Here is a 288,358-nt window from a genome sequence, read left to right as displayed (position 1 = left end):
AGTCTCTCTCTCTTAGTCAGTCTCTCTCTCTCTCTCTCTCTCTCTCTCTGTGTCAGTCAGTCTCTCTCTCTCAGTCAGTCTCTCTTAGTCAGTCAGTCTCTCTCAGTCAGTCAGTCTCTCTCAGTCAGTCAATCAGTCTCTCTCAGTCAGTCTCTCTCAGTCAGTCTCTTTCTCAGTCAGTCTCACTCTCGGTCAGTCTCTCTCTTAGTCAGTCTCTCTCTCTCAGTCAGTCAGTCTCTCTCTCTCTCTCTGTCAGTCTCTTGCTGTCAGTCAGTCAGTCCCTCTGTCAGTCAGTCAGTATCTCTCTCTGACAGTCTCCCTCCCTCTGTCAGTCAGTCTCTCTCTCTGTCAGTCAGTCAGTGTCTTTCCACTCTCTCTCTCCACTGCCGTCTCTCTCTTTCCACTCTCCCTCCACTCTCTCACTCCACTGTTGTCCCTCTCTCCACTCTCTCTCCCTCTCCACTGTCTCTCTCCTTTCTCTTTCTACACTGTCTCTCTCCGCTCTCTCTCTCCACTGTCGCTTTCTGTTCTCTCTCTCTACTTTCTCTCTCTCTCTCCACTCTCTCTATCCTCTCTCTCTCTTTTTCCACTTTCTCTCTCTCTCTCCACTCCCTCTCCCTCCACTTTCTCTGTCTCTTTTTCCACTTTCTCACTCTCTCTCTCTCTACTCTGTCTCTCTCTCTCTCTCCCTCCCTTTCTCTCTCCACTCTCTCTCTCTCTGGGGGGCCATGGGTACATTACCTGTGATCCAGCGGGCCTGAAGAAATTCTGTCTCATTAGCGTTACACTACACCACAATACTCACCATATTCATAAATTCATCACTAGGCCCATAAATGTCTGAGACAAGAATTGGCCAACTGAATCATGTGACCTAATTAAATGAACCTATTCACAAGACTATTTATATTTATATACAACTGCAGTTTCTCACTAACATATTTATAAAAATAACAGAAACATTTAATTAAGCCACATAGGCAATGGATTAACTAATGGTAACTAGACTCAGAAAACAAGACCAGCTTGTCATTTCAAAATCTATTTTATTCATTTTATTTTCAAGTAAAAAGCTTTTTCAAATAATAAATCTTTATTAGCATTTTAATAAGCATCATTTTATTTAGTAAAAGCACATTAGACTGTCAGTTTCAAAACAAAATCAGCATGATAAGTATTATAGCAGAAAGAATCTCATTCCCTAAACCCTATTTCCCTAACTAAACTATATGAAACCTAAAGGGAAAAGCATAAGTTCTGATTAATCTTACGTGAGTCAAAAGTCCGTCAGCATCTCACGCTCTGGAGTATTCAGGAACGAGCCAGCCAGGCTCCTCCCAAGGGGCCAAGTTTTATACCTTTTCTCTATCTAAAACTAGCTAAAAGAATACTTTTAAAAAGCCATCCTGCAATTACATTGGCTGGCAGCCGTCAGAACACATTAGGTCATTGCTTCTTCACTCAAAAATCACGTTCCTCAACAATGCCATTGTCCTTTGTCAACGAGTGACATTACTTCCGAGGTCCATTGCAGCATTTTATTGAATAATAGTTCGTAGCTTCCTCAGTTTTGGCCTTTCTGCCATATCCCGTCCTTGAAAAAGTTATACAATGCGGAGCACATCCTGCACAGTTCCTCGTGTTTTGTTCACTGAAGATTATGAGCGACAAACTCTTTTTTTTTTTTTATTCATTCTTTGCTGTGCTCGATTCACCACAACAGGACAGGTTTGCAAACATCCTTTCAGAGCTAGGCCTCAGGCCTCTTTTTCACGAAACTAGTATGCAAGGAAACACAAAACATTAATTAATTCGAGTAATGAAGAATATTCTGTTACCCACCCTCCTTGCTAATGTTAACCCATTAGTCTATGTTACCTAGCTTTGAGCACGGTAAAGCAACAAACCTTTGCCACAATAAAGACACGACATACACAAAAAGCACATTTAAAAATAAGCACATGCTATTTTTTAAACAGCCGCAATTAATGATGACAAAACAAAAAGACAAAGTTAGTTAATTAATTTTCACAAACTTGCAAGTGCAACATGAAAGCATATTAGACCCGCGTTTTGTGTGTGCAATTTTATCTAGGTTGATTAACACAAAATCATGCAAAAACCATTAGTACAATTAATCATTATGGAAGTCTGACTTCACGAGCCAAAAACAAATTTATTTCTGAAACTCGCTTCATCAACTCCCTCATCTGGTGATTTTAAAATCACCAAACAATACCCAAAAATTTTACCAAAATTTTAATTTGGAAGATATCATACTTTGAACACTCTCTGTGTTAGTATTTCTAAACACCTGTCTCATCAGTTTGTCTGGAACTCTCATATTGAGCTCTACGAAACTCTTCCATTTCTATCTCCTTCTCTTGAGCCTTTCTGAGTTTATAGATCCTTCTCTTTTCCCTCACATGATTCTTCCTCTTGTGAATCATGCAACTCATTTTTAACAAAAGTGTCACAATAACTATGATTATTACAGGATAAAGTACTTTGCCAATGATTGAACTGCCAATTTGTCTAAACCAAATCCCAATTGCCTCAAATCTTTTGCCCAAACGTTCAGAAAAATTGTCACTTTCCATGGGTTCTATTTCTGAGTGAAATTCAGTGATATTTTTAATAAGCATTTCAATATTCTGGCTTTTATCTGGGATATATGTGCAGCAATGCTGGACATGTAAAATTCCACAAACTCCTCCTTCTTTTGCTAGCAGAATATCTAATGCAAGACGGTTCTGCATAACCATACTTCTGGTTGCGACAAGTTCAGTATTAACTAATTGGAAACCACTTGCAGTGTCTGTAGACAATCTATCTACAATTGTGGAAACCTTTCTGATTTTGATTGCATTCAGGGTTATTCCCACCATAGGAATTATTGCACCAAATATGTCACCCATAATTTCTGTAAAACTCTCTCGTACCTATTCAGGTGATTGCCAGTTTCAAATGAACCTTCTGCATTTCTGTCCACATGAAAAATGTTTGGAAAAACTAATCCAAGATAGCACGTCCCATACCAATGGTCTGGGAGGCTAAAGTAGGCTTTGTTCCCACAAATAAAATAAATTCCAGGAAAAATTGGGTCTTTACCACCTTTAAATTCCCATCCCCCTACAATACGATATGTATCCTCACATTGACTAGCACCGACAAAATAATCATCGTATAATGTGTTGTCTCTTCTAATACAGAATTTTCCACTAACGGGATCATCTATGTGGCTAGCAGCATTTCTATATCCACCATTAAGCTTCTCATCCTCCAACTGCTAAAACCTGGACTTTGTTTGCTTCAACATCTCATTTCATTTCATAAAGCTTTATTCGGATCATTTAAAAAACATGTCCATAAAAGCACAAATAATACAGACATTTCATTCAATTTCATGGAGAAAACATAGAATAAAATATGAAATTAAAAATGACAATTATAAACTAAGTATGTACAATACAGACATCAAAGAATACCACATATTACAAAAAGCATCCAGAGGGGGATGGAATAAATATTTAAAAATATACAAGTATTTTAAAAGCACATACTTTTCCTAGCGCTAATCGCTTTTAGCAAAAAGGATGCAGTAAAAAAGCAAATGTCCGGATGGTTCAAGTTAAAAATCAATTTCATAGCCTCCGTTAGGTTTCTCACACCAAATCTGATGAATAATGGCTTCAGATAGAATTTACGTAGCTCAATATACAAATCACATGTTAGCAGAAAGTGCTTAGTGCATTGTACAGTTCTATTGTCACATTTACAGGGACCAATAGGGCGCATTTTAATATTAGGACTCAACATCTCATTTCTTTTATAAATCGCTCTTCTCTCCTCAACCAAATTAAGGAAAAATTTCTCTTCAGCTGTCATTTTGCAAGTTAAATTATTTTTATAAGCATACTCATATGTCAGCTCATTAGTCACTAAAATGAATTCCCTCATCTGCTTAGCAGGTCTGACTTTGTTTAAGCTATTTACAACTTTCAGGTTAGCAAACATTTCATCGTGGTCTGAGTAATAATACTCTAGACGACCTGTTTGATAAAACAAGCTAGCTATCACACTACATGTAATGCCATAAGTAAGGGGTAACATGTTATATTTAACCCCTTCTGAAACTGAAGCATGAAGCTTCACACAGACATAACAATCCTTCACATCCATGACTTTTACGTACTCTGACAGAAGTCTTGAAAAAGAATTAGTAGAAAAATCACCAACAGATCTATCTTGGTGGATCTCTGGTTTGTGCTCAATAACTCTATTAGTTATGCCTGTAACATTATGAATAGCTTGTTTAGATTCAGCTTTGCTTGTCATGTTAATCTTATAATCCTCTTTATCAATGCCAAAGGGAAAGATAACTGCCAAAATTAGCCAAACCAAGATAATTAGAATCACACAAATGGAAGACATTTTACAACATCTTCTAAAGATAGCACACCTTGAATTGTCAGAAATAGGCATCTTTTTTTTTTTTTACAAAATTTTCACTTGCAGAAGTAGTTGAAGGTTCAACTCTTGAAGGGATTCGTTCAGCTCAAGTGGCAGAATTGATTGCTTTAATTTGTGCATGTGAAAGAGCAAAAGGAAAAAAGGTTACCATAGTGACTGATAGTCAGTATGGATATAGCGTAGTCCATGACTATGGCCTGCTTTGGTCTCAAAGAGGTTACTTAACTTCTGCGGGAACACCAATCAGGAATGCAAAATTTATCAAAAGATTAATCGATGGCATTCAGTTACCTGAGAAAATTGCTGTTGTGAAATGTTCAGCTCACAAGAAAGGTGAAGACTACATAACTAAATGTAATTGTTTTGCAGATGAAACTGCACGTTATTGTGCGAAAAACAATTTTTCAATCAATGGAGAAAAAGGCAATGATCATATTTTGAACTCTCTCATGCTAATATCTGTAGTTGAAACATGGCAGGGAGTAAAAGATCTACAAGATGAGGCAGATGATGAGGAGAAAAACACATTGCTGAAAGAAGGTTGCAGACAGAGGGAGGAAGATGAAGTTTGGGTCTACAAAGATGACAGACCTGTAATGCCAAACTGAATGATTGCTGACATGGCACGGATGTACCATGGCCCAGGACATTTAGGAAGAGATTCTATGATAAGGTCATTTAGGCAAATTTGGTACAATCCACAATTTAGGATTATTGCAGAGTCGCTTTGCCAGAGATGTTTGATCTGTCAACAGATCAATCCAAACAGAAAAACAGTTGTGAGCATGGGAACCATAGGACGGGAGGGTGGTCCCTTTACCAGGTTGCAAATGGATTTCATCGACATGCCACCCCATAATAGACTGAGATATGTCCTTGTGATTGTCTGTCTGTTTTCAAGATGGGTGGAAGCGTTCCCAACTTGTCACAATGACTCAGTTACTGTGGCAAAATTGCTCTTAAGGGAGGTCATACCAAGGTATGGATTTCCAGTTACTGTTGAAAGTGATCGTGGCACACACTTTGAAAACAGATTGCTAAAATTGATTTGTGAAGCCTTCAACATAAAACAAAAACTACACTGTGCATACAGACCAGAAGCATCAGGTGTTGTTGAGCAAATTAACGGAACAATTAAAAAATTAAAAACAGAATTGGAAAAATGTGCTTAGCTACAGGAATGAAGTGGATGGATACACTTCCACTTGTTTTAATGTCTTTGAGAAGCACACCAGATAAAAAGACAGGTCTAAGTCCCCATGACATACTTATGGGAAGAGTAATGAGACAGGCATTTATTCCAGTTGGGAAAATTTTAGCCATCAATGAAAGTGCAATTATGGACTATTGTAAAAGCCTGTCTGACGTGGTAACTTCTGTATTCCATCAGGTATGAACAGATGTGATTTCAAAAGAAAAGGAGCAAGCTCATGATCTGTTACCAGGAGACTGGGTCAGAACAAAAGTTCACCGGAGAAGAAACTGCTTAGTACCCAGGTGGCAAAAAGCAAGACAGGTGATATTGGTCACAACAAATGTAGTTAAATGCAAAGGTTTGAAAAGGTGGGTGCATGCAAGTCACACCATTCGTGTACCACCTCCTGTTAATCCTGGAGAATTGCTCTATAATATTCTGAAATATTTGGTACATTTTCAGGTCTTTCTGCTCTCTTTTCATTTCTCGGGAATTCATTTCTCTGCTCAGAAATCTCTGGTTAATTTCTGTTTTCTCTTGGAGTATTAGATTTACTTCTTGACCTTACTCTTTCAGGTAATCTTAAAAATCTGGGTGAATTTTCATTAGATTCTCTAGGAGGTGCACTAGGAGAGATTTCTGAAGAAACTCTCGAGGTAGACTGTGAATAACTTGGCTGATAGGGTGGTGGATTAATAAAAATTTCTTCTAGGACCGCATCATCTAATTCTTCATCAAGATGACCTCTTTTTCTGGTATTCTTTTGACCTGGAGTTTCAGTAATCATTACTCTAACTGGATATAAACCATCACTCATATCATATTTTCTCCAGCGTCGTACCTTATCTTCATGAGTTTCCCTATTAATATCTAATTTTGGGCCTCTTGTTATACCTCTATTTTCTCGTTCAAGTTCCATCATTTCAACTTCCCATTCAACTAAAGCTTCAAATTGTGTAGGTCTAGGCTTAGGCACAAGAGTCATCATTTTTTCTCTCAAGTTTCTCAAAACTGTCTGATTAAATGACCCATCTTCTGGCCTCGCTAATACACCATCATCTTTGGTATATTGCATCCAATTGTCAAACCAAAGAACAGTATGGTAACCTTATTCACTCTCCATATATGCTGCGGGTGTCTTGTATTTATGAAGTAATTTTCCACCTCGCGTTACAATTTTCTTGTCAGAACTGAATATATTTTTCAATTTCTGAAACCATGAAGGCTTCTTTTCCTGTTTTCCGTACCAATAACTCATGTTTTAAAAACGATTCAGCTTAATTCAGAAAAGATCGTAAGTATTTTTGCTGTTCCGCTACTCTAGCCAATCTGTGCGCGAAACTCACCAACAAGCCAATCAGGTTAAGCCACATCACTACCTTGCTCAACCAATAGAAGTACTGCTTTCAGAAAGAACCAATCAGCTAACAGCTTGTCACGATCACGTGAACCAACCAGTGTGCTTGCTGTGACGGGCGCTAGCCAATCACAGCGCGAACCCTGTGACGTATGCTGCCGCTGCAGCTCCGCTGTCTCCGCTCCGTAAACTCACCCCTCCTTTACAAAATATTTTCACAGCGCCATTTTAAAAACATTTCTTTCGATTAATTCAATTAGTAACTACAGAAAAACAAACCATTTGTCTGTTCCGCTAACAAAGTGATAGTTTTTATCAAGCATTCAAGTTCTCACACACGTGAAATAGACGACGCTATTTTCACAAAATCATTTTACGCATTCAAACGGAAAAACCCTAGCCATGTATATGTGAAATCTCGGCAGGACTTTAACCCACCAATAGAAATCCTCAATTGCCAGTAAGAATAGACGACGCTTCCTTAACCTTAACTCAAGCTTGGAAAAATCCTATTACTCTTTTCACAGTGACTTTTAAAACAGGCTCCTAGTCCCTATACTCAAAGCTACAATTTCATAGGCAATCCTCACTATACATTTTACCTATCACACCTAAAATCCCTAAACTTGTGCTGTACGTCCACAACACTAGTGATATATCAATATCACCACTTTGAAACAGAACAAATGAACTGTGTAACTTCACCTGTCACACTACTCTGCCGGCAATTTAACCAGGAATTTTCACACTGCTGGAAAAAACCTTTCGACTACTTAAAAAACAACTGGACAAACTTAACATGTGTTAAACATGTATCCTATGTATCTACATGTAGCATAACAGTTACCATAGTAACCATCAAATTCTGCTACCAGAGAATTGATCCAGCGGGCCTGAAGAAATTCTGTCTCATTAGCGTTACACTACACCACAATACTCACCATATTCATAAATTCATCACTAGGCCCATAAATGTCTGAGACAAGAATTGGCCAACTGAATCATGTGACCTAATTAAACGAACCTATTCACAAGACTATTTATATTTATATACAACTGCAGTTTCTCACTAGCATATTTATAAAAATAACAGAAACATTTAATTAAGCCACCTAGGCAATGGATTAACTAATGGTAACTAGACTCAGAAAACAAGACTAGCTTGTCATTTCAAAATCTATTTTATTAATTTTATTTTCAAGTAAAAAGCTTTTTCAAATAATAAATCTTTATTAGCATTTTAATAAGCATCATTTTATTTAGTAAAAGCACATTAGACTGTCAGTTTCAAAACAAAATCAGCATGATAAGTATTATAGCAGAAAGAATCTCATTCCCTAAACCCTATTTCCCTAACTAAACTATATGAAACCTAAAAAGAAAAGCATAAGTTCTGATTAATCTTACGTGAGTCAAAAGTCCGCCAGCATCTCACGCTCTGAAAGATTCAGGAACGAGCCAGCCAGGCTCCTCCCAAGGGGCCAAGTTTTATACCTTTTCTCTATCTAAAACTAGCTAAAATTTGAATTTGAATTTTGAATTTGAATTTGAATTAAAAATTATTTATTTAGCGCGCTTTTACCAAGCGGTTTCATGGCGCTTTTAGGTTACGACCAGCAACAGCGGCAAGGGGAGATTAGGCAGCAAAAGCACGGGAAAAGAGAAGAGTTTTAAGGTTCTTTCGGAACTCTATATAGGAAGGTGAAGTGCGGAGTCGCACAGGGAGAGAGATCCAAAAGGCTGGGGCGAGGACCGCAAATTTTGCTCCACCAGCTTTTTTCTTTTTGAAACGGGGGGTGACCCGAAGTGCCATATGGGTGGAGCGAAGATCTCTGCCTGGCAAGTAAGGCTTGATGGCTGAGCATATGAACGCAGGAGCGGTGCCCATTCTGGCCTGAAAAGTGAGGCAGCCAAGTTTGAATAAGGCTCGCTCTCTCACAGGCAGCCAGTGTAATGCCTGCAACAAAGGAGTAGCACGATGAAATTTGGGCAGGCCATAGATCAGGCGAGCAGCCTGGTTCTGCACTAGTTGCAGGCGGTGAATGGCATAGGCCGGCGCGCCATTGTAGATTATGTTACCATAATCGAGGCGCGAGAGCACCATTGCCATCACGATGACTTTTAAAGCCGGGAGAGAGAAGAAGCGGGAGATCTTCCTGATTGTCCTAAGGGAAAAGAAACGAGAGGACATCACGGAACTAACTTGGGAGTGAACAGAAAGTTGTGAATTAAGAAGAATCCCGAGGGTTTTAACTTTGGGGACCGGGAGTGGTGGAGCACCAAGTGATGGGGGCCAATAAGAGGGAGACCAGGGACTGCAACCACCTCCGGTCAAGACCAACTCTGTCTTGTCCGGATTGAGTTTGAGGTGGTTGCAGTGAATCCAGTCCTGAATGAACAGCATAACTGTTTGAACATTCAGGGCGGATGAAGGGGAGTGGGAGAGGTTGAAAATTAGCTGGAGGTCATCGGCGTAGTTAAACACCGTGACCTCGAGCTGCTGCAACATAAAAATGAGGGGGTAGATATATAAATTAAACAAAAGAGGGGAAAGTGAAGAACCCTGGGGAACCCCACACTCTACCTTGCGGGAGGCAGCAGTGAAACCGGCGAGATGGACCGCCTGGGCCCTCTCGCTCAGGAAGGACTCGAGCCAAGAGAAGGCTAGGCCCTCTACGCCCGCCACCCTGACACGGGTGAGGAGGATGGAGTGGTCCACCGTGTCAAAAGCAGCGGACAGATCTAAAAGGATGAGGGCTTGCGAGAGGTTGGTGTCGATGCCTTCACGTAGCCCATCCATCACTGAGATCACCACCTTTTCCGTAGAGTGGAGGGGCCGAAAGCCCGCCTGGCAAGGGGAGAGACAGTGATTTGTCTCCACGTGAGTGCTCAGGGTACTGGTGACATGTGTTTCTAAAACCTTTCCCAGGTAAGGCAGGAGGGAGATTGGGTGATAGTTGGAAGGGGATGAGGGATCGGCGCCAGCCTTTTTTAGAATTGGGATGACAACCGCAGACTTGTGAAAATTAGGAACAACACCATTACTGAGTGAGTCATTAAGGAGTGTGAGGGGCGGGATAGGACAGGCTAGAAAGATTTCTCTAAGAATGTGAGCAGGACCGAAATCCAGGGGGGAACCTGACTTCAACCGTTGGAGCAGTGGGAGGAGTGTGGCCTTGGTTAAGAGGGGAAAATTGGTTAATTTGGAAATGGTGGAAGGGGGAGAGGGATTGATAAATGTGGGTGATGGGAGAGGGATGTTGGTTTTGATCTTTGCGACCTTCTCAATGAAGAACGCATTGAGCGAGTCGCATAAAGATTGGGAGGGGGGAATCATAGCCGTAGCTCTGTCGGATGAGGCAAGTTCATGCACAATGGCAAAAATTTCTTTAGATTGGGTCTCCGCTGTCAGAATCCTATTAGAATAGAACTCCGTTTTAGCGTCAAGAATGCCTTTGTTGTAGATCCGAAGAACAGATAGGTAGGTGGTTTTAAGCACTGGACAATATGCTTTTCTCCATGCTCGCTCGGCTCTCCGTGCAGCCAACTTCTTCTCCTTAAGATCTGAGGTGAACCATCGGTTGGCTTGACGGTAATTCGTCTCAGAGGAGCTAATTCATCGCCCACTTGAGTCAGCCAGTTGTTGATGGAGGCCAGCTGAGCCGGGGCTGCAAGACCTGAAAGATCAGGGCTGGTTTTGGCCAGAGACGAGCAGAGGGACGGCATATCGGCTTTGCCCCATTTCCTAATCCAGATGTTCTTAGGGAGCAAGGGTTTGGCCTCAGGGGCTAGGGCAAGGGCAAATGAAATAAACGAATGGTCTGACCAAGGGCAGGGAGAAATAGTGGGGGGTGTGGTGGGAATGTTCAGGGTCCAGATCTGATCCAACGTGTGACCCTGTATGTGAGTGGAACTGTGAATGTGAGGTGTGAAATTAAGGCTGGTCATGAGATCCGTGAACTCCTTAGATAGGGAGCTTTCAGCAGGATCGTTTGGCCAGAAGTTAAGGTCCCCTAGGACTAACACTGACAAATTATTTATCGCCAGTGTGGCCAAGAGATCCTGAAGGCTGGAGACAAAGGAAGGAGTGGAATGAGGGGGGCGGTAGATAAGAACAGAGGTCAGAGGGGTCTGATGAGAGGTCGAGCGTGTTACCAAATAATCTACATCGGGAATGGAAGGGAAGGGAAGGATCTGAAAATGAAGCTCAGTACGAGCTATCATGGCCACTCCTCCACCTCTTCTGCCCTCTGGGCGGTCCGCTCGAATGGCGGAGTATGAGGGGGGCAGTGCAGCTAGAACGTTCGGCAATGAGTCTGCCTTGAACCAGGTCTCCGTTAAAAACAGGAGATCTGGTTCATGTGTATCGATGTAATCAAACAGCTCATACTGATGGTTAACCGCCGACCTAGTATTCAAGAGCGTGGCCGTGGTATTATGTACCGGAGTATAGGGGTTAGAGGGGGGGGAATATGCGGGGGAGTAGCAGGCAAAGTGATCAACTGTGGTATGATCGCGGGTGGTGTGCAAGAAGGGGAAGAGAACAAACCAAGATGGGTCAAATGATCAGCAACAGAGGGTCCAATGGCACCGGGGTTCCAATATGAACAAAGTTGGGATGATGAGTATGTGAGCAAAGGGGTATGATGAGATGCCCCTTGCCCCAGCCAGCCACGGACGGGCGCAGACGGGCTCGACTCTGGCGTGACTCTGGCGCACCTATGTCGCGCCCGCTGCGCTCGTCCGCTGCGCTGACACATGTGGGCCATTTAAATGGAGGAGTAGCGTGGGGGGAGTGGCGTGGGTGGGGTTTGCCGATCCTACCCAAGCCAAGATGGCGGCCGCGGCCGCTGTGAGCCCGCGATGACAATCAGCCCACAGTCAGCCACGCACAGCCCCTAGAAGCGAAGATGAAGGTTAGTAACCTGTTGACTTTCAGGGCAGGTTAGTGCATAAATAAAAAACGATCAGCTAAAGCATTTACAAAAGCGTGTCACCGCTCGCAATCAGCGTGACAGAATGCGCTTAATTAAACAACACAGCAACCATCCAGCTACTGCCAGCAAGCCCACTGCCACCGGGCTGCTCGTAATCACTGGGGAGGCGCCAGAGACACTCCTAAATGGAGGAGTAGCGTGGGGTGAGTGGCGTGGGTGGGGTTTGCCGATCCTGCCCAAGCCAAGATGGCGGCCGCGGCCGCTGTAAGCCCGCGATGACAATCAGCCCACAGTCAGCCACGCACAGCCCTTAGAAGCGAAGATGAAGGTTAGTAACCTGTTAAAAGAATACTTTTAAAAAGCCATCCTGCGATTCCATTGGCTGAAAGCCGTCAGGCCACATTAATATTTACAACAAGGGGTGGTGAGGGACAGAGTCTCTGAATTAAGCAGAAAGCTCTCACCCAGTCAAGAGATCAGGGCTAGATCCAACACCGTTTTTTAGCTCACTGCACCATCCCAGTTTCAGAACCTGGCTGTATGCAAATTAGTCTGTTCCTGTCCCAGTGCATGATGGGAACAGGGCAAACCAAACTACAAAAGCCAATTCTTACACTGGGAAGGAAACAAGCTCCCGGGGACCGGTTTCTGGCATTACAGCCGTCTTCGGCCCGGTTTGCTTGAATCCTGATGGTGCAATGAGCAAGGGTCTCACATCTGAGAATACCCTTCCACGCTTAGGGTGGACAAAAATATTTACAACAAGGGGTGGTGAGGGACAGAGTCTCTGAATTAAGCAGAAAGCTCTCACCCAGTCAAGAGATCAGGGCTAGATCCAACACCGTTTTTTAGCTCACTGCACCATCCCAGTTTCAGAACCTGGCTGTATGCAAATTAGTCTGTTCCTGTCCCAGTGCATGATGGGAACAGGGCAAACCAAACTACAAAAGCCAATTCTTACACTGGGAAGGAAACAAGCTCCCGGGGACCGGTTTCTGGCATTACAGCCGTCTTCGGCCCGGTTTGCTTGAATCCTGATGGTGCAATGAGCAAGGATTCAGGATTCAAGCAAGCCGGGCCGAAGAAGGCTGAAATGCCAGAAACCGGTCCCCGGTAGCTTGTCTCCTTTCTGGTGAAGAATTGGCTTGGTAGTTTAGTCTGCCCTGTTCCCATGATGCACTGGGCCAGGGACAGACTGATTTGCATATAGCCAGGTTCTGAGCTGGGATGGGGCAGTGAGATAAATAACGGTGATGGATCAAGCCCTGATCTTTGGACTGGGTAAGAGTGGTCTGTTTAACTCAGACACTCTGTTCATCACCACCCCCTTTTGTAAATCGTTTTTGGCCACTATAGGTGTGGCAGGGTATACTCAGACATGAGTCCCTTTCTCACTGCTCCATCAGGATTCAAGCAAGCCGGGCCGAAGAAGGCTGAAATGCCAGAAACCGGTCCCCGGTAGCTTGTCTCCTTTCTGGTGAAGAATTGGCTTGGTAGTTTAGTCTGCCCTGTTCCCATGATGCACTGGGCCAGGGACAGACTGATTTGCATATAGCCAGGTTCTGAGCTGGGATGGGGCAGTGAGATAAATAATGGTGATGGATCAAGCCCTGATCTTTGGACTGGGTAAGAGTGGTCTGTTTAACTCAGACACTCTGTTCATCACCACCCCCTTTTGTAAATCGTTTTTGGCCACTATAGGTGTGGCAGGGTATACTCAGACATGAGTCCCTTTCTCACTGCTCCATCAGGATTCAAGCAAGCCGGGCCGAAGAAGGCTGAAATGCCAGAAACCGGTCCCCGGTAGCTTGTCTCCTTTCTGGTGAAGAATTGGCTTGGTAGTTTAGTCTGCCCTGTTCCCATGATGCACTGGGCCAGGGACAGACTGATTTGCATATAGCCAGGTTCTGAGCTGGGATGGGGCAGTGAGATAAATAACGGTGATGGATCAAGCCCTGATCTTTGGACTGGGTAAGAGTGGTCTGTTTAACTCAGACACTCTGTTCATCACCACCCCCTTTTGTAAATCGTTTTTGGCCACTATAGGTGTGGCAGGGTATACTCAGACATGAGTCCCTTTCTCACTGCTCCATCAGGATTCAAGCAAGCCGGGCCGAAGAAGGCTGAAATGCCAGAAACCGGTCCCCGGTAGCTTGTCTCCTTTCTGGTGAAGAATTGGCTTGGTAGTTTAGTCTGCCCTGTTCCCATGATGCACTGGGCCAGGGACAGACTGATTTGCATATAGCCAGGTTCTGAGCTGGGATGGGGCAGTGAGATAAATAATGGTGATGGATCAAGCCCTGATCTTTGGACTGGGTAAGAGTGGTCTGTTTAACTCAGACACTCTGTTCATCACCACCCCCTTTTGTAAATCGTTTTTGGCCACTATAGGTGTGGCAGGGTATACTCAGACATGAGTCCCTTTCTCACTGCTCCATCAGGATTCAAGCAAGCCGGGCCGAAGAAGGCTGAAATGCCAGAAACCGGTCCCCGGTAGCTTGTCTCCTTTCTGGTGAAGAATTGGCTTGGTAGTTTAGTCTGCCCTGTTCCCATGATGCACTGGGCCAGGGACAGACTGATTTGCATATAGCCAGGTTCTGAGCTGGGATGGGGCAGTGAGATAAATAACGGTGATGGATCAAGCCCTGATCTTTGGACTGGGTAAGAGTGGTCTGTTTAACTCAGACACTCTGTTCATCACCACCCCCTTTTGTAAATCGTTTTTGGCCACTATAGGTGTGGCAGGGTATACTCAGACATGAGTCCCTTTCTCACTCCTTCATCAGGATTCAAGCAAGCCGGGCCGAAGAAGGCTGAAATGCCAGAAACCGTTCCCCGGTAGCTTGTCTCCTTTCTGGTGAAGAATTGGCTTGGTAGTTTAGTCTGCCCTGTTCCCATGATGCACTGGGCCAGGGACAGACTGATTTGCATATAGCCAGGTTCTGAGCTGGGATGGGGCAGTGAGATAAATAACGGTGATGGATCAAGCCCTGATCTTTGGACTGGGTAAGAGTGGTCTGTTTAACTCAGACACTCTGTTCATCACCACCCCCTTTTGTAAATCGTTTTTGGCCACTATAGGTGTGGCAGGGTATACTCAGACATGAGTCCCTTTCTCACTGCTCCATCAGGATTCAAGCAAGCCGGGCCGAAGAAGGCTGAAATGCCAGAAACCGGTCCCCGGTAGCTTGTCTCCTTTCTGGTGAAGAATTGGCTTGGTAGTTTAGTCTGCCCTGTTCCCATGATGCACTGGGCCAGGGACAGACTGATTTGCATATAGCCAGGTTCTGAGCTGGGATGGGGCAGTGAGATAAATAACGGTGATGGATCAAGCCCTGATCTTTGGAAGGTACTGCTGGGCGATTTGGCTACGGCGGATGCTAGACTGAGGGAGGCGGAGAGGAGGCGGCCCGGACGCCCGGAACTCCAGGAGTCTCTCTGTTTGGCAAGGGAGGCGGTAGCCGTTGAAGTGGAGAGGCTCCGAGCATTTGACTACAAGCGCTATGTGCTGCGCTCCCATGTTGACGGCGATAAGGCGGGCACCCTCCTTGCGTGGCTCTCGAACCCCACCAGACGATGCGCTCCCATACTCCAACTGCGAGATATGACGGGCGTGATTCAACAAACTCAGCTGGGCATAGTCAACGCCTTCCAGAAATATTACGAGGGCCTGTACAAGAGTGCCCCGGGAAACAGGACGGGACTGGTGGAACCCTTCCTGGCTGATCTGCCCCTACACCGGATAGAGGCTGAGCAAGCGAAGGACTTGGGGTCGGACATTGACGTGGGGGAGATACGATCGGCGGTGCGGCGCATGGCGAGGAACAAATCGCCGGGGATAGACGGACTCCCCATAGAGTTCTATAACAAATATCTGGACATACTGGCACCGCGACTCCTGACTGTCTATAAGGAGGCCAAGGCGGCGGGGCGGCTACCGCAGTCGATGAGGGAGGCATTAGTGGTACCACTGCTGAAGCCCGGCAGAGAGAGTGATGACCCTGCGTCCTATAGACCGCTTTCTATGCTCACCGCAGACTATAAAATCCTGAGTTCCATACTAGCGGCGAGGCTCCTGCCTCACATGGCGGGGCTTGTGCACGACGACCAGAACGGCTTTATACCGAAACGCAACACCACGATCAATATCAGAAGGCTCATCCGTCTCCTGGACGGGCTGAACGAAGGGGCGGGGACGGAACTGGTCCTCTCGGTTGATATTGAAAAGGCCTTCGACAGCCTCGAGTGGGATTACCTCTATGCTGTCATGGAGCGCTTTGGTCTGGGGGCTGGTTATATTCATTGGACGAAGGTCCTATACGCGGAAGCGATTGCAAGGGTAAGGGTGGGACCGGCGGTATCCCTCCGATACCCGGTGGAGCGGGGCACTCGTCAGGGCTGCTCCCTATCACTGCTTCTTTTTGCACTGGCTATTGAGCCGCTGGCGGCTGCGGCCCGAACGGGGCGGCACACCCGCGGAGTGCGGACCCGTGACGGACAGCATTTCATCTCGCTGTATGCCGATGATTTACTACTGTTCCTCTGCGACGGGGGTGAGGACTTACGGAGAGCGGAAGCTCTACTGGAAAGCTTCGGAGAGATGTCGGGCCTGCGGGTTAACTGGCCCAAGACAAGTTTGTTCCCGCTACTGGAGGGCACTGCCCAGCCACAACACCAGTCGGAGGCGACCTGGAACCCTACCTGCATGAAATACCTGGGGGTCCATATCTACCATAAGCCGGTGGACTTGCTGGAGGGCAACCTGGGACGATGCGTACGTGGACTGAAGGGCTGTATGTCCTTCTGGTCCACATTACCACTGTCAGTAGCGGGCCGGATTTCCCTACTAAAGATGGTTGCCCTACCGAGATTACTGTATTATTTCCGGACGCTCCCAATCTGGATACCTGGCTCCTTCTTTAAGCTCCTTAAATCGCAAATCACAACGTTCATTTGGGGAGCGGGACGGTGCAGAGTAGCGCTGGCCACGCTCTCTCGCCCGAAAGATGAGGGGGGTTTGGCAGTGCCAGACTTTGAGCTCTATTACCTAGCAGCCCAACTGCAAGTCTTCACGCAGGAAGTAGCGAGGGTATATCGGGGCCCAGAGGACGAAAGCTCGCGGGGGACGCCCAGACACGTCCTGGCGTATATCACCCTCCAACAACGGCTGGACAGTCGGGATTTGACGCTGGAACAGCGCACGTACCGTCACTGCTGGAACCGGACCCAGAAGAGAGCGGGTACCCAGCGCCCATACGCGCCTGAGATACCACTGGGCATGTTAACGGCCTTACCGCATGGCGGCGACTGGTCGCAACTACAGGAGTGGGAGGAAGCGGGGATACAGGTAGTTGTGGACCTCTTTGAAAATGGCGCACTGCTCCCGTTGCAGGAGCTAAAAGATCGCTTCGGTATCCCGAGAGGGGGATTTCTGCTGCATGCAGCAGTTACCAGGGCGATGCACGCCCACTGGGGCACGGGACTTGAGGAGCCCGGAACGGCAGCGGCGTGCCAGTACACCATGATGGCGGCGGGCACGATTAAGGCGGTTACATGCCTATATGGTCGGATGGTTAGGGAGAATATCCCTCCTCTCACATCCCTAAAAACCAAATGGGAGGCGGATCTGAATAGGGACATACCGGACACGACGTGGGCACAACTTGTCCGTAGGGCTCGCAACAGCACGAGAAACGCCAGGTTCCAGCTGATCCACTACTATGTGTTGCATAGGGCGTACATGACCCCAGGTAGAATCAGGCGGTATTTTGGCGATGACACGGCAGCCTGCCCCCGGTGCCCGGAGGAGGGGGCTGAGTTAGTGCACATGCTGTGGGCATGCCCGGCCCTACGGGAATATTGGCAGGAAGTAGGGGAGGTGCTGAACGAGGTGACGGAAAGATCCATAGAGTACGGACCGGCGGAATGTCTTTTGCACTGGTTTCCCCATACCCCCAAAAATAAGCTCACGAGTAAGTTTATCGACATGGGACTGATGGTGGCTAAGAGGGAGATCACTAGGAACTGGAAGGCGAGGGTGGGGCCTACTCCACGGAGATGGCGGCAAGAGTTTCTAAAATGGGCCACGGCTGACAGCACATATAGATACCAGCTAGCGCGCAGAACCCCTAGCCAGACAGCAGCTGACACTGCGACCGCATGGGAAGTGATGGTGCAGGAACTCAGGGATAGCGAAGCTGACGCAGAGGAGGAGACTACCGGGGGGGAGGGGATGGAGGAGGCGAATTGAGGCCCTAGGAGCAGCAGGAATGTAGGGAGACTGAAGCCAGCAACCCAGAGATGGTAACAGCGTAGCCTTAGGCGGGTGGTGGTGTGCGGGATGGGATGGGAGGGGGGGAGTTTTGGTTTGGCGCAGGGTAGGGGAGTTGGGGATCAGCGCGTAGTTTAGTAGGGCCATAAAAGTAGTCATACACTTATTCCGAACACTAACCACTCCTCTGTACTGAACGTCAGGCATGGATGAGCAGAGGCTTCAACGCCGCCCAACCCCCGGGTTGTGGGCCGGACGGCTGTGTACTGATTGACGAGATGTATCATATATCTGCTAAAACTTACGATGCTAACTATCTGTGTGTATTGGCCTGTACAGGTATGCCTACAATAAAAATTATTTTAAAAAAAAAAAAAAAATCAAGCCCTGATCTTTGGACTGGGTAAGAGTGGTCTGTTTAACTCAGACACTCTGTTCATCACCACCCCCTTTTGTAAATCGTTTTTGGCCACTATAGGTGTGGCAGGGTATACTCAGACATGAGTCCCTTTCTCACTGCTCCATCAGGATTCAAGCAAGCCGGGCCGAAGAAGGCTGAAATGCCAGAAACCGGTCCCCGGTAGCTTGTCTCCTTTCTGGTGAAGAATTGGCTTGGTAGTTTAGTCTGCCCTGTTCCCATGATGCACTGGGCCAGGGACAGACTGATTTGCATATAGCCAGGTTCTGAGCTGGGATGGGGCAGTGAGATAAATAACGGTGATGGATCAAGCCCTGATCTTTGGACTGGGTAAGAGTGGTCTGTTGAACTCAGACACTCTGTTCATCACCACCCCCTTTTGTAAATCATTTTTGGCCACTATAGGTGTGGCAGGGTATACTCAGACATGAGTCCCTTTCTCACTGCTCCATCAGGATTCAAGCAAGCCGGGCCGAAGAAGGCTGAAATGCCAGAAACCGGTCCCCGGTAGCTTGTCTCCTTTCTGGTGAAGAATTGGCTTGGTAGTTTAGTCTGCCCTGTTCCCATGATGCACTGGGCCAGGGACAGACTGATTTGCATATAGCCAGGTTCTGAGCTGGGATGGGGCAGTGAGATAAATAACGGTGATGGATCAAGCCCTGATCTTTGGACTGGGTAAGAGTGGTCTGTTTAACTCAGACACTCTGTTCATCACCACCCCCTTTTGTAAATCGTTTTTGGCCACTATAGGTGTGGCAGGGTATACTCAGACATGAGTCCCTTTCTCACTGCTCCATCAGGATTCAAGCAAGCCGGGCCGAAGAAGGCTGAAATGCCAGAAACCGGTCCCCGGTAGCTTGTCTCCTTTCTGGTGAAGAATTGGCTTGGTAGTTTAGTCTGCCCTGTTCCCATGATGCACTGGGCCAGGGACAGACTGATTTGCATATAGCCAGGTTCTGAGCTGGGATGGGGCAGTGAGATAAATAACGGTGATGGATCAAGCCCTGATCTTTGGACTGGGTAAGAGTGGTCTGTTTAACTCAGACACTCTGTTCATCACCACCCCCTTTTGTAAATCGTTTTTGGCCACTATAGGTGTGGCAGGGTATACTCACACATGAGTCCCTTTCTCACTGCTCCATCAGGATTCAAGCAAGCCGGGCCGAAGAAGGCTGAAATGCCAGAAACCGGTCCCCGGTAGCTTGTCTCCTTTCTGGTGAAGAATTGGCTTGGTAGTTTAGTCTGCCCTGTTCCCATGATGCACTGGGCCAGGGACAAACTGATTTGCATATAGCCAGGTTCTGAGCTGGGATGGGGCAGTGAGATAAATAACGGTGATGGATCAAGCCCTGATCTTTGGACTGGGTAAGAGTGGTCTGTTTAACTCAGACACTCTGTTCATCACCACCCCCTTTTGTAAATCGTCAGGCCACATTAAGTCATTGCTTCTTCACTCAAAAATCACGTTCCTCAACAATGCCATTGTCCTTTGTCAACGAGTGACATTACTTCCGAGGTCCACTGCAACATTTTATTGAATAACAGTTCGTTGCTTCCTCAGTTTTGGCCTTTCTGCCATATCCCGTCCTTGAAAAAGTTATACAATGCGGAGCACATCCTGCACAGTTCCTCGTGTTTTGTTCACTGAAGATTATGAACGGCAAACTCTTTTTTTTTTTATTCATTCTTTGCTGTGCTCGGCTCACCACAACAGGACAGGTTTGCATACATCCTTTCAGAGCTAGGCCTCTGGCCTCTTTTTCACGAAACTAGTATGCAAAGAAACGCAAAACATTAATTAATTCGAGTAATGAAGAATATTCTGTTACCCACCCTCCTTGCTAATGTTAACCTATTAGTCTATGTTACCTAGCTTTGAGCACGGTAAAGCAACAAACCTTTGCCACAATAAAGACACGACATAAACAAAAAGCACATTTAAAAATAAGCACATGCTATTTTTTAAACAGCCGCAATTAATGATGACAAAACAAAAAGACAAAGTTAGTTAATTAATTTTCACAAACTTGCAAGTGCAACATGAAAGCATATTAGACCCGCGTTTTGTGTGTGCAATTTTATCTAGGTTGATTAATCATGCAAAAACCATTAGTACAATTAATCATTATGGAAGTCTGACTTCACGAGCCAAAAACAAATTTATTTCTGAAACTCGCTTCATCACCTGCAAGGTCCGCGGGATGCCAAGGAAGGCCTGCCGGGCCGCGGGCTGTATTATGAGTACCATGGGCCTAGAAGAACAGCTTCATACAGGACTGGAGCCATATCACCTCCCAACCATGATTCAGTTAGGAATAGTATGTCTGGTGTTGCATCTGTGAGAAGGTCGTAGATGTGATGTTTGTTTTTAGAGAGGGATCGAGCATTTATTAGTAGACAGTTTACAGAATGGCCTTTGGTGATAGTGAGACTTTGTTTTGTAGAAGAGTGATCAGTATTGTGTGCGTTTGTAGCAGGTGTGTTTTTAGTGCTGGCATTAGCTGTATTAGGATGGCAATTGTGTAGATGTTCTGTATCATGTTCCTCATCTAGCATGCTAAGAAGGCATTTTGATGGGTCTGTGTGTGTATGTGGTGGAGATGGTGTGTGAGTGTGAGTTGATGTGCTGTGTTGTTTTTGTGGTGTAACATTGTTGTGCAGTAAACATGGGGAAGCGAAGTTGTGAAGTGTGGCACGTTGCTTATATTGTTTGCGTTTATTTAGGACAGAAGGTGTCCGAGTCAGGCGTGGTGGTGCAGCATGTGGGTCATGCAGTAATGTTCTGAATTGTCCTATGGATGAGAGGCTGTTAGAAGAGAGTTGCTGTGTCGCTGTATCTGTGTTAGGTGTGGTGGAAGAGAGAAAACTTGGCATTGGAGTTTGTCTCTTTGTGCAGTTTGAAAGGTGGGTGGTAAGTATTATGAGGTGTTGCGCTTTGAAGATCTTGTTGTGCTGGTGTGTGTCATATGTTTTGTTTTTGAGGAGTAGTGAAAAGGGGTGCCGGTATATTTGTTTCATGAAATGGATTTGGTTGTATAGTATTGTTTGTGAGAGAAGGTTGTAAGGTAGAGGGGGTGGTGATGTGTTTATGAGTAGAGTGTATGTTGTGTGTAGGAGGGAATGAAGTAGAGGTTAGAGTGTTTGTCGTAGACTGGTTTGTTGCAAGAGTTAAAAAGTGTGGTGGTGTGCAGTGTATGTGTTGTGCATTATTGTTATGGTGCAGGAAAGAGGAGGGTATTGGTTGGACAAATGACGGAAGGCTGATTATATGTTTGTCAGTGATAAAAGGTGGCCTGTTAGGAGTAATTGGAGCAGGGAACGTGTGTCTGGATGGGATGTAGTTATGTATGGTGTTGAAAGGCGTTGTGTTAGTGATGAGTGGATTGGTTAGTGGTATAGGATAGAGTTGTGTACTGTTTTTAGGTAATGGTAGGTATGTGTGGTAGTTGAGATAGAAGGGTGTATAGATGTGGTTTGGTTGGTTTTGTAGTGTATGCTGGTACATTGGTTTGTGAATGGAGTTCTGTGTGGTGTACATTTGGTGTGAGTCTGTTACTATGTTTGTGGATGTGGATGGTGTAGGGTGGGTATTACTGAATGCGAACATGGGCAGCATTTCTAGCCCTGGTCCCGACCAGTCTCAAACAGGCAACTGCCCTTGTCCTCTCCGCCCTTAGCCTCATCGCTCGGGCTGAGACGCCCTAAGCCTTGGTTTTTTATAGCCCTAGTAATCAGGTGACCCCTTCAGCCACAGGGAACCATAGCCCTAACACTACCCAATCACAACACTAGCGCTAAAATCTAGAACCAATAGGAGATCAGGACCTTACAGCCAATTTTAGCCCTAGACCAAGCACCCAATCAGTTTAAAAAACACTGATCTCTATGTCCAATAGAGGCCCTATCCCTACCAGTAGTCCCAACCCAAATCCAAGCAACTAATGGCACAGGAAGCCCCAGTCCCTACTTCCAATAGAAAGCCTTACCTGACTCTTAGTCCCACACATAGTCCAGCAACCAATCACACCAGAGCTGAGCTTCCATGTGGCTTCTCTCTGCCACCTTTGCTCTACACATGGTGTGGTGTTACAGCCAAAGTAGCTGTGTTTAGAACTCAGGAACAAGGTTTGGTCTCGGCCTTGATATCCTAAGAAGATTCTGAGCAAATTGCTTAATCTCTCTGTGCCTAATAATGAATGTCATCTTTTGGAATGTAACTGGTAGTCAGGTAAAGCACTTCAATACCTTTGGGTTGAGTTGCCCTATACAAAAACTTCAGAAAAAGGTACAAAGAGGTAAAAACAACACAATAACATAAAAATGATAGACAAATAGATACACATTTAGTGCCTGATTTTTACAAAGGAAGCCCAGAAAACCTGGATAAATAGTGGCTTCCACACCTAAACTATGTGACACCTGTACAACAAGCTATTGTGTGTTGATTTATAGACTTCAATGTTGCTCTATAATGATCTGGGACACATACGGGGTACAGTTGATAACTGTTCTTAGGTTGAGCCTAGCAGCGCACATGCGCTGCTCTGCTAGGCATGGTGTATTCATTACATGGGTTTCAAGTCATCCCAATCACTTGTCAATGATTGTTCGTAGTGCCTTTCTAAATTCCTTACTTTTGAATGGTAAATTGTGCCCATTTACCCCTCCTTTGGGTCTGTCGTTCTCTACCATAGCGCCAGACCCTGCTCCAGGGCCCATTTTGCTTCTGTCCGTTTCAGTTAATTTCACACACTATTTTTTCTGATTGCCTGGCTCGTGTTCTGGAAATGTTTCAATGAGAGCAGCTGACCAGTGTTACTGGTTTGTTCACCCACCCACCGCTTCTCCGTGTGTTCTGCCCGCCACACCTTAGCTTTCACTTATGATCTACAGACTCTGGGTCACTGAAGATCGAGTTGAGCAGTCTCAAAGTTAGAATGTTAGAAATTTGACTTCACTCGTAAGCTCCCTTTTACCCAATCTATCATTTTAGCATTGATTATGTGTAACTCACTCGGAGCTCCTTGGCCATCATTTCTGTATACAGGGCTGTAAATCTTGTTCTTTATCAGGTCACAAATGTGGCAGCTGTGTCTCTATTCCCAGAGGTAATTTACCCTTCTTTAGTGCTCTAGGCAGAGCTGCACCTAGGTTTCTGTTCCTAGTAGTAATTGCTCATTCTTATACCTATAGACAGTGTTGTTCGCTGCATCTCTGTTCCCAGTGGTAATTCTTCATTCTTAGTCCTCTAGCCAGTGCTGCTTGTTGCATCTCTGGTGTCGGTGGTAATTCCTCATTCTTAGTCCTCTAGACAGTGCTGCAGCTGCTTCTCTGATCCAGTAGTAATTCCTCATTGATAGTCCTGTTGGCAGTGCTGCAGCTGTGTTTCTGGTCCCTTCAACAATTCCTCATTCTAAGTCCTCTTGGCAGCGCTGCTAGCTGCTACTTTGGTCCCATTGGTAATTCCTCAATTCCAAATCCTCTAGACAGTCCTTCAGCTGTATCTCTGTTCCCAGTAATTCCTCATTCCTAGTCCTCTAGCCAGTGCTGATAGCTGCTTCTCGGGTCTCATTAGTAATTGCTCATTCTAAGTCCTCTACACAGTGCTGCAGCTGATTCTTTGGTCCTGTCAGTAACTCCCCCATTCAAAGTCCTCTAGACAGTATTGCAGCTGTGTCTCAGTGCCTAGTAGTAATTCCCCATTCTTAGTCCTCTAGGCAGTGGCTCAGTAGTATCTCTGTTCCCAGTAGCAGTGACTCAGTAGTATCTCTGTTCCCAGTTGTAATTCCTCATACTTAGCCCTCTAGCCAGTGCTGCAGCTACTTCATTGCTCCCAGTGGTAATTCCTCATTCTTACAACAATGGGTGATCTCACCTGCGCTCCCCTGTATATGTATTAAATCAAATCTTTAATAGTACCATCAGTAAATTAAACATTGAATACTAATAAATATAACACAATCGTAACATCAAAAGTGTGACCAAACGTTCCTGGTCACAATTTAACAGTGTCCATTCCTCAAATCCTGGTTCAGATCACTTACAATCACCCAAATTATATGAAAGTGTCCAAAATTATCATCCACAGACTATGCAATTAGTTGTGGAAGTCTTCTTTTATTCTTAGAATATCTTGTGTGATGTATCAAACTTCATTCAGTCAACAGCCAACACGTGTTTCGTCTGGCTACTCACATTAGCCAATGACTTCATCAGGGCTGTATTACAAACATCAAATTAATAAATATCAATAATCTGTTGTTAATCAAAATCTCACAACAGCAAGAATAAGAGAGAAAGTGTAAGAATACACTATTGCACCCCAGTGATTTATGAGGAACAAAGGGAAAAAAGGAGAAAGTTCACCACACCACCGAGGTCGTATGGTCACCTTTGTGAACACCTCTTTATCCCAGATAGTTAGATGCAGCTATAATCACCTTTCCACGCAAGTTGAGATAATCTCATAGAAGATTCATTTTATCCTCGTGAGTGAAAGAACGTCGTACCTCTTGTCCTCTAGATAACACAGACACGTAAAGTCAGTAGTAGTTCCAACTTGACTACAATACCCTATCGTACTATCACCGCTACACTATAACCAAGCTCTAGATCCATTATCCTATATCCAAAATGGATGATATAATGTCACCCCTATTATGTACTTGTAGATAATAATTCCTACTAACTCACCACTTCAATATATCTTCAACACCTCCAAATATAAGCAATAGAGTATATAGCGATACCCGGCTGCACGCAAGATAATAAGTATCTGCAATAAATAAGTTTCCAATATCAGTCTATTTCCTAAAATTCTACAAGTATAACAATCATATCTAGTCCCACTGTTATTCTACCTTACCGAAATATATTCAATATTCTTGACTAATATCTCATAAGTATTAAGTAGTTTCAAGACACCAATTCCTCCGACATCTGCATGGAGAAATATAAACAAATCATGACTAGCATATTGGAAACGTATTTATTGCAGATACTTATTATCTTGCGTGCAGCCAGGTATCGCTATATACTCTATCGCTTATATTTGGAGGTGTTGAAGATATATTGAAGTGGTGAGTTAGTAGGAATTATTATTTACAAGTACATAATAGGGGTGACATTATATCATCCATTTTGGATATAAGATAAAGGATCTAGAGCTTGGTTATAGTGTAGCGGTGATAGTACGTTAGGGTATTGTAGTCAAGTTGGAACTACTACTGACTTTACGTGTCTGTGTTATCTAGAGGACAAGAGATACGAAGTTCTTTCACTCAGGAGGATAAGATGAATCTTCTATGAGATTAGCTCAATTTACGTGGAAAGGTGATTATAGCTGCATCTAACTATCTGGGATAAAGAGGTGTGCACAAAGTTGACCCTAGGACCTCGGTGGCGTGGTGAACTTTCTCCTTTTTTTTCCCTTTTGTTCCTCATAAATCACTGGGGTGCAATAGTGTATTCTTACACTTTCGCTCTTATTCTTGCTGTTGTGAGATTTTGATTAACAATAGATTATTGATATTTATTCATTTGATGTTTGTAATACAGCCCTGATGAAGTCATTGGCTAATGTGAGTAGCCAGACGAAACACGTGTTGGCTGTTGACTGAATGAAGTTTGATACATCACGCAAGATATTCTAAGAATAAAAGAAGACTTCTACAACTAATGGCACAGTCTGTGGATGATAATTTTGGACACTTTCATATAATTTGGGTGATTGTAGGTGATCTGAACCAGGATTTGAGGAATGGACACTGTTAAATTGTGACCAGGAACGTTTGGTCACACTTTTGATGTTACAATTGTGTTACATTTATTAGTATTCAATGTTTAATTTGCTGATGGTACTAGCAATGATTTGATTTAATAGATATACAGTCGAGCGCAGGTGAGATCACCCATTGTTGTATGTTTATTACCACACCCAGGTGTGGTTGTTTGAGGGTAGTCTGGTAACCAACCCTTTCTCACCTAGCTGCACCAAAAAACTTTAGAGACCAATACTAATCCTTGGAGATTTTTGAGCACCCTTATCTTGCAAGGTTACCAGTTCTCGCTTGTTTCAATTCCTCATTTGTAGTCCTCTAGACAGTTCTGCTAGCTGCATCTCTGTTGCAGCAGTAATTCCTTATCCTAAATCTTGTAGACAGTGCTGCAGCTGCTTCTCTGGTCCCAGTGGTAATTCCTCATTCGTAGTCATCTAAGCAGTGCTGCTAGCTGCTTCTCTTGTCCCATCGGAAATTCCTCATTCTAAGTCCTGTAGGCAGTGCTACTAGCTGCTACTCTGGTGCCGTTGGTAATTCCTCATTCTAAGTTCTTTAGGCAGTGCTGCAGCTGTGCCTGTTCCTGGTGGCATTTCCTCATTCTATGTCCTCTAGTCCAGTGGTTCCCAAACTTTTGACTCCTGTGGACCCCCATTGAGTCACCACCGGAAGCCGGGGACCCCCAAGCAATTTGTAGGATTTAAATTTCAAACATTAAAACAGCAATTCAAACAAAATAAACACAGGTGTACACAAAAGAAAATATATATTTACAAGCCTCTATCCCCATGGGAACGTCACTTTTTGCGATGTTCCCGTGGCAATACGGGCTTCGCCTTATGTACAAGGCATCGTTGAGCCACTTACTGTGGCTTAACACTGCTTTGCAAATAAGACCCTCTTTCATGCAATACTTAGCGTGAAAGAGGTGGGCAGTGGGTGTTACTGTGGGCGTTCCACTGCAACACCCATTGATTTACCGCTGCCTCCTATTTACAAGGGCAGCGTAAATAGGAGGCTGCGCCAAAATTAAAACCAGGAAACACCTGAACTTAACTTGACGAAACGAGGAGGAATGCTTTATTTCTACTCGATTTAGCTTTTTCCATGTCTGCTGCCTTATGCAGTACACATGGAAAAAGCAAAACGCCTTGGGTTTTTTATGTTCAGGAAGGAGGATCTTCCTGTACATCTTCCCCTGCACGCAGTCACACTTGCACTATGGTGCAAGGGTGCCTGCATTGGCGCTACACTTTTAAGTGTAGCACCAGCACAGGGGGAAACCCAAGGCTACAACATATTCCTGTAAATATGGTGCAGCCCTACGTTTCCGAAGTGTTGGAGCGTTTCATTAAGCCAAGGAGGCTAACGACACGCTCCTCCACTTCTGTTGAAAATATCCCTCTTAAAATTTTATATTGAAAGAACTTGAAAAAACGAAATAATTTAATGGGAAGATTGGTGCTGCATCCTAGTGACAAACTTTAACATGGCTGGTTTTATTTTGCAGTACGAGGCTCCTGCTCCTGCCAGGGCCAGACTGGAAACCAAAAGCAGCCCATGAAAATGTTTTCAGGCCAGTCCCCATACGGTGCATACCAAGTGCAATGAGTGAGCCTGGCCCCTACAGAGGGGGCTTTGGAATGCTCTCCCCCAAAAGTTTTTGGGAAACAATGGTGCAGTCTACAACACAGTTATCATTACATATTGAATTTTATTAGCTTTTAAAGAATAGTAAATGAAGACCTTATTATGCACCAGGGTACAACAATCTAGGAAGAAAAATAAGTTACTGACAAAAGCAGTAAGTAACCGACTGACCCATGCACATAAAATATTTAAAAAAATTAAATGCATGGTACATGTTCTTTGCAGTAGGCATATTAACGCTCTGTGCTACATTAGCTAAGTTAAAGCTGCCACTGGACAAAACTCTTCTCGCTCTCTCTCTCTTCAGCAGGTGCATTAATTACTGGTGTTATCTTGACACTTTTATTGTTGCTCGAAAACTGCGAATTCTAAAAGGAACTTTGAAGTGCTTTTAAAACTGCTGCCTGCGGACCCCCTGGGAATGTGTCAAGGACCCCTGGGGGTCCGCGGACCACAGTTTGGGAAACACTGCTCTAGACCGTGCTGCTAGCTGCTTCTTTGGCCTCATCTGTAATTCCTCATTCTAAGTCCTCTACAAAGTGCTGCAGGTGCTTCTTTAGTACTGTCAGTAATTCCTACATTCTTAGCCCTCTAGACAGTGCTGCAGCTGTGTCTCTGGTCGCAGTGGTAATTTCTCATTCTAAGTCCTCTAGACAGGGCTGCTAGCTGCGTCGCTGGTCCCAATGGTAATTCCTCATTCTAAGTCCTCTAGGTAGTGCTGAAGCTGCGTTTCTGTTTCCAGTGGTAATTGCTCATTCTTAGTCATCTAGTCAGTGCTGCTAACTGCGTCGCTGTTCTCAGTGGTAATCACTCACCCTTATCCCTCTAGTCAGTGCTGGAGCTGTGCCTCTGTTCCCAGTGGTAATTCCTCATTCTCAGTCCTCTAGGTAGTGTGTAGGAGAGTAGGATCAGCTTACTATGGTTACCCCCATTTTCTGCTGGTGTTTCACTGTTTTCTTACTTTAGTCTGGTTGGGGCCCTGCTAACCAGGACCCCAGCCTAGCTGCTTCCTCTCTAAAATGATTGCATGTATTTTAGATACACTCCAGATTTAATTTTACTTTAAAAAGGTTTTATATAGCGCAACCAAGACTCTGTAGAAAGCAAGATATAGCATACAAAGATCTATGTGAAAAAGTTATACAAAGCTCATAATCGTAAAAACTAACCTAGCGAAAAAACAGAAGGACGACTAAGGAGCACAAAAACAGAACAAGGAATAAAATACAGTAAACAGTCATAGAGAACTGCTACAGAAGAAACAATTTGCGGGTACTTGGTATTCCGGAGGGAATTGACGGCAAAGATATTCGACAATTTGTTATTGACTTATTTTCTGAAGCCTTTCCTGAACTGACTCAATGGAAGTGGGAATTTGAGCTACAGAGAGCTCATAGATTTCCGTTTCATGTGTGGGGTGAGACCAGGGCAGATAGTAAACCAAGGGCTATATTGATTTGTCTGAACAATTTTTTCCTTCGTGAGTTTATGGTTGACTTAGCTAGGCCGGATCGTAAAAGAAGGGGGAAGGGTTGCGAATTTTGTCTGCGGCCAGACTTCTGTCAGGCCACAGTTCAGCAGAGATGGCACTTGTGCCAATTGATTCCTTTATTTCAAGCCAAAGGGGCACAGGCCTATCTATTAAATCCGTCAAAGCTTAAGATCATTCACAAAGACAAAACGCTATTTTGTATCTCTGAGATAGCCGCAGGTAATTTTTTGGGTACTATGTAGGGGGAAGGATGTACTATAGCTAATCTGCATGTTTTTTTTGTGTGTTTGTTTTTTCTAAGCCAGGGGGGTAGGGGGTTAGTGGAGGGCACGCACTCTTTCTCTCCCTCACTAACAGGGACTATCCAGTCCCTATGCCTCATTTGGGTGCGGGTGGGTTCTTCGGGTTGCAAGGGTGGGGCGGGTGGAGGGGTGGTGGGGCAAGCAGTAGTACAGATTGGTTAAGGCATAGCAGTAGCAGCAAGGATTTGGTGAATAAACCTTTTGAAGTCATTTTTTTAGCTGTATTATTATGTGAAGGCAACTCAGAGCTAGGGCAAAGCAAGCGAGGCATGTTTGAAGAATTTTCTTATGATGCTGAGTAAATTTTCAATATGCTCATGGAACATCTGTGGCCTGAACGATAGAAAAAAAAGAGGTATCATGGCCCAGATTCTTAATTTAATGAGGGTGGATCTGCTCTGTGTGCAAGAGACCCATATTGCATGGAATAATAGAAGGTAGTTAAAGGATCTGGGTTTGGAGCTCTTGGGATGTACTCGGCAAAGCTCTACGACACGGGGAGTAGCAATTTTGAAAAGATTTGGTTGGGGGGACTGTAAACGTGTTAAAGAAGACCTTTGTGGGCAATGGGTGATCATTGAATTATGGATAGAGGGTGTACCAATGACGATCTGTTCAATTTATGGTGCTAATGGCCATTCTTTATCGGGACGTATTTCATTGTCACACTATACCCCTTTCTAGTACGAAGGACACATTTCAGGTGTTATACTTTTCCCTCTCGGATTCTGCTAACCCAGCATTCAATGGAATCTTGATATACCGCCCCCCTGGTCCTAGAGCAGGCTTTGGGTTGAAACTGATGCAGGTTCTGGAACCCTATTTTGGTCTACAAAATCTGACCATCCTAGGTGATTTTAATTTTCACCTTGAGCTACTGGAGGCTCACGACACGATCTCCCTGGTAGAAACTATGTCAGCCTGCGGACTCACCCAGCTGGTGAACGGTCCCACCCACCGAGCGGGCCACACGCTTGATGGCATTTTTTCCAACGATCCTAGGTTGACAGTTGCTAGCCCTTTTCACCTCTCCTGGTCGGACCATCTGGCCGTTCCCTTCAACCTGCTGTATCCCGCACAGGGCTATATTAGAAGGGCCTCGAGCACCACAGAAGTGCGAAGGAACCTTAAAAAGATCAGGGAAGACTCCTTCCTCCCATGGACAACTAGGTTGTCCATTCCTCGGGAGGCAGATACCTCCACTGCGGTCTCTCTATTTGAAAGTACCATTGCTGAAGCCATGGAGGAGCTTGCCCCCGCAAGGCCCTGCTATTCTGCAAGGAAAAGACCCTCCGCCCCCTGGTTCTCCGAACAACTCCGGCTTCGGAGACAGGAAGTAAGAAGACAGGAGCGCGCATGGCACTCTAGCGGGGCCTCTAAAGACAGAGAAGCCCATAGGGTCTTGCTTAAAAACTATAAACTTGAAGTCATTAAGACCAAGCAGGAATACTTCACGGCACTCACCTCCTCAGTGTCATCTCCTAGAGATCTCTTCAGGATTGTCGATTCCCTTACGACACTTCAGACACCGGATCCTGTGGTTGCCTCCCAGGACCTGTGCAACAAGATAGCGGCCTTCTTCCAGTCTAAAATCGCTGACATCTACGCTGCTCTGGAGGTCCAAAAATCCCTCACCACCGTCCCTCTGTTGCCTGCCCTCCCTGAACCCAGTGTTGCGGTATCTTCTCCGCCTCAGGAATTGACTTCCTTTCCTCCTCTTTCCAGTCAGGATCTTGAAATCCTGCTTGATAAAACCAAATCTGGTTCTCCGCTGGATGTCTGCCCACTAAAGATCCTCAAGCAGTGCAGAGAATCTCTCCTTCCTCCTCTGGTTGACATCATGAACAGAGCGATGAAGGAAGGCATTTTTCCCCAACAGTGGAAAAATGCTGTTGTAAAACCCTTGCTTAAAAAGCCTTCTCTGGACCCCGGGGTGTTAAAGAACTTTCGCCCCATTTCACTGCTCCCGGCTCCCGCAAAGATGCTCGAAGCCTACTTAAATAAACATCTGGCTGCATTTGTGGAGAGCTCGGGCTGTCTGGATCTTTCCCAGCATGGGTTCAGGAGGGAACATAGCACCGAGTCTGCCCTCACCATAGTGCTGGATACCATCCGCACCAGAGGTGATGAGGGTCAGACCTCCCTCCTGATCCTTTTAGACCTCACTGCGGCCTTCGACACCCTTTCTCCTGCGGTATTAACATCTCGCCTAAGGGAAATTGGGGTCGGCGGGCCTGCTCTGGGACTTCTTTCCTCTTTTCTCGACCACAGAGAACAAAGGATAATGCTGGGCTCATTCCTATCTCCATCCCTGTCTGTGCAATGTGGGGTCCCCCAAGGGTCAGCGCTTAGCCCTACCCTTTTCAATATCTACGTGACCCCCCTTGCCAGACTTATTAGATCTTTTGGGATGGAGGTAGTGTCCTATGCGGACGACACCCAGATCCTAGTCTCTCTCTCCCAGCCAGCTACGTCAACTGCCGCTAATTTTAGATCCTGCATGGAGGCAGTTGGCCAGTGGATGATCCACAATTCACTAAAGCTGAACGGAGAGAAGACGGAGGTGATGGTTTTTGGTGGAAGGGAATCGATCTGGTCGGCGGAGTGGTGGCCGGATTCGCTGGGTGCATGTCCCGAGCCCACCTTGTCAGCTAAAAACCTGGGAGTTATGATCGACCCCAACCTCAGTATGTGCCAACAGGTCAACAGGACTGTTTCGACCTGCTGGGGGATTATCCACACACTGAGGAAAATCAGGCATTTCCTGTCACCACAGGCAAGAAAGCAAATTGCTGTCGCTTTTCTGGGCTCGCGTCTTGACTACTGCAATGCGCTGTATGCAGGGTTGAACAAGAGTCATCTACAGCGCTTGCAGGTGGTCCAGAACGCGGCAGCGAGATTTGCTCTTGACCTACCTAAGCGTGCCTCTGCCACTGAAGCCCGAAAACAACTGCACTGGCTCCCCGTTGAATACCGGATCCGTTTCAAATCTTTGTGCCTGGTGTATAAAGCTCTTGCTAAACCCAACCTTACAAGTATGGGATCCATTCTCTCTCGGCACAACCCTAGTAGAAATCTTCGCTCCGGTCACAAACTCCTCCTCTCTGTACCTCGTGTCAGAAAAGTAAGATGGGGAGGTAAGGCCTTTTCCTTTTTGGCACCCAGGTGGTGGAATGCCCTCCCTCTCGAAGTAAAATCTAGCCCCTCTCTGCAAACTTTTAGATCTGCGCTCAAGACCCATCTTTTCATACTTGCATACCCCTAGTGGCTTTCTGCATTAGTGGCATTCTATATTCTGTATATTTTCTGTTTATTGATATTGATTTTGATAGGCGCCTTGATACCTTCGGGTTTAGTCTGCGCAATACAAATTGCCTAATAAATAAATAAATAAATAAATAATTTGGATGATTCAGATATGATAAATGGCTTGAGCATCGAGTTAGCGACTTGGCCAGCTCCATTAATCCTGTGTGGTGACTCTAATCTCCATTTGGCGGGTGGTTTTGAAATACCTAGTGAGTATCCTTATGATGGAAAGAAAAACAAGGTCTTCAAAGCCACCAGAGGGCTTGTGAAAGAATTTGGGTTGGTGGATATTTGGTGTTTGAAAGGAAATGGAGCTCTTGGGGGTACCTTCTATTCAGTCCCTCATAAAAAGTGCCTGCGACTGGATTATTTTTTTGTATCTGCTGAGCAAGCCAGTAAGGCCAGAGTTGATATTCGGCCCAAAATAATTTCTGATCATAACCCTATCATGTAAGAAGTAGACGTTAGCTACAGAGCCCCATCAAGAGCGTGGACTTTTGAACAAAAACTATTGGTTGACACAGTATATTGTGAACATATGTAAAAATTGATAGCAGAATTCTTTAACATTAATCGGGATCTGCTCCGGGTCCTACGGTGTGGGATGCATTTAAGGCAGGAGTTCGCAGAGAAACTTTAAGCTATTCCATTAATAAACATTGAAGATTACGGGGTGATGTGTTGGATGAGATGAATACATTACGGTTACTCGAAAATAAGCTTATGAGGGCAGTTAGTGAAGGTAAAGATACTGAGGTAATTTTAAGGGACATAGCTGTTAAAAAAACGAGGCTATATCAGAATTTTGCCACGCAACTTGCAGCGAGAATTGCAGTATATAGGTCTGAAGTATATGAGGTTGGGGAAAACTCCAGCCGAATATTGGCTAAAAGACTACATCAGAAGGCGATTGCTAATAGGATAACCAAGATGATGATATTATTGGAGTTGAAGGAAAATTGGCTAAGTTTTACGCTGATATGGACATTTCAAAATTGACATACGATCAAATGGAAGAGTTAGATGATGATATAACTTGGGAGGAAGTGGAGGCAGCAATTACATCATTGGCGGCCAATAAGGCTGTGGGACCTGATGGCATCCCGCTTGAATTTTATAGGACCTTTCGGCATGTATTGAAAACTGAATTTATGGCTTTATTCCAGGCCGCACAAAAGGGGATTGTATCAGTGTCTTGGCGTAAGACTATTATCATTGTTTTTTTTAAAAAGGATAAGCCCGACTTTTTACCGTCATCATATAGACCCATTTCATTATTAAACTCTGATAGTAAAATTGATTCTAAGATTATAGCAAAGCGTCTAGCTGGAGTCATTTCTGAGCTTGTCTCAAACTTTCAACACAGGTTTATTCCCGGTCGGGATACAGCAGATCACATAAGGCGTGTGATATCACTGGTGGATTGGGCACAAGCGACCAATACCACAATGGTGGTAACCCTGTTGGATGCCGAGAAGGCATTCGACAGGGTTTCCTGGCCATATATGTGAGAGGTTTTAAGATTGAAGGGGTTTGGCCCTCTGATCTGGCAAGCTTTGAAGACATTATATTTGACCCCAGAAGCCAGTATCCGAATTTCCGGCGAAGAGTCTGATTTGTTTTCAATTGGTCGAGGTACACAGCAAGGATGCCTGTCTTCACCTCTATTATTTGCCTTATATATAGATTTTTTCTTAAATAAGCCAAATCAGGCTAAAGATATAGTACCAGTTCAATTGCAGCATATAGATTACAGAGCATTGGCTTACGCTGATGATATTGTTGTTACTACTAGAGATATTATTACCGCAGTTCCAGCAACAGAGAAATTGGCGTCTCAGTTTAGGCGGTTTTCCGGGTATAAATGAAATATTTCTAAAACACAGGTGCTTTATATCGGTAGGGATCCTCCTGAAAATATTATTACTGTTCCGGAAGTTACTTATTTAGGAATTAAAAATCACACTGCCAATTAGTAAAATTCCAGAGCTAAACATGAATCCTGTGCTTACTAAGGTGAACTCAACATTGGAGCGATTGGATCACCTGCATTTATTTCTTTATGGCAGATCAAACGTATTAAAAATGATGGTATTACCCAAGTTTTTACACATGTTTAGAACTATCCCACTCAAATTTCCTGTTTCATGTTTTAAGAGACTAGAGAGGATTAGCTCTAGATTTTTGTGGGGATATAGTCGGCAGAGAAGGGGTATAAGAAGATGGTGCTGCCAAAGGATTACGGTGGTTGGGGTATGCTGTATATATGGTGCTGCCAAAGGATCGCGGTGATTGGAGTATGCTGTATTTTTGGGCAGGGGTCCTGCAATTCATCAGTCCCCTGGTAGTAGGGGCAGGGCCAAAACTTTGCCATGTCATAGCCCATCAATTTATGAATTTGGGTTAGGTGATGAGGCTAGGGAATGTTTGGTCAAAATAATAGAACCCAGCTATTTTACGAAAACAACATTTTTAATTCTGCGTATTCAGTTTGGAAACAGATCAAGCGACAACTTGGAATTGGTAAATTGAATGCTTATACCCTTTTTTTGCTCCTGGGCTACTCCCAATAATTTTTCATGATCAAATATCAAACAGATGGCAACTAAAAGGAGTGCATTGTTTAGGGGATTTGTGCAATGACGGGCAGCTGGCAACATTTGGAGACCTTCAAGTAAAATTTGGTTTGGCTAAACATGAATTTTTTTAATATCTCCAAATTCGTAGCTTTTTTTAACAAATTCACTTTGGGATCGGTATATCAATGGGGAAAGATCCCGCTCATTGAAAGAATGATGAAAAAACGCCAATTGCCAATTCTACGCTCAAATAATAGAGACACTTCCAGATGATGTAGAGGTATGCCAAGAGACTTGGGCAGTGAAGCTGGAGCAAGAGGGTGTTAATGTCAGGGAATCCCTAAGGCTTGCCAACCATGTTTTGATGACAGGGCGGATGCGTACTCAGCATTACATGGCTATATATGATTTATATTACACTCCAATCAAAATTTCAAAATGGGGGACTTCTCCTGGGACAAAATGTAACAGTTGTGGTTTAAATGCTGCAGATGCTGTTCATATGTTTTTTGAATGTCCCAAGTTAGGGGAGCTTTTCTGTTCATTGAGAGATTTTTAGGAGTATTATTAGGATCTCCTGTTTGTATTACAGGGGAATTTGTATTGATCGGGGTTAGTACAGACATCCATGCTCAGACAAGATCAGCTGTATTGGTATCCTTTTTGTTTATCTGTATGGCTGTTGTAAGGGCATGTATCACCAAGGAGTGGATTAGTCCTGATCCGCCGACATTCTCGTGCTGGTCATCGAGATTATTAGCCATGTATAATTTAGAGTTTACAATATATAATACCAAGGGGAGGAGGAATCAATCAATCAATCAATCAATCATAATACTTGCATAGCGCACTACTCACTCGGCAGGGTCTCAAGGTGCTTGGGGGAAGGGGTCCGCTATTGCTCGAACAGCCAGGTCTTCATGTGTCTCCTGAAGGCGAGATGGTCAACCGAAGATGGATGGAGAGGGAGTTCCATGTCTTGGCCGCCAGGTAGGAGAAGGATCTGCCACCAGCGGTGGCTCTTCGGATGCGTGGTACGAGGGCGAGGCTTGTCGAACGTAGCTGACGGGTGGGCGTGTAGAAGGTCAGGCGGTCGTTGAGGTACTTGGGGCCCAGGTCGTGCAGAGATTTGTGTGCGTGGGTGAGGAGCCTGAACGTAATCCTCTTGCTGATGGGGAGCCAGTGCAGGTCCTACAGGTGGCCGGAGATGTGGCTGCATCGGGGGATGTCCAGGATGAGTTGGGCGGAGGCCTTCTGGATGCGTTGGAGTCTTTTCTGTAGCTTGGCTGTGGTTCCGGCGTAGAGGGTGTTTCCGTAGTTCAGTCGGCTGGTGACGAGTGCCTGGGTGACCGTCTTCCTGGTTTCGGTCGGGATCCATCGGAAGATCTTGCGGAGCATGCGTAGGGTGTTGAAGCATGATGAGGAGACGACGTTGACTTGTCTGGTCATCGAGAGGGAGGAGTCCAGGATGAAGCCCAGGTTGCGTGCATGGTCTGTTAGCTTGGGAGTGGCGCCCAGGGCGGGGGGCCACCAGGAGTCGTCCCAGGCAGAGGGCGATGGTCCCAGGACGAGGACTTCCGTCTTGTCTGAGTTCAGTTTCAGGCGGCTGTTCTTCATCCACTCGGCGACGTCTTTCATCCCTTCGTGTAGGCTCGTTCTGGCGGTGGCGGGGTCTCTGGTGAGGGAGAGGATCAGTTGGGTGTCGTCGACGTAGGAGATGTTGTTGGGGTTGTGCTGCCGTGCGATGGCTGCAAGAGGTCTCATGTGGATGTTGAAGAGGGTGGGGCTGAGTGGCGATCCTTGTGGAACGCCGCAATGACTTTGGTGGCCTCGGATCGAAACGGGGGGAGGCGGACTCTCTGTGTTCTTCCGGTGAGGAACGAGATGATCCACTCCAGTGCCTTCTCTTGGATACCGATGTTGCTGAGGCGTTGAACTAGGGTGCGGTGGCAGACGGTGTTGAACGCTGCAGAGAGGTCCAGGAGGATGAGGGCCGCTGTTTCCCCATTGTCGAGCAGGGTTCTGATGTCGTCGGTGGCTGCGATGAGGGCGGTCTCGGTGCTGTGGTTGGCTTGAAAACCAGACTGTGAGGGGTCGAGGGATCCGTTCGTCTCGAGGAAGGCTGCAAGCTGTCTGTTGACGGTCTTCTCGATGACTTTGGCAGGAAAAGGGAGGAGCAAGATGGGGCGGAAGTTCTTGAGGTCGGTGGGGTCAGCTGTTGGTTTCTTCAGTAGGGCGTTGAGCTCTGCATGTTTCCAGCTCTCCGGGAAGGTGGCGGTGTTGAAGGAGTTGTTGATGACGTCCCGGAGTTGGGTTGCGATGATGGAGTCGGCCTTGTTGAAGACGTGGTGGGGGCAAGGGTCGGTCGGCGATCCGGAGTGGATGGTGTTAATCGTGCGGGCTGTGTCTTCGGTGGTCACCACGGTCCAGGTGCGGAGGGTGGCGGTGGAGGGCGTTGGTTGGACAGTTGGGTGCGTTGATGGTGCACTGAAGCTGTTGTGGATGTCGGCGATCTTGCGGTGGAAGAACGAGGCGAGAAAGTCGCAGAGGTCTTGTGAAGGAGTGATGTCGTTGTTGCCGGTGCTGGGGTTGGAGAACTCCTTGACGATGCTGAAGAGTTCCTTGCTGTCGTGGGCGTTGTTGTCCAGTCGTTCCTTCAGTGATTTCTTCTTGGTAGTGCGGATGAGCTGGTGGTGCTTGCGGGTGGCGTGTTTGAGGGCGGTCATGTTGTCTGTGGTCTGGTCGAGGAGCCAGGCTTTCTCGAGGGTGCGGCAGTTTTTCTTGGAGTCCTTGAGTTCGTCGGAGAACCAGGAGGCTTTCTTGTTTCTGGGTCTGCAGGTAGGGTTCTTTAGTGGCGCGAGGTCGTCAGCGCAGTCGGTCAGCCACTTCGTGAAGTTGCGTGCTGCTTCGGTGGGGTCCGTTGTGATGGCGGGTGGGTTCTGACTGAGGGAGGTGGTGAGCTGCTCGGCTGTGATCTTGCTCCAGCTCCTGTAAGGAACCTGTTGCGGGTGGTGGTGGGTCGTGGTTCTTCTGAAGCTGAAGTGGACGCAGCTGTGGTCGGTCCAGTGATGTCCTGTGGAGTGGCTGAAGGTGATGTGCTTGCTGGATGAGAAGACTGGATCAAGCGTGTGGCCGGCGTAGTGGGTGGGGGTGTTGACCAGTTGCTTGAGTCCGAGGTTCGCGAGGTTGTCCAGCAGGGCGGAGGTGTTGCGGTCCTTGTTGTTCTCCAGGCGGAAGTTGAGGTCCCCTAGGAGGATGTAGTCAGCGGAGCGGAGGGCGTGCGGGCTGATGAAGTCTGTGATGTTTTCGCAGAATTATGTACGTGGTCCCTGGGGTCTGTAGACGAGGGTGCCTCTGAGGGTCGTCTTTGGGTCGGTGTGTATCTAGAAGTAAAGGTGCTCGGCGGCGGCAAAGGTGTCGTTGGAGTCGGTCGTGATGCGGATGGTGTTCTTGCGTACGATGGCGACGCCTCCTCCTGTCTGGTTGATGAGGTCTCTCCGGGTGATCTTGTATCCGTCTGAGTTGGCGATGTCGGGTGCGGAGGAGGCGTTCATCCAGGTTTCTGTGAGGAAGGCGACGTCTGGTGAGGTAGTGTCGAGCAGGTTCCAAAGTTCGATGGCGTGTCTGTGTATGGAGCGGGTGTTGAGCAGGATGAACTTGCAGGCTTGGCAGGTGAAGGGTCCGTGGGTGCGCCTCGGGGTGGCTCGGTGGCAGGCTCTTGTTCGGACGGGTTTGAGTGCGATGAGGGTGGCGGCATCGTAGGTCCGTCGTGTGGACAGGCATCAGCGGGGTCCAGGGGTCCTGGTGCTGGGCGCGGTCCAGGTGCGGACGGGCGCAGATGGGCTTGCCTTTGGCGCGCCTTCGGCGCGCAATCGGCGCGCCCGCTGCGCGTGACCGCTGCGTATCCGTGCGGTCACCATTTATGGCTAATTGGGAGGGAGGAGCAGCTGGGTGGCGGGAGCGGGGAGGACACGGAAAGAGGAGGCGTGGCCGCGAGAATGGCGGCGGCGGGAAGCGGAGAGCGGGGCAGGCGGCAGAGCGGGAACAAGTATACAATCACAATTTTAAACACAAAGCACAAAATACAACAGTTGAACGCTAAATAAATCTAAACAGCTGGGGGACAGAACAGTGAGGCGGCAGCTAGGGAGGCAGGCAGACGGCGGAACGAGGCTGCGAGCAGCAGCTAGAATTATTATGAAACTTTTACACGGTTTTGCAATTTATTAACAAAACTGGACACATCAAATAATGACATATGTTAGATATTCAATCAACAAACATAAGAAGCCCCGAGGGGAGGAAAGGAAGGAAGGGAAGGGGGTGCTCGTTAGAGGGAATTACAGAAAAGTGATAGTCATATTGAGTCAGACCAATCACAATGTTGACATATGACAATTAAACATTTCAAATACAATATCCAAAAATGGAGGACAAAATCGATGCATTTATGAAAAAGACATTCGCCAGTGTAAACCACATCAATGGAAATGTCAAGGACTTGAGACCAGATGTCGGAGAACCACAAGCCGTCGACGTTTCGATCCCTGTATTGTAGGTCAAGTTAAGTCCTTAGATGGGGTCTTCATCAGGACAAAAACGGGGAAGGTGAAAAATGGGGGGGCGCCAAAATCTGGAATTTAGAGAAAAGGGGGGGAGGAGTTAGACATTCGAAAGAACGGGTACAGAAATATCGTTACAGATTGGTTAAAGACGTTGTGACAGCGGCGTCAAAGTGTAAATAACACAATTACCATGTAAAGCAGGCCACAAGGCGCTCTGCTGTAGGAACTCGGGTATCCCACTCAATCGTAGGGGAATAACCGCCGCGAAACCCAAATCGCAAACTACAGAGGAATTTAAAAAGCAGAAGAGAGAAATCAATAATGGAATTACAAGGGAAATGACATCTCAGTGAGTTGTGACCAATTTAGGTTCACTCTAGTAACAGGTAAAGGGGGGGCATCTTACAATTAAAAACTGTAGTGTCCAACGAATTGGAAAATGGGTCCAAAAATTCACTGGCGTAGGCCCAAATGTTGATTCAGATGGTTATTAGAGTGGGAAGGTCAGACTAGGGCAATTGGTAATATAATACGGACCACCACATGAGGTATGTTATGATGCCCACCTTGATTTAAAGCCAAGGATGGCCTTAAATAACTACAGAGCCAAAATGTACAGCCGGGTATCCTGTATCACTTGAACAGGGGGCCAGGGTTTGAAAAGAATCGCTGTGGGCAAGAAAGGATAATACTAATAAAGTGGAAATGAATTATGGGTGGTATAGAAAACTAAAATTTAAGAGGAGACCACACTTACTAAATTAATACAGGATAAACAGGCACCGAGGGAGTACTGTAGGTAGAGGGTTGCATACGGTGCTATAGGAGACAAAGTCAGAAAAAATCACATAATGGGCTGACTCAGGAGGGTTCTACCAAGAGGCCACAGATGTAACGGGACCACTTACTTGATCCTGAGTGTATTTGTCAACGGGATCAAAAAGGGGCAGGACAGCACAATCTGTCTTGACTTGATCGCTGTAGCGAAAAGACAGAATCAAAAAAGGAACCAAGTTCCATTAGCAGAGTTGGTTTAAAATGGGTTAGCACTCATCAGTAATAAGGGAGAGCAACTATTTTTATGAAAAACTTACTAGATCCCAAGGTCGGCAAACTGCTCGATGTGTCTCGGAAATCGGTCGCTATGGGGAGACAGAATCGAAAAACGGATCCGTAAGCCAGTATCCAGATTAGCTTATAAACAGATAGTACGGTATCGAATTCGTCTGCATTAGCGGTGGGGGAAAGGAAAAAACTCACGGTTAGTCAAACTCGAAAGACGCCGTCCAGGGGAGTGGCGGGAACGGAGGCGGAGTTGCTCTGACACTACGCGAAGTTATGGGTGGTTAGGTCAAGTGTCCCTCATGTCGAGAAAAGTGAAGAAATACTTCACTCAACCCGGAGATCAGAGTTTTACATTTGTGAACCACTAGATTATTGAGCATATTAAAAAAATCCCATATTAAAAAACTTTCGGTTGTCAGATGTAACAGGAGGTAGTGGATAAATGCAATGTTGTACAGAGTCACAATTACATATTAGGTACTGTTGACAAATTCCCAAATTACCCATCCCACTATTCCATCTGTTGCATGTTGTGAATTACAGTCCGTGCCATTCTCAAAACATGAGATAGTAGGCGGATTTTTTGAAATATATAAGTTCTTTAAAAAGACAACAAGCGGTTAGTGGTACGGTAACCTGTAGAATTAAGAAGTCAAAACATACTCGGGCACTTCTCGCGCAGGAGAGTGAAACCGAGTGACAAGTTCGTGAATCATGCAGTATATAGTCACATGGAAAAACTACAGAAAAGTTAGCCAAGTGCTGCCAGTTGTGACAGGCTACTATCTAATTCATTAAGCTCATTTTTGATGGTGTCCAAAAGTGACATCCATTTGGCTTCTCGTGTATTCAGTATGGTCATTAAGTTACCACCCCTCCTGCTGAGCGTTACTTTTTCGACAACTAACCACCTCAGGTCACTTACTTGATGGCCACTTCGTTGCCAGTGGTCCACTAAAGGGGCCCCTGTCACCTTGCATCTCAGTCTACTCCTATGTGAAGAGATCCTCGCTTTAATCTTTTGTTGGGTCTGGCCAACATATAGTAGATTGCAGGGACACCTAACAATGTAAATGACCCCAGCCGTGTTGCAATTGGTCGTAGTGTTTGAGGTGAAAAGTGCGTTGACCATGTTGGAAACTTTTAGTTTGAATGGTTGTCTCGCAGGCAATGCATGTTCCACATCTATAGTGACCCACCAAATTGGGTAGGTTCCATAAGGTGGTGATGGAGGGTTGGCTGGCTGGTTCCAAATAGGAGTGGACTACTATATCACGAATGTTCTTGGCCCTTTTGAAAGAATGGAGTGGTGGATTCAAGTGTCCAATTTCTTCGGCCACAAGATGCCAGTTCTTATTGATGATCCGTTTGATTTCATTACTGCGGGTGGAGAATGTCGTGACGCAGACTATGCGATCTGTCTCCTCTTTGTTGGTCACTTCCGGCTTCAACAGGGTCTCCCGTGGGTTGTACCAGGCCCTTTTCCTGGCTCGTTTGACCATCCGAGCAGTGATAAGGCGATCACACAGTACCTCAGATTCTTGGATGTAATTGCCTCTGGTCGAACAATTCCGCCTGACCCTAAGGAATTGTCCAATAGGTCAATTGTCTTTTAGGCCCCTAGGGTGGTGGCTACCATATTGCAGCAAGGAATTTCGCTCTGTGGGCTTTCTGAATAGTGTCGTCTGCAAATGATCATCATTGACATATATTGTGATGTCCAGGTATGGGATGCTTACATTGCTAGATTCCATGGTGAACTGGATGTTAGGATTGCACAAATTCAACCATGAATGAAAAGCACACAATTGTTCTTTATCACCATCCCAGATACACAGGACGTTGTCTATATATCTTACCCAAAGTGTAAGATTTTTCTCGAATGGGTTGGTGTTGGAAAATATGAATTGTTGCTCAAAATGATCCATGTAGATAATGGCCAAGTTAGGGGCAAAAGTAGCCCCCATCGCCACTCCCTTTGTTTGTAAAAAGAAATCATCTTGAAATATGAAGTAATTCTTCATCATGGCAATGCGAAGTAGTTCGATAATGAAATCCGTGGGCACCGCAACCGGGGCTGCTCTTTTATCCAGGGCTAAGCGCATCACATCCAATGCGTCCGTTTGAGGTATACTAGTGTACAATGACACTATATCACACGTTACCAGGAGTTCTTTTGTGGAATCGAAAGGTCTTTCATCAATCAAATTAATGGTTTGAGTGGTGTCACGTAAGTATGTTCTTGTTTGGAGTGCGATAGGTTTTAAAAAGAAGTCAATATACTTGCACAGCGGTTCAAGCATTGATCCACACCCAGAGACAATTGGCCTACCTGGGGGATTTGCTAAGTTTTTATGTACCTTAGGAAGTGTGTATATCGTCGCTAGTCTTGGAAATTTCTGATTCAGAAATTTGAATTCCTGTTCACTCAAAAAACCATCCTCCAGACCTTTCTGTGTGACAGTTAAGATGTTGTTAGCAAGATCACGGGAAGGGTCACAGGTAAGTTTGCGATAACTGACGCCATCATTCAGTTGTTTGAAAATGTCCTGTTTGTAGTGGTTGAGATTTTGAATAACAATGGCACCGCCCTTATCGGCGGGTTTTATGACATCTTTGTTGGCACTGAGTCCAATAAGGGCCATTTTCTCTCCCTTGCTGAGATTCAATTTGGAAAATTTGCGTACATCCAGGGTTTTGTCTACTGCAGAAGTCACAATTTCTTCGAAAGCCAAGATTTTGTGGCTCATCGCGTAGGTGGGAGGGAAGAAAGTAGAGGGTTCCCTTAAACCAGTAGTGGATCCAGGGCTTCGGGTGGTCTGATTACGGAAGAAGAATTTAAGTCTTATTTTCCTAAAGAAACGATATAGTTCCGTCTTTAGTAAGAACTTGTTCGCCGGAGCGGTCGGGACGAAAGAGAGGCCTCTGCCCAGGACTTTTTCTTCCTCTTCTGTTAGATTATAGTTGGAAATGTTAATCACCGGATTGGTTAAGGGCAACCCAGGGTTGGGAAACTCTAATGCTGGGATGTTCTGGATGGGAGAGGGATTCACCATCTGTAGGTGTTCCTGCGTGTGGATATCTCTCCGTGTACTTCGGGACGGAATGTAACCCGTTTCTGGGACTTGCCTCTGTTGCCCTCCCAACCTGCGGGGTTCTATTGTTGGCCCCTGGCTTGTCCTCTGGACCAGTTGCCTCGTCCTCGTGGCGGCCGCCATTGTCCGCAGCCCTGTTCTAAAAAATGAGGAGGGTATTGTGGAGGATACTGTTGGTAAACAGATTCTTGTGGTGGATAATTGTAAGATGTACTGGGTCCAGGATCACTCTCACTGCCTGAGCGGTATGAAGAATCTGAGAAGTTTGTGAAGTTCCATCTATCACGATAGCCTCCGCGGTTGCGGTTGATAAAGAGGCCCTGATTATCTTGTTTATAATAGTCAGGCTGCAGGTATGGATATACACTCTTTTTATCAAAATTTCTCAGATGTCTGGCTAGCTTCTCCAATTTTTTGGTTTGGGCTGTGAGATCAAAGTCCTTTATTGTGGCTTCCAGAGTGTCCAAAGCCTCTTTGGCATTAGTGAGGGTGCTATCTCCCAAGATTTCTGCTTTGAGATCTGCAATTTCCTTGCTAAGCGTGACAACCTGTTCAGCTGCTGTCTCAACCCCCAGCACCATCCAGTGCCGGGAGCAATTATTGGCCACGTAGCTGAAACCCTCTTTGAATTTCGGAATGTCTACAAAAATAGCGGGTTCGATCTTGATTTGCAGACCAACCGGTATGATGTTTTCTTGTAGATACCTCGTGAAAAGGTGTCCGTGTAGCCTAGTCCTGATTAATTTCTTTTCTAGTCTCTCTAATCTAGATATTTTATCTTTAAGGGAGAAGTCAATAGTTGGGACGGAGGTGGATAAGAAGGTTGTGGATAAATCTTTAGTTAACTGATTGATGTATTCCTCTGTATAAGATAATAGTTCTTGTTCCGCCATGGTACATGAGAATTTAATTCAACAGAAGAACCTCGCAGGTGAGAACCTGCTCAGAAAAATCTCAACCACTACAAACAGGAGATTTTCAAACAACTGAATGATGGCGTCAGTTATCGCAAACTTACCTGTGACCCTTCCCGTGATCTTGCTAACAACATCTTAACTGTCACACAGAAAGGTCTGGAGGATGGTTTTTTGAGTGAACAGGAATTCAAATTTCTGAATCAGAAATTTCCAAGACTAGCGACGAAATACACACTTCCTAAGGTACATAAAAACTTAGCAAATCCCCCAGGTAGGCCAATTGTCTCTGGGTGTGGATCAATGCTTGAACCGCTGTGCAAGTATATTGACTTCTTTTTAAAACCTATCGCACTCCAAACAAGAACATACTTACGTGACACCACTCAAACCATTAATTTGATTGATGAAAGACCTTTCGATTCCACAAAAGAACTCCTGGTAACGTGTGATATAGTGTCATTGTACACTAGTATACCTCAAACGGACGCATTGGATGTGATGCGCTTAGCCCTGGATAAAAGAGCAGCCCCGGTTGCGGTGCCCACGGATTTCATTATCGAACTACTTCGCATTGCCATGATGAAGAATTACTTCATATTTCAAGATGATTTATTTTTACAAACAAAGGGAGTAGCGATGGGGGCTACTTTTGCCCCTAACTTGGCCATTATCTACATGGATCATTTTGAGCAACAATTCATATTTTCCAACACCAACCCATTCGAGAAAAATCTTACACTTTGGGTAAGATATATAGACGACGTCCTGTGTATCTGGGATGGTGATAAAGAACAATTGTGTGCTTTTCATTCATGGTTGAATTTGTGCAATCCTAACATCCAGTTCACCATGGAATCTAGCAATGTAAGCATCCCATACCTGGACATCACAATATATGTCAATGATGATCGTTTGCAGACGACACTATTCAGAAAGCCCACAGAGCGAAATTCCTTGCTGCAATATGGTAGCCACCACCCTAGGGGCCTAAAAGACAATTTACCTATTGGCCAATTCCTTAGGGTCAGGCGGAATTGTTCGACCAGAGGCAATTACATCCAAGAATCTGAGGTACTGTGTGATCGCCTTATCACTCGTGGATATCCTGCTCGGATGGTCAAACGAGCCAGGAAAAGGGCCTGGTACAACCCACGGGAGACCCTGTTGAAGCCGGAAGTGACCAACAAAGATGAGACAGATCGCATAGTCTGCGTCACGACATTCTCCACCCGCAGTAATGAAATCAAATGGATCATCAATAAGAACTGGCATCTTGTGGCCGAAGAAATTGGACACTTGAATCCACCACTCCATTCTTTCAAAAGGGCCAAGAACATTTGTGATATGGTAGTCCACTCCTATTTGGAACCAGCCAGCCAACCCTCCATCACCACCTTATGGAACCTACCCAATTTGGTGGGTCACTATAGATGTGGAACATGCATTGCCTGCGAGACAACCATTCAAACTAAAAGTTTCCAACATGGTCAACGCACTTTTCACCACAAACACTACACCAATTGCAACACGGCTGGGGTCATTTACATTGTTAGGTGTCCCTGCAATCTACTATATGTTGGCCAGACCCAACAAAAGATTAAAGCGAGGATCTCTTCACATAGGAGTAGACTGAGATGCAAGGTGACAGGGGCCCCTTTAGTGGACCACTGGCAACGAAGTGGCCATCAAGTAAGTGACCTGAGGTGGTTAGTTGTCGAAAAAGTAACGCTCAGCAGGAGGGGTGGTAACTTAATGACCTTACTGAATACACGAGAAGCCAAATGGATGTCACTTTTGGACACCATCAAAAATGGGCTTAATGAATTAGATAGTAGCCTGTCACAACTGGCAGCACTTGGCTAACTTTTCTGTAGTTTTTCCATGTGACTATATACTGCATGATTCACGAACTTGTCACTCGGTTTCACTCTCCTGCGCGAGAAGTGCCCGAGTATCTTTTGACTTCTTAATTCTACAGGTTACCGTACCACTAACCGCTTGTTGTCTTTTTAAAGAACTTATATATTTCAAAAAATCCGTCTACGATCTCATGTTTTGAGAATGGCACGGACTGTAATTCACAACATGCAACAGATGGAATAGTGGGATGGGTAATTTGGGAATTTGTCAACAGTACCTAATATGTAATTGTGACTCTGTACAACATTGCATTTATCCACTACCTCCTGTTACATCTGACAACCGAAAGTTTTTTAATATGGGATTTTTTTAATATGCTCAATAATCTAGTGGTTCACAAACGTAAAACTCTGATCTCCGGGTTGAGTGAAGTATTTCTTCACTTTTCTCGACATGAGGGACACGTGACCTAACCACCCATAACTTTGCGTAGTGTCAGAGCAACTCCGCCTCCGTTCCCGCCACTCCGCTGGACGGCGTCTTTCGAGTTTGACTAACCGTGAGTTTTTCCTTTCCCCCACCGCTAATGCAGACGAATTCGATACCGTACTATCTGTTTATAAGCTAATCTGGATACTGGCTTACGGATCCGTTTTTCGATTCTGTCTCCCCATAGCGACCGATTTCCGAGACACATCGAGCAGTTTGCCGAACTTGGGATCTAGTAAGTTTTTCATAAAAATAGTTGCTCTCCCTTATTACTGATGAGTGCTAACCCATTTTAAACCGACTTGCTAATGGAACTTGGTTACTTTTTTGATTCTGTCTTTTCGCTACAGCAATCAAGACAGATTGTGCTGTCCTGCCCCTTTTTGATCCCGTTGACAAATACACTCAGGATCAAGTAAGTGGTCCCGTTACATCTGTGGCCTCTTGGTAGAACCCTCCTGAGTCAGCCCATTATGTGATTTTTTCTGACTTTGTCTCCTATAGCACCGTATGCAACCCTCTACCTACAGTACTCCCTCAGTGCCTGTTTATCCTGTATTAATTTAGTAAGTGTGGTCTCCTCTTAAATTTTAGTTTTCTATACCACCCATAATTCATTTCCACTTTATTAGTCTTATCCTTTCTTGCCCACAGCGATTCTTTTCAAACCCCGGCCCCCTGTTCAAGTGATACAGGATACCCGGCTGTACATTTTGGCTCTGTAGTTATTTAAGGCCATCCTTGGCTTTAAATCAAGGTGAGCATCATAACATACCTCATGTGGTGGTCCGTATTATATTACCAATTGACCTAGTCTGACCTTCCCACTCTAATAACCATCTGAATCAACATTTGGGCCTACGCCAGTGCATTTTTGGACCCATTTTCCAATTCGTTGGACACTACAGTTTTTAATTGTAAGATGGCCCCCCCTTTACCTGTTACTAGAGTGAACTTAAATTGGTCACAACTCACTGAGATGTCATTTCCCTTGTAATTCCATTATTGATTTCTCTCTTCTGCTTTTTAAATTCCTCTGTAGTTTGCGATTTGGGTTTCGCTGCGGTTATTCCCCTACGATTGAGTTGGATACCCGAGTTCCTACAGCAGAGCGCCTTGTGGCCTGCTTTACATGGTAATTGTGTTATTTACACTTTGACGCCGCTGTCACGACGTCTTTAACCAATCTGTAACGATATTTCTGTACCCGTTCTTTCGAATGTCTAACTCCTCCCCCCCTTTTCTCTAAATTCCAGATTTTGGTGCCCCCCCATTTTTCACCTTCCCCGTTTTTGTCCTGATGAAGACCCCATCTAAGGACTTAACTTGACCTACAATACAGGGGTCGAAACGTCGACGGCTTGTGGTTCTCCGACATCCGGTCTCAAGTCCTTGACATTTCCATTGATGTGGTTTACACCGGCGAATGTCTTTTTCATAAATGCATCGATTTTGTCCTCCATTTTTGGATATTGTATTTGAAATGTTTAATTGTCATATGTCAACATTGTGATTGGTCTGACTCAATATGACTATCACTTTTCTGTAATTCGCTCTAACGAGCACCCCCTTCCCTTCCTTCCTTTCCTCCCCTCGGGGCTTCTTATGTTTGTTGATTGAATATCTAACATATGTCATTATTTGATGTGTCCAGTTTTGTTAATAAATTGCAAAACCGTGTAAAAGTTTCATAATAATTCTTCAAAATATGTGGAAGTATTATTAGTTTTAACAAACCTCATATCTTCTTCTTGCGGGGACCCCCTGTTTTTCATGTACCACATAGCGCCCAGGTCCCCGTGACTGCATGGGTTAAACCCCCCCTTTTGTGTAATGCGAGCAGCAGCTAGGGCACACGAGGGGGCACACACACAGCTGGGGGCCGTGCGGCGCGGGGGTGTCCTGAGAACAGGTCACATTCACCTGCGCCGCGCGGTCGCCATTTATGGACAAGTGGGAGGGAGGAGCAGCTGGGAGGTGGGAGCGGGGAGGACACGGAAAGAGGGGGCGTGGCCACGAGAACGGCGGTGGCAGGAAGCGGAGAGCGGGGCAGGCGGCAGAGCGGGAACAAGTATACAATCAAAATTTTAAACACAAAGCACATAATACAACAGTTGAACGCTAAATAAATCTAAACAGCTTGGGGAACGGAACAGTGAGGCGGTAGCTAGGGAGGCAGGCAGACGGCGGAACGAGGCTGCGAGCAGCAGCTAGGGCACACGAGGGGGCACACACACAGCTGGGGGCCGTGCGGCGCGGGGGTGTCCTGAGAAGAGCGCAATAGCTGCTAAGATTTGGTCTGCTATTACTGACTGGATTTAAGTGGTAATAGGGGGTGGCTTATGGCTGCAATTATGTCTGTTATAATGTTATTTACTATGTTTGTCTTGTGCTTGCTTTTATCTGCTATTGTTTGTCTGTGAAGTATGTTTTCTTGGTTATCATGTTTTTCTTTTCTTCTCTATCAGCTGCTCAGTATGCCCGTTTTGTGTTTCTTTTTGTTAATTGAACTGTACACTTCTTGCATAAAAAATAAAAAGGGAAAGGATGTGGCTATGAGTAAAAAAAAAAAAAATTTTTTTTAAAACAGTCATAGAGTTCACATGAATTTAGCCATGAGGATCGCTTTCACTTATTTTTTTAAGGAGGCAGAGGAAGGGTTCATTCTTGTTTCACTAGGCAAAGCATCCCAGATCCTAGGAGCCATATCAGAGAAGGATCGGTTATAGGTTTTTTTCTTGGCAAATCGTTGTGGTTTTAGAAGAAGAGTCTTGGCACTCTTGGAGGCTCTTATGCCCGCAGAGAGCACCAGTTTCTGAGCTAGGTAGTGTGGAGTTTTGCGGTAGAGGGCCTTGTGCGTCCTACAAGCTATTTTCAGATAAATTCTGGCTTCAAACGGTAGCCAGTTGAGGGCTCTCAGGTCTGGGGATATGTGAGAGTTTCTCTTTGAACCCGTGATGAGTCTCGCAGCTGAGTTGATAGTGGCTCTTAGCGAGGCTATCGATGACCTTGGGAGGCCGCATAAGGTTACTGCCCCATATTCCACGCCAGGGATTACTAGGGCTTGAACTGCTTGTTTGAAATCGTAGGCGGGCTGAAAGGGTTTCAGTTTTCGCAGGGTCTTCAGGTTGAAGTTAGCTCCTTTTGTGGAGGCGCTGATATGTTTCTGCATCTTTAGGTTACTGTTAAGCGTTACCCCTAGCGATTTCGCTGAGTTGACAATGAGAGGTTTTCCATTGAGAGCTGTTTTAGTTTAAATTTTGGGAAGTCATTAGCTTGGGCACCAGCCAGGGACCAATGGGGCGTGGATCTTTTATTTGACAAGTGAGAGTCCATACGTAACTATTTTCATTACGACTGAGATGGGTCTTTTATCAAGTCACTGCCTACCCACTGGCCCCGCATTCTGGCCCATTGATCTCTAACCAAGAGTACCGATTTAACGCCATAATCGGCGTGGAGGGTCATTTCTTACGCCTTTTTCTTCTTGCATAGTGCATGTCTGTTCACCGGTCTGCCTCTTCTAGGCCGGTGGATCTACCAGGAATATATTTACTATGACACTATGGTCCCCAGTGTATGACTAGTCAAAAGCACATCTCTCTGAGATCGGTCCTTAGAGAACCCATGAGACAGACTGAACTAACTACGTGTTTTTGTCTTTCTATATGTATGTATGTCACTTTACTCTCTCCTTTTCCAGACTACACAGATTCCTCTGATTTTGAGGGAAATCCCCATAACTTGTTGGTTTGTTCTCTTTTGTTTTTTCTTGCACCTTCTAGTTTTTACACTAATTTTTAACTTTCACGTCCTCAGGTTAGGGTGGGCCTTAGCGCGCACATACCGCCGAGGTACACTCCCCATGGTCCTGAAGAATGCCCAGTAATTTACACATGAAGGGCAGAAACATGTTGACCCCACATGTCACCAACCAGGGTGGTGGGTGAAGGCTTCCTGAAAAAATCCAATGAGATTTGTTTCGTTCACCTTTCTCCCTTGCTTATGCTTATACACACCTATTGAATTACACTCTTCTGTTGTTTGAAATAACTTGACCTATTGCCATTTAGAAGTGTAGTCTATGAGAACTAACACAAAACGTAAACCTCCTTGCAGATTGTCATAAGGTCCCATGACATCTATACCAAGCTTCAACCAAGGTCTTTGCGGGCACTCAATAGGTAAGAGGGGAGGAACAGATACTTTCAATCTTTTGTCAGAGGTACCACAGACCTGACAATTAGAGACAATGTCTTAAATTTCAGAGTCCATACTGGGCCCCCAATAAGTGTCTCTTATACGACGTTTCGTGAGGGTGCATTCAAGATTACCCTTAAGAGCTTTGCGTATAATTTCAAGACGGAAAACTTGTGGAGGAACAAATTTGTCACTCCTAAAAAGTAAACCATCTACCAAGGTAAGTTCGTCTTGAACTTTCCAAAAAGGTTGGAGAAGGGAATTGGTAGCTTTCTCTCTAGGCCATCCCTCAATAACATGAGAGCTTACCTCTTTGAGAACACAATCAGACTTCATGGATCTTAACCATTCACTTTCCGAACATGAATTCATACAAGAGACATCTAACGCTGCAACTAAACAACCTTCACAGTCTTCCTCGGATAAATCATGTAAATTGACATTTTCAAAATCTGTAGACCTAACTGGAAACCTAGACAAAAAAATCAGCACGTCCATTTTTTCCTCCTGATATGTATTGAACGTCGAACTGATATTGAAGAAGTTTCGAAACAGTAAGTAAAATTCTGGGAGTGGAGCACTTGCTCATACCCCCAACCAAGAATGGTTACTAAAGGCTTATGGTCAGTCTGTAGCAAAACCTCTTTAGCCAATACGTAAGAGTGAAACTTCTCTATCGTCCACGTGCAAGCTAGCAACTCCTTCTCAATGACGGAGTATTGATGTTCTGTGGATCTTAAAACTCTAGAGGCAAAACCAACTGTATTTTCAATGCCTCTGTCCTTTTGAGTCAACATGGCACCCAGACCTATTTGGCTTGCATCTACTGTGTTACAACAAAGAAGATAATTGTTAAATGGCTTGAGGAAGGAATCATTTCTTAGGGAAGATTTTATTTTGTTGAGAGCAGCTTGACACTCATCACACCATACACACTTTTTTTTTTTAAGGTTACTGATGGGTCTAACCATAGTAGCAAAGTTGGGTATAAACCTAGAATAATATTCGCATAGACCCAACAGTGATTTCACACCAGCCTTAACTCCAGGAGGAGGGGCATCCATGATAGCTGAGAGTAAACCAGATTTGGACACACCCCGAACTTGGAGATAACATGACCTAAGTACTCCACACTGGATTTGAGAAATTCACACTTCTCTTCTTTTAGTGACACACCATATTTTTTAAAAAAAGAGAAAGAACCATGTCAAGAGTTAAGTTATGGGAGTCCAAATCACTTCCAAAAACTAATATGTCATCTTGGAACACTAAGACATTCTTCACTTCTTTATGTATGTTACTCATGATTCTCTGGAAAACAGAGGCTGCAGACGCAAGCCCGAAAAGCATTTGACACTATCTGAATGTACCTAGAGGTTCCAAAAATAAATACGTCATCTTGGAACACTAAGATATTCTTCACTTCTTTAAGTATGTTACTCATGATTCTCTGGAAAACAGAGGCTGCAGACACAAGCTCGAAAGGCATCCGACAATATCTGAATGTACCTAAAGGAGAAATAAAAGAGGTTAAGTGGCAACACTCGGGGTCTAATTCCACCTGGTGGAACGCACTAGCGAAGTCCAACTTAGTGAAGAAACACGCCCCCTTGGTGGAAGCCAGAAGATCACTAATTTTAGGCAAGGGATGTGAATTTATCCAAATCTCTTTATTTAATGATTTGAGATCAACACAGACGCGAAGATCTCCACCCCGCTTCCTGGCCACAACTAAGGGAGACAACCAGAGAGAGGATTCAGTTGGCTCGATAATTCCCTTTAAGCAAAGATTTTTTAGTTCATTATCTAAATCTTCTCTAACACTATAAGGAACTCCCTTGGGTTTGTGTTTTATTGGTGTGGCTCCCTTCTTAACTACTATCTTATGTTTAAAACCTTTATTTTCACCTAGTCTTTTCTCAAAAACTTCAGGAAATTTGTCTTTCCATTTTTTTACTTTTTTCGTTGTTACCTACAACTAAGACTTGTTCTTCTGCTCCAGGTCTAAGCATCAAACCGAAAAGGCCCTGATGAAACCATCCTAAAATGTTGAGGCCCTTGACTGCAACATATATTTTCCCTTTGATTTTTCTGTCTTTAAAAACCAATTTGTCTTCCAAAAATCCTAAAAGATCAATTTTCCGCCCTTCGTAGGACACAGGTGATCTATCAGGAGGTAACAGATCTTGTGACCCTTTCCATACATCATCAAAGAGTCTTTGAGTAATCATTGTTATCTTAGCTCCTGAATCAACTAGAAGTTTAATATTATGTGGACCTATAGTAATTTCTACAATAGGATCTCTGCATGAAGACGGATCACCTTCAACAACAACTTTAGAACTGTTACTTCCTACGTTTTCTTCACATGTAGCTACAGATATGACTTCTGAGTCTGAGTCACTATCTGACTCAACAGAACAGACAGCTGTCTTCTTTGAATATTTCTTTTTAAGACAAACTTTGGCAAAGTGGCCTATTTTTTTTTACAATAGTTACACCATACCTTTATAGCAGGACATCTGGTACCTTTTTGGTGAAAAGGGCTTCCACACCTCAAGCACATATTGTTGTTTCCTCTTGAAAACTTAGAATCATGACCCTTGTGAAAAGAAGTGGTATTAGAAGAATTGGGATTAGATTTAGCACATGACTTTGAAACATTACCAACTTTTACAACATTAACAACATCAATAGGCTTCTCATCAATTTCTTTAGGAGAGACAACAGATATCTTGGAACTTTTGGCAATTTTCAATGTTTCATCTAAGGAAGGATCCGCCAAGCTTAGAAGTTTTTGTCTGATGTTTTTGTCTTTGCAATGGCAAACAAATTGAGCTCTGATCAATTGGTCAGTAAAGTTTGTTAAATTTTCAAACTTGCAATCAGCAGCAAGTTATCATAACGTTAATATGTAGGTATCAACATCTTCAGACTCTGTTTGTTTCCTCTTTCAAAATTTATGACGTAAGACCATGAGGCTAGGTTGTTTGTCAAATCTGTGTTTGAGCTTTAAAACAGTTTGTTGATATTCATCCAAATCTTGAGATTCATCTTGTGTCAGAGATGGCAAATGTTTAAAAATAGATCTAGCTTCGAAAATAAGAGAACGAAGAAGCAAACATTTTTTCCTCTCTGCTGCAAAACTAGATGCACCAATAGCACCTAAATAAATTTTAAATGCATCATGCCAAATTTCCCATCGGATAGGCGGATCTCCTGGAGAATGCAAAAAAGAAGGTGGGGGGTTGACAGATTGTGAAGATATCATGTTTACGATAAAAATATAAATAAAGTATTGTAGAGTAAGAGTAAAAAGTTAAAATAAAATGTATATCACTGTGAACATTCGTTGAACATATACAAATGCCATTTTATGTGTATCACTGAAGTAACACACATTGATGAATAATGAATGTAGAAATGTGTGTCATTGAATTGAAACGTGATATAAGAGTGTGCACATCACTGAGATAACATGCATTAAAGTGTACAAAAAAATGTGCGTCACAGAACTGATATATTTGGATGAGTTTAACATTTTCAGTGTGCGTGTCACTGAAATACACGCATTAATGTATGCGACGAAATTAAAGTGTGCGTGGCACTGAAGTAACACACAAAAACTGTCATTGAATTAATTTGCTTGGATGTTTATGAAAAAATAAATTACAATGTGCGTGTCACTGAAATACATGCATTGATGTACACAATGAAGTTAAAGTGTGCGTGCCACTGAAGTAACACGCGTAAAATAAATTACACAGTGTGCGTGGCACTGAAATACACGCATCGATGTACACGATGAAGTTAAAGTGTGCGTGTCACTGAAGTAACACGCGTAAAATAAATTCCACAGTGTGCGTGGCACTGAAATACACGCATTGATGTACACAATGAAGTTAAAGTGTGCGTGTCACTGAAGTAACACGCGTAGAATAGGTCTGATTGAAGCCAACAACACACGTTATCCTGAAAATCTGATTCAAACCCAATCCAATATGGCCTCCACGTCGACGTAGTGACGTATTGACTTCAGAACGAGGCTGAAGCTTTGTGAAGAGACAAAGTGCCGAATATGAGTGAAACGTTCTGAAGAGCGCGCTCAGGGTAAGCGAAGACAAACAGTTTAATTAATCTTTTGAAAGATGCACGCTGTACTCTCCTTTCTACACTGAGTGTAAGTACCAGAATTCTTTGAAAACCCCTTTTTAAAAAAAAATGAACGTAATAAGTTCAAATGTCAGGAGATGTCAAAGTGGAAATAGCGAAAATGACATCAATATAGTTCTGAAGGGTTTCAAGCGGTTCTTTTGTGGGTTAAAATAATGTGCTTAATGAAGGCAAAAGTCAATGTCGAAATAACATCAATGTCGGCAATGCCCATGTCGAAATCACATCAATATCGTAAAAGTACTTGAAAAATGTTTGATGCGACGTTTAAAGAAAACGGATAGAAGTAAAATTGCCTACCATCTCTCAGATGAAATAAAGAAGTCCTTTCTTTATTCGTTAAAAGTCGCTTTGTAGAAACTTGAAGTTAGATGATTTCCTTATTAATTTGAGATCGATTTGAAGAAGTTAGAAGATGGATGAATGAAGATGAAATGTTCTTATCTTCATGAGCGTCACACGCAAGGGTAGAGGTAGCCTTAGATTGTCGCCAGTAATTTTGTAGTGATCACGCTGGACGTGGTTGAAGTCAACTTGATTTATTAAGGCGTATTCTTCATTTGAAAAGACCGGACAACGGTTGAACCTCCGGTTGATGGCTGTCCGGTCTTTTCGAATGAAGAATATTCCCTTATTATAGGGGGATTGTTATTTAGGCGGTGAATAGGAGTTATACATGCCTGTTTCTTCGCATTCTCACGCATAATTGCAGTTTTTCATTATTAGCAATGTCGCCCATGGTGCCTGCTTTTTCAAATTGGTTACATTTCAGGCTTCCGACCCACCAAGGGCTACACCATTGACATAAGGACCATTGACCCTCTGATTTTCAGCTATTTGATACGAGGATCATATATATTTTTATCGGTTACTCTACTGATCTTGCAAGTTTTGATTGATTCTTTGCATCAACAACGTTGGTCCCTACATTCTATTGACCACACCACCTTTTGGATAGTATATTAGAACTACATCGACCTTTATTGTGGACTCGCGCCGCTTTGGATTAGCACGTCCTGGGTTCATCTGAAATATTTTTGTTTTTCTGCCCTGACGAAGTCCCTTCAGGGACGAAACGCGTTGGCTGAGGCCTTTTAAAGATTACTAAACAATAAAGGAACTTTTTCTACTCAAGTACATGTGCTACGGACTTCTCTTCTTTTGGTGCACCATCCTACATTCATACAATTTGGTATCTGTTTCAACAGTGGAGCTTCTGTATGGCTAGCTCCGGATGTGACTTGCACAATTAGTTAGATATTTCCTACTGCGAAATTAGAGTGCGAACCCTGGTCATTTCTATTGACATTGGTTTATTAAGGCTACAAGGTAGGCACAACCTCTCACAGCAACTGTTCTCCTTACAACTGAACATAACCAAGTTGCTAGGAGATGATGATATTCTAAATAGAATATCACTACAGAACCCCCAGTCAGAATAAACATAAGCAGAATCCAACATAATGGAAGAGTTTGACAGCTTGGTGTAACAGATAAGGACGGGTCCCTATAAACACCGTGAGTTCCACGAGTATGCCCAGGCAGTCCCCAACCAACACGGGTCTGTCAGAGCACCGACCTACTTTTACGGTATTACTAGTTGTTTGCTTTTTCGCTTTTCACAGCTTGGGGATTGTAGTCCATTTTCTATATCCATCCACCCCCAACTTGCCCTACTTATAATAGCATGTCCCCGTTTCCGGTTAAAACGATTTGATCACACCACCAATCAATGTTCGGTAGCTACAAATCATAGAGATTTGTGACAAGTACAGCTAATACAACTTATATTTCTAAGAAGCGGTATCTTGGGGCATGATTTTAGGATGCGTTTTCCCTACAAGTGAACATTACAATGACTATAAAAATAAGACGTTTTATACGCAAAAAATAAAAAGGGAATATGATACGAAAATCTCAATCACGAGAGAAAAAAATTATTCGCTCAGGAGCCAGTTGATATCCCGGCAGCGTAGTTTCCTTATCGGTAGGCAGCCGTTAGCCTCTTACTTGGTTGCTTATCCTTTTTTTGTTTCTATGACTCTGCCCTTGTCTCTGAGGGTAGCAGAATTAACCCATTCTGTTCCGCACCACGTACAGGTCAATGTCAGTGGTGACGTAAAACGTAGCGTGTTGGCGTCACAAAGCAACCAAAGTAGTAGTTACGGCCGAAACGCTAGTGACGGGTGCAGTTCCTGGGTGTGTGGGGAAGAGGATGTCGCCGCGCGGCCTCCCCTCGCTGTTGCTGCTGCTATTAGGGTTGGGTTCCGCCTTGGTCCACAGTGACAGCTTCAATGGTGGCAAGAAGCTCCGGATGCAGTACATTAGCGGCCCCCTCCTGCGCTTCCAGATCTGGTAAGTGCTGGCTCTTATATAAGAGTGCCCATATATTTCCCACCTGTTATCGTATCTCACCCAAGTACCTCCCGTCTATTCTAAATGTCTCCCCGTGCCCCCCCCCCCACTCCTCGGACGGTAGTTTCGCCCAGCAGGTGTTTAATGTATTATTGCTAGGGGAGCAAAGCCCGGGCATTCAAGTTTAAAAATTACTTTGTATGTGATTTGTCTTAATTTAACCTCGTGAATAACTGGGAAAATTACACCGATTATAGCTCGTGTAAACTACTATTTAAAAAGTCGAACCCATGGTAAACACCTCATTACACACACTTGAACCCGTGTTACAGGATTAGTCCCTTTCATAGGGACATGCCCTTTTTTTTCAATCATTATTTCACCCTGCCTTTTGTGTTGTACTTTTTTGCTGATTCATCGCCCCCACCTTCTATCACGAGGTGATTACACAAATAAAATGCTTCATTTGCATAACAACTCAAATCCGTATACTATATCTTACGTAACGTTCAAGGTTGGGGAAAAGTTGACGAGCACATTTTCGATTGTAGGAGTACAGCGTTCTACATGAACTAGCCACAGTACATCGTGGCAACCCGCTATTTTCAGTCAAGTGCTGCTTTTTGTCTTCTTTATTTCTTGGTCTTATTGTGATGTACAGAGAGAAGTTATGCTGTCTTTTCAACTGTTTTCAGTATTTGTCTTCTGCACCCCATTTATTTTCCATACAGAAAGTTTAAATAAGTTCACTGGCACGACTATGCATGTGGGTCGGTCCAGGAGAAGGGTCTGTCTCTATTTTCTCCTTGTCACATTGTTTACAGATGTCTCTCTGGGTTTATGGTTTGAGCTTCGCCATACGATTTTTACATAATACACGTGTCCACTGAAACCTATTTGAATCAAAATAAAGGGGTTGGAAGAACTTAAAGTGACTAGCTCCTCTCATCCTTTACTTTGTTCGATACACTCCAGTGCGACTTATTTTCTTTCTCCATTTCTTACATAATCTGACTGTTCACAACAAATTATGCTGTGCTCCTCTTCGACTAGTCAGTTACCCAGAGTTTGATCCTTCATCTCCCCTTAAGGAAAAAAAAAGACAAAAACATCAATTATCTGGGAGGGTTCCAGAGGGAAAAAAATATTGCGATGAACAACAGTTTCCAGCACATTATCTAAATTCTACTTCGAGATACAGAAGTTCTTATTAGGCTTAGTTCAACACTTATTTAACACAATAATTACGGTAAACAGATTTATAAACCTCATCACTCTTATTCTGTATCACATTAATTCATTCAATCGAGTCAATTCAAAGTACCTTGAATCACAAATTTAAAAAGCAGAACATTATGTTCAGAAGTAAACAGCTTGATGTGACACTCCTCAGCTTTGAAATGGCAGCCGACACGTGTTTCGTTTCGTAGAAACTTTTTTCAAGGAGTTTTTATAGGCGCAGAATCTAGGGCTATGATAAGCCCCTTTAGTTTTAAAAACTCCCTCGTAGCGCAGTCGTTCCAAATATGTTAATAATTACGGTACTTGCAGGGGCCGTCCAATACCGTAAAAGCCAAAATAATCTGATATATTGTAGTATCCCTTTTAGATTGCTTCATTGGAATTGTTGTTTCATTGTGGGTTCTACATTCTGTATGTGGGAGTTGCCCAGATTTCTCTGGCTTTCCTATCTTGGTGGATGTATAAGCTGTTATCTCCTATGAATAAATTACTTACTTCAAGATCTGCTTTCCTGATTACTTCATAATTTGGCGACGATCGGGATGTCATCAAGAAGGACCCATCTTCTGAAGTAATTTTTTTTTAACTGGGGAAACAGCGTTCACGTATTTCAAAGGTCTTTTTTTTAATGTTTTTACTTCATTGTATGTAAAATGATTGCACCAGCAGCAGTGACTAATTGTGTGCTCTGATTGCACCAGCGGGAGTGTATTTTAACCGTCAAAGTTTTTTTTTTCTTTCTGAGGACATTTCTTGTGCCAACTCGTATTTTAATCTTTTGCCAAACCGAACTCTGTAATTCCTTTAAAACGAACCACAACTCGTGTTTCATCTCCTCGCAAGGCAAGTGTTTATTTCGGAACCTTTCTGATGTCTTTATTTTATTTTCAAACGTGCTTCAATTTCTACTGAAGACTCGGTGCATCTTTTGAACTTCTTCCGGAGTTCCATCGTTGTCTGAGGAGCGAGCTTCGGAGCGAATTCTCTTTGCTAGCATTCTGCACAACGTAACCTCATCATCAAGCAGAGGTCAAAACATGATGCGCTAGGACGTAAAGTAGCGGCCATTTTGTTTGTCTATTTTTCTTTCTCTTTTATTTCTGAACGCTACGCTGTCAGTCAATTAGTCTTCATTTCTGCCTTCACAGCACCGCCGCATACAACGAACGTCTGCATATAACGAACTGCTGTATTTCTATTTTCTCATCAGGCTTCTGGAATTTAGTTGAAGGAACGAATTTTGACTACGGTGACTACTTTTATTTTATTAATTTCTTATTTTTGTTTTGTTAATTACTTATTTTATCTCTTCTTTGTTTTAAAACTTATTACGTTGTTGCATTGTGAAAATTATTTGAAATGTCGAATAATATTCTCTCCTGCGCATTTTTTGCCTGTTGCTGGGGATCCTAAGATGGAATGGGACCTGTGGTATCCCGCTTTTCTAGCCTATGTAGATATAGTGGAAGAAGATGGATGTTCTCCCAAAAGAAAATTAGCTCTTTTAAAAAACTGTTTAGGAGGTGCAGGTCTCAAGGAATTAGAAAACTTACCTCCTATTGAGGGTGCAGGTGATTTTAATATTTTTGAGGTTGTGGTAAAACAATTAAGTACTAGGTTTGGTAGGAAAATTAACACAGTAATGGAGAGATTTAAGTTTTATTCCAGAGCACAGAAAGAGGATGAGTCTATTGAGAACTATGTGGCTGCATTACGTACCTTGGCTGGATCTTGTGCTTTTGAAACAATACATTTTGAACAGGTATTAAGAGATCAAATTATGATGAAGACCAAGAGTAAAAAGATTCAGGAACGTTTATGGATGGGGACAGAATCTACTCTTAATGCTGTATTAAATATCGCTAAAGGCATCGAACAATCAGAACTTTTTGTTAGTGAGATTAGAGGCCAAGATGTTAAGAACAAGGTAATAATTCCTGAAGTTGCAATAGTAAAGGATGTTCACCATCAAAAAAAGTTTCCCTTTACCCAGACTAAAAAAAGAGTATTTTGGAAGGGATAACAAATTCATGGGCAAGAAAACTCAAGTAATTTGTTACAGGTGTGGAGGAAATGATCATGTAGGTAACTACAGAGGTTGTCCAGCATGGAATAAAATTTGTATAAAATGCAAGAAGCCAGGTCATTTTAGTAAAATGTGTAGGTCTCCACAAAAAGTAAACTTGTTGACTTATCCTGAGTATGAAAATCCTGAAGAAATTCAGGAAATCAACAGTTTATTATGTGTAGGTGACACTAGATGCAAAGGTTTTCCCAAAGATAAAATTTTGATAAATGGAATAGAAATTTCTATGCTTATAGACTCATGTGCCTGGTACAGTATAATTGGCAGAAATATTTTTAAGAAGTACTGGAATTCTTCAAATTTGTTACCACCAGATGTGCAACCAGGAGGATATACTGGTCAGAAAATTGATCTTGATGGTTTTATGTGGGCTGACATTAAATTTAAAGATAGGAACATTAAAGGCAAGATTTACATTGCATCTAAAGGTGCTTCTATTCTGGGTTGGCCACATCAACACGAATTGGGCATCAAGTTGGATCCCAATGCTTCTCTACCAGTGTACTTAGTCCCTCCTGTGGATGATGAGTTTACAGTCCAAATCAAAAGCAAATTTCCTAACATTTTTACTGATAATCGGGGGGAATTTGTAAATTTTAAACATAAAATTAATTATCTTAAAGGAAGGTGCAACACCAGTTCGACATAAAGTCAGGAATGTACCTTTAGCATACCGAGACAAATTGAAAGCAATCTTGTCGGATTTAGTGACTAGAGGAATTATAGAACCAACGGAGTCCTCTCCCTGGGTTTCTCCAGTAGTTTTATCTCTTAAGAGCAATGGCGAGCTTCGTCTATGTGTTGATCTCCGCAGTTTGAATAGTGAAATCTGGGTTGATAGGCATCCTTTACCCCATATTCACGAGCTGATTTCAACACTTTCAGGTGCTTGTGTCTTTTCAACCATAGACTTGGCTAGTGCCTATCACCAGGTGTTACTCCATGAGGATTCTAAGGGCCCGATGTAGGTAAATGCCATTTACCGATTTTAAAATACCGAATCCTACCGATTCGGTATTTCAAAATCGGTAAATGGTATGTAGGTCACAACATCTGGATTTGTTACCGAATCCTTAACAATTCTTTAATTACCGATTCGGTAAATACCGAATCGGTAATGGCCATTCATTCCTATGGGCTTTGAAGCCCATAGGAATGATTAGGCATTACCGATTCGGTATTTACCGAATCGGTAATTAAAGAATTCACAAGGGTGCAGGGGGTGTCACTTTGACACCCTCTGGCACCCCCAAAACAGGCACAGGTGCCATGTGGCAGGCATACCTGCCCTAAGGGCAGGTCTGCCTGTCACATGACATAGGTGTGCATGCACACATGTGCATGCACACCGGAATCGGTATTTTACCATGGATTTGTATTCCATGGTAAAATACAGATTCTGTAAGCCATGTGCAGAAGGTACATTGCCTACCTACATTGTATTTTCGGAAATTTTACCGAATCGGTAAATATTACCGAATCGGTAATTATTTTACCGATTCGGTACATATTACCGAATCGGTAAATTTACCGATTCGGTAATGATACCGATTCGGTAAAATTTCCGAAAATGTGCCCCTACATCTCAATAGCCCTTTACCGATCGGAAACGGCCAAAAATCGGTATTTTCAGCCGTTTCCGACCGGTAAAGGGCTACCTACATCTGGCCCATAGTTCCTTACCACATTTATAATACCAGAGGGCATGTTCCAATTTCAACGCATGCCATTTGGCTTAGCCAGTGCGGCGTCTGTATTTCAAAGACTTATGAAAGAGGTTCTGGATGGTTGTGAGAATGCTATTGCCCTCCAAGATGATATTTTAATCTATGGGAGGAATTTTGAGGATCATGACAAGAATTTAGATAAAGTATTAAAATCTGTACATGAAAAAGGTTTGACTTTGAAATTTTCCAAGTGTAAATTCAGACAGAGCAAGGTAGAATATTTGGGACATGAGATTTCTGCTCATGGTATTGAACCCAAACTTAATCATATCCAGAGCATAGTTAAGGCACCGGCACCTAATAGTAAAGACCAACTTGTATCATTTTTGGGCCTTACTGAATTTATAACAAATTTGTGCAAGATTACTCTTCAAAAGTTCATTCACCAAGGTTACTGTTAAAAAAAGATGCAAAATGTGTTTGGAACAATGAGCAACAGTTTGCTTTTGAATTACTCAAAAAAGAAATTGTTAAATTGTGAAATTGTTAATGCTCTTCAACATCGTGAAAGAGCTCTCCAACCCCAACGCCGGAAACGACATCGCCCCATCGCAAGACCTCTGCAACTCCCTCGCCTCCTACTTCCACAACAAGATCGCTGACATACACAACAGCCTCAGCACACAAACAACGCCCCGCACCAACGCCACCCACCACCACCCTCAGCGCCTGGACCCCGACCAGCACCGAAGACATCATCCGCACGATGAACTCCATCCACTCCGGATCTCCAACCGACCCCTGCCCTCACCACGTCTTCAACAAGGCCGACGCTGTCATCGCACCCCACCTGCGAGACATCATCAACACCTCCTTCGACACCGCCACCTTCCCTGAGAGCTGGAAGCACGCCGAACTCAGTGCTCTACTAAAGAAACCAACAGCGGACCCCACCGAACTCAAAAACTACCGCCCCATCTCGCTCCTCCCGTTTCCAGCCAAAGTCATCGAGAAGACCGTCAACAAGCAACTGGCCGCCTTCCTCGAGACGAATGGATCCCTCGACCCCTCACAATCGGGCTTCACGGCCAACCACAGCACCAAGACAGCCCTCATCGCTGCCACCGATGACATCCGAGCCCTGCTCGACAACGCAGAAACAGCGGCCCTCATCCTCCTAGACCTCTCCGCAGCTTTCGACACTGTCTGCCACCGCACCCTAGTGCAGTGCCTCAGCAACGTCGGAATCCAGGAGAAGGCACTGGAGTGGATCATCTCCTCCCTCGCTGGGCGGACACAGAGAGTCCGCCTACCCCCATTCAGATCAGAAGCCACCAAAGTCATCTGCGGCGTTCCTCAGGGCTCTTCGCTCAGCCCCACCCTCTTCAATGTCTACATGAGCCCCCTTGCGGCCATCACACGCCAACACAACCTCAACATCATCTCCTACGCCGACGACACACAGCTGATCCTCTCCCTTACCAACGCCACCGCCAGAGCCAACCTACACGAAGGGATTAAAGACGTAGCCGAGTGGATGATGACCAGCCGCCTGAAACTGAACTCGGACAAGACGGAAGTCCTCATCCTGGGTTCCTCACCCTCCGCCTGGGACGACTCCTGGTGGCCCCCTGCCCTGGGCACCGCACCCAAACCGACAGACCACGCATGCAACCTGGGCTTCATCCTGGACTCCTCCCTCTCCATGACCAGACAAGTCAACGCCGTCTCCTCGTCTTGTTTCAACATCCTGCGCATGCTACGTAAGATCTTCCGGTGGATCCCCACCGAGACCAGGAAGACTGTCACCCAGGCCCTCGTCACCAGCTGTCTGGACTACGGAAACGCCCTCTACGCCGGAACAACCGCCAAGCTCCAGAAGAGACTCCAGCGTATCCAGAACGCCTCAGCGAGACTCCTCCTCGACATCCCCAGACACAGCCACATCTCTGGACACCTGAGAGACCTGCACTGGCTCCCGGTCAACAAGAGAATTACCTTCCGGCTCCTCACCCACGCACACAAAGCCCTACACAACCAAGGCCCGAGTTACCTCAACAGCCGCCTCAACTTCTACGCTCCCACATGCCAACTCCGATCGACCAGCCACGCCCTCGCCGCCGTCCCCCACATTCGAAGAGCGACAACAGGAGGAAGGTCCTTCTCCCACCTGGCCGCCAAGACCTGGAACTCTCTCCCGACCCACCTACGCATGACCCAAGACCACCTCGCCTTCAGGAAGAAGCTCAAGACCTGGCTGTTCGAGCAGTAGCGGACCCCCCCCCCCCCCCCCCAGCGCCTTGAGACCCTCCGGGTGAGTAGTGCGCGATGTAAATATCCTTGATTGATTTTTAAGACCTTTTGATTTGGGTAAAGAATGCATTGTTTGTGTTGATGCAAGTAATGTTGGTCTCGGTTCTGTGCTAATGCAAAAGAATATGGGTGAGGAATACGTAGTTTCCTATGCTTCTCGGACTCTTCGTGGTGCAGAATTCTACTATTCCACTATCGAGAAGGAACTTTTAGCATGCACTTGGGCTGTTGAACATTTTAGGCAATTTCTTTGGGGCACAAAATCTCGTTTGCGAACTGACCATAAGCCTTTGATAAACATGTTAGCTGCTGGTGGTGGTCGTACGTTGACGGCACGTTTGGCACGCTTAGCTGCCAAATTACAAGAATTTCAGTGCATAGTGGAATACGTGCCTAGCCGTCTAAATGTACATGCGGACTGCATGTCTAGATTGCCTTGTGTTGATTTATGTGAGATTGCCAATATTTGTCCTGATTTTGATGTCTCATTCACAATTGACGACGTTAATGGTTTAAAATGTAACATGTTGTCTAGTGTTATCTCTGAAACGGATTGGAGAGATGCTATGTGCAAGGACGTGAGTTTATCCAATGTAGTGAATTTTTTTGCAACAAGGGTGGCCTGAAGAAAGAAAATTATCGGGTGATGTGTTGGCTTTGTGTAAAGTAAAAGAGGAACTCCTGTTTGATCATGGTTTTGTAACTAGAGGAGATAAGATAGTTCCTCCTTGTGATTTGAGAAAAAAAAAAAATTCTCATGGCCCATGAAGGTCACATGGGAATGTCAAGCACTAAAAGAAGAATCGGCGAAATCTATTGGTGGCCTGGTATTGATAGAATGGTGGACAAATGGGTCAGTTCATGTTCTCCTTGTGCCAACAGTGACAAGTCTGTTCAACCATTAGCTGGGAAAATGGATATTTCTCCTATTGAGTTTACTACGTGTCCTTGGAAGAAATTAGGGATTGATATTATCGGTCCTCTTGATTTATCAGATAATAAGGCTGTTTTTATCTTGGTGTTGATTGACTATTTTTCCTAATGGCCTGAGTTGAAAGTGGTGGACAAGATTGGTTCTTCTCAGGTAGTTGAGTTCCTTGATTAAATATTTTGTAGAGAGGGCATTCCGGCTGAGTTAGTGTCTGATAATGGTCCACAGTTTATTAGCAGTGAGTTTTCTTCTTTTCTTGATAGGTGTGGTGTAGTACACAAAAGAGTATCTAATTACAACCCTCAGGCCAACGGTCAAACAGAACGCTTCAATAGAGTCATTAAAGAATCCATTCAACTGGCTGTTAAAAGCAATTTAGACTGGAAGAAAACTCTCCATGCGTCTCTTTTGTCTTACCGCACTTCTCCTAACTCAGTTACGGGTATATCTCTGTTTGAATTATTAAAAGGTAGGAAACCAGGTTTGAAACTTTTACCTTGGTGGATGAAGATGAAGATTCCTTGTGAGTCTTCTTTTGATCCTTCCAAGATTAGAGATCAGGTTTTAAAATGTCAGGAAAAGATGAGGGGTTCTTCTGGACGTTTGAGTGATCATAGTTCAAGGATTAAAGTTGGTGATTTTGTGAGAGTCAAGTTTGGAAGAACTTCTGGTTTTAGATGGAATAAATGGTCTGATCCTTGCAGAATTATAGAAGTTTTCATCAAAGCTGTTAGGGTTGATGGTGGTAAAGTGTGGAACTTCAGGAGGGTTTCTTTATGTAGGGCATCTGACTCTAAAGCAAGTTCACATTTGTCTTCATCAAACTCTAAAAATGATTCTTATCCGGCTTTGTTGGACACGTTTGGCAATTTACAAAGTTCAACTAGGAATAATGATGAGGTTTTTTCGAACTTCCTAGACACTTTTGGGCAAGAGTCACTAAGTTCTGATGTTGTGTGTGATAATATTGCTCAAGAATGTATTCCTAGTAGTATTGATGTAAACAGCAGTGTGGACAGGTTGAATGCAGCAGTGCGGACAGGTTGAATGCACAATCTAGCGATATTCCCTTAAGGAAAAGTTCTCGTGTTAAACATACTCCTGTTAAATTGCGTGATTTCATTCTTTTTTTTTATTTTGGTGGGGGGGGGAGGTGTGTAGTATCCCTTTTAGATTGCTTCATTGGAATTGTTGTTTCATTGTGGGTTCTAAGTTCTGTATGTGGGAGTTGCCCAGATCTCTCTGGCTTTCCTATCTTGGTGGATGTATAAGCTGTTATCTCCTATGAATAAATTACCCTTACTTCAAGATCTGCTTTCCTGATTACTTCATAATTCATTTGCTCTTATCTCTTCTATATTTGTAGCCACCTGAAACACATTTGAAGCCATAGCCCTCTCACTAAACGTTCACCAGCACATGTGATATAATTTCCTGCTTGCAGTATAATCCACGTCACACATTGTGTTGATGTATGCAAAGCCACCACTTGATAGGGAGGCTTCAATGCTGATCTGGTAAAAAAAATTCATATAGGCCTTGTGCCCGGAACAAACTTTAAAAGCAAATTCTGAATGTTTACTAAATGTGCTGAAAATTAATGCAAATACTGTCCCAGTGACCGGCTTGATCATCTATTCCAGACGGTCCTATCGCTGCACCCATGACTCTCTAACTCAGCTGGACTCAAAAAGGTCTCTAATGACCCATTTCTTTCTGAAACTTTTCACTTCATGAGGGGTTGGATGGGCCTCCCCTAAAAAGTTTGCAGGAGGCACCTTATGTGAAGCTAATAGTGTCACCACTTTTATGGACAACTCTATAAGGTCCAAATACAAATCTTCAGTTGTCCAGAATGTGATAATTTCTGCTGATTGTTTTCTGACTTGCATGGTTCTTATCACTATCTTCCAAAATGGGGGGGGGGGGGGGGGGGAAGCATAATTCAGCTGCAGGCCTCACTACTGAGGAAATGCATCTGTTGCTGTCTTTTCTGGGTATGGGTTACAGCTGGATATCCTCTTCATCTGATAGATTGGTCTGTATACAGATACATTTGTTGCACAACAAACCCATTAAAGTTGCAGTTTTTGGGCTATTTATGGATTTAACATCCGCTCTGTAGTATCAATCGCATGGCAAAATTGCTAATCTTCCAGCTTGTTCAACCCCCACAAGAGGTACTCGGCCATCACTAATATTTGCTGGTCTGTGCAAAAATGCCATAAACCTTTCACTAACTCCTGGATGGATTTTTCCCCTTGTGCCTCCCAGGTGATGCACGTAGCTTACTGCCAAAATGTTGTTTCAGCGTAACCAGATGCAGCACTGCACCCTGTTTTTGGTAAAATTCTTCACAGTATAAGACCTTGCTAGCAACTTCAGACAATTGAAATGAAGGTGCCATTCCTGATCTTACCAGTGGCGGCTGTGTGTTGCCAGATTCCCACTGCATGCTTCCCTGCAGATTTGACTGGCATCTGACTCTATTAGCTATCTGGAAGATTTCTAAATGTAGCCCGACTGTTCCAAGTTTCTATATGTGTTATTTACCATTGTAGTACTTCTCTCACTTCCTGCAATCTTTGCAGAGCCCTACAATGGAGAGACCAGGGATAAATGGCCTGTATTGATGAAAAAAGGCAACAAATTATTCTGGCTAATTTCTACTAACAAATCTGTTTGTACTGTTTGGGTAATTGTAGCAGGGCCTGCACTGAAACCATTGAAGGTCTCTGGTTCAGTATTTGATTTCCCAGTTAATCACTACCCCAAAGTCTTGAAATAGTAATATCGCCTACTCCGTTTGCTGACTTACCATGTCCACATTCTGGGCCATGAAATGCATGCCATCCAGGTAGCGTATCCTCATGGTACCACTGAATTATGGTTCTACGTGCTTGGAACTTTGTTAAGCACCATGTGGTGGAGAATAACCTGAATGGTTGACTAACATTCCGAGTCATAGCCATTCACTCAAAGTTTGTATAGCAATGATTATGAGCCCAAATGAGTACTGCCTGGTATGCATCTTTTAAATCCAGACCCTTTATCCAGTCCCCCTGCTGCAGCACATCTCAAAGGACGTTATTTCCATTTTGAAATATCAGTGTATCAACCAGTTCTATAGATCCCTCTTGGCCACTTATAACATAGTACCTAAAAGTTCTTGATTTTCAGTATTTTGGGCACTGTGGTGCCCCTCTCTATCAATTTACTGATTTCTGTGTCGATGAGGCAACTAAGCACCTATGACAACGAGAAGGTCCCAGTTCGTGGCTCTCAAAGGGAGGTTGGTGAACTCCAGACAACCTCTGGACTGTCTGAAGAACCTAGGCGCCTTTGATAGCATTTGCCAGATGTGAAAGAAATTTGCCCAATAGCCCCTAAATGCTGAGTTCCCATCAACTGGAGGAGTAAAAAGTCTCAACCCTCATGGTTTGAGGCCAGTAGCCCTGCTTGCCCTGAAAGCATGGGCCAATAAAATATTGTTAAAGTCTAAGACACTTAGTGTGTTGCGGGGTATTTGTACTCTACATTTGCATGTTTAGAATAAAACAAATGGGTGCTCAGTCGCACTTAGTACAATTAATTAGTACCTGTCATTGAAAAATGTATTAATATTCTTTGATTTCCATCCTAAACTGCCCACTGGCTGTTATGTGCTATGTCGCAGTCAGTCTCTAATGCCAAGTGCTATACTTGTGTAGGTCAAGCTGTCTGAAAAGTTAATGCAAATAACCTTGCACCCACAAATTGTTCCACATCATAAGGGCCACTGAAATTAGGGTATTCTGTCGTCATGCTTTCCTTACGATTATATATTTGTATTTGTATTGGATATTTGTAGAGCGCAACTATCGCTCCGGAAGGAGCATCCTGGCACTAATAGAACCGAGTGCAAACAATTGCGGGTTAGAGTTAAATGGCTGTCAATACGTACTCGTCTGGAAGATTGAAGATCCAGGTTTTCAGATGTTTCCTGAACTGTTTTTCCTGAGTGAGTCGTCTAAGATGTTTGGGCATTGCATTCCAGGCCTTGGAGGATAAGAAGGTTAGCGTTTTGAGGTTGAATTTGGTCAATTTAATGAGGTTTTCTCCTGCTGATCGTAATGTCCTGGTTGGAATGTAATGGGGGAAACGCTTAATAAGATACTTCGGGCCAGTACCGTGAAAAGCTCGAAAGGCAACTATCAGGATTTTAAATAAAATCCTCTTGTGGAGGGGTAGCCAATGTAAAGTTTTTAGGGCAGCTTACGCTGAGGATTTTCTTGGCAATTTAAGGACCAGTCTGGCTGCCGCGTGTTGTACACTTTGGAGTTTTTTTAGGGTTGTTTTCTTAACGCCAGCCATTAGGCCATTGCAGTAGTCCAAGCGTGCGACAATTAGGGCTACAGTGACAGCTTTTCGTGAGTCGATGGGCAGGAAGTCAAAGAATTTCTTTAATGATTTGATGATGCTAAAGCAGCTTCCTGCGACATTCCTCACGTGTTGGTCAAATAAAAGTTCGGTGTCAAATAAGACCCCCAAGTTTCTTGCTGATCTCACAGTTTGTGGGGGAGCAGGAGAGTCTTCAGGCCACCATTTACTGGGACAGAAATGTTGTGATTTTCCCATAGGAAGAATCTCTGTTTTACTGACATTGCATTTAAGATGGTTTTTGTCCATCCAGAGAAACACATCCTTCAAACAATTCCTAAGGTTTTGCTCAGCAGTGGTAGAGTTCTTCTCCAGGGGAACAATGAGCTGAGTATCATCGGCATACGATGTTACAAGTATGCCGTATGATTCAATGAGGGCGATGAGAGGGATCATGTAAATATTGAACAGGAGCGGGCTCAAAATAGAGCCCTGAGGAACTCCTGACGAGATCTTTTTTTCCTTGGATAGGAAGGGGCCTAAGGCGATAGTTTGTGATCTCTCCGTCAGAAAAGAAATAATCCAGGACAATACTACCCCTGAGATTCCGATATCTCTAAGTCTCCGTATCAGTATTGTATGGGAGATGGTGTCGAACGCCGCTGTGAGGTCTAATAGGATTAGAACGGCATTCTTTCCTTGGTCCTACAAGATTTTCATGGAGTCGGAGAGCTCGATCAAGGCTGTTTCTGTGGAATGGCTAGATCTAAAACCCGATTGTTGAGGGTGCAAGATATTGTTGGTCTCCACGTACCTTTAGTTCTTTATGCACCATCTGTTCTGTAATCTTGCCCAGAACTGGGAGAAGTGATATTGGGCGTAAGTTGGCCAGTTCTGTGGGGGGGTTTGTTGGGTTTCTTCATCAGTGGTTTTACGACTGCCTGTTTCCATTGACAAGGGACTATGCCTGTATTAAGAGAGGTATTAACAATCTTGTTTATCAAAGGATTGACCATTTCGATAGCCTGGTGGAGAATTTTTGGGAGGCATGAATCAGAGGGGGCACCTGATTTGCAGGCAAGAATTACTTCCCTGGTGAGGTCAAGCGATACTGGTGTGAAGGTGTTAAGATTGTTAGTTGCTATTGCTCCTTGGAGAAGGGGGGTTGAGGGCTGGTCGACTTTAGGAATTGGGAAGTCTTTTTGTATAAGGTCAATCTTTTACACAAAGAAGTCTGCAATTTGGTTGCAAAGCTCTAATGAGGGTGGAATTTCCGGCTGTAAGGATTTTGGGTGCGTGAAGGTCTTTACGATGGAAGATAATGTTTTTTGTTTTTGTTTTGCTTCCCTTATAGCTTTGGTGTAGTAATCCTTCTTAGCGATTTTGATAGAGGTTAGGTATATTTTCCTCTGTTGTATATAAAGGATTCTGTGGGCAGGATCATGGGTTTTACGCCAGTTGCGTTCACCTTTCTTGCATAATAAGTGGAGCTCTGCTAGTTCTGGTGTAAACCAGGGAGCGTTCGTCTTTCCTCTTTTTTTCATTTTATGAGGAGGTTTAGGTGGAACACGTTGTGTGATCTCTTGCTGCATCCAATTATGGAAATGTATTGAATCTAGTTCTACATTGCCGGTCAAGTTGGGAGTCTGAGTCTGTATTGCAGGTCGGAGTTTAAAACTATCTTCAACCTTAGTCCAATTTATACTATTTGCTGTCTGTTGACTTAATTTTGATGAATTCGGGGGACGTGTTATTTGGATTTTAAAGGGTATCAGGCTATGATCTGTCCAAATTTGTGGAATGGGAGTGTGGACGTTCAGAAGGGGAAAGTTCGAACATATCCCATCCAGGATATGGCCTGCTTGATGTGTTTGTTTAGTTATCTTTTGCTGTAGATTGAAGATCTCCAGAATTTGGTGGAAAGTAAGCACCTGGGTGTCTATTTTGGATTCCAGATGTAAATGGAAATCTCCCAGTAGTGTGAAGTGAGGGTAACGGAGGAGGAGCTGCCCTAAGGAGTCGCTCAGTGATTCTAAAAACTTTGTTGAGGATCCTGGTGGGTGGTAAATTAGCCCTCCTGAAAAGGTGGTGTCGTTTAATTTGATGGAGAACCCAATCCCCTCGGAACCCTGCAAGGGGTCTAAGTTAAAGGTGTGACATTTTATATGGCTTCGCAAGACCTCCTCCTTGCGAAGTTGCCATGAGTGGTATTGTAAAGTGGAAGATCATTTTGCAAAGAATATCTGGTCGCTGATCGCTTTAATCAGGTAGCAGACTGGCACTAATGAGGTGAAATTTTGGCCCAGACAGTATTCATTTGATTTAAATGACAATCGATAAAATGACACAATAAAATGTGCCTCTTCATGATGTAAAATGTGTATTTTTTGCCTCCATAATATAGTTTTGTATGGAATTCCCATTGCTCGGCACAACCAGAGTTTCTGAAATTTACCAGCTATAGTGATAATTACCTTACCTTTCCTTGATCTACTTATTAAGCACAATTAAGTGAAGATGATTACCACTTTATACAGAAAGCCCACCAACAGAAATACCGTGCTCAAACACCGCTTAAGCCCTGAGAGAAGGCTCCTTTTTGGCCAGTTCAACAGGCCTCAACTCTGTTGCACATGCAAAATTGACTACTTTGCATAAGCCAATGCATTGATGGGAGGATTTATCTATAAGGATCATCCAAGCAGAGTAGTTGGAACAGCCAAGAAGAGGACATGATTTTCCCTAGAGAACATTTCCTTCAATTAAAAACAAGGAATGCCAGTGAGTCTCTAGGTTGTGTTACAACTTACTGTCTACACACTATTCAAATGAATTCAAGTGAAAACCGTGAAGAAACACTGGCATGTGCTACAGGCAGTTAACCCGTGTTGGAACTTCCACTGTGTGCTTATGGAAGAAGGAAGTACGTAAAATACCATATTGTACACTCAACTTGGAGTCCAATCCAGCATAACTCTCTGCCTTCTAGGGAGTTATGCTGGATTCTGTATGTGGCAGTTTTAAATAACTGTGTAGTCTGCCAGTTCACGTGGAATAAGAAAGAATTTATCTATGAAACCATTCAGTATGATTTGCAATAGTTAAAAAATTTTACAGCCAGATTCATCAAACTAAAATCGTTTCGCAAAGGGCCAGATTCTGAGAATCTGCAAGCGCTATTTTTGCATTTGGGATTCATCATCCCAAATGCAAAAATCGCAATTCTAGAAATCGCTAAATTGCGATTAATAGCATTTAAGGAATCTCAATTTGAGATTCCTTAAATGCAATTCATGAACCATTTTTAAATTGCGAATTCGCAATCTGGGGGCGCTATTTACCGCGAAGTCTAATCACGTGGTAAATAGCAAAAACTTTGAAAAATGCACTAAAGTGCATTTTTCAAAGTTTCATGTTGCGCACACACATGCCCTAAGGGCATGTGTGTGCGCAACATATGTGCACACATCAATTTCAGGGGTGCAACAGGGTGTCCTTTGGACACCCCTGCACCCTTGAAATCGCAATCTCAATTCGCGAATCGCTAATTGCGATTAGCAAATAGAGATGGTCTTCCCATTCATTCCTATAGGCCTCTAGGCCCATAGGAATGAATGGGGAGATATTCCTTAACCCTTTCGATGCTGATGACGAGCTCAGCTCGTCATCACCCACGGGTGTCGTGTGCTGATGACGAGCTGAGCTCGTCATAGTGCCACTAAAATGGCATTTTCCAGCACACAGCGGGAAAACGCCTAGCAGCCAAGAGGTTAATTGCGACTCGCAATTTGCGAGTCGCAATTAACGAATTATTAGAAATCGCTATTTTTTTAAAGTGATTTCTTGATGAATAGCATTTTATTATTCCTTAATAGCGAATCGGTATTTTTCGCTATTAAGGAATCGCAAAATGTTTCTTGATGAATCTGGGGGCTAATTCCATAAATGTGATTTACTGTATGTAGTGCCCTTGCAATTTGATTTAAAGATGGCAAAATTACCAACTGGTAAAATTAAGGTTAGGGCACATGGAAGCAGAATTGGATGTAGCTATGCCGACCTATACTAAGGATATACTCCTTACGATAGTGGAGATTTAGGTTCGAGGCATGTGGGCTGCTGAATTCATATCTGTGCATAGATCGCCACCTAGTGTTGGGTCCGGATGATTGCACATTGTTGTCCTGGAAGAGTCTTCGAAGTATCACGAGATAGGTGGCTCCTCCCCTGGACTACAGTGCGCATGGGCATCGCCTCCATCCCCAGATTGTTTTTTTCCGCCATTGGGTTCGGATGTGTTTCGGTTCCCTCTGTCGGAACCGATAGTTGTTCGACTTCTACTCGAGACCAAAAGGTCTTTAGGCTGGGCGTCGGTATAGTTGCGTACGGGTTTCTTTCTGACTCTCAGCTCCGAACTCTTGCTGCCCTTCCACGTGCTTTCGGCGCGGACGGGCCTACACTACACTCTTGCTATGGAGCGAACTCCGTTTAAGAAGTGCCCGGTGTGTAACTCTAAATATTCACACCTCGACGTGCACCCTGTGTGCAATACCTGCTTGTCACCGGATCACCGCGAAGACACCTGCATGGCGTGTTCGAAATTTCGGAGCAAGAAGACTTTAAAGATTCGTCGAGCCAATAGGCTCCAGGCTAAGTTATCGGCTACGGCGCCCCCACCAGACGACATTTTCCAAGAATCTGTCGAGGGAGAAGACGACGTGCAAGGTTCGGACTCTAATCCCGCATCCGAGGGGGAGACCTACGACGCGGGTGAGGAGAACTTTGACGAAGTCACCGACGAGGTAAGGGACGACGATCAGGCTTTTGCCACGATGGGAGATAGCTCGGAGGAGGAGCATCCCCAACCTGACTCAGGGGTTATTCCCCTTCATGCGACCCAGGTCAAGGGATCGCCTTCGGGCCTTACCCAAGATCTAACTATGAGTCCTACGTCCCCGCCTCCGGGCCCGGTCACGGACATTTATGAACCATCACTTACGTCGAAGAAAACGAAAGTGAAGCCAACTGGTCACGCATCCTCGGATGCGAAACCGAAAGTGAAAGTTGCGCTGGTGAAGACGGTTCTGGAGGCGTCAACTTCCAAGAAAACCAAAATGGCCGACTTAAAGAGCCACGCCAAGATGGCCGACCCGAAGCCCTCGGGGTCGGCGCCGAAGGCGAAGTCCTCCGACGCGGCTGCGTCGGCGCCGAAAGGGGTCGCGGACCCGAAGACTGCTCCAAAGAAGCGTCAGGGCGACGACGCGCATAGGCATGGGCCGTCGGCCCCGAAGAAGGTGCCTGCCGGCGATCAGGCTCTCGACGATGTGGGGTCGCTCGAGCCGGTCCAGCCCTCTCCGGCCTGGACGAAGAAGGTAGCGGAATCCTTGCAGCGGATTCGAAAGGCCAGTGTGGTTCCTGCTCAGGACACCAGTACGCCTAAGCTCACGCCTAAGCCTGCGAGAGAGCAAACGCCTATCCGTTTCACCCTACCGCCCAAGTCGGCGCCGAAGGCCTTCGCGCCGAAACAGGGCGGACCCTCGAAGGAGGCATTAACGCCGAAGGCTGCCTTGGCGGTGTCAAAGCTTCGTCTCCAGCCGCTTGCGGAAGAGGAACGTCGTGAGGTAATCATCGACGCCAACACCGGGAAACTGTCGCTCCTCAAACGGAAGATCACGACTGAGCCGGCGTTGGAACCTTTTAAGATCCCTCTCAAAAACAAAAGGGACTCCGAGGACTCTTCGGCTTTGGTGGAACCTGTGTTCCCACAAACCCTAGGACACTCGCCGACGCATTCCGCCGATGCGGACGAGGAAGATGCCGAGTACAACTATCCGGCGTACTCGGATCCGGAGGAGGAGCACGTACCGTGGTCCGCCGGAGGCGACACGGAATACCCGCAGTCGGGTCAGGACACTCAACTTTTTGCGGCCAAGACGTCCCCGACTGAGGACTCGGCGGCCTTCAATGCTCTGATAGAGAGAGCTGCTGCTAACCACGACGTCGAGCTGCACTCGGACCCCGTGGATGTGGACTTCTTATTCGACACCTTCTCGGTAGCCGAAAAGTCAGTTAAAACGCTACCGATGCTTAAGGGGGTGCTTAAACATGCAACAGAGGTTTTCAAGGAGCCCACCCGAGCGCGTGTGGTCAACCCTCGCATCGACAGGAAATATAAGGCAGCGCCCACGGATCCTACATATATCAAGGGACACTTGCCATTGGACTCCTTGGTTGTTTCCAACGCTCGGAAGAGGGCGAACTCTCAAACTACTGGTGACGCTCCTCCCCCAGACAAAGAGTCCAAGATCTTTGAGGCCTCAGGCAAACGGATTGCTGCACAGGCAGCTAATATCTGGAGAATATCTAACACCCAAGCCTTACTTGCACGTTATGATAGGGCCCATTATGACACATTAGAGGCCATACTGCAACACTTGCCTGACCAATACAAGGAGGCAGGAGAGATGCTGATTCAGGAGGGTAAACTCATTACGAATGCATCCATCAAATGTGCACTGGATGTGGCAGACACAGCCTCCAGGGCTATCAATACCAGTGTGCTGCTTAGACGCCATGCCTGGCTTAGAATTTCGGGGTTCAAACCCGACATCCAAACTACGATACTGAATCAAACAGTGAATCCTGACCACCTGTTTGGCCCTGAGGTGGATGCCACATTGGAAAAAATGAAAAAAGATACGGAAACTGCCAAGTCAATGGGGGCTTTACAAAGTCAGCAGTTTCGGAGTGGTTCCTTTCACCGCTCAAACTCCAGAGGCACCTCAAGGGGACAGGCATCCCAGTCCACACAATATTACAAGAGTAACACCCAAGCCTCGTATAACAACAAGGGTAGAGGTGGTTACAGAGGCAATAATGTCAAGGGCAGGGGACGTGGAAACAATAGCTCCAGGTCCACCACCACCAACAAACAGTGACGTCTTGTCACTGCCCCCCGACCATACAACACCGGTCGGGGGGAGACTCCAGCAGTTCCTGCCGGCGTGGAAGTCCATCACCACGGACAGGTGGGTGAGGTCTATTATCCAGTACGGGTACTGTCTAGAGCTTACGTCCATTCCACCGGACATACCCCCAAGGAGCCGTCCTATGTCAGGCGAGCACTTGACCTTGTTGCAGCAAGAAGTTCTAGTCATGCTGCAAAAAGGGGCAATAGAGCTCGTTCCATTGCAAGAGCGGGGAACAGGGGTTTACTCCCTGTATTTTCTGATTCCCAAGAAGGACGGATCCCTCAGGCCGATCCTGGACCTCAGGCCCCTGAACTGGTACATCCTCTCGGAGCACTTCCATATGCTCACGTTGCAGCAGGTGCTTCCCCTGCTTCAACAGGGGGACTTCCTGGCTACGCTGGATCTGAAAGATGCCTATTTTCATATCCCCCTGCATCCTTCCCACAGGAAGTATCTCAGATTCACGATCTTAGACCAGCATTACCAGTTCAGGGTTCTGCCGTTAGGGGTCACCACGGCACCGAGAGTGTTTACCAAGTGCCTAGCGACTGTGGCAGCGCATCTCCGTCGCCAGCACGTCCACGTCTTTCCCTACCTGGACGACTGGCTCATTCAAGCAAGGACAGAACAGCAGTGCGTCGACCACGTGTCACGCACCATTCATCTCCTGCACGATCTGGGATTCTCTCTGAACTACCCAAAGTCCCATCTCCAGCCCGCCCACGTGCGACAGTATCTGGGCGCGACAATAGACACTCTGGCAGCCACTGCGCAGCCGAATTCAGTGAGAATCGCCAGTATCCAGGCGCTGATCCAACGATTCAGACCCCAACACCCGCTTCCAGCGAAGGTGTTTATGCAGTTGATAGGCATGATGGCCTCCTGCATCTCCATTGTCCCGCACGCGAGACTACATATGCGTCCGCTTCAGGAGTGCCTTGCACGTCAGTGGACTCAGGCTCATGGGCAACTGACAGACCTAGTGTTGGTGAGCGGTCGGGCATACAACTCTCTGCATTGGTGGAATCCACACAACCTTTGCAAGGGCCGACCATTCCAAGAGCCTGTCCCACAGATTATCCTGACGACGGACGCCTCTCTCCAGGGATGGGGAGCGCATGTACTCCATTACACTGTGCAGGGACTATGGACACTACAGCAAAGGAAGATGCACATCAATGTGTTGGAACTGATGGCAATCTTCATGGCCTTGAAGGCGTTCAAAGTACATCTGTGCAACAAAGTCGTGTTGATCCGGACGGACAACATGACGGCCATGTACTACATTCAGAAGCAGGGAGGCACACACTCTCCACAGCTGTCTCATCTGGCTCAGAGCATGTGGAAGTGGGCCATTCAGAGGAACATCTTCCTCATGGCAGAGCATCTCCCGGGCAAGGACAATCAAATGGCGGATCTGCTCAGCAGGCACAGCCATCAGATGCACGAGTGGGAGATACATCCATCAGTACTCCAACCGTACTTCCAAAGGTGGGGTCATCCAGAGATAGACCTGTTCGCCACAAAGGAGAACGCAAAATGCCAAAGCTTCGCCGCCAGATTCCCACACCCCCAATCACAGGGCAATGCGATGTGGATGAACTGGTCAGGCAGATTTGCGTACGCTTTTCCCCCAGCACCTCTGATACCGCTGGTGGCACGCAAGCTCAGGCAGCACTCGATGACTCTCATCCTGGTTGCTCCAACGTGGGCTCGCCAACCATGGTACACCACGTTTCTAGAACTGTCCGTGGTGCCGCATCAAAGGCTTCATCTCACTCCCAGCCTTCTGACGCAGAGCCATGGCGACCTTCAGCACCCAGATCCGCAACAGCTCAACCTGGCGATCTGGCTCCTGAAGTCCTAGAGTTTGGCTAGCTCAATCTTCCTCCCGATTGCATGAACATCATTCGGGAGGCAAGGAAGCCCACTACCAGAGCTTGTTATGCGGCTAAATGGAAGAGGTTTGTCATCTACTGTGCTAACCACAATATTGACCCTCTAGATGCTTCCATTCAAAACATCATTTGCTATCTTTTCCACCTGTATCAATGCAATCTGGCATACTCTTCCATCCGCATTCACCTGTCTGCTATGGCAGCATACCTCCAGAATAGGCAACACCTGTCACTCTTCAAGGTACCTGCTATCAAGGCCTTTCTGGAAGGACTCAAAAGGGTCATTCCACCAAGGACCCCACCAGCTCCAGAATGGAACCTCAATGTGGTTCTTACAAGGCTGATGGGTCCTCCCTTTGAGCCACTGCACTCTTGTGAGCTTCAGTTTCTGACTTGGAAGGTTGCGTTCTTAGTAGCAATTACATCGCTACGGAGGGTTAGCGAGCTGCAGGCGCTCACCATCCAAGAACCTTTCTTCCAGGTACATGCTAACAGGGTGGTGCTCCGCACTAACCCTAAATTCCTACCCAAAGTGGTATCCCAATTCCACTTAAACCAGACAATTGAATTGCCGGTGTTTTTCCAAAACCCAGAGACGCTGGCGGAGCGCATGCTCCACACCCTTGATGTTAAGAGGGCCTTGATGTATTATGTAGACAGGACAAAAGATTTTCGCAAAACCAAGCAGCTTTTTGTTGCTTTTGCCACACACCACAAGGGAAACGCTATCTCCAAAGCAGGGATTGCTAGGTGGATAGTAAAGTGCATTCAGATCTGTTACGCTAAAGCTAAACGCACTCTCACTATCCCACCGAGGGCCAACTCCACCAGGAAGTTGGGGGCCTCAATGGCTTTCCTAGGTAACATTCCCTTAGAATATATCTGTAGAGCAGCCACATGGTCTACCACACATACTTTCACTAAACACTACTGTGTAGACGTGCATTCCAAACAGCAGGCAGCTGTTGGTCAGGCTGTTCTAAAAACGCTTTTTCAGACAGCTGCAGCTGGCACGGGCGGCCGCCGCTAATGGAGGGACTGCTATGTATTCTATGCACAGATATGAATTCAGCAGCCCACATGCCTCGAACTGCAAATGCTACTTACCAGTATGCATCTGTTCTTGGCATGTAGGGCTGCTGACATTCATATCGCCCACCCTCCTCCCCGGCGCCTGTAGCAGCTGCAGAATTCATTCATATACATACATATGCTCATAGCATGGTCATCACTCACATTCTTCACTCCATCTCTGCCAATGGCTAAAAACAATCTGGGGATGGAGGCGATGCCCATGCGCACTGTAGTCCAGGGGAGGAGCCACCTATCTCGTGATACTTCGAAGACTCTTCCAGGACAACAATGTGCAATCATCCGGACCCAACACTAGGTGGCGATCTATGCACAGATATGAATGTCAGCAGCCCTACATGCCAAGAACAGATGCATACTGGTAAGTAGCATTTGCATTTCTTTGGTGATTTTGATTCCTATTCATACTACAGTAAGACTGATACTATATGAGAATAGGCCTTCTCTGTACACTCTGCACGGCATTGTGCCAGATAGTACTAGTATACACATTTATAAGATTCTATATGTTAATTACTCTAGGATTTTTGAGTGACTAATTAAAGTACTTATCTTTGTAGTTACCCTGACGATACCGCAAGATATTTCAACTGGTGTATATGTTGGAGGCAACCTTAATGATTCTACCTCTTCGATGGCTATTGTTTTCATTCAGTCTTTTATCTTTCTTCTACTTCTATATTCTGCCTACTTAGTTGATGGCTCTCTAATTACAACCGCATGGAATATCCGTGATAACTTTTCTCCCACTACGTCCTACTAGGTTTGCATAATGTTTAATCACAAAAATATGAAGGAGTGTGTTCCGCACACCACGCCTCCCTTTCAAGGGGGGCAGGGCAACTATTTAATCCTGGCTTCACACAGTAATACGTCAAGTCAATTGAAACACCCTGGGTTTAGTGGAATGACTGGTTAGGATTCACCAGATTTTACAAGCCGTTCTTTTATTCCTACCAATTAACCTCGTGAATTGTCGTGAAACTACGCAAGACCTGTATCAGTGGGTCTTGTTGGGATTTGCCTAAATAAAAAGGGAAACTAATCCAGAGTTTGGAGCGACTTGTTTTTATATACATGTTTTGTCGGAGATATACATTTTTCCTGAAGGAGGTGGTTTAGTTGTCGGATACCCACCAAAACGTGTTAACGCTCAAGCAGAACTCAACCTTCATTTCATCTGTCCAGATGCCTGCAGATTATCTGGGAAAATTGTGTCCATAAGAATAACCGAAACAGAATAGTCCTAAAAACCTATGTGGTTGTTTTATGTCTTCTCCCTTTTTGTAATTCATTGGGATTTGTTGGCCATGATTGTGTGGTTTAAAAAAACTGTTGCCTTTTATATCAATTATATTTTACACTGTTTTTAAATATACTTTGTATTGTTTTAGAATTGCCTCTACACCCTAAAGATAAGTCTAGTGTTTGGATTAACTGTGCTACATCAATTGCTTTTTATATCCGATTTATTTTGTAAATTGTGGCATTAAAGATCTTACCAGTTGGAGATTAATGTGGCACTGAACTTTGGCTGTATTGGGGGTCAGAAACGAAGTGTTGAATGAAGTCTGTAGGTGTAGAAGTCTAAATGAATTAATGTATTTCTCACTGAATCTCAAGGGAGACTTTCTGGCTTGATAGTCTTGTACGGTACCCTGCCCTTTGGGTCGAGGGGCTCTTCGCTAGTTACTTTTGATTCACACAGTATCTAGCAGGATTTTCTTCCAAGAGACAGTGACTGTCTCATTGTTTTTATTCTCAGCTCATAACTCCGATTGCTTTCTGAGGAACTTAATACTTGCCAGACATTCCTCGTATTCTAGCCGCACATTTCAGGGCAAAGCGCATCCACACTTCCTATGCAAGTGACCGCTCACTGCCGAGCAGCCCTCACCTCCTTAATTAATCACTTACCATTGCCCTTTTAGAAGTACAACCTATTTTCGTGCTACCATTCATCCAACTGTCCTCAGTACTACCGCACAGTACTGATTATAACCTGAAACGTGTGACATAGACTCCAGGGTGATTTAACTGATGATTACTGATTGCTTTTATATATATCAATAGTAATGTCTATTTCCTTACTAATAAGTTATCTGTAATTGACACAATAAGTAACTAACTTACATCTCTCACCCATGGTATAACACTAGGTCCCTAACATTATAGGTCAGTTTTATAGCTAATAACGCTCACCATAATTATATGCCATCCACTATTAAATCAAATATTTATGTATGTCAGTTTTGTAGGCTACTGCACACAACCATGAAATTGAGCAAGTGGCCATTCTAAAATCCTGAAGTATTTATCTTTCTTTCACTAATTGTCCCAGCCTTGCTTTCCTATCATTATCTACGATCACTAATGATTGTTTCATTAGGGTTCCCCCACATAAGTGTACCAATAATAGCTGGTTCTGATGAGACCGCAATACTACTAAGGAAATTGACACGTCATTGACAGTAAACATCACACAAACGTAGAGATTGGATATGTTGAATCAAATCCTATCCTTCTATAAACCCTCGATCTTCCATTAAGACTGTAGGTGTGTGTTTTGTATAAACACATTATTGTTTTCACTATGTGTTCACTACCTCTTTCCCTGTGGTTTCTTTCTCACTAGGGACACAGCGCAATCTGCACTTATTCTCTGTTTGCAAAAACACCAAATACGTGGATGAGTATATATTAATAATTTTGGCCGAGGTTTATTTGTACACATTTACTGTAGTAATTGATTTCACTGCAAACTTGTATCACTAATTGAAATGAGCTTCAGGAAGTATAATCATAAAGTCCGGTTCCCACTGGTATATGGGTGGCTCTTGTTTGTGCAACACAATATGCAATTGTGTGGTAAGTTTTTCATCAGAATTATGCATTTACTGAACTTGCCACAAATTCCACCGCTTTGTGCTGCATAATTCATTTTCCACACGCACAATTTTTCCGCACCCAAAAGTTTTACTCCTGTCCTTGTCAGTAATACATTCCTAACCTTTTCCACCTTGGTAAGAGGTGGAAAAGGTTAGGAATGTATTCCTAACCTTTCCCCCCCCCCTTTTTTTTCTTTAAAGAAGCCACACTAACCCCCCCCTTTTTTTTCTCTTTCTTCTTTCATCCCTCTCTTTCTCTTCAGCACTGTTGTAAGACTGCCAATGTATATGCCACTTTATTTTTCAATAAAAATCTTTAAATCAAAAAAAAAGAGTTTGGAGAAGAGTTGTTGAATACATTTCAGCATTTGGTTTGTGAGTTTGCACAGACACACAGGCCACTTCAGCACTGGAACTATTGCTTCCCTCCTACTTCCAGCCCATGTATGTAGACTTGTGGAAAGGTGGCAACATTAGAATCTTGGTAAAATCCAACTCTGATCTCATAGGAGATATTTGTAACTCTGATAAGGGAGTGCTTCCAAAATTGGTCACCTCATTGGATGGCACTAAAAGGGACAAATTGATGTTTTTACAGACAAGTAGATTTCTGAAGCATCGAGTTCCTTGGACAAGTAGATCTAATGCCTCTTAAATACAGTTGCTCGGCACTCCATGACCCCCCACACTACTACTCTTACCCATTTTAAATTTTTGCACTTACAGATATCTTTGGATACATGTTACTTTTGTTGTTGTTGACCTTGTGGTAGATTCCTGCTTTCCCATTTTCTCTTGCAACCCTTTATGAAGAGTTTGATATGCAGAATATCCTGATGAGTTGGGTTAGCAAATATTCTCTGAAGGGCAGCAACATTTTAACTTTTTTGCCTCCAAGTTAATGTGCAGGCAATGCCATTATCACAGGATGCTTTATAACTTCCAACTATAATTTTTGGGGGGGGTGAAACTAGATACTTCTGTTCATCTATGATTAGGTAGGTTTTGCTGTAGCTTTTTTTTAAAATTTTTTTTTTAGGTCTGGCTTTTGACATTCTAGCTTTCAGTCAAATCTATCCTTTGCAGTATATATAGAGTAGCCGTTGAGTTCACTCCTTTCGACCGTTGCCTTTTTTGACTAGCTCATTCAATGATTAGCTTGAAATGTAATCATGACTTGTCTAATCCCAGTGGAGTATTTATTCCTCTCCTAATGCCTATTGGCTGTTAGGGTATCTTCTGCTTCCATTGGAGTACTTGCATTGGACGGTACAGCTATAGCCCTCTCTCTGGGCTGTTTGGTGCATATGGAGAGCTTCTAGTGCAATGCATGAGGGACTATTTTACATCTTGTAAGTTCAGAAAATTCGGTTCATTTGTTACATTCCATTCTTTATCTCTTATACCTGTTCTGTACTAAATATTTTACTTACAGCATCTGGTATTCTTTTAGTACCAGGACTTGAGTTTAAACCTGACTGAAAGATGGTCACCATTACACATCAGGACGGCTTGATCCTAAAGTGGCTACCTGAGGTATTGTAAGAACCGTAACAGAAGCACTGGGTGGCCATTTTGGCGTCAGCCTGTACCGATCTGCAAAACAAAAGCTGCCTGCAGCTGCTGGTAACCAATTTTAGTCAATTTCACCAACTAGTGCATTTGCACCTTCTTCAGAGCAGTAGGCTTATTTAGTGGATGGTTGTATTATTAAAATGGCATGTTTAAATATGTTAAATGTTTAAATAAATACATAAATAAATAAAAGGCCAATGAGACCACTCATGTTTTTTCCTGTTAAAGGTTTGTAACGGTGGCTGCTCTGCTGCTCCAAGAGTACTTGCAACACCATCGAAGTTTTAGAAGAATTTCCATCTGGCTTTAGACCCAGATGAGGAACTGGGCCTTTGTTGCTGTATGTCCTGATAACATACCTGAAACTCTTAGGTCAAGGTTCCACAGTCCGGCTGATGTTACTGGCTGGCTTCGTGCTTTTTAAACCTTTGAGCACAAAACTATGCTGCAGAGACTTTGTACTGTGACCATGTTGTTAGAGCTGTAAAGAAAAGGGATTTCATCATTTCAGGCAGATCGACGGACCCATGGTAAAAAACATACAGGTCCGTAACTAATCGAATCTTTCATGGAGTCATAGTGATAGTGACTCTCTTGGTTGTTATTCAGTATCTGTGCCCAGCCAAGGCATCAACTGCTTTTTGATGTTGGGTTGCACTTCAAAATGACGTGCATGGTGTCCAGATCACTTTCCCTAATATACTATCTGTAGGAGGAAACGAAAAAGAAACCAAATGTTCTCTAGCATCCAGTTGTTGATGATTAAAAACTGGATCAGCTTAAGTGAAGCAAACAAAATTCCTTCTTATAGGTTCAGATCACTTGTTGACAACATCCCGAGAAACTTAGTAAAGAACAAAATCATGACTCTGGGTGTACCTTTCAACGCCCCTGAACAGCTAGGTAACTTTGGTGGTAGCCAATTCAAATTAGAGTTAATCAATACATTTGTAACGCACGTGCCTAGTCAAAAATGAGTTTCCCAGTGCTGATGTGAAGGAAGGGAGAACATGAACTTTAAAAGCCATGACTGGAATTGTACCCTCTTAGACTTAAGGACTTGCGAGAAGGTTGCCAGAGCTGCATTGGGGGTGCTAAACTGTATTATTGTAATGTTGTTTTATAGGGACATCCAAAAAGAACATCTCCAAGTTACAGGTGATTCAAAACTCTGTAATAGAGTCTGTGGCTGATTTTGGTCCTACAAAACATATCTTGCAGGCTCAAATACCTGTGATTCTGTTTCCAATGAGGAAGAGGGTGAAGTTAAAAAATAAAATCCAGTCTGACTTACTACCCCATATATGGTAGGGCACCTGAATATCTTAAGGCTATCCTACTTCTGTACTAAGCGGCTAAAGAGTAAAGGTTAAGTGGCAATCTTTTACATGCTTCTAAAGTTCTCCGGGCAAGGACAAGAGGCAAAGCCTTCCGTAGTTGTGAAACCAGTCTATGGAGTGAAATTTCAGTACATCTACGCTGCAAGGGGGCGAACTGAGCCTTCATAACCGCCCCTATGGTCTTCCATCTCCTGCACACAGCATGTGGATTGCCTAACGGTGGAAGCAATATATAATGAAGGGGATGTACATAGTCTTTTCTAAATTCAGCTGAGCCTTTGTGGGGACGTTTTCCTATTTTACTGTCTTAATAATAACTGAAGAATATGCAATTAGATAAATCTAATGCAGTCTTTATAGTACCCGGCATATATTGATTATTTGAATCTAATTTAGAAAATAGGTTCAAACTCTCTCTGTGGAGAGTTTGGAGCTTCCTTTTCTCATTCAAAACCAATCATCAAAATGCTCTTTTATTTTTCTTTGCTAGTTTTAGAAGGTACTTCTGCAGTGTGGTTGCAAAAGCTTGATTTCTAGCCACTTAAAGTTCCTTATGTTCTAATTTGGCCAAACATTCTTGCGCTATATTTAGGCCTGAGATAGGACTTGAGTTGCATATACGTTTTTGACCCGATTGAACCATTATCTCCGTTTTAGAATCTCTGTGTACCACCTTAGCATTTGAAGTGGAATTGAATGCAGAAGAAAGCTTACCCTAAATATCTGCGTGTTCTTTTGGCTTGGCCCCTTCCCGTGGGGTAATCGTAGCATTTTTCAAACCTTGGTTAACCATATACAAGATAAAATACTCATGCATTATATTGATACATTTTGGGGGTCTACTAACACTAGAACCCTACAAGGGTGCATAGTTAAGGTATTTCAAATCTGATTGTTCCGGAGAAAGGATGAGAGTCAGGAGGTGGGGCATAGTTACTCACTAGGCTTGACTAAGCTTTCACTCTTATTTTACCATTTTATATAAGGCCATTGTAATATGGCTGCACACGTCGGAGGCCTTTGGAGCCTGGGTAAAATATCTGAATCAGTCTTGCACTTCAGAACATCAACAACACCTGTACCTAACTGACATTCTGTACATGCTGTTAATTGCAGAGTGGGCTGGGAGGAATTTTCCTACAATGAAAAACCGTAATTGCCCATGAAACTAACTTTAGACCACCATGCCACTTAGAGGAAAGACTGGAAAAGAGACCAGAGATTCTGTAGCGGTCCCTAACCACCTTGACCTCATCCTCCATCAATGTACACATCAATGGTAGATGAATCCTAGCAACAGCAAGGTGTTGAAAGCCATCCGGAACTTCAACAGCTGGATCACTGCATATGCGAAGAGCTTGACCACAGGCCAGCTGGTACAGGGAGGAACTCTGGCTGATGAAAAGTCACTGCTAGCAAATGGAAAACAAGTCAAGACACCACAAAAATAGACCTCTTCAAATCCCTACCACCAGCGGATATGGAACACTAAGCTCACAGCTCTAGAATATTTAACAAATGTCCGCACTATCAGCAAGGTAAATTTGCAGTCGTAGAAGATTTCTCGGAGCCTCCTTCTGCCTCTACTAACATAACCCCCTTGCAAGACCTTTGCAACAAGCTTTTAGATTTCTTCGGTAACAGAATCCCCTCCTTATACAATAACTTTGACCCTCACCCAGACCTAGTCACCACTGCAACTCCACTTCCCATCAAGGCCAAAAAGCAAAGCTTGATCGCATGGCCCACTGTCATCCTTGTCGAAACCCCTGCTATCGTGAAGACCATCTACTCGGTAGCCCCATCTCACCCTTGCCCACGCCATGCCTTCACCAAAGGACGCCTGATCAGCGAAGCACTGACTCCCATTATCAACAACTCCACCACATTCCTGGAAACATGCCAATGCCACATTCCTGCTCAAGAAACAATCGTCTCGCCCAGTCACCATTTCCAACTACGCACCCATCTCCCTCCTACCATACCCAGCAAAGGTCTTGGAGAAACTAATCAACCAGTGCCTCACTGACCAACTCAGCAACCACCTGCTCCTCGCTAGTACAGAAACGACACTTCTCGCTGCCACAAGTGACTCCATTTGGAATATTACTTCTGCATCGGACACTGGAACCTATCAAAGGATGGATGCACTTTTTTCAGAATTTCGGCACTTAGCGCTTTAATATGCTGAATGGAATTCAGCACTCTGGCTTGTGGATATAGCACCTAGTGTTCACTATTTAAACATAATTAATATCTGCATATTTTGAGGAATATTTGTTGATGTTCTATCAATCTCTTGCACATAATTTTGTGACAGGCTCAATTTTTCAATCTTCTAGTCATTGCTCCTGTTCTACGGTTGGAATCTTTCTAAATAGCCCTGAAGAAGCAGTCCTGATGAAACGAGTGCTGGCTGTTTTGGCTGTGTTCATTGTGATCACTAAACCTTATCGAGTCCTGACGTGATGACAAGCTGTGTACTATTGCAATGCTTCAAAGCATGCTATTTTGTTGTACTTGTTTCCCATGAAGGACAAAATTGTTTGAGGTTGTTGTCAGTTATTATTTTCATTTGTTTCAATCCAGTGTATATTTAGCGTGAGAACATTTATAATTTTCTTTTTTTTTTGTACTGTATAATTCAACACTGTAGTGTGCTCCGAACATGTCAGAATTTGCATGCTTGGGATTGCTTTTAGTAATGGCCTTAGTTACACCTAGTGGTAGTCTGAGTATAGTCTTCATTCGGGGGCCATTCTGGTATCAGTCACTTAGGGGAATTCACAACTATATGCACTAACAGTAAGTACTGAGCAGTGTAGCACTGAAATGCAGTTAAGCTGATGTACCTCTACAGAAAAATATCTTGGCAGTAATGTACATCGGGAAGTACAGCCGGTTACTAGTGATAATTGCAGGATTGCTTATACTAAAACTGCCGAACAAATAGATTTTGTCTCTTCCCTCTGATTTGTGGGGTGTATCCGTATAATAAATTAGGCTTGCCAAATGTGCTTTTATCTCTTCCTTCGCATTCCATACCTGTTCTCCTGTTACTTTTTTTGCCACCTTGAAACTCCTTGCGATTGCACGCTGCTTGGTATGTAGACCGCTTCACATTCAATTAAACCGGACTAACAAATATTGCCATTTTAACTTTGGGGTCATGAATGTTGCAATACCTAACCTCTGGTTATTTCCTCTGCTCCCAAGCCCACTACGCCTACTATTGCTTCCATGGCCCTGCATTCGTACTCATTCCAGTCTCACAGGATATTTCACTTGTGCAGCGCCTGAGCATGATGTTAATAACCATGTGAGTAAGAGGCCTCTAAGCATATTTACTCAGTAGATTGTACCTGCTGGGCATGGAAGAAACAACACTGTACTACACTGTCAAGCCGTGCCATTCCTTGACAACCCTGCAGTGCCCTTCATTTGGAAACCAATGTCAAATCGTGGCTGTTGTGTTTGGGGTCAACGACCCTAGGAGATGTATTTTCAGGAGCTATTTACAATGCTACAAACAATAACCCAGGACATGCAGAATATATCACTCAACACCTTTTTATATCTTTGGCTGCGGGCCTGCTGTCAAGCCTTATTCCCAACACATCCTTATGAACTGCTTTTATTTGAGACGCTCAGTCGTGGAATTATCACCCGTTAGACACCGTGTCTTTGCGCTAAAATGCAAAACGAGCTGACACATGTCGCTAGGGCTAGTAGACGTGAGCTGGAAGAGAAGGCAACAGATGAACAAGTGGTGCATTGTAGAAACATCTTTTTAATAATAGGCACCAGCTTTTGCGCTACAGGGGAATTACCACTTCTCAAAGGGGCTGGTGGATATGGAAAGTGGCATTATTTCCAAGTGGTTTAGATGTAGCACTGAGAAGGGCTTCCTTCGTTTGTCCTGGCATTACATTAGGGTTTGGCCAAGTTCTAATGAGAAGTGCTCACTACCCTGTCCCTCATAACATGGATGTCACTCCACCTAGATTTGAAGCATTGTATTAGGATACGTTAAAGATATCCCAGACAACCTTCCCTGAAACCCAGCAGTTGGCTTGTTCTGAGCTAAGAGAAACGTTCCCCTTGAACTGGGGTGGAGGTCCATTTCCTAGTCACCAGGGCTGGATGCTCTAATATACTGTAATGTCAAAGCTGACTGTTTTTGTTCGTTGGCGTCACTGTCCAATAGGTCTGTTGATATATGGGAACCACTACACTAAGCAGCTCAAACCGATACCGTGGTGTAATGGCTTTGTAAATATCAATATTCATCGATAGACATTCAGAGACCTACCGCATCACTCCAGATGCATATTTGTGTTAAATTATATACGAGGACATAATGTGGGTCACAGAGACCCAGTACTGCTCGTTGGTACTGCGATATGTGCATTTTATCTGATATTTGGAATGAGATTTAGGAGCCACATAAACGATGTAGAAGTCTGTGAAAGCCGAAGAATTGTAACTTTTGTATTGTAGGATGCTACTCAACATAATGAAGTTTTAAATGACTGTTGTACTGACAAAAATAATTGGTAAGTAATCTTGGTTTGTGGTGTTTATTTCTGAACGTGGTCATGATGACAAAGTACTTTTGCGTATTTGCTTTCTTTCTCCTGTCTTGGACCATTACAATCTATGAGAGAGTCTCTTGTCTGTGCCTTGAAACGTCAAGAAGCCATCCCCGGTTATTTACCACGAAGCACGCGCAGCTTAACAATGATTATCTACATCTATGTAAGGACTCCCTCTGTGCTGAGAGGCTTTTTTCCCTCTTGCAGTGTTGACTCTTGTGTATTGCTCTTGCATCAGCCTAGCAACGTCTTGCATAAACTCGGGGACTGAGGGCTGTAGAAAGAAAGCCTTATGTAAAATAAATGTTTTGCTAGTTTTCCTTGTGATATAATCTTATGTTTTTTTGAGTGCCACCTGATCTAAACTACATCCAATGCAGCCCTGCTTTCTATTAGCAGAAAAATGTTTTTTTGTTGAGTGTGTCCACATTAATTGCTTTTGTTAGCCTTTGAATGGGGTAAAAGGTTGTTTTGATTCTAGAAAGCATTAATTAGCACAGCTAGCCAGAGACACTTGGATTAATGATTTACTTGGTTTAGTTACACCGGGATCGTCCTTTCTGGTAACATTGGTGTATTTGCTCACTAAGTAAGCCTATTGGCATTATCAAGTAGTTCAACCCCACCCAAGAGTACGCAGTCAGCCATTTTCTGTGCTTTTTTTTAATGCGTGTGATGCAGTGCTCATGCATAAGTCCCTTGTGGATGTGCTGCTGCAAGAACCAGAGGAACACTGTAAAACATTAGATTAGGATTCATATTCGCTAAATAAAGACTTCTGCAGTGCCCTAGTTAGTCATAGACTCACACTCTTGTTTACTTCTATTTAGTGAACGAGAAATGTAAAAACGTATATACAATCCATTCCCATTTTAGTGATAACATACCTGAAGGGGATGCAAGTGGAGGCTATCTCAGGATAGTGGAAACCATGCCCTCTCTAATGGGTGTGCACATCACACATCGATTTTTTTTTTTTTTTTTTTTTTTTTAAATGTGTAAACATTTGACTGTTTCTTGAAGTGATCTTGAGATACAATATTGTACATTTTGATGGTGTAAGCTGCACAGTATTAAATATTAACTGCGCTTCTGGCATTAATTTTGTACGTTTTGGTCTGTTAGCGAACATTTTTAGTGGTTGGACTTTGTAGTCTACCGCTGGCACATCTTGCGTATGTGTGTACATGTAGGAAATGCAAATACCTCTCATTGCCTTAACTTATCTCTCAAGCACTCTAGTTAGTCCTAACTTGCCCTCTTCCTTTCATTTGATTCATGTCTACCCACTTAGACTACCAACCTCAGTTGTGCATGATGGATTACACCACCTGAAATGGTTGTGCCTGAAACGTTCACTGTCTGGTTTTATGTGGTTAGCACAGGACACCAGGCTTGAACGTTGGTCATCCATGTAAGGTGGAAGTAATCTAACTAATAAGGTAATGTGAGCAAAGTTAGTGGAGGTGCTGGGCATATTCAATGGAGTAAGCTCCTCCTTGCAGTGGGGGAAAAATTGCTGTGCAAAGTGGCTTTTTTTTATTAGCAGTTGCACTACCTCTTTATTAACCCTGGGCGGCCAACTACGCTCGCGAAGTTTGCATAGTTTGTGCTACTTCGTGCTATGCGAATTGCACGTAGCACAGTGCAAAATTGCATAGCGTAGTTTGCATTTTTTGCTAGTTCGCAGTCAAGTTTGCGATCGCGAGCGAGCAAAATGACATCCCGGCGAGACTTTTCCCCTCGTTCGTGAACAGCACCATCAAGTTGACGATCGCGAACGAAGGAAATAAACCTCCCGGCTAGATTCTCAACGCGGGGATGTCAGGTTTTTCATTGCGAGTGGTTGCGTATGCTCGCGATGAGAAACTACCAGTCCGCATTGAGAAAGTTGCCACTCGAGTAAAAATCTACTTGAGCGGCAGAAAACGACAGCTCGCACTGTGCGAGATGCTGTTTTCAATGATTGCACAGTGCGGGATGCTTGTCCGCACTGTGCAATCATCACGAACAGCGCACTACTCAGTTCGCGTAGCGCTACGCATAGCTCGCGGAGTGCACTTCGCGTAGCTACGCGAACTAAGCCCAGGGTTAATCTTTATTTGAATGTACACCTGCTACTCCTTATGAACAAGTCTCGCTGCATAGTCACAGCCGGGGCAACAACCTGTGCCAGTTGAGATTACTCCAACACTCTCAGTGGTAGCACCCATGAAGTGGCAATCCCCTCACACCCTACTAATAATTCAAACAATGGGCATGGTAAAAGAACATAATTGTGCTCGGTTTTACCAGTCCTGAGACTTCTTCAGTGGCTCCCGGTCAAGGCTTGGGCACAATTCAGGCTTTCGTCCTGATCTTTTCACAGACTTCTAAGATCTACCATTACCTACATAAAATTGTCTAAATACATACCCATCAAAGATCAGTTTAACCTCATTCTTTAAGTTCTTTTACTTTGTGCCTGTGCTCTACTCCAAGTCATTCAGACAAGTCTGACAATATATGTTCCATTGCACAAGATCTTGTACAGTCCACCAAAGTATGTTCCAGGGTCCAAGGTCACTGCACTCTCCGATCTGCCTGTCCACAAAGGGGTTGTCTTTATGCCTCCTCCCGCCAGTTCGTGTCAAAACTTCAAGTATAATTGGCACTCAAAGCATTTTAGGGCTTGGTGTTGCCTCTTGTCTTTCACCAGCTACTCCTGCTCCCTGCCAGGTGTTCTTACTCTCATCCATAACTCACTGCGTTTGTTCTTGACTAGCTAGTAGCATTTATGCTGTGTAAGTCCAATGATAACATGAATTTATATAAAGTCACTCTGTTCGCTTCACTGTGATGCAAAGTTAATTGCTCTATCAAGTACATTCTCCAATTGCCTTGTCTACCCTGGTTTCTAGCTCTTTCTCCCCATGCCTTCTAATTTGGGAGTTACTCCTCCTTCATATTAGAGATGAGGATGTGATATATCTTGGGAAGCACTATGTCATTTGCCTGCATTGCCACTAGGTCACAACTTGGTCAGGTTTCCTCATGTTCAAACAGCATCACCCGTCCTTCTCCCCCACCACCACCACCCACCACCACCCCCCCCCCCCCACCACCACCCCACCACAGCATGAAAGACAGCCTATGGGGACCTGGTTTGAAGTCTTCATTTCACCAAAATCTAGTCCACGATATGGGAATGTAGTTGGGTCTGGCTAGAGTAGATGTGATTCTGTACCCTAAGAGTCACCCCCTGATTCTTACTATAGCTATACATGCATGGGCCCGCTGAGTTCTATGCAGCTGTGTAAAGTCCTAAAGGGGACTGTTGTCAAGGGTGTAGTGAGGCGTGCACCATTCTTTGAGGCTGTAGCATTGGGTCCAGTTAAGTAGGTACCATAGGACTGCCGCTTTCCGATATCTGACCAGGTCTGGAACACCCAACCATCACTCTCCCTGCCGTAATACCCATTGAGTTATTTCTGTGTATGCTTTTATTCCTTGCTATCTGTATTCGGAGCATTAGCCCTGAGATTTTGCTCTTACTGTAACTCCAAATGGGAATTGCCTTAAAGATATATAGGATCTTTGGCAGAATGGACATCTTGAATGCCACTATTCTATCCCTTGCAGGATAGGGTGAGAAACTTTCAGTTTGCTAGCTCCGTTCTAACCATCCTCTGTGGGTCAGAATGTTTGCACCTCTGATGGCTGTTGTGCTGGGGGCCAATAGATTCCAAGATATTCTAAATTCCCATTGGATCATCTGAACGGGGCTGAGCCCACCAGTGAGCATAGTTCCGCAGGTGAAACTGATCTTTAGGACCTCTGATCTGCCATGATTTGGCATGGAGCCTGAGAGCCAACTTTAGGCTCTAACTCTTGCTGACGGTAGAGAAGCCTTTTGGTTCAATAACACTTAACAGTGTCATCTACAAACATAAGTTTGAATTCACCACTCTCCAACTTTATGCATTTGAGCTGCACTTATGATGTAATTTGTTGCCTATGGACTGTACAACCAGGGAAAACAGGAAAGGAGAGAGCAGGCATCCATGCCTGGGTGACCTCCCTTCCAATATCAAATCAGAGAGCGTGCTCTTCACCCGTATCCATACTTTGGCCTTCTAGTACCCCACTACGCCTCGGCTCGTGAAGTGCTTTCAAAACCTCATTGCCTGCTGTGCATCTCCCATAAACTCTCAATCAAATAGTTTTCCAACATCTATGGAGATAAGCACTGTTTCAAATCCACCGTGTCTCCTTATGTCATTTAAGTCAATGGCCTTTTTGCCTTTCTCCACTGCATGTTCCCTAATTTAAATTTCTGGTTTATTAGGTTCTGTATCACCCTGTTTGACCTGCTTGCCAATATGGAAGAGAGCAGCGTGGCCTCAATATTCTATAATAAAGTCTTCCTGCAGGAGGCACGCTTCGTTGGAGGTTCATTCAACTTAAAAATCAGCAATAGCATCACCTCTATGATGGTTGCAGCCAGCCTATTTGTATGTGATAACTCTTTGAAGATACTAAGAAGATTTGGAGTGACTGTGATTTAAATGTCTTCAGAAAATTTGGCTGTGAAGTTATCCGGGCCCTGTCCTGTTTTTTGTAGAACTCATTAAGCCTCTTTGCCTTCTCTTTTCCCTATTGCTCAGCATTCCATCTCTTTTGTAAACCTTGCTGACAAAGCTGCTCGCTTGTTAGTTGTAAGAAGCTTCTCTACTAGTCTCCCAAGCGTATTCCCCCTTCAAAGAATTGCTTATCTAGCCTTCCCTGACAGCCTCTAGTGCTTTTATCAGCACTGTTATTAAGAGGTGTTACAATTGTTTTTATGAGTGTTCTCTGAATCAATAAGGTGTTGTCCGCCTGCTTAACTCTGCTTCCCTTATGTTCTTGAGGAGACGTGCTTATGCGATGAGTTGCCCCCTTATCGCAGCTTTTAATGCATCCTTGAGTATTATGTTGGCCTTTCTATTGTTGGTTATTGACACGTAGACTCAGATTCTTTTACCTTTGTGTTTGACAACTATTGAGTCTTCCAGGAGAGCGTAATTCTGGCCTCATGTCCCCCGCATACAGTTACCACATTACACCTGCGACTGGGTGTCACCGGATAGTGTAATTTAGCCGTGATCCATTCCCATTAACCCCTGAATTAACCTGTCTGTATGGACTAGTGGGGCATAACATTTGTGACCTCTCTGGTAATGTTGATATTCTGTGTCCATGGGATGTCTGTGTCTCACCTGTTTGAGCTCCTTCTGAACAACCAGGCAAGCCCTCGACGTTGGTGCACATAGATTGGGGAAATGCACTCCTAATTGGTATCTTATGGTGCAGCTCCTTGCCTTACAAACTGTGTCCCACATTACAGATCACCTAATCACTAGTGTCTGGAAATTTAATCCTCTTTCAGTTCTGAGAGGTTGCACTTACTATACCACAGATAGCTGGGATAAAACTCGAACTAGAATTCAATGCCTATGGGGACCTAATCCTCTTTTAACCTTCTTATGTTGCAGAAAAACGGTCAGTGGAGGCTTACTGCACTAATAGCAAAGAATAGTTCAGCTAGATATCACAAGATTTAAATAAATTGAAACGACTAAGAACTCTTAATTCAAAGGCTGGCATTTTATTTAAATCCCAGACTTTTAAGTAAGTGTTCTTAGTTTTAGCCCTATAATTAAGGAACTCTTCCTTGAGCCGCCTGTTTACAAGACCTCCAATCTGCCGTAGACCTTACCTTTTGCACTTCTCCTGTCCAAATGGATTAGAAGTAACACTTTATGAGGAATCTTAGAACCAGATGGGGGAAGGGTATCGCTGATTGAGTTTTCAAGGCGCTTACTGGGGTGCTCAATATCATGTTTTTTTTTTCAATTTCAGTTGAGTGTCTTCTAATGTAGAATCAGCATATTTGTTGAGCAACACAAACTATTGTTGTTACCACTATGTTTTCCATGGGTCCTGTCAGTTTTTTTTAAAGTTTGTTTTTGAGCATAGCACTACTTGCAGCAGTATTTGAGTTGTATAATCATTATTTAAATCCCTCCACTTTTGTGTGCAAGTAAATCAATGAGAGCCTAAGGAACATGACCATGAATGTCCACATCAAAATTAAGATCCTCCGCTTTAGTATGTATTTGCTTTTATAATATTGTTTCTTAGTTGTTATATAGTGCACAATCTACAAATGGAGTGGCATTACAGTGCTTTTGGAAAGTACAGCTATTTAATTTTTTCTGAAACATTTCCATAGTAGACAAGCATCTGATTTGGTATGTATTGGAGTGCGGACAGTGCTGAGTGAAAGTTTCAGTTGCGAGTCTTGAGGTGACTGAATTGTAATAGCCCGTACCCGAGAGGCCTGCTGCAAGAGTGATTTAGTGTTTTGTCTGTGAGATACATTTACAGACCTTTCTGTAAAATCTTGGGTAGACACAAACTCACTCTTTCACGCGCTGTATCCCACAAATTCTCATGTCCACTTTTCCTGACTTTACAATTGTTTGGGTGGGGGGGGCGAAGTCTAAAATGTAAAGAGTATTCTCACCAGTTATGAGTGGTTGTTGTCATTTTAAAGTGTTTGTGTAATGTTTGGATTTCTTGGTGTTCTCCATTCTTTCAATTTCGGGTGAGTCTGTTTTTCATAAGTTGTGTCGGGCTCTTTATTGTTCCACAGAAACTTACCTTCAAGCCCACTGATGTTGATGATCTATTGAATTTTTAACTGCTTGTTTATTTATTTTTAACGGAAAACAAGCAACTGTCCATAATTAACTGTTTTTATAGAACTGGAAGAGAAGAGCACCAGGCAGTCTCTACAGTGCTCTCCTCCAAGAGCTGCTTGGGCAATTGTCATTTTCGTAACTGTTCTCTCCGACAAAGGGCTTCGTGGTGGCTAATATAAAATGTTTAATAAAGTGCATTGGTTCAAATTTTGTGGCAAGGTTGCATTGTCTATTTTGTCACATAGATAGGATATACATGGGATAAGCTCTAAGTAGTTTCCTCATTTTGTGAAAGAATATCATTTTGAAGTGTGATCCTTCCCTGTATCTAGAATTGGTGCATTTCACAGTGTAAGTTGGACCACCTTATATTCACTGTAAGATTGAACCCGCAGTTAATGGTGCCAAGATAGCACTTTATGGTTTCATAACTCCCATTATCTTTGTGGAAAAACGTCCAATATTATGGAGTAAGTGACTCTCCAAACCAGTGACTAATGACAACACGTTTTCAGGTTGGTGCTAACAGAATTTGCTTTTCCATCGAAATATGTTCATGTAATTGCAACTGTTATCTTCATGAAGTTCATACATGATCATTTTGGCGAGAATGGGAAAATACTTTGCCATTACAGTCTTTAGCTATTACTGCTCGTATTATCAGAAACCACACAGTTTTATAATACAGATAGATCACATATATGATGACACATTTTTTCTTTTAACCATACCTCTTAACTAGAGCGGGGCAGAACTCTCGGAGTTTAACTCAGCAGAATTCCACGGTGTTACATGAAAACTCAGTGAGATTCGTTCTATGCTAAAAAAAATAAGCGCAAACTGACATGGGGCGTGCCAGAGGGCGCTGCTTCTAAAGTTATTTTGCAGTCGCTCAAGCAGATATTCTACTGAAATGGCAGCCTCCTGACCATAAACAGTTGGGACCGCCCACGTTCCTTCTAGCAACCGAAAATCTCGCTAGGGGGCACGATATCTCACTTGATAGCGAGCCGTGCACAGGAAAAAACTTTGCCAGGCAGTGGTTGGCTGCAGTGGCCAAAATTCAGTTGGTGGAGCGAATTGTTATCACCCACCCCCAACTCCTAATCTGAGCCCCAGTCTCTACACATTCTTCTGAGTTCCCCCAGAGCTCAAAGATGGAAGTAATGCAGCAACATTGTTAAACTACAGAGGAACCAGAGGCGCAGGCAGACAATGCTGTGGCGAGTCATTCTGCAAAACATGTCATGGTCCATTTGAATTTAGCGTAACTAGTAATAAATTGCAAAATGCTTTAGATACAAGCACTATATATGCAGAATTTTTATTATCAGTATTCCACCAGCCCCCTTTTTGTGTTTTTGTTGTTTTTTTAGTGTGATTTGCTTCCTAAATGGGGGTTGTCCTTTGAGGGTTTATGATGATCCTGCATATGGCTTCTCCCAACAGATCCCATTTAGTAGGTCAGTTTGTGGCCTTCAAAACGCAAACCAAAAATGCAATAGGTCTCGCCTTTTATTAAGTTAAAGCCATTTGCTTTGCTATACAATACCATTAGCAAAGCTTAATCAAAGGCGAGGCCTAGTGCATTTTCACTTCTATATATTAAGGGGCACATTTAAGGTAATTTTCACGTCCTCGTGTGTTGACTGGAGCACGGCTTCATGGACCCCAGATGAGGGCTCATATAACTGTGGCTAATCCTTAATTTAGCCATCAACCTAGTAAAGTAATCCGCTAAGTGGAACAGAATCGTAAGAAATTTCATAGAGGGACCTGCAGGGAACTCCAGTCTACCTCACTCCACCCCAATCTACACCCCTCCACCCCAATCTACACCCCTCCAATCAACCCCTCTGCAGTCTACCCAAATCATCCCCACTCCAATCTGCCCCACTCCACTCTGCTAGACTGCACTCCAGTCGTCTCCACTCCCCTCCAATAAATCCACTCCACTCTTCCTAGCCTACCCCACTTCAACCTACTCTACTCCACTCCACTCCAATCTACCACCCTCAAGTAAAATCTCCCCACCCCACTCAACCCCAGTCTTACTCCAACCTCCCCTACTGCAATCTGCCCCACCCCACAATCTATTGCTCTCTACCCCAGTCTATTGCTCTCTACCCCAGTCTATTGCGCACTACCCCAATCTATTGCTCTCTACCCCAGTCTACTCCACTCTACCCACCTCACTCTAACCCACTTAAATCTACTGCACCCACAGTCCAAGGTACTCCCATCTACCCCACTTAGGTCGTCCCCACATCACGCCACTAACGTTTAGTCATGCTGAACAGAAGCCACACTGATATATACTACAACATGGCTAAAAACATTGCCAAAGCCAATAGCTCTTTCATAGGTGAGACCAATTGGCTTTCCAGTAATTTTTTCCTTTTTGTTTCTTCTCCTTTATAAAGCAGTGTTATTCGTATGTGAAGTTCTCCACCCCCTCATAATTTATCCTGTAAAATTTTGCTCCAGGAAACTGCTGCATTACATCCTCAACAAAAAGGCTGCTCTGTTCAGCAACAAAGGAAAACAACTGCTAGTTGCATACCTATTTTTTTTCTCTCTTAGTTAATGCTCGGACACAATTCTCCAATTACAATCACCCTGCAGCCAGGCAGCAACCATGTATTTGAAGAGTACAAAAAAACCATCTTCTTTCAAGATATCTGTTAGCGCATCATTGCCTACTGGCGGTCGTCAGTAGGTAGTTATAGTTATAGTTAGGACCTTGTTTCTATTAAAAAAGCATTTGTTCTTTTCCCAATATCTATGGCGCCGTTTGACAAATCTTCGCAAAATTTTCGAAACTAGTGGGCCGCTCCGGTCAGCTCCTATCTTGAAAGTTTTGGGGTGATTCGGCAAGTGGGGGCAGAGAAAAAAGGGGGGGGGTCCCAAAACGTGTTTTCTCCATGTTAATTCCCATAAGAAACTTTAGACACGGCTACAGCCCAAACTGCTGAACGGAATTACACTAAATTTGGCAAAAAGGTAGCCCTTGTTTCAGAACCTTTTGGCCAAACTTGCTTGCCTGCTGTTGTTCCTCGACCCCCTCCTGGCATCTCCTGGTTCCCCGTTTGTGGCGCTGCATATCGCGCATCGGACCTTGCTCTCCCCCCGCCTCCGCAGCCTATTGAGACCCTGGCACGGCCGCAGTGAGGGGGGGGACGGACTACAAGCCCCAGCTTCCCTAGGACCAGGAGGATGCACGCACCTGGAGGCGCATTTAAACCAGCGGAAGCCCCCGCATCGCGCGCGGGTTAAGCCCGGGCAAAGGGCAGGCCATCTGTGGCCAGAGGAGGCTGGGCTGGGCCAGGTCCCTTGGTCAGAAAGAAAGGGACCTGTGTGGACCTGAATAAAACGACTGATCCTCTTGGTAACTTTTTTTCTAAATATTTCGTATGTAGAGTAAAGGACTATCTTGACCCTCTGTTTTGCTCTCCCTTTGCAAAAAACTCATTTGGGGTGGTTCTTCGTTATTTATCTCATTCCATTGTGATGCTTTTCGTGTTCACGGCTATTGTTGATCATTTGCAGTCTTGCCCTTACCACGCGGGGGGGAGTAATTGGAGTAAATCTGAGTAACAAAGTGTGGCGGGGTGTATTGGATGACCTTCGAGTCCTTTCTGGTCTCTATTCGTGATACACTCAGGCCATCCCTCTGATTATAACTGCTTTTCTAGCTCTACTCCATATCCTGTATAATCTGTTCCCACTTTACAATCCGTGTCCCGCGAAACCTTGAATTATTTATCTATTACAGTTAATCTTTTATTGCTGCTATGGGTAAAAGAGAACTTACAAGCCCCAAACCAGCAAAGAGCAATGGGGTCACTATTAATTCCCAGCAGACCCTACTGAACTACCTCACTGGGGCGGTGGGTGTATTGGACAAGCAGATTCTCTCATTTGAAGAATCAATCGAGGGAACTACTTCAAGATTAAGTCAGGATTCCATCTCCCAACTTGAAAGGGTTGAATTAGATCATGGGAATGTATCTGTTCATCAACGTAATGGGTGCATTCAGGCATCCCCCCCCCCCCGACGAGATTATTTCTCTTGTAAATGACTCTCCGTCTCAACCTCCCCAAAAACGCCCAAAAAATCCTAGTGTAAATGAAGATAATACCATTGAGACGGATAGAAGTAGAAATTCAACTCACCATATTGTACATCTTCAGCCAGACCCGATTTAAAGTAGTTAAACCACCATCAGCAGTCAAAAAATGTCTGGGTCAGAGAAAATCTCTACTTACTAGAAATCTCCCAACCAGTACCCATGCCAATTTGCAATCGGCTATGAAGAGTCTGGTCTCACTTGTTGAGAGACTGGACCTTTATGTAAGGGTTGGGTTAGACCAACTAACATTTAGAATGGTCAATATTGAAGAACTTCTCACTGAGAAACTAACTAAACTGACGACGCCCTTTAGATAAATTGAACCGCAACTCTAATTTTACGATTACTAAGGGTAGTACCATCGGGACCCCACACTCCCACGCAAAGAAGAATTAATCTACCCATGTGGTCTCTGTAACATCTAAGAGCAGTTCTCCTAATAGAACGAACCCAAGAATAAATCTCGGCACACAGCCGTACAAACAGTCAGCTACCCAAGGCCACCCTCTTGTTAGAGGCTCAATTATTGTATTTATATGCTCCATGACTTCCCTTAGTCTCACAACCTGACATTTCTGCAGCGCGTGACAGGCCGGCCATATGAGAGCTGGCTGCAGTGGGTATCACACGGATTGGGGACCTCTATAAGAATGGTCAATTTAAAATACTGCAGGAGGCACAAAATGGCACAGAACGAGGCTTTATGTTTGGCTTTACATACGTCCGAATCCGTCAGGCCATTTGCGTGGCGTACCCAGAGTACCCTGCAGAGCCCACTAATTTAGGGGCATTGCAGGCGATGCTATCTGGAGAGGGGCACAAGGGGTTAATCACTAAACTTTATAATGCTTCCCTGCATGAGAAAGAACCGAGTGACCTCTTGTCTATGCTGGCAGGCAGCGTTTGGTACTGCTATTGAGCCAGAGGTTTGGACGGCGTGCTGCCGGCTCACTGGGCGTCTCACGGCAAACTGCACCTCAGAATTATTCACTTCAAGTTCTCGCATCAGGTATACTACTCCCCTTCACAATTACATAGGTATGGTCTGCAAGAGACTGCTGATTGTGGCCGCTGTGGAAAGGCAGATGCCAACTTCTTCCATGTGGCATGGATGTGTGCGGGTGTATTTGCTTTTTGGACTGCTGTTGCGAAAATGCTTACTGATCTAGTGCTGGAACCCGTGCACTGCACTCCTGAAATGTTTACTGGGTTATGTTAAACGCCTTAAGCCCTGTAATAGGCGAATTGTTGCTGTTTCTACTCTATTTGCGAAAAGTGTTGCTGCGCTCTGCTGGGGCGACAAGTCGGTTCCTACAATGAAGAAATGGCTCCGCGATCTGATGTATTGCAGGACTCAGCTACAGATATATGAAGAGGAGTTACCAGATACTTCCCGTCTCAAAGACTTTTGGGCCCCGTTGACGGCGTATATGCTATCCCATCCAGATCTACTGTAAATTTCCAGCATCGTTGCTCCCTTAGCTCTCTTGCTCAACGAACTTGGTGATGGGTCTCGCCCATTGCGTTGGCCTATGCCACCCCGTGAATGTTATCTTGGCTATTGGGTGCTGGTTTGTCCCGGCTCATAGTAACCGATTTCATGTAGGTGCTTACATGTAGGTGCTGGTTGGTCCCGGCTCATAGTAACCGATTACATGTTTGAGCTTATATGATGCCATCATTGCTATTGTCTTGCATAAAATTGCCTATTAATGCAGTGGTATTTTTTCCGAATGTACTAAATTATCATCTTCTGCCTGGGGGAGGTGCGGGGGGGGGGGGGGGGGGGGGGGATTCATGTAACCTAAATCGTTATGTACTGCATTGCTTGATTGTATTTTCTACCTTTTGAAATTAATAAATATATATATATATTTTAAATGGAACAAATTAATCACCATACAGTTCCATTCCACAACACAGTTCCACTACACAACACATATTTTCCCTCCACTACATGCCATACCACATTACTCAATCCCTCTTCACATAACACTTCATGACACACAATGCCACTCCACATAATTCCAGTGCACTCAATACCAGAAAATGACTTTCCACATATTTCCACTGCACACTATGCCACACAATTCTTCCGCACATAACTCCCCTAAGCACCACACAATTCCAGAACAAACAATTACAATAAAAACCACAGAATTCCAACTCCACACCACATACGTCTACTTCACTCCATAACAAATGGCTAAAATGCATTATCACTGACCAATCCAATAGCTCCCCGATTGCCGAGACCTATTGGCTTTGTTAATGCTTGGTGTATACTGATGCTATGCCACACAAGTTATTTACAAACTCAGATTAACTTCCTCCTAAAAAGAATCTTATTCCGTGATTGTCTTGTCCACTTTGTCAGAAATTCTCGAGAAATAGGACTTTACGTGTCCTTTTTTATCATGCAGGTGTCGTTTGTTGTAATCCATGTCTTCCATAATTAATTAGATCGCCTTATGTACTTGTTAATGCAATTAAAATATAGGCAATAAATGGTGTGCTGGTAGCTGTAGGCTGGCTCCTCAAGAGTGGGAAAACGTCTGACGACCGTAATTTTCTGCTGCTTAATTGGAAGCGAGGGGCCTCTAAGAGCTTCCATTATTTCATTTGATCGACAAGTAATGAAAAATGATTTACCAGGTCTGAGGAAAGAAACCGCTGTCAAAGCGAAGTGTGAAGCCGTGCCCCAGTTTTGCCTAACTAGGCTAAGTCTAGTGGGGTTGAGAGCCTGAGCTCTATAATTTCTCGCTTACCAATGGCGCTCTGTTATTTCAGGCATGTGATTGCACCAATCGGCAAACCAGACCATCACATTCAGTTGAGTACCAATAATTTGTGTACCTGTAACATTGGTTGTATATAGCGCATGGAACATTCAGAGCTGTGCTGCAAAGCATTATGTAAATACCAAATGTATGTTTCATGTTAGTGACTGAAATGCCCAAATTCACCTCCCTGTTTTGTCGTTTGAGAATGTTCAAAAGGAAGCAATAGCCAACTTTTTGTTTTTATGTTTGAAACTTGTTCATGCTTTACAGCTACATGAAACTAGCATTGGCAAAGCAAATAATCCATACCAATGCTAGATCTAGTGGCATTGTTAGTTATATTAGCCATGGTGTAACAGCAGTGTAGTTGAAAGTGTTTACAAAAATTAAATAAAAAACAGTATGACATGGCCAGCTCTAAGTGCCTCATAGCATGTTGTTTTAAATGTACTACTGTACAACATGGATAAAGATCCATAGATCTTGCCTATTGCCTTTGCCGATGCTTCTTTTGTTTAGTTGCTGTTTGGTGTTATGGATCAAACGCATTATGACTGAAATGTGGAAGAGCCGTCTTGCAGTGTGTGTATTTCAGATTCGGGGAATGAGAATATCGAGGCAGTTCGAGTAGGGCATGCTGTATGTTTTCTGGGAGAGACTGAAAAGTGCTGCTTTGGAGACCAGTTCATGAAGATAGGCAAACTCTATCGCCTGTACATGCTAATTTACTCTATCGCCTGTACTCATGACGTCATAGTGCATGCTAATTTATTGTTGGCAGTTTAGTATGCAATTCTCAGATTATATACAAAGCTTGAAAGAAAGATTTGTGTTTCATAAGCCTATTAGCAACTTGGATCGAAATGGGGTCACATGCTTATCAAAGAAATGCCAGCAATTCAGTTAACAACTGATCTGTTCAACCGAGAGGAAATCGTTCTGCCATTCGTAGAATATGTCCAAAAATATAGTTATTATGAATACTTGCGATATCATTTGATCTATATTACCCACTGCAATTCATTCCCGTTTCTGGAAACTCCTGCTTTAACTTTATGGCGCTTCCCATTTAGTGTCCAGTAACGCAATTACATTGCTTTGTTTAGTGTTAACTATAGTACGGTAAGCTTCTCCGTTTGCTACAGCAAAGCTCGGTAAAGCTTCTGAATGATCTTTTCACGTTAAGCTCATCCTCTCCATTCCAGGTGATATCTTGGATGCATTCAGTGTCTTTGCTCCCCTTGGAACACTCTTGGTGGTCATACCAGAAGGTGCAATCGTAGGGTAATGCCCCTCGGTTCTGGGCCCAGGATCCAAAGCCACTTCTCGGTGTCGGTCAAGGGTCCACTGGTTCTCCTAGGCCTCCTGGCCCATAAGGTTACGCCAGTTTCCCCATCTGGAGTGCCACTCCTTTATTATTTGTAAGTTACTGTTCAGATGAGGCTGATCTTTAGACCCATATGTTGCCATGGTTAATGTTTTCATGGCCTGGCTGGGCTACAGGAGGAGAGAGTTGGTCAAGGCGATTCTGTGAAAACATCCACTGGCTGCCTCCATAGAGAGCGAGCAGAGTGTCACTGTGGACCATTGCTAAGATTAGCCTACAGATTTGTGTGTTTGCGACTTGACTGATGGGCAATGGAGGTGAAGCAAGCTGGGTTCTGTGCATATCTTTCTATCTGTAAATATTTGTGCATATATCTTATTTTGTGCTTGTCGGTCTGTGTTTGTGTGGATTCATTTCCTGTGTGACCTCTCCATTCGAGCATTGCACTTGCAGTGCTGTTCTTATATGCACTATCTGGTCAACCATACCTGTCTCTGTGATATCCCTTCTTCACATACTTCAGGCAAATCCTATTCTCCACCTGCTACTCTGTTCAGTCGACTATCTAATCTGAATTCATGTTAGTTTCCTGGCCATTAACCACTTCTTTAGTCATTTCCCCCTTCCATTTTCTTGCTCACTGGCCTAGGCATGTAATATAGGAAGGACATGGTAATTTTCTATGGCAATTTAAATCTCCTGGATATTTGTGCCTAACTTGGGCAGAGTTTTAGGCTCTGTTATGTATCCTGCTCTTTCTTGTGTAGGTTTCATACGTGCATAATGTTCCTTTTAATCAAATTACTGTTCCAATTTACAGTTGAAGCACTATGAAAAAATATTGAGGCAAGGTTTGTTTTTTAGGTCTCGCCTAGGCAGCGTTTGCGATGTCTCTTCAAGACCTGCTGTATTCAGGCTATAGACATAAAGCTCCACCCACTTTCCGCCAATCTTTTTAATTGGCTCCTTTCCTTTGAAAACAGTGGCTTTTCATTCGTCTATAGGCTCCTTAGTACAGTACTGTCTTGTCTCCAATTGTAACCTCCCATGAGGACACACCCTGTTACAAGTTTTGTTACTCCCTATGTTTTAATTACGGCCTCAGAGCACCATCTTCTTAATGGCCTTCAGGCAGAACACAAACTAGGTCCTAAGCAAGCCTGGCAGTGGTTACTTTACTCACTAGCACATATCACATTTATGAGACCGTCTATAAATTTCCCTTCATCAGCTCCACACAGAGCAACCTGATCTGGAATTACTATAATAATTTCTTTTGTCACATTTCAAAGCTTCTAATTGCAGGGCTCGACAAATCCACTCGACCGCTCGCATTTGCGAGGTAAATTGTATGAGGTCGAGCTATTTTTAGCCCCTTTTCGCCCTTTCTGTCGAGTAGGAAAATATGCTAACTTTTGTCCTCCGTCTTTGAAAGCGGAGCAAATGTGGCAAGATAACAAGATTTAAAGGCCTTTTTATTGCTTACAAAGCAAATGAGCAATAAAGATACCTTCAAATCTTGTTATCTTGTCACAGTTGCTCCGCTTTCAGAGACAGAGGTCAAGTAGGTTACTGTTAGGTCAAGGAAAATTTTCAATGTACTAGACCTGCAGGACTAGTACCATTTTTCAGATTTGTCGAGCCCTGTAATTGTATATATGGACATAGCTATTTGAATGTACCTGTGGTACTGTCCTGCATTATGGGTAGGGTGGATTTACCATATCTTCTGCAGGGTGCGGTACCATATGTGACTGAAAAAGGTCCCATGGTACCTCTTTTGGCCACATATAGTACTGTACCCTGCAAAATGGCAAGGAAAAAACATTGGCATTTATAATGCCAATAACTCCAACTCCAACAAATGCAAGACCGATGCAATAGGCCTCGAGACGCATTTGTTAAAGCTAGAACAGTTGGCGTTGAAAATGACACTATTTTTTACTTTTGCTTTTTTTATACCATTGGTGATAGTGGAATGCAAATATAATCACTCCACTGCAAATAAAAAAAACGAAAATAAAAAAACATTATTTTCAAGGCAACAGCTCAAACTTTACCAAATGCGACATCTCTTGCATTGCAAATGCATGTTGGTTTTTGTGTTGGAATTTTATCAGATCTATGTAATTTGTGTGTCTTTCTGATCCGGGGAGTCTTTGGGCATGCCTTTCATTGATTACCCTCAATGAGAGTTCAAGGTGCAGCTCTTGTTCATACGTTATTTTTCTTCTAATTTATTTTCACTGTCTTTCCAAAATGTCTTGTTGGAGTTTAAACGTTTGTTGAAATGTATCATGTTTTCGGTTCAACTCCAGGATTGTGACTTCTTTCCACCTCTAAATGCAAACCCCTACGAACACTTGACCTGGTTACAAAAGTTATGGACTTTTTATCATCTGGGTTTAGAAAGTCCATTCTAGCAAAGGACATCTTTTGCTGGTATCCCTTTTTAGAAAGCAACTCCAATGCTTTACTGTCATGTTAGTTATTTTATCAGAATGAATCTGAGTAAATCCTGCATACGAATAGTGGTTGAAATCCTATGTAGTCCTTGTTAATAATGATGGCTAGTTTACGCATGATAAACACTGATGGTCCCGCTTCAATTCTCCTGAGATTGCGTGACTCAAAGGCAGTTAGGCGATCCTTTGAGTAGCATTGCAGCTATCCTTTAAAACACAGGCACAAGATGGCACTGTTCGCAAGCTATCTTTTATTTGTTTAGGTTTTGACTAGGGGAGTATTGAACAGTCTGAGCTTCTTCTTCGAGAGCGGTGTGTGGTAGGATGTCTATTTCGTGAGGCACAAGTATAACAAAACAGTGCTATTCTCTTAAGAAAAATCTGAACCCTTTTACTTATATTAAGACTAGCAGCCCGTCCAACGTTGTCCGGGAGCAATAAGGCTTCAGGGCCCCTGCCCGACGTTGTCCGTGGGTCCCCCGGAGCCTTCCTCCATATATTGCAGTATTATACCTCTGTTTACTTTGTACGCTTTTGTAACCTACACACGTAACTTTTTCCTCCAGTAAGTCACCGTTTGGCTCACTTTTGTAATGCTTCGTTTGCTTCCTCTTGCTCACGATGTACGCTTTTGTAACCTGCACACGTAACTTTTTCCTCCTGTTAAGCACCGTTTTGCAAACTTTTGTAATGCTCCGTTTGCTTTCTCTTGCTCACGATTGTCATTTTTGCTGCATTTTCCCGCCGCTCATAAATAAATAACCTACCTCATCCACCGCTCCTCACTGCCTGTCCGCTGCTCCTCACTGCCTGTCCACCGCTCCTCCCCGCGCAATGTCCGCCGGTCCTCCTCGCGCTCCTGGACGCCGTACCTCCCCGCGCTCCTCACGTCAGCACGCACGTCGCGGACGGCGCTTCTTCCAAGGGACTACTTTTTTTTCGGTAAATTTTTTTAATAACTTATTTTTATTACGTTTATATAGCCTATGTCCATCTGCACACCCTCACGATTACAACGATGTATCGGGTGTGTGGATTGGCGCTGTGGTTCCAGAGTTTACACGCCTCAAAGGTTCAAAGTTCTTCCTTTATAATAGTAGTATAGATAATGGGCACATTACTTTTAGGAAGCTTTGTCATTTGCAGCCCTCATGAATAAATATTGAGTTGGTCGCAACCAGTTCTGTGCTCTGCAGAGTAAAAGCTTATAAATAAAATGGGAAAGCAGCTGCTAAACTTAGATCCGCAATTATTTTTTTTTTTTTTTTTACTGTCAGTTTGGTTTCTTTTGGTGTAAATGCAGTTGCCGCTCATGGTTTGACACTGCTGGTCTTTAGTCTGTAGTTTGTCCACCTGGGGCCGTATTATATACATTGTGCTCTGAAGAAGAAATAGGCATGTGTCCCCCCCCCCCGTCTTTAATACTGAAAGCGCGGACACTACATATACAGCATCGCTATCGTGAGAGGGCATTCCCTCGTGCTTGGGGGCATGACCCCATGTCAATCAACTTGCCTGTGCTCCAGTGCCATATTATGGATGTGGGCGCAGAGGCAAACATGTCCTTAGGAGGCGCACTGAAAGTGTGCCACAGAAAGGTGGCACACTTACAGTGTACCTCCTAAAGTCAGCTCTCTACCTGACTTCTAATACAACGCACTGTCCTGTTTACACCAGGTGCACCTTTTTGAAAGGTATACCTTGGCGCAAAAAGGAAAAGTGCGCCACATACACAATACAGCCCCAAATTGGCAGGAAGAGGACAGTTGTCATTGCTATAATCCATATGGTTGGTGCAAGGGCAGTGAGATATCACGTGGTCTTTACGGATGGCATGAGCATTTACTTATGCTCAGGGCCCAGTTAACAGTCTGTTGGCGTAAAAACAAGAAAATATTCTCATTGACTCCAAGCTCTCCACATGGAGCCCATCTTGTGTAACTGGGTGTGCCTGTGGTGAGCAAGGGGCTTAATGATCAAGCATGTCACCTCCGTGAGAACGGGAGGCCCCTTTCAGAAAAATAAATATATTTTTAGGGGAAACCTTACATTTCTGGCTTCCCTATTTTGGTGTTAGTGCCCTGAATTTAATAGGGAAACCTGTGTATCAGATTTCTTGTGCCAGGTTAGCGTTGATCAATACTCCTTTACTGTTGCGCACATTCTTTTGTTCTGTTCCTTGACATAACTTGCTTGGTGCTATTATTTGTGGCCTTTTTTCCCCTCCACCTAGGCCTGTTTTAGGAACTTTAAGGAGGATGGCCGTAGCAAATGTATACTTTTCTACAATGTTTATTGCTTTTTTGTGTCCTTTCAAAGTAATCCCAAATACTAAAAGATAATAAACTCCTCCTCCCCAACGTGTTAGAGGGTGGAAATGGGGTTGGGAACGATGTAACACATTTGACGTGAATTTATTTTACAGAGTAAGTTTTGAATATGTAATGGGAGAGTATGTTGCAATTACAAAGAAATCCCTTCACAGTCTACTGAAAGGTTTTTGCAGATAGGTGGTACTAATTCTATTTTCTATGACAGTAACTCAGATTATGTGTTTTGCCTCAATAGCATATATTCACAGATTAGATAACAAAAATGGCTGATCCCGTTGTTTTGTGCCATAACAAATGCAATTACTTTCTGAGGCATTGTAACAGTCTATAGCACTCTAACTTATGGATATTTTCTTTAATGGGTATTTTATTTGCCTCACTAAACATGAAAGGTACGGTTCTATTTTTATGCATTGTGGCACAGGGCTTCTGGTGGCATATTTGCCAGCCCAGTAGGTCTGCTACTTTATTTGCTAGTGCAGGTAGGGTAATGTTTTTTACTGGAGTTTGTCAAATTGTTTGACACAGTGTTTTGGAAGGTCTGACCCTGTCCTGTTGTTGTGATAATTTTATTGTGCAGTTGGAATCCGTACCCACTTGCCATCACCCCTTGAAAGCTTATTAGATACAGCTCATTTGTATTAACAGTCGTCCTTTAATAGATTTGCTTTGCTTGCTAAATCTTCTTATTTTCCCCATCTGAAAAATGACACAATCCTCATTTATTTGCATACGAGTGGGCTACCTGAATTATGCCAATATCATATTTTATGTTTTGTTCACAATTCCCTTAAGAACCTTACTGGTAAAAATTCATAAATGTTGACGTTTTTTAAATTGTTTTTTCCCTGCAGCGTATCCTGAGGCTACCGGCGGGTGTTTGAGGAGTACATGCGGGTTATTAGCCAGCGGTACCCAGACATCCGCATAGAAGGGGAAAACTACCTCCCTCAGCCTGTTTATAGGTAAGCGCAGGAGCTAAAACTATCTCTGGTCAACATTTGCCCTGAATAAACATTTTGAGCATCTGTATTTGAAGCTGCTGTGGTTAAAGTATTGAGCGATCAGGAAAGAACACATCCACCAATTACACCTTGAATGTCAGTTTAAACTAGATGAAAGAATATCTTGAAACTATGAAGAACCTTATATTTTGTTTGTATTTATTAACCCCTTGCGTGACGGCCGATGGAAGCACTACCTCCCTAGTGCTGCCATCAGCCATTGGCCGACGGAGCCCCGCACACCCTTTAGAAGGCCCCCACCGCAGCGAAAAAAACGCTGCTGTTAAGGCGTTAAAAGTAATGTTCTAGGTTTAAAATAACAGTATTTGTTGTTTATGACATGCTCACTGAGTTTTTAGCAAGGTCTCTTATTTCTGGGTCTAGGTTTTAAACCCAAGTTGATTAATTCTTGATCATGTGTTGCTCAACTTGGCAAAGGCTTTCATTCATCAGTGTCCATTGACTGTTTGAAAGCGTAATCATTTACTCTCATGCTGCTACACCAGTCTTTCCTTGGCAGATTACCTAAAGGAAAATGTGGTAGCTGCACACACTAACATTGGTGGAAGTTGATACGCTTGACTGTCGAATTTATTAACTCCTACTAGAAATACAATACAAAACTACTATTTGAAACAATTTTGTAGAAAACATATCTATGGAAATGTTGCCAGCACATCTGTTTGTACAAATGCCTAGTGGTATTAATCAATGTGTCTGCATTAAAAAGATGGGATGTAAGTTGATGGGTTGGCATACTTACTCTTTTGTCCTCATTTTATCCTTTGTGATAAGCCCACCCATCGCAGTACCATCTTAGTTTCCCACTGTAATTCATTTGGGGTCAAGGAAGGCCTTATTTTCACCATTGTGTCCTTTCATTGGTGAATAAGTGCTATGCATCCCCTACAGCCATACACATCCGGACCACCTCTGCCCAATCCAGTCTCCTTTTAGGAGTACAGAAAGAACTGGGTGACTAACTTGCCTACTTCTCCTTAAGAAAAAAAGCACAGATGACTGCTCCTTAATCTTTTACAGTCCTAACTCCATGTATCCATTTACAGAAGTTTAACATGCTTTTTTTGGCGACAGTCCTGGGAGCTGATAAACTGTAATTAACTCTATCCAATGTTTCTACAGAATGCTCCTTTTTTTTTTTTTTTTTTTTTAAATGTTACAGGGACTGAAAACAAACCTTAGTACAGTGGAAAGTAGTATATTGAAGTTATTTTGTTACACTGTTCGTCGTAAACTAGTGAACCTCCATTAAAATGTCCATGCGCATTTCGGTTGTAACCTGACTTGTTAACCACCTTCTCTGTACACATTCTAAAATCACTAACCTTTGCAAAATGAGGAGTTCAAGAATAAAATCTCCAGGAAATCTGAGTGGTGTCTTGAAAAGAACAGCTTTCCGTTTTAATTTTACAGATTACATTGTTGTATTCCAAAGTTAGGCCCATGTAGGGAAGCAGCTTATTTCTTACATTGTCCTCACAAATAACATTTTCAGCCGTGACCTTTTGCACAGATTTGCTTGCACAACAATGTTGGATTAGTTTCCCTGAAACTAAACTGGTTTACACATCTAGCTTCGCACAACATTTATCACAAAGGACTGAATCATGTACAAGGTCTAGTTTCGCACAATGTACAAATGTCAGCACGATCTTCATCCACAGGGCGACCGGGCTATAAAGTTATCCATAACATCACTAATCTATACACACTTCAAGGCCGCTTTCTATTATAAAAGATGAGTATCCTGATAGATTAGCAAAGTAGGCACTTCCGCTGACAACGAGGGTCCTCGCATGCTGAGAAATCACCACACAGCGGTCTGACCTCTCGTGAGGGGTGTCCAGTTTGTGACCAAGATGGGGGTCCTTCATTCTATCCCATCAGGTAATGGAATTGGATGGTCCTTTGGGAGGATTCTTGGCTTTACACCTACACACACTAGGTACAATTAGAGTAGGGTTTGCATCGTTGGATTGCGCTTGATTATAGCCTTGTTTGATATGCCTGCATATATACATTGTTATAGCACCATGGTAGAATTCTATCTACTATTCACGCCATTAGTGCTTGTAATCACGTATATCTGCTTCTGTGTATTAATCATTGCAGCACCTGCATTTTATGTAAGAATAACGTTGGTTCAATACATTTATTGAAAAGTCCCACTGTGTATTCTCTGTATACTTCTGAGAATAAGTGAGCATGAGTGGATGATTATATCTTTGTGAGCAACGCCTTGGTTCAGGCCCTGCACACTGCAACAATATACCCCATAACTTTGTCTGAGTACGTCCGCTATCTGTAGTGTTAAACTGGGATGCTCTACAGCCAAAGTACCGGCGTTGGTTCTTTCCTAGCTCCTTAACTTGAGATAGACTACTGAGCGATGAGCTACGATCATCAATTAAGGAATACTTTCAACATAATACAGGAGATTCCTCTCCCTCAACCACCTTGGATGCCTTCAAGTTGGGCTGAGAGGACAATGTATTGGCTCAAATTCCTCCTTGAACAAACCAAGAGCGGCAGACATTAGAATCCGAACTTGGAGGCAGAAAAATCTCATAAAGAGAACCTGACACTAGTTCAACAAAGAAAGGGGACTGTGCTGAGGGGGAAGCTTAATGCCATCTACACTAACCTAGCAGAGATTACCCTTCTGCGCCTTCAGCGGATAGGATATGAACTGAGTAATAAAGTAGGCTACCATTTAGCGCGACAACTAAGAGTCTAAAGAGAAAAAAAATACATTGGCGAGATCAGGGATGACCTGGGTAGGATTACGGGAAACTGACACTGAAAAGGCACATATATGGCAACTTTTATAAGGCCTTATACTCGGCGGAGGAACCAGCCGATTACGCCCAACTGGAGAATTTGGACGGGCTCACTCTTCCTCGGGTAACAAGAGCACAAAATGATTAGCTAGGGAGTCTGATAATGGAAGAGGAGTCCGGGCGGTGGTCGGAGCCCCAAAGCCTAATAAGGCCCCTGGGGCTGATTGGCTGAAAGCCCAGTTTTAAACAAATATTCAGTTCGAAGCTCATCCTCAATTAGTGGCCCTCTTTAACTACATGACCAGCGCAGGGGAGGTACTCCCACAATGAGTGAAGCCATCATCTCAGTACTACCAAACAAGGTTAAGACTCGATACAGTGCTGATCGTATAGACTGATTGCTCTTTTAATACTTGATGTAAAACTTTACTCTGAAATTCTAGCCACAAGACTGGACTCAATTCTTCCCGACGTGAACCACCTAAACCAATCCGGATTTATCAAAGGTCGCCAAACCCACGACTACATTCAAAGGATCATACATCTCATGAAGGAATCAACAAAAAAAGGGATTCCCGGTAGTTCTAGTGGTCCTAGATGCTAAAACCGCTTTTGACTGGATGGATTGGAACTTTCTATTTTCTATTTTCTACGCTGAAGAATTTCAGCTTTGACGACCAATTCATTAACATGATTAAGGCTAACTAAGCTGCCCCTAAAGCGAGAGTGCTAGTTAATGGAGTGAACTCGAAAGTCTTCTCACTAAAACGAGGAAACAGACAGGGGTGCCTTTTGTCACCTCTTCTGTTCAAGCTGAGCATTGAGCCCTTAGTGGTTAAAATACGCTCCACAGAGCGTATACAGGGGGTTTATTTTTGCTCCACAGAGCATAAAGTTTCTTTATTCCAGACTATATCCTGTTGCCTCTGTCCTCACCCTGAACGTCACTGCCCCCACTTATGGGGGAATTAGATAGATTAGAGCGGGTGGCGGGCTTTGGAAGTAGAAATGTCTTCCTATTACTGTGCAAAAAGAGCAATTGATGGACAGATTGCAGAACAATGTCATACATTCACCCCAGTACAGAGATCTGGGCCTAAATTTATTGTTTTGTTGCTCACCATGCTATTCCGGTTTGGACCCAGCCATATGACAATCAGTCTTGACCCTGCGCCCAATGGGAACAGTCCAGCCAAAACTCCCAGGCCAGGTCCTCCCTGGACTGGAAACCAGCATCCTAGGACCGGTTTCGGGCTTTCAGCCCTCATCAGCCAGGATAGTTTGACTCCAGTGGCATGGAGAGCGCAGGACTCACGTCTGAGCATACCCGTCCCACTCTGGGTGACCAATGCAAAAAGAACAATTGATGGACAGAATGCAGAACAATGTCATACATTCACCCCAGTACAGAGATCTGGGCCTAAATCCATCGTTTTTTTGCTCAACATGCCATTCCAGTTTGGACCCAGCCATATGCAAATCAATCTTGACCCTGCTCCCAATGGGAACAGTCCAGCCCGAACTGCCAGGCCAGGTCCTCCCTGGACTGGAAACAACCATCCTGACGTGGGTCCCTTGCTCACTTTGCCACTGGATTCAAGCTAGCCTGGCTGATGACGGCTGATTAGCCAGAAACTGGTCCCAAGATGCTTGTTTCCGGTCCAGGGAAGACATGGCTTGGCAGTTCGGGCTGGACTGTTCCCATGAGGCACAGGGTCAGACTGGACTGTTCCCATGAGGCACGGGGTCAGACTGATTAGCATATGGCCATGTCTGAACTGGGGTGGCGGAGTGAGCTGAAGGATGATGGTTTAAACCCAGATCAGTTGACTGGGGGTGAGTGCTTGCATTGTTCAACACTCTGTCCATCTTTAGTTTTGCTTTTTTCCTGTAACTGTGAGCAGAGGAAATAATGGGGCAGGTTGACAATACAGGGGAGCTTCAGCTCAAGTGTCAGGAGACTGCTTTTTGAAAGGATAAGTGTTAGATTGATTTACATGTGCAAAAGCTGCTGGGAGAGATACACACACACACACACACACACACACACACACACACACACTCACTCACCTTTGTAAAACAATCCTTTTTAATGTACCACACATAGGCCACGTAAGTCCTCTCTTGTCTTTGGACCTGATCATATGACCTGGACTGGACCCCACAAATAATTATTTCAAATAATGGAAAAACCATAGTTAAGATGCAGTATTATATTATGAGGTAGCTAGTGATCTTAACAGGGTTGGACCTCTCTTGTAAAGTGATCTATGCAAAATGCATAGGGCGTTGAACTGAACATGCTGCGCTACTGGAAGCCAGTGAAGTCTTTCAGGTCTTTTTTTTAGGGGTGCCTAGGTAGATTCATAAGCAGTTGAGCAGTAACATTCTGTACAGTCTATAGTCTTTTCATCACATATCGAGGTTAACCAAGGTGAAGAGCATTTCCATAATCGAGGCAAGAAATGATGAGGACCTGGACAAATAGTCTTCTGGCTCAAAAGAGGAATGAGTTTAAAAACCTTTCTGCTAAGGATATCGGAATAGCGCTCCACAAGTCTTTTTTTTGCTTACTACTTCATGGACAGAATAGTCCAGCCACATTCTTAGACTTTTTGTCACCCCTTTAGGACTAGGGGGACCTTCCAAACAATGAGGCAGAGGAGTTGGAACTTTCTTAGTAAGATTATTACCAAATACCATTAGCTCAGTCTTGTCTTCATTGAGCTTGGGTTTACATTTGACCATCCTTCTGGCCAATCCCTGAAGACAGGGGCCAGATTGAGGTGTTTGGAGCTGGGATCAGGAGATATAGATATCAGCCGGCTATCATTGACTTAAGAAACCATTGACAGCACGAAGGATCATATGAGGGGGTGCAAAGATGTTGAAAAGGGTAAGTCTCAAGGAAGAGCCCTGCAGCACCCCACACCTGAAAGGAAGACTTTCAGAATGATTTGTACATAGGCAACATTGTTGGTATCTGAGAACAAACCTAGAACCTGGACTATAAAGCATTTGTATTGAGATTCTTCAGTTTTACTTGGACAAACGCATGTGTAATATTTTGTTTCAGATGTAAATTTGTGCTACAAGGTCTCTATAGGTGAATAGATCTCTTCTATAATAAAAAATATATATGCACCCACATATTCTATTATACTTTGATCCTTGATAGGAATTGAAAGAAAAAAAGTAATTCAATTATCAATCAAATATAGACAAATATGTTAATCATTCACATATTTCAAATTAACCCTCTATTGACAAAGTCTCCATCATAGAATAACAAAAAGATAAGTGTATCGGCTCAAAGTGGTACCAGCGAGAACAGCTTAGAATTATCAGAGTGAAAAGAATATCTGCTTGAATTTGAATTCATCCATTAATATTTATTTGCAGTTTCTGATCTGATGTTTTCATTGAGACCTCGAGTGTGGGCCCGTAAAGTTTTTAAAATTCAGTATAATTCACTATTTTCATATTGTTGGTGTCATTGCCGCCTCCTGGTATTGCTCCTGATTCCCTCTATGATGAGCAACCGTAGTTGTTTCTCACCATGGCCCATATGAATACAATCTTGAACCATGGGTGCATTCTGCTTCTTGATGCCTGAATCTAACTTGGGTCCCCCAAATTCTGAGGCGCATCTCCTGCCTCTTTCTCAAAAATATCTCTGGTTACTTGGGTATGAAGAACTATGATATTGCTGGTTCTGCAATTTGTCATCTTGTGTAGTTTGTAGCCTATCTTTTGTTTCCACTGGTTTTTAACCAAACCCACTCACATTCATGGCGAGCCCTGCATCAGCGGTTACCTGTGACTGGGTCTGCTTCCTGGATGTATTTCTAGTTCATCTTATTCCAGCAATAGGAACGTTAATTACCAGTTTAACTAGTGTAACCTTCATTGAAAGGCAACCACTGCCTCAATAGCTTGGTGTCCTTGTCTCGGGAGTTACGAGTTATGTTGGTTTATTTAATTCCCGATCTTATTATTAAAGGTGGCGTGGCAAATAACACATTCCAGAAATTCAACTTTTTTGTTTCACTGTTTAAAATGGACTCGCTGCGGTGCACTTTCGGTTCTCTGCAGCTATATGTGTACTGTGAATACCTCTCCTGTTTTTTGGTATTTTAATATGCTTCCTGCGTCTCGGACAGGGACATTTTGGCGCTACGTAATACACACTGATAAATATAAACAGGAAACATGATTGCCACAGGGCTTAGGCCAGCTCAATGTGCCTGGACTAGGCCTCTGTGGTGCCATTTCTTCCTGCGCTTTTGTGTGTACCCTCTTCATTCAGTGCCACCATGACCCTCCTACAAATCATAACTTTGTACAGACCGGGGCAATGGAATTAACCAATTGCACAACTGCTGCATTGCCTGCATAATTATGAAGTGTCCCCACTTTCCATATAATATGTGCTTCATAACACACGTCGGCCATTTGGAAGCACTGAAAATAACGAGTGTTAATATCGCCTGATTTAATAGGAGTCAGTTTACCGACCTCGGAATGATGGATGTCTGAGTTGCCAAGATTCAAACTGTGAATAGGATGATTTAAACACAAATACCTCTGCAGCCCAGCTGAACCCTGCTGGGAGCACCAGTTACCCTTCCTGTGCCAGAAGGGTCTGCTGTCCCCAACGATTCATTCTGCCAGGGTGTGGCACTACCCCTGCCTCACGTGAGGCAAGGGTAGTGCCACACCCTGCCTCCTATAGGAGGTGCATGCCAGAAGGGACGTTTGGCACACCTCCGCCGGTTTTGAAGGGAAAAGGGCCAGCAGGGCTAGTAAAGTGCACCCTTCATACTTCAGGGCGTCGGTGCCACTGCACCTGTTGCAGTATTGGTAGCTCTGCCCCCTGCCTTTCTGTCCCTCTGTGGGGCTTTAGGTTTTTAAGCATGCCCACCTGGAGTGCCGTGTAAGGGGGTGCACATAAACAAAAGCCTTGTGTTTCAGCTGTCCTGCGTTGCCCACAGACATTTGTGTTTCTCCAAAGCACTTTGCTTGAGAGCCCAACGTCCAAAGGTATTAAACATGTGGACATACAGTTGTGGGACACGGTGCGGGGCGGCCCGGTGCGTAGAAAGTTGGTCATAAATCTGAACGAGAGCAACAACATCATTGACTCACTCGCAATATAAAGTAAATAAAATGCCTACATAGGACTCACTAGATGGTATTTTAGCAGTTAGAGCAAAATCAATGTTCAACACATCAGCTCCTAGCTGGACAGCTTGTAGTGAGGAGCACGTATGTTCACATGCGGTGGTCATACATGCATGCTCAGCTCTTGAAAGGTGCTGCAGCACATCACAACTCACCAAGTTCGAGCCACCGCTTTACCCAACACCGTTCGTAGGACACCAGGTGAGAACAATGAATGCCCACCCATCTCCAAAGGGACGGCTGACAGGGACGACTACACTGCACATGCCCCGGGGCTCGGGCTGCCCCTTGCAAAAATATATCAAATTACAATATACAAAGTGTTGCTTCCACAGGAGCCAGCATGGGCTGCAGCGTGACACACAGATCAAAGGCACAGCCGAGGCCAGAGCTCCGAGCAGGATTAAAAGCCGAGCAGCGCTGGGCCCGCACCTGCATGCCTCCCACCTCCGAGGATCTGGGGGACATCTTCCGAGCCCACTTTTAGTCAGACCCCAGGACAGCGGCCCTGTGTGTGCCCGGGATCAGTCTCATCCCGGGCTGCCACACACGACGGGGGGTGGGGGGGATCTGCTGAAGCCCAGTGAGTTCAATGGGTGATGCGCGCCTGCCCCGGGAGAATTGGCTTTTGTAAAAATACCGCGATTTCTACAAATGTGCCGATTTCGCAGGCACTTTTGTAAAAATCGCTGCATTTTTACAAAAGTGCCGATTTTGCGGCAAATCGCGATATACTGGAGGGTCTGACTAAGCGTTTTGAAACCCCAGATACAATACATTTTTTTTTATTTCAGATCTACAAGATTCATAAGATATTTGCCATAGATTAACAATTTCTCCTTAGTCTTTAAAATTGGCCAAATTTACCGCCATTTGACATTTGAGGTGGTAACTTAAAAAATGGAGCAATGGGTTTCTTGCTGTCTGTTCGATATACAAGTATAAACGTCTATCTTTTAATGTTATTCTTTATTAATAAATTAGACTATGTATTCAGTGTGCCTCTATTTGTTGTAGCTGTTAATCTAAGATTTTGCAGGGTGAATTTATTCTGGATTTATCTGCTGGCATTATTTCCTCATCCAGTTGTTGGGTCTAGAATTGTTTCTTTAGTCTCTTTTTTTCTCATTTTTCCCCCATGTCCCTGGAAGGTGTCGTCTAATTGATCCAAAGGAGAAATTCCCTCAATTGTTCATCCTTCCCACTCCAGATAAAAAAAGATGACATTCATAAATCCTGATCAACCACAGATGTTCTCAAAGAATGTTGCTAATTTGCTGTAAATGTCCCCTTTTTTGCCACAAACTATAATGGCCATCATTTAAGTGATGAATCAATTAATGGGCAGTGAGACTGTATCATCTTGGAGGTTCCTGAGTCTTATAGAACCACAGGTGTCCTGCATAGAGTTAGCTAGCTACCTGTAACAAGCTCCACATGTTGCATATTTAAAAACACCGGGACCAACTGCTGGATATAGAGTCCAGGCTTGTGCCGGCTATACCATTCTTGCAACGTTGGATGCAAGGTACCTCACTTTTGCTAGGAAGCCCATTCCATATGCCCTGGTAGCAGGTCTTTGTTCTTAATGACTCCTCAGAGTATGAGTTGGAGCGGTAGCCTCAGTTGCTTTTTTTTGTGGGAGACCGATTGCACTAGCATCTCTATTTGGGCAAGTGCTGCATTGTATGTTAAGGTCTGAATTACACACCAGTTTAAATACTGTTTCTGTATTTAAATTCGTGGAAGTCTTGTTTCCAAAACCGTTTTTAGTAAGTGAAGCAATTAATAAGTTCACTCCAGATAATGACCATAAAAGGAATAAATAAAGGTAAAGTATCAGGGGCCGTATTACACAATGAGCCCTGCGGTTGCAACGGGCATTTGCTCCTGTTTTGCGCGCCCCTGGGGCACTTTGGTATTACAGAAGGGGCCGCAGACGCCTGTACTGCCCCTTCAGTAAAACCACTGGCGCTCATACAGCACCAGCGCTATCTTCAAGGGGCGCTTCCTCATTTGAATGGGAGTGTGCCCCATGCATTAACTCTGTGCCCACTTCTTATTACAGAGTCTGGCGCAGAGGCACAAAAGCCCTCAGGAGGTGCACTGACAGTGCACTATTTATAAGTTGGCGCAATGACAGTGTACCTCCTGGGAGTAGCACTCTGCAGGGGGTAATGGGGGTCCTTTGGACCCCCCCCCCCCCACTGATATCCTCTGGCAGGCGGGTGCAGTCACTGACTGCACCCGCCTGCAAGGGGATCTCTAAAACACTTTAAAAGTGCAGGTAGCCGTTTGGGGCAGTGCAATCATTATAATACTATTCGTTTCCCTTCATTGCGCCAAAACTAAAATATGGCCCCAGCAGTTGTTAAAGAAGAGACGGTCCATGAGGAGTGAAGCATTGGCGCATTCTATGGCAAGTTTTTTTGTAAATCTTTGAATTGTGAAGCCAGACTTTAGGACCTCTCAAATCTTCAAGACCTGGAGTTCTGCCTCCTATTCCATCTATGTTGAGTTATCAATAATGCACATTTCCTGTTGTACCACTGGGGTCTCCTCTTCTGCGGTCTCAATGTATTGTCCTTTTGAGTGAAATGAGTTCTGCTTTGTCAGTTATGATACATATTTTCTACTGACTTTATTTTCTTCTCCCTACAGACACATAGCATCCTTCCTGTCAGTTTTTAAGATCATATTAATTGGCCTAATAGTTGTGGGAAAAGATCCTTTTGCATTATTTGGCATCCAAGCTCCTGGACTCTGGATTTGGGGTCAAGAAAATAAGGTACAGCTAACATTTTATTTATCCTTTTCTTTGACAAACGTTGATTTCTCTGATTTGCTGAGTTTGCGATTGTCTTGTGGGGTTTGGTAAATGATATTGTGTGTTTGAAGCTTACAAAATGTTAGGAATTAAGCTGTGGTATTAAATCTGTATTATTTGATTAAAACGTTGGTGGTTCTCTGGTGTAATTTACATTTTAGTCAGATAAGGTATTGTTGTACAACAAATTATGAATCGAGTGTTTCAGGGTGATCAGTCAACCCAGACGTGCCCAATATAAGCTATGAGGCAAACAACTGCGTAATACTGAGTCTAGCGCTATTTTTCAGGTTATGCACTGACTGTGACTCAGTTACAGAAACCAGCTGAATAAAAGTAGTTACTGGTGGACAACTTTTTAAATCTTGCTCACACTCCTTCACAACACACGCCCAGCTATGTCTTTGCAAAGCATACGTTCTGATCCAACCCTATATGTAGGAAAAACGAGACCGGTCAGCTGGAAGAGTTGGAGAGCTCGTCGGTAAGGGGCATTTTCTACAGGAGGAATGTAAACTTACGGTTGGGTCCCTCATTAAAATTTGAAGAGTCCGCATTTTTCTGAGTAACTTTTTTTCAGTCCTTTCTGCAGTGCAGCATTTACAACTAGTTGTAAAAGACGAGGGTGTGAGAATCTGGTCTAGTATATGATGCCCACTAATGTAAGTGGGCACCCTGCACCCGTCCAGATAACCCTTGTGGTGATTTAAGAGGTCTTAGACAACCTTAGAAAAACTCTGAGTGGTTGCTGTGGAGAGCAGCCTTCAGGCTTAGTCCTGAAAGAGTGTAAAACAACTTTTTTTTTTTTTTTTTTTTTTTTTACCAGAATGCAATCTAATAGTATAGATTAAGTGAAAAAGAACCACGCAAGGTATTTATAAAATATGTATTTAGTATATAATACACTCGAACACGTTTAGATATATCCTACCCAGAGATGAACGCAATGCGCACAATACTTTGCATAGAAATACAGTTAATAGCACAGAATACACAGTGGGCCTGGGGGAAACCAAACCATATACTAAGAAAGTGGTATAGGAACCACGACTCTGGTCAAGACAATGTAGAGTGGATTGGAAGTGCTGGGATTCAAGGAACCACCCATGGTGAGTGAGTATGAACCCCACGGAGAGTGTTTGCAGTGTGGGAACACTACTGCATGCTCTGTAAAACTACTTGTAAGTCGCAGTTGGATTTTTAAAGATGAACAACCCTTCCCAGTGGACCCTGAAGAAACCCAGTGGAAGACAGAGGGTTGGAGAGCCACCCCACCAGTGGATACCGTAGTACCCACGTTACCTACACCAAGGAAGCCAGGTGCCTCGATGTGTAGTGGTGTTGGAAACAGCTGTCTAACTCAATGGAGGACTTCAGGAAAGTGACGCTGCTGAAGAAGGGGAAAGTGTCCGGTGAAATCCGAAGGTGGATTCTAGTTGAGTTACCTGCAAGCAGAGTGGACAGAGTCTGTCACTCAGGAGTGACCATGAAATCTGGACGACGAATGCCCACCAATGTCGGGAATTGCAGGAAAGTTGACGAGGACCTTGACTCTGCAGCTGTGAGGACCAGCCGACGCTGAGGAAGACCAGTAGCTGTGCACAAGCTGTCTCACGTCTGATGTTAAGTGCTGAGGGGTCGGTGTCCGGCTGGAGCACCAACAATCCTTGGCAGATGCAGCCAATGCAGAAGTCGAAGAAGGTGCAATGTTGGGACCAGCAAGGACCAGGGGCTCGCTACAAGCAGGGCAGTCAAGGCTGGCCCTAAGCAATCGGGGGAGCCCAAAAGAAACAAAGGTGACCCTCAAATGGACCTACAGGCCGGAGGGACTAGAGTCGCGAGAGAACCTCAAGCAGCTCACCAAAAGATGCAGGCCACGATTAAGTGTGGCCAAAAATTCGGGTCGCCAGAGATGCTCTAGGTTGGGGCTATGTGGAGTCAACAAGCCTTTGCAAGTTGACGCGGTGCACAAGGTTCGGTTATTGCAGCCCCCAGGAGGGATACTGGCCTCAAACTTGGTAAGAGGGCAGGACAGACCTCGAAAGCTGTGGAAACCATCACCTGTGTTGCAGAACCTTTCCCGAGTCCGGAGGCGCTCAGGATCAGCAGACCGGTGGATGCCTGATAATGCAGGGCAGTGACTCCTTTGCTTCAAGGGAGATTCCTTCAGGTGTCTTTGATGACCATAGGCCTTGGAAGGTTCCTGCATGGCGCACAGACGATGCAGCAGACTGGAAGGGAGATGAAGTTGAGCCCAATTTAAGTACAGCGAAGTCCATAGTGCCCAGACTGTAGAAGAAGAAGCGGTGTCTGATGTGAATCTTGTCCTACAACAAATCTAGGGACCCATCCGCAGGTAATACCTGAAGTACCCTAAGGAAAGGATTGGGACGATTCAGGGAATCCTCCCAGGGAGAGTCTGGACAGGGGGGTAGGTTACTCACATATCTTTTGTCCAGTTTCGTGCCAGAGCTGGAACCTACGGCTCCCAGAGCTGGTTTCAACTGGACTATGCATGGGGTCACCAAATGTGCCCCTCATGCTGACTGAGTGGCGCTGTCAAGCACACCCACCCTGCCCCAATACACTAAATCCTATCTGGGATGTGGTCACACCTCCCTGTGACAAAATGCCTAGTCTGCCTTTTTCTGCTAAAATTTGGCTCGGCAGCAGGAGAGCAGAATCTGGTCGGCAGCAACCATTTTGTGCTGTCAGGGTCTAGAAGGCTGGTACCGAGAACACAGAGGTGGAGGGCTCTTCCAGTGAATGGAATCCTACCTCCAAAACATGATAGGATTCGTTGCAGCCAGCTTTTCAGCGTGAATCTTTCTGGATTCACCATCAAGATGGTCATTGTGTAATTACGTTGTGTGCCTCTATATAGTATATGGCTGCTTCACTTACAACCTGGAATAATGGACTCTGTAGGCTGTAGGGGTGTCCTACTCATGCAGAGGCACCCTCACACTTAAAACCAAGCACCCTGCCTTGTGAAGACATCACGGACTTCATCACCCCACACGCGCTCCCCTCCAAAGACTACATCCTTCTGGGAGACCTCAACTTCCACCTTGAAAAGATCAACGACCGCAACACCGCCACCCTCTTGGACAACCTCGCCAACCTTGGACTTAAACAACTGGTCACTTCCCCCACCCACATCGCAGGTCACACACTCGACCCCATCTTCACCTCCAGCAACCATGTCTCCTTCAGCCACACTACGGATCTCCTCTGGACTGACCACAGCTGCGTTCACTTCACCTACAACAAGCCGAAACCCATCAACCACCTCCAACCAACTCTACAAAGAAACTGGAACAAAATCACCACGGAGCAGATCTCCACATCGCTCCTTCAAACCTCCCCAGCCCTCTCTTCTAACGCCAACGAAGCCGCCTCCAACCTCACCTTTTGGTTATCCAACACCGCCGACACCTTAGCACCACTGAAAAAACGTCAACACAAACTTGGCATCAAGAAGGCCTCAATGTTCAACGATGACCTCAAGAAGTCCAAGAAACTGTGCCGCTCCCTTGAAAAGGCCTGGAAAAAAGACCCATCCACCAGCAACAAGGACGCCTTCAAAAGCGCCATCCGTACTCACCACCAACTGATCCGAAAAGCCAAGAAAACAGCATTCAAGGATCGACTTGACGACAACAACGCCCACAACAGCAAGGAACTTTTCAACATCGTCAAGGAATTTTCCAACCCCTCGGCCAATTCCAACGACATCACCCCCTCTCAAACCCTCTGCAATTCCCTAGCCTCTTTTTTCCACAACAAGATTGCTGACATCCACAACAGCTTTGACAACCAACCCGGAAGCCAACCCACCCTACCAGCAGCTGACCATCTTCCCCCCGTTAACACCCTTAACGCCTGGAACCCAATCTCCACTGAGGACACCATTCGCCTGATGAATTCCATCCACTCTGGATCCCCCACAGACCCATGCCCTCACCACATCTTCAACAAAGCAGACTCCGTCATAGCTCCGCACCTCCGAGACGTCATCAACTGCTCCTTCAACTCCGCTACCTTCCCAGAAGACTGGAAACACGCTGAACTCACCGCCCTTCTGAAAAAACCAACAGCAGACCCCACCGAACTCAAAAACTACCGCCCCATCTCGCTTCTTCCATTCCCGGCCAAAGTCATCGAGAAAGCTGTCAACAACCAGCTCGCCGCCTTCCTCGAAGCCAACAAATCACTCGACCCCTCACAATCTGGCTTCCGAGCCAAACACAGCACTGAGACCGCCCTCATCGCAGCAACAGACGACATTCGAACTCTACTGGACAATGGAGACACAGTCGCCCTCATCCTCCTCGACCTCTCTGCAGCCTTCGACACAGTCTGCCACAGCACCCTTTTACAGCGCCTCAGCAACATCGGAATACAAGGAAAAGCACTCTAATGGATTACCTCGTTCCTCACCGGAAGAACTCAGAGAGTCCGCCTCCCACCATTCAAGTCCGAGGCCTCTGAAATCATCTGCGGCGTACCGCAAGGATCCTCACTCAGTCCCACCCTCTTCAACGTATACATGAGCCCCCTCGCGGCCATCGCCCGCCAACACAACCTCAACATCATCTCTTACGCGGATGACACTCAACTGATCCTATCTCTCACCAAGGACCCCAGCACCGCCAAAACTAACCTACACGAAGGAATGAAAGAAGTCGCCGAATGGATGAAACAAAGCCGTCTGAAACTGAACTCAGACAAAACAGAAGTCCTCATCTTAGGTAAATCCCCCTCTGCATGGGACGACTCCTGGTGGCCGGAAGCCCTCGGAAATGCACCCATCCCGACAGACCACGCACGGAACCTTGGCGTCATCCTGGATTCCTCACTCTCAATGAACAGACAAGTCAGCGCCGTATCCTCTTCCTGCTTTAACATCCTTCGCATGCTCAGAAAAACATTTCGCTGGATCCCCTCCGAAACAAGGAAAACAGTCACCCACGCTCTAGTCACGAGCCGACTGCACTACGGAAACACCCTCTACGCAGGTACCACCGCTAAACTCCAGAAGAAACTACAACGAATCCAAAACGCCTCAGCCAGGCTCATATTAGACATCCCACGCAACGAACACATCTCTGGTCACCTTAAAGACCTCCACTGGCTACCCGTCAATAAGAGGATTACTTTCCGACTGCTTACCCACGCACACAAATCACTCTACGACATCGGACCAGACTGCCTCAACTCTCGACTATCCTTCTACACCCCCTCCCGTCAACTTCGCTCTTCCAGCCAAGCCTTCGCCACTGTACCTCGCATCAACAAGACCACCATGGGAGGCAGATCCTTCTCATACCTAGCTGCCAAAACATGGAACTCACTCCCCGCTTACCTTCGCCTCACCCAGAATCACCTAGCGTTCGGAAAGCAGCTTAAAACATGGATATTTGACAAATAATCCTCCTCCCCTTCCCAAGCGCCTTGAAACCCTCTGGGTAGGTAGTGCGCTATATAAATGTTATGACTTGACTTGACTTGATCCTAGATATAGGAAACCTATATCTTTAGTAAGTGGTGCGAGCACCAGCTTACACAGGCTGCAATGGCAGGCCTGTAGTTGCCATTTGAAAGGTCTCTCATGGGTAGCATAATGCAGGCTTCAGCCCATGGGGGACCTCTAGGGTGCATATGCCCTGGGTACCTTAGTACCATATACTAGGGACTGATAAGGGTGCTCCAGTATCCAATCTGGGATGTACCCCAGTACTGAACATAACCATGTAATGGAGAAAGCAGATAGACTGGGGTTCTAATTAGCAGGATACTAGTCAAGAACAGCTTAGCACCAGGCAAAAAGTGGGGGTAACCATAAAAGCAGATCCTACTTTACTACATAGGGAGAGTAATAATTAAGCATACAGGAATTAATCTATGTCGAAGGTTTTAAAAATGTGGTACCATTTAGTGAAAATATATGCTTTAAAGGAGTGCTAAAAGTGGGAAATTGGGCAAGGTTTTCTTTTTACATTAGCATCCCTATTTTTTCCAGTATTAAAATATGAATCAGTCACCAGTCCCTAACTGAATCCATGTTTCTTTCCCCAAACTTCTAAATGTAACTGTAGGGCTACACCACCCTAAAGTTTCCCTAACATTGAACCTGGGCTATGTATTGCTGCTTATCCTAGTGTTCACTAAAGCACATTTCCTGAGCCTGTCCCTGACACTTAGAGTAACATTATCGGCACGCTATACCTACACCTGTGCCCCCTTATCCTTACTGTAGCATACTGTCTATCCCTACTTAAAAACTATTGCTTCTCTTGCTTATTTTAAAGTCTTCCCTGTACACTGATTTTAACTCCATCTCAGATATTATCCTTCGTTACTGTAATCCTATCTCTTTTCTTTCTCAATCTTTTTTTAATAGCTTTTTATATATATATATATATATATATATATATATATATAATTTTTTTTTTTTTTTTTTTTTTTTTACATTTTGCTTTCTTTTGTTGCTTTTTTCCCATTTGTGGCCTAAAAAGAACTGGTGATTGACACAAAGATAACTCTTTCCCTTTTTATTTTGTTGGTTGTTTAATACTAAGCTGAACAAGCAGTTTGAGGTGAGGATTCCAAGAAGACCACATATAGATCAGCCAATTTGAAGTATGATGTTATTTACGGTTTTCCTCTCGCCTATTTATAAACCACTGATTTTGTCATTGTGGTGTAAATAGAACATCTATGCGCCAAAGCGTTATTGTCTGGTTTGTTTGACCTTCTTTCCTGAAAAGCAATGTGCTGGTATCTTTGCACACAATCTGTTCACAAAAAATAACAAACTGTGGTGGACTAGCATTCAAAAGCACACAAGCCTCTGTTGGTGTAATGATATCTGTTGAAATATAAGGCTTTTGGGTTAGTGTCTTGGACGTCACGGCTGCAAGGTCTCCGAAATCTGCAATGTCAACTTTCTCATTGAATAAGATTTGGTGTGTGCTTAAGTGGAGTAGCAATGTTGATGTTCACAATCATAATTTTCAGTTCAGTTCAGAAAAACTTTATTTCGTTCTGTGCGACCATTATGGTATACTAACAATACACAGTACATTACAGTTTGAAAATATTAAAATAAAATCCAGTCCTGTTTGCAAAAAATGCAGTTACATCACCTTGATATTTCAGCGGGAAAGATGAATCCACACTAACGCACATCTAAGACCAATAGGCTCATTAAAATACATGTGCAGGTGAGTACAAAACAAGAGGTAATAACTTACAAAGCAAGACCCATCAATACTGGCAATATAGATACAGTTTACTTTAAGCAACATTAAAAGTCCATTAGGGTAATCATACAATGGTGGTTCAATAAAAGTGTTTTGTAATGCACATAGGAACTAGAAATTTACACATTTAAGACGATAAAAACGTCATTAATTTTAAGGTTAAAAACAGATAAAAGGTTTTAAAAAATGGATTAAAACCCCTAAAAATGTAGGGGCAATGTGCTGCTTGTGGCTGGGCTAACAGATGTACAAAGGTCCAGGGCCTACGCCACATTGAGGTGAGAAAACTAGTTACAGCAAAAACAATGGGCTTGCGGGTGTAAGACTTCAAAACTCTGAGTGCCTCTATACAATGTACAAACCCTAAATTCCTACACAGTTGGATAAGCCCGCGCTTCCTTGCTAGTTTGTAAGTAGGGCAAAAAAAGAAGACCTGAAGCTCCGACTCCTCCTCCCAATTACAGGCTGGACACTCGCAGGGCAGTGTTTGACCATTTGCAGGAAAAAAGACGGAGCGGCAAGGTTCCCAGTCTGAACTGGACGTACAATTTTCTTGCCAGGAATGGATAAATGTCGTCTAAAAAAGGCTCAAATAAATACTCTTATTTCAAGGATAAAAACTGGACCGTCAAGTGTCCTATGGACGAGCTCTCTTGTTCCTCTGCTAGCTTGCTCATTCGGCAGGCGTTTACCACTTCGGAACGTGAGATTACAACACACGCTTCCTCTGGATTACTCCACAGGCTTGGTTTTCCCATCCTACTCCATTCTTTTTTTATATATGAACCAAGGGATTTTACTGCTCCCAGGAAGCTCAATATCTCTTTTAATTCCGCTCTATAAACTGCCAATTCCGGGGTCACCCATAGTCTTCGCCAAAAGGTTAGGGGTCTGAGACCTATCTCTTCCCCATAATTTGTTCTTTTAGAAATGGATCTAGTCTCAAAACCAACTAATAAATATAACTTGTGGGCAGGCAAAAATAGCTTAATTTCTTCTTGTTGGCTAGGATTCTGTGGATTGTTTTCACATGAAATGAAATGAGACAGAACATAAGCTATTGGTTACAATAGCACAGGCTTTTCCAACGAGTAGGCCGTGACCTACTGGTAACACACCATGTACTTGTAAGTAGCTCTCCTTTGTACAGCCTAGTCCACTAAATTGAACGCTTGTGCTTGGTTGAATTAATATTTTTGCAGCAAATTTGAAAAGCATGTATGGAGACGAAAATGTGTATATTTTCGAAACTCATAAGCTGATGTGTGGGGAACAATGGTTACATTTTCAAAATTATATTTAAAGCTGATACTTAAATGAGAAAAATCAAGTGGCAATGGATGAGATTTTGTTACTATTATTATTAACTTGGTGGCAGGGCATTGCACCTATGGCTGTTATGTATTACCAATGTCAAGACATTACACATTGACAACGCGTTATCACATTTCTGGTTGCTAACCTTGCCTGATGCACTGAGGTGATAGGTGCTGGTAACCTTGCATAAGATGGCCACTAATGTAATGTTTTCTGATGTTGTCTATTACATCTCAAATAATAATAATAGTTAGAGAATTTTCATAGACCATAAGTAGCACTTTTTACAGAAAAGGTTGGAGACCATCTTAACTAGAGTAAGCTTCAGTATTTTTCTGTAGTATGCCAGTACTCTCCCATTAAATGTATTGCTGTAGTGCTGAGAGGTGCAGGTATTCTCACTTTCAAGTTAAAAGAAGTGTTGGTACTTGGTACCGAACAGTACCTGCCCATTTAAAGCACTGTCTTTTGAGGGTAGAAGCACCCAAACAGTACGGTCAGTTTATGACTCTTTATCTTTGTAGAATTACAAAAAATTTAAAATAGTCTGTAAATGGTAACTTCAAAAAACGAATGTGTCCTAACCTTTACTGCTTAGTTATGCAGTCTGAACGAAGTCCATTCACGGAACACTGAGCTTTAACATCATTAAAATGTTACACTTCCTGGCAAAAGGGTGGCTGACAGGCAACCTCTGTTAAGAAATTGCTGATACTTGAATGAAAGAAGAAATTGTGGGTATATTCTTTGTGGCAAAAATATATATTTTCTCATAAATACAAAAAAACATAATTTCTCTCAAACTTGCCCATGTCTATCGTGATGAAGCATTGTGAAGGTCTTGTGTCCTCTATCACAGCTTTCTTTAAATGGAGACACCTCAAAGAAAGAGATGGGCATCGAACTCTTCATTAGGGCAACTATAATGTGACTGATTAAGGATTCCAAATATGTTTGTACTTGATGAGATTCTATGTTCTCCACTCTGATCTCCAAGAACTCAGTGCATGTAGCATTGGCATATGAACTGGATCTAAATGATCGGCCCAGTGAATAGCTCTCTGTTCATGTATTCAGTTCTACCTATGTAAAATATTCTGTTAATATCAACTGACTCAGAAGGTTCATTTAACTACTCAGTTTAACAACTGACAAAACTGTCAGCACTAAGCTTTTTTTATATTTGATAGCTCTTTGTTTTGTTAACTGGTACAGCATGTAGTACTGTAAGCTTTGCTAGTACTCTTGCTCAGGTGAGCCATCTTTATTAATAAAGCATTTTTCCAGTTACTAGAAATAGTTTGTCTAAGGCAGTCATAAATGCATTTGATAGATTTGAGATTTTAACTAGAAATTATTTAGTTTTTGTTTTTTTGTTTTTTACATTCTTGTTTTAGAATTTCTACCAATATCCACTTAGTTCTTTTCATCTTGATGTATTATATACAATTCCGGACCTTTCTTTCCCCAAACGTATTTGTTTCTCAGTACTTCTCCAACCCTCGATCTAACCAACCCCCTTTTGGCGAAGCTCATGCCACATTTTGCATTATGTGTTTAACTTTGAAGTGCCCAGCACCCATGACTTTATCCTCCCACCTTATGTTTTGAAATATAATTAAAACCTGGCCACTACCAGTGAAGTACCCCCACGTATAAACTTGATACATTGTTTTGCTGACTGAATATGTTGTGGAGCATGTGGGTGAGAGGGGAGAAAAAAAAGACGAAGGGAATGGAAGCAGGGTTTTGTGTGGCAAGGTCAAAGAACCTGCACTTCTGCCCCCACCCTCAAGTAATGTAAAAAAAAACTGAAAAGCAAGCATTGAAAAATAAATATTCTAGGAAGCTACAGTTAAAACCGACTGCTTTGACAATATGCTCCTTAAGAAAAACTATTGTGGGAAATGTGTTCCACGTCCTCTAAAGCTGCATCCAGTCAACCAGAGGTAAGCTCTGCAAACTCAATGGAAATAGTCGGTCTGCAGCCAAATCTAAATAGTTTTGCTCCGTCTTTTTGTCAAATCTATCCTTCCAAACAGCTGTTTAATAAACGTGTTTAAAGCCAGAATATGTATTTATTTCAAAGTTGGTTCTCAGATTCCTTGCATATTAGCAGGACATCCTTCCAAATAATGTCACTAACTTCCTCCTGAACCAGTCTCGGTGCTAAATATTCTTTTAAACTCACTTCTATATAAATATTGATTTATTGCTTTTTTTTTTTATTGAAGGAGCAACACTATGTTTTGGCCCTCGAGCTGTGGATAACCAGCATTGATAAACCAATATGTCTCGCCTATGAGACCGGTTGGCTTTCACAATGATTTTTAGCCATACTATACAGTGGAGAAGCACACAGACAGTGGAGGGCAAGTGAATGGGGAGCACAGAGATAAGAGTAACACTAGCATCTAGTGAAATGAGTGAACAATTTATAGGGTTACCATTCTGCTCCAGATCTTTAATGTGCCACACAGCTAGCAACAAATTCATAAATAATCGAAACATGTTGTAAAAAACATCACAAATGCCTTTACTTTAGACTCTCGAGGTACAGCCAGCAGATAATTCACTTCTAACTTCTTCAGATCAATTTTAGTTTGTTTCATTATGTAGTTGCTCAGTTCCCTTTTCCTCCATTCTCTCACTCGTGTTGCCCTTTCTTGTAAAGTTTCCATGCCGTTAATGAGCCGGCAGATGGACATTACTGTTTATATATCCTTTTCTAATATTCCTTTTTACTAATTATTTTATGTGATCACTTTGTTAACCTTTTACCTTCTTGCTTCTCCTTGGCAGTTCTAATTGGGTACAACTTTATTAATTGTTCATCTGCTCTTCTGCTACACGTTTTAGCTTGAAGTTGTATTTGTTTTAACATTCATGTTTTGAGCTGCTGCAGACTCATTCACTTATGGGGTCGAACAAGGCCAGGCAAAAGTCTGCTAATTTGTCTCGCTTAGGAAGTGGTGAGGCTGAGGAGTTCGATCTTTGTAGAAGACTAAGGCCTTGGCTCACAGCTAGCCTGCAGGGCACTGATCAGCCTGTTTATTTTCACGAATGATCTAGAGAATGTATTGTTTGTTTGTTTTAGTTTGCAATGGCGAATATATATGCCCCTTGTGGAACAAAGTTTCAGGAGCCCTTGTTTTAGGGACTGGCTAATGTCAGATTTGGTCTCTGGACAGGTGGTAGAAGTGTTCGAATGCTTGTGTGGGCTTTACGTGTCTGTTAGGGACTATGGGGCACACGTCATATTCACTCACAGCTGTTCACTGCGGTGCTGCTCTCTCCAAGCCAGGTAAGCTAACATTGCTCTGGTGGCATCTGGTGGCCCCGCTGGACACAGCGGCAGCGCTGACAGGTTGACGACATCTCGGCTACAAAGGGTGTTGCACCAGAGGCAGTCGCCGCCATCGGCTGATGCAAACTACAGCCCCGCAGCAGCCACAGCCCGAAGCGCATCCCACACCCCAGTCGCAAGGGACCCGCTCATCTCCGGACAACCCCTCCTTCACCCCAGTCTACAGGTTTTCTGCTATGAGCGCGACACACTCTCCTCTAGATCTTACTCGGTTCAACATTAACTGCAGTAACCCTGCGGTTACGCTCACGTGCGGGGCACTCGCAGTCATCCGGGGGAGAAGGATAGACTCCAACCAATTGAGCGTCGGACTGGCAGACGCTGCTCTGCCACACACACAACCCATTATCTTCCTCCCAATCGGCAGTCCGTGCCAACGAGAGCCAGGGGTAAACTCTAATCACGGAAAGAGCCCGGGTCAGCTGAGGCTCCGCGCATTTACACGAGCCTCGTGGCAGTGCGGGGAGTTTACCAGGATTAGTTCATCTTAATCCCCGTTGAGTGATTTTGAAGAGCTGTGTGTATGTGGTACACAAACCCCCAGTGGTTTAGTATAACCGCGGAGTTGCTTTGCCCGCCGGTTTTTAATGAAACACGCGTGCCCTCTCGTGTGCGTCTCGAGGCCATGCTTTCGTTTCACACCACCCTGCGGTCCTGCAAGAGAGCGGGGAGCCAGGGCCCCCGGCATTTCAATTGCAAGGTGACCGCAGTGTGCGCTTCAAATCAGTCCGTGTTTGAGAGAGAGTATTTGGAAATAATTACCGCACGCCTCCACGCGTTGCCATACGTTGCCCAGTTGTTACATCATCTCATATCTTGTGTTGTGTTTGCTGCCTCTGTAGACGTTGAAATTAATATTCTCCAGATACTGCAATAATTCGTTCTAAATCAAGTGCGGAGTCACGCCTTTGCGAGTGATTAGCCACGGCTGTCTATTTCAAAACCCTTATTAACCGGCCTGGACGAAGCCAACAGGCCTCTTCCAATTAGCGCTTTTGGCGTTGGCAATGAATGTTCGCTGCTATGCTTTAATGCTCTTTATTTACATTTATGAAGAAAACGAACAAACTGGGGAGTGGGTTGGAGGACGAATCAACAGAGCGGGAGGGCTGGAGAGGAGGACGTGGATGGGCGGGGACATACAAAATGGAGAAGCACACGGACAACGGAAGGTAGTCTCAGGAGCGAGGGAGGCAAATGGACCGTGGGAAGAGGAAGAGGTTGTGGTAGCATTAGCAAGCAGAACGGAGATCGGACGGAAGGGGCAGGGGCGGAAGGTTGACAAAGTGGGCGGGATGGGTTGAGGAAGCAAGCTGACAGCGGATCACGGGAGGGACTGAGGAAGCTGGCTGGCAAGGGAGGATGGACAGAAGGGGCTGTACAAAGACCGCAGAGGGAAGCAAACGAGGCGGGTGGGAGTGGAGGGGAACTACACAGACTACAGAAGGTGGGTGGAGTTGGAGAGACAAACGTACAAGAAAGTGGTGGGGAAGCAAGAAGCTCAAGGGAAGGTGGATGGGGAGGAAGCAAGAATGGTAACTGAAGGAGGGGGAGCTAGAGGAAAGAAGGGGGGATATGTTCACTTCAGAAACAAATGGAAACACTTGCATTCTAGTATAGTGCTTAAACAAAAAGTACAAAGTAGCTTCTGAAAAATGAGCAGTGGTAGAACACCAGTTGTGCCCAGTGGAGAATCCAACACAAAAGGAGGAAGAAAAAGCCTACAAAATCTTACAAATAAGAAGCTAACAAATTACAGTGACAATGAAGCCAGCCAATGGGAAGCACTAGGCGTGCTCCAAGCCCAATGTAAGCAAACGAGATGTCTCGTAGCAGAAAACTACGCGCTCTCTTAGGCAAGAACTTAAAACTGATTCAATTATTTGAGAACTTAACATGGGTTTTTGTGTCAGTAAAGGTATTGCATGTGGAAGAGGTGGAACAAGCATAAGGAACAATTAGAACTCATACTTTTACTGTTATCTAGATTTAGAACGCTTTCCAACCCCAAATAGTTAAACTGATGGTGCCAAATAATTTCAGCAAAAAATTGATGCTGACTACAAGCATGAAACTAAATGTCTAAAGCATTATTTTCTTCTTGCATTATAGCTTACTTTGTTCTAGGGCTACATTATTAATAATGTTTTTGTTTCTTTTAGGTCTATGCTTGTATGATGGTCTTCTTTCTAAGCAATATGATTGAGAACCAGTGTATGTCCACAGGAGCATTTGAAGTCACGTTCAATGGTGCGTCCCAATTCACTCTAAGCCGGTGTACACTGCAATAATCATTAATTTGCAATTCCTAATAATTTGTTAGAACTATTGTTTTTGATTGAGAATTCTATCCGCAGATTCCTCTCCTTTCGAATACTCCCCAGGTGTCAGACTGGATCTGAAAACTTTTCGGCAGTATCTGTGTGCCAGTAGGTGGCAATCTCTGCACGGACGCCCTCTGCTCTTGAAATGATATGCAGATCCTATGTAGGCACCCTTCCCATGCGCTGAGATCCATTCCTTTCTATACACACCACTCAACCTGAAAAGGCATGAGTTCTGCGGCCACTGCGTATTTTTCCTTTTTGCTATTTTGACATTTTTGTCCTCTTTTGAGACCGCTTTCCCAAATGTTCACACACTATCCTTTCGTGGCTTGTCTGCCACACATCTGTGACTGACCTGGATGTATAGTGCCTCTCACTGCACCTTGTTGTGTGGTTAACTTCAAGATTTTCTGGATGCACTCCTGGATAGTTCTCCCTAGCCTTCAATATTCTCCCAAGCCCCAGGGAAAAATACTTATCACAACCTTTCCGGAGAAAGGGAAAATGGGCAGGGGTCTCTCACTCTATCTGTGGTGAGTTGGCCTCACCCAGAGGTACTTTTTAGGAGTCCAACTGTCCTGTCTGAGGATCTCCTATCTGCAAGAAGAGTGTGTATACACACATGCATATATGTGATGACCCTCTCCCAGCCCCTCAAAATTGCTAACTACTCTGTCAATTGTTTGCAATTCAAAACCTGTCTATTTTGGACTGTCAGCTAATACATCTTGTGTTTCAGAATGCTGGTAATTATTACAATCCTAGCAGTCATAATGAAACCCTAAATGAACATTAAAAATACCCAAATCATGTTCTGCTACACATGATATGGCTTTGGCACCTTATCTGGAGAACACTCACAGATAACGTCTTGGGTCTAGTCAGTATTTTTTTCTTAACCTTAGTTAAACCCTGGGTAGCTGTGGCTGCGAGCTGTAAGGCTTGTCAAAGAAACTTAGAACAAATACAGTTAGGAGGCCTTCCTAACCGCGTAGGAATGAAGCCCTGTCTGAATCGGATCGGGAACGTGTCTGTCCGACCGACTCAGAATGGTTTCCTTCTGACCGAGTGCAATGCGAGTTAGGCGTTTGAAATATCTCAATCCAAACCTGACGGCATTTGGAATGACTGTGCCGTATGGAGCAGAATCAAGCGTCTCTACGGGCCGCGTTACCTAACGATCCGAGTACGATGCTGGATTCGGACAGCCTTTCCGAATCGTTCCGTCCTACTCTAATCGGCAGCCATAATCAGACTTTGGGGTCCCAGGGCAGGCCCCCCTGCACCCGGGGCCTTCCCAATCAGACCCTTGGGGGTACCCAAGGGTTCCCCTTTAAAAGCCATGCACAGTGTGGCTGGCCCAGGGGGTGCCCGCCACAGGGTGCCCCTTCAATCAGTGGGAGCCTATGCATTCTGTTGAAGTCAATGGGAGTCCGACCGAATCGTATATGGAAGCATCCGGATGCATCGTACTCGGTCGATCGGTCGTATTCTCCCGCTCTGAGTCGGGTCGCAAACCATCCCAAACCCATTCAGTAAGGAAGATTTCCAAACCGCATCCAAATCGGGCCCTTAGTGTGAAGTATTTAACAGCACAAACCAAAATATGAAAGTAACACCCCACTAAAAAGATAAAGCAACAATTTATAACAATAGAGTGTATTTTTATGATTTTTTAGAGACCTTGATCATTAAGACCCCGTTGGGTTCCAGCGATACAAATTTTAGAACGCTTTATCTATTTTAAATGAAACTGCTGTCAAGCATTGGCAAACAACGTTTGAAAACCTATGAAAGATTTGAAAGAGTTAGTGCGAGTACTCAAGCTCTATTTGGATGACCAAATCCAGTAGTGATAAGGTCTAGGAGCCCAGTAACAATACTTTGAACAGTTACCTGGCCACCACAGCGATTTTTAAGTCCGTTTCAAATATTAAAAAGACAACTGCCATATTAGTCAATATAGTGGGCCAGATTCTGAGGGATGCAGCAAAAATGCTTAAAAGAATGCCCTGGGTTGTGGTGCGGTCACCGTGGCTGTCGCTGTTGTATTTTCTTTGGCCACCGGTGATGTGGGACAAATGGAATTGTGGTTTCTCAAAGTGCTCTACGTTCCAGTAGTCTAAGAGCCAATGCCTCCCTACTGGTTTCACTACACCATTGTTTGATGCAACCTCTTTGGTGGAGGCTGGTGTCGCTTGTGAACGACAAATCCAAACGTGGGCAGCCTTCCTGGGTGCATCAGAGTCTGGTGCAGGTTTTGGCTATTTTAGATTTGTCCTTTGTTGTGCCCGGCGACTAGTGGCAACAAAACCTCTGCTGTGACTACCACTTTGTCCGTTTGGGCTCTTTCAGCTCTTGTTATCCTGGAGATGGTTCTAGGAGAATTGATCCTCTGGATCGCAGGTCTTGGTGAGGCTGTAAAAATCAACTTTTACTGGGGTCGGGAGCAACAGACACAGTCCCAGTCTCTCTAGCCTAAAAGTGAAGCAGATGCTGTCCTCTTGATGGTGCAGTCTTTATGTGGTTCAAGGGCAGCAGGACAGTCCTTCATCGGTCCTCTCTTTTCCAACGAGAACTGACAGGGTGCCCTGCTTATCCCAGTAAAGGGCCCAGAGTGAACCACGCGTCTCTAGCCAATGGGCCACTGGGGCCCCTCCTTTCTAGTGACGAAGTTCCTGTGATCTGTGGCACCTGCCTGTCCCAGAGTCTCCCATTCTTGCTCCCTTAAAGGTGACACAGCCCTTAATCAGTCGTTGGGAGCAGGGTTTCCCACCATAGAGGTGTGGATGCCAGTAGGCTACACACCCATGGGAAAACAATTTGGCCACAGATTTCCCTCCCTTAGCTCTATCTCCTAATTGTCTGCCGTAACATAAGGCATCCTGATCAGGGATGTTGTCACCTGCAGCCCTTTAAAGGTGGCTTCACCTTTTGGGCCAACATCCTGAGCGGCCATCCTGCCTTTGTTCCTGGGCCTGGGTGTTGTTCACACGTTTCCTCAGAAGGTCAGAAACTTGTCTGTCAGTGCCTTTGTCAGGCTACTGGACTAGCTGGAGTGTAGAGTGGCAACTTTCTAAAAGTTGCTTAACTTGAACAGTGACTTTAAATCTGGCCCGGACATCATGTATGGTTTAAAGTCATACATAATGTGATACCTTTCCTGATTTTGTTAGGCGGACCCATTCAGAAGTTGGCTGGGCTGGGGTGCCACCTGGGGCTCCTAACCTTTCCACAGTAAAATGACAATTTGGAAGTGTTACTGATAGGATGTATAGAAAATCATATATCTTACTTAGTAATATACAGCTCCATGCCATAGGTCTTCCTTACAGGAGGCGTACATATATTACTTAAGGGAAGTGGTAGCTTTGTCAGGCCAAATTCGAAGTTGCATTGTCCTATGCTGCCCTGTCTGCAGTGGCAGTCTGGGGTCCATTTTGTCTGTCACATGCAGAGTGGCACAACTAGTGCTGAAGCCCTGGGTGAACACTGCCTAACATGCCCTGGGTGGTTGGGTACCACATATTAGGGGTTTATAAGTAAATCCGTATAGGGTTAGAGCACGGACCCCAGGGCCTGGTTAGCAGTTCTCAGGCCACTCTGTGTCAAAAAACCAGAATCAGTCCAAAGAAATGTGGGGGTGAACATGCAAAAGAGGCATTTCCTTAACACTCAATTTGGTGTGGTGATTGGCATAATCTACAGGATGCCTGTGGTCTTGATACTTCCCAGACACTGCTCTTGTTTGTACTATGGCCCTTCCACAGAGGAAATAATTGCCTTCTCTGTAGTTATGTGAAGAGTGGTGGAAGTACTTGACTTGCACCTCCCCACTATGGAGGTTAACATCAAAGTCCTCCAAGAGGTTGTCCAGCCTGGTCAGGCACCTATGGAGCATTTCCTGCAATTTAATTGAACCCCCGTGGAGACCATTTTGGGCACTTTGGCAAAATGTTTCCACCCACTAGTGAATAGGGAATAGTTTATCGCTATATATATCCGCTTCGGGCAACCCTAACTTTCTTTCACAACATATCATGCCGTAGATCTTAGTGATGCAGGCATCTACCAGAAAAGTAAATCCAAACTCCTTTCCTGCCACTCTGCTTGACTATTAAGTCAAAGAGAATAGAGACTTTTGGCAAGCACATGTTCTCTTCTGCAAGCCTCGCTTTACATTCTGTCAGTGCCAGCTAGGCTGATACTACCACGCATTGTGGGACTTATTGGTCCATATTTTACCAGCAGTATCGAATGACCTTTGGGTGCCTTAAACCCACACTATGCAGAATGGCTGTCATCCAGCAAAAGTTTTGATCCACTCTGGCTTGGACTCGACTGATTACCTAGACAAGGCAAAGGACACAGCTGTGTTGCTACAGTGCCTAGGTCTTCGAGTTTTTCCAGGCACCCTTAATGATTAGGCCATTTGATGCCTCTCCCCTGTTTCACGAAAAAGTGGGTTCAGCTCTCAAGCGGGGCCACTGCACGATCCTTGGGTTTGTCTATTCCCACCTGACTATTCCTCCAACAATTTTGCTCACTGAGAGAGGATGCTAGGGGCCTTGAAAACCGCCGTTGCAAAACCGCACTGCTGGCTATGCAAGCTCCCCAATCATTTTGTGACTGAGACTGCGGCTCACAACTGCAACATCCAGGGCATCGGGGGCAAGATTCAGCTCCACTCCCTCCTGCAACCGCAGCCACAATGCTCCTAGAAAGTGTATCCTTTACAAAACACAACCACCCAGTTGGAGGTAGGATTAAGGTTAAGATTGGATTAAGGTAACTGGAAATGTGGTTTTTTTTTTTAAACATTTTCCTTAAGGCATTACAGACAACCAGACCGCTTTTTTATTTTTTATTTGTGTGAGCTGCAAGTCATGCTTGTTAAGGATAGGCCACAATAGCAGAACCTCTTTAATTGTTGAGTTAAACTTAACATAAGGTCTATGCCTTCAAGAATGTTATGCTTGCTTTCTTCACAAGGCTGTCTTTTGATGGTCCTCAACATTTAAGCACCGAAGGCTTCTGTGCTGGTATTGTTCAGCCTTTGCAGTAAGGCCACTTGATCTTCTCTGTTGTTCAAGCTAATCCAGTCTGCTTTTGCATCCTGCTATATAGCCACCTTCATGATTCCACTGATAGCAACAATTAAGCTGAGCTCCAGTCACCAGATTTTGATGCCGGCAAGGATGTCTATTTGACATCTTCAGTAGAAGCAATTATCCAGTATTAGTGTATCTTTCATAGATTCACATGCCTGAATCATTCCCAGTCGTCGGGCTGGGAGTCCCTGGTACATAAATAAAGTAATGTCCCATTAGACATATAGAGTAAAAGGCCAAAGGCCCAACATTAGTAACGTATCCATGTCCTTTTGTAAAAAGGACCAAACTCGAGAAAAGAGCCAATCCGCTATCGCCTCCCTCTTTAACCCTCCTGGAAGGAGCTCCTGTCCCTCAGATTTTCTGCCGCACGTTGTGCTAAGGGGGTCTCCTCTGAGCTCTGCTCAGTTTACTTCTCTTCTGGTTTTCCAGTGTTTTCTTGCTTCATATTTACATCTTCTGACTGAAGTTCTTTGGTTCTTCATGGCTGAGACACCTAAGAAAGGCCTTTTTAGGCCCTGTGGTAAAAAGAGACTTCATGTAGATGACCAACATAAAGATTGTCTCTACTGCCTTTACCTGGACCACTCTTCTAAAGACTGCAAGGTATGTCGTATTTTTTCCACTAAAACCCTCAAAGATCGGGAGGGACGCCTTTTAATTTGGCTGCAGAGGCTTAAGGACCGAGACCAACTAGAGTCCTTTGAGGAGAGTGAGGGCTCTTCCATACCCTCTAAATCCTCTCAGAAAAGACCAAGGGTAGCTTCTCCAGGCCCTTCGTCGCAGCCTCCTCAGAAGAAGACACTTGAAGTCTTCAGAAGGACATTCTAAGGTTCTACCATTGAAGGTGTCCTCTCAGGAAGTTGTTCACACCTTTAGAAGCCTTCTTCCACTCCGTCGACGACGACCTCGTTGACAGTGGCTTCATCAACGAGATCTGTGTCTACGGCCTTATGTGTGACTTTGTCGACGACAACGGTCTTCACGTCTGTGGCGGCGTCGTCCTTATCCTCGACGACTCCATCGTCAACGGCTGGAAAGACTGTGTCTTCCACAATAAAGATAAAGAAGACATTGTCGACGTCGAAACAACCGTCGACACTACGATCGCCGACGACTGGGTCGTCTACGAGCTCGACGACCAAGGCTGTCCCGTCGACTAAGGCAACACCGTCGACGAAATCTCCATCGTCGACGATAACTCCATCGGCTATGAAATCTGTCGACGACCACACGGTCGACGGGCTCGTCGACAGGCTCGTCGACAGCTGATTCAAATTTAAAAAGCACATACGTACATCTAAAAATCACTAAGCGTACGTCGACACCGGCCCGAAGTCTCCAAGTAGGGTCCAACCACTGCCTCCAGCATGTCTTCTGGAAGAGGAGGATTCTGACGAGGGCAGTATGTTTCAAACGGCGACAAGCGCCTCTGAACTTAATGTAAAGTACCAAGATAGTTCAGATGAGGAGGACCAAGATCAGGAGGATCAGACAACTTATAGGGAAGAATACCAACTGCCTCCTCCACCTGTGGTTTGCCTACCAGGATCCTTGGTTTCAGACCTACAATACCTCATTACAGACTATAAACAGGTTTCCTACATCTCCTAAACCTCAAACCCCAACGGTGTCTCCACCACCAAGACCACAGCCTCCACCTTCGAATTTACACCCGGAGCCTGTCGTTTCGCCGCATCCTCCATCTACTGATGATGAGGAGGAAGATCTGCATGAAGAGGGGGAACTCCATGATTCCCAGTCTACCCATGACGAATGAGACCACTACGTCATTCCCTGTCCTGCTTCTCTAGTGCCTGAGCAGGCTGACTCACCACCTGAGGACATCTGGGGATTCCGTAACATAGTTGAGAGAGCGGCTCAACGTTTTCAAATACCCATGACTTCACACCAACAAGATTGCTTGTTGTATGATTTTAAGGAGCCTTTCAAAAAGTCGGTCGGATCTATACCCATGATAGAATAATTATGGGGTCAGGGTGTGAAGATTATGCATAACCCTTCCTCGGTGCCCCCGGTATTGCCTCTGCTGGATAAAAAATATAACGCGCCGGATACTGCTCCAGCTTGCTTGATCGGACATCCCAAGCCAGACTGTCATAACGCAGGCCCCTCAAAGTCAAAGAATCCTTCTGCCCCTGCTAACTTCTCCTCCGGATAAGAAAGGCCGAAAGCTGGATAACATCGGAAAGCATTTTTCTTCAATTCCTTGACAGTACAGGCGTCCAATGCCTTGGCACTGTTAGGACGTTATAATAGACAGTTATGGGCAGACCTAGCTCAGTATCTGGCAGCCTTGCCAGAAGAATCGAAAGAAGCAAAAAAGATCTTGCTTGAAGGTGAACCCTTGGCATCAGAGATAATTGCGCGATTTATATCGCATCTACTGGATTTTGACAGCTGGCTGGCTGGCGCAGCAGTGTTAAGACTCCAGGGTTGGTTAAAAACAACTTAATTTCCACCTGAAATAGAAACGATAATCTTGGACATGCCCTATGATGGCCAGCTTCTTTTCGGGCCGCATATTGATGAACCTCTCCAAAGTATAAAAAGGATCCGGACACGGCCAGAGCTTTGGGTACCCTCCAATTCAAAAATCCTTCCTTTCGTGGATCAAGAGGGAGAGGGCAGTCCTCTTCTAGAGGTGATTACCAGAATCGGTCGTCCTATTCTTCTGGACAACAGTATCAACCGCAGTACCAACAGCGTCGGCAACAGCAATCGTCCTTTACTAAATCCTCTTTTCTTGGCAAGGGTCAACAAAAAGGTGCTGCTCGACGACAATGACCTTTCACTTCACCCAGTCTCCATTTCATCTCCACCCTCAAAAGTTGGAGGAAGAATTTCCCATTTTCTGAAAAATTGGAAAACCAATTACAACAGACCTTTGGGTTCTGCAATTGGTTCAATTCGGTAATTCGCTGGAGTTTATTCAAATTCCTCCCCGACCTATGCTACACAAAAATCTATGTATTCTTCTCCGGGAGATTTCACTTATGCTCCAGAAGGGAGCTATAGAAAGAGTTCCTCTTACTCAATGAGAGAGAGGATTTTACTCCCGTTTTTTCCTGATACAGAAAAAGGAGACAAAATGGAGACCAATTTTAGACCTGAGATCCCTCAACAGATTCTTAAAGAAGTAGTCGTTTCATATGGTGACAATTCAGGAAGTTTTACAACTTCTAGATGCGGAAGACTATATGGTGTCTCTGGATCTTCAGGATGCTTATTTTCACTTCCCAATTCACCGGAATCACAAGAAGTTCTTCAGGTTTGCAGTAGCGGGCAGACACTTTCAGTTCCGTGTCCAACTGTTCGGGCTCCAATCTGCACCATGCATTTTTACACAATGCCGATCTCCAGTGGCTGCATATCTCGGGAAGGAACAACATCAAGTTTTTCCATATTTGGACGACTGGCTAATTAAGGCACCATCCCTACAAGACGCGTCCAGGTATTCCTACGCTGGTCTACAGCTTTTCAATCGCTTGGAACTCTCACTTAATTGGGACAAGTCTGTCCTCCTGCCTTCCCAGCGTATAAATTTCCTAGGCGCTACCCTCGACACAAGCCAGAGGAAGGCGTTTCCATCACAGGAAAGGAAATCTTCTGTCATTGGCTATTCGCATAAGTTCCAAAAGGTCCTTAACAGTTCGCCTTTTCAAGTCTCTGCTCGTAATGATGTCATCATGTATTTTACTGGTTCCACACATGCGCCCTCTTCAAGAGGCACTCTCAGCTCAATTGATCCAATGCACAGGTTAATTCGACAATATCACACGAATGACTCCTCAAATGGTCATGGCTCTGCAGTGATGGATTTGTCCTCAGAACCTTTCTCAAGGTTTGCCTTTCTTGCTTCCAGCTTCGCCGCATATCATCACAACAGACACGTCACTGGAAGGTTGGGGAGCTTTCCTCCAAGAACTGCAGAGAAGTGGGAAGTGGTCCCCCTTCGAGAAAAAACTTCATATAAATTCCTCTAACTGCGAACGGTCTTCCTCTCCCTTCAAGCTTTCCTACCAAGAATCAGGAATTCTCTAGTGCTTGTGCGTACGGACAATACCACGACAATGCACTATCTCAACAAACAGGGAGGGACTCTCTCGCTAACACTCTCTCACGAGTTGCAAAAAATCTGGAACTGCTTGATCCTGCACAATATCTTCCTTCGGGCAGAGTACCTCCCAGGAACAGTCAACGTTCTGGCCGATTCTCTGAGCAGGCAACCGACAACATGTAACGAGAGGGAATTGGACCAGTGGACCCTCAACCTAATATTCTCACGAGGGGGCACTCCGCTCATAGATCTATTCGCTACAAGGCAGAACTCCAAATGCCGTCACTTTGCAAGCTGGCATCCCCAGAAGGGATCACTAGGGAATGCATTTTCGATCGCATGGTGCAGCGTCTTTGCATACGCTTTTCCACAGTTTCCAATGATTCCCAGAATTCCCAGAAAATTGAAAGCAGAGCCTTGCATGCTCATTCTGATAGCCCCAGCTTGGCCACAACAGCATTGGTTCACAGAGCTTCACCTTCTCTCCCTGGAGCCACCAATCCGGTTGAAACTGTTCCCTTCTCTCCTCGCAATGAACCATCAGCAAGTCCAGCATCCGGATCCGGCATCTCTCAGGTTATCTGCTTGGCTCCTGAGTTCAAGGAATTTCAGAATCTAGACATTCCGCCAGATTGTAGAGCTGTTCTGGCTTGGGCTCGAGGGACAGTACTAAGAAAACATACTTTTTAAAGTGGAATAGGTTTTGCATTTGGTGTAAGTCTCAGAAAATACACCCTTTTTCTTCTCCAGTACAAATATATTACCTTACCTTCTCCATTTGGCGAACTCAGGTCTTGCTCACGCTTCCATCAGGGTTCACTTGGCAGCAATATCCCGTTACAGAAGATCTTCTGCTAACCCTTCTCTCTGGTCGAACAGATTGATCAAGCAGTTTCTTAAAGGCCTGTTCAGGACTTTTCCTCCTGTGAAGACTTTACCTCCTGCTTGGCAACTCAACACAGTTCTTGCACAGCTCATGAAACATCCCTTTGAGCAGATACAGAGCTGATCTCACGTATCTCTTGGAAAACGGCGCTCCTTCTCGCCCTTACTTCAACGAGACGAGTAAGTGAACTCCAGGCTTTCTCAATTCAGGATCATTTCCTTCAATTCAAACAAGACCGGGTGACATTACGAACAAATCCAAAATTTGTGCCAAAAGTCCATTCGGACTTCCATCTCAACGAGCCTACTGTCTTACGCTCTTTCTTTCCAAATCCTCGTACTGTGGCAGAGGGGACTCTGCATTCTCTGGATCTGAAACGCTGCGTAAAGTTTTATATCAAAGACCAAGACCTTCCGCAAATCCAACCAACTCTTTGTGGCATACAGTAGACCTAGAAAAGGTCTTCCACTCACTAAACAAAGTATCTCTCGCTGGATCTCTGCAGCTATTACATTCTGTCACGAGCAGGCGGGCCAACCCCTGCATTCTAAAGTACGGGCCCATTCCACTAGAGCAATGTCTACATCCATGGCGCTCTTTCGCAGGTGTGCCTATCGTAGACATTTGCAGAGCGGCAACTTGGAAGATGCCACATACATTTACCCAGAATTACTGCCTGGATACAGAACTCATGAAGGATGCTGCAGTGGGACAAGCAGTACTTTGTCATCTATTTCGATAGAGGTGAGCCTTCTTTTCATCACACCATCCTTTCTTGTATATGCACATTTCTCTATTGTATTTCTTGATGGCATCTTTGCTTACAATTTGATGTTTTCTATTTGTCACTTTGATATGTTATTATCTGGTGAATTTGTATATACTGTACCATCCGAAATGTGCTCATCATTGCTTGCTACTCTGATTCAGGCATGCAAATCTATGAACGATACCCTAATACTGGGTAAGAAATGCGTTACTTACCTGTAACTGCAGTTATCCAGTATTGTTATCTTTCATAGATTGACATGCAACCCTCCCGCCTCCCCTGGATGGACTCATCTAATTCTCTCAGCAGTATGCAAATTTAGCACGGCGCTTACGAAAATCTGAGGTACAGGAGAGTTCTAGAGTGAGGTGATAGCTGATTGGCTCTTCTCTAGAGTTTGGTCCTTTTTACAAAAGGACATGGATAAGTTACTAATGTGGGGCCTTTAGTCTATTACTCTATATGGCTTATGGGACATTACTTTATTTATGTACCGGGGACTCCCAGCCCGACGACAGGGAATGATTTAGGCTTGTGAATCTATGAAAGATACCAATACTGGATAACTGCAGTTACAGGTAAGTAACGCATTTCTTCTCTGACACTGGAAACAGCTTTCATAATGAGGCTTTTACCACGTTGTGCCTTTACCATGCATTTTTTTTACCACTCATGTTACCAAGTTTATGCCCTTTTCAATGCATGCCTTTACCACACGTTTATAGTACTTTCATCTTTTTAGGTTGAGCATTCAACATCTAGTTTGGGTGTACGTGTGTGTGTATGCATATGTGTGTGTGTATGTGTGTGTGTGTGTGTGTGTGTATATATATATATATATATATATATATATATATATATATATATATATATATATATATATATATATATATGTGTATTTAATGCTTGTTAAGCGCAGCTGTCACCCGAAAGGGTATCCTGGCGCTGAGACCGTGTCTAACCGTCAGGCGAGGTGTATTTTACATATATGTATATGTATGTATATATGTGTGTGTGTGTGTGTGTGTGTGCGTGTGTGTGTATGTGTGTGTATATATATATATATATATGTCTGCCACCAAATTATATATATATATGATTGAAAGGGCTCCTGACCAGCGTTTTTTCAGGAACCACACAAATGACTCGCACTCCAGGGTCTGTGTTTGAATTGCGTTTTATATATATATATATATATATATATATATATATATATATATATGTATGTATATGTATTTCTCCATAGCGGCCACTCATTTCCACTGGTCCAGCCGCACCAACTCCAGCAAACAAACACAAGGATTTTCCGTTCTCGTCAAACCTAAAAGGTTTATTACAATTTCAAAAACATGTGCCCCAACACAGGACGCCTACACGTTTCAGCTTCCACAATCATCTGAGCAATCCCGTTCCCACTATCACCGTGATTAAAAACAGTAAAAGGACATCGCATTAATCACTCCCATTTCCTGTTGACTGCAACTAGACTGTGTCTTTCAATTCCTATTGTTCATTAGCGACCACCATGTTGAATTTCATTACAAGACCGGAGGCTACCATTATGCAAATACTTTTATTTGCTGCCCAACATGCAGCCCTTTAAAGAATATTACTACATCACAATAAAATAGAACGTTAACACATGACAACCAGGATGAACAGGCTCCTATCTTCCTCTTTTGTTCGCTGCTCTGACACAGATAAGTACAACTTCTTCTAGCTTACCATTTTCACTTGATTATAAATGCTTTAATGTATTTTATATGTATTTTACATGAAGAATTATATGATACCTACTACTACTGATTAACTACTTTATTTATTTCTTCAATTCTATAAGGAATCTGTATTAATATTGTTTTAAACATTTTCCTTCTTGCTATATTTCCCAGTCCAATTTATGGTCGGGATTAGCCTTCTCCACCTCTACTATCCTTTTCTTAATCGATCGGGTTAAATGTTTAGTTTAGTCTGGTAACTATTTCTTTTGTTCCTGGTAAGTATCGGACTATTTTTTTCCCAATAAATATATTTGTTTTTCATTTCAACACCGTGATCTTTAATGCGTCCTCTTAGTTTAAAAAAAAAAAAAAAAAAAGGGGGAAGCAGAGATTTTAGGTAAACAAACAGAAACGTCGATATATATTCTTTTAACTTCCCGCGTCTCTTAGCAACATAGAGACGCGAGGAAAGCTCTATCCCTACGCATACGACTCGTTTCCTTCGAGCCTCACGCGTCCCCTAGCAACTAGCTGGGAGACGCGGAGACGCGATGACGAGAACACTCCCACGCTCCGCTCCGGCCTCACGCGTCCCCTAGCAACATAGCCGGGGACGCGGGTGACGCCTTAATACAAGCAGCCTCGCGCCTCTGTGCGCGAATGAAACTCGTTAGTGACTCTCCCAATCTCCATAGTTACCCTGTCAACAGTGTAACGGAGACGGGGAGACGAAGCTCACGAAGGCAATTTATTTAGGAAAAATACGCTGATACGCTGATACTAACATCGCTAGAAGGCCAAAACTAAGCAAAGATCGCCACCTACTGGCCTCCAACGAAATCGGCAAAAAACCTTATTTGAGATAAGTGAATTCCCCGTTTTAAAGCCCTGAGAGGTTTATTTACTCTACCTGAATTATTTAAAGCCCTAAAATATTCATTCTCTACCTAAAATATTCACCTTAATACTATTATTATGGATAATAGCATCAATGCTACGAATGCTCCTTTATCCAACAATATTAAAGACCTCTTTAGAGAGGAATTTAGAGCTTCCATCAAGGAAGCTGTTGACGCTGCTCTTGCCAAAAGGAAGAGAGTTTCGCCCACGGAGGAGAATTACTTCTCACTCTCGGATGGGGAATCTCCTTCGACTTCTGCAGGGCAAAAAAAGGGAAAAAAACTCCAAAAGAAAAATTATTGTATTGAAACCAACAATACAAATGAGAATGGTGGCCCTTGCGCCACAAAATTGATTGGTGCCCCTTGCGACACAATAGACAGACCTCGATTACTTGAGGCAGGGAGAAGAGGTGTCCTTAGCGGCACAATAGAAGGCGGTACCCTCTACGGGACAAATGAATTTGATGATTATTGCGAAACTCAGTCAACAGACTATGATAATTCTGACGAATTTATTTTTGACCCTCAAGATTCATTTGAGGATATTGATGAAGATCTACAAACTCCCTCTACTTCCACCTCAGTCAAAGACCCATTTGGTAGGGAAATGTTTAATCCCACTACAATCCGCCACCCCCGTAGCACTGAATGGTGGCCTATGGATCATGTTGCCAAATACCTATCACAATGGGTCAGAAAACCCCTTGATATTAATACTCGCAATCTTTTAAGGAATGAATGCCCTCGCCCCTCCTCCGAGGACAAGATTTGTAACACTCCTAACCTTGATCCTGACCTAATCACCTTTCTGTTCAAATCTGGAAGGGATCCCAGAAAAGGAATCGAAAGGTGCCTAAAACAAGCACAAGATAAGCTTCTGGATGTAATGGGTCCACTCTCTAAAATCTTGGATATCACTGAAGAAGCTAAAGCCAATGACTCACCTGTAGACCTTGAAGTACTTCGAGGATGGTCACAACGTGCTATTTGCCTCATCGGCAATGCTAACGCTAACCTAATCTCCGAACGAAGAAAGGCTGTTCTCCTTAGAATGAACCCGAAACTGGCTGACCTCTCGGCCAGTGAAGATATGTCCAACACCAAAGGCCTCCTATTCGGAGAAAACTTCGTTAAGACACTTGGGAAGTATGTCTCCACTTTCAATGCCTTTAGTAGGGCACAATCAAATATGCGTAGAGTCTTCGGCACTCGATCACTTTTTGGAAGGGCTGACAGAAGGGGACAATCTGCCAGCCGCTCCTCATTTCGGTCCCAATTTTACCAAGACAACAGAGGCTATCGCCCTTATAGAAGCTTCCGTGGAAACTCAAATTTCTATCCACAAAGAGGAAGAGGCTCTAGATCCCGTGGCGGCAGACCTCGATCATCCAATCAAGGAAACTACGGTAAGCACAACCCCTTCTATCCCCTTAAAAGTGGCAGGAAGATTGAGACACTTCGAAAAGAATTGGCTTCGAGTCACTCAAGACCCATGGGTTTTAGAAACTGTTGTGGGATTCAAAATAGAATTTTGGGAAAGACCCTTTCAGGAAAGAGCTCCCAGAGAACTTGTTTTAGACAAGGAAAATTCGAAGTTAATAGAGACAGAGATCTCCCAAATGTTAGAGAAAGGGGCTATCGTAAAAATTCCACTGTCAGAGTTAACAAAAAGCTTTCTAAGTTCTATCTTTCTAGTCAAAAAGAAAGACAAGGGTTGGCGACCTGTTATAAATTTAAACAATTTTCTAATCTACATACATTTCAAGATGGAAGGTATCCATCTTTTGAGGGACATTCTTCAGACCAAAGACTGGCTAGTGAAATTTAGATCTAAAAGATGCCTATTTCACCATTCCCATGCACGAAGAGTGTCGCAGATATCTCCGATTTACTTGGAAAGGAACTCTCTATCAGTTCCAATGCCTCCCCTTCGGTCTATCTTCTGCCCCTTGGTGCTTCACCAAGGTTCTTCGTCCGGTGGTCAGTTACCTAAGGGAAAGGGGGATTCGTCTTATAATCTATTTAGACGATATCCTCATCCTGTCTCAAGACAAGACAGAAATTTTAAAACATTTAGATATCACTATGACCCTCCTTCAAGACTTGGGTTTTATCATAAATCTGGAAAAATCTATTTTAACCCCAACTCAAGAAATAGAATTCTTGGGTTTCAAAGTCAATACTATTCTATCCAACCTGATCCTTCCCCATCAGAAGGTTACCAAGATCAGGAAACACGTCTCCTATGTTCTTTCAAAAGATATTATCCGTCTGAAAGACCTAGCGAGGGTTTTGGGCCTCCTTTCGTCTTCTATACAAGCAATTTCTCCGGGCCCACTTCATTACAGGGGCTTACAGAGATTGAAAGCTCAAGGCTTGAGGAAGGGTCTCTGGTACGAAGATTCCCTTCCCCTTTCAGAGGATGCTCGGGAAGACCTGCGTTGGTGGTTAAACAACCTCCAAGCTTGGAATGGAAAAGCTATATTTGGAAATGTACCAGATTTTACCCTAGAATCAGACGCGAGCAACCGTGGTTGGGGTGCTCGTTTGAACAACTTAGAAACCGGTGGGAGATGGTCTCTTTCAGAACAATCCCTCCACATAAACTCTTTAGAAATGTTAGCAGCTTTAAATGCCCTTATGAGTTTCAAAGAACTTCTGAAGAACTCCAATACTCTTATCCGTTTGGACAATTTTTCAGCCGTCTCTTACATAAATCGTTTGGGTGGCGCGAAATCCAAAAATCTCTCAGATATCGCCAAGAAAATTTGGTATTTCTGTTGGGAGCACAAAATCATCCTCAGAGCAGATTTCATTCCCGGTTCCTTGAATCTGAGAGCAGACTGGAATTCACGTTTCCTTCACGATTCCAGCGATTGGATGCTGAATCCCAGATTCTTTCATCTAATTCAAGAAGTTTGGGGCCCAATCCTATTAGATTTATTTGCCAGCCGGTTGACGAACCAGGTTCAGAAATACTTCAGCTGGAGACCAGATCCGAACGCTTCGGGAGTAGATGCCTTTCTCCAACCTTGGGAAGGGACGAAGGGCTGTTACGCCTTCCCTCCCTTCTCAATGATTCAGAGATTGTTGTGGAAAGTGAGACTCGAATCATGCAATATAATTCTGGTGACTCCTTTTTGGAAATCCCAAGTATGGTTCCCCAGTGTAATGGAACTGGCGATAGACTTCCCATGGTTAATCCCTTCTTGTCCGGGTCTTCTACAAGGCCCAGACGGAGAAGAACATCCTTTAGTCTTGGAGGGGAAAATGAACCTTCTTGTTTGGAGGATATCAGGGATTCAGGGAGATATTCTGAACTTTCGGGAGAAGCTAAAAGCTTACTGGAAGAATCATGGGCCCCTGGGACCAGAAAGAGATACAGAGGAATATGGAACAAATGGTCTGGTTGGTGCCTTGAAAGGGATCTGGATCCCGTTCAATGTCCTTTACAATATGTAGCTAATTACCTCGCTCATCTTTTTGAGTCAGGTCTTTCTTTTAGAACCATCAATTGTTACAGGTCAGCTATCTCTTCAGGTCATTGTTTAATTAATAACCTTGCTATTGGTAGTAATCCACTAATCAAAAGGGTCATGAAGGGCATTAGACTTAGGAGACCCCCTAGACCTCGCTATGAATCCCTGTGGGATGTTAATCTGATTTTTAACCTTTTCATGTCCTGGCCTGTTAATCAGTTACTTTCTCTTAAAAGAATTTCAATGAAATTAGCAACCCTATTGTGTTTAATATCTTTCAGAAGGGTGTCTGATATTAAAGCTCTTGATCTTTCCTACAGATTTTATTCTTCTGAAGGTGTTCATTTCGATATTTGGAAAAGAACCAAAACAATGTCAGAATCTATCTTCTATCCCTTCTTTCATGAATGTGAAAAATTATGTGTTGTTAATTGCATGAAGTGTTATGAAAATAAGATTTCAGTTTCTAGACCTCCTGGATGTAATCAACTTCTTTTATCTTTTGTTAGACCTTTTAGGCCAGTATCATCAGCAACCTTAGCAAGGTGGATACGCCTGATTATGCATGAAGCAGGTGTAGATCTATCTAGGTTTGGTGCTCACTCTTCTAGAGGTGCAATGGCTAGCAAAGTCTTTTGGGCTGGAGGTTCTCTACCCGAAATACTTAAAGCTGCAGATTGGTCTAATGCAAGTACCTTCTCGAAGTTCTACTTGAGACCAATAGAACATGTTAGCGGTGCAGCTTTGCATGGCTTTAAACATGCATAATGGTAGCCTCCGGTCTTGTAATGAAATGTCGATTCTCCAATTAACATGAAGAGAGAATCTTGATTTCATTAAAGACATACGGAGGCTAACATTATCCCACCCTCCTCTCCCTGAGAGGTTTGGGTTGATTAATGTCAAATGTTTTCTTGTTATATCTGAAAACATGATTTTTTACCTCTTTCACTATATGATATTTTTTTGTTCCTTCTCAGATAACAATCTTAAGGAATAATTGTTTCGATGAAATCTTCACTGTACTCCTGTGTCATCGCAGCCCACGAGGAAGATAGGAGCCTGTTCATCCTGGTTGTCATGTGTTAACGTTCTATTTTATTGTGATGTAGTAATATTCTTTAAAGGGCTGCATGTTGGGCAGCAAATAAAAGTATTTGCATAATGTTAGCCTCCGTATGTCTTTAATGAAATCAAGATTCTCTCTTCATGTTAATTGGAGAATCGACATTTTCTAGTAATAGTAGTAGTAGTGGTAGAACTTCATGATTACTAAAACATATATATGGTTTTCATAAGTTTGTGAATTCTAACATAGCTGATAAATCTATCTAAGACCTATTGTTGCTCATTCCTTGAAATTATCTCTGCTAGATAAGTTATCTCTTATCCAAAGGTAATTCCGTTCACATGTCGGAAAAAGTGAAAACCTCCCCTTTAACTCCCTATCGTTCATAGTATTCTCATCTTCAGCCACTCATAATAGAATATGTGCTCACTCATTTCATAAAGTGCACATGCTCATTATATTGTACTAAGTGCAAATGCATTAACCTTTAAATATACTTGTGAAAAACAAGTCCGTGTAACGCTGAACCAAGACGATCTATAAAGATTCACATATATCGGCATGAGTTCCTATACATTTAATATTTTTATATAAATGTATAAATAGGAGGAGCCAATCACCCTATTGCTGAACCAAAATATCAAGTGAAAATCCACATGCATCAGTATCTTACAATTCCAATCTGCATCCTTCGACATTGGCAACGATCCATAAAAAGTTAATGTGCTCGGCATATTCTTCATGTATGCATCAATGTCCGACTACTATTCACTGTATTTTAAAGTGCAAATGCTTGTACGTAAATATAGACCCATTTTAATTTCCCAATGGGTTAAGCACACTTATTAAATCACATAACTCAGTGCCAATACCTTAATATAAACACAACCTATTCAATGTATATTTCAAGGTATCTCTCTAAGATTAATCATTACATCTAGGGAGCAGGGAATGAGTGATTATAATTTAAGAAATTCAATCCTTCTTTACAACAAAGAGGAGATTTATGAACTGAGTAGAGTGAAGGGTATTCCCTTAATTCTTGAAAGCTCATAAATACCACATCCGAATATTCCTCCACAATGTCTCCCTTATTTTTTATGATTATTTATTATTGTACCAGATAGGATATATCGGGGATGGTAGGTGAACCTATCACTCGTGGAGAACAATAATTGATGAAGTGCAATTGTCTATTTAATATACATATATGTGCACTCTATGCTTTCATTTATCTGTTTCAGTTTCCTTTAAAAATCCTTGCTTGCTAGTGGTCAATCCTCCCTATTGTCCTGCCTTTTTCTCTTTCGTTTCCTCCCTCTTGTAGCATTGCCCTAGTATGGTGTCCTTGCTTTTGGGGGACTATTTTACTACTTTGTTCCCTGCTCCTCCCGTCCCTCACCCCTCCTGCCACGTGGCCTACATTCTTCCAGCCACTAAGTGCACCAATGGCATGAGCTGCATGGACAGCATGTCCAATCATCACATGCGCTTTCTCACCGCGTTGATGTCGCTGCTATCCCAGCTGTTCTGTCGGCGTTTTCAATTAGCCCTGGTGGTGGTGTTGATAGCATGTTACTGGTGTAGGGAAATCCTGTCAGCTAGTTGCTGCTGGTGTACGCCTCCGAAGCCTCAGACTTTCCTAGCGTGGCATAGCATTCTCCAGACATGTTCCCGTCACAGAAAGATGTAGGACAGATATGTGGATTCTTCCACGTGCATTCTGCTGGGGTTATGCTCTTAAGCTTTCTTCCTGAAGATAATCAACTTGGTCAGGAGGTGCTGACAAACCTGCTTACACCTAAGCTGCAAATGCAGCGTTCTGTGCTTTCCTTCAATTCTCATTGCTTTTGAATCTGCATATCAGCCAATAATGGGAGACATTCAAAACATGTGCGTGAGATATACTTGCATTGATGATAATCTAGTCACTTGTGGACCAAACTGATTGGCGTCTTTTCTTACTAAGTGAGTCTGTGAGATTGGAACCTGTGTGGAGGATATGGGTGCTCCAGCATAGCTCCTATGGTCATGTGCATGGTACTAAGCCTTCCAATAAAGCAGTTTCCGCTCTCACCACTGAGAGGTGCAGTTCGGAGGGTTGATAGAGAGTGCAAACCGATTGGCCAGGAGTACCAGAGTTGGTTGAAATATAACTGATGTCACTACATGAACTAATTAGTGTTATTGGAATAAATAGTTTGATAAAGCAAGAGATATAATCGCCATGCAATAAAGAGGGCATACAAGCCTTCGCAATGCCTGTCTGGAAGAAACGTGCTGCACATCGACAGACATGGCATTTTTTATCATTTGCTTTTCTGAATTGTTTGGCCTTGCTCTTCATCTCTAAATAAATGCATAAGTAATGCATTGTAGTGAGAGCCTGGGTGTTTCATTGTTGTGAAACATTTGATTTTTTTGGTTACTTTATGTATTCCTTTGAGTTGCATGATAATGGCTGCATTTTGGGATTTATCAAAAACTAGCATCCCATATTTGTCTTTAAACGTCTATTTGCCAACCATGTGAGTCCCTCACAGGTTTTATTGTTCAGTAGCATTATGGTACTTGATGTTTTAGAAGAAACACAGAGGAAGTTTCCTTTGCATGAACACCGAACTTTATATTGTTCTCACTAAGCTTATGAATAGCTCGAATAAATCCTACGTTCAAATACAATTTAAGATAGAATTCTTTTAAGGCGGCTGTGTTTAAAACCATTAAGTCAGCTGGTATAGTGAATGCAATATGTTTTTCACAGTAAGACGTAAGTTTACCATACACACTTTTCTACCGAAGTTGTTTTCCGATGTTCAAGCTAAGTAAGCAGTTGATCTTCTTGGTTTATTTCCCAAGCTGTTTGGTTTTACCGTATTTACATCCCTAACGTTAAATATTACTTTGCACTTATGGAATGCGCTTTCTTTTAGATTAATTGTAAAGCACACACTTGTCATCACATACATCAGCACCACTCCAAAACACGAGTCAAAAAATGTACGTTACATCGCCAATAGCTCTAACTCTAAAAAATGCAAGACCTATTGCATTGCAAATGCCGCTTTCAATATTCATAAATATCTGTAAACAACATGTCGTAATATCACACGTTGTAAAAGCATATGCGTTCTAAATAAAACGCATGGTTAAAAATGTGTTGTAGAGGCATACAAAGTATTTTCCTGCATTGTTCAGTTATACAACCCTCTTACACCATCTGTTTAAAGGCAGAAGGTGCTATTCATATGCCTTCACAGGCTGGCAGTCAAATATTGATGACCGCAAAGGAGGTATTTTCCTCCCCAGGACACTAATTCAAGACTTTCGGCAGGTCTGCAACGTACCTGCGGCCTAAACATCTCCCCAGCGGTTGAATTTTATGCACCAGGGAGAAAACCATTTACTGAGCAGTTACAGTTTATGTATGCCTTATAGAACTCCAGTGACCTAGATAACCATGCACAGATGACCCAATGGTCGTGCTCTTCAGGGAGCTCCTCACTGCTAAGCAGGTGACTGAAGATTATTTGCCTTTTAATGAGGTTTCAGCAGACCAGGTGACTGAGACTAGGGACAAGCCACAGTGGAACCCTGAGTTTTTCTCATTGAGCATCACAGAAATAAAGGTCAGTACCCACTGACTCGGTTTATTCAGTTTCAGGTTACAGCAGAAAGTTTAGTCCTGCAGGTTTGCTCCACAAATGAAAAAGATTGGATCAGTTGGGCAAGAGCAGTTTCACCTCTTTAAGCCTCTCACTTAAATCCTTAGATGAAGTGTACCACCTCCCCAGGTACTCCTATGTATACCAGGAGATGGCTATCCCGGTAGTGCCTGCCCATCTGGAATAAATAAAGCTTTTATTGTTACTGTGTGTACTGCCCCTTTAGGCAAAATATTGTCAGAACAATTTACTATTTTTCTTTCTTGATGCCTCTGCCAGAGTGTGCCAATTTAGTTCTACCCAGTTTTTCTTAGCCTCTGTCTGTGCCTTCCTTTTTTTCCGTTTTTTTTTTTTGTTGCAGAGTTTTATATAGCGCGAACTAGACCCGAACCGAATCCGGTATCAGAGCGCTTTACATATCACCAGTTACGTTACATGAGGACACGCATTCATTTTAGGCACGGGGAGATTAAGTGATTTGCCCAGAATCACAGGAGGTTTTTGGCGTTGTTACCTTTCTTCTCTACATGATCTGGGCACTGCTCCCACCCTTTACTGCTGCAACTAAGGCAAGCTTTGCCTGTTTGCAGTTCCCATTAAACCAGGGCATGTCCCTGTGATTCTCTCGTGTTTGCTGTTTGCCTTATAAATTGGCTCTTACAAGAAGATGTCAGAAAATAGACATGATGGTTAATCATCGCATCCCAGATTACTCAGGTTATCGAGAGCAGGCGCTATCTCAGCATATATATTGGCTAGGGAGTTCTCGTGTGAAACTATAGGATTCCGTTTTATCAGTCTAACATTATTTGTGGTGACTACAGGGGAAACCATTCTATCAAACCTCTTCCGCATGAAGGGAATGTCGGTAAATTCCAGAACCAGAGCAATATGGTCACTGTTGTGCCGTAGTACAATGGCCAGATCAATTACTTTATGCCATAGATCTAGATCGAGCATTATATAGTCAATACTACTAGCGTTCACCCTCTTGAATGTGTAGGTAGCTTCTAGATCGTTATCGGTCCACCCATTACAGGCACAAACTCCTTGACTTAAAGTAAAAGCTAGAACTTGCTGCCCCACCTTTGTGCATCTCTTGAGCGGGATCACCTGCAATTTCTTAATACCTCTTGATAGATATTCCTCTTGCACTAGGTCCTGGACAAAAGTCACAGGCTCGTTTGTGACGTTTAAAATCTCCAGCTACAATTAAAGGTTTCGCTCTGTCTGCGCTATCTAGGAAGTTAGTGTGTGAGTATCAACCCAGGCAGTAACAAACAAAACTTGCCCGCATAATATTGATGGGACGCAACAACCTACTTCCGTAGAAAAGACAGTTTATTTTAATTAAGCAAAATACATAAAAATTCACCAAAGTGAATGTCTTAAATTTTTTTTCAAAGAAATATGTAAAAAATACAATACGCATAGTCCAATAAGGAAATGCATTAAAAGAAAATAGAACACAATCACAATTTCATAAGGACATAATATCAGTTCTTGAATTAATAAAAAATCTTGTCGACGCGCGTTTCGGCGACCAGCGCCTTCTTCAAGACAAACAAGTTTTCAGGTTCTTGTGAGCTAATTCATGGACACAATTTGCTTTATATGGCACAACTTCTTACAACACGGAGAAACCTAGGACGTATTTAGATTGATGCGTGTGAGATTCAACATCGTTAAGAGTTACGTTGAGGTCTGGATAATCTTTGTAAATTTCAAGTCTCTCGAGTGGGATTGTTTACGAGTTAAATATTGCCGGCGAAGAAAGGCAATATGGTAAGAAAGCAATCCTGTATGTTCTTTTTTCACTTAGTCAACGTAGATATAAAATAAATGTGCCTCGCCTCCACTGTTCCAAACCGACATAGAATAGGTGAGCTTTAGATAGCTTCTTTTCCGTCACTTCAGCCGTATGTCAGAGAATATTTTCTTGCAGATTCATAAGGCGCTGGCTTGCGAGGATAAACGCGCCAGTACTGTTTAAGAGCAACTAGTCGGCGTGTGGAGGCTTGCTGGTTTCAACAAACATTTCCGGGTCAGTATCGACGACGGGATAAACAGGGTTCCTTTCTTCGCCAGCAATATTTAACTCTTAAACAATCCCACGTCCTAGGTTTCTCCGTGTTGTAAGAAGTTGTGCCATATAAAGCAAATTGTGTCCATGAATTAGCTCACAAGAACCTGAAAACTTGTTTGTCTTGAAGAAGGCGCTGGTCGCCGAAACGCGTGTCGACAAGATTTTTTATTAATTCAAGAACTGATATTATGTCCTTATGAAATTGTGATTATTGTGTTCTATTTTCTTTTAATGTATTTCCTTATTTGACTATGCGTATTGTATTTTTTTTTTACATATTTCTTTGAAAAAAAGTTTTTAAGACATTCACTTTGGTGAATTTTTATGTATTTTGCTTAATCAACATAAACTGTCTTTTCTACGGAAGTAGGTTGTTGCGTCACATCACTATTATGTGGGCAAGTTTTGTTTGTTACCACCTGGGTGGATACTCGCACACTGCCTTTTCTCTGACCTAGGGGTTTCAATATCTTGATTACAGGGAACCCTTGTTTGTTACAAACTATCAAGGAAGTTAGTCAGAAGTGCCATTGTGGCGGATTCCAGATTCTTATTCTTAACATGAATATATACCTCTGTCTCTGCCTACGATTTTTTTATTAGAAGCAGCAGCGCAGAGGATGTCACACAGCAGCAGATATAGTTCTGGCCTGACGCGTTTCATGCACCAGCATTTCTTCAGAGGCAGCGGACTCAGGGAAACCGCATCACTTCTCACTTGAGGAATACGGGACACTACAAGCTCCATTAGGCCATGGGAGTGGCCGCGCCCACCATGGGCGGGGCTTGTTCATCAAAAGTGACACCCAAAATGAGATACGGTTTCCCTGAGTCCGCTGCCTCTGATGAAATGCTGGTGCATGAAACGCGTCAGGCCAGGACTATATCTGCTGCTGTGAGACATCCTCTGTGCTGCTGCTTCTAATAAAAATTGTGGGCTATTACTCGCCAAAAAAAACATCCTCTGTGCTGCTGCTTCTAATAGATAGATAGATAGATAAACCTTCTAGCAAATCTGCCTTTATACTACATACATATACTACAGTTAATACGTGTAAGGTATTCTGTCGTTCTTGAAATGCCATGTCCAGCCCCTGACACCCTCACCCCTCATGCAAACATCTTGTGACTGTCTCCCCCTTTTAGCCAAGACAGCAATACATTTGGTGTCCCCCCACCCCACCCCTCCGCCATTCTACAGGAAAATTCAGAACCTCTAATTTCTCAATAGCTATATGGAAAAGGACCGTTTCAGGATGGTCATGCCTTAGCATATTCTAATAGCCCTCCGGTTGCACGACTGGCTCGTCTTGTTGGATCTTCAGGTTGTGTGATTAGCTGGGAAAGATAGTCAGAAAACGTACGCTTTATAGATGATTCTCCTTGACATTTAGATATTGATACAAATCGGCTAGCAAACCTACTCCTCAATTTGAAATCCATCCACTGAGGGTATGGCAGCCACCCATGCCCTGTTAAGTGGGTATTCCTATTCAGACCATTTGCAATGCTACAACACACTTCTGTAAAATATTTTGCCGAAGAACATTGCCTTGTAACTGTAGCAAATTGTGTTTTTCTTTTTCCTCTACTTTTTTTTTTAAGCCTCCACGGATCCTCAGCCATCTTAATTTCTTGAATGCTATGGGAGTGGGGGGAGATCTAAAGGGACTCTAAGGCAAAAAATAACAGAAATGGGGGCAAAATTAATTTAAAGTCCTACCAACACTACAAAAGCTAGGAATTACAACAAGAAACAAAAATAAACAATTTTCGAAGCGGCGCGCCTGACTTTAAAATGGCGGCCGCTCAGGATATCCGACTACCTTCCATAGGAATGTATAGGTGTGTGTGTATATATGTATATATGTATATGTATGTATATATATATATATATATATATATATATATATATATATATATATATATATATATATATAAAATACTACAAAATGGCAATCAGCCGGAGGGAGGTACAATTAGAAAAAGGACCAACCAACTAATAGAGAGAAAGGAGCCCATTCCGAATCCTAAACAGAGGATGGAAAGTGAATGAGGACAAACACTATGAAGTGAAAGAGAGAAGGTATTCAGCCCATAGAAAGTCGACCAAAACGGCGGACATCTTGGAAAGTCCATTTTGAACACCATAAGTTCATAACCAAGAATAGCTAACCAAGTACACTGAAGTGAGCAAGTTCTAGTGGAACATAGAAGATTTCACTGGAAAAGGAAACTATAATGATAACAAAAATCTCTTACAACTACTAAAGATCTTTTATTGCTTTATTCTTAATAGAAGTGAAATAATTACCATTAATATTTAAAGATAAGAGAATTATAGTATTCTACAACGCCAACACTTATCTCAAGATGGAAGACAATCACCTGGAAAGGATCGGCAAGAACGCTTACAACATACTATACCCTTCTTATCTCTCCAAAAATGCAGCCAAAAAAATGTAAGCATAACCTCTGAAGGAGAAACCCTGACACTTTGATTGCCGACAATTCTTTTTGTCTGGATAAAGGGATCATCTTAAAAGATATGATTTTCTTCACCAGAAGAAGGGCAAAATGGCGCAATACCTTTACAAACCTGCTACACATTAAAACCACTACCAACATCCCACATGGAACAAAATTCATGACCAAGGCTTCACATAAACTCAAAGCTGACATTTGCTTAACTATCTTTAAGAATGGCATAGTATTGATCCAAGGTTCTAACGACGATCTAGAAAAACTCGACAACATCTTCGATATTGAGAAATGTGGAGAATGTGAACTCACTCCAACACCAGAGTAGATCAGAACACAACCCCGTCCTACCAGACACTCTCTCTACAAGCAGCTCAATAACCAGAGACCACCAGGAACAGGAGCAAGCCACACAAAGAAAAGACGCAAGACATGTTAAACACCAGAATCTGGCAGGAACAAATCAGAGACACTTGGCTGGTACAAGTCCAGAATACACCAACAGACAACTCAAGTTCAGCCGACACCAACACTATAAACATTACCCCAACCAGAGAAGAACAGGAAATTGTACAAATCAACATCTCAGCGAATATCCTACCGGATCCAGTCCCTCAATCTAAAGCCATAGACGAAATAGAAAATTCATTAATCGAGGACTATTCAGAGAGAACACAAATCATATATAATAACAGTTATAACTATGGCTCAACAAAACATGATAGAAAGAATAACCCCAAAACCAATGAGAATGATAATAATCAACCGAAGAGATGCATCAAAAAACCAAAGATACAGTGCTCCAAACGGAAACTCAGGAACAGAAATATTGAAATTGGAAAACTACGGAAGATTATTCTTAATATGGCACCCAAGGTCATGAGAATTATCCAGGAGACCCAAACGCAAATATAGCAAAGGTTATACAAAACTCGAAGATGGGGATAGAAAAACTCTATGATATTTCAAAGAACACGCAGAATGAAGTAAAACTCATCAGTCAGTAAATACATCCCTAAAGAAAAACATCATGAGATCTCTACCTTTGACTGAAAGAAAAAACAGACAAGATAGGAACAAAAACATACTAACAGAAGAAGACATAACAGCACTACTCCAGGAATACAAATCATTAGACCCAATGAGAGCACAGGAAATCAAGAGTAACGATAGACACTAACAGAACATCTACAGGAAAGGATAGGAAATTAAACCTCAACCATCTTCAACAAATCCAAATAACCACGGAACCGGTAAACATAACCTCAACCAGAATGGAGAAATCTCTAAAATGTCTGTTAATCAACAGTCGATTGGCGGCGAAACATGCTTCGGACATAGCAGACATCATCATAAAACAAGAAATAGACTTAACAATCCTGACTGAAACCTGGCTATCTGAATCCTCATCACCGATCCTAGACCTTTTGGTACCACCGCACTACAACATTTTGAGATTAGAGAGACCGATAAAGACAGGAGGAGGTATTGCATGTATACATATATCGACGCTAGAAGTTGGCCAATTTCAATCCGACCCCCTCGAATCATGCGAATACCTAGGGCTTAACATTAGAGCGGCAAATAATCTGATCTGCAATCTACATGCCCTATATCACCCACCAGGAAACAATATGAACTTCATTGACCAACTGATGGAGATCATCACTACTAACGCCAACTCCGACATTAATAATATATTCTTAGGTGACTTCAATCTTCGCTGGAATGACAACAACGACAAACAGGTCCACACCCTTAAAGAATTTTTAAATGATCTGAACCTATCCAAAGCACGTCTTCAACCTACTCACTCAAAAGGAGCCACACTGGATTGGATTATCTCGAAGAATAAGAACATCGCAATCCTCTCCATTGAACAGTGCGACTGGTCAGATCATCACGCTATAACCTTCCGAATACCTTCACGAGAAAAAATAAAGACGCCTCAACCTACAAAAATGAAAAGATGGATTAGAGACACTAGGGATTCAAATCTGGATGTGCTATCTGAAAGTTTCAAGAGAGACTTAAACCCACCTGAAAACTTGAAAGATGTGAACAATCTAACGAACCACTACTACACCACAGGAACGGAAATAGTCAATGCCACCATACCACTCAAATTAAAATTAGTGACGAAAAAGAATAAAAATCCATGGTTCAACGGAATACTGAATGAAGAAAGACACAATCTGAGAAGAGCAGAAAGAAAATGGAGACAACACCCTTCCCCCACTACACTAAAATCTCTTAGAAAAATCAGAAAGGAATATAACAAAAAGATCATAAACCCAAAAAAGGAATTCATCAGAACAGAATTGGATAACGCCAAAAACAGACCTTGTAAATTATTCGAAATCATAAAACAACAATCCAACAAGTTGGCAAAATCTGTACAAGAGGTCACTAAAACACAACTAAGTTGTGATGAATTTTCTACCTTCTTCATTAGCAAAGCCAATAAGCTGGAATAAGAACTTAAGACCGCCGCAGATAACAGTGAAGACTACACGCCACCAACACTATCTGACCGGAACCATGCAAACAAATCGACTAAAAACAAAGCACACTGGAACACCTTCAAATTATTAGATTATAAGGAGCTTGCTAACACACTTGCAACCACGAAACCTAACAACCATTATAACGACCCAATACCATTGAAATGCTTAAAAGAAATCAGCCATTCTATGATCCCAATATGGACAGAGATCATAAACGCTTCACTAGCTCAGGGGTGCCTGCCTGAAAGCTTGAAGACTGGGCGAGTAGTCCCGATCCTCAAAAAACCCACAGCGGACCCAACAGATCCAAATAACTATCGCCCAGTGACCAACATCCCTTTTCTTGCTAAACTCGTAGAGAAATGTGTACAGAATCAGTTGAGTAAACACATCGACAACTTCGCACTGCTAGATGACTGCCAATCTGGATTCAGAGCAAATCATAGCACTGAAACGGCAATCCTACACATTGTCGATGATGCTCTTCAAGCCCTAGATCGCAACCAATCCCGTCTACTCATCCTCCTAGACTTGTCAGCTGCATTTGACACATTTAACCACGAAAAATTACTGATCAGACTTCATGACAGGATGGGAATCTCTGGCACAGTACTGAAATGGTTCGAATCATTTTTAATGAACAGAACTCAGAGATTCTTAGTAAATCCAGCACTATCTCCATCTTGCCCGAACACAATCTGAGTACTGCAAGGATGCACCTTATCTCCTTCATTGTTTAATTTATACATCGAACCTCTCACAGAAATTCTGCGGAATTCGAAAATATCCTACCACATGTACGCAGATGACACGTAACTTTACATCAAGATTGCTAGCCTGGAAGATATAACCACAATGAACGACGCCCTCAAAATATCGCTAAAATGGTTAACTAACAATCATCTCCAGCTCAACGCTGACAAAAAAGAATTCTTACTCGTCGCACCACAAAAAAAACATTCCTTAGTGAGAGAATGGTGCAAATTGATTACTGCATTAAATTGCATCCTAACTCTAGTAGATTCTGCGAAATCTCTCGGAAACACATTGGATGAGAACCTTGGTATGAAAACACATATTAAATCCATGGCAAAAAACGCCCGCTTCCATTTGAACTATCTAAGGAAGATGAAATCCTTTTTAACGGAGACAGACTTAAAACTAGCTGTCAAATCTCTGGTTGTCTCTAGGATAGAATATTGATGTACTACACTTGCTGGCCTTCCAAAAATCTCAACAGCACCACTAAAAGCTTGCCTCAATTCAGCGACAAGGCTTTTTACAGGATCTAGGAAATTTGATCATATCTCGCCTCACCTGAAGGCCTTAAACTGGCTACTGTATGAAGCTAGAGTACAGATGAAAATGGCATGTATCACTCATAAAGCGATTCATCACAACACACCTAAATATCTAGCCCACAAAATAAAATATCAGGAAGAAACAGACTTGTCAGGAGTGCTAATTATCTACTCCTGAAACCTCCTATCTTTAAGAAGAAAAAAACATGAGAGAGCATTCTCAGGCGTAGCTCCCAGGATATGGAAAGCCCTTCCTGCAAACATCAGAAAAATAACAGACACGATAACATTCAATAAGGAAATCAAAAACCATCTTATGAGCAAGTTCCTCCCATAACAAGACAAACTCTACCGAAGACGTGCAGCTGATTGTATTACAGTATACCCTATATGGGAGCAGGATGTGTCTGACCGATCCTCAAAGAAATACTACCTCAGCTCATTGTAACTTAAATGTCAATTAAGTCCTTCCCGTTGTCGTTTTCCACTTACATACTTGGACGATCCTATTGTATTATAGATATTGTGTTTGTAACCTAGACCATAGGATGTTAAGCGCCCTGATACCCACGGGTCATGTTCGCGCTATAGAAAACTGTATAATACATAAATAAATCTAACAAATCCTGGGAGAGAGTGTCCATTAAAAATACAAGTTTACTTGACTTTGTTAGTGCTCTTTCTGATGCTCTGCAGAGGCCCTATTTTCTGGACCTGTTCTCCAAGTCCTTTGCCTCTCAGGGTGTGTGGAAAAACTGTGATGGAACTTTTGCCTCTCATGCTTAAGTGACCTCTGCGACCTCTGCATGCCTCAGCTGGTGGAGTCCTCCAACTTCAGTTAATACTACCTCAAGCGTTACAATGTAGTACTGGGAGATTGACAGTATTCAATGTGTTCGAGGCATGTGGGCTGCTGAATTCATATCTGTGCATAGATCGCCGCCTAGTGTTGGGTCCGGATGATTGCACATTGTTGTCCTGGAAGAGTCTTCGAAGTATCACGAGATAGGTGGCTCCTCCCCTGGACTACAGTGCGCATGGGCATCGCCTCCATCCCCAGATTGTTTTTTTCCGCCATTGGGTTCGGATGTGTGTCGGTTCCCTCTGTCGGAACCGATAGTTGTTAACTCACTTAACTCGAGACCGAAAGGTCTTTAGGCTTGGCGCCGGTATCGTTTTCGTTCGGGTTTACTGTTTTCTCCAGCTCCGAACTCTCGCTGCCCTTCCGCGTGCTCTCGGCGCGGACGGGCCCACACGACGCTTCGGCCATGGAACGGACTCCGTTTAAACGGTGCCCGGTCTGCAACGCGAAGTACTCGCACCTCGACGTGCACCCAGTGTGCAACACCTGTCTGACGCCGGACCACAACGAGGCCAGGTGCATGGCCTGCTCGAAGTTCCGGTGCAATAAGACCCTCAAGATTCGTCGGGCTGCGAGACTCCAGGCCAAACTGTCTGCGCCCCCGCCGGACAACATCTTCGAGGAAGACGTCGGAGGCGACGATGTCCAGCAGGTTTCGGACTCTAGCCCTGCGTCCGAGGGGGAGGCCTACGACGCAGGGGATGAGGAGTTTGACGAAGCCGACGACGAGGTAGGGGACGACGATACGGCCATTGCCACCGTGGGGGATAGCTCTGAGGACGAGCACCCCCGGACTGACTCGGGGGTCGACCCCCTTCCTGCGGCCCAGGTCGAGGGATCGCCTTCGGGCCTTACCCAAGGCCCTGTTCTAAGTCCAGCAGCCCCGCCTACGAGCCCGGCCACGGACATTTTGGAGGTGCCACTCACTTTTTCAAAAACGAAAGTGAAGCCTTCGGGTCCAACAGCTCCGGCTTCGAAAGTGAAAGCCGTACAGAAGGCTCTGGAGGCGTCAAAACCTAAGAAATCCAAAATGGCCGACATGGACAGTCCAGCCAAGATGGCCGACCCGAAGGCATCTGGGTCGGTGCCGAAAGCAAAGTCGTCCGACGCGGCTGCGTCGGCGCCGAAGATGGTCGCGGTCGACGACCCGAAGAAGGCTTCAAAGAAGCGTCAAGGCGATCCCAAAGCTCAGGCTTCCCCGGCCCCGGCCGCCGGAGCCAAGGAGGGTACCGCGTCGACTCCGAAGACACTGCCTCTCGCCGACACAACTCCCAAATCAGGGAAATCAAGCGATACGGTCGCTCCCTCTCCAGCCCTCTCGAAGAAGGTCCAGGAGTCCCTGCAACGGATTCGAAAGGCCGCGGAGCTTCCAGACCCAGAGGCTGGAGTGTCGAAGCCCGCGCAGAAGCCGTCCAAGGCGCACACGCCTATCCGCTTCACCCTACCGCCGAAGTCGACGCCGAAGGCCTTCGCACCGAAGCAGGTGGCTGGGGTGCCCTCGAAGGAGGTGTCGACGCCCAAAGCGTCTCCGGTGGTGGCTAAACCTCGGCTCCAACCACTCGCGGAGGAAGAACGTCGTGAAGTCATCATCGACGCCAATACTGGGGAACTGTCCCTCCTCAAGAGAAAAATCACCACGGAGCCGGTGCTGGAACACTTTCGCATTCCTCTGAAAAACAAAAGGGACTCTGCGGGTACTTCAGCGCCTTCGGCGCCGGCATCCCCAAGTGACCTTCCGCATTCCCCAACTCGCTCTACCGCGGGGGATGACGACGAGGAAGAGGTAGAGTACAACTATCCGGCGTACTCGGATCCGGAGGAGGAACATGAACCTTGGTCTGCCGGAGGCGACCCCAAGGACCCGCAGTCGGGTCAGGAACCACATCTCTTTGCGCCAAAAACTTCGCCAACGGAGGACTCTGCTGCCTTCAACGCGCTAATCGAGAGAGCTGCAGCTAACCACGATGTCGAGCTGCACTCCGATCCTGTGGATGTAGACTTTTTGTTTGACACTTTCTCTGTGGCCGAAAAGTCAATCAAAACTTTGCCAATGCTCAAGGGAGTGCTCAAGCACGCGCAGGAGGTCTTCAAAGAGCCCACTCGGGCACGTGTTATCAATCTACGCATTGATAAAAAATATAAGGCAGCGCCCTCGGATCCAACATATATCAAGGGACACTTGCCACTAGACTCTTTGGTCGTTTCCAACGCTCGCAAGAGGGCGAACTCAGACAACTGGTGACGCTCCTCCCCCAGACAAAGAGTCGAAAATATTTGAGGCCTCAGGGAACCGGATTGCTGCACAGGCAGCTAACATTTGGCGCATCTCGAACACTCAGGCCCTACTCGCACGCTACGATAGGGCTCATTATGACACCCTAGAGGCACTACTGCAGCACTTGCCTGACCAGTACAAGGAGGCAGGGGAGATGTTAATTCAAGAGGGAAAGCTCATCACAAACGCTTCCATAAAATGTGCGCTAGATGTGGCTGATACGGCATCCAGGGCGATCAACACTAGTGTGTTGCTCAGAAGGCATGCATGGCTTAGGATTTCAGGGTTTAAACCTGATATACAAACGACCATCCTGAACCAGACGGTTAATCCTGACCATTTGTTTGGCCCTGAGGTGGATGCGACGCTTGAGAAAATGAAAAAAGATACAGACACTGCTAAGTCTATGGGGGCCCTTCAATCTCAGCAGTTTCGGGGTGGATCCTTTCGCCGCTCCAATACCAGAGGCACCTCAAGGGGTCAGGCATCTCAATCCACTCAGTACTACAAAGGCAATACCCAAACCTCATACACCAACAAGGGTAGAGGTGGCTACAGAGGCAACAACATCAAAGGCAGGGGACGTGGAAACAACAGCTCCAGGTCCACCGCCGCCAACAAGCAGTGACGCCTTGTCACTGCCCCCCGACCACACAACACCGGTCGGGGGGAGACTCCAGCAGTTCCTGCCCGCGTGGAGATCCATCACCACGGACAGGTGGGTCAAGTCTCTTATCCAGTACGGTTACTGTCTGGAACTTACCTCCACTCCACCGAACATACCTCCAAGAAGCCGTCCTATGTCCGGCGAGCACTTGCTCTTGTTGCAGCAGGAAGTTCAGGTCATGCTGCAAAAAGGCGCAATAGAGCTCGTCCCACTGCAGGAAAGGGGTACAGGAGTTTACTCTCTGTACTTTCTAATCCCCAAAAAGGACGGTTCCCTGCGGCCCATCCTGGACCTCAGGCCCCTCAACTGGTACATTCTCTCGGAGCATTTCCATATGCTCACGTTGCAGCAGGTGCTCCCTCTGCTTCAACAGGGGGACTTCCTGGCTACGTTGGATCTGAAAGACGCATACTTTCATATCCCCCTGCATCCTTCCCACAGGAAGTATCTCAGATTCACGATCCAAAACCAGCACTACCAGTTCAGAGTTCTGCCGTTCGGAGTCACCACAGCGCCAAGGGTCTTTACGAAGTGCCTGGCGACTGTGGCGGCGCATCTGCGACGCCAGAACGTCCACGTCTACCCTTACCTGGACGACTGGCTCATTCAAGCAAAAACAGAACAACAGTGCGCCGACCACGTGTCCCGCACCATTCATCTCCTGCACGATCTGGGATTCTCTCTGAACTACCCGAAATCCCATCTCCAGCCCGCCCATGTACGACAGTATCTGGGCGCGACAATAAACACTCTGGCAGCCACTGCGCAGCCCAATTCAGTGAGAATCGCCAGTATCCAAACGCTGATCCAACGAGTCAGACCTCAACACTCGCTTCCAGCGAAGGTGTTCATGCAGTTGATAGGCATGATGGCCTCCTGCATCTCCATTGTCCCGCACGCGAGGCTACATATGCGTCCGCTTCAGGAGTGCCTGGCACGTCAGTGGACTCAGGCTCATGGGCAACTGACAGACCTAGTGTTGAGCGGTCGGGCATACAACTCTCTGCGTTGGTGGAATCCACAAAACCTTTGCAAGGGCCGACCATTCCAAGAGCCTGTGCCGCAGATTATCCTGACAACGGACGCTTCTCTCTAGGGATGGGGAGCGCATGTACTCCACTACACGGTGAAGGGACTATGGACACTACAGCAAAGGAAGATGCACATCAATGTGTTGGAACTGATGGCAATCTTCATGGCCTTAAAGGCGTTCAAAGTACATCTGTGCAACAAGGTCGTGTTGATCCGGACGGACAACATGAGACAGCCATGTACTACATTCAGAAGCAGGGAGGCACACACTCTCCGCAGCTGTCTCATCTGGCTCAGAGCATGTGGAAGTGGACCATTCAGAGGACCATCTTCCTCATGGCGGAGCATCTCCCGGGCAAGGACAACCAGATGGCGGACCTGCTCAGCAGGCACAGCCATCAAATGCACGAGTGGGAGATACATCCATCAGTACTCCAACCGTACTTCCAAAGGTGGGGTCATCCAGAGATAGACCTGTTCGCCACAAAGGAGAACGCAAAATGCCAAAGCTTCGCCGCCAGATTCCCACACCCGCAATCACAGGGCAATGCGATGTGGATGAACTGGTCAGGCAGATTTGCGTACGCTTTTCCCCCAGCACCTCTGATACCGCTGGTGGCACGCAAGCTCAGGCAGCACTCGATGACTCTCATCCTGGTTGCTCCGACGTGGGCTCGCCAACCATGGTACACCACGTTTCTAGAACTGTCCGTGGTACCGCATCAAAGGCTTCATCTCACTCCCAGCCTTCTGACGCAGAGCCATGGCGACATTCAGCACCCAGATCCGCAACAGCTCAACCTGGCGATCTGGCACCTGAAGTCCTAGAGTTTGGCTACCTCAATCTTCCTCCCGATTGCATGAACATCATTCGGGAGGCAAGGAAGCCCACTACTAGAGCTTGTTATGCGGCTAAATGGAAGAGGTTTGTCATTTACTGTGTTAACCACAATATTGATCCGCTAGATGCTTCCATTCAAAACATCATTTGTTACCTGTTCCACCTGTATCAATGCAATTTGGCGTACTCTTCCATCCGCATTCACCTGTCTGCTATGGCAGCATACCTTCAAAACAGGCAACACCTGTCACTTTTTAGGGTTCCTGCTATCAAGGCTTTTCTGGAAGGACTCAAAAGAGTCATTCCGCCAAGGACCCCACCAGCTCCAGAGTGGAACCTCAATGTGGTTCTTACGAGACTGATGGGTCCTCCCTTCGAGCCACTGCACTCTTGTGAGCTACAGTTTCTGACTTGGAAGGTTGCTTTCTTAGTAGCAATTACATCGCTACGGAAGGTTAGCGAGCTGCAGGCGCTCACCATCCAAAAACCTTTCTTCCAGGTACATGCTAACAGGGTTGTGCTCCGCACTAACCCTAAATTCTTACCCAAGGTTGTGTCTCAATTCCATATGAACCAGACAATTGAGTTGCCGGTGTTTTTCCAAAACCCAGAGACGCTGGCGGAGCGGATGCTCCACACCCTTGACGTTAAAAGGGCCTTGATGTACTATGTGGACAGGACAAAAGATTTTCGCAAAACCAAGCAGCTTTTCGTTGCTTTTGCCTCACACCACAAGGGAAACGCTATCTCCAAAGCTGGGATCGCTGGGTGGATTGTGAAATGCATTCAAATCTGTTACGCTAAAGCTAAACGCACTCTCACTATCCCACCAAGAGCCCACTCCACCAGGAAGTTAGGGGCCTCTATGGCTTTCCTAGGTAACATTCCCTTAGAAGATATTTGTAGAGCAGCCACATGGTCTACCACACATACTTTCACTAAACATTACTGTGTAGACGTGCACTCCAAACAGCAGGCATCTGTTGGTCAGGCTGTTCTCAAGACACTTTTTCAGACTGCTGCAGCTGGCACGGGCGGCCGCCGTTAATGGAGGGGCTGCTATGTATTCTATGCACAGATATGAATTCAGCAGCCCACATGCCTCGAACTGCAAATGCTACTTACCAGTATGCATCTGTTCTTGGCATGTAGGGCTGCTGACATTCATATCGCCCACCCTCCTCCCCGGCGCCTGTAGCAGCTGCAGTCTTCATATATATATATGCTCAATAGCATGGTCATCACTCACATACTTCACTCCATCTCTGCCAATGGCTAAAAACAATCTGGGGATGGAGGCGATGCCCATGCGCACTGTAGTCCAGGGGAGGAGCCACCTATCTCGTGATACTTCGAAGACTCTTCCAGGACAACAATGTGCAATCATCCGGACCCAACACTAGGCGGCGATCTATGCACAGATATGAATGTCAGCAGCCCTACATGCCAAGAACAGATGCACACTGGTAAGTAGCATTTGCATTACAGCCAGTTTGGCACCTGGGACACAAGGGTTCATTTGAGGAATCTACAGAAACTACTGTAAACATCAGAATGTTACTGAATGGAAGTAAGATGGTCATTAGTGTTTGAGGCATATAACCTGTAGATCATATGCTTTGCATAGATCGCCTTTAAGTGTTGGGTCTGGATGTTTGCCCTTTGTTTTTCTAAGAAGAAGTCTTTTCTGTCACGAGGTAGGGGGACTCCTCCTTTCGGTGATAGTGTTCATGGGCATCGACACCATTGTGAGAATTCTTTCCACCATTGGGTTCGGATGTGAATTGATGCTCTCTGGTTCGGCCTCGTTTCTTCGGGCCCCCTTCGACCGCACAATCCGCTACTATTTATCAATCCTGTTTCCCATTCTCTGTATATCATTTCCTCTCTAAAAACATTGATTGGAACATTCGTGGAAGCCAGTTGGGCCTACCTGCACCAGGATCGGTAGCAGCTGATGGAACGGACTCCATTCAAGTTATGTCCAGGGTGTCGGGCTAAGTTTCTGCGCACCGACTGCAACCTTTGCCTATCCCCGAAACACAACGAGAGACTGCGAAGCGTGTCGGTCGTCTTGGTTGAAGAAAACACTTTGTGATCGTCTGGCTTGACATCACGAAATGTACCAACAAAGCGGCTCTGCGCCAGACCTCCTCGAAGACCAGTCCACACACTAAGAAAAGCAAGTGTAGGAAGCCAAAATGGGAGAGTAGCACATCTCCGTGTCCGAAGCAGACTAGGATGCCAAAGACCTCACACCGGGACAAAGGATCGTGAGTAAAGACACTTCCTTTCCATACCATCTCCGGGATCGTGAGTAAAGACATTTCCTTTCCATACCATCTCCTTTATAAAAGGGCTCCGGTCCCTTCTCTGCCTTCGGGCCAAGGTCTGCACCAAGAAAAGGTTTTTAGCGCCCGCCTTTTGGCTCTGCGCCAAAACATAAACAGCCTTTCGGCGTGGGATCTACCCGGCCCCATGCCGATGCCGACCCTAAACCTTTGGCGTCTAAAGCAAAACACCTCCCGGTTTCCGTGCCACAGTTGCATAAACTTAAATCTTATGAGCTGAAACCTTTGGAGTCGAAACGCTGGATGCCAAAACTGGCATCAAAAGAAAGTACTGCAACTAAAGAGCCTCGGACCGATAATCCACCTTTGGATCCGAAACAGGAGATCGTTATTAACCCAGAAACTGCACATATTCATGCCAAACTTCCTGAGAAAATCCACATTTTCCAACCAAAGGAAAATGGACCTACCAGAAGACTACCACATTCCTCTAAAGAAGAAAAAAGTTGACACTAACCCTTCTCCACCATATATCCCACCTTCTTCACCCACTGATCCTCGTTTACTGATTACACCTTCACATTCCCCTACACCACCATCACCTGACCCACAAGATGACTATGCACCACAAGATGCACCACAGGATCCTGATCCATGGAATCATTATAATGTCCCTCAACCAGATAATGAACTTGACCTATATCCATCCAGGCCTTCGCCCCCAGATGACAACATTGGGTACATTGAGCTCCTTAATAGGGCCGCGTAATATCATGGAGTGGAGCTTCGTGAAGAAAGTTCAGAGGAGGATTTCTTGTTGGAGACACGAGTTCATCTTAAAGGGCTACACCAACATTACCAATGTTAAAGGCGATGCTCAAACACACTAGGGATATCTTTAAAGACCTTGTAAGAGCTAGGATCTTCACTCCAAGGGTGGAGAAAAAATACAAAGTGGCACCTAATGACCCTGTGTAGATCAGTGGCCAGGTACCCTTAGACTCTTGTCGTTTCCAATGCTCGTAAGAGGGATAACTTTCAAACAGGGGACGCCCCTGCTCCTGGTAAGGAGTCCAAATTATTAGATGCTTCTGGAAAAAGGATAGCCTCACAAGTGGCTAATAATTGGCGCATTGCCAATGCCCAAGCATTGTTGGCAAGCTATGATAGAGCTCATTATGACGACCTCGAAAAGCTCATTGAATCGCTACCGGATGAGCATAAGACTAAAGCCAGTGACCTTCTTCAAGAAGGTAAATAATAACTAATCAGCAAATCAAAACGGAGAGAGAGGACTAGGTAAGCCAGTCCAGATCCCCAAGTTAATATGTATCTATCAAAAAAGGACTAGCTTAGTTGTGTTCATTGGGAGACTCATTACGTATGATGGCAAACCATTTGGTTTGGTTGTTAAGCCCTCACCCACCGACCTAGTCGGTGGCATGCTTCATCATCGGGCCCACCACAGTGACCCCGAATGTGTCCCGGGTGTGCTTCGACTCCAGATTACTGAGGAGCTGGTATACTTCTCTGAGTGTGCTGTGAGGGGGTGTGTAAGAAAGTGAATTTAAAAGCTATGCAGTGGGTCCCAGTGCCCGAGGGTATATAGAGAACTTTAATAGCTGGGCCCACGCTAGCGAATAAAAAGGCAAGCGGACGCGGTGGAGCGAATTATGAACTCCCGCATCCTATGTGGTCGACCTGTTTCAGCCAGGCCTTTTATGTTTACAACTGGCTTTCCTCAGGACCAATAAGAGTGTGGGTGAAACTATAATTTATATTAAGTGAAGTGAGTTTAAAATGTGTCGCACACGCTAAGGTGCTATATGTGTGTGGAGGGGGATTCCCTCCGCTTTAACTTGCTATTAGCTGTTAAAGCCTCATGGGTCACCAGGCAGGGGAGAGCGAACCGAGATTTCCGGTCTGAGAGCTCCGTGAACCTGTTGTCCTGCTGCGGTGTCCCGACTAGGTCGGTGGGTGAGGGCTTAACAACCAAACCAAATGGTTTGCCATCATACGTACTGAGTCTCCCAATGAACACAACTAAGCTAGTCCTTTTTTGATAGATACAAATAATAACTAATACCTCTATCAGGTGTGCGTTAGATCAGGCAGATAACAGCAGCTCGGACAGTAAACACTAGTGTACTTCTCTGTAGACCTGCTTGACTAAGGATTTCAGAGTTCAAGCCTGAAGTACAAGTCTCTATTCTTAATAAACCTTCTGATAAAGCACATCTCTTTGGCCCATCTATCGATGTATCACTAGAAAATATGAAAAAAAGATACTGAAGTTGCTAAGTCCATGGAGGCCTTACAATCACCTTCTAACAAGGGTTCCTTTAGACGCTCATTCTATAGCGGGGCTCCAAATGTGTATCTACAGAGAATCCCTCCTCCTCTTACAAGGGCAACAATCAGTCGCCCAGTTCAAGAGGGTATTTTAGAGGAGTGTATGGAGGAAACGATGGCCAGGGCTGAGGCAGAGGTAATTCAACATGCACCTCTCCTGCAAACAACAAGCAGTAACTTATTTCCCATACTCCCGATCATTCCACTCCTGTCGGATAACGTCTTTCACAATTTCTACCCATTTGGAATACAATTAGATCAGACAAATGGGTTCTACAAATTATCCAATCTGGTTATTGCCTGGAGCTTGCAAGCACTCCACTGAATATTCCTCCAAGGTCACACCTCATAGAACAAGAACATCTCACCCTTCGAAAGCAAGAGGTTCTTTCTTTGTTGCAAAGGGGGGCAATAGAATCAGTCCCTTTACACTACCAAGGAACAGGACTGTACTCCCTCTACTTCCTAATTCCCAAAAAGGACGGCTCTCCGAGGCCTATATTGGACCTCCGATAACTAAATCTATACATTCAGTTGGACCATTTTCATATGGTAATACTCTAACAAGTGCTTCCTCTCCTTCAGTGTGGCGACTTTCTATCCACTCTGGATGTAAAGGACGCTTACTTTTATATTTCAATACACCCTGTGCACCGCAAATACATAAAGTTTGTGGTAGAAGGCCAACATTATCAATTCAAAGTCCTTCCTTTCGGAGTGACAACCGCTCCCATGGTTTTCACAAAATGTTTGGCAGTAGTCGTAGCCCACCTGAGAAGACCACATGTTCAAGTCTTCCCATACTTAGGCAACTGGCTCATTGGTCAGTTCGCACAACAGCTGTCTACGCCACACACAAAAGACTGTGCAACTGCTTTACCACCTAGGATTCATAGTACATCAGACCAAATCCCATCTCCAGCCATCCATGTCTCAAGACTATCTATGAGCTACGATAGACACACAAAAAGCTCTAGCATACCCAATATTCAAAACCTGATGTCTACGTCCCAGCCTCAACACTCCTTACCACCTCAAGTGTTCATGCAACTACTGGGAATGATGGCGTCTTGCATTCTCATAGTTCCCTACACAGGACTTCAGATGCGTCCCCTACAGGAATGCTTAGCACATCAGTGGAACCAGGCTCAAGGTCAGTTATCAGATCTAGTGTTGGTAGACGGCCGCACCCATCGCTCTCTGCAGTGGTGGAACACACAAGACCTTTTCAAAGGGCGCCCATTCAGCGACCCGGTGCCACAGATAGTACTGACAGCAGACTCATCACTGACCGGTTGGGGAGCGCATCCCCAAACTCACACAATTCAATGCATGTGGAGCTTCCAACAAAAACAACTTCATATAAATCATCTAGAACTGTTAGCGATTTTTCTGGCTTTGAAAGCATTTCTAGCTCCGCTAGTAAGCAAGACTCGTAATTCGTACAGACAACATGACGGCCATGTACTACATTGAAAAATAGGGGGGGCGGGGGACTCACACTCCCAACTAATCCTAGTTGCTCCCACATGGGCACATTAACTATCATTTACAACCCTATTGGATCTCTTGGTAGTTCCTCATCAAAACTACGTCTTACACCAAATCTCCACACTCAGAGCCATGGAGACATAAAACACCCAGACCCCAGTCAACTCAACCTGGCGTTCTGACACCTGAAGTCCTAGAGTTTGGCTATCTTAATCTACCAGCCAGACTGTTTGAATATTATCAAGGAAGCTAGGCATCCTACCACTAGAGCCTGCTATGCAGCAAAGTGGAAGCGGTTTGTTATTTACTGTAATAACCACATCAACCCACTTGATGCTTCTGTCCAAAACATTACATGCGGTTTGTTACATCTGCAATGTTCCAATTTAGCATACACGTCCATACGTTTACATCCATCTGCTATAGCTGCAGACCTCCAAAATAGACAGCATTGATCTCTTTTTAGAGTACCTGTCAATAAAGTATTTAGGAAGGGACTCAAGTTATTCCCCCGAGACGTCCACCTGCTCCAGTGTGGAATCTCAACATTGTTCTCACCAGACTAATTGGTTCACCCTTTGAACCATTGCACAGATGTGAACTGCAATTTCTCACATGGAAAGTTGCTTTCCTAGTTGCTATTACATGACTCAGAAGAGTGGGTGAACTTCAAGCATTAACTATAGAAGAACATTTTTTACAATTGCATAAAAACTAAGTAGTTCTTCGGGCCAACCCTAAATTTCTTCCTAAAGTCATTTCTGCTTTTCATATCAATCTGTTGAGTTTCCTGCGTTCTTCCCTCAACCAGATTTAGTGGCTGAACATGCACCACACACATTAGATGTGTAAAGAGCATTACTTTATTACATTGAAGGACAAAACTTTTCCGTAACACAAATAAGCTTTATCGCTTTTGCTACGTCACACAAAGGCAATCTTATATCAAATCGGGTATTGCAAGGTGGATAGTAAAGTGCATTTAAATATGCTATACAAAGGCTAAACCAACATTAACAGTTCCCCCTGGAGCACACTCTATATGCAAACTGGAGGCTTCTATGGCATTCCTAGGAAATATACCCATAGATATGTGCAAAGCTGCAACATGGTCTACACCTCACACATTCCCAAAACACTATTCTGTGGATGTGTTGGCAGCACAGCAAGCTAGGGTAGGCCAAGCAGTTTTACGTAAACCATTTCGGACCACTGCAAAAGCTACAGGTTAGCCACTCCTTTGGGAGATAACTGATATGTAGTCTATGCACATATGCCTTGAACGGAAATGCTACTTACCCATTATGCATCTGTTCTTGGCTTATAGAGCTGTAGAGTCATATGCGCCCTTCCGCCTCCCCGAGTACCTATACATTTTGCAGTAACATCTTACTTAAAAACATGCATTTATGGACATCTCCTTCTTACTACTCTACGAACTCCATTATCACTCTCTGCGGCAAAACAATCTAACAATGGAGTCTATGCGCACAATCACCAAAAGGAGGAGTCACCTACCTCGTGACTCGAAAGACTTCTTCGAAGAAAAACAAAGTGCAAACATCCGGACCCAACACTAGATGGAAATCTATGTGCCAAGAATAGATGCATACTGGGTAAGTAGCATTTTCCTTTTTTGCCGCTTGTGTTTTGAGATTCAAATATCTTTAGATCAGTGAATGGATGACCTTTTGGCCTTACCTCCATTTTGCTTATATCAAGTGTGATGGGGTCTTCAGGACTTAATTCTAAAAAAAAAAATGCCATTCTAAAGTGACTCATAAGGATGTGCGAGTAACCCCTTGAGGGCAGAACCCCTTCCCCTCACTATATTGCTTGTTTCCCATATTAGATGTTCCCGTTTGGTCAAAGTTGGAGTCTGGTCAACTTCCATCCTTGCAACAGCTTGTACAGATTCTAGACAATGAAATGAAACTAAATGTGCCCATGGATGCCATCCCACATCATCGGTCATAGCAACATCTCTTAGCACTGGCAGCATCTTGTAAGTACTGTTTCCTTTATATCCCATTTCCTAGGTTCCGTTTCCTTCTCTCACCTTGTGCATATACTTTACTAATTTTTGATTGCGGTTTGTCTATTAAGGTAGCCATTTTATTTCCAACTGCTTTTTACATCTAGGTTTTAATATTATCCCCTTCCACGCTGATGACGAGCTGGGCTCGTCATGGCGTAGCCTCCTCGCACGCTGATGAAGAGCCCAGCTCGTCACGTAACATGCGCTTTTAAAAATCTCAGCGTACAAGCGGAATTCCGCTAGCGCGCATGAGGTTAAGTGATTATCACAGAATTGGGTCAGCTAAACAGATACAGGTTACCCAATGGTAATGTTTATGATTGTTAGTGAAAACGCAAATCATAAAAAAATTAAAAGAACCCAATCTGTACACAAATAACGGTTGCAATATATACATGAATGAATTTTAAATACAAACCATTTTTGAGGTGATGTGATGTTTTGGTCACTTCTGTCGGACGGGATGGTGTATTCTTTATGACAGTGTTAGGTAGTTGAAGTCCCCATTCTGTTTTGGGGGGGGGGAACAATGTTCAAAATTCAAAAGTAATCAGCTGCGTAACTAGTAGTTAGGTCTAAGCTCCGCATACAGGCGCAATAGAAGTAAAACACTTCCTTCCACTGGTGTATGTCGCCAAGGTGCTAACAAACCATCTCTAAGATGCAAAGTAAACAAGACTAATAATTTAGTTCATGTTTAGTTAATAAGCTACCATAGCGCTGTTGAGATATTGCCAAGAAGATATCAGGATCCTTTCCTGGCAGCATGTTTCCTCTGGACACAAGCCCCCATGGAATTTCCCTGATCTGTACCTCCCTTGTGGATTATGGACTCTGTGGCTGACCGAATTTGTCCCCAGCCTTGAGATCTGGATGTTGTATATCATATGTGTGAGACATGGGTTCACCAGCTCTTAAGGGGGTAGCATGGCTCGAGCAGGAAGGCAGCCAGGGGCTTGCGTGTAAAGCAGCTACTTGACACACACATCCAATGAAACACACAGTGGCGCAATAATGGAGACCATACCAGCAGTTGTATTTGAAAGAATCAAGATCTTTTATATAGGTTTTCAAATCGAGCGTTGCATTATTAATTCATCAGCATTTCATTGAAACATTTCATGAATCATGTTCAGGTTACATTTCCTGTAAATGGATGAACATTTCATTAGAATATTAACCAGCTCATCTAGCAGTGAAACACTAGCTAACCCCGCCTGTCGTATCACTCTCTGACAGGCAAAGGGGTATATGTATCAACCTGGAGGATCCTACAAGAAGCGACTATAGTAATGCATTTAAATAACACATCAAACCTCTCATGGACGCTTTTCCTTAAAGGTAATAAAACATATCGGCAAGTACTTATCAGTCTAACAAAGAACTCTAAAGAACACAACCTTTAGTCATTTGTGACCAGCCTTTCTTCTTGTGAACTCCGGTCGGCTTGCGACCTAGATCAGATCATCAGAATACTATGGAAGCCCACCTCTGCAAGAAAATTCAGTACAGTGAAGTGAATCTCCCTCTCATTTCAGGCTTGTAAATACGGTGCACTATGAACATTTCAGCTTGTAAATATGGTACACTAGGAACATTTCAAGCTTGTAAATATGGTGCACTAGGAACATTTCCGGCTTGTAAATAGGGTAGAGGAGAACGTGTTTAACCCTCCAACCTCCAAACTCGGGAAGCACATTCAGAAAGGGGCCAACGGGGCCCAGTCTCAATCCACCCCGGGGGAGGGGCGAACTCGGGCCACACTCTACCTACCGCCCTCCTCCCCGGAGGTTACCTGGTACCTTTAGCCCTCCGGGGCCCTCGCGTCAGCTGAAGTCGGCGGGAGAAGCTTCCGCCGGCTGGGGGGACCTCTCGCCGCCTGGCGCGGTGCTCAGGGGATGCAGGCACCAGCGCTGCGGCAAGGCAGATCCGTGATGCGGGGCAAACGGGAGGGGGCTCGCAGGCTCCACGGCCCCCCTCCGCGACGATCCTGGGCTTCCCCGATTGAAACAGAGGCACGGGGTCGGCAGCCAATTGCTGCGTGGCTCAGGCGGGGGCGCGGCCGATGACGCGGCTCGCGTCCCCCGTCACGTGATGAGGGGAGGCTGGCTTCGGGCCTAGCGCGGCCTGGTGAACTCGGTGCAGCGGTGAGTTGGCCTGGGAATTAGCACTTCCGGCCACAGCACTATGACGGCGGGCAGCGCTTCACAGGGTCAATTACGTTGCAGCAATTCAGAGTCAATTACTTCACAGCGCTTCACGGGGGCAATTACTTCACAGCTCTTGGCAGGGTCAATTTCTTCACAGCGCTTCACAGAGCCAGTTACTTCACAGCGCTTGGCAGTCAATTACTTCACAGCGCTTCACAGAGCCAGTTACTTCACAGCGCTTGACAAGGGGCATACAGGTCTGCCCAATTGTAGGCAGGGGATGCGCAGGGCAGCACAGTCCAGTACCTGATCCCAGAAAGCAGTCTTCTTGGCGCTTGGATGGCTCTGCGCCCTTGGTTGCTTGTTTCTTGAAGTTACTGGGGGGGGGGGGGGGTGATGAGTTGAAGGCCTGAGGAGTTTCCTCAGTCACTGCAGATGGACCCTGGGGTTCCCTACCACTGGGCCAGATCAGGGGGCTAGCTTAGGACACCTCACCCAGCTTAAGAGGCAGCACCTAAATCCTGTCACTCCCAGTAGCATAGGTTCCTCACTAGGCCCTCCCACCTAAACTCCTGTGTGTGTTCCCCAGGTCAGTGATGCCCCACCTGACTAGAAAGTTTCCCTCCTTTTCCTTGTATAGTGTCAGTTGGCAGTGGCAGTTGGTGCCACCCCTATTCTGGAAGGTTCCAGGAGCTTCCCTCATTCTAGCTATGGGCAGGCTGGTATGGCAACATTGTTTAAGGGTTCCAGCCAGCTCCTGGCTACTAGAGTGCGCCTATACAGACCACGCTGCAGTAGCAGGGGTCAGTGGCAGCCATGTTGGGGGAAGAGACCACCTGCACCCTGGCATTGATTAGCAATGGGAGAGTGCCCAGAGTCCTAAAGCCAACAAAAAGTAGGTGTGAAAAATGAGGCACGGGCAAAAAATACAGGGAAAGACCACCCTAGGGCTGACAGGTCTAACAATATGTAACTGAACTCCTTCAAGCATCCAGTCTGTTCACTGCCTGGTTTGCCTAAACAATGTCTTCAGTATTCTTCACAGACTTTTTGGATTCTGCCAGCCAGAGAGACCCAGAGTAACAACCCGTGCTCAATTCCTGATGTGAGTTCCAGAAATCCAAGAGCATCTCTTGGGGCAGGAAGACCAGCCCCATGGTGCCAGTCCACTAACCCAATCAGCACTGTGAACTCCAGTCCAGATTTCAGTCCTGGGTGCCGTTGCTGGTACACTTGCTGATCCTTCTGAAATAGATGATTCCTCTGTGGACCCACCTGTTAGACCACCTTCCACGGGCAGCTTGTGTGGGAGAGCTGGACACTGACCCCAACATTGGTACCAGTGACCACCAGACCCCCCACTTCCAGCTAGATGTTACCAGGAGTCATGGCCTGGGTTGGGCAGCGCTGTCTATACGGACACCAGGGTCATTTCACAGAATGAAGCAATTTAATCCTTGGTTGCACTCTTCCCCAAGCTAATACTAAGCCCAGACGTGTCCATAAAGCCCCAGTTTCTCAAGCTGCCATGTTGGTTTTGGATATAGCGCATAGGCCCTCGAGACTGTCCATTTTTTTTTGTTGCCAGCCAGTGCCATCATGGTAAGTGAATGTCTCTCCTGCTGTGGCAAGAGTTCCACTGCTGCAGTTATATTCTACAAGCTATGTGAAAGAAGAGTAGAACGGCGATACTTTGCCTCGGCAAGGAAGCAGCGGAGCATGAGTTTCAGGGGGAGGGGGGTTTGAAGGGGGTCCCGTCTGGCTGAGAAAAAGGGGTGATCCCAGAACTAAATTACCCAGTGCAATTTCCATAGGGATTTTTGAACCGTGCTACAACCAGAATGGCTGAACAGAATTGCACCAAATTTAGTAGAAAGCGCAATGTTAACCCAGAAAGTGTGCTTTATGTGATTTTGGTGTAAATCTGTGAAATCGGTGTAATGGAAATTTTGCTCCAGCCAAATGAATGTCAATTACGGCATTGAGCCTGGTTCATGGATGTTAGACAAGAGCCTAGATAATCCTTATTGCTGCCGAATGGCCAAGACGGTGCTGTTACACTGGTATATTTCACCTCTCCAAAGCACCTCACAGAAGCCCAAAATCCAGACCAAATTGCTGAGATTTTTCCATTTGACTCTTAAGAACCTTGAACTTGCCAGCATGGTACCTTTGTTCATGCATCATGGCTTCTTGAAGTTGGCAAAAGACTGCATAAACATTATTAAACTATATAAAAGGCTGTAGACAAGGCCATCCTATTCTTGTAGATGCAAAACGTTCTTCCAGTATTGCCAACAGAAGAGCGTAGACTTTGTCTGCTACAAATTGAAGTTTGTGTAATTATGATCACATTTGCGAAAATTATGCAGAATTAAGCACAATCACAAATTTCAGATTTGGCACTTGGTGCTATATTTGAGCATGAAATGCATCTTTGCGTCCATTTTGACACGAGGAAGACATGTTTTGCACAAAAAAAAGTGCAAAAAGTACAAACACCAGCTGCTTATCTATTCAATCATTCCGTTTGTTACCATGCACGTGCTTAAATGCCTTTCTGGGAATAGCTCTTAATTATCGATGTGGCATAATATCGTAATTTCAGAAATTTCATGTAACAAATTTAACACAATTATCCAATATTCTGCCAGCGTAATGGAAATATGGCTTGGGTCTACTCAAAATGCCAATGGCAGCATTGAACCTCGTTCACCTCCGACCTGGTCTCTGTATGTTTAATCATAACTTTGAAGGATGTTTGCGATTTGTGGGTCTTCCCTCAGTTACTTGAAACTTTCCGTCGCTTATTAGATCATCGAAGTTGCATTTTTTGTTAACCTTTTTTTGTGAACGTCTTTAGCAATGTCATTCTCTTTTGATAAACTTAGTGATTTGTTTATCTCAGAGTGGACTAACAAAAGTGGATTGATTGTACTGTTCTAGTTTTCAGGCTTTTCTACTTCTTTAGTACAATCAATTAATGTATTCAGTTAGTTTTAATTTGGTGCGGGTCTTCTGCTCTGATTTATATTTTTTATCTTCTCTTTCAGACCTATCCGTGGATATTTAAAGGCAGCAGCGTGGCTGAGGTTTATGAAGGCCTGCACTGAAGACAGATGCTGTTGGTGCAGGCTGGATGCGTTTCCTTGTAGTCTAGCTGTTCCTCTTGAATACATTGGTGGAAGACCGCGCCTAAGTGCTGGCTTAGCCTTGCGCTCTTCACAGGAACGGAGTGCAAAACTATTTGTATAGTTTCAGCCTTATGGATATACACACCTTAATTTAAAATATAGTTACAATAACAATGCTGGCATTAATTGTATTTTTATTTTCTGTCATGTTTTACTTTCAAATGGAATTGAGTTACTTAAGGATTTTTCTGCGATCTGTTGTCCTTTTTATATGAATTTATTCTTGTATAGTTTTATTTGAAGCTTTAATAGTTTGGATGAGCCTGATGACGGTTTTATGTACATGACAGTTGGATTAGTAAAAATACCTGACTTGATCAGAGGTGCATATTTTTAAAAGTATATGACCTAATTATGTGATGTATAATATATACAACTTTATGAACTAAATTATTTGCAAATAATGACATCATTGTGTGACTGCAGAAACAAAGACTATCCAATTAAAATCTGTGCCCAGCTAAGTCTTGCAACTCAGTTATGGAATTTTTTAATGTGATCCTGTTTACCTATTAAAGACGCAAATTAAATTGCATTAAAAATATGAGAATAGGCATGGCTTGTTTGGACGCTTTTTTACTGCTGCTCTTTGCATTTAATGTTTCATTTAAATGTGGTTTATGCTTAGTAACTCAGTAGTCGTCCCTTAAATTAGTCTTGTCCTACGTAGCATGTTGTAACCGCAGCAGGGTCTTGCTTTTATCTCCCTTATCGGTTTCTCCCCATTATAGAGAAATATGTATCCAACTTTCTATGCAGAACATAGATTTTTACTCTAGGTGCTCCAGGTAATGCAGAATAGTGCCATTAAATGCGGCAGATGTTTGAACATATTACCCCACTACTCCTTAGCTCTTTCTCCTGTGTCTGCACTGAGTCTGTGACATTTGCAATGCAATTTATTTAATATTCTGTTCTCCTAATTTGTTCGTGTCCTGGAAGTGTATGTAATTGATGTGGGGAGATAGTAGGGCGAAAAGGCAAAGAAATAGAAGTAGGGACAGATTTTTGCTGCATAGTGTGAACAACCCAACCTATACAAGCCAATAAAATACACAAAAACATAAAAACACACAAAGTTACGCCACATCGACTGTACAATAATTTACAATATTTCGTTTTCATCTCTTCCTTCTTATCCTTCCTTTCCAATGTAACATCCATCCTCTAAAAGTGTTGCTCACGGCAATCTTGCTAACTCACTTGGCTGTGATTATTAGCCGTCCTATGACACTGCAAGTCCTGGGGGCCTAGCCACTATACAGGTCACAAACCAAGACACCTACCGTCACCCTGCAACCTGGACAGATGGTACAATATCATTTGAAAACAATCACAAAAGAGAAGATGTCTCAAATGTCTTTGATCACTCTAGGCCTCAGGTTATAACGAGTCCTATTCAGCACAGTCTGATCCTGGAATAGCGTCTGCGGATCCGTAGTGTCCAATCGGAGATGTGGTGGTACAGCTTCCTGCAAAACGTCGTTGTCTTCTTTCTCCGACCGAGTTCCATCCAGGCGTGCACTACTGAAAGGTACAAACCGGGGGACCCTTTCGCTTTCCGAATCGCCTACACCTTTGCGGACCCACTGGTCAAAAGGCAAAGGCAAGGGCACCTTCTTGCAGTGCACGCCGTGGATCCAATTCTTCTTTCATGCGACTTTCACTGCTGTACGCGTCACCAGGAGAACTTGTCGGGCGCCCCCCAGCGAGGTTCCAGATTCTTCGTCCTCTGGAAATTTTTTACACAGACCCAGTCTCCGGGTTGGATGGAATGACCTGGGTCTGTGGAAGCCTCTGGTAAAGCGTTTTGAACCTGTTGGTGAAGAACATGCAATTTAGTGGTGAGGTCATGTAAGTAATCAATCAAGAGTGGATACTGTATATCAGAATATTTTTTCGGTCGAGGGACTCCCCAGACGTTAGCTGGGCGCCCAAAAACAACTTTGTATGGGCTAAGTCCCAAACGTGAATGTACAGCTGTTCTAGTGGACAGGAGAGCCATAGGTAAAGCATCCGGCCAAGCAAGACCCGTGCTGGCCTGTACCTTTGCCAGTTTAAGTTTGAGAGTGCCATTATAGCACTCTACCAAACCTGCTGACTGAGGGTGGTTTGCCGCATGGAATTTCTGCTCAATACCTAGACCTGCACACACTTTTTGCATGATTTGACCCACAAATTCACTTCCATTGTCACTCCAGACAATTCGCGGCAAACCAAACCTCGGGTAGAACTCTTTTAAAAGGACTTTGGCAGTGGACAAAGCAGTGTTGTCTTTCAGGGGGTAGGCCTCTATCCATCTGGAAAAGGCACACACCACCACCAGGACATATTTGAGATTATTGCATCGCTCCATGTGAATGTAGTCAATTTGCAACACCTCAAAAGGATATGTTGAGGGAGCAAAATGACCTGCCGGAGTTGGTGTTCCCTTTCCTGGATTATGCATCAGACAAACAATACAATGCTTCACCAAATTATCTGCACATTTTGGAATCCCTTCATTCATCCATACTGGAGCTTGCATATTCCTTTCGCACTGATGTGGGCTGGACCATGCGCCATAGTAACTACGGGCAGTACATAGGCGTCTGGTAACAGCCAACGCTGATGTTCAGACAGTTCTGTCCAACATCCAGTCGCTTCTAACATTCCTGTACTCTTTCTATTTGCTCAACTCTTTCTCTGTAGCCTCTCCTTGAATCAATCTCATACTTTCTACTGTGTCCTCACACATTCCTCCTTCTCTGACCCAATTTGCAGGGCCCGCAACATACATGCGACTTGTAGAATCTCTGGCTGTATCTTTCGCTACCTCGTCCGCAAAAGCATTCCTGTGACCCACATCCTCAGTAATCCTCTTATGCGCACTACACTTTACAAATGCTATTTGAGTAGGCAAAGTAAGTGATTCGAGAAGGTCAGTTACCAACTGACCATGCTGTATTTTAGTACCGTGGGAGGTAAGGAATCCTCTTTCCTTCCATATACAACCAAAACTGTGGGCCACACCAAACGCATACAGGCTATCGGTTTACACATTCACTCTCTTACCCTTAGATAACACACACCCTCTAGTCAAAGCTATCAGCTCAGCTGCCTGAGCTGAATTATGCCTAATGCGTGCTGTCTCCTCTATTGTGAGCAAGGTGGTAACAGCATAAGCTGAAGTTATCTCACCATTGGGGAGTTTAAAACAAGAACTATCCACCCATAGGATCCAATCCGGGTCCACAAGTGGTGTATCTTTCAGGTCAATCCTACCTTTTGTCTCCTCCTCTGTACAGAGAAAACAATAGTGTTGCTCCTGAATATCTTTTTCTTCTGGGAGAGGTAACAATGTAGCTGGATTTAAGGTATTACATCGTTTGTGTACATGACTAGCCAAGAGCGTCAGCTCATATCCGGACAAACGAGCACTTGTAAGATGCTGCGTTTTCATCCTATTTAGCAGGGTATCCACTGCATGTGGTACCATAACAGTAAGAGGGTTATCCAGTACCATTCCAGCAGATTGACGAATGGAAACTGCTGCTGCAGCTCTCAGGCAACTAGGTTATGCCTTGGCTACTGGGTCTAATGTAGCTGTAAAATAGGCACATGGCCGCTGTTTATCTCCAAATTGTTATTAAGACTGACAACGCACAACCCTCTCTTTCATGGACATAGAGAGTGAAAGGCTTACTGTAATCCGGAGTACCAAACACAGGAGCAGAGCACAAAGCAATACGTAAATCAGTAAAACTCTTCTGACATTCGTCAGTCCAAGGAGGGGGTTGGGATGGGTCTTTCAAAGTAAGTGCCAACAAAGGTTTGGCCAACAAAGAACAATTTAGAATCCACTGTCTACAATAAGAGGTAATGCCCAGAAAAGCACACCCACCTCTTTGTGTGGATGGTACAGACATTTGTACAATTGCTTGGATACGTTCTGGGGTCAATCGCCTTCCCTCCTTTGACAAGAGATGACCTAAGTAGGTAACACCTTGGCGGGCATATTGTAGTTTAGAAAGTGAAACCTTATGATGATCAGACAAGTGATCCAACAGTAACATTCTTGCAAACATCCTCTGAATCAGCAGCAACCAACAAATCGTCCACATACTGAATAAGGGTGGCACCCGGGGGCAAAGGGAAAGCATCAAGCTGAGATTTCAGGGCTGACTATAAATGGAAGGACTCACAATAGCCTTGAGGTGCACATTTGAACCGGAAACATCGGCCTCCTAAAGAGAAGCCAAAAATATCCCTGATTTCCTCCGCAATGGGAATGCTGAAGAAGGCATTTTTGAGGTCAATAACAGAGAACCAAGCAGCCGAGGCAGGTATCATCGTCAATAAGACGGTGATATCTGGGACGACAGGAAACTGGGGTACAACAATTTTATTAACCTCCTGAAGATCAATCACAAAGCGATAAACTGGAGGCTAAGAAGGATCAGTGCGTTTAAGAACAGGGAGAACAGGACTATTGCACACATTTCCTCTCGTCTCTTCAACCACACCCTTCTGAACTAAATCAAAAATGATATCCAAAAGAGCTCTCACCATCATTGGAAATTTTGTATTGAGGGATGCCTGGTAATTTAACATTAGGCTTGAGGGTGACCACAAAGGGTGAAATCTGGAGACGACCAACATCCTTTGGACCCGTAGCCCAAAGTGTTGCAGGAAGAGAGAGCAATTCAGGTGGGAGTTGGTCTTTAGACAAAAACAAAGAAATCATTCTTTCCCCCAAAGTAAGATGTACACCAGAAGGGGAACAATGTAACGTTGAATACAATCTTTTCAATAAGTCCAAACCCAACAAATTCTCGCCGCAACCAGTCGTAAAAATGAGCGGAGCCTCCAAATCATATGGACCAATTGAAATAGGCAAAGGGCAAGAAACCGGGTTATGAATTGGGGCGCCAGAAAATCCTACAGATACATTCGTTAAGCCAGACAAAGGTGCCCCAGGGAGTTTGGAGTGAATGATAGAACTTCTCATCGCACCAGTATCTAAAAGAAATGGCTCTGAAACACCCAGTGTATTGACAGTAACATAAGGCCCAATCTGATCTACTGGAATCGATACAACTGCTCACTTTGTCTATGGCTGTCCTAGTTAGCGTGAAAACCTTCGTTCTCACCTTCAACATAATAGTCATCATTGTAATACTGTGCAGACTGAGCATTTTGCTGATCAAAATAATTCCTAGAATTTGGAGGGGGAAAGGAACGTTGTGTTGAAGGCAACACACCTCGTCCTCTACCCCGGGCACTGACTGGAAACCACAACAGCCTCATGGAGCAGATAGCCCTCCATTACGCTGTAATAAAACCGGGCAACTATTCTTAAAATGACCTTCCTCCTTACAATAGGCACATTGATTAGGACCTAGCAAAGGTCGCGAAACAAAGGGCTCAGGCTTTTGAAACAGCTTCTGAAACTGTGGAGGCTGTTGAAACTGGCGCTGAGCAGAGCGAGGAGGATAAGCCTGTTGCAGAAGAACCTTCGTTTTCAATTCTTTAGTCTTTTTCTCAAGTTTGTCCTTTTCTTCCTTATCCCTGTTCTCATAATATTGAGCAGTGGCCAATATCTGGGCAGAAGAGGAAACAGCCCATGAACTCTCTGAGTCTTCATTTATGTGACAACTCGGGAAGCAAATTAAACACGAATTTATCTACAAATAATCGCTGTCCACCCTCCGTACTCATATCCTGACCACTATGATCAATAAACTTCTCGTCAAACCTAGTAAAGAAGTCGGAGACACTCATCTTTCTTCTGTTTACACGCAGCTAGCTTATCCCAATTGGCTCGTAAGGCGGGCATCATTGTTTTCATTAAAGTAATGATCCTACCAGGGAGTTCTGTAATCAAAGCATCAGGCTTAGCACCACCCACTTGGGCTCCATCCGCGGCAGTTATAGCAGCCCAATCACCACCCAATTCTTGGGCGTGGTCCTCCCTTCGAATTCGAGCCCATAACGCTTGTGGGACTAAATTTCCCATCAACATGTCAATATCGGCTAGATTCATAATACAAGCATCAACAGTCTGGGACAGCTCTTTATAATAACCAGCAGGGTTTTTGCGGGGGTCCGGTAGAGACTGTTTAAGAGCTAAAACTTCAGATCTCTTCCAGGGGACATGTACCCATATATGCTGAAAACGAGCGGGTATACGTGGATAAGCCCCCTGGGGTGCAACCTCTTCCCTCCACACCGGAGGAACTTCTCTCATCGGGTAATGTTTCAATTTCTTCCTAACAGCAGGATCAGGTTCAAGACCAGTCTGAGAAGAAAATAAGTATCTAAAAGTGACAAGTGTCCTTACAGCGTCGTCAACCTTAGAACCCACAATGAGTCCCTTATCGAAATTAGCCTGAACATCCAACAGACCCTGGGGAGCTAAACCCAAATCCATATCCTCACATCCTTTGACAAGAGTGTCACACATAACATTAAAAACATATCTCTGCGTGGGCGCATCCCATTGGTAAAAAGTGTCCATGATATTGTGCACACTATACTGGGGACCTTTCATGATCCATTTGTGAGCGAGAGAGTCCAACACCACCCGCTCATCGGAAACTGGAATCTGACTACGAGACTGTCGTCGAGAAAAAGCAGGAGTCTTGCTCAAAGACCCAAAGAAGGGGGAAAAGAGACCAGAGACAGTATCTGTTAATCGTTTACGTACAGTAGGAGAATTGGACATAAGAACAGGTATTAGGCGATGCAGGAGAAGAACTGACAGTTATAAGGGGAGCCGAAGGCAAAGGAGATTGAGGTACAGGAGATGGTGGCAAAGGAGTCGGTGGCAAAGGAGGTGGGGGTGGCAATACCGGAAGGGGCAAGTGCGGAAGAACCGGAACAGGTGGAAGAGCAACAAGCGGCTGGGCAGGCGGTAACAATGGGGGTGCATTATCACCTTGTACATAGGGCGGAGGCAATCTCAATAAGTGAGACATCAAGGGGTCTCCCTCAAGATCCTTACATTTATCTGGAGGGGAAGTAGGCAACATTGGATAGTATCTATCTATCGCCATATGATGTTGTCTCTCTGAAATTTCCATAGCATGATCAATCTCATTATCTTTAAACTGCTGGGCAGCCTGAATAATCATCATACCTTGTGCCTTCTTATCTCGTTTTGCCTGCTTAATTGCTTTTTGTTTGGCTTCCCTGCGCCAAAGGCAGAAAGAGTCAAACATTGCCGGCCGGGCTTTTCTTTTAAACAAGATCGCTTCCAAATTGTCTACTATGCCAGGCTCAAAACTACCATTCTGTGGCCACTGTAGAACACCATCTGTCTTTGTGTATCGGATCCATGTCTCATTAAAGGCAATGGGGCCAATACCATGTTTTGAATAGAGCTCATAGGTGGGAGTTCCAACCGGAGGAATTGGACAAGAGTCCTCCAGCCGGGAATCCCTATCGCAATCAAAGCAACAAAACTTCCTAAACTTACTCAGACCAGGCATCGTTATTTCACTAGTCTGTTCACAAACATCAAGGGGTTAAATCAAATAACACAGCACAAACGTACTCACCCCTTGGCTTTGGCTTTTGCAATAGCCAAATCAAAAACCCAATAGAGAAACAAACAAAACAAAGTAGTGGGAGCTACCCATCAATACTTAACTAAATGTCTTCTTACGCCAACAGAGGTTCGTCGAACGTCTCGCGATACCAATCATCACCGAAGGGACCAAGGCAGGGCAGCAGTCGTCAGCAGCCATCAGAAAGGAGAAACCGCACTGCAAAAGACCTTTGGACCACTTCGACATGCAGGGGTCACTTGACATGGTTCGCGATTCCTCTGGAATTTTCTTGCGGGCTCCTCACAACCCTCGGGCTGAACCGCTGCCTCTGAAGCCGCCCCACGTTGGGCGCCATTTGAAGAACCAGGGCCTTATGGGCCTGGAGGCGCAGGGCATGCCTTAAATCTCCGAGTTCACCTGCCTTGTCGAACAGAGACACAAGACACTCCGTTGGGCGTAGAAGATCAGGTTTATTAGCTGCAGCTAAGCACAGTTGTCCAAGAAGTACACTCTGTATGTTCTCAGGAGACTGCCACTTTACTCTGTGGCGCACAATCTTTTATAATACACAGATCTACGAAGAACACTCTCAGTGTATACATGGTCAACCAATGAGAAAAGTTTGAAAACAAGATATCGAGTAACCCAAATAAGCCCCTCTCTCAACTCTGTTTGTCACCCCTCCCCGCAAGTTAATCAGTGGAAGTGTCTACAATTCGATTCGCAGGTGACAGGACACATTTGCATGCCTTAAAGGACAGTTGTGAAATGAGAGAATACAAGGAGAGAATAGTGAAGGCCAGCAAATAAGATAAAGCCAGGAAAGAATGGTGCGAGCCAACAGATAGTTAAGACAGGGATCAGTCAACCTAGACAAGGATTAGTGGACTCTGCCAGACCCTGACACTGGTTTCGTAAACCGAGGCAGGGGGTTATTTGACACGTTGCAGTTCGAAAGGCAAAAACACTTCGTTCGCCGTGCTGCCTGAGTGAGGGCAACGCAAAATGCGGCGAAACACAAAATGGCGGCGGAATACGGAACAAAGTTGAAAACTGAAGAACCCCACACTGCAGCCGCTCTGCTGGTGAGGCTCTGTAGAGAACTATAATAATAATAGGTCCACTTATAAAGCGCAATGGTTACACTTATGCCAGTGTGTTCCCGCACTGCGTTAGAGTTTGCCAGTAATCAGACGCCCACTACCCTCACCCTACTAAACTTGGGGAAAGAGAAACTTTTTCAGTTTTTTCCTGAAGCATCTCTCCTGGGCCTCTATCCGGAGCTCCATTGGGAGAGCATTCCATTGCTTGGCCGCCAATAGGCGGAAGGACCGATCTCCCATCCTGGCTTTCTTAATGGCTGGTACGCACACCAATCCTACCCCACCTGACCTCAGCTGACGTGTGGGGACATAGGGGGGTCAGGAGATCCGACCGATACGGAGGGGCCCTTCCCTGCAGGATCCGATGACAGACACAAAGTGCCTTGAAAGTGACTCTTTCTTTAATCGGGAGCCAGTGTAACGTGGCCAGGGCTATCCTAGCCGATGCCCTTCTCGGGCGCCTCAAAATAAGGCGGGCTGTCGCATTCTGCACTCCCTGCAGACGGAGCATACACTTGGTTGTTGCGCCTAGATAAAGGATGTTACCATAGTCCAGACGCGACGTCACCAGGGCATGAACCAGAGTCTTCCTAGCCGCCACAGGGAGTAAGTCCAAGGTTTTACGCAGGACCTTCAGGATCCCAAAACAGGCACCTGCCACCCGTCTGGTTGGATAGTCGAATGACAGACTGGGATTTAACCAAACTCCCAAGTTCTTTGCCTGCACACAGGGCGTAGGTGACCCCCCCCCCCCCCCAAGTCCTGGGGCCACCATGCCAATGACAACACATTCGGGCCCTTACCCACCACAAGCACCTCTGTCTTGTTGCTATTCAACTTCAGGCAGTTCTTAGCCATCCATGCAGCCAATTATTGCATGCATGCCATGAAGTTGGAGGCAGCCGACTCCGGTGCCTGGGTCAGGGAGACCACCAGGTGCGTTTAATCGGCATAGGATACGACTCTGATCCCGAACCCCTCAGCAGTCTCCGCTACGGGAGCTACATAGAGATTAAACTGGGTCGGGCTCAGGGTGGAGCCCTGCAGCACTCCCTGGTTCGGTACACAAGGGGGTGGTGATGGATGGAGAATCTGAACCAATCAAACACTCACACCCAGTCAACAGATCTGGGTTTAATCCATCACCGTTCTTTAGCCCCCTTTTGTACTGGGGTGGCAGAGTGGGCTAAAGAACGGTGATGGATTATGCCCAGATCTCTTGACTGGGTGTGAGTGTTTGATTGATTCAGATCCTCCGTCCATCACCGCCCCCTTTTGTACTGCTTTGTTTGCCATAAGTTGACAGGGTATGCTCAGACGTGAGTCCCTTGCTCACTTTGCCACTGGATCCAAGTAAGCCGGGCTGAAGACGGCTGAAATGCCAGAAACCGGTCCTCGGTTGCTTGTTTCCGGTCCAGGGAAGGCATGGCTTGGCAGTTCGGCTGGACTAAACAACTCTTTGTTGCCTTTTCACCACAGCACAAAGGCAACCCCATTTCAAAGTCAGGGATAGCCAGATGGGTTGTTAAGTGCATACAGATTTGTTATCAGAAAGCTAAACGCACACTAACAGTTCCCCCAAGAGCGCATTCAACACGCAAGCTAGGGGCATCCATGGCTTTCCTGGGAAACATTCCTTTAGAGGACATATGTAGAGGAGCCACATGGACTACCATACATACATTTACCAACCACTACTGCGTAGATGTACATTCCAAAACGCAAGCTGCTGTAGGACAGGCTGTTCTCAAAACCCTCTTTCAGACTGCTGCAGCTGGCACGGGTAACCACCGCTAGGGGAGAGACTGCTATTTATTCTATGCACAGATATGAATTCAGCAGCCCACCTTCCTCTACCTCCTGGGCCGCTCTCAGCTGAGTGTTGACGCTGAGAGCTGGTCCCGGGGAGGCGAGGGCTGTTTAGCGGCCATCTTGGGTGTGTAGGCGCGCCCTCGCGCTCTAGTCGCTATAAAGGGGGCTCAGGTAGAGACTGCCAAACGATTCCTTTTTCACCCTCTGAGGCGGAAGCCGGAGGTTCTACTCCTCTTTTCTTTACCTGCTCTGGCACAGACTCAATTACAGAGGGCAACGCCAATTTTAAATCGCGTCCCGAGTGACGCTTGCATTTTATTTGCGCTTGATTTTAAAAAGCGGATTTCATCTAGGATCTTTGTTCCCTACCTTCCTCTACCTCCTGGGCCGCTCTCAGCTGAGTGTTGACGCTGAGAGCTGGTCCCGGGGAGGCGAGGGCTGTTTAGCGGCCATCTTGGGTGTGTAGGCGCGCCCTCGCGCTCTAGTCGCTATAAAGGGGGCTCAGGTAGAGACTGCCAAACGATTCCTTTTTCACCCTCTGAGGCGGAAGCCGGAGGTTCTACTCCTCTTTTCTTTACCTGCTCTGGCACAGCCTCAATTACAGAGGGCAACGCTAATTTTAAATCGCGTCCCGAGTAACGCTTGCATTTTATTTGCGCTTGATTTTAAAAAGCGGATTTCATCTAGGATCTTTGTTCCCTACCTTCCTCTACCTCCTGGGCCGCTCTCAGCTGAGTGTTGACGCTGAGAGCTGGTCCCGGGGAGGCGAGGGCTGTTTAGCGGCCATCTTGGGTGTGTAGGCGCGCCCTCGCGCTCTAGTCGCTATAAAGGGGGCTCAGGTAGAGACTGCCAAACGATTCCTTTTTCACCCTCTGAGGCGGAAGCCGGAGGTTCTACTCCTCTTTTCTTTACCTGCTCTGGCACAGACTCAATTACAGAGGGCAACGCTAATTTTAAATCGCGTCCCGAGTAACGCTTGCATTTTATTTGCGCTTGATTTTAAAAAGCGGATTTCATCTAGGATCTTTGTTCCCTACCTTCCTCTACCTCCTGGGCCGCTCTCAGCTGAGTGTTGACGCTTAGAGCTGGTCCCGGGGAGGCGAGGGCTATTTAGCGGCCATCTTGGGTGTGTAGGCGCGCCCTCGCGCTCTAGTCGCTATAAAAGAGACCCCTGTTGCTCCGCGTAGCGGACGCAGTAGCGGATGCGCCGGATGCCCGCCGGAGTCACGCCAAAGTCCAGCCCGTCTGCGCCCGTCCGCGCTGAGGACGCGTTGGACGGCTGGTCCCTGGACTCTGCTAAAATGTCATCTCCCCCTGCAGCTACTCTCTTCGCGATCTGTTGGCTCTTAAACCTTGTAAAAGACGCTGCTCACATTCTTATGAACCGGATGATTTCCTGCTCCCACCACGATGTGGCTGTTACCTCTCGTCAAGACCTCCCAACCCCGCCCCCATCTACCCTACCCCTGAACACCCCGTCACATCCAGTTCTAATATAGTAGGAGTAGAGGGCATCTTGGTCAATGCCCGCTCCCTTATCAAGAACAAGGTTATGTTTAAGGAGATGGTACTGGACAGAACGCCCACTCTAGTGTTTGTGACCGAAACCTGGGCTAAGGACTCTTCCGACCCTGATCTAATAGAGGCTGTCCCTGAAGGTTACTGCCTGGCCAGACTAGATAGGCAGGGACGAGTGGGAGGGGGGATAGCGATCCTTTACAAAGATCACCTTCAATGCCACATAGTACCCATGGCTGATTTTCCTGACAGTTTTCAAGCTCTTTATTTTACAATAAAGGAAGAGCAACGCCCCTTCTTTAACGGTATCTTAATTTATCGTCCCCCCGGCTCGAGAACCCACTTCACGCACCACCTCCTCCAATCTCTTGAACCCTATTTTGGCCGAGACAACTTCTCCATCCTGGGTGACTTTAACTACCACCTAGAACGGCACGACCTCTCTGATACCTCCTGTCTCACTGAGGCCCTAGAATCTTGCGGGCTTACGCAACGTGTCACGGGAGCCACTCATCGTGCAGTACACACTCTGGATGGCATCTTCTCCAATGACCCCCGTATGACTACCAAGGACCCGATCCATCTTTCCTGGTCTGACCATCTGGCGGTCCCTTTCCTTCTGAAACACCACAGGGTGAACTCCCGTAAACTAGGGAACCATACAATAGAGACTACTAGAAACTTCAGGAATATTAATAGCAATTCCTTCGTGCCCTGGGCTGCAAGCCTTGCTATCACTGGCCTAGATAGCGTACAGACTGCAGTCGCTCACTTTGAACAGGTCACTACCGAGGCCCTGAATAAACTAGCCCCAGAACAATCCCGGCGCCGCGCTAGAAAGAGACCTTCTGCCCCCTGGTTCTCCGACTCCCTTAGGCTTCCTAGGCAAGAAGTGAGGAGAAAGGAGAGGCTATGGCATGCTAGTTGGGACTTCAAGAACAAGGAAGCTCATAGACTTCTCGTTAAAAAATATAAAGCTGAAATTGTGCAGGCTAAACAAGAATACTTTGTTACCTCGCTCTCCTCCCCGAAGGAACTCTTTAAAACTGTTGACTCCCTGGTCAGATTGCAAGCCCCTGACCCTGTCATTCCTTCGCAGGATCTCTGTGATAAGATCGCCTCCTTCTTCCACTCTAAAATTCAGGATATCCACCTAGCCCTCGAGGAACAAAGAGCTGTTCTCAGTGCATCTACACCCAGGGTAGAGACGAGTTCGATCATCACAGAAATCTCCCCACCATGCACTCTGGACGCTTTTCCCCCGCTGGCCTTGCAAGATCTTGAGCTAATGTTAGCCAAGACTAAGTCTGGTTCCCCTTTGGATACCTGCCCACTGAAAGTCATCAAGCAGTGTAGGGAGACCCTCTTACCACCGCTGCTAGAGATAATGAATCTAGCCATCAGAGATGGCATTTTCCCTGCAGAGTGGAAGAAGGCGGTAGTAAAACCCCTGTTGAAAAAGGCCTCTCTGGATCCGGGGGTCCTAAAAAACTTCCGGCCTATCTCCCTGCTCCTGCGAAGATGCTTGAGACACATCTTAAGCATCTTGCCGCCTTTGTGGAAAGCTCGGGATGCTTAGACTCCTCCCAGCATGGATTCAGGAAAAAATTCAGCACCGAGTCAGCCCTCACCATCGTGCTTGACAAGATCCGCACGACAGTAGATGAGGGCCAGACCTCTCTCCTGGTCCTGCTAGATCTAACTGCGGCTTTCGACACCCTCTCCCCCTCAGTACTTACATCGCGGCTGAGGGAGGTGGGGGTGAAGAACGCAGCTCTGGATCTCTTGACCTCCTTCCTCACGGGGAGGGAACAAAGAGTCAAGCTTGGGGAGTTCCTATCTCCATCCCGTCCTGTGCTATGTGGGGTTCCTCAAGGGTCAGCACTCAGCCCGACCCTTTTTAATATCTGTTACACCACTAGCCAAATTAATAAGATCATTCGGGATGGAGGTAGTCTCGTACGCAGACGACACTCAAATCCTCGTCTCTCTTCCCCATTCAGATGAACTAATCGCCTCCAAGTTTAGATCTTGCATGGAGGCGGTTGGTAAATGGATGATCCAGAACTCTCTGAAACTGAATGGGGAGAAGACGGAGGTGATGGTGTTTGGGGGGAAAGAAAACATCTGGTCAGCCAATTGGTGGCCTGACTCTCTTGGAACATGCCCTTCCCCCACATCTTCTGCTAAAAATCTCGGGGTGCTAATAGACCCTGCCCTTGACTTAGGCAGCCAGGTGAGCAGAACCGTTTCCACCTGTTGGGGCCTGATTCACACCCTACGAAGGGTCAGGAAATATCTTTCCCTCCAGGCAAGAAAACAAATAGCTGTTGCTCTTATCGGCTTGCGTCTGGACTATTGTAATGCGCTGTATGCTGGACTCAACAAAGGACAGCTGCAGCGCTTACAGGTAGTCCAAAACGCCATAGCCAGATTTGTCCTGGATATTCCCAGACGCTCCTCGGCCACTGCAGCCAGGAAAACGCTGCACTGGCTGCCGGTAGAATATCGTATCCGGTTTAAAGTCCTATGTATGACCTACAGAGCCATCGCCAAAAAGAGCGACACTGGAATAGGATCCATCATCTCCCACTATGTCCCCCGAAGGAACTTGCGCTCCTCTGGGAAACTGCTTCTGGCAGCCCCCCGTGTACGAAGAGCCAAATGGGGCGGCAGAGCCTTCTCCACTCTTGCCCCTAAGTGGTGGAACGAACTTCCTCTGGATCTGAGATCTCTCCCGTCCTTACAGAACTTCCGCACTGCCTTAAAAACCCTTCTCTTCCAGCAAGCATATGTGTAGGGTTTCATGTCTTTTTCCTGATCATTCTCTGATCTTTTGCTAGGCGCCTTGATACCTGCGGGTTATTGTTTTGCGCATTATAAATTTCCTTTCAATTCAATTCAATTCACATGCCTCGAACGGAAAATGCTACTTACCAGTATGCATCTGTTCTTGGCATGTATGGCTGCTGACATTCATATCGCCCACCCATCCTCCCCGGTGCCTGTCGCAGCTGTAGCAATCAGAATTATTTTCAAGCATGGACATCACTTACTGTATCATACTCCATCTCTGCCACAATGGCGAAAAACAATCTGAGGATGGAGAGGATGCCCATGCGCACTGTAGTCCAGGGGAGGAGCCACCTATCTTGTGATACTTCGAAGACTCTTCCAGGACAACAATGTGCAATCATCCGGACTCAACACTAGGCAGCGATCTATGCACAGATATGAATGTCAGCAGCCTTACATGCCTAGAACAGATGCATACTGGTAAGAAGCATATTCCTTATGAAATGTCTCTTAATACATAAAAAAAGGTCGAACATTTCATCACATTAAAATACAAGATCTCCCGTGCGAATAGGCCTTACTCGGCAATAGCCACACTGAGTAGGTCTTCCCAGCTCACCACAACCCCTCTTCAAGAAACAACTGGTGGTGCTGACCTCCGTGCCAGGTTGGAACTTCCGTTTGTCCAGCCGCTGTTGTTGCATTAGCGCACAGGCATCGCCCTCACCGCAGCCCGTGGCTCCGACGACATTAAGGCCCAGATCTTCAGATCATGACCAGGGGGGTAGAATTCGCCGTTTCGATCTAAAATTACGCCAGGGAGCATTTCCTCGGTTCCCCTGTCGAAATTTGCTCTCAGGTGTCAGGATACAGAGCAGGATAGACGAAAGGAGGAGCGGGTCCTACGGAGCTACACGATCACGCGGCCATCTTGGTCCCGTGCTTGGCTCCTCCCCCCAAGATTTCATTTAAACAACAATAGAGTTTAGAAAAAGAGATGGCTCAGGCGGGGCTGCAACATTACCAGGAACTCTTTGCGAAGTATACAACAAAAGTAACTCCATTCACACACTTCTCATTTCTTTCCTATATACTTAAGATCATCTCAAATACCAACTCCTGTCTTTACTTCGCTGTTCATAAGTCACCTTTGATACTTTCAACAGCTCCCTTGGTTCAAGCACTTATGGTTTAATCTAACGTGGAAGATTGGAACATTATTGTGGTTTGAGGGGCGTTTCCTATCGCCATAACATCTGTCCATCTCTCTGAAACTAGTGCAGCTTATAGCACCTGGTTCTGGCCCTGAAAGACAACTTTAAAAAGCAAGTTAATCGTTTTTTCTAAAGTACATAAAGTTCTGTAAGATGCAGCTCCTTCGGGGGGTTTTGTGTAAAACAGAGCGAGGGGTTTACTGTAAGGCCCATCCTAAACATTATAAGCGCAGATGAGGCAAATAAACATTGATTCATATAATTTAATATTCAACGATATCAGTCATTTAGTACTTATAGAGAATCCATCACAACCACTAATTTACCTGACATAACCCTGCATCAGATGTGTGCATATTGCTCTTTTTCTCCCTTTTCCACCATTACATGGCATCTGGCATGATGTTGTTAGTTTGGGGCCCTGGATGCCACTTTGTGACTGGATGGGCATTTGGCAGAGCGGGAGGAGGTGTCGGTTATCCACAGGTTATGCGACATTTCTACCTTTCCATATTGCTCATATTCAAGTTTACCTAATTTCTTGTCCTGCGGCCCCCCTACTGCCCTCTGGCTGCTCACTCACTCGCGCACTTACTCTGTAGGGTTCATAAGAAGTCAGATAATGGCCTGATAGTCACAAGGCCATGGATCTCACTTCTTCTACAACACTTATTGCAGACTTAGGGCCTAGTTTAGAGTTTATCCAACAGATTATTGCCTCAAAACTAGGAGTTGGTGAAGAATCCCACTCTGCCGGCGTAGCTCGTGATGCAGAATGGAGTTTTTTTCCTCAAGTGTCTCGCCAACGGTAAGGTGGCAAGCGTTTGTGAGAAAATATAACGTGCTAGACCTCCTGCTGGTAACAGTTCTCATTGCGGGAGGTCACAATAGGTCACGACTACTTGAGTGTAGAACGCTTGTCATTCTCGTTGATAAAGCTGCCACTCGATTATAATGTCAATTAGAGAGGCAGAAAGTAGCACCGCCCTATGGCATGAAGCATAGTGCTGTTCATGCTGATTTTACAGTGCCAGACAAACTCCTGGCACTAAAAATCAGTGCGAGCAGCGCAGCTTAACAAACTCTGCCACTAGCGGAAGTCAGCGGAGTACAGGAGAGTTTTCCTGGCGCTTCGTGGAGTTCTGCGGAGTAAAACTCTGCGAACTACACCAAGGCCTAATCAAAATGTGACACATATCCTGTCTGCCTTATTATAATTGCCAAAGGATATAATGCATTTTTAATGGGGCGGGCAGGATACTTGTCACATTTGTGATGGAATAAAGCATACGCTGAAAACAAAATCAGGTATTTGGTCTACATGGTGTCCAGTGTGGCTAGCTGGGCTTGAAGGATCTTGTGGTTTGTGGGTCTCTCACTGCTTTGAGGTCACGGCCAGGCAGAACTTCTGTCAGCAGAGCCTTGTGTGGATCTTCCTTTCCTGGCAGGACTTCTGTCAGCTGTGCCTTGTGCAAATCTTCCTTCCAGACAAGGGCTTCTTTCCTCAATGATCAGTTCAAAGGTCAGTAGAGGTAGAACTGGCCTAGGTCATCTTCTTTATTGCAGTTCTACTGGTCAAGCCACAGAGCTCGAGCTTTGGGATGAAGGAGAGTGGATTTTCTGAGCTCCGTAGAACATTAAGGCAGTTCTACTGCATCTAACACATACTCCAAGAGTGTACGCTACAAGTGCTGCTCCAAGGTTTAAGTCAACCACTGTATCTGAACATCCTCTGGCAAATGCCAACTAGAGAATAAATATCCTGCCTGCACTACAGAGTGCAGGCAGGATACACCTCGAGGTACATGGACTTTCTTTCTCTGTCGTAACTGAAGATGTTAAACCTTGGTAACATCAATCCCCTTTTGGACAAGGTCCTCCATTTACTATCGGAATGTAACTCATCCTGCGCAGACACAAACCCTCAAGTCTGTATTGTATGAAGCTGGGTGGTTCTCACCCAAAGGAGGGGCTCCACAAATTTCTGACATTTTCTTACACCCCCTGGACAGCCCTGGCAACACACAGACTAACTACACCCCCTCAGGGATCACCAGTCCATCCGCCAGTATCAAGACTCAGATCTTTCAACCTTCTCTGTGCTGTCTGTTGCCACATAAATAGGAAGTAGATTGTTACTGCAGAAAGAGGGCAGTGTCCTTGCAGTCAGATGCACTTGATTGGGATGAAAGGTACCAGGTTTGTTAGAAAAGCTGCAACTATTAGAATAATAACATACCAAAAGCTGCGCATACAGTGCAATAACACAGACCAGGTGCTAGAAAAACGTGATGCAAACAATGCAATAATACAGGCCTTGGAAGAATCTGACACAATCAGTGCAATAACACAGGCCAGGTACTAGGAAAACGGGACTCAAACAATGCAATATCACAGGCCAGGCATTAGGAGAATCTGACGCAAACAATGCAATAACACAGGCCAGGCACTAGGAGATTATGATGCAAACAATGCAATAACACAAGCCAGGCACTAGGTGAATCTGTGGCAAACAATGCAATAACACAGGCCAGGTATTAGGAAAACGGGACACAAACAATGCAATATCACAGGCCAGGCATTAGGAGAATCCGACGCAAACAATGCAATAACACAGGCCAGGCACTAGGAGATTATGATGCAAACAATGCAATAACACAAGCCAGGCACTAGGTGAATCTGTGGCAAACAATGCAATAACACAGGCCAGGTATTAGGAAAACGGGACGGAAACAATGCAATAACACAGGCCAGGCACAAGGAGAATCTGATGCAAACTAAGTAATAACACAGGCAAGGCACTAGGTGAATCTGATTCAAACAATGCAATAACACAGGCCAGGCACTAGGGGAGCAAGCTATCTTATCGCCAGCAAGGGACACCACAAGCTCTGCGGAGCACCCTGGTGGGGCAGGAGTCCCAGGGTCCACGTCAGGAACGCCGCTAGCGCCATCAGCCCATCCAGGCACTCAACCTCAGTGGAACGACTGCCTGCCCTAGCATCCCTTGCTTTCACCGCAGGCGCAGCAGTGAGGGCGAGGTGCTTGTTGTCACCGCGCTTATAGCTCTGCCCACTCCCAGCGCGGGACGAGGCCCGGGCCAAGGGCTGTCCCATCCTTTCCCTCATTGCCAGGGAGAGGCAGGGCAGAGCTACCCCCTTTCCACTGGCATTAGGCATCTTGCCTACTCAGATTCGCTGGACATTCAGGAACTGTTGTGGACTAGTCAAGGTACTGTTAACGCGGTTATCTCCCAGCATTGCCCAAACTACTCTCTTTGATTCTAAATAATTACGCTTTCTCTCCTGAGGGGGTTGTGGGGCCGGTATAAGGGTTTCCAAGAGGCCTGCTCATTGCTGATTGTGTAAACAGGTTGCTTTAGACTTAACTTGCACTATAGAGGTAGCATGGGGGAAAGGAAAACTATGGAGGGCAGTGGGGGAGGGGCGGGGAGGGATAGCAAAGGGAAAAATGCTATTACGATACAGAAACATGCAGGGAGTAATTGTGTACTGGATAGGATAGACACCCACGTTAGCGAGTGCGAGGAAATATTAGTGACAGATACAACCACCCATGTAGCAAATACTAAATCCCCACAACGCTCTACCCAACCAGCTAGTTTAAACAACCCTACCAGGGCCTGCCAATTAGCTATTCCAGCTATGTTTTGTAACCCACTAAAACAAGCGTTGGCATAGCCAATAGGTCTCGCCTTTGGGACCTTATGTGTTTAGCCAGAGCTTTTGGCTATGTTGTAGAGCATTGTGGCTGCTGTGAATTTTGTTGAAAAGTCGTGGCTCCAGGTCTACTCCCCGCACTGATCCATGCGGTTCTCCGATTAAACATACAGATCCCTGCCTCTGACTTTGGGACGTACCCGTCCTGAGTGCCCCATGTGTGTTTTTACATGCAGAGCAGGGTACGGTCATCCTATAATAATGTGGCACAGAGTGGTATTGTGTGGAGTGTATTTATGTTGCATTGAGTGGAGTGTAAGTATGTTGCGTGTAATTAAGTGGCACTGAGTGGTAATATTTGGAGTGTATGTTGCATTGAGTGAAGTGTTATTATGTAGCATATAATTATGTGTTACTGAGTGGTATTGTGTGGAGTGTATGGTGCATTCAGTAGAGTGTGAATATGTGGTGTGTAATTATGTGGCACTGAGTGGTATTTGGAGTGTATGTTGCATTGAGTGCAGTATAATTATGCCGCATATAATTATGTGGCCCTGAGTGGAATTGTGTGGAGTGTATGTTTTATTCAGTAGAGTGAAAGTATGTGACATGTAATTATGCGCCATGTAATTATGCGGCAGTAAGTGCTATATTTTGGAGTGTATGTTGCATTTAGTGCATTGTAATTATGTGGTAATTATCGTGATACCCCAAAGCGCACTCCATCTATGCATGCACCCAGGATCTGGGAACAACACCCTTAATTCTGCTCGAGCTTAGCATAGTGCAGAACACAAGTCACCTTAAAAAATAACACTACATCACAATGCAGTAACAATAGAGTTCTGTTCCCTGAACCCAGACACCCCTCCGATCACTCATGGACTTTCCTTTACCTTTGCCCGTGTATAGTGCTCAGCTGCCTTTAGGGTAGGTTTGCGCTCTACAGATACCACATATATACATAAATATTGTACCAAAGCCATGAGGGAGGTTCAGTGCTAAATATGTCAGAGTGCATTTCACTTGCGCGAGCATTGTGCGCAGCCTCTCGTCGGGTGGATGGGGTGACCAATTCTCTGTGTTGTTGGGTTTATTTCATTTACTGAACTGACTGTGTTCTTACAAAATACTAACTCTGGTGTGTGACTCCTTCTGCGGCACAGTGACTGAATCAAATCACTTGACTCTATTTACAGTGAATTCAAACCCAATGCGTCTAATTAGTAAACGTGTGAACTAGAGAGAAAGGGGGGGGGCTTAGTTCAAATAAAGGACAAGAGATGGGGAGAGATATTAGAACATTATAAGGAACACAGAAGAGCAGGTTTAAGGAACAGGGTGGAAGAAAGGGTGAAACTGGGGTAAGAAAGGTCACCCCTTGAGCATCAGTTTCAGGAGCAAACAGAGCTTTTAGAAGCTGCAGCGTCCCGCGAGTGGTGAGCACGCTCATGTGAAATCTAACACAAAACAGATGACACACTGCGCGCCGCTGCTCGTAACCGCAAGCCGCAGGCCTTTTCACACGCTTCCAGCGCGATTCCAAGAGGGCATTTTTCTAGAGCAGCGCATGCGCACGTGGTTTCAAAGGTCAAAGCACATCCACTGGGTCATGGTTGACAGGGTACCAGTGGATAGTTTAAAAACCAACAGAGTCAGTCCCAAAACCGGGAGTGATCCAGTAAGATACCTCCTACATTTATTCCCCTTTTCCGATCACTGTTTGATACTTTAATTTAAGTAGGGAACAACATGATATATCCCTGAACATCATGGTGCGCATTACTCTGATGATCAAACAACCTGTGAAAGCGTGCTTGAAGCAACTTTTTCTGTCACACTCTGACTTTGAAAATAGTGAATAAGAAACACCTTAAGTCAAACTCTAGGAGTAAAACTGTCACCGCTCAGTCCTTCTGAGTCTTCTGGAGGGAGAAGGTTCCAAAGCAACTATTTGAGTATCCGAAAGGATCTGCCCCACAGCAATCATTCCAGAGTAAGATTCGCTGTAAAAGGAGAATGCACAGAGAAGCTTGAAATAAACATTGGCGTGGGGCAGGGTTGCATACTTGCCCCAGCTTTATTTATTATTCACATCAATGGAACGGATTCTCTCAGGAATCTTGGTCTCCATGTTCCGATATTGGCGTATATTCCGATCCAGCTGGTTGCAGTTGGTACAGTATATGAGCGCGTACTGAAAAATCAAAGTATTAACTTTTGGAAGGCTTCGAGCTATTCTGTATGGAACAGAAGCCAATAATCAATAAAGAGAAAAAATATGATAATTATTCCTAAATCAGTTATGTTTGACATTCAGGATTTATGGTAAACCAACTATGCGATTTAAAACATGACTACCTCGTCATACGAATGAATGACCATTTATATTGGAAAGCTCATCTGGCGAAGTCGGAAACAAACTTGACGCCACAATTCTACAGTTTGCTAACTCAAGCAGCAAGAGACCAATAAAACTAGCACTGACACATTCAAGACAAATGCACGGGTGGCCTGCCCTTATGGTGCTGAACTGTGAGATTCTACGAAAGTTCACAATGTTCAAAAACTGGGAAACCTCTTCTTGTGACGTGTACTGAACCTGGGTCCTGGCCCCAATGACAGTATTAACAGCTGAGCTGGGGTTCAACGGAGGATCTCCTCCTGTACGATAATAGGTGCGAGTGTGGTCGACTTCAGCTCTTGCCTCATATAGAATGGTCCCGCAGGAACTGCGACGATGCAGGAATTACTATAGTTTACCCCGGTTCAAGCATGTTAAGAACATTCTAACTTGTAAGGGAGAGCAATAGAATAACCTGGAACTGGGGAATAAGGCAACCCTAGAACTGTTTAACAAGAAATATTGGGCATTCATGTGGAGCAAGCAAGAAGCCAGGAAAGGCATCCTTGAGACTAATTACCTGAAAGTAAAATGTAAAATGTGAACGTCGCTGCTACTGGCGCTGGGGTCCGTTCTTGGACTTGCTGTTCCCTACTGAGAACATGGCTTTATATCTCACGTTCAGATTAGGAACTCTTCAGGTGGTGGCCTTTACTAAATCATGGGCTAAAGCCCCTGGAGGCGGACAGGACACGTGTCCTCGTACATAAGGGGGCCCAAGTCATTTATGTGTGTTATGCTGCTGTGTGATGTGTTGCTTAAAAACCGAAGGAACTACCTACATCCTCTTTTTCTAAAACATAATCTGAGATGCTGCAGTGCAGCACTTTTCTTATGTTATAGAACCGATCGTATGGAGATTTGCCAGGCAGTTGCTTCATATATGCAGACCTGCTATAGACAGCAGCGAAGGAAGTGGGTTTAAACCAATTGTAGTGATGGTTTTGCCATTTTCTATTTGTCTCTGGAGGTTGTGCTCATCCGTTGATATACCTGACATAAAATGGAGCTTGGCTCCACTCCGGCATTTAAGGCACTAGGGCACAATGGACGACCTGGAGCCCCTTATTGACTGGACAGAGCATCGAGAGGTATTGTTGCACATTTCTACTTGCACCTGCACTTTATAAAATGCTTGCTTAGGTGTTGGCCGTCTATTGACCCATATCTGAGGGTTAATTTCCATTGGGCTGTCAGCAAAACTGTAATTATTTGGTCAATCCTCGTTTTTTTAAATAATAGATAACTTCTGCAAAGCAGGCTTGTGCTCTTCTTTTATTTCTGTTGTTTATAAGACAGCTTTCAGGCTTCCTAGCAGGTTTAATTCCTCTGAGTAGGTAACGAGCAGATGGAGATGCTGATATAAGCACCTAGGTACGCGCTTGTTAGCTGGTACGCTTTGTAAGATCTAATGACCGCTCTATCTAATTGATTGGTTTTAATAGTGATGTACGTCATCTGTATGCACTTGCATTTTACGTCAGATCATGGATTATGCACAAAGTGTAGTATTTATATGAACTGTGCTTAAGTTGTTTTAAATGAACAAGAATTGTGATTGTTTTATTATGTGCTGTAAATTTCAATGTTTTAGGCGTTATGGCATAAACCGCTGACTTTTGCCATCAAGTACAAAACCAGCAGGAATGCTCAGTGGGTTGTGCGCTGCTAGATTTAACATGGACGTCTGTGGAAGTGTGTCCCTTCAGAAAGCACAGTAGATCATACGTGGGTCAAAAAAGGTTTATTTAAGTATCACAGCTACAGAGACCCCATCCTTCATCAAGCTAAGACCAACGAACAAATGTCTCTATTTCAGCCCACCGCCTAGCAACCATCCCCACATTCCAGAGTATCATGACACAGGACGTCACACCTTCTCCCCCTTACACATTCTAAACTTAAAGAAAATAAAAGGAAACTTACCTATGAATGCAACGGATCCAAAGAACATAATAGAGAATCTTTGAAGAACTCAACAAACCTATTTTATAAGCGAGGAGAACACTGGGGTGCATGGGAAAAGGGCTCACTTTAAGAAACACAATTGTGCAAACTACGAGGAATACATTTCAAGCGAAGTGGGCCAGAGCCTCTTTCTCGTGCAACAGGCTCTTCCACCTCAGAGCCCGAATCAGGCCCATCAGTTGAGATGCTTGTATCAAAACGAGCACTAGCCTGGCACTTCGCCACTCGACTTAGATTCCAAATTCTATGCTCATTGATCTTTATTGCATTTTTGAAAACCATGATAACCTTAAATGGAAGGCTGAATTTAGATCTGCCTTCGCCTTTCCTGGGAGGCTTAATCTTGACCCAGTCTCCCACATCGACCACTGTTTTCTTCACAGCCCTCCTTTTATCATTCAAGATCTTTTGTTTTTTTCATCACCTCTTTCTCTCGTTTTGTCGAGGGCGCATCCCAACATGAACTGATCTCTTAAGCGCTCCTCTAAAGCTGCACCAACATTGCACGTGGAAGCCAATTTGCGCAAGGTAGTTATGTACTGATCGACCGACTCATCCTGCCTTTGCAGCCTTCTCCCGAAGTGATATCGTTCAAGCACAGTACTCACTTTGGGGAGGTAGAGCAAGTCCAACTTTTTGATGCAGATCTCGTATTCATTAAGAGTGGCAGAGTAACTATCAGAGAGTTCAGGAAGGTGTTCAAAGACTTCTTGTCACTCAGAACTGAAGGAAGTGGCCCTTAGGGCCACCCGGGTTACTAAGAACCACCTGATATGGTACTCACGGTTACTGTGCTGGGCCTCAGCGTCTCTAAACATGGGAGCAGAGCTACACGCTCAGTTTGGTATTTGAGGGGAGAACACCTGATTCATTAGCAAGTCGAGAAACAACTTTGGGCAGAAAAATAAATAACAGTGAAATATAGTGTTCTGCTGAGGCAAGCAATTCTGCATACATGGGACTAAGGTGGGTGCAGCCTAGGCAGTCTAATAAGGATTATGAAATACAAAATGGAGTCACACTTGCTAACTGAGACTTGCCCATTACAGGGATAACTCAGCGGGTTGCATACAAACATGGCAGCGGCTACTAACTTAGCCATATAATGCTAATCTAATGTAGCACAGTGCAAGGATAACACAGCTAAGGGATTTTTCAGACTAACAGACCCTCATTTTAGCATTATATGCTAATTAGCTTTATTTGGCTATCCGGTAGGGTCAAAACAATGCTAAGGGGAAAAGGATATATTTATCTATCCATAGTCAATGTGAAAAGAAAGCAAATGCAAACATCATAAATCGTACTCAATATTCGAATACTCCCTCCTCGATTCACATTATTGACTGTATTTCTTGCATCATCATGGGAGTGCACTTATTATTACTTTTGGGTAGTGAGACAGTGGGAGTGAGTCTGCTTATGCAATATGTGCAGAAAGCTGGGTGGCAATTTATGCATAGACAGCATGTAAAAACAAACCCTGCAATAGCTATCAGGAAAAGGAGTATTTCCCAACCCCATAATGCCAATAAACCCCAGAGCCATCCAGAGAGGGACTAGGTACCATTGTCTTCGTTAATTTCTGAAGCCAGTCTATGCAATTTCTGTATTGCAGAGTATCCAGTCGGGGCACTGACCGGTATATACACGCAGCAGCTGCTGTCGATGACACGGTAGGCTCCACCCCTGTCAGCTAAGATAAAATGTAAAACCATCCGATTTTGAAGCGAGACAAGTCTCATAGCCTGGACGTGAACAATATTGGTCTGTATACCTGCAGTGGTGTTAATGACTCCCTCAACTACTCTGATCAGGCATCAGATATTACGGGAATTGAACATGGGACCCCAAAACGGTATGATACCCTTCATTATGTCAGTAAACTGATGCAAGGAAGTATCTGTTTGGTCAATGTCATCTGGGCTTATAACCCTTTTAACACAGAAAACTGGAGCATGCCTTTTCTGCAGGCAGTGTGTTCGGTGGTAGTCAGAAGGGGCTACATAAACAGGGGGAAGGAGGTTTTTCCTGGTGTTTTGATGGTTTTTGACTTAGTGTGGCTGGGAACCTTCTATTCAGGTCCCCAGCATATCTGCTTTCTCTCCTAAAAGTGATTCCATATACTATAGGCACAGTCCAGTTTGGTTACTGGGGTACCCTTGTGAGTTTCTAGTATATGGTACACTAGGTACTAAGGGCATAGGTACCCCAGAGGTCTTCCAGGGGCTGCAGCTTGTATTGTGCCACCCCTGGGAAGCCTTCCAAAATGACATCACAGAACTACTACTGCAGCCTGGGTACGGTGGTGCATGCACCCCTTACTTAGATATAGGCTATCTTGTTGCATGGATGTCTGCTCATATACAGAACTGAGCACAGAGCATTAGGACATCAGTGAATTATGGTGAGCCAAAAACTCACCTCCGTGCCTAACAAAACCCTTACCAGCTAGCAATCAGTGTCACATTAGAACTTTGTCCTATAGCAAAGAAACCAATGATTAGACTATCCAGAACAGTCGACTCAGGTCTATCTCGGGGAATAGTGGGATGTGAAGACCCCTTTTGGACACACTTGCAAATGGTTCGTAACGAAAGGAATAAGAGGCACAGTAAGGTTAAATTCTTTAATGTCGTGTGCGCATGCGCAGTACCTTAGATAACACAGGCAAACATATTACTAAGAATATTGCGATTAGCAGGGTTACAATTCCATAAAACACAAAAGGAAGAACCATATTACAATAGTAGTGCAAACAGGTAAAATATAGCGCCTAGTTATACACCCTCCCTATCTATGGGTTATATTATAATATAGAAGGCCTCGTGAGCGCTGGGGGACCCCATTTACCTCTCCGTTCAGTACGAATAAATTACATCAGGTCTCTCTGCTTCTCTGGACTCATCCAGTGTGTGATATCATGTTCAGTGGGCTACGATAAACGGAGCAGCATCTCCCTTATTTCGCAGCTGGCAAAATATTGTGTCTCCCGAGTTACACTGGCATGCAGAAAAACAGGCTCGCACGTTATAGTGTCCTTGATGGATTAGCACTCACTGTACAGACTTGTGGATACGTTGTATGTCTGGGGAAATGCAAAACAAACCCGCTCCCATGAGAGAATCTTCGAAAATGCTTATTTGCAAAAACACCCAGCAGCAGTATCATGCGCAAAAGGCAAGCAAATGAAAAAGATGGCGTTTAACTAATGAACGGCCATGCTAATACAACATACACTCATAAGGTGGCCCGAACCCACACAACAACCTATATCTACCTTCAATCGCTGCACATATAAACCTATCAGTCACCCCTATGGCAGGCCTCATCAATTCTGAAGGCAGGGTGCTGGGGTTTGTGTGAGAGGGTGCCCAAGCATGAGCAGGGCCCCTCTGCAGCCTTCGGAATTTATTCTCCGGAGTTGTTCTGTGATACTCTTAAGTGCATTATAACCTTGCAGTAAATGCTAACTTTGGGATGGCTGAATGGAAACATGCCATGTTTAGTGTCAAACACTTTGGAATCATAACCCCCACCAGATCCCACCCTTCTAGAGGGATAGACATGTACACATCAGTACACCCGATACCAGTTTAAATAAGCCCTGGCATCACAAAATAGATGCTGCAGCCACAGACATGAGTCTGACCTCCAGCTGCTGGACAAAACTCCAGCAGGTGAGACCTGGACAATATGTTTCCTGTCACAGGGAGGTGTAACGACCTCCCAGACAGGCTTTAGTGTATTGGGGCTCGGTGGGTGCACTCCAGGAGTGCTTTGAAGTCTGCACTGGGGGCACATTCGGTGTCCCTGTGCATAGTCCAGTTCAAATCGATTGCAGGGGTCCCTGCTCTGGCAGAAACTCGACAAAGGAAATGGGTGTAGCCACCACTCTTTCCAAACCCTCCCATAGGTGGGTCCCCAGAGTATGTCCAACCCCTTCCTTATGTATAAGTAAGTAACCACTGGCAACAGGACTTTAGATTACACCTGGATGAAACTCTGCTACAGAAATCCCAGAACTTGGACGATCTACACAAGTAGATGACTGAAGAATCTCCCTTGGAGTAAAGGAGTTACTCCCCTGCTTGGCAGGCACCAACAAAGCTTTTGACGGTCTGCATCTACAAAGCTCCCGCCGGACTCCAAAGTATTTGCAGCCCAGGAGGTAGATTTCCAGACTTCTCAGAGGCCGACCAGAGTCCCCAGCAAAGCTGAGACCCGCAGCACTCGTGAGTAACGTGGAACCGGAACTCCTGGACACCGTGCACATTTGCAAGTACATCAGCTTCTCAACGTTCCTTGAGGCTGTGCTTTGGCTTACTTGTAGCTCAAGCCCCGAACACCATTTGCACCAAAGATTGCTGGCCTACACTCCACGAGTGTTCCGTGAGCCAGTTCTGAGTGCGTCTACTTGAGGCCCCTTCACAATCTCTGATCTGTTGACTGGTGGGTCCTTGTGAAGGAAACTCTGACTTTCCATGGGCTTCCCTGGTTGCTCCAGATGTGCCCTGACTCTCCACCACTTGGTGAGTCCCTCGGACCTTGCTGGTCCGCACCGAAGCATTTCTCCTCTTCCTGCGTGGGTTGCTGTTGCCAAGGTTTGTTGGGTCCAATCCGGGCTCCGACACTGCAGCACTCGACATCCTTTGCGGGACATCTCAAATCCAGCTCCTGGTTCTCGTCGACACCTCCTGGTCCTCGTGGCTGCAGAGTCAAGCTTCACCTCTTCGCACCTGAATCACCCGACATCGGTGGGCATTCGTCTATCGTGCCCCTGGTCACTGGCTAGTGACCCAGACTCTCTCCCCTCTGCTTTCAAGTTCTTCCCATCTTTGATCCAGGCTTGTATCACACTGGACACTCTACTCTTCGACGGCAGCAGCACTTTGCAGCAGATCGCCAGTGAAATCAACGACGATTCCCGACACCAAAAGACACCTATGCACCTGGCTTCCTTTGGTGAGGTAGCACGAGTACTATGGTGCTCCTGTGGGCGTTGGCCCTAGAACCCCTTAAGTCTAAAGGGGCTTGCTAAAAGTCCTCTTGGAAGTGCCCTTAATCTTTAAATTTCCAACCGCAACTTTCCCCATAGAAGGTAACGGCGATTCGCGGCTGTGTTCTCACACTGTACTCGTCCCCTTTGGGTCCCCTATGTCACTACCTTGGGTGGTTCCTTGTGGTACCAGCACTTCTACAGGCTCTAGGCCTTGTAACTAGTCAAGCCGCGGTTCTTATACCACCTTATTGACATACGCTTTGGTTTACTCCTCGGGCCTAACGTATATTGTGCAAATTTATTGTGTGATATTAAGTGAAACGTATGTGCTTTGACCTCTAGCCTCATAAAGAGACTAGTAGGGTGTGCTTAGAATAAATGCATATATTTTATATATACCTGATGTGGTTCTCCATTCATTTGGTCATTCACGAGATTATAGACTGGTAAAACAAGCTGCTTTACATTCCTTCAAGACTTAGCCTGAAGGCTGCTCTCCACAGCTACCACAAGGATAGATTTTAAATAAAGTTGTCTTTAACCTATCACCTCTAAGGGGTTGTTTGGACTGGTGCAAGGTGCCCACTATGTAATTTGAAATTTACATTTATATAGCGCGTTATCACCAACGGTCTCTAAGCGCTTCGAGAGGGGAACTCGCTAAGGTTGGGTATGGGGAGATGGTACTTTACTGTAAGCCACAGGCTTCCTTGAACAGGATGGTTTTGAGTTGTTTCCTAAAAGGTAGCAGGGAGTGTTCTTTACGGAGGTTGTCAAGCAGTTTGTTCCAGATTTGCGGGATGATGGACGAGAAGGCTCTGCCTCCCATGGAGGACAGGCGGGAGCGGGGGCAAACTAGCATCCTGGCTTCTGAGGATCGGAGTGCTCTGGTAGGGGCATAATTGGTTAAGCGGTTTCTAATGTAGATTGGTGCCTTGCCATAGATGGCTTTGTGTGCATTGCACAGACCCTTGAACTTTATCCTCTGACTGATAGGGAGCCAGTGGAGTTGGCGCAGGAGGGGGGAGGCAGGAGTACGACGAGGGACTTTAAACACGAGCCGAGCTGCCTCGTTCATATTGGTCTGGAGTCTGGCCAGTTTGTAGTCTGGGAGTCCTAAATAGATTGAGTTGACATAGTCCAAGCGAGATAAGATGAGTGCTACTACCACACGTTTAAGCGTCTCAAAAGTGAGCAGCTGGGACAGTTTTCGCAACTGCCTTATTATGTTGGATCAGACCCCTACTGTAGTGGATACTTGGGGGAAAGACGATTGTCGATTTTTATTCCCAGGCTTTTGACTACCGTGGCAGGTTCTGGATATTTGCCCAGCTCAGGTGGCCAAAAGAGGCTGTTCCAGGGATTGGCGTCATTGGTGACCGCTAGTACCTCCGTCTTATCCGGGTTGATCTTAAGGCAGTTAGCCGACATCCAGTTTCTTGAGAATTTTAGGATATTCTGTACTTTCTGATGTGCTGATGTGGAGTTATCAATCCGAATGATGATTTGAGTGTTGTCCGCATAGTTGTATATCTGACACTCCAACTGATTGAGTGAAACTCTCAGGGGATGAAGATAGGCATTAAAAAGAAGGGGGGACAGTGCGGATCCCTGAGGGACTCCGCAGGGGAGGGTGCCTAACCTAGATACTGCATCACCCAACTGTACCCTTTGAGAGCGGTCTTTCAAGAAGGATGTGAGCCATGTCCTTGCCATGCCCTGCACCCCGAGGTCAGACATCCGCGACAAGAGCAGCTCGTGATTCACGGTATCGAAAGCCGCGGATAAGTCTAACAGAATCAGGGTGCAGGGTTCCTTAGAGTCGGCCCTCAATCTCAGATCATCTAGGACTGCTAGCATCACAAGTTCGGTACTGTGATGCGGCCAGCCTAATTGGATTGCAGGAGATCGTTAGCCTCTAGGTGGTGGGCGAGTGAGACAAGGACATGCTGTTCGAGGACTTTGGCGAGGTAAGGGAGCTGGGATATGGGCCGATAATTCTTCAGGTTTTTAATGTCGGCCCGGGTTTTTTCAAGAGGGGAATCACACGCGCCTCCTTGAAGTCACTCGGGACCACTCCTGTTTCCAACAACATGTTCAGGAGTGATAGAGTCTCGTCTTCGATCTCGGGGAGGGCCAACTTATAGATCCTGGGTGGGCAAGGATCGGCTGGGGAACCCGACTTTACCCGTCCAAAGAGTGGCCCCAGGGCCTCGTGCTTGAGCGGAGGAAAAAACGTAAGGGCTGGCTCTAAGGAATGGCAGGTGGGTACTGGGTTTAGCGGGCAGGTCAGCTTAGGAGTGTTCCCAATTGTCGTCAGAAGATCCTCCACTTTGTTGGTACAAAATGCTGTACAAAATAACTGACTTGCTGATCAAGGCTCTGACCAACACGCGCTTCATGCGGCTTGCGCTGAGAATTCACGCTTATTTGTGGAACTTCGTTTTATTGTAGGGACGCTGTCTATTTTAGCTGCTGCATAATTGTATATAGGAATTGCCCACTCACTTGCACAATAATCGTTAATTCACCACTGCTTAGCGGGTCCTCTGTACCACCTAGAACTTCTTTGGGGGCCATCTTGGCTTGGGGATTGTTTAGACGCCTGGCGGGCGCCACTTTGGGACAACTCTCGAGTTGCCAGGCGATCACTAAAGATGCCTATTTAAACCTGCCGTATGTCAGCGCGCAGCGTCTGCGCGCAGCGTGCGCGCCGTGGGCTCGCAGGAGGCGAGCCCATCTGCGCCCATCCGCGACCTACCGAGACCAGGGGCCACAAACCCTGGCACTTTTGTCAGGTACAGCAGATCCGAGTTGATGACTTTACATCAGGGGAACCCGCAGCTCAGTAGGGAGTGCCTAACTCTGCTGCGGAAGGAAGGACTGCTCAAATCATTGTTTGAGCAGAAAGGTAGGAAAAACAGTAAAGCAGACAGGAATTTGATGTATGGCCTTCTAAATACCAGGTCGCTTCAGAAACATAACTTAGACATTTTTACACTATTACAAGACGGGGAGATGGACATTTTAGGGGTCACTGAGACCTGGTTGGAAGACTCATCTATGCTAGATGTGGTGGCCTCCCTCCCTCCTAATTATATGGCTATCTGTCAGAATCGAGCAAATGCCAAGAGAGGAGGTGGGGTTGCCCTCCTTTATAATAGCTGTTTGAAGGCTGAAAAAGTCTGCGCTGAAAGCTTGGGCGGAGCTGATGTTTTAGGGGTTAAATTCGAGGTGGGCACGGACTGTGTGGTCATCTTACTGGGTATCGTCCTCCTCGAGCTGCTCCAAATTTCATGGACGGTTTTGCCGAGCTGGTCTATGACCTCAGGTCCCGCTATGAGAACCTGTTGGTCATGGGAGATTTTAACTTCCATTGGGAGATATCTCCCAGGGAGGGGCAGGCCAGCCATTTAGATGAAGTATTAACAGCACTAGGACTGACACAACTTGTAGTAGGTCCCACCTACGATAAGGGCCGCACGTTGGATTTGGTGTGGTCAAATGACCCAGGGGACAGATCGATAGTGAGTAGACTGTGTGCATGGTCTGACCACTACTTAATCAAAGGACAGAAGGTGGTGCTAAAATGCATAGAGAAACCCAGGGCAGTGTGGAAAATGGTGAGGAAATGGAGCTCTATAAATGAGGAAGAACTGGTGGGAAAGATACTAAACTCTGCCTCACCAATCACTTGTGACGGTAATATAGAGGTCACCTGTCAGAAGGTAGTGGACAAATTAAAAGCAACCATCGAAGTGGTGGCTCCAGTCAGAAGGGTAAAAATGGTGGACAAGGGGGCAGGAACACCCTGGTTCATTGACGCACTGAGGCTAAGGAAACAGGCCCTTCGGAAGGCTGAGAGAGCCTGGAGAAGAGATTATAATACGACGGCCCAGAGCTTCTATCTGCAAGAGCTCGCCATGTATAAAAAGGTCATCATAGCACGGAAATCCGAGTTCTTTGAGAATAGGATTGCAACAGCCCGAGATCCTCAGAAAGAAGTTTTTAAGGTGCTTTCTGAACTGAGGAAGAACAGGGAGCAGAGGCCTGAATTTGAGCAGGAGGACTGCCAAAAATTCCAAGATATTTTCACCAATAAAATCACAGATCTCCTGTCGGAAATTTCTCTCTCTCCGGTGCTAGATTGCCCACTACAAGTGACACCTCTCAGTCCTAAAGTTGACTATCCCTTGAATACCATCCCCTTGATTACGAAGGAGACGCTAGCAAGCCTGGTAGGAAAGGTGAAGTCAGGTTCCCAGGAGGACCCCTGCCCCCGAGGGTTTTTAAGCTAGCTATGCCAGGGTTGGAAGAGGATGTTCTCAACCTCTTAAACAAGTCTTTAGAAACTGGACAAGGACCGACCATGCTTAAGGAGGCCCATTTGATTCCGCTGTTAAAGAAGCCTGGGGCGGACACCAAAATTTAAAAAAACTTCAGGCCCATCTCCCAATTACCCTTCCTAGCAAAGGTCTTGGAACAGCATGTTCTGACATACCTCTCAAAGCATCTGGAGACCAATGATGTATTAGAGCAGAATCAAGCTGGATTTCGGGTACATCACAGTACGGAGCTGGTGATGGTGTCCATTTTGGACGAATTGAGGTGCAGAGCTGATAAAAAGATCCCAGGGGCCCTGGTGCTACTAGATCTCTCAGCGGCCTTTGACACGGTGTGTCATAGTCAACTGTTGGCGCGTGTGAGAGATCTGGGCATCGGGGGGACCGCACTAGGTTGGCTTTCCTCCTTTCTGCAAGCTAGATCGCAGAAAGTGCAGCTGTCCGACCTAGTATCAACATCAGTGGCCATTACCTGTGGAGTGCCGCAAGGCTCGGCCCTCTCACCGCTCCTTTTCAACATCTATCTACAGCCTCTGATTTCTGCTCTCAATCAGATGGAATGTCAGATATTTAATTATGCTGACGATACACAGATCGTCATTCAAATAGAGGATTCTCCAGGAGCACAAGCCAGGCTGCATAACATCTTGAGGTATACTGTAAACTGGACGTCCGCCAACTCCTTGAAGATTAATCCGGACAAAACCGAGGTGTTGCCTATAACCATCTCTGGCAACCCTTGGAATGATGGATTCTGGCCCAGGGAGTTGGGCAGGACGCCAGCACCAGCTACCGAGGTAAAAAGCTTGGGTATCTACATAGACAGCAATCTGTCTATGAAGAAGCAGGTGTCCGAGGTGGTAGGCACGTGCATTGGTCTTCTGAGACCGCTTCGCAAAATTTCTCAAGTGCTGTCGTTTTCCACCTTAGGAAGTGCTGTGTCTGCCATGATTCTGGGATGGCTGGACTATGGTAATGCGCTGTATATAGGGCTGCCCCAGCAACAACTCTCCAGGCTTCAGACAGTAATGAATGACGCAGCGAGACTGATCTTTAAGAAGCCTAGGAAGACACATGTATCACCTCTCCTGCGTCAGTTGCACTGGCTCCCCGTCAGACAGAGAGCCATGTTTAAAGGACTGTGTATCTCCCACAAGGCACTCTATGGTAACGCACCTAGCTATATTAAAGCTAGATTGTCCGGCTATACCCCGGCCAGGACGCTGCGGTCTTCTGAAGCTACTCTCCTTGTCAATCCACGTTTCCGCCTGTCTACATTGGGCGGACATGCTTTCTCCACTTTGCTTCCTGCAGCGTGGAATAACCTTCCTTCTAATCCTCGCAAGGAGCCTAATCTTCGCCCGTTCCGTCGAATGCTAAAAACTATACTCTTCCGAGAAGCATGGGGAGTGTTGTAAGACAGCTACCTGTACTGTAAAGTTGGTTCTTTTCTTGTACAAGCGCTTAGAGACCCAGGGGTGATAACGCGCTTTATAAGTTGAAATAAATAAATAAAAAAGGTTTGGAATTTGTCACAGTCTTCTGTGTTAAAGGCAGGCTTCTGTTCTTTGACCTGTCGAAGTTCCTTCAAGACTTTGAACGTTTCTTTCTGTGTGTTAGAAGCAGACAAAATTTTATTTTCATAAAAGGCTGTTTTCTCGGTCTGTATTGACTTTTTATATGTTGTGAACACTTCAAGGTAGCGTGAGAGGGCAGTGGGGTCATATGCTTTACGCCAGGCTCTTTCCCCTTGGCGAAGCTGTTGTTTTAGACTACGTAAATTCGTGCTAAACCACGGGGCCCCCTTCTCCTTGTCTTTAATCCTTTCCCTGCGTGCGGGTGCAAATCTATTGATTGCACTGTTTAGTCTTTCCGACAGGGCGCGATTTTTTGCATTAATATCTCCAGATGCTTTGCTAACTCCAGGTAAATGATCAGGCGAGCTGGACTTTCTAAGGGCAGGGGCAAGGTTGTCTGCACTGTTTTATTCCAGCTTCTGATTACTCTCCAGCTGGGAGCTGGTTGAGGACCTGGTCTAGGAGGTTGAATGGTGCCAAGGATGATTGAGTGATCGGACCATGAGCAAGGTTGGATGACTGGGGGGCTGGTAAGGGGCAGTGAGGTCCACACTAGATCCAGTGTGTGACCTTTTGCATGGGTGGGGCCGGTGACGGATTGGCTCAGTCCCAGCGCTGTCAGAGCCGCATCTAAGAGGTTGGCTTGGTTCTCTTTGGGGGATGCTTCCCAATGAAGGTTAAAATCGCCCAGTATCAAAAGGCATTGGTAGCGGGAGCACAGGTCGTGTGCTAATTCCGCCAACCATTTAGCGAACTTGGGTGGGGTTTTCGGGGGACGGTACATGACTATAGCAGTGACACACCCTGAGGAGGAGTGGAATTTGACCCCAAGCACTTCCGCCCCTTCAATACTCTCCGCTAACAGGGTCTCGGCTTTCAGGGATTTCTTGTACAACATGGCAACCCCTCCCACTCGTGTGCTACCTGGCCTGTTGTGATAAAGGGCAGCATAGATAGGCGGGACAGCGGCTACCAGGTCAGGGGTTGATGAATCTTCTAACCAGGTCTCCGACAGACCCAAGAAGTCGATAGTCTCGTCTTGTAGCAGAGTGAAAACCTCTAGGTGGTGTTTTTGAGGTGAGCGAGTGTTTAATGATGCAAAAGTGAGGCTCTGGGATGATTTTGGGGGGTAACCACCCTCCGAGATACATCAATGGCCTTCTGAAGGGGGGACCTTAATAGTCCTTCAGCATTGAGGCGGGAAACTACATTGTTGTCCAGTTCTACAGAAGGATTATTTAGCTGCTGTAGGTCAGAGAGGCTGTACAGTGTGCCTCGGGCAGGGGTTCTGGCCCCTGGGCCCAGAGGGGCGCGGACGTGCGCAGACGAGCTTGCCTCTGGCGCGCCACCGGCCCGCGCGCTGCGCGCTTGGTCCAGTGTGAAAGATGTAGATGTAGTATCACTAGTGGACAGCATATAACAGGCCAACTTCTCACAATTAGGCAGCAATTTCTCATTTTGATGTGTAGCTGAAGGTAGCAATCCACACACCCAACATTTTGTGGTATTATAAACTGCATACATTTGATGCAACGTCTGAATAAAAGCATCTTTATAGGACTTTCGGTGCTCTTCTTTGTGGGGTGCTAAAGTGCCAATAATGTGTTTAGAAGGGGTCGGTGTGGTGCTTATCCAAGCATGTACAGGATATTTCTCTTCTAGGAAATACAGTATCCCAAACACAAACATAAGAGAAAGCAAAGTTGATATCACAAATATCACTTTAGTCTTGAGGGGCCAGTAAGACCAAACGGGACCATGTGGAATGGGGCGTGTAGCTGCAAAGGGCTGCTCCTCATCGGGAATGGGACGGCCAAAAGGATACATTTCTAAAACACACTTCTGGGAATTGGAGTCGCAATACAACCGGCCAAAAGAAAACCTAACGGGGAAACTTCAAAGAAATTTCTGAGTCCTATAGGGATAGGTAATATTCTCGGGCTGGAGCCACTATTGCAACAACAGTACCAGGGGGGCAAAACAAATCCTCTTCTTTCCAGTGTCTTTCAGTGAGACATCACTGATAGGCTCCTATTGTTCATCTGGCGTAGGCGCAGTTGAGCACCAGCGTTGGAGCTACACATCTAGCTCAAGGCACCCCCCTTCTTGGAGGGCATCCTCAACTAATCCTGTCTAGTGTCCAGGGCAGTGCACCTATTCTCTTCACTCTAATTTAAAACAGGCACCTTAGGCACAGCACCTGTGCCCTAAACTCAAGCCCTTCTCTAGCTCCTAAACTGTTCAACTGGCGCACTATCCCTCTTCTGGGGCCTCAAATTATACCTTGTCCTACCTGGCACTGTGTCATCAGCAAAAAGGGGCAGAAACACAGGGTCGGGCGAGCTTTGAGACTCTGAGTCGGGAGTATTGGGAACAGAATGATCCAAGACGGCTCTTATTTCTGGGGGAATTGCCACTCCCAGGGCTGCGTCACTTTCCTTGGCGGTCTATTCCCACCTTAGACTGGCATCAGAAAAGGGCACAAAGCATGGCCCCTCCTCACCATCCTGATCAGCTATTCCGTCCTTGACCCACTGGTCATAGGGGAGCGTGATGGGCACCCATTTGACATGGGATCCGTGGATCCAATTTTTTTATGCCTTCAACCTTGATTGCAGTGTGGGTGGACAGCAGGACGATGTAGGACCCCTTCCATCTTGGCTCCAAACTCTTCTCCCGCTGAAAGTTTTGGATCAGAACAAAATCTCTGGGCTGTATGCAATGCCCGGGCCCCTCTGGTACTGGCTGCAAGGCAGCTTGAATCTGTTGGTGAAGAGAACGAAGACCTTTAGACAACTCATACAGATAGTCTACAAGCAAAGGGTACTCTATTTCAGATAAACGCTCGGGTCTTGGGACACCCCAGACATTAGCGGGCGCCCAAAGACCACTTCATATGTTGACAACCCTTTTCTTGAGTGTGCTGTCGCTCTGGTGGATAGCAGGGCTAAGGAAAGCGCATCTGGTCATTACAATCCTGTGCTTTCTTGAATCTTTGCCAGTTTCAGTTTGAGAGTACCATTGTACTTCTCAACAAAGCCTGCTGGCTAGGGGTGGTTCGTTGTATGGAACTTCTGCTTGATCTGTAAACTTTTCACACCAATTCAATCACCTTTGAATTGAAGTGACTTCCGTTGTCACTCCAAATCCCATGGGGCAATCCGTAGCATGGGAAGAACTCTTTCAAGAATGCATTCGCCGTTGCCACAGCTGCATTCTCTTTGGTAGGGTAGGCCTCGACCCACTTACTTAACACGCAGACCCCCACTAACACATATTTCAGATTATTGACTTGTTCCATTACAATGAAATCCACCTGGAGGACCTCGAAAGGGAAAGAACATGGTGGAAACCACTTTGGATGCGCTAATCCCGGAGAAAACATCTAACACTGTATCAAGCCGAATTCAGACCACCTGGTATACATCTGATCTTAGGATGGAGAAGAGTAATTGTAAAAAACTTGAAGGTAATTGGTGGCGCACCCATGATTCTATAAATAAAGAACTATATTAATTGGCATTGGTTAAATATCATAAAAACATCAAAGCCGCACGTAAACACCATATTACTATGCAACTGGAACTATCAGGCAACTCCCCTAAAATGCTTTTTCAGTTTCTTAATACCTTTGTGAACCCCAAAGCCCTCAACACTGAGGAGGAACCCACCCAGGTCCTCTGTGATAAGATTGCAGACCATTTTTTCTCAAAAATATAGGACATATACAATAACATAACTTCATCTGACAATAATAATTGCACCTTTGGCACTGTCCAATCTTTGGACCGTCGCGGTCAGGGACCCTTTAAAGAATTTCCATTGTTGACAGCCCAGGATACAGAACGGCTATTAAAATCTGCAAAATCCGGCTCTCCAACTGATTTAATACCTGCCAAATTCACCAAAGAATTAGCTGGTGAATTGGCAGAACCTCTTAGTTCTATTTTTAACCATTCTATCAAAGAAGGCAAACTTCCCAAAGCATGGAAGGCTGCTCAAATTATGCCTATCCGTAAAAACACCAAATTGCCCTCGGACTTTATAACTAACTATTGTCCGATTTCCTTGTTGCCTTTATATGGTAAACTGCTAGAGAAGCATGTTAACACCCATCTCTCAGCTTATCTGGAAGCCAACAACTGTCTGGACTATTCTCAGTCTGGTTTACGTCCCAGACATAGCATCGAACTTGCTTTGGTTAAAGTGACGGATGATATTCGAATGCTAGCGGATGCAAGTCGGGCAGTAATTCTTGTGCTGCTTGACCTATCCGCCGCATTCGATACGATTTCTCATCAAATATTATTGGAAAGATTACGTTCTATAGGTGTCCAGGACACTGCCTTGAACTGGATAAAAGATTTCCTGACAGATAGATTTAAAAGAGCCTAGGTTCACTATTTTTGTCCTAAGATCAGCCATGTCACAAAAGGGGTACCACAGGGCTCTTGTCTTAGCCCGTCCTTATTCAATGTGTATGTCGCCCCCTTAGCAGCCCTTCTTAGGAAAATTGGGTTTTTCCCAATTCCCTATGCGGACGACACGCAATTGATCTTCGCATACAATAAATATACCCACAACATCCAGAGCATGTTTTTGGAAGGCATGAAAACAATGACCTCCTGGATGAAGATCAACTTCCTGCAGTTAAACGCAGGAAAAACGGAAATCATGCTGCTGCTAGGTGGTCTCCTAGCTGGTGGCCAGAAGAACTAGGTACAGCTCCCACACCAAAGACAGTTGTCAAAAATCTAGGGGTCTTAGTAAATAGTGACCATAACCTGGAAGATCATATAGCAACTATTGAGAAATCTTGCTTTTATGCGCTGAGCTTGCTTAATAAGATCTTTAATTTTCTCTCAATTAGTATTCGGAAAACACTAATCCATGCTTTAGTTATTAGTCGCTTGGATTACAGTAATGCTCTGTTGATTTCGGCCAAGGACTATGGCTTACAAAGCTTGCAGGTAGTGCAAAATACTGCGGCACATCTGGTGACTAGCGACCCCAGGCGTATCCCACCTCTTCCCTTATTACACAACTTACATTGGCTCTCTATTCGGAAGAGAATTCATTTTAAAGTGTGCTGCCTTGTGTTTAAAGCAAAACCAAAGGAAATGATGGACGGAGCGTTGACAATACAAGCACTCACCCCCAGTCAACTGATCTGGGTTTAATCCATCAGCCATCACCATTCTTTAGCCCACTCTGCCACCCCAGTTCAGACATGGCCATATGCAAATCAGTCTGTCCCTGTGCCTTATGGGAACAGTCCAGCCCGAACTGCCAAGCCATATCTTCCCTGGACCGGAAACAAGCTTCCCAGGACCGGTTTCTAGCATTGCAGCCGTCTTCAGCCGGGATTGCTTGAATCCAGTAGCAAAGTGAGCAAGGGACTCACGTCTGAGCATACCCTGCCAACTTATGGCGAACAAAGCAAAACCAAAGGAAATGATGGACGGAGCGTTGACAATACAAGCACTCACCCCCTGTCAAATTTGGGTGGTGTGGTGAGCAAAAAAACGATGGATTTAGGGCCAGATCTGTGTACTGGGGGAATGTATGACATTGTTCTGCATTCTGTCCATAAACTGTTGTTTTTGCATTTGTCACCCCGAGTGAGACAGCTATGCTCAGACGTGAGTCACGTGCTCTCCACACCACTGGAGTCAAGCTATCCTGGCTGAAGACGGCTGATAGCCAGAAACCGGTCCTAGGATGCTTGATTCCGGTCCAAGGAAGACATGGCTTGGCAGTTCGGGCTGGACTGTTCCCATGAGGCACAGAGTCAAGGCTGATTTGCATATGGCCATGTCTGAATTGGGGTGGTGTGGTGAGCAAGAAACGATGGATTTAGGCCCAGATCTGTGTACTGGGGTGAATGTATGACATTGTTCTGCATTCTGTCCATCAACTGTTGTTTTTGCATTTGTCACCCCAAGTGGGACGGGTATGCTCAGACGTCTGAACTGGGGTGGCGGAGTGAGCTAAAAAATGGTGATGGATTAAACCCAGATCAGTTGACTGGGGGTGAGTGTTTGATTTGCTCAAACGCTCCATCCATCATCGCTTTGTTCGCCCTAAGTGTGGCAGGGTATGCTCAGACGTGAGTCCCTTGCTCACTCTGCCACTGGATTCAAGATAGCCTGGCTGATGAGGATTATGAATCCGAAACCGGTCCCAGGATGCTTATTTCCGGTCCAGGGAAGATATGGCTTGGCAGTTTGGGCTGGACTGTTCCCATGAGGCACAGGGTCAGACTGATTTGCATATGACCATGTCTGAACTGAAGTAGCGGAGCGAGCTAAAGAATGGTGATGGATTAAACCCAGATCAGTTGACTGGGGGTGAGTGTTTGATTTGCTCAAACGCTCCGTCCATCATCCCCTTTTGTGAGGCAGACATTGAGGGCAGGTACCTGCTACTGAGGGTGAAGCTGGATGGGAGGGATTTCTCGATATTAAATTCATATGCACCTAATGTTGATGACCCCGATTTCTTCTCCCGTCTCCAGGAGGTCCTTGTTTCGGACCTCAACGCCCGCCTCCTCTGGCTTGGAGACTTCAATTGTGTATTGGACCCGGAATTAGAAACCCTCTCCGTACTGGCACGAAACCACGTATGACTGCGAGACTCCGGGAAGTGATGCACAACCTGGGGGTTTCTGATGTGTGGCGACAGGGAAACCCCCTACAGAAATTGTACACCTGTTACACCCCGACGCACAACACTCATAGTAGGTTGGATAGGGTCCTCGCCGCTAATATCGACGCATCTCTTTCTTTAACGGTCCCTCATCAGACCCGTTTCCTGTCAGACCACTCACCGGTGATGTGTGTTGCGCAGTGGGTCGCCCAGCCCTCCCGTACCCGGACCTGGAGGATGCCGATGGACCTCTTACAGGATCAAGTGGGGAGAGACCATGTGGCGACGGCCCTGACTAACTATTTGGATTTGAACTGGGAGGTTGGTAACATGCCCTATTCGGTTAAATGGGATGCCCTGAAAGCGGTGGTGCGCGGCAAAAGTATGGGCCTTGCCTATGGGGTGAGGAAGCAGTTGCTCCGTGACTTGCGGGAAGCGGAGGATCGCCTCCGGCATTGTCAGACTGTGTTGGATCCTGATGACTCGGATCTGGAGTCGGAGCGGACGGCCCTTGCGTGCGTCCACGACATACTGACCCGACTGGATAAATACACTTTGGGCCAATACCGACAGCGCCTCCATCGAGAAGGGGACAAGTCTGGGCGATTATTGGCCTGGATTCTCAAGAGAGAGTTCGCCCCGGCGCGGATAGTTGCCCTGAGGGATCCAGCGGGGCCATGGTGCACTCGGAGGCGGGTATTCTCGGGGTACTCCAGTCTCATTTGCAGACGGTATATGCTGCGGACCCCTCGGTGACAGAGACCTCCCATCAGTCTTATCTTCGGGGACTGCCTGTCTTGGCCCTCTTGAGGGAGGCACAGAGGAGTTGGACGTGGCTTTGTCGCTCCGTGAGGTCAGGGTAGCACTGGCCGGTCTGCCGATGGTTAGAACCCCTGGGAGTGATGGTTTTTGAGGAGGTCCTGGCCCCCCCCCTCCTACAGGTTTACTGTGAGGCACTGGATTGTGGCTCTCTCCCGCCTACCATGAATCAGGGTGAAGTTTGAATTGATTTTGAAACCCGGCGGGGACAGCTGCGACCCCGCGGCGTTCTGGCCCATTACTCTGATTAACACGGACGTGAAAATCCTAACCAAATTATTAGCCACTCGCTTGGCACCACACATGGTGCACTTGGTGCATCAGGATCAGTGCGGGTTTATCCCAGGCGGCAACACTGCAATGAATCTACGGCGCTTGAACCATATCCTCCATGAGGTGCGCGATAAGGAGGACCCCCAGGTCCTAATGTCCATTGACCTGGCCAAAGCATTCGACGCGGTCAACTGGGGGTACTTGCTGGAAGTTCTCCGGTTGGTGGGATTGGGGCCCGTCTTTTGCGACTGGATCCGGATCCTATATGGGGCGCCTCGGGCCAGAGTTCGGCTTGGATCGGCGCGGTCTGAGAATTGGCCTTTGGGCAGCGGCACCCGGCAGGTGTGTCCCCTCTCACCGCTACTTTTTGCCTTGGCGATTGAGCCTTTGGCAGTCTCTGTTTGTACGGACTTGGCACAGTGGGGGATCAAAGTGGGGGATACCGTGAATGTGATTTCACTATTTGCAGACGATGCTTTGTTCTATTTAACATCCCCGAGAGAGTCACTGTCCATCTTGCTGCAACTTCTGGACCGCGTTGGTGCAGCCTCGGGTCTGCGAATGAATCTCGGGGAAGTCCCTAATCTTCCCCCTGGCGGGCTGTGGTACGGACCCGAGAGTGGGCCTCCCGCACTTAGGGTTGAGATGGGAACTGGAGGCCTTCCGGTATTTGGGAATCCAGGTGGCCTCGTCGGACGAACAATTGCTGGCCTGTAACGCTGGGCGGGTGCTACGATCCCTCTTACAATCTGTGTCTTTCTGGAACACGCTCCCGCTCTCCCTCATGGGGTGGTTGGCTGTGGCTAAAATGGTAATGTTGCAACGGACGCTCTACGTCCTGCAGAACTCTCTGTGCCCGCTCCCCCCACGAATGTTTTGCACGCTCAACATGTTACTCAATTCGTTACTCTGGGCGGGAAGGCGCAGCAGAGTCGCTCTACACACCATTGTCTGGAGCTGGGAGGAGGGGGGCCTAGAGGCTCAGAGATTTGATTTGTATTACTATACGGCGCAGCTCCTACCGGCTGCAAGCTGGTTCGCGAGCACGGATATTTGGGAAATGAGACTCTTGGCGGGCAGAGCGGATGAAGGGACGCTACAGGTGGCGCTGATGCGGGGGAGGGGAGCGGATGAGACCTTGCCATATGTAGTGAGGCACGCTGCGGGGATCTGGCAGCGGTTTGTCGAGAGGATCTTGAGACGGGCCCCCTTTCACAGGGAGTTGCCGGTGTGGATTCTAGCATCCGTGGCACTTATGGAGGACCATATGTCCTTCCGGAACTGGCGAGAGGGTGGTTGCGAGACCTTGGTGGATCTTTACCCGGACGACTCCTTTGTGTTCCTTGAACGAGCTACGGAGGTCTTCGGACTGAGTGAGGGGCAATACCTCCACTACAGGGGACTCCAGGAAATGGCGAGGGCGACCGGCTGCAGTTCCCGGAGGCGCTTCCGAGGTCCAACATCCTTCTTTCACGTGGCAGCGGACGACGGCTGATCACATTGTTGTATTCGGCCATGCGGCGGGACTCCGACCCACCGGTTTCATCATCATGGGCGGCCTGGGAAGTGGACCTAGTTGTTGCCCTGGAGCCCGGACAGCGGAAACGCATCGGATCTCTCACCCGTAAGGTGTCGTGCAATGTGAGGTTTAAACTAATTCATTTCAATTTTATACATCGCACCTATATGACCCCGGTCTCTAGAGACAGACGGGACAACTGCCCTAGGTGTGGGGTGGAGGGGGGCAGGATTTCTGCATTTGGCCTGGGAGTGCCCGCTGGTCGGGGACTTCTGGAAGCAGGTAGTGGAGCACATTCGGAATGTCATGGGCCTTTGGATCGCCTTGACCCCTCTTTATTGTTTGCTGGCCTTGGTCCCCAAGCCCAAACAGAGAAACTTACCCTATAAGATGTTGCAGCTGCTCCTGGTGTTAGCAAGGCGAAGGCTGGCTATCACCTGGATGGGACAGAGGGCCCCTGAGATGTCATTCTGGCTTAGGGATGTCAGGGAATGGTCCTCAGCTGAGGAAACACACATGCAGCACACACATAGGGATGAGAAGCTGCAGGAGGACCTGCTTGCATGGAGGATGATGTGTGCTGTGGGTTCGTCCTGCAGTGACTCAGACGCCACCAGCACTGAACTGTTTACCCCGGAAGGGTCGGAATCCGAGGGAGAGGGTGGCGGGAGCGGGGATGGGGGGATAGTCCTGGAGTAGTGCCCTGCTGGTAACGCACGTATTATCCCTGTTGTAATTGTGATTTGCTTTGTTTCACAAAGATTTTGTTTATACTTCTAATGCCTGTGCCCGAGTGGGCCCTGACGGGCTGAACGAACTGTACACACATGTTTCACTAATGATGCCAAGTTTGGGGGGGGGGGGCACTGTTTCAATGTTATCATGCTAAAATAAAGTTTTTTACCGATAAAAATGTTAAAATGTGATGATACACTCTCACCTTGCTGCTGATATGGCCTGCATGTTCAGTCGACATGACTGCGGAGCTTCTTAGTCCATTACCATGTTGCCGCCCAACCCCCGGGATGTGGGCTGAATGGCTGTGTTTTCCTCATTCGTACTTAGGACTTCCGGACCGAGTCTCAATATAAACTGTATTTAACTCCGCTGTGTACTTGTCATCACAATAAAAACAAATATTTTTTTTAAAAAAACAATGAATAGATCACCACCTGCACCAACACCCTGAACCCCCCAAGCATATCAGCAGCAACTTAACAGAAGACATCAAGTACTGCAATCAATGGATCACCACCTGTAGCGAAACCCTAGACCCGCTTACGCATAGCAGCAACCTAACGGAAGACATGAAGAACTGCAATGAATGAATCACCACCTGGACCAACACCCTGGATCCCCTCACGCACAGCAGCAACCTAACGGAAGACATCAGGAACTGCAATGAATAGATCACCACCTGTACCAACACCCTAGACCACCTCACGCACAGCAGCAACCTAACGGAAGGCATCATGAACAGCAACGAATGGATCACCACCTGCACCGACCCCCTGGACTCCCTCACGTACAGCAGCAACATAACGGAAGACATCAAGAACTGCAATGAATGGATCACCACCTGCACCAACACCCTGGACCCCCTCAAGCATACCAGCAACCTAACAGAAGACATCAAGAACTTCAATGAATGGATCACCACCTGCAGCAACACCCTGGCCCCCTCAAGCATACCAGCAGCAACCTAATGGAAGACATCAAGAACTGCAATGAATGGATCACCACCTGCCCCGTCACCCTGGAACCCCCCAAGCATATCAGCAGCAACCTAACAGAAGACATCAAGAACTGCAATAAACGGATCACCACCTGCACCGACACCCTGGACCCCCTCAAGAAAGCAGCAACCTAACGGAAGACATCAAGAACTTCAATGAATGGATCACCACTTGCACCGACACCCTGGACCCCGTTACGCATAGCAGCAACCTAGCGGAAGACATCAAGAACTGTAATGAATGTATAACCACCTGCAGAGACACCCTGGACCCCTCAAGCACAGCAGCAACCTAACTGAAGACATCAAGAACTGCAGAGAATGGATCACCACATGCACCGAAACCCTGGACCCCTCAAGCATAGCAGCAACCTAACAGAAGACATCAAGAACTGCAATGAATAGATCACCACCGGCACAAACACCCTGGACACCCTCACACACAGCAGCAACCTAACGGAAGTCATCAAGAACTGCAATGAATGGATCATCACCTACACCAACACCCTGGACCCCCTCACGCACAGCAGCAACCTAACGTAAGACATCCAGAACTGCAATGAATGGATCACCACCTGCAGCGACTCTCTGGACCCCCTCAAGCATACCAGCAACCTAACGTAAGACATTAAGAACTTAAATGAATGGATCACCACTTGCACCGACACCCCCTCACCCATAGCAGCAACCTAACGGAAGACATCAAGAACTGCAATGAATGGATCTCCACCTGCACTGACACCCTGGACCCACTCACGCACAGCAGCAAGCTAGCGGAAGACATCAAGAACTACAATGAATGGATCACCACCTGCACCGACACCCTGGACCCCCTCAACCACAGCAGCAACCGTTCGGAAGACATCAAGAACTGCAATGAATAGATCACAACTTGCACCGACACCCAGGACCCCTCAAGCATATCAACAGCAACCTAACAGAAGACATCAATAATTGAAATGAATTGATTACCACTTGCACCGACACCCTGGACCCCCTCAAGCACAGCAGCAACCTAATGGAAGACATCAAGAACTGCAATGAATGGATCACCACCTGCACCGACACCCTGGACCCCTCAAGCACAGCAGCAAACTAATGGAGACATCAAGAACTGCAATAAATGGTTTACCACCTGCACCGACACCCTGGACCCCCTCAAACACAGCAGCAACCTAAAGGAAGACATCAAGAACTTCAATGAATGGATCACCACCTGCACCGACACCCTGGACCCCCTCAAGCACAGCAGCAACCTAACAGAAGACATCAAGAACAACAATAACTGGATCACCACCTTCACCGACACCCTCAAGCACAGCAGCACATAACGAAAGACAACAAGAACTGCAATGAATGAATCACCACCTGCAGCGACTCTCTGGACCCCCTCCAGCATACCACCAACCTAACGTAAGACATTAGGAACTTCAATGTATGGATTACCACCCGCACCGACATCCTGGACCTCCTCAAGAACAGCAGCAACCTAATGGTACACATGAAGAACTGCAATTAATGGATCACCACCTGCACCAACACCCTGGCCCTCCTCAAGCACACCAGCAGCCTAACGGAAGACATCAAGAACTGCAATGAATGGATCACCACCTGCACCGACACCCTGGACCCCCCAAGCACAGCAGCAACCTAACGGAAGACATCAAGAACTTCAATGAATGGATCACCACCTGCAGCAACACACTGGCCCCTCAAGCATACCAGCAACCTAACAGAAGGCATCAAGAACGGCAATGAATGGATAACCACCTGCACCGACCCCCTGGACCCCCTCACGCACAGCAGCAACCTAACATAAGACATCAAGAACTGCAATGAATGGATCACCATCTGCACCGATACCCTGGACCCCCTCATGCACAGCAGCAACTTAACGGAAGACATCAGGAAATGCAATGAATGGATCACCCCCTGCACTGACACCCTGGACCCCTCAAGCACAGCAGCAAACTAATGGAGACATCAAGAACTGCAATAAATGGTTTACCACTTGCACCAACACCCTGGACACCCCAAGCATATCACCAGCAACATAACGGAAGACATCAAGCACTGCAATGAATGGATCACCACCTGTATCGACCGCCTGGACCCCCTCAAGCATGCCAGCAACCAAACAGAAGACATCAAGTACTGCAATGATTGGATCACCACCTAAACCGACACCTCGACCCCTCAAGCATACCAGCAGCAACCTAACAGAAGACATCAAAAACTACAATGAATGGATCACCACCTGCACCGACACCCTGGACCCCCTCAAGCACAGCAGCAACCTAACAGAAGAGACATCAAGAACAACAATGACTAGATAACCACCTGCACCGACACCGTAAACCCCCTCAAGCATATTAGCAGCAACCTAATCGAAAACATCAAGAACTGCAATGAATGGATCACCACCTGCACCGACTCCCTGTACCCCCTCACGGACAGCAGCAACCTAACAGAAGATATCAAGAACGTCAATAAGTGGATCACCACCTGCACCAACATCCTGGAACCCCCAAGCATATCAACAGAAACCTAACAGAAGACATCAAAAACTACAATGAATGGATCACCACCTGCACTGACACCCTGGACCCCCTTAAGCACAGCAGCAACCTAACGGAAGACATCAAGAACTGCAGTGACTGGATCACCACCTGCACCAACACCCTGGACCCCCTCAAGCACAGCAGCAACCTAACAGAAGAGACATCAAGAACTGCAATGAATGGATCAACACCCGCACCAACACCCTGGACCCACTCAAGTACAGCAGCAACCTAAAAGAAGAGACATCAAGAACAACAATGACTGGATCACCACCCGCACCAACACCCTGGACCCACTCAAGCACAGCAGCAACCTAATGGAAGACATCAAGAACTACAATGATTGGATCACCACCTGCACCAACACCCTGGACCCCCTCACACATAGCAGCAACCTAATGGAAGACATCAAAACAACAATGAATGGATCACCACCTGCACCGACACCTTGGACCCCCTCAAGCACAGCAGCAACCTAATGGAAGACATCAAGAACAACAATAAATGGATCAACACCTGCACCAACAACCTGGAACCCCAAAGCATATCAGCAGAAACCTAATGGAAGACATCAAAAACAACATTGAATGGATCACCACCTGCACCGACACCCTGGACCCCCTCAAGCATAGCAGCAACCTAACGGAAGACATCAAGAACTGCAATGAAGGGATCACCACCTGCACCGACACCCTCAAGCACAGAAACCTAACCGAAGACATCAAGAAATGCAATGAATGGATCACCACCTGCACCGACACCCTGGACCCCCTCACGCACAGAAACCTAACGGAAGACATCAAGAAATTCAATGAATGGATCACCACCTGTAGCAACACCCTGGCCCCCTCAAGCACCGCAGCAACCTAATGGAAGACATCAAGAACTTTAATGAATGGATCACCACCTGGAGCATCACCATGGCCCCCTCAAGCATACCAGCAGCAACCTAATGGAAGACATCAAGAACTGCAATGAATGGATCACCACCTGCACCATCACCCTGTACCCCCTAAGCATACCAGCAGCAACCTAACAGAAGGCATCAAGAACTGCAATGAAAGGATCACTACCTGCACGGACCCCGTGGACCCCCACAAGCACAGCAGCCTAATTGGAAGACATCAAGAACTGCAATGAATGCATCACCACCTGCACCGACACCCTGGACCCCTCAAGCATACCAGCAGCAACCTAATGGAAGACATCAAGAACTGCAATGAATGGATCACCACCTGCACCGTCACCCTGGACCCCCTAAGCATATCAGCAGCAACCTAACAGAAGGCATCAAGAACTAAAATGAAAGGATCACTACCTGCACGGACCCCGTGGACCCCCACAAGCACAGCAGCCTAATTGGAAGACATCAAGAACTGCAATGAATGCATCACCACCTGCACCGACACCCTGGACCCCTCACGCATAGCAGCAACCTAGCATAAGACATCAAGAACTGCAATGAAAGGATCACCTACTGCACCAACACCCTGGATCCCCTCAAGCACATCAGCAACCTAAAGGAAGACATCAAGAACTGCAATGAATAGACCACCACTTGAACCAACACCCTGGACCCCCCAAGCATATCAGGAGCAAACTAACAGAAGACATCAAGAACTGCAATGAATGGATCACCACCTGCACCGACACCCTGGACACCCTCAGGCACAGCAGCAACCTAACGGAACTCATCAAGAACTGCAATGAATGGGGGGAGGAGCCAAGATGGCGACCGGAGCAGACGCTTGAACGCCCGGCTCCGTCGGCCCTTGGCCTCGGACTATCATCCTGAATCCTATCCTCGTCGATTTTCGAGGTGCAACGTGTGCGACGACGCGCTGTCTACGCCGCCGCTTTCCCGGAGTCTCAGCCCGCCCGGATGCCGGAGTTATTGGTGTTTTTGTTCTCCGCCCTGGACCCCTGCTCCATTGTTGCCTCTGACGGCCCGCTGGAAGCTCCACACTCACCGGACCCGCTAGCGCCAACCCGAGCCGCGCGGTCCCGACCTCACCTCCCACCACGGATTGTCGCCAGCTGAGCCTGGGGGGGACGGCCAGACATCCCCTGCACCCTGCGCCTGAAGGGCTGGGGCTGTAAGGTAAGCCCCGGTGCAGCGGGTCTCCTGCCCCGAATTGTGGACCGAGTTGTGGGAGACTGCCGACCCCCTTCTTCTATTGCCTAGTCAGCTTCACAGAGGACCCGAGGGAAGGGAGGCGACTGTTGGCTATCCCTCTCGCGGCGCAATCCTGAGGGGAACTGATTCCTTGCTACGACCCCCCCCCCCCTGGCAATTGTACCGTTTGACGGTAAAACATGGCGTTGTTTGCCTGCTCGCGGCTGGGGGGTGATACTCCGGTTTTGCCCAATGCCTGCTTCGCCCTCCCTCCACTAGACACCAGCTCCACTGTGCCTTCCCTGATTGCTGCCGACGTGGGGGTGCAGCTTCCGCTGACATGCGGCTCCATTCTGGCTGCCCTACGGGACTTTCGTCTACAAATGTGTGCTGGCTTGAAGGCGCTGTGTGAGCAGTTTGACTCTATGCTGTCGGCTGCGGGTCGTGAGCACTCCGACTGTCCTCAATACGGCGTGGGTCTGCCAATGCTTTTGTCCTCTTGCGGGGACGCAACGCCTGTGTGTGATTGTGCTGCACTGGGGCCTGCAACTGGCTTTCCCGGCACCCAGGATCAATTGCTCTCCAGCTCAACATCGGATACTTTGTATCCCCGTTCATTGCTACCTGCTTCATTGTTGCCTGCCTCACCGCGATTGCAAGAGTATCCTGCTGGGAAGCACCTAACATCCTTGAGGAATCGTTTCCGGTGGCCTACTGCCTCCTTTCTGTGGGACTCCTGTACTTTACATGCCATGGCTGGACTTTATGTGGTGGACGAGGGGACCTCTGCAGCTGGTCGGTGGCCATTTTGTGATCCTTCTTCACCATCTTCTCCACAGCGGCCATATTGTCTTTGTCTGGACGGAATGCGGGGCTTTCAAGTAGGGGCTGGCTTAATCTCGAGCCCGAGATCGGGCCAGGGCTAGACTGATTTTTACCGCCATGGCTTCACGGATGGGCTGGACTGGGACTGGAACTGTATGTATATGCTGTGTGCACTCGTCGCGATCTGTCTTCCTTCATTTAAAATGCTGCGATAATTCATTTCCACAAGACCGTTTCTGGTGTAGTGGGGTCTCAGTGTGTGGAAGTCATAGATGGCCGAGGGTTTAGGGCGCTCTGAAAATACGTAGGCTCCTCCCCACTTTCTTCTTTTTGGGAGTTTAGATTAGAATAGTTCTATTCTTTTCTCACCCCCTTTATTATATGTGTAATGTTTTCTTATCTTTCTTTACTCTATTCTTACTCTCTCTCTTGTCTATATTTCGGGTTTATTGGGCGACAGGCACTATGCTGGGGGGGGGGGCAGGCCGTAGCCTCCGCATTGGTGTAGGGTGGGGGGGTAATTTACTGTTCTTATTAGTTCTATGGGCCTTTTTTTCTTTTTATGTTTCTGCGCTATACTTGTTTCGATTCTGGGTCCGGGTGTGGGGTTGACAGAGGGAGGGCGGCACTGGAGGGGTGCGTAATTGCTCAAGTGACTATCCTGTTATACAACTGCATTGCCTCACTGCCTGAGATTTTACTTCATTGCTGTTTTATTGATGCTGCCGCTCTCCCGTTTGGTGAAGATATCGTGCGGACTCGAATCTCCTTGGTTCTTACTCTTCACTGACTTTTTCCCTGATAAAATTATTTTGCAAAAACTTTAAAATTAACCTTCACTTCTCCTCCCCCTGGCGTCAAGATTCTCTCCAGTGTATAATTCATAAATCGTTGCTAATCTTGACCGTTGGAACGCAGGGGCCATAATGTTTGTATCAGTGCTTAACCGTATCGTGGCCGGCCTGAAGGTTGTAGGCCCGTATTTGTTCTCTTAATATGCACGAATAAAGGTTTACAAAAATTTAAAAAAAAAAAAAAAGAACTGCAATGAATGGATCACAACCTGCACCAACACCCTGGACCACCTCACGCACAGCAGCAACCTAATGGAAGACATCAAGAACAACAATAAATGTATCACCACCTGCACCAACACCCTGGAACCCCCAAGCATATCAGCAGAAACCTAACAGAAGACATCAAAAACAACAATGAATGGATAACCACCTGCACCGACACCCTGGACCCCTCAAGCACAGCAGCAACCTAACAGAAGATATCAAGAACTGCAATGAATGGATCACCACCTGCACCGTCATCCTGGACCCCCCAAGCATATCAGCAGCAACCTAACAGAAGACATCAAGAAATGCAATGAACCGATCACCACCTGCACAGACACCCTGGACACCTCAAGCATATCAGTAGCAACCTAACAGAAGACATCAAGATCGTCAATGAATGGATCACTACCTGCACCGACACCCTGGACCCCCCCAAGCATATCAGTAGCAACCTAACAGAAGACATCAAGAACGTCAATGAATGGATCACTACCTGCACCGACACCCTGCCCCCCTGAAGCACAGCATCATCCTAATGGAAGACATCAAGAACTAAAATGAATGGATCACCACCAGCACCAACACCGTGGACCCCCACAAGCACAGCAGCAACCTTAACGGAAGACATCAAGAACTGCAATGAATGGATCACCACCAGCACCAACACCGTGGACCCCCACAAGCACAGCAGCAACCTAACAGAAGACATCAAGAACTGCAATGAATGGATCACCACCTGCACCAATACTCTGGACCCCCACAAGCACAGCAGCAACCTAACGGAAGACATCAAGAACGGCAATGAATAAATCATAACCAGCACCGACACACTGGATCCCCTCAAGCGCAGCAGCAACCTAACAGAAGACATCTAGAACTGCAAGGAATGGATCACCACCTGCTTCGACCCCCTGGACCCCCTGTAGCACAGCAGCAACCTAACGGAAGACATCAAGAACTGCAAGTAATAGATCACAACCTGCACCAACACCCTGGACCTATTCAAGTATACCAGCAACCTAACGGAAGACATCAAGAACTGCAATGAATGGATCACCACCTGCACCGACACCCTGGACCCCCTCAAGCACAGCAGCAACCTAAAGCAAGACATCAAGAACTTCAATGAATGGATCACCACCTGCACCGACACCCTGGACCCCCTCAAGCACAGCAGCAACCTAACAGAAGACATCAAGAACAACAATGACTGGATCACAACCTTCACCAACACCCTCGACACCCTCAAACACAGCAGCACATAACGAAAGACATCATGAACTGACATGGATTGATCCCCACCCGCACCGATATCATGGACACCCCAAGCATAACAGCAGCAACCTAACGGAAGACATCAAGAACTTCAATGAATGGATCACCTCCTGCACCGACACCATAGCCCTCCTCAAGCAAAGCAGCAACCTTATGGAAGACATCAAGAACTGCAATGAATGGATCACCACCTGCACCGACACCCTGTGTGAGAAGGTGGCCTGATATGCAGTGCTCACTATTCTAGTGAACACTATGTATCAGTCCAGCAACCCTTATTGATGATTGGTTGTAAGTCAACCTTATAGACCAGCTATCCTAGTAGCGTGGATACGAGCAGTCTAAGGCTAAAGACTCGAGAGGGCGTGTTAAGCCAGCTGTTATACCACACATATACCCCTTGAATACCAAGTGAAAGGACACCACACAAGTGTTATGAAAATAAACAAGATATTTATTAAGAATCACAACAGCCCTGTACTCTTTATGAGGACAGGGTACTAAGCACAAAACAAAACTCTTACGAAAATACTTAAGTTAGCACAGTATATACAAATGCCCGAGGGGCACGGAAAACCATATACTCTGAAAGTGGAATGCGAAATTACTAGCAGGTAAGTACAGTACTAATAGGCTTTGGAATCGCTAGGTCTTGACTATAGAATCTTCAGATTACTTCTAGGAGGCCTAGGGGACTCGGGTGCAGAGTGTGCACTCTCACGCGTGATGCGGGACAAAGTCTATGGTAGCTAGATTTCACAGAGTTAGTGTTCTCGGGCGGACCCGACCTGGTAGGAGGTAAACGAAAGTGGATTCTGACCCTTGGATAGTGAGGCTATGTTGGGGCACCGAAATGCCGAAGTTACCTAGCCCAGGGGCTGCAGCTGCATAGGTCTCAAAAGACGTCGGGAATCCTCGTAGACGGACCAGGAGCCTGGAAGAAAGAAGTTGCTGGCAGGCGACCAGTGAAGAAAGTTCGATGGATCCAAGCCTGGATCGAAGAGAGATGACACCTGAAAGCAGAGGGGACGAAGTTCGAGACTACTAGCCAGTAGTCAGGTGGCACCAGGAGGGCACCGGATGCTATACCAACCTTGCTATACTCCTGAGGCGGAAGCCGGGAGTCCACTTATTTTAAATTGTATTTCTTGTGTCACCTATCTCTCAAAATATCTTGATTTTAAAATTGCACTCACCCCCTGGCACAACCGGAACGGGCTATTGAAACGCCTAAACAGCGATCTCTTCGCTGCAACAAACACTCGAAAAACAAACAAATCTGCCGCCATTGACGGCGAGGAATCGAGGCCACGCCTACCATAGGCCACGCCCACCCGCCCAACAAAGTATAAAACGCTGCTGACAGCGCCACAACTTCAGAACCTTGCTATACTCCTGAGGCGGAAGCCGGGAGTCCACTTATTTTAAATTGTATTTCTTGTGTCACCTATCTCTCAAAATATCTTGATTTTAAAGTTGCACTCACCCCCTGGCACAACCGGAACGGGCTATTGAAACGCCTAAACAGCGATCTCTTCGCTGCAACAAACACTCGAAAAACAAACAAATCTGCCGCCATTGACGGCGAGGAATCGAGGCCACGCCTACCATAGGCCACGCTCACCCGCCCAACAAAGTATAAAACGCTGCTGACAGCGCCACAACTTCAGAACCTTGCTATACTCCTGAGGCGGAAGCCGGGAGTCCACTTATTTTAAATTGTATTTCTTGTGTCACCTATCTCTCAAAATATCTTGATTTTAAAATTGCACTCACCCCCTGGCACAACCGGAACGGGCTATTGAAACGCCTAAACAGCGATCTCTTCGCTGCAACAAACACTCGAAAAACAAACAAATCTGCCGCCATTGACGGCGAGGAATCGAGGCCACGCCTACCATAGGCCACGCCCACCCGCCCCTTTTCCACCCATACAAAGATGTGCAATTACCGGACGCGCAGCGGACAGGCGCAGCGGGCGCGCCGTCAGCGCGCCGAAGGCGCGCCAAAGGCAAGCCCGTCTGGGCCCAGACGGCCTCAGGCCTAGACACTATGCCCAATTTGCAGGAACGTATCTCTTACACCCAAAAGACACTGCGTGCCTGGAACCCAAAAAAACACCCCCAGTGCCAATACATCCTCAAGGAAGACGCCCCCTTCACAGGGTGTATCCTCTGTAACAAACCAGAGGAAACGGAATGCCACCAAGGACTTCGGCTTGGCCTTCTGAATTGCAGATCCCTAGTAAAACACACCCACGAAACCTACATCCTTGTCCAGGACTTGATGTTAGACATATTGTTTCTGACTGAAACATGGTTGACCCCGCACAGGGACTTCGACACGGTCAATGCAACACCCCCCGGCTACCAAATCTGCTGCCTGAACAGACCAGTAGGTAGAGGTGGCGGCCTAGCCATACTCTACAAAGACCATCTTAAATGCAGAATCGAATGTGGTACCGTCAAAGACTGTGAAAACTGCAATTTCACTATCCACATCTCCCCATCAACCTCCATCTCGGGACTGTTAGTGTACCGTCCGCCAGGCTCAGTAGGAGAATTCACTAGCACTCTAATGGACTACATCTCACTTAAGACTATATCAGTCTCGAACTTTCTCCTCCTAGGGGACCTTAATATGCACTTCCTGGACCCTGCGGACAACGCAGCAGCCAACTTACTAGCTGATCTCACTACAGCCGATCTCCACCTGCGAAACTCTAAAGCCACCCATGTCAAAGGACAACTCCTGGACCCTATCTTCACCAACATCAAGAACCTAAACGCCCAGGACCCCACCCCTCTACCTTGGACAGACCATATGTTGATCCCAATACACTGGTCACTCAAAACAACGCCAGCACCCAGACAGAAAACAAGGATACGAACTAGACGATGGCATAAGTTAGTACCAGAGGAATGGGAAGCGAAACTACGTGAAACTGCTTGCCCTCTATCCACGGACCCGAACACCGCGGACAGAGAATTCAACGATTGGCTGGCCCATCCCCTAGACAATCTGATCCCACTTACAAGTTCGTTAAAACATGTCAAAAGAATCAACCCCGCTCGGTGGTACACACCCTCCCTCAACGCCCTGAAGAAGGAATGTAAAAAGTCAGAACGTACTTGGAGGAAAAACAAGTCAATAGCTGAGAAAAGTGCTTATCAATCCTCCATGAAAGCGTATAAGCGAGCCCTACACGATGCAAAAAGCACCTTCTATGAGGAAAAAATAAAAAGCTCCTCCTGCTCAGCCAAGGAAACCTTCTCCATCCTCAAAGAGCTCCTCCATGTCCCTGACCCCCCGCAAGAACCCATGGACCCCAAAGCAGCGGAGGAAAAATGCGTCAAGTTGGCCACCTTCTTTGACGAAAAAATCAAAAAAATCCTCGCCTCACTCCCTGCTGCTAACCCGATCCCCATAGAAAGAGCTAAGGAGCTGCCGCCCTCTCCCGACAAGCCATATCTAGCGTCATTTGGCCCAGTCACAGAAGAGGAAGTAATGGCTACACTCAGAGCAACCAAGAGCGGAGCCCCTAGCGACCCAGTCCCCATACGGTTCATCAAAAACATCTCGCAGACTATAGCCTCCCAATTGACAGCCCTCATTAACATCTCGTTGACACAGGGAGAGGTCCCTGCAAACTGGAAGGAGGCTGTTGTAAAAGGGCTTCTCAAAAAACCATCCCTAGACCAGACAGATCTCTCCAACTATAGGCCTATCTCACACCTCCCTCTGATAGGTAAGGTTGCCTGAAAGACTTGTGAACAAAAAACTGTCACACTTCCTTGAGTCAAACCAACTCCTCAATAAATCACAGACAGGCTTCAGACCAGGTCAGGGAACGGACACTGCTCTCCTTGCAGCAGTAGAAAAGACCAGGGAAATCATCGATACAGGAGGATCAGTGGCAGTGGTCCTCCTAGACCTGAGCGCGGCCTTCGATACGGTCAGTCACCAGGTCTTAACCCAACGTCTCGACAACATCGGGGTAAAAGACAGGGCGCTGAAATGGCTCGCGTCTTTCCTGTCCCAACGCTCCTTCCAAGTATGGGAAGGTGAAAGCCGATCCCCCTCCATCCCCCTCCAGTGCGGTGTGCCACAGGGCTCATCCCTGAGCCCCACGCTGTTCAACGTGTATATGGCCCCACTGGAGGAGCTGGTCTCTCCCTTCGGTGTCACCATCGTCAGCTACGCCGACGATACTCAACTAGTGGTGACGCTTTCCCACCCCAAGCTTGAGCCCTCCAATCTCCACGATTGCCTCTCCAACGTACATCAGTGGATGAGTGACTCTGCCCTGAAATTAAACGGCTCCAAAACGGAGATCCTGCTCCTAGGGCAAAAAACCACGAACCTTCCCCCGAACATCTGGCCCGCCTGCATGGGTGAACCCCCCACCCCCAAGACGGAGGTCAAGAGTCTCGGAGTGTGGCTGGAGACTGACCTCACCTTCAGGACCCAGGCAAGAAAGACGGCCGGCACATGCCACGGTCTACTCAGATCTTGCAGGAAGGTAATCCCTCTACTGCCTTTCCAGTCGCGTCTCCTGCTGATCCAAGGCCTAATTTTATCCAGGCTGGATAACAGCAACGCCATTTACCTGGGAGCTCCAGAATCCACTCTCCAAACCCTGCAAAAAGCCCAAAATGCCGCAGCCCGACTCCTAACAAACACCCCGGCCAGAACATCTGCTAAGCCCGCACTGAGGAAGCTGCATTGGCTCCCCATCAGGGAAAGGGTAACTTTCAAACCCCTCTGTCTGGCCCACAAGGTACTTCATAACATCGGCCCCCCTATCCTAAACAACTGGATCACACCATACAGACCCACAAGAGCGCTTCGTTCCGAACACGGAAACCTCATCACCATCCCCAAGGTAAAGAAGGCCCGTATAGGTGGCCGTCGCTTCTCGGTCAACACGGGAAAAAAATGGAACGCACTCCCCCTGAGCCTCAGAGCAGAACCAAACCTCCTGCGGTTCAGGAAATCTCTTAAAACCTTACTCTTCCCCTGAGCCAGTTTCACTCCTGACCATCCCCCCTTGTGAGTAAGAGGTTCAGCGCTGGGATACCCTATGGGTGACTACGTGCTCTAGAAAAACCATAAATAAATAAATAGTCACCCCGACTAGGTGAGTGGGTGACGCTGTGCTCTGCAGATCTCACGGACCAGGAGGCGTTGTCGGCGACCAGGATGGAGGAGCGAGCTGTCCCACGATGGATGAAGCTGTCGGCGTCGCTGGACCCAGGATTGGGCAACAAAGCCTTGGCAAATTCAAGCCCACGCGGTGGACTCAAAATGGCGTCTGGAGTGGACTGTTAGATCCCCAACCGGCCCAAACACTGCAGGGACGTAGCATGCACCAGTCCCCTTCTCCTGCCCACTGGACACCCACAGGAACCACACTGTGGGTGCACCTATGGACCAGAAAAGAGGGTGGCTGTATGAAGAAGACACCAAGTCTGCCACCCTTGACGGCACCAGGACACTGCTCCCACGTTCTTTGCGCTTCTGCACCTGCAGCACAAGTAGGGAAAAACAACACGTTGTACATACACTGGGCACTGCTGATATCAACCCCCAATGACCATGCCTTAGTCACCAGTCCCCTCTCACCTGTGTATTGTGCAGGATTGGCTTCGCAAAGATGCTGTGTACATGAAGAAACAAACGTGATAAGAATCAGACTGCCTTTAAAACTGTAGCAGTATCAAAGCGGGAGCAGGGGGCTTGGCACTGGCGCCTAAAAGGTTAACCGGGGAAAAAGGTCAGGGAAGGCAAGCAACCTCTACCAAAAAAACCCCGTGAGGGAACTACAAAAATCCAATAGGGCCGAGACAAGGGAAACCTCCGTGCGCTTTCAAATCAGCGCTAGTGTTTACTCTAGACCGCCGCGGAGTGACCCGAAACGTCACTTCCGCATACAAGGAGGCGGATAGCGCTGAGGAGGGGACGCGCTACGTAGTAGCGGCGGTTCTCAGCTCTACCGCGAAACGCTGGCAGGCTCGCTAGAGTGACCGGGAGCCCCCGGTTCACTCAATCAATAAATTGGAACGTAACCTAAACCCCCAAGTGAATAACAAAGATAAGAAAGGGAAAAAAGGGAGGGGTTACCAGGATACCTCTAAATACCTAACAGAAAAGAGAAAAGACAGGGAAGGGACGGGACCGAGGTAAAAAACAGGAATAACCCTTCTCACGAGCCCGTGAGAGGGTACAGCTCAGCAAACAAGGGAAAAGGACCACAGAGAGGAAAAATCAGCTCTGCGGCCTCCAGCATCCAACAACCAGGAAGGGAATCCAAACACTGGCAATATCGAGCAATGAACTAAAGGTAGGACTGACTATATATCTCCCAGCCCCTGGTCACATGATAACAAGGCATGGCCATTGAAACAGGACTAGCTCGATTCCTAACATGGACCAGGAGGGTCCGGGGTGCTTCTCTGTTGCAAGGAAGCAAGGGCCAGTCTGGAGCAACCAGACCAGCAGCAGTGATGTCGTCGGGCGTCGTGAAGAAGGCCACAAGCCAGCCGGCTAGTAGCCACACAGCGCGGTGAGCAGGCAAAAGCAGAAGGGCCCCACGCAGATCGTGGAGATGCTGGAGGGCTGATCTTCGGTGCTGGAGCTGCTCAGGGTTGGGGCTTCTCGGACCCCAAAGCACTCACCAGTGGAGCACACGGCGGGCTTGTTGCAAAGAAGTCGTGCAGTCTTGGCGATCGTCGGTCCCTCGAGGTCTCGTCGCACTCACAGTGCTCAGCTTGGCTGTAGAGGTGAGTAGAGGTCAGAGGTGCCAGGGAAGCCGGGTCTCGTCGAGCTGTGTCGTCGGATTCCTGAGGAAGGACTTGCAGCAGACCGCAGTGTTCTTAGGATGGTGCCTGCGGATGCAGGGTGACTACTCCTTAACCACAAGGGAGAATCTTGAAGAAGGAAATCTTGATGTCTTTCGCAGAAAGTCGTGTCTTGATTCCAAAGATGATCTAATTTGAACAGGGGGCCCGCTCCTATCTTTATACGAAAAAAGGGGGCTGACCCGGTGACTAGGTCCTGCCTATGGGTGGGACTAGGAGGGGGGTGGTTACACCCCTCTCCCATGCCGGACTTTCCCCAGGCCAGGGGCTGGTGTGCCCCTGGAACTGGTTCTGACCGGCCTATGCGTAGTGAGCACCGGGGTGCCACTCAGCAGTCACCTTCCTGTAAAGCCCTGCCTACCCAGGATACACAAAACCCTGTCTGGGACGGTGCTAGCACCGCCTACGACAGGAAACCCTTTGTCCAGGCTCCCCTCGCTGGAAGGACTCCCAGCTGCAGGGGGTCAGACTCGTGTCTGTGGTGGCAGCATCCATTTTGTGGAGCTGAAGCTTCGTTTAACTTTAACCGGGGTTAATAATAATAATAATAATAATAAAGGGGCTTGTAAAGCGCATGGTTACGCCATCCCGGCGTGTCCCCGCGCTGTGGAGAAGAGAGTCAAGGCCAGGAGAGGGAGTTAGAGGGAAAACAGATAGGTTTTCAGATGTTTTCTGAACAAGGTCTCTGAGTCCGCTAATCTGATGTTTATGGGGAGGGAGTTCCATTCCTTGGCAGCCATCACAGTTACAGTTCACAGTTACATCCATGTCGTGTCCCTCTAGAAGGGTGGAATGCTAACCCCGTCGCCAGAATTGGCGAGGGGTTAGTATTCCAATTCGTATGACACCTTACTCGACATGTTTTGATAAAGCAATACCAAAGATAGCATTTAACCACGAGGATTATAATGCACTTAAGAGTATATGGTATGCGTTATCATGGAACAGCTATTAGGACTTGGTTCCGCAAGCTGCAAACGGGCTCAGCTCATGCCAGAGCACCATTTCACACGATTCCAAGCACTCTGCCTTCAGGATTGTCAAGGCCTGCCATAGGAGTGACTGATAGGAATCTGTGTGTCCGTTTTTAGGGTTAGATATAGGTATACTATATCTATAGCAAAGGGTGATTACACGACTTTGCCCCAGCTGTCATGCAGCCAGTTGTGTCAAATTTAGGAGGCCAGCCAGGGGTGGCATAATACATGCTTCAGCCCCTGGTAGGCCCTGGGTACACCTATGCCCTGAGTTACAGGGTCTGATAAGGTGGCCCGGTACCAATTGGTAAATGCACCTAGGGTACATGTGGTAATTTAGAGAGAGAACAGCCAGGCTGTGGGTCTGATTGGCAGGCCCACAGCCAGAGAAAGTCGTAAACCAGTGAAACAAAAGCAAAAAATCTGGGTGATCATAGGTTTGCAGACCCTACTCTCCTACATGACCCCCCCCCCCCAAACTTTGGGACAATAAGCTAACCTTGACCAGGTGAGTCTTCTTGTTCTAAGTGGAAATATCTGGAGAGCCCATCGGCATTGCCATGATCAGTACCAGGTCTATGTTCCACTGTAAAGTCCATCCCCTGTAGGGAAATGGACCACCTAAGCAGTTTGGGGTTTTCACCCTTCATCTGATTTAGCCACAAGAGGGGCTTATGGTCGGTCTGAATCTTGAAGTGAGTGCCAAACAAGTATGGCCTCAGCTTCTTCAGGGCCCAAACCACAGCAAAGGCCTCCCTCTCAATAGCTGACCAATTCTTCTCTCTGGGGGTCAGCCTTCTGCTTATGAAAGCAATGGGCTGGTCTTGACCATCAAAATTCAGTTGAGATAGAACAGCTCCCACACCCAACTCAGAAGCATCTGTTTGGACAATGAATGGTTTGGAGTAGTCTGGACTCTTAAGGATAGGTGCTGTGCACATGGCCTGCTTTAGGTCATCGAATGCTTTTTGACAGCCTGCTGTCCACTGAACCTTTTTTGGCATTTTCTTACTTGTCAGTTCATTTAATGGAGTCCCAATTGATCCATAGTTCCTGACAAACTTTCTGTAGTAACCAGTCAGGCCCAAGAAAGCTCGAACCTGAGTCTGGGTGGTTGGAGGAGCCCAGTCCCTGATTGACTGTATTTTGCTCTCCAGTGGCTGAACCTGGCCTCCACCTACAAGGTGGCCCAGGTATACAACCTGTGTCTGCCCTATCTGGCACTTGGTGGCCTTGATAGTGAGGCCTGCTGCTTGCAGAGCCTCTAACACTTTCCTCAGGTGGACCAGGTGATCCTCCCAGGTGGAGCTAAAGACAGCAATATCATCTAGATATGCTGCACAGAAGTCATCCAGCCCAGTGAGAACATGATTCACCAACCTTTGGAAGGTGTCAGGTGCATTTTTCAGACCAAAGGGCATTACCACAAATTGATAATGCCCACCAGGGGTTGAAAATGCTGTCTTGGGCTTGGCATCCTCAGCTAACCTGATTTGCCAATACCCAGCTGTCAGGTCAAATGTACTTAAGTAGTTGGCAGAAGCCAATCTATCTATAAGTTCATCTGCCCTTGGTATTGGGTGGGCATCAGTCTTAGTGACTGCATTGAGACCCCTGTAGTCTACGCAGAACCTCATCTCTTTCTTACCACCCTGGGTGTGAGGTTTTGGCACCAGAACTACTGGACTAGCCCAAGGGCTATCTGAGGGTTCAATGACTCCCAACTCCAACATTTTCTGCACTTCAGTTTTTATGCATTCTCTAACATGATCAGGCTGCCTGTAGATTTTACTCTTGACTGGCAGGCTGTCACCAGTGTCAACCTCATGGGTACACCAATTGGTCTGACTGGGTGTCAGAGAGAACATATGTCTGAAAGACTGAAGAACCTGTTTACAGTCTTTCTGTTGATGCTCAGAGAGGCTGCCACAAAAGACAACACCATCTACTGACCCATCATCAGGATTCTGAGTGAGCAGGTCTGGGAGAGGGTCACTCTCTTCCTCCTGTCCCTCATCTATGGCCATGAGCAAGCTCATGTCCTTCCTGTCGACATATGCTTTGAGCCTGTTGACATGGAGTACCCTGTGGGGGCTCCTGGGAGTTCCAAGGTCCACCAGGTAGGTGACCTCTCCCTTTTGCTCAAGAATTATGTGGGGCCCAGACCATTTGTCTTTGAGTGCTGCAGGGGCCCCTGCCTCCAACACTCACACCTTCTGTCCAGGCTGGTAAACAGTCAGGACAGCCTTTTGGTCATGCCAAGCTTTTTGAAGTTCTTGACTGGCCTTAAGGTTTTCAGATGCCTTTTCCATATACTCAGCCATCCTGGAGCGGAGACCAAGTACATAGTCCACTATGTTGGTTGCAGGCTTTTTGAGAGGTCTCTCCCATCCTTCCTTCACCAAACACAGGGGGCCTCTCACAGGATGCCCATACAAAAGTTCAAAAGGGCTGTAGCCAACCCCCTTTTGTGGGACCTCTCTGTAAGCAAACAGAAGGCAGGGAATCAGGACATCCCATCTACGCCTGAGCTTTTCAGGTAGTCCATGAATGATCCCTTTGAGGGTCCTGTTGAACCTTTCAACAAGCCCATTGCATTGTGGATGATAGGGTGTAGTGAACTTGTAGTTGACACCACATTCCTTCCACATAGCAGTTAAGTAGCTTGACATGAAGTTTGCACCTCTGTCAGAGACAACCTCCTTAGGGAAGCCCACTCTGGAGAACACTCCAACTAGGCCCTTGCCACTACAGGTGCTGTAGTGGTCCTAAGTGGAATAGCTTCAGGATACCTGGTGGCATGATCCACTACCACCAGTATAAACTTGTGCCCTGATGCTGTCTGGGGTTCCATTGGACCAACAATGTCAATCCCCACTCTTTCAAAGGGCACCCCCACCACAGGCATTGGTATAAGGGGGGCCTTTGTTGTGCCACCTGACTTACCACTGGCTTGGCAAGTGACACAGGAGCGACAAAACTCCTTGGTATCCTCATTCATGTGAGGCCAGTGAAAGTGTGAGACAAGCCTGTCCCAAGTCTTTGTCTGGCCTAAGTGACCTGCTAAGGGAATCTCATGGGCCAAGGTAAGGAGGAAACCTCTCTGAGACAAGGGTAAAACCAGCCTCCTGGTCATGCCAGGCTTGGGGTCTCTTGCCTCAGTATACAGGAGTCCATCTTCCCAGTATACCTTGTGGGTACCTGTGGCGTTCCCAGCAGCCTCAGCAGCAGCCTGCTGTCTGAGGGGTTCAAGGGAAGGGCAGTCTAACTGGTCCTTCCCCAGGTCTTCCCTTGAGGGTCCCCCTGAGCCCAGGAATTCAACTTGATCAAGTTCAAACTCTTTAGGCTCAGTTTCCCTCAATTCCTGTAGGTCAGCCTCCTCTGAGACTTGATCCACAACCTGGGGCAAGGGGAAGGCACAGCCTTAACCCTACTGCTCTTCTTCTTGGAAGGTGTCTGGTCCATTGTTCCAGGATCCAGCACCTGTTCAGTGGGGCATTTCCTGACCTGTGACCTGGTCACAGCAAACACATGTGCTGGCAAGCCTAACATTTCCATGTGAGTCCTCTGCTCCACTTCTGACCATTGTGATGACTCCAAATCATTGCCCAACAAACAATCTACTGGGAGGTCTGAGCTAACTACAACCTTCTTTTGGCCAGTTACCCCTCCCCAGGAGAAAGCTACAATTGCCATACTGTGACTGGTAGTGACATTGCTTGCATTGGTCACCAGGAAATCTGTACCTGGCACGATCTGTCCAGGGTCCACAAAGTTAGGTGTCACCATTGTGACACTGGCACAAGTGTCCCTATAGGCCTGAGCCATTTTTCCATTAATGAAAGGTGTCTGTCTGTATTTGCCCAAAGTATTGGGACTTATATCAGGGGATATATCCACATTCCCTGTACAGACAAGGACAGCCTAAGTGAGTGTGCCAACTAAGTTGTCATACACCTTAGAACCCAAGGTTAACCCAACTAAACCCTTGGGAGGTGCACTACCACTGCTGACTGTACTAGGGGGCACAGGTGCCTTAGGGGCTGCAGTGGCAGGAGTCTGCCCTCCTCCTTTCTTGGTGCACTCACTAAGCCAGTGAGTTTTACTTTTGCAGTATTGGCACCACCTTTTAGATTGGCCTTCTTGATTTTCTTCTTCTGGGGAGCCTGACCCCCACCCTCTTTGGGTTGTTGGGGACCTGTCGAAGACTTCTGGTCATTTTGTTCCCCCTTAGAATCCTTACCCTTCTGGTCTGCTTTCTTTTGACCACCTTGATTCTGGCCCTGGTTCTGTTTAACTCTTGTTCTGACCCATCTGACTGCCTTCTTTCCCAATTCTTGGGGAGAGGTCAGATCTGAGTCAACAAGATGCTGATGCAACAACTGGTTCTGACAATTGTTTAAAATTTGTTCTCTCATGATCAAATTGTACAATCCTGTATAATCAGTAACCTTACTGCCCAGCAACCAGCCCTCCAAAGCCTTAGTGGCACAATCTACAAAGTCAGACCAATCTTGAGACTGAGCTTTCTGGGTATCCCTGAACAGCACCCTGTACTGCTCAGTGGTTAGGCCAAACCCATCAACCAGTGTGTTTTTCAAGACTTGGTAATTGTTAGCATACTCCACTCTAGTAGTGAGGAGCTTATCTCTACCTTTACCCTCAAAGGAGAGCCACAAGATAGCTGCCCACTGACTCTGGGGAACACCCTGCACAGTGCAGGCCCTCTCCAAAGCAGTAATCCATTTGTGGATGTCATCCCCTTGCTTAAAGGGGGGCACTATCTTATTCAGGTGTTTTGTATCAAAACTCCTTTCCCTATTGCTAGGTAAAATGCTGCCACCAGTGGGTTTTGACCCACTCAATTCTTGCTCTCTAGCAAAGGCAAGTCTTTCTTTGGCCAAGGCAAGTTCTTCCCTGGCAATCCTCAGATTGACTTCCCTTTCCTTGGCTTCATAAACTCTCCTCTGAGGGGAGGTCATCCTCCTCAGAGCAGAGGCCTGAGAGCCATTGGTTTGAATGGATCTGCCAGAACCTCTTGATAGAGACCTAACTCGTCCATTCCCAATGTTCAGCTGGCCTGAGAGGGGTCCCAGGGTTCTCCCAGTACCATTCTCATGCCTGCTTAAGTTGGCCCTAGTTAGCAGACTAACTATTTCTGGACCTTTGTCTGCCTCATCCCCAGATGTCTCCTGATCATCATCCTCCTCACCTGAGAGATGGATGAGATCTGGGTCACCCCTGGTTCCTTCTAGGGCTGGCATGTCCCCTTCTGGATGAGAAGAGCTAAGAAGCTTCTCAGATTTTCTGGCATCATAAGTCTCTAAGAGACCTATCAGAAATGGGATTGTGGGGTTAGACCCCAGTTTTAACTTCCTGGAGGTACACACTTGTCTCATCTCCTGGAAGCTAAGGGCTGCATATCTAGAAGAGGCCTGTGGAGGGTCCTCAACCATCAGAGGGGTCTCAGTAGACTCTCCGAGGTTAGACATGCTTCTAGTGTGGTGTAAGTGATGCACCTACCTACACTATGTGTTTGCCTACTGATCCCTTGCTAAGAGTTGCAGCCAAGGTGTGCTAAGCCTTGAGGAGCTGCAACAGCTGGTTCAGTAGAACTCAGAGTATTCTAAGCTAAGTTATATGTACCTAAAAGTACTTATGTGATCTTTCAACAAGATATTCTTAGAATACGTGTGGTAAAACAACAGCAAGCTCAAATCCCAACCGCTGCTCACCAATGTGAGAAGGTGGCCTGATATGCAGTGCTCACTATTCTAGTGAACACTATGTATCAGTCCAGCAACCCTTATTGATGATTGGTTGTAAGTCAACCTTATAGACCAGCTATCCTAGTAGCGTGGATACGAGCAGTCTAAGGCTAAAGACTCGAGAGGGCGTGTTAAGCCAGCTGTTATACCACACATATACCCCTTGAATACCAAGTGAAAGGACACCACACAAGTGTTATGAAAATAAACAAGATATTTATTAAGAATCACAACAGCCCTGTACTCTTTATGAGGACAGGGTACTAAGCACAAAACAAAACTCTTACGAAAATACTTAAGTTAGCACAGTATATACAAATGCCCGAGGGGCACGGAAAACCATATACTCTGAAAGTGGAATGCGAAATTACTAGCAGGTAAGTACAGTACTAATAGGCTTTGGAATTGCTAGGTCTTGACTATAGAATCTTCAGATTACTTCTAGGAGGCCTAGGGGACTCGGGTGCAGAGTGTGCACTCTCACGCGTGATGCGGGACAAAGTCTATGGTAGCTAGATTTCACAGAGTTAGTGTTCTCGGGCGAACCCGACCTGGTAGGAGGAAAACGAAAGTGGATTCTGACCCTTGGATAGTGAGGCTATGTTGGGGCACCGAAATGCCGAAGTTACCTAGCCCAGGGGCTGCAGCTGCATAGGTCTCAAAAGACGTTGGGAATCCTCGTAGACGGACCAGGAGCCTGGAAGAAAGAAGTTGCTGGCAGGCGACCAGTGAAGAAAGTTTGATGGATCCAAGCCTGGATCGAAGAGAGATGACACCTGAAAGCAGAGGGGACCAAGTTCGAGACTACTAGCCAGTAGTCAGGTGGCACCAGGAGGGCACCGGATGGTAGTCACCTCGACTAGGTGAGTGGGTGACGCTGTGCTCTGCAGATCTCACGGACCAAGAGGCGTTGTCGGCGACCAGGATGGAGGAGCGAGCTGTCCCACGATGGATGAAGCTGTCGGCGTCTCTGGACCCAGGATTGGGCAACAAAGCCTTGGCAAATTCAAGCCCACGCGGTGGACTCAAAATGGCGTCTGGAGTGGACCAGGAGGGTCCGGGGTGCTTCTCTGTTGCAAGGAAGCAAGGGCCAGTCTGGAGCAACCAGACCAGCAGCAGTGATGTCGTCGGGCGTCGTGAAGAAGGCCACAAGCCAGCCGGCTAGTAGCCACACAGCGCGGTGAGCAGGCAAAAGCAGAAGGGCCCCACGCAGATCGTGGAGATGCTGGAGGGCTGATCTTCGGTGCTGGAGCTGCTCAGGGTTGGGGCTTCTCGGACCCCAAAGCACTCACCAGTGGAGCACACGGTGGGCTTGTTGCAAAGAAGTCGTGCAGTCTTGGCGATCGTCGGTCCCTCGAGGTCTCGTCGCACTCACAGTGCTCAGCTTGGCTGTAGAGGTGAGTAGAGGTCAGAGGTGCCAGGGAGCCGGGTCTCGTCGAGCTGTGTCGTCGGATTCCTGAGGAAGGACTTGCAGCAGACCGCAGTGTTCTTATGATGGTGCCTGCGGATGCAGGGTGACTACTCCTTAGCCACAAGGGAGAATCTTGAAGAAGGAAATCTTGATGTCTTTCGCAGAAAGTCGTGTCTTGATTCCAAAGATGATCTAATTTGAACAGGGGGCCCGCTCCTATCTTTATACTAAAAAAGGGGGCTGACCCGGTGACTAGGTCCTGCCTATGGGTGGGACTAGGAGGGGGGTGGTTACACCCCTCTCCCATGCCCGACTTTCCCCAGGCCAGGGGCTGGTGTACCCCTGGAACTGGTTCTGACCGGCCTATGCGTAGTGAGCACCGGGGTGCCACTCAGCAGTCACCTTCCTGTAAAGCCCTGCCTACCCAGGATACACAAAACCCTGTCTGGGACGGTGCTAGCACCGCCTACGACAGGAAACCCTTTGTCCAGGCTCCCCTCGCTGGAAGGACTCCCAGCTGCAGGGGGTCAGACTCGTGTCTGTGGTGGCAGCATCCATTTTGTGGAGCTGAGGCTTCGTTTACCTTTAACCGGGGTTCACAGTTACATCCATGTCGTGTCCCTCTAGAAGGGTAGAATGCTAACCCCGTCGCCAGAATTGGCGAGGGGTTAGTATTCCAATTCGTATGACACCTTACTCGACATGTTTTGATAAAGCAATACCAAAGATAGCATTTAACCGCGAGGATTATAATGCACTTAAGAGTATATGGTATGCGTTATCATGGAACAGCTATTAGGACTTGGTTCCGCAAGCTGCAAACGGGCTCAGCTCATGCCAGAGCACCATTTCACACGATTCCAAGCACTCTGCCTTCGGGATTGTCAAGGCCTGCCATAGGAGTGACTGATAGGAATCTGTGTGTCCATTTTTAGGGTTAGATATAGGTATACTATATCTATAGCAAAGGGTGATTACACGACTTTGCCCCAGCTGTCATGCAGCCAGTTGTGTCAAATTTAGGAGGCCAGCCAGGGGTGGCATAATACATGCTTCAGCCCCTAGTAGGCCCTGGGTACACCTATGCCCTGAGTTACAGGGTCTGATAAGGTGGCCCGGTACCACTTGGTAAATGCACCTAGGGTACATGTGGTAATTTAGAGAGAGAACAGCCAGGCTGTGGGTCTGATTGGCAGGCCCACAGCCAGAGAAAGTCGTAAACCAGTGAAACAAAAGCAAAAAATCTGGGTGATCATAGGATTGCAGACCCTACTCTCCTACACCCTGGACCCCCTCAAGCACAGCAGCAACCTAAAGGAAGACGTCAGGAACTTCAATTAATGGATCACCACCTGCACCGACACCCTGGACCCCCTCAAGCACAGCAGCACATAATGAAAGACAACAAGAACTGCAATGAATGGATCATCACCTGCACCGACACCCTGGACCTCCTCAAGCACAGCAGCAAACAAACGGAAGACATCAAGAACAACATTGACTGGATCACCACCTGCACCGACACCCTGGACCCCCTCAAGCATACCAGCAACATTACAGAAGACATCAAGAACTACAATGAATGGATCACCACCTGCACCGACATTCTGGACCCCCTCACGCACAGCAGCAGCCTAACATAAGACATCAAGAACTGCAATGAATGGATCACCACCTGCAGCGACTCTCAGGACCCCCTCCAGCATACCACCAACCTAACGTAAGACATTAAGAACTTAAATGAATGGATCACCACTTGCACCGACACCCTGGACCCCCTCAAGGACAGCAGCAACCTAATGGAAGATATCAACAATTTCAATGAATGGATCACCACTTGCACTGACACCCTGGACCCCCTCAAGGACAGCAGCAACCTAATGGTAGACATCAAGAACTGCAATGTAAGGATCACCACCTGCAGCGCGACCCTGGCCCCCCTCAAGAACCAGCAGCCTAACGGAAGACATCAAGAACTGCAATGAATGGATCAACATCTGCACCGATACCCTGGACCCCCTAATGCACAGCAGCAACCTAACGGAAGACATCAAGAACTGCAATGAATGGATCACCACTTGCACCGACACCCTGGACCCCCAAGCATATCAGCTGCAACCTAACAGAAGACATCAAGAACTGCAATGAATGGATCACCACCTGCACCGACACTGTGGACCCCCCAAGCATATCAGCTGCAACCTAACAGAAGACATCAAGAACTGCAATGAATGGATCACCACCTGCACCGACACTGTGGACCCACTAAAGCATAATAGCAGCAACATAATGGAAGACAACAAGAACTGCAATGAATGGATCACCATCTGCAACGCCATCCTGGACCTCCTCAAGAACAGCAGGAACCTAACGGTAGACATCAAGAACTGCAATGAATGGATCACCACCTGCACCGACACCCTGCCCCCCTCAAGCACACCAGCAGCCTAACGGAAGACATGAAGAACTGCAATGAATGGATCACCACCTGCACCGACACCCTGGACCCCCCAAGCACATCAGCAGCAACCTAACAGAAGACATCAAGAACGGCAATGAATGGATAACCACCTGCACCGACACCCTGTACCCCCTCACGCACAGCAGAAACCTAACGTAAGACATAAAGTACTGCAATGAATTGATCACCATCTGCACCGACACCCTGGATCACCTCACGCACAGCAGCAACCTAATGGAAGACATCAAGAACTGCAATGAATGGATCACCACCTGCACCGACACCCTGGAACCCCCAAGCACATTAGCCTAACGGAAGACATCAAGAACTGAAATGAATGGATCACCACCTGCGCAGACACCCTGGACCTCCTCAAGCACAGCAGCGACATAACGTAAGACATCAAGAACTGACATGGATTGATCCCCACCTGCACCGATATCATGGACACCCCAGGCATAACAGCAGCAACTTAACAGAACACATCAAGAACTTCAATGTATGGATCACCACCTGCATCGACACCCTGGACCCCCTCAGGCACAGCAACAACTGAACGGAAGTCATCAAGAACTGCAATAAATGGATCACCATCTGTACCGACACCCTGGAACCCCTCAAGCACAGCAGCAACCTAACAGAAGACATCAAGAACGTCAATGAATGGATCACTACCTGCACCGACACACTGCCCCCCTCAAGCACAGCAGCAACCTTATGGAAGACATCAAGAACTTCAATGAATGATTCACCACCTGCAGCAACACCATGGCCCCCTCAAGCATACCAGCAGCAACCTAATGGAAGACATCAAGAACTGCAATGAATGGATCACCAACTGCACCGTCACCCTCGACCCCCCAAGCATATCAGCAGCAACCTAACAGAAGACATCAAGAACTGCAATGAAGGGATCACCACCAGCACTAACATCCTGGATCCCCTCAAGCACAGAAACCTAACGGAAGACATCAAGAAATGCAATGAATGGATCACAACCTGCACCGACACCCTGGACCCTCAAGCACAGAAACCTAACGGAAGATATCAAGAAATGCAATGAATGGATCACACCCTGCACCGACACCCTGGACCCTCAAGCACCTCAGCAACCTAACAGAAGACATCAAGAACTTCAATTAATGGATCACACCCTGGACACCATCAAGCACAGAAACCTAACGGAAGACATCAAGAAATGCAATGAATGGATCACAACCTGCACAGACACCCTGGACAACACAAGCACAGCAGCAACCTAACTGAAGACATCAAGAACTGCAATGAATGGATCACCACCTGCACCGTCACCCTGGACCCCCCAAGCATATCAGCAGCTACCTAACAGAAGACATTAAGAACTGCAATGAAAGGATCACCAACTGCACCAACACCCTGGATCCCCTCAAGCACAGCAGCAACCTAACAGAAGAAATCAAAAACTGCAATTAATGGATAACCACATGCACCAACACCCTGGACCCCTCAAGCACAGCAGCAACCTAAAGGAAGACATCAAGAACTGCAATGAATAGATCACCACTTGCACCAACACCCTGGACCCCCCAAGCATATCAGCAGCAACCTAACAGAAGACATCAAGAACTGCAATGAATGGATCACCACCTGCAGTGAAACCCTGGACCCGCTCACGCATAGCAGCAACCAAACGGAAGACATGAAGAACTGCAATGAATGGATCACCACCTGCACCGACACCCTGGACACCCTCACGCACAGCAGCTACATAACAGAAGTCATCAAGAACTGCAATGAATGGATCACAACCTGCACCAACACTCTGGACACCCTCAAGCACAGAAACCTAACGGAAGACATCAAGAAATGCAATTAATGGATCACAACCTGCAACGACACCCTGGACCCTCAAGCACAGAAACCTAACGGAAGACATCAAGAACTTCAATGAATGGATCACCACCCACACCAACACCCTGGACCCATTCAAGCATAACAACAACCTAATGGAAGACATCAAGAACTACAATGATTGGGTCACCACCTGCACCGACACCCTGGACCCTCTCACACATAGCAGCAACCTAATGGAAGACATCAAGAACAAAATAAATGGATCACCACCTGCACCAACACCCTGGAACCCCCAAGCATATCAGCAACCTAACGTAAGACATCAAGAACTGCAATGAAGGGATCACCACCTGCACCGACACCCTGGACACCCTCAAGCACAGAAACCTAACGGAAGACATCAAGAAATTCAATGAATGGATCACAGCCTGCACCGACACCCTGGACCACTCAAGCACAGCAGCAACCTAACTGAAGACATCAAGAACTGCAATGAATGGATCACCACGTGCACCGACACCCTGGACCCCCAAGCATATCAGTAGCAACCTAACAGAATACATCAAGAACGTCAATGAATGGATCACCACCTGCACCGACACCCTGGACCCCCTCACACATAGCAGCAACGTAATGGAAGACATCAAGAACAACAATAAATGGATCACCACCTGCACCAACACCCTGGAACCCCCAAGCATATCAGCAGAATCCTAACAGAAGACATCAAAAACAACAATGAATGGATCACCACAGGCACCGACACCTTGGACCCCCTCAAGCATAGCAGCAACCTAACGGAAGATATCAAGAACTGCAATGAAGGGATCACCTCCTGCACCAACACTCTGGACACCCTCAAGCACAGAAACCTAACGGAAGACATCAAGAAATTCAATGAATGGATCACCACCTGCACCGACACCCTGGACCACTCAAGCACAGCAGCAACCTAACTGAAGACATCAAGAACTGCAATGAATGGATCACCACGTGCACCGACACCCTGGACCCCCAAGCATATCAGTAGCAACCTAACAGAATACATCAAGAACGTCAATGAATGGATCACCACCTGCACCGACACCCTGGACCCCCTCACACATAGCAGCAACGTAATGGAAGACATCAAGAACAACAATAAATGGATCACCACCTGCACCAACACCCTGGAACCCCCAAGCATATCAGCAGAATCCTAACAGAAGACATCAAAAACAACAATGAATGGATCACCACAGGCACCAACACCTTGGACCCCCTCAAGCATAGCAGCAACCTAACGGAAGATATCAAGAACTGCAATGAAGGGATCACCTCCTGCACCAACACTATGGACACCCTCAAGCACAGAAACCTAACGGAAGACATCAAGAACTGCAATGAAGGGATCACCACCTGCACCGACATCCTGGACACCCTCAAGCACAGAAACCTAACGGAAGACATCAAGAAATGCAATGAATGGATCACAACCTGCACCGACACCCTGGACCCTCAAGCACCGCAGCAACCTAACAGAAGACATCAAGAACTTCAATTAATGGATCACCACCTGCACCGACACCCTGGACCCCCCAAGCAGATCAGTAGCAACCTAACAGAAGGCACCAAGAACTGCAATGAATGAATCACCACCTGCACCGACACCCTGGACCCCTTCAAGCACAGCAGCAACCTAACGGAAGACATCAAAAACTTCAATGATTGGATCACCACCTGCACCGACACCCTGGACCCACTTAAGCACATCACCAACCTAGCAGAAGACATTAAGAACTGCAATGAAAGGATCACCAACGGCACCAACATCATGGACCCCAGAGCATATCAGCAGCAACTTAACAGAAGACATCTAGAACTGCAATGAATGGATCACCACCTGCACCGACACCCTCACGCACAGCAGCAACCTAACGGAAGACATCAAGAACTGCAATGAATAGAAGACCACCTGCACCAATATCCTGGACCCCCCAAGCATATCAGCAGCAACCTAACAGAAGACATCAAGAACTGCAATGAATGGATCACCACCTGCACCGACACCCTGGACACCCTCACACACAGCAGCAACCTAACAGAAGACATCAAGAACTGCAATGAATGGATCCTCACCTGCATCGACACCCTGGCCCACTTCAAGCATACCACCAACCTAATGGAAGACCTCAAGAACTGCAATGAATGGATCACCACCTGCACCGACACCATAGCCCCCCTCAAGCATATCAGCAGCAACTTAACAGAAGGCATCTAGAACTGCAATGAATGGATCACCACCTGCACCGACACCCTCACGCACAGCAGCAACCTAACAGAAGACATCAAGAACTGCAATGAATAGAAGACCACCTGCACCAATATCCTGGACCCCCCAAGCATATCAGCAGCAACCTAACAGAAGACATCAATAACTGCAATGAATGGCTCACCACCTGCACCGACACCCTGGACACCCTCATGCACAGCAGCAACCTAACGGAAGACATCAAGAACTGCAATGAATAGATCACCACCTGCACCAATATCCTGGACCCCCCCAAGCATATCAGCAGCAACCTAACAGAAGACATCAAGAACTGCAATGAATGGATCACCACCTGCACCGACACCCTGGACACCCTCACGCACAGCAGCAACCTAACAGAAGACATCAAGAACTGCAATGAATGGATCCTCACCTGCATCGACACCCTGGCCCACTTCAAGCATACCACCAACCTAATGGAAGACATCAAGAACTGCAATGAATGGATCACCACCTGCACCGACACCCCGGACACCCTCACGCACAGCAGCAACGTAACGGAAGACATCAAGAACTGCAAGGAATGGATCACCACCTGCACCGACACCCTGGCCCCCCTCAAGCATACCAGCAACATAACAGAAGACATCAAGTACTGCAATGAATAGATCACCACCTGCACCAATATCCTGGACCCCCCCAAGCATATCAGCAGCAACCTAACAGAAGACATCAAGAACTGCAAAGAATGGATCACCACCTGCACCGACACCCTGGACACCCTCACGCACAGCAGCAACGTAACGGAAGACATCAAGAACTGCAAGGAATGGATCACCACCTGCACCGACACCCTGGCCCCCCTCAAGCATACCAGCAACATAACAGAAGACATCAAGTACTGTAATGAATGGATCACCACCTGCACCGACACCCTGGACCCCCTCACGCACAGCAGCAACCTAACGTAAGACATCAAGAACTGCAATGAATGGATCACCACCTGCAGCGACTCTCTGGACCCCCTCAAACATACCAGCAACCTAACGTAAGACATTAAGAACTTAAATAATGGATCACCACTTGCACCGACCCCCTGGACCCCCTCACGCATAGCAGCAACCTAACGGAAGACATCAAGAACTGCAATGAATGGATCTCCACCTGCACCGACACCCTGGACCCCCTCAACCACAGCAGCAACCTATTGGAACACATCAAGAACTGCAATGAATAGATCACAACTTGCACCGACACCCAGGACCCCTCAAGCATATCAGCAGCAACTTAACGTAAGACATCAAGAGCTGCAATGAATGGATCACCACCTGCAGTGACTCTCTGGACACCCTCAAACATACCAGCAACCTAACATAAGACATCAAGAACTGCAATGAATGGATCACCACCAGCACCAACACCGTGGACCCCCACAAGCACAGCAGCAACCTAACGAAAGACATCAATAACTGCAATGAATAAATCACCACCAGCACCGACACCCTGGACCCCCTCAAGCACAGCAGCAACCTAACGGAAGACATCAAGAACTGCAATGAATGAATCACCACCTGCACCGACACCCTGGCCCCCCTCAAGCATACTAGCAACCTAATGGAAGACATCAAGAACCGCAATGAATGGATCACCAACTGCACCGACATCCTGGACCCCCTCAAGCACAGCAGCAACCTAACGGAAGACATCAAGAACTGCAATGAATGAATCACCACCTGCACCGACACCCTGGCCCCCCTCAAGCATACTAGCAACCTAATGGAAGACATCAAGAACCGCAATGAATGGATCACCAACTGCACCGACATCCTGGACCTCCTCAAACACAGCAGCAACCTAACGAAAGACGTCAAGAACTGCAATGAACGGATCACCACCTGCACCGACATCCTGGACCTCCTCAAGTATACCAGCAACCTAACGGAAGACATCAAGAACTGCAATGAATGGATCACCACCTGCACCAACACCCTGAAACACCCAAGCACATTAGCCTAACGGAAGACATCAAGAACTGCAAAGAATGGATCAGCACCTGCACCGTCACCCTGGACCTCCTCAGCACAGCAGCAACATAACGTAAGACATCAAGAACTGATATGGATTGATCACCACCTGCACCGATATCATGGATACCCAAGGCATAACAGCAGCAACCTAACGGAAGATATCAAGTACTGCAAAGAATGGATCACCACCTGCACCGACTCCCTGGACCCCCTTCAAGCACAGCAGCAACCTAAAGGAAGACATCAAGAACTTCAATGAATGGATCACCACCTGCACCGACACAGTGGACCCCCTCAAGCACAGCAGCAACCTAACAGAAGACATCAAGAATAACAATGACTGGATCACCACCTGCACCGACACCCTCGACACCCTCAAGCACAGCAGCACATAACAAAAGACAACAAGAACTGCAATCATTGGATCACCACCTGCACTGACACCCTGGACCCCTCAAGCACAGCAGCAAACTAACGGAAGACATCAAGAACAACAAAGACTGGATCACCACATGTACCGACACCCTGGACCTCCTCAAGTATACCAGCAACCTAACGGAAGACATCAAGAACTGCAAAGAATGGATCACCACCTGCACCGACACCCTGGACCTCCTCAGCCCAGCAGCAACATAACGTAAGACATCAAGAACTGACATGGATTGATCCCCACCTGCATCGATATCATGGACAACCCAGGCATAACAGCAGCAACCTAACGGAAGACATCAAGAACCAATGAATGGATCACCACCTGCACCGACACCATAGCCCCCCTCAAGCACAGCAGCAACCTTATGGAAGACATCAAGAACTGCAATGAATGGATCACCACCTGCACTGACACCCTGGACCCCATTCAAGCACAGCAGCACATAACGAAAGACAACAAGAACTGCAATGATTGGATCACCACCTGCACTGACACCCTGGACCCCTCAAGCACAGCAGCAAACTAACGGAAGACATCAAGAACAACAATGACTGGATCACCACATGTACCGACACCCTGGACCCCCTCAGGCTCAGCAGCAACCTAACGGAAGACATCAAGAACTACAATTAATTGATCACCACCTGCACCGACAACCTGGACCCCGTCAAGCATAGCAAAACTATTCAAAATCACAAACACAAGTCATCTGGCGCACAGTAGAACTCAGGATGGCGATTCAGCATGGTAAGCAACTGAAAAGCAAGTGGTGAATGAACCAAGACACCGCAAACAAGGAAGTCTTCAAATCTGCCTTGAGATGCTTCCGACACACAATTGATGGACGGAATGCAGAGCAAATCAAAACATTCACCCCCAGTCAAGAGATCTGGGTTAAATCCATCATTCTTTTTCTCACCATGCCACCCCAGTTTCGACCTGGCCATATGCAAATCCGTCTTGACCCTGTGCCTCATGGGAACAGTCCAGCCCGAACTGCCAAGCCAGGTCCTCCCTGGCCCAGAAACAAGCATCCTAGGACCGGTTCCAGTGTTTTACCCCTCTTCAGCCAGGATAGCTTGATTCCAGTGGCACAGTGAGCCCAGGACCCACGTCTGGGCATACCTGGCGCACCTAGGGCGAGAACGCAAAAGACACACAATTGATTGATGGAATGCAGAGCAAATCAAAACATTCACCCCCAGTCAAGACTGATTTGCATATGGCTGGTTCCAAACTGGAATGGCATGGTGATCAAAACAATGGATTGAGGCCCGGATCTCTGTACTGGGGTGAATATATGACATTGTTCTGCATTCTGTCCATCAATTGTTCTTTTTGCATTTGTCACCCCGAGTTGGGCGGGTATGCTCAGACTTTAGTCCCGTGCTCTCCATGCTACTGGAGTCAAGCTATCCTGGCTGATGAGGGCTGTAAGCCCGAAACCGGTCCTAGGATGCGTGTTTCCAGTCCAGGGAAGACCTGGCCTGGCAGTTCGGGCTGGACTGTTCCCATTGTGCGCAGGGTCAAGACTGATTTGCATATGGCTGGGTCCAAACTGGAATGGCATGGTGAGCAAAAAAAAGATGGATTTAGGCGCAGATCTCTGTACTGGGGTGAATGAATTACATTGTTCTGCATTCTGTCCATCAGTTGTTCTTTTTGCAGATGCTTCCAACTCTGAAATGCCAAATGAACTCCCCATGCCGACTGCATCCAAGCCAACAGCAACAGCAACAAAATCTTCACCATTAGAGAATTCATGGTGCCTGCAGACACTACCAGCAACATCCCCCCATTACAAGACCCCTGCAACAATCTATGTAACTTCTTTTGGAACAAGATCACATCCATATACGACAACTTCAACCCTCATCTTGACCCCATCACCCTCGCAGCCGTCTTCCAATCTCAGCCAAAGAATGGACCTTGGCTATGTTGAACGTCATCACCACAAACGAGGCTGTCACAACCATGAAGGCCATCGACTCTGGTGCCCCCATTAGACCCACCCCGCCGAACTTTAAAAAAGGCCTAAACACTATCAGTGAAGTCCTCGCTCCCATCCTGATCGATTCCATCAATGCAGCCCTCTTCCCAGGAGGCTTGAAACAGGCAGCTGGTACAGCTCTGCTGAATAAACCCTCCCTCGACCTCACCAAACTCTACAACTACTGGCCGAGCTCCCTCCTACCATACACGGCCAAAGTCTTAGAGAAAATCATCAACAGGCGTCTGACCAACTACCTCGTCAACCACCAGCTCCTCAATGCCACCGAGTCCGGATTAATGCCTAACCACAGCATGGACACAACACTCATCGCACCCACCTATGCTATACACATGATCATAGACAGAGCGAGAAAAATCATGCAATGAATAAGGGGAAAAATATAAATATCAGAATTTTTAGCCATTTGAGCAACAAGAAACTATAAGAAGATCCTAAAAGTGCTGTAAAGCACCAGAAACAGAAGGGCTCTTAAGAAGTAAAGTGGTGGCAAGGGGCACGCTCAGTGGAAAAGAAGCTCACTGGTTAGAGGCGGCAGACCCGAGAGCAGAGGACGGCCCGGGACCAGGGTTCGATTCCCGGCGCGGCAGGTTTCTGGACCAGGGTCAGCGGACTCGATAATTCTCTCGCCTCGGTGCCCACTCTGATCAGCGTTCACACTCGGCAACTCTGGGCATTAGCTTGCCTCATCTTCACTAACGGCCCCACCAGACCGCCGGGGATGCCTGGTCTCACCCTGGAGATACCCATTAAGGGACCATCTCTCAGGGAAGCCAGGAAGGGTTTCGCAGCGGTCGAAGCGCCTTGGGACCCTCCGGGTAAGTAGTGCGCTATATAAATGCCTATACATTTACATTTACATTTACATCCCTGGTGTAAAGACTGAGCAGCATGGACAATGCACATGACCTGGAGTGCCTGCTTCCAAGCACTATCATCAGACACAAAAGAAAGACCAGAGTCTGGGAGGGGGAGAGCAGAGTTTTAGGAATTATGACAGCGCTGTGATCAGTCTGAACTCACTGCAGAACATCCATGGAATGAGAGGGAAGTAAAGAGTGTGGCTGTGGTGGGGAAAGCCTGGGTTCTTGTAACCACTGTTAGCATGGCGTGGAGATCTAGCTGGCAAAGTACTGAGGTTTTTTGGCCCTTTCCAGTGACAGATCAGATCTGTGTTAGATCCTTTACAACTTGATATTTTTCACTACATTAAAAAGGCATTTTAAGTTGCAAAATACCAATATTTCCATTTTAAACAGTACATCCAGAAATAAAATGCTAAACATTATAGGTGGGCATGAGTGGGAGCCAGCTCATCTTGGGGTGAAAGGGGGACGCTGAGTCAGCGCCAACTCATGACTGGCCATGATGCAAGTTAGATGTGGCACAGCGCAGAGCCAGGCATTGAATATGGGCAAGACAGCCTGACAGGCAGCTGAGGTCACAGCAGCCCTGCCAAGTACCACGCATCATGTGTCAGACTATTTAAATAATTGACTAAAAGAGGAAACAAAATGTGCTGCACTTCAGATGGTAACAGCTTAGGAATTGCAAAATGTACTACATCAGTGGACAGGGCCTGGACATAATGCTTTCAGAACAGAGCACTGACGTGTGTCATTCTGCACCTCTGATCAGCTTAACTTTGTCTAATTATGCATGTTGTCTATGTGGAAATGTGCACCAGGTCTGTGTCTAAATAACCAGAGTTTGGGTGAATAATGACAGTTAAGAGGAGGTGTGATCCAGTAGAGCAGGCATAGCTGGTAGTGGCAAGATGAGGTAAGCTTTGAGAGGTGAGCTTTGAAATTAAAGCTCATTATTCAAATAAAATAGTAAAAAACGAAGAATGGAGACTAGAGATGAAAAAAATATCTAACAAAAAAAGACAAAGCATAACTTGTCAGAAACTAAAATCATAATTTTAGAACTTTTGATAGATGAATAGATCTTCAGCCCTCGTTGTTTTTCGGTTCATGGCAGTCACTTTCTAGGATTGTTAAGGATAGTCTGGCCTCACTCCCTCGACACACACCCTCAGCCGCCGCCACCACTCACTCACTCAGGCTCAGCAGCAGGAAGAGCAGAGCTCTCCTGACCTCACCATGAATGCCAGGGGGGGGAAGTGATGTCACCACCGCTGCTGGTGCTGTCTCTGCCGCCGCTGACCCTCCCACCCTCTCACCGGACCCAAACCAAGCCGCCGCCAAACTCAAACAATGGATCACTCACAGCGCTGATGAATTAGCACCCTTGAAAAACCATCACACCAAACAGGACAGCTAAAAGGCCCCCTGGTTCAACGATGACCTTAAGAAATCCAAGAAGCTATGCCGCGCTCTTGAGAAAACATGGAGAAAAAACCCAACCACCGACAACATGACCACCTTCAAGGCAGCCACCCGCAAACACCACCAACTGATTCGATCCACCAAGAAATCAGCATTCAAGAATCGACTCGACAACAACGCCCATAACAGCAAGGAACTATTCAACATAGTCAAAGAATTCACCAACCCCACCGCAGCCTCTAACGACATCACTCCCTCCCAAGACCTCTGCGATTCGCTATCCTCCTTCTTCCACAACAAAATTGCCGATATACACAACAGCTTCAAGCACATCTCCAACGAACAATCCTCTCCACCCCCCTCCGAACCTAAACCGCCCTCCAACAACCTCAGCGCCTGGAACCCAATCACCATTGAAGACACCATCTGCCTGATGAACTCCATCAACTCAGGATCACCAACCGACCCATGTCCCCACCACATTTTCAACAAAGCAGACTCCATCATCGCACCCCATCTCCGTGAGGTCATCAACTGCTCCTTCAACTCTGCTACCTTCCCAGAAAGCTGGAAACACGCCGAAGTCAGCGCCCTCCTGAAGAAACCCACAGCAGACCCCTCTGAACTTAAAAACTACCGCCCCATATCCCTCCTCCCATTCCCTGCCAAAGTCATTGAGAAAGCCGTCAATAGCCAGCTCGCCGCCTTCCTTGAATCCAACAACTCCCTCGATCCCTCACAGTCCGGCTTTCGAGCCAAACTCAGCACCGAGACCGCCCTCATCGCAGCTACAGACGATATCCGAACACTTCTGGACGACGGAGAAATAGTAGCCCTCATTCTACTCGACCTCTCCGCCGCCTTCGACACAGTCTGTCACAGCACCCTCATTCATCGCCTCAGCAACATCGGCATACAAGGAAAAGCCTTGGACTGGATCATCTCGTTCCTAACTGGGAGAACTCAGAGAGTCCGACTTCCCCCATTGAAATCAGAGGCCACCAAAGTCATCTGCGGTGTATCACAAGGATCTTCACTCAGTCCCACCGTCTTCAATGTTTACATGAGTCCACTTGCATCCATCGCGCGTCAACACAACCTTAACATCATCTCCTACGCTGACGACACCCAGCTGATCCTTTCCCTCACCAAACACCCTATCACCGCCAAAACCAATCTTCACGAAGGCATGAAAGAAGTAGCCGAATGGATGAAAAACAGTCGCCTAAAACTTAACTCAGACAAAACGGAGGTGCTCATCCTAGGATCATCCCCCTCTGCCTGGGACGACTCATGGCGGCTCTCGGCTCTGGGCACAGCACCCATACCCACAGACCAAGCTCGTAACCTTGGCTTCATCCTAGACTCCTCACTCTCGATGACCAGACAAGTCAACGCCGTCTCATCCGCCTGCTTCAACGTACTTCGTATGCTCAAAAAAATCTTCCGTTGGATCCCCTCCGAGACAAGAAAAACCATCCCCCACGCACTGGTCATGAGTCGACTGGACTACGGAAACACCCTCTACGCCGGAATCACAGCCAAATTACAGAAAAAACTCCAACGTATCCAAAACGCATCAGCGAGACTCATTTTGGACATCCCCCGCCAAGATCCCATTACCGGCCACCTGAAAGACCTTCACTAGCTCCCTGTCAAAAAGAGAATAACATTCCGTCTCCTCACCCACGCACACAAGGCCCTCTACAAACTAGGACCCGAATGCCTCAACACCCGAATGTCCTTCTACACTCCCTCCCGCCAACTAAGATCCGCCAATCAAGCCCTCGCCGCAGTCCCGCGTATCCAAAGATCCACCATGGGAGGCAGATCCTTCTCCTACTTGGCGGCCAAGACCTGGAACTCACTCCCCTCTCACCTCCGCCTTACACAGAACCACATCTCCTTCAGAAAAGAACTTAAAACCTGGCTATTCGATAAATAATGAACCCCCTCACCAAGCGCCTTGAGACCCTCTGGGTGAGTAGTGCGCTATATAAATTATTGAACTTGAACTTGAACTTTCATACAGTGTGCAGCTCAGTGGGTTTCATCAGCAGCCGAGGAGCGCCCTCTGGGGGCCGCTGACGGAACCGCCGCCTCCAGGCTCCAGCAGTGAATACATTTCACCCAAACAAGCATTTATACCAGTAAAGTCCTGGGATTTCAGATGTCACAGACGTGAATGTTTTTAAGCGTCAGACAGTTCAAGTACAGGGCCTCACACTTGGTTGCTGCTGTAATAAAGTATTTATAGCTTCACTTCAGATGAGCATCTTCCAAACACTGATGTAAAGAACTTAAGAGTATTTACAGAAAGGTGACAACTGGAAGTGGCAGTATGTATTTCAATGAATATATCTGTATTTCGAATATATCTGCATTTCAATGAATATATCTGCATTTCAATTAATAGATCTGTCTTTCAATGAATATATCTGCATTTCTATGAATAGATCTGTATTTTAATGAATATATGAGTATTTAGGTCAGTTTTGCAATTAAACTGGGCAGCTTATTTCTTTTTTAAAATAACTTATTTGCAGGTTTTTCAAATCCACAGCGTGGTACATTGGAAAGTAAACAGAGGAAAATACCATGGAGTTTTAAACACCAGATCAAATCAAATTTGGCATAGGTCGTGTGTCAAAGCGACAATTAAAGGAACAGTTTATTTCCAATTTTCCTGTGTCTGTCGCTTATTCCTAATATTTGATACAGTTTTATATCCTTGAACAAGACTGAAATTTTTCCCCTGGTTTGGTTTTGAGTTTCTGATTTAAGAGCACAACTGTCTTCTACATTATTAAGATACAGGCCTCTTCCAGGTTTTGTTGTTCTGCTTACACTAACCACCTCCCTCTCTCAACAAAGATTCACAGACTAAGAAAGCAATTTATCTTTGAAGCGATTAATTCCTAAGATAGAGATATCAAGTATGAACCAGAAGTTTCTGACACAGTTTGCATTGTATCAAAAAAAAATGAGTGGGTATTACTGTTTTGAAGAACAGGGGAGGGGCATTTCAATGCTCTAAAATAGTGTACTCCTTCACAGAGGCCCCTATACCATAGTACGCTGGTCATCAGTACACCGTTTCTTTAGTGAGTGTGTCAACTCTTTGTAGCATTGTCATGCAAGCAGCCTTGAGTGCCTCGACAGCGACATTAGTTTGGACGTGCATACATCAGAGCCCTGAAGCATCACCCATCATGAGTGACACTCACACATTTGGAGGTCGGTCTGAAGTCTCCCTCAAACCTAGCCCATTCTTCAAAACTATAGGGATAAACTAGAACGTCACACATGACTACTCGGCACAGAGCAGACCCTTTGTCCCACATTTTGTTGGCAAAACCTTTCTCATATTTCACCATGAGTACTGCACACAGTTCAGTAGAATGTTAAATTGAATGTCTATTTTAGTGAGACTTGGTTGTTAATTTTATCACTTTACATTTTTTCTGATCATATCTATAAATTCTGTAATGTCTCTTCCTTTGGTATTGTCAAAGTCAAATGTTAAGTGCAGTGGCGGCTGGTGACATTTGAAACTGGTGAGGCGTAAAATGATTGTCATACTGCACCGTTGCGAGCGAACATAGCGAGCTAGCTCGAACAGCCTAAAGGGGGGTTCAAGGGGACAAATGGTGCATTTTCAAGCAAATTTGAGGTCACAGAAACCCCTTGGCCAGTAAAAGACTAAGGGCTAAAAAAAATTATGACCAGTGACGACTGGTTGTGTAAGGCCTAGTAGCGGCTGAAGTGGGCATGGGGTCAAAGGTAATCCTAGCATATCAGGAAGGCCAGCGAAGACCTGTTCCCAATAAGCTGCAACCTGGGGGCAAGACCAAGCGAGGTGAAAGAAGTCAGCGCCTTCCACCCCACATCGCACACAGGTATCTGTCTCGCACAAATGGAATCTGTGCAGTCTGGCAGGGGTGTGGCATGTACGATGGAGAAATTTGTAATGTATGAGCCTCAGCCTACTGTTGCTTGTAATCGCATGTGTATTAATGCAGCTATTCTCCCACTGCTCATCCATCAGCGGCTCATCCAGGTCCCTATCCCATTCTGTCCTGGCTCTAAGAGTAGTGGAGCAGGGAGCGGCTTGTAAATGCTTGTACAACAAAGATACAACGTGTCAGGGGGCCACCGGTTGCGCTACGGCATGGAGCGGAGCAAAGGTATCCAGTTCGGTGGCAAAAGACGGGGTGAGGGCACGCACATTCTGCCGTAACCTGGCGAATAGGAAGGTATCCATAGTAGAGGGAGGTAGCTCCCCAAAAAATTGTTCCGCAGTGCGAAAAGTACCTTGCACATACAAATCGCCCCAACTTTGATGCCCCAGCTTTTTGAGCAGTTTGTGGCATAATACTTCACAAGTGACTAGCACTCGTGGGTCATTCATTAATGGCAGGTGAGGGGAACAATAGAATGGGGAGTCAAGAGTGCGTGCCATACGAGTCCAGGCCTGCACTGTACAGTCCACTGTAGAGGGGTCCCGTTCCCTCTGGCTAACGGAGGAATGAATGTATCCAGTGGGGACCACCGGAGCCGTATAGCCATCCTCGACAGCCAGGTGGGCCATGTAAGGCGTGGATGGAACCAGTAGACAGCGAAATGGGCTTGCGCGCAATCGTAATACTTCTCAAAATTGGGCACCTCAAATCCTCCCTGGTGGAAGGGGAGCATAAGTGTAGCAAGGCTGAGTCTTGCCTGTTTCCCACCCCAAACCAGCCTAGTGATCTGGGAATTAACTCCTTGGCTGCGGCGCCGATTCCGAAGCGGTGCTGTGCACTAATGAAAATGGGCGTGGTCATGACGGAACTGTTCCGTCATCAGCACAGCGCTACCGAGGCTCATGACGGAACCGTTCCGTCATGAGCGTGGAAGGGGTTAAGGGAGCGAAAGAAGAACCTGCCTGGGTTGTATGGAATATTAACTAATAAATATAACAATTTGGGCAGAAGTACCATTTTAATAAGTGAGATGCGGCCCGCCATAGAGAGGGGGAGTCGCAGCCATCTAGTAATGTTGTCTGTGATTTTGTCTAGTACAGTACCATTGTTGGCTCTCATCAATGCTTCTCTGTCTCTGGTATTGCCGATGCCCAGATATTTCACCTCATCGTGTTCCCAAACTAGCGGGTAGTCAAGTTTGAATGGGGAGGTGTTGTCAGTTAGTGGGAAGATTGCAGATTTGGCCCAATTTATTTGCACACCTGCAATACCTCCAAACTTTGTGATCTCGTGCAGAACGGGATTTAAATTGTCTCAGGGCTTGTCTATATAGAGCGTCATGTCGTCCGCGTAAAGAGAGATAAGTAGTTGTTTAGACCGGTAAATGAGGGAGCGGGGATTATGCTTTTGGCGGAGTATCGCCGCCAGTGGTTCAATTGCAATAGCGAAATGAACGGGGGACAGGGGGCAGCCCTGACGAGTGCCCCTCTGAACTTCGAACGGGGTGGATTGGCTCCATTGAGTAACACCGTAGCTGTGGGCTGGTGGTACAGCAGTTTTATCCAGTCTAAGAAGCTGAAGGGCAGACCCATGTATTGTAGTGTGCCAAACAGGTAGTCCCACTCTAGCGAGTCAAAGGCCTTGGTGGCGTCTAAGAATACCTCCACGGCGTCACACTTGGGGTTTAGATCTTGCAGCACAGCATGGAGAGTGCAGAGGTTATGAGAAGTCGCACGATTAGGCACGAATCCGACTTGATCAGGTAATACCAGTTTCTCCATAAGAAGATTTAATCGAGTGGCCAGCACTTTAGCGAGGATTTTGGTATCGCAGTTTAAAAGAGAAAGCGGGCGGTTGGAGTCGCAGCTGGTAGGGTCCTTGTCGGGTTTAAGTAGGGAGGTGATGAGGGCCTCACGCATAGTGCGGGGGAGGCTACCCTCTTCAAGTGCGGTGTAATACACTTGCTTTCATATTGGGGCTAGAGTGGGGGCAAGGAGTTTGTAGAAATCAATAGGGAGGCCATCTGAGCCAGTTGCCTTACCCAACCTCATACCCATAATGGCATCAGTTATTTAATCCACCTCCAATTCAAGGTGGAGGAATTTTTGATGAATGTTCCCCAGCCACACCAATGCCACATCCTCAAAATAAGCTGAGAGGTCAAGGTTGTCAGTCCTGTGTGAGGAGTACAGCTTTTGGTAATGGTCCCGAAAGACGCTGAGCTGGTCAGGAAGGTTTCTACACACATTACCAGCGTCATCGTGTATTGCAGTGACATAGTTGGCGAATCGAGGGGGCTTAACAGAGTTAGCAAGAGCTTTCCCTGGTCTGTCACCCTCACCGTAGATACGGGCCATATGAGGGCGACCTAGGAATTTACATTCCCTGTCAGCTATCTGCGTATATTCTGAAATTTTAGCGCGGATGTGGGCATTAACTGTTAGATCAGTCGGATTATTTTTTAGGGAGCCCTCTATGTCTCGCAGTTCAGTCTCCAATTTACGCAGGTCAGCGCGCAGTGATTTCAGAATACCTCCCCCCTTTGCTATACACCATCCCCGGACAGTGACCTTGAAGGCCTCCCATACGGTGGTGATGCTGTCTACTGAGGAGATGCTGCGTTCAAAAAACTCCTTCACATCCTGTTCTAGCTCAGCCTGAACGGCAGCATCCCAGAGATGAGCCGGGTTGAGCCACCAGGACAAGTATGGGGAGCAGTCTAAGGGGATCCGCAGTTCCAAGAGGACAGGGGAGTGGTCAGAGAATGTGCGTGGTAGATGTGAGAAGCGGGATAGCCAGGGAGCGACTCCTGCAGAGGTGAAGATGTAGTTCAGGCGCGCCCAGGTGGAGTGTAAGGTGGAGAAGTGGGTGCCTTCTCAAAGGGTAGGGTGTAAGTGTCTCCAGGTATCAGTAAGGTGTCCCTTCTCGACAATGTCGAGTAGCGTGCGCTGGGTATTAGTGTAATGTGAGGGAAGTGGCTGTGACTTATCCGTACTAGGCATAAGCGCTGAGTTAAGGTCTCCTCCCCAGATCACATGTGCGATGCCCAAGGTCTGGATTTTTCCCCAGAGTGTAAGAAGGGCGGACGGATCATCCACGTTGGGACCATAGAAGTTAGAAAACAGAACATCATGTGTATGCAGGCGCCCCCACATAAGGCAAAATCTGCCTTCTTTATCGTTGTCAACACCACCTAGCTTGAATGCCACCCCGCGTTTAATAAGGATAGTGACGCCCCTGGAGTAAGAAGAGGCCTCAGACATTCCATGCTACCATTTTAATGGTCTGATATGCGTCAGTATCACCCATTAATTACATTGGTTGGCATGACAGAAACCTGCAGGTAGTCCAGTGCAAAGAGCTCGACATGTGTACGTAACAGAAATTTGGTACGAGTTTTAGAACAAACCATAAGCATAAGCAATACTTCGACATAGAATGAAACAGACATTTCAGAAACCCCCACCCACCACCCACACCGGCAACCCCAACTTGCCGGGGAAAGCATCCCTCCCCTGAAAACACAGCCCATACCCTCCCCCGCCCGTCCTACCCATGTTATCTTGCCCAACTGGGGCAGAGACATCGCAACATGTCTCATCAGAATTTGGTCCAACTAGGGGAATGCCCTCAATCGTGGGCCGCTAGGGGCTCCCGCCTTAAACGCACAACCTCGCTTCACACCCATCTATGACCCCCCAGTTACGGGGGCTCGTTGTGACGGGACGGAGGCGTGCGGCCAGGCGACCTGCCCATGCCACCATAACATGTCATATTAAATATACATCACCAGTCTTTGAGGTGTCCATCACTGGCCCGGAGGGAGTGTCTCATTGTAGCCAAGCTAGTGTGGTGAAGTGACCTCAACCTGGGTCAGAAAGTGGGGAATGGGATAGCATGGATACTGTATGTCTTGAGTTTGCAGCCTCTTCTTTACTGCGGCGAATGTTCGGCGAGCATCCTGAACTTGTTGAGTGAAATCAGGGTAAAATGATAAAGTGGTGTTTTCAAAGCGCACTTCTCCTTTTTCTCGCGCTAACCGTAGTACAGTGTCTCTGTCTCTGTAATTCAAAAACCTCATTATGATCGGGCGGGGAGGTAGGCCCGGGGCCGGGCGCTTAGTGAGGGATCGGTGTGCCCGTTCTATGACCATGTGGGCGGAGAAAGATTCTGAACCGAACAGTTCCACCAGCAATTTTTCCATGAATATTTCAATCTTCCCTGTATTGGTCATTTCCGCTAGGCCTAGGACGCGGACGTTATTCCTCCTAGAGCGTGCCTCCAACTCCTCGTTCTTATCGGCAATGACTTTTAGGAGTTTATCCATTTGCTGTTTGTGTCGCCTGGCCGTGCTTGCGCCATCTTCCAAGGTGGATGCCCTCTGTTCCGCCTCCTTCTGCCTTTCCTCATGATTGTCTAGTTTCGCAACCACACCGTCCATTCTTGCATTCATAGAGTCCATTTTGGAGTCGATGGATGTAAGGCTGCTCTGAACACCTGCCAGTATAGCTTTCCACTCCGCATCTATGGTGTCCGGTGGAGTTACCGCTCCCTGCGTAGCGGCCGTGTTGCTGGGCTTTTGCCGGGTATCAAGCGGCAATTTAGATTGATGGGGGTCATTCTTCCCCATTTTGGAGGTCGGGATTGTGGCCTGTAGGGGACAGGGCAGCCAGGGACTCCGTCGCCACCACTCAGTAGCAATCAGCTCTCACTGGTCAGTTGTGGGGTCAAGCGTTTGAAAGTGTCGGCCAGGCTGACCAGCGTTAGCGCCGCCAAAATGGCGCCATGATCAGGAGCGTCTGTAGAGGTCTCGAACGTCCCGGGGGGGGGGGGGGGTTCCACTGTGCGGTGTCTGGAGCAGAGGGGGTTAGGCCAATATGTGCGAGGCAGTGTCTGTCCTCTGGTGCGCTTTGCGTCGTACACTTATTGTGTCCTTGAAGTGACCAGGGCCTAGAGAAGCTAAAATGGCGGCACACGCCACGATCGCACTGTGTCTATTAGCTCAGAAGTCAGCGTCTGCCACTTCGCCTGTTTACGGGAGTTAATGTCGCCTCTTACTGTGTGACTAGAAGCGGGTTAATGCCTGCGGCTAGCACGGTCTGTGGGAGCAGCGAGGGGGGTCGTGAGTTCGCTGTGCGGCGCTTTCTTCCTCCATGGATCAATACTCACATATCCTCAGGGGTCACAGACACTATCTTGAATGGCCCATGTGGTCACACCAGACAGAGTCTTTTAGCGAGCTCAAAAACTACGGGTCGTTGAGCACTGTGATATCGCCCGTTCAGGTTCGCGAGCCGAAGCGGGGCCTATGGAGCCGCAGCGTTTCCCGGCGATCTCTCCCCCTGGTCGGTCTCCGGGCTATGCACGGCTCGGTCCGCCTCCTTGCAGTCGGCACGTATACGATGAATCCCGTGTCGGGTCACTTCGAAACTTCGCCAGGACAAGCAGTGAAAACTTCGCTCTCGATCAGTCGGGTTTATGTGCCATTAGAGGGTGGCAGGATAGCGCTGATGTTGATTAGTTCGCCCGGCTCGGCGGGAGCTTCACACCAAGGCGGCCATTACGGTCCGGCGCCACCTAGCGCCCCCATAAGTAATACTTTAGAAAATGTGGATGGCTCTTCCAATGCCCATGTTCTTGAAATAAAAGGCAGATGTCATGTACGGTGCTGTAATAGTGCTTGGAAAGAGAGACATTTTCCTAAAAAGATTTGGCACTTGCCGAAAGCTTTGAGAATTATTAAATACCATCTTACAGAGCACATAAAACAAAAGGCAGACACAAATTAAATTTATAACTTTAGGACTTGACTTTTCAAGGAATTATAGCTGTAAAGTTTTGAAGCATTAAACTGTAATTCATTAAATGCCCGTGTGTCTTTTGTAGGAGCAATCCAAATTCCTAGCAATAATTCTGGCTGCACAAAAAGCCGTGGGCACAATATTAGCTTGGTAAATTTCAAAGAAAAGTTGTATGTTTCTGTCGGCCCCCTCCTCCAGTAAGCACAGCTTACATTTTTAGCATTTCACTGTAGCGGTTTTTTACCACAGTTCTGTTTTTTATTGTCTGGCCGGCCTCATAACAGAAGGGAAAGGTAAGAAGTGCCTTCAAGGGAATTTGTTTATATAAATAACTTTTGAAAGTGATTTACAGAAACTTATAAGGACAATTCAACGGTCCTCTGGTGAAATCAATTCTAGGTATAACTATCTGCTAATTTAGATCAGGAGCACACAATGTTATACAACATAAAACACATATAAAAGAACAAACACTAGGTGGGTGCATAGGAAAATCTTGAATTTATCTTTCAATTAAAAAGGTAATCAATTTGACATATATATACACAGGCCTACAGGTACATAGAACTTAGATGGCACCTTTCCTAGTTCCCAGTTAGATGAATGAAAAAGGAAAAAGGCGCTGGTTGACGTTTCGGTCTCCTAAAAGTTAATCTGTGAGACCATCTTCAGGACTGTTGACAATTATATTTGTAATAACCTAATGTAATCAGAAACAAAAATATTTACAGTTACATTTGAATCCATAATTAGGGACATATTTATATCTATAACACCCATGTGAAAACAATAATATATAAATCAGTTTCAACAACTCAAACCACATACAATGCACATAATTAAACAAAAAAACAAACTAACATTGCCTCCTTATCTATTGTCAGATAAGGAGGCAATGTTAGACGCCACCCTGCACTCGAGCAGGAACGCCCACCCCCGACCAGGCACGTCTGCTTTTTCACCGTGCGAGAAGGCAGAAACATAAATGGTAGCTATTACCATTTATGTTTCTGCCTTCTCGCACTGCGAAAAAGCATGGGGGCGACGCCCACACGCCCCAATGGGGGAGCCGCCACTGGTCAAGTGACACCACTCCCGGTGGCTTTTTTTAATACCTCATTTCTCTATTGATTTTTCATATGCAATGAGCATATAACTGGTATGAAAGATTATCGACTCAGCAGAGTCCATGATACTGTGTAAACTAGAACTTGTGAGAAGACATTGAAAACAGGAAAAACAATAAATAAGATAACCCGTCCAGATAGAGGTGATGTGGCCCAGAGGATCCTGCAGATTATCAGGGAAGGAGGACGAGGGGGAACACGAGGGGAAGGGACATAGGAACAGGAGACAAAAGTCAGGGTGCGAGGCCCCATGGTCGCCCCCCAAAAAGCCAGCTCCCACTACCAAGGCCATAGCCAGCTAACTCTTACCATGGTGTGTTAAATCCTGGAATATTGACATTTTGTGAAGCAAGGTCAGACGGGCCATTAATTGCGGTGCCAGCCCTAGGTTGGTCATCAAGGTATCCCAAATGGAGCCGTAGCAGCACAAAGTACTGTACAGTCCGCAGGAAATGCAAAATGTCACAGGCAACTGCGCCACACCGCCAGCACCTCCAGCATGTGGAATCATCTGCCGTATGTGCTTTATAGATCCACTCCAACGTCCAGTGCCAGTGGTGTAGGAACTTGAAATAACTGGGTTTCAGCCTGACCGCCTGGAGGAAACTGCTGTGGTCTTTCCAAAGGTCTTGCCCGTCCTGCTCAGAGTGTGAGAGGTACAGCCTCTGCTCGAACAAACAGAATAAAGTGTGGGCAGTGGTGTTTGAAAAAGGCTGTCCACAGCTGTAACATACAATCTCACCATAGTGTCCTTGTATCATTTCCACATCAGGATATAATGCAACATTGGGACAGTCTCAAGATCATAAGGGGGAGCACCTAGCATGTGCTGCAGGCTCTGCAGGAGCTGTTGGTACTGTCAGAGACGCGATTGTGGCAGCCCATAATCATGCCTAAGAGTAGCAAAGGGGGCCAACTCACCATCCCCTACTATATTGTCCACAGAGCGTATCCCTCGCTCCTCCACTGTGTAATGGGAGTTTAGATTATACTTGGCCCCAAGCAGCTCCTTGAGAAGAGCAGGGATCTGCAATGCATTATACGTCTGAGCCAGGTGAAACGTGAAGTCAGTCAACCAACACTGTTATGCCTCACAGCGGCACTTATAGGCAGCCAAATCGTTCATCGAATTACCTCTCGAAGGCCTTCCTGCCCTCTCACAGCAACTGTGCATAGGAGATGAACCCAATGTTCTCCTCCAAGTACTGGCTCAGATATTGGCACCATATGTGTTGTCTTCAGGGGCTTTATACCATGCTGTGTACATACGTCAAAGGGCCTGAAGGGTTTGCAACAGTCGAAGATTATGGTGGAGTAGCACGGGCTTGGCCAGCTGCTGAACTTGAAGGACGTGAGCTGAAAGAGCTCCGTGCCGAGCCCCGACACTTTGCCAAGAATCCTGTAAGATCGGGGGCCATTGGAGTCACAAATCAACGCAAAGTGCAGCGGAACACCTGAGGCACCGTCAGCTCTGACACGGAGGATCCGGACACCGATTTTCAGCATTCCTGCGCCGCTGCTCTTGAAAGCAGTGAGCCGGCGGAGTGAACTCGAACGGAGTGCTGGTTGGTGCTGGGAATATCGGAAAGATTTGAAGACAGGGAGTGACCCCTGACCTATTGGAGTCAACCGCTGGCTGGATTGAATGGCCCACGCTGCCTGGGTATGCGGTACCCAGAACTCAGCAGGGCGATAAAACAGTCAGCTGGGCGAGGAAGAGACAAAATGGCAGTCGACAGCGAGTGAGAGCGGCGATTGACTTGAGGCCACTGGGGAGCTGCTGGTGTTGTGCAAAGACCCTCGCCCAGGCTAACAGGACTATACAGCATAACCAAGGTAGACCAGGGTAGACTACTGCTGAGGTGTGAGAAAGAGAACGCAGGGCTCACCTTCGGGTCACCATGGAAAGAACATTCTGACATACAAAATCAGCAAAGTGCATTTCGGAACCTGAAGGCCAACTTGAACAGCCAACAACCATCCCCGTATACTGTCTCTTCACAGAGGGACTACGAAACGAGGCCGGAAGTGGGCTGTGTCAAACCCGGAAGTTGTTTACCCACTCCAATGAAAGGAGGGTGAGACAAGAAGGAGGCATCTTCGACCAATTGCGGAGAGGAAGCGAGAGTGAAAGCGGAGGAAGACGGAGATGCGGAGGACCCAGCGAGGACGACGTGGAGGACGAGGACGCCAATGGAGGAGACGAGGATACGGACGAGTGGTGGAGCGAGGAGTGATGGTGCCCACAGGAGGAGGCTGGAGAGCGGCCGCAACTCAGGAGAGTTGTGGCAGAGCCGATGTGTGCTATCGTCTCGGGTGACAAAGGGGAGGGTGAGCGGGAGGAGGGATGCGTACACGATTGAGGGCACGGGTAGTGGAATTGAGGACACAGCCTCAGAAGTACTCGTGTGTGGCACGTCACTTACATTCCCTGCAGAATCGACACTTTGTCGGTGTGGGCAATGAGCATTGTTTTCACCTTCTTTTCCCTTTCTCGGCACGTTTCCAACTAAATACCATTACGGCACGATATTCTCTATTGTTTAAAGCACTTTTCCTTAGTAAGACTGAATATGAGGAAACCCTTGCACCAGACCCCTAAGCACTCCAAGGTGTGGTGACTGGTAGAACCATAATACCTGCCTAAACAGAGTGATTGACGGCTCTCTTTTCTCTCCTCTCCTATGAGCCTCTGGGGAGACATCATCAAAACTGAGGAGGAGCCGGGAACATCTCCCTCAGAATCCCCGTCCAGCTCAACCAAGAGTGAATTCGGAGAAGAGCAGGAGGAAATACACTCTGAGCAAATTACCAAACCATCTCTGATAATAAAAAACGTACTTTTGGAAAATATATTCGGCCTCCTCGCCTGTTTATCAAACCTGCCCTCCCACAAGTGGTGTCAGAAGTGGGATTGAAAGGCAACATGGAGGCTGCATTAGCCAAGATGGCAGAAAACCAGGAACAACGGGGGAAAGTGATGGAACGCTTCCTGATAGTAGTCGAAGAGGATCGGGGTAAGCTACAACAAGTACTCATAGGACAGAGCCAGACTCATGGAGCAGCTATAAATTGAATTACAGAGGCTCTTGGACACCAGAGAGGACCCACCACCCTTCCCTCTGTAGTCTTACAACGGTACTTTAGTGGGGAAGACCCTGACTATTTTTTCAATAATTTCGAAAGGATAGCCATGGCAGTATCTTGGTCACCCGATAAATGGGGCCAGTACTTGGGACCTCTCCTGTCTGGTGACTTACAAGCAGCCTATCAGGCTGCTACAGTTCCAGGGGTAGCTTCTTATGCTGATATAAATAGGTGCATCATCGAGAGGTTGGGTGTAGATGACGAGACCTACCGGCTAAAACTACGACAAATGAAGGAAGGACTCCAGGAGACACCTCGAACCTTGTACTTTAGGGTAAAAGATATGGCGGATCGCTGGTTAAAACCAGCCACTACAGATAAAGATGGGATAATGGGCAAAATATATTTAGAGCAATATTTGTCCTCACTTTATCCACCCATTCAGAGGTGGGCGCGCCAACAGGCTAATTTGACCCTTGAAACTGCCGTAGAGATTGCTAGTGCCTACAACAGAGCTCAAGAGATTCAAAAAGGGCGAGAGGAATCAACGGGGAAAACAGGAGGCCTAGGGGTACATCCCCATCCAACCCTAGCAAAGAAGCCCGAACCCGTAACAATAATTCCTGGAACCCCTATTATCAGACCCCCTACTATGGGTCATCAATGTTTCCAGTGTGGATGGATGGGACGTATTGCCTGGTTTTGTCCCCAAAAGGAAGAGCCCATAGAAATAGGTATGGCCCGCGACTACTATTGCTCCCCTTCAGAAAAAAATCACCTCCCTATCGCTGTACAGTATCAGTGAATGGACACCCCGTGACAGCTCTGGTTGATATGGGATGCCTACACAGTATAGTCTGAACTCAAGACCTGGGATCCCGCCTTGGCTCGATTGATGGAACTGTAGCTATACGTTGTGTTCATGGTGACACCAAACCGTACCCCACAGCACAAGTACAAATACAACACCCCCATGACCCATGAACCACTATAACTGTTGGACTTATACCCCGGTTACCAGAACAAGCTATACTTGAAAACGATTACCCGAAGTTAACTCAGTTGTTGCACGGCACTAAACTCGAAGATGAAGAATGGTGGGCCACAGCACCTTTTTCACAGGATACAGACAAGAAGTGGCCACCATCAAAAACTAGGAAGAGTAGAAAACAAAGGAGGGCAGAAAAAGGCTGGAATCCATTGGTTTTGCCCGTTCTACAAGATGGGAACCCTTGGGAAACCGATAGAAATTTCCATGCGGCACAAAGGGAAGATCTGGTGTTAGAGGAAGCATGGACCAAGGCCCTAGAGGTCAAAGACTCACACCACGTAGGTCCATATTTCTTTACGAAAAAGGGGTTGTTGCATAGAAAAGGGAGCCCCACTCAGAACCCCCAGCTATTGATCCCCGGTCCATTCAGGGTAAAACTGTTGTATCTAGCCCACAGCCACTTATTGGGAGGACATTTTGGGGCAGGCTAAACTGAAAAACAGATCATGGAACGGTTTTATTGACCCGGCATAAACCAGCATGTGGAAAAATACTGCAGAGAATGCCGGGTATGCCGAAAAAATAACAAATACCATCCTCCCACAGCACCCCTTCAACCACTTCCCATAATAAAACCACCCACAAGAAACCCTACGATCCTCAACTGCCAACCTCCTCATGATTCCCCACACAAATAAGGTCTCCTGGGGCGACAAAAGATGCACTGTTGCTACGGCCAGACTGAGAAACACCCTCCCTCAGCAAATTAAATCTTGCCCAATGCTACCGGCCTTCAGGAAGCTTATAAAAACCTGGCTTTTCAACCAATGAGCAGCACACCATTTGACTACTGCCTCTTCCGTCCATAGTGCCAAGACACCCAAAGGTATTTGCGCGCTCTACAAATTGCTTAAATAGATTAAATAAATAAATATAACCCTTCAGTCGAATAGGTATGGACGTAAAAGGTCCTTTGTTACCTTCCCGCAGTGGATGTCGTTATGTTCTTGTTATGGTAGACTAAGCCATCCGTTTTCCAGAAGCCATACCCTTACGCAGACCGGATGCCTCTAACATAGTCAAGGCTATGATAATGTTTTTTTCAAGGGTGGGATTCCCAAAAGAGATCTTGACCGATCGAGGGACTCCCTTTGTGTCCCGATTGATGAAGCAAGTCTGTGTGCAGTTAGGGGTCCAACAAATCAGGACAGCTACCTATCATCCCCAGACAGATGGGTTAGGTGAAAGTCACAATGGCACTATTAAAACCACCCTCAAGAAACTCCTAGCTTTGGAGTCCACGAAATGGGAGGACATGTTGCCCCTGGCATTATTCGGCATTAGGTGCAAAGAACAAAAAAGTACAGGGTACTCTCCCTTTGAGCTGTTATATGGTCATAAACCACGTACCTTTCTAGAGATGGCTCAAGAGAGATGGGAAACAGAACAAATGATACCAAGCCACTGACAGAATGTTTCTAATTTACGTATTCACTCGGCACAAATCAGGGAACAACTTAGAGGAAGCTCAGATAGCACAGAAGGGCCAATACGACAAGGGGACTAAGGAAAGGTCTTTTGAAGTTGGTGACTCAGTGTTACTAATGATGGCTTCATCAGATCATAAGTTGTTGTGAAGTTGAAGTTGAAGGTGAAAAGTTTTATAAAGCGCTCTAACACCATGTGGTTTCTTGGCTTGGCAGTGGCAGGGTCCCTATATATCGCTGAGAAGGTCACTCCTGTGACCTACCGGGTTGGAACGGATCCGGCCAGACATACCTCACAAATCTATCATGTTAATTTGCTAAAGAAATGGGAGGGGACCTTGCCAGTAGATGTGAATACGGCAGAAGCACACACTTCCTTGTTTAGCCAGTGTATAGACCCCTGTCTTCCACCTGTACTACAATGTAGTCTGTCAAAAGTACTAAATCCTCTTCAAGATACTTTCTCTTCATCTCCTGGTAGGACCATGCTCTTTGTACATGCTATAAAAACTCCCCCTTGGAAACGGGTAGGCCTTAGGCCCTAATGTATCCCTGAGGCTCGTCGCCAGACCATTAGAGATGAAATCCAAAAGATTTTGCAGATGGACATAATCGAACTCTCTGTGAGTGAATGGAACTCACCCATTGTCCTTGTGCCGAAGCCAGATGGCTTGGTATGGTTTTGTATTGATTTCAGAGAAGTCAACAAGATCTCTGAATTTACATACATACCCACTTCCCAGGGTGGATGAAATGGTTGAGAGAATCGGGCGGGCTAAATATATCAGTACCCTGGATTTGTGTAAAAGGTATTGGCAGATACCCCTGAGGGAGCAGGATAAAGAGAAGACAGCCTTCTCTACCCCAGATGGGTTATATCAGTTTAAAGTGCTACCCTTCGGGTTGCACGGGGCTCCAGCCATGTTTCAGGGAGCTATGAATATAGTACTACAACCCCATGAGAGAAATGCTTCGGCATATATTGATGACATAATTATTTATAGTGATACCTGGTAACAACACTTATTACATCTCTCCCAGGTGGTAAAGACCTTAGGGCAGTATGGTCTCAAAATTAATCCAGCTAAAGGTCATCTAGCAGCCCAGACCGTTTGATACCTCAGGTATCTATTAGGGGAAGGAGTAATAAGGCCACAAACCTATAAACTGTCTGCCATTTCCCAGATACCTTTACCACAAACCAAGAAAGATCTTCAGGCTTTCCTGGGGTTGCTCGGGTACTATTGCCGGTTTATTCCTAGGTTCTCCCAAATCGCAGCTCCTTTGACTAATCTGCTCCAAAAAACTGTCAAAACAGAGGAAATGATAAGACACCCAACTACGAAAAGTACAGGCCTTTGAGTCCTTGAAAACATCTCTTACATCTGATACTGTATTAGCTAGTCCAGACTATTCTCTTCCCTTTGTCATTCAAACCGACCCCTCAGATCAGGGATTAGGGGCTGTCCTATCACAAGAAACACCCCAGGGTGAAAGGCCCATACTATATATGAAAAGTAAGTTTTTTCCAGGAGAAAAGAATCATGCCACCATAGAAAAAGAACCTCTAGCCATCAAGTGGGCCATATACACTCTGAGATATTATCTCGAGGGTTGGGAATTTACCTTATACACAGATCATGCCCCTCTAGAATGGCTAGCCAGGAATAAAGGCAACAATGAGAGAGTCCTGAGATTGTTTTTGTCGTTACAACCATATTGATTCCAAACAAAACAGCGGAAAGGAAGTGAACAGGGGAATGTAGATTACCTGTCTAGATTTTCCAAAAACAGACCCCTAGTAGAAAGACAGCAAGGGAAAGGCGATGTGAGAAACAGAACGCAGGGCATACCTTCAGGTCGCCATAGAAAGAACATTCCAACATCCAAAATCAGAGAAGTGGATTTCGGAACCTAAAGGCCAACTCGAACAGCCAACAACCATCCCCGTATACTGTCTCTTCACAGAGGGACTACGAAACTAGGCCGTAAGTGGGCGAGGTCGAACCCGGAAGTTGTTTCCCTGCTCCAATGAAAGGAGGGCGAGACAAGAAAGAGGTGTCTTGGACCAATTGCGGAGAGGAAGCGAGAGCGAAGACAGAGGAAGACGGAGACCTAGGAGGACCCGGCGAGGACGACGTGGAGGACAAGGACGCCAGTGGAGGAGACGATGATCCTGACGAACGGTGGAGCGAGGAGTGGTGGTGCCCACCGGAGTAGGCTGGAGATCAGCCGCAACTCAGGACAGTTGCGGCAGAGCCGGTGAGTGCTAACGTCTTGGTGGGAAAAGGGGAGGGTGAGCGGGAGGAGGGAGGAGTACACGATAGAGGGCATGGGTAATGAAATTGAGGACACGGTCTCAGAGGAACTCGTGTGTGGCACGTCACTTACATTCCCTGCAGAATCAACACTTTATGGGTGTGGGCAATGAGCGTTGTTTTTACCGTCTTTACCCTTTCTCTGAACGATTCCAACTAACGACCGTTACGACACGATATTCCCTATTGTTTAAAGCACTTTTCCTTAGTAAGACTGAATCTGAGGAAACCCTTGCACTGGACCCCTACGCACTCCAATACCTGCCTAAAGAGTGTAATTGACGGCTCTCTTTTCTCTCCTCTCCTACGAGTCTCCGGGGAGACACCATCAAGACCGAGGAGGAGCCGGCAGCATCTCTCTCAGAATCCCCGTCCAGCTCAACCAAGAGTGAATTTGGAATAGAGCAGGAGGAAATACACTCTGAGCAAATCCCTGAAAATAAAAAAACTTACTTTTGGAAAATATATTCAGCCTCCTCGCCTGTTTATCAAACCTGCCCTCCTACATGGGGATATCGTCAACCTCTGTTGGGTGGGGAGGACGCGCAGCAGTACTGTTTCTTACAGCGCAATAGCCCTGTGCTCCTGCCACGGAAACACGAAACTTGCAGCCTAGCTGTGATACCTTGCGGACTTATTGCCTGGGTACCGGACACTCACACTGCGCAGAGGGCTTTGGATTAACCCGCAGACCAACAACGCGATGTGGAGGTAAATGTAGGTGTTGCCGCTGCGCTGGGGCACTACATGGTGGCTGGATGGTCGCGCTACAGCGGCAGCAAAGAGTAGGGCTGTGTCACTGGTGGCCGTGAGACTTGGTGCAGTGAGGTGACTGTCGGAAACACACTGCAGGCCCCCACTATGGTGATACAAAGAGGAACTGTCCCTGCATCGCCATTGCGCAACAACTAGCTGCTAATATCCCCTTCAAG

At 45.8% G+C, this 288,358-nt stretch overlaps 1 protein-coding gene across 1 annotated transcript; it reads left to right on the top strand.

Moving 5' to 3' along the window:
• The first annotated feature begins 58,259 nt into the window (after positions 1-58,259).
• Positions 58,260-187,100, top strand: SELENOT (selenoprotein T). Its single transcript, XM_086944156.1, has 6 exons — positions 58,260-58,477; positions 112,055-112,165; positions 122,851-122,977; positions 137,131-137,218; positions 181,017-181,169; positions 186,406-187,100. Exons 2-5 carry the CDS (start codon positions 112,092-112,094, stop codon positions 181,139-181,141), a joined length of 414 nt encoding a protein of 137 aa, XP_086800282.1. The 5' UTR covers positions 58,260-58,477; positions 112,055-112,091; the 3' UTR covers positions 181,142-181,169; positions 186,406-187,100.
• Positions 187,101-288,358: the final 101,258 nt, after the last annotated feature.

The sequence above is a fragment of the Lissotriton vulgaris genome, chromosome 11 (genome assembly GCF_964263255.1).
Source record: "Lissotriton vulgaris chromosome 11, aLisVul1.2, whole genome shotgun sequence".
Taxonomy (NCBI): Eukaryota; Metazoa; Chordata; class Amphibia; order Caudata; family Salamandridae; genus Lissotriton; species Lissotriton vulgaris.
This window is presented reverse-complemented; position numbering and strand designations above follow the sequence as displayed.

Excerpts from the sequence above, each read along its gene's own strand:
- SELENOT (XM_086944156.1), top strand. The coding sequence starts at position 112,092 with ATGCGGGTTATTAGCCAGCGGTACCCAGACATCCGCATAGAAGGGGAA. Across the intron at positions 112,166-122,850 it reads CTCCCTCAGCCTGTTTATAG|ACACATAGCATCCTTCCTGT; the intron begins GTAAGCGCAGGA and ends TTCTCCCTACAG. Across the intron at positions 122,978-137,130 it reads TTTGGGGTCAAGAAAATAAG|GTCTATGCTTGTATGATGGT; the intron begins GTACAGCTAACA and ends TGTTTCTTTTAG.